The 287,709-nt window shown below is 44.2% G+C and overlaps 5 protein-coding genes and 3 long non-coding RNA genes across 13 annotated transcripts; 5 read left to right on the forward strand and 3 right to left on the reverse strand.

Annotated features, from left to right (window-relative positions):
• The first annotated feature begins 228 nt into the window (after positions 1–228).
• On the forward strand, positions 229–69,787 carry TRAPPC8 (trafficking protein particle complex subunit 8). 3 transcript variants are annotated; one of them, XM_029068764.2, is made up of 30 exons: positions 231–433; positions 7,256–7,450; positions 13,451–13,534; positions 18,568–18,657; positions 19,123–19,297; positions 24,953–25,106; positions 26,803–26,896; positions 28,373–28,632; positions 31,406–31,521; positions 32,256–32,406; positions 36,677–36,777; positions 38,979–39,084; positions 41,512–41,643; positions 42,758–42,982; positions 44,381–44,489; positions 47,502–47,696; positions 48,042–48,169; positions 50,118–50,192; positions 50,820–50,946; positions 53,326–53,483; positions 53,934–54,376; positions 56,734–56,881; positions 58,612–58,708; positions 61,217–61,285; positions 61,368–61,420; positions 63,713–63,898; positions 65,777–65,878; positions 66,785–66,930; positions 67,808–67,897; positions 68,651–69,787. In XM_029068764.2, exons 1-30 carry the CDS (start codon positions 277–279, stop codon positions 68,883–68,885), a joined length of 4,401 nt encoding a protein of 1,466 aa, XP_028924597.1. In that variant the 5' UTR covers positions 231–276; the 3' UTR covers positions 68,886–69,787. The 3 variants fall into 3 exon arrangements, with proteins under 3 accessions (XP_028924600.1, XP_028924597.1, XP_028924599.1); XM_029068766.2 differs by lacking the exon at positions 13,451–13,534; XM_029068767.2 differs by lacking the exons at positions 61,368–61,420; positions 63,713–63,898; positions 65,777–65,878; ... (1 more) ...; positions 67,808–67,897; positions 68,651–69,787 and having other exon boundaries at positions 229–433; positions 58,612–58,733.
• Positions 69,788–85,453: 15,666 nt separating this feature from the next.
• On the forward strand, positions 85,454–90,346 carry LOC114813180. The gene is made up of 3 exons (XR_003760815.2): positions 85,454–85,587; positions 89,177–89,265; positions 90,050–90,346. It is a non-coding gene; the product is annotated as an uncharacterized LOC114813180 (long non-coding RNA).
• A 16,038-nt stretch (positions 90,347–106,384) lies between these two features.
• Positions 106,385–158,696, forward strand: B4GALT6 (beta-1,4-galactosyltransferase 6). Of its 3 annotated transcripts, XM_029068894.2 has the most exons (9): positions 106,387–106,886; positions 132,504–132,620; positions 139,163–139,276; positions 141,654–141,778; positions 144,909–145,025; positions 148,045–148,232; positions 149,251–149,373; positions 152,336–152,437; positions 154,601–158,696. In XM_029068894.2, the coding sequence occupies exons 1-9, from the start codon at positions 106,772–106,774 to the stop codon at positions 154,746–154,748; spliced, it is 1,149 nt and encodes a 382-aa protein (XP_028924727.1). In that variant the 5' UTR covers positions 106,387–106,771; the 3' UTR covers positions 154,749–158,696. The 3 variants fall into 3 exon arrangements, with proteins under 3 accessions (XP_028924729.1, XP_028924727.1, XP_039768422.1); XM_029068896.2 differs by lacking the exon at positions 144,909–145,025 and having other exon boundaries at positions 106,385–106,886; XM_039912488.1 differs by lacking the exons at positions 106,387–106,886; positions 132,504–132,620 and adding an exon at positions 140,362–140,440 and having other exon boundaries at positions 139,197–139,276.
• An 848-nt stretch (positions 158,697–159,544) lies between these two features.
• On the forward strand, positions 159,545–160,491 carry LOC114813194. 2 transcript variants are annotated; one of them, XR_005660163.1, is made up of 3 exons: positions 159,545–159,655; positions 160,130–160,220; positions 160,332–160,491. It is a non-coding gene; the product is annotated as an uncharacterized LOC114813194 (long non-coding RNA). The 2 variants fall into 2 exon arrangements; XR_003760838.1 differs by having other exon boundaries at positions 160,362–160,491.
• Positions 160,492–164,267: 3,776 nt separating this feature from the next.
• Positions 164,268–186,445, forward strand: LOC114813193. The gene is made up of 6 exons (XR_003760836.2): positions 164,268–164,357; positions 166,117–166,207; positions 180,307–180,378; positions 184,309–184,703; positions 185,379–185,455; positions 186,063–186,445. It is a non-coding gene; the product is annotated as an uncharacterized LOC114813193 (long non-coding RNA).
• Positions 166,436–173,140, reverse strand: TTR (transthyretin). Its single transcript, XM_001515843.4, has 4 exons — positions 173,072–173,140; positions 172,018–172,154; positions 168,591–168,726; positions 166,436–166,679 (listed from the first exon to the last, which is right to left on the reverse strand). The coding sequence occupies exons 1-4, from the start codon at positions 173,138–173,140 to the stop codon at positions 166,572–166,574; spliced, it is 450 nt and encodes a 149-aa protein (XP_001515893.1). The 3' UTR covers positions 166,436–166,571.
• A 2,112-nt stretch (positions 186,446–188,557) lies between the features above and the next one.
• DSG2 (desmoglein 2) lies at positions 188,558–225,916 on the reverse strand. The gene is made up of 15 exons (XM_029069318.2): positions 225,722–225,916; positions 211,185–211,220; positions 209,800–209,934; positions 205,054–205,215; positions 204,701–204,845; positions 202,719–202,882; positions 201,578–201,715; positions 199,451–199,636; positions 198,266–198,525; positions 196,892–197,034; positions 195,701–195,928; positions 193,437–193,664; positions 191,678–191,802; positions 190,415–190,663; positions 188,558–190,010 (listed from the first exon to the last, which is right to left on the reverse strand). Exons 1-15 carry the CDS (start codon positions 225,779–225,781, stop codon positions 188,994–188,996), a joined length of 3,276 nt encoding a protein of 1,091 aa, XP_028925151.1. The 5' UTR covers positions 225,782–225,916; the 3' UTR covers positions 188,558–188,993.
• A 12,287-nt stretch (positions 225,917–238,203) lies between these two features.
• DSG3 (desmoglein 3) lies at positions 238,204–275,932 on the reverse strand. Its single transcript, XM_029068434.2, has 16 exons — positions 275,771–275,932; positions 262,099–262,134; positions 260,905–261,027; positions 259,478–259,633; positions 258,052–258,196; positions 257,182–257,348; positions 254,978–255,112; positions 254,203–254,388; positions 252,186–252,457; positions 249,522–249,661; positions 248,254–248,475; positions 246,266–246,547; positions 242,877–243,016; positions 242,159–242,225; positions 241,432–241,655; positions 238,204–239,072 (listed from the first exon to the last, which is right to left on the reverse strand). Exons 1-16 carry the CDS (start codon positions 275,816–275,818, stop codon positions 238,500–238,502), a joined length of 2,916 nt encoding a protein of 971 aa, XP_028924267.1. The 5' UTR covers positions 275,819–275,932; the 3' UTR covers positions 238,204–238,499.
• Positions 275,933–287,709: the final 11,777 nt, after the last annotated feature.

A 287,709-nucleotide genomic window follows, 5' to 3' on the forward strand; every position in this document is an offset into this window, starting at 1 on the left:
GTGACAGCTACAGAGCGCGCAGGCGCGGCGCCCCCTCCGCTCCCCCGTCACGTGACGCCGGCGGCGGCGCGCGCGGCGTTGGGAGGCCCGGCCGCGCCCCCGTGCGCCTGCGCGCGCCGCGGATCCCGGTCCCGTGCGGGCTGCGCGCGGGGGCTGCCGGGACGGGGAGGCGGGCGGTGCGGGTCGGGCCCCAACATGGCGGCGGCGGCGGCGGCGGCGGCGGGGCGCTGAGGGGCGGGCGGAGGCGCGGGGCCCTCGGCGGCAGCGGGCGTCCCGATGGCCCAGTGCGTGCAGTCGGTGCAGGAGCTGATCCCGGACTCGTTCGTGCCGTGCGTGGCGGCGCTGTGCAGCGCCGAGGCGGAGCGCCTCACCCGCCGCAACCACCTCAGCTTCGCCGAGCTGCTCAAGCCCTTCTCCCGACTCACCTCCGAAGGTAACCGGCCCGCACGCCGCGACGCACACCCCAAACCCTCCTCCTCACCCCCGCCCAGCCCGGGACCGGCCCCCTCCTCCTCCTCACCATAATCATGGTGTTTGTTAAGCGCTCACTCTGTGCCCAACACTGCTCTAAGCGCTGGGGGAGTCGCAAGGTAGGGGGTCGCGCCAGCCCCGACCCTCTCCCCGCAGGCCAGGCCGGGACCGACTTCCTTCTCATAATTATAATAGTAATGATGATGATGGCATTTGTTAAGCGCTCACTATGTGCCTAACATTGCTCTAAGCGCTGGGGGAGTCACAAGGTAGGGACCCCCGCCAGCCCCGACCCTCTCCCTCTCCCCCCAGGCCAGGCCCGACCCCCTTCTCGTAATCATCATCATCATCATAATGATGGTATTTGTTAAGCGCTCACTCTGTGCCTAACACTGCGCTAAGCGCTGGGGGAGATACAAGGTAGGGGCCCCCGCCAGCCCCGACCCTCTCCCTCGCCCCCTAGGCCCGGCCTGGACCGACCCCCTTGCCATAATCATGATAATGATGATGATGATGGCATTTAGAAAGCGCTCAATATGTGCCTAACACTGCTCTAAGCGCTGGGGGAGATACAAGGTACCAGACTCCGCCAGCCCCCTCTCCCCCCAGGCCAGGCCGGGACCGACCCCCTTCTCATAATTATGATGATGATGGCATTTGTTAGGCGCTCACTAGGCGCCCAGCACTGCTCTAAGCGCTGGGGGAGATACAAGGTATGGGCCCCTGCCAGCCCCGACCCTCTCCCCCACCAGGCCAGGCTGACCTCCTCATAATCATCATAATAATGATGATGATGGCATTTGGTAGTCACAAGGTACGGGCTCCCCCCTGCCCCGCCCCGGACCCTCTTTCTCTTCCCCCCGCCCCCCTCACCCCCCCGGCCAGGCTGGCCGGGTCCGATCCTGTTGTCATAATAATAATAATAACAGTGGCACTTGTTAGGTGCTCACTATGTGCCTGACACTGCTCTAAGCGCTGGGGCAGTCATGAGGTACGGGCCCCCGCCAGCCCCGACACTCTCCCTCTAAACCTAGGCCAGGCCGGGACCGACCCTCTTCTCATAATAATAATAATTATGGCAGCACTTGTTAAGCGCTCACTGTGTGCTTAACACTGTTCTAAGCGCTGGGGGAGATACAAGGTACGGGCCCCCCCAGCCCCGCTCTCTCTCCCTCTCCTCCAAGGCCAGACCGGGCCAGACCCTCTTGTCATAATAATAATAACGGCACTTGTTAAGCGCTCACTATGTGCCTAACACTGCTGTAAGCGCTGGGGTAGTCACAAGGTACAGGCCCCTGCCAACCCCGCCCCGGACCCTCTCTCCCCCCAGGCCAGGCCGGGCCCCACCCCGTTGTGGGGCGGGGATCGTCTCTTGTCTGGTGCCGAATCCTAATAATAATCATCATGTCGGTATTTCTCAAGCGCTTCCTATGTGCTAAGCACCGCTCAAAGCGCTGGGGGAGATAGGAGGAACGGGCACCCGGCAGCCCGGCCCGCCCTCCGCCCCGGACCCTCTCTCCCTCCCTGCCAGGTCGGGGTTGACCCCGTTGTCGTAATCATAATTATAATGATGTCATTTGTTAAGCGCTTACTATGTGCCAAGCACTGTTCTAAGCACTGGAGGTGGGGGGTTACGAGACCATCAGGTGGTCCCACGTGAGGCTCACAGGCTCATCGCCATTTTCCAGATGAGGTCACTGAGGTCCAGAGAAGTGAAGTGACTTGCCCAAAGGTCACACAGCTTTTAGACTGTGAGCCCGTCATTGGGCAGGGATGGTCTCTATCTGTTGCCGAAGTGTACATTCCAAGCGCTTAGTACAGTGCTCTGCACATAGTAAGCGCTCAATAAATATTATTGAATGAATGATGTGGCGGAGGCGAGATTAGAACCCGTCACTTCTGACTCCCAAGCCCGGGCTCTTTCCCTAGTGAGCCACGCTGTTGTCGGGCAGGGATCGTCTCTTGTCTGCTAATAATGATAATGTCGGTATTTCTTAAACGCTTACTATGTGCCGAGCACTGTTCTAAGCCCTGGGGGAGATACAAGGGCGTCATGTTGTCCCCAGTGGGGCTCCTGGTCTCTGTCCCCATTTGACAGATGAGGTCACTGAGGCCCAGTGAAGTGACTTGCCCATGGTCACACAGCTGACAGGTGGCGGAGCCGGGATTAGAACCCATGACCTTCTGACTCCCAAGTCCGGGCTCTTTCCACTAAGCCACATAGCTTCTCAATGGCACCTTCCAAGCGCTTAGTCCAGTGCTCTGCACACAGTAAGCGCTCAATACATCCGACTGAATGAATGCTTGGAGAAGCAGCGTGGCTCAGTGGAAAGAGCCCGGGCTGGGGAGTCAGAGGAGGTGGGTTCGAATCCCAGATCTGCCACTTGTCAGCTCTGTGACCTGGGGCAAGCCACTTAGCTTCTCTGTGCCTCAGATACCTCATCTCTAAAATAGGGATGAAGACTGTGAACCCCACGTGGGACAACCTGATTACCTTATATCAACCCCAGTGCTTAGAACAGTGCGTGGCACATAGTAAGGGCTTAACAAATACCGTAATTATTATTATTATTATTAATGACTGAATAAATAGTCCCGGAGAGATGAGGAGGAGGGGAAACCTGTCAGGCAGGTAGGGAGGCCCGGCCGAGGAGATCACCTTACCTGGGGCGGGTCACTTCCCTTCTCCGATCTTCACTTTCCTCACCTGTAATGAAGATGGTGTTTTGTTAAGCTCCTACTATGTGCCAAGCGCTGATCTAAGCGCTGGGGGACAAAGAAGGCAATCAGGTTGTCCCACGTGGGGCTCGCAGACTTCATCCCCGTTTGACAGATGAGGTCACTGAGGCCCAGAGAAGTTAAATGACTTGCCCAGAGTCTCACCGCCGACAGGTTCCCGAGGCGGGATTAGAACTCATGACCTCTGACTCCCAAGCCCGTGGTCTTTCCACTGAGTCACACTTGTGAAGTGGCCCTCCCGAGGTCACGCAGCAGACAAGTGGTGGTGCCGGGATTAGAACCCACGTCCTCTGTCTCCCAGGCCCGGGCTCTTTCCGCTAAGCCACGCTGCTTCTCAATAATCACAACAGCGATGGTATTTGTTAAGCATTTACTATGTGCCAGGCACTGTACTAAGTGCTGGGGTGGACGTGAGCAAATCGAATCAACAGTCCCGATCCCACAGAGGGCTCACGGTCTTCATCCCCGCTTTACAGACGAGGCACCTGAGGCCCAGAGAAGTGACTTCACTTCTGCACCCACTTTCCTTTTCCGCTTGCCCAAGGCCACACAGCAAATGAGTGGCAGAGCTGCGGTTAGAACTCACGACCTTCCTACTCATTCAGTCGTATTTATTGAGCGCCTACTGTTTGCAGAGCACTGTACTAAGCGGTTGGAAAGCACAGCAATAAAGAGACGATCCCTGTCCACAACGGGCTTACAGGCCCGAGCTCTATCCACCTGTAAAATGGGAATTAAGTGGGGGAAACCCCAGCCGGTACACGGGACTCTGTCCGACTGGGTTAGTTCATATCTGCCTCAGCGCTTAGTACAGTGCCTGACACCGCAAGTGCTTAACAGCTACCATTAAAACCGATTTACGATCTTCGGTCGGACGGGTTGGGCATTCTCAGCTTCTGTGGTTTGAAGGTCACCCCGCTGATAAGTGAGGCCCAGCGTTGATCATCTCTTTGGGTCCGTTTCTGGAGTCACAGCCTCATGGAAATGGGGCGGTCTGCAGGTGTACACGGACTCCAGTTTAGCACTTTGCAAGTGCCTTACAAATAAGGAGTTGTGCAACAGGTGTGCAGATAAAGTTACTCCCACCCACCCGGAAGGGGAGGAAGATGGCAGGAAAACACTTGTCTAGTTAATGCAGGTGGGGGCCGTTAATAATAATTGTGGCATTTAAGCGATTATTACGTGCCAGCCACAGAGCGCTGGGGGAGATAGAAGGTAATTGAGTGGGCCACAGTCCCTGTCCCACATAGGGCTCACAGTCTTAATCCCCATTTTCCAGATGAGGTAACTCAGGCACAGAGAAGTGAAGGGACTTGTCCAAGGTCACACAGCAGGCACGTGGCGGAGCCGGGATTAGAACCAGGTCCTGCTGACCCCCCTTGGGCCCGTGCTCTCTCCATTAAGCCACGTCACTTCCCTGCTTCTAGTTAGTGGCCCTGACTAGCCATTCTCACTAGTGTTTGGAGTTTGGGAAGGGAATCTTGGAAAATGTCAACTCCCAGCCCAATTTAAGGGACTGAGAGACCCCAGATCAGTTTTGCAAGTGGAGTAAATATAAATAACCGGGGCTATGCAATAAAACAGAAAAGTAACATCCTGTTGTGCATCGGTTTTTGCAAGTTTGAATAGGAGCTTATACTTCCCTTTTTTGCTAGCCGGCCATGATCATGGATAATTTTTGCCCTTGACTTGTTGCTCTTTGACTGTCCAGCAGTGTGATTAAAATGAGATCTTGCCCCGTATATCCCTAGTAGCCCACAACTTCCTGACCCCTTGAGGAAAATCCCCACCCTTCAGATGTGCAGATTTCCGCACCCCTTTTGGAGGAGCGTTGTCTCTCCGCTAGGTGAAGTTCCCGCTAGGTGAAGTTCCCCGCGACTGGGTTTCTTTAAGAAAACAGTCGTCGTTTGGACTCACTATTTCCATGTTTCTGAAATTTCACTGTCTCAGCAGTGCTTGGTAAAACTTTGAGCAGCATTTTTTATTGTACTGTTGTATTTTATGTTTTCTGCATCTTGTTCTGCCTTTCCTGGTTTCTGCAAGAAAGTATAAAAAACTTCCCTCTTCGCCAACCGTGCTAAGTATTGTACTGGATCGTGGTTTACCACGTGGGTGAGGGCTCAGTTGGGCCTGCTGCCGTCGAGTTTTCGGTCCTGCACCCACTTTCCTTAAAATCCTACCCGCGTCACAATGAGGGCTTCTGCTAGGCACAGGGAAACCGAGGGTGAGACAGGATGGGTCAGGTCACTGCCGGATCTTGATAGGCAAAATGTGCAAGTGAAATCAAATCAATAGTATTTATTGAGAAGCAGCATGGCTTAGTGGAAAGAGCATGGGCCTAGGGGTCAGAGGACCTGGCTTCTAATCCCACCTCTGCCCCTCACCTGCTGTATGACCTTGGGCAAGTCACTTCACTTCTCTGTGCCTCAGTTTCCTTTGTGAAATAGGGAGTTAATACTTTGATTGCAAGCCCCATGTGGGACAGGGACTTTTGCCAACCCGATTAACTTAATAATAATAATGTTGGTATTTGTTAAGCACTTACTATGTGCCGAGCACTGTTCTAAACGCTGGGGTAGATGCAAGGTAATCAGGGTGTCCCACGTGGGGCTCACCTCTTCATCCCCATTTTACAGATGAGGTCACTGAGGCACAGAGAAGTTAAGTGACTTGCCCAAAGTGACACAGGTGGCGGAGCTGGGATTAGAACCCATGACCTCTGACTCCTAAGCCCGTGCTCTTTCCACTGAGCCACGCTGTTTCTCACGCTGCTTGTATCTACCTCAGCACTTAGAACAGTGCTTAACACATAGGGCTTAACAAATACCATAAAATAAAAAATCTGTGGGCAGAGGACTGTGCTGAGAGGTTGGGAGAGTACAGTAGAATTCCCTGACCAAGACACAGCGTAACAGGAGGGGCGGGTGCAAAATTTCAAAAAGGATGTAAAAGAGAATGGAAAATTGGCTGTGTGGACGAGCAAGGGCTTAAAAAGTGGAATAAGTAAATTAATATGTTTATTGAAATGCTACCAGTAGTCATGAGCATATAAGGGCAGGAGTGGCACAGAAAATGGTGAGGTAGTGTTATTCATTCAGTTAGACGTATTTATTGAGCGCTTACTGTGTGCAGAGCACTGTACTAAGCTCTTGGAAAGTAGAATTCGGCATTAGAGACAATCCCTACCCAACAGCGGGCTTGCAGTCTAGAAGCGGAAGACAGACAACAAAACAAAACAAGTTGACGGGCAACAAAACAAGTAGACAGGCAAGTGTTAGGCCTAACAAGTGTTAGGCTTCTCAAAGACACATTCATGGGTGCAGTTTCACCACCGGCAACATCCTCTTTGAACCAAAGGGATGGGGACGACCTTTATTAACTTTTTTGGGGACTCTGATAAATTCATTGTTTTTTATGTTTTTTAAATCATCATTATTATTAAATGCCACCGAGTCATTTGCGATTCATAGCGACTCCATGAATAGACTTTCTCCAGAATGTCCTGTCCTCTGCCATGCTCTGCAACCTTTCTAATGGTTCTTCTGTTATCGTTATGGTCTCTATCCATCTAGCTGCTGGTCTGCCTCTTCCTCGTTTTCCCTGGACTTTTCCTAGCAGACAATTCTTCTCCAGAGAAGTAGTCCTCTTGATTATGTGACCAAAATATGCTAATCTAAGTCGAGTTAGTTGACCTTCCAAAGACCACTTTGGCATAATTTGCTCTGAAGTCCATTTGTTTGTTTTTCTGGCAGTCCACAGTATTCACAAAAGCCTCCTCCAATACCACATTTCAAAAGAATCGATGTTCTTTCTATCCTGTTCTTTCACTGTCCTGCTTTCGGATCCATGCATCGTCACTGGAAACACCCTAGAATTAACAATTTGTATTTTTGTGGCAATCAGCCCATTTCATGACTTTTTCCAGGCTCTTCCTAACGTTAATCTTCGGCGTATTTCCTGACTACTAGTTCCTTTAGTATTGATTAATAATTTACCCAGTTTACCAGACTTTAACTCATTATACAATATATCTTCTTTTTTTCAGTTCACATGAGAGATCCTAATAATCAGCTTCACATAATAAAAAATTTAAAAATAGCCGTCAGCAACATCATCACCCAACCGCCTCAGCCAGGAGCTATTCGGAAGCTTTTGAATGATGTAGTGTCCCTCAGTCAACCTGCAGAAGGATTAGTAGCTAATGTGTTTACCGCGGGAGATTATGACCTCAACATCAGTGGTACGTAACAAGATTTATGTGATTTTTTTTTCTGTGTCACATATTGTCAATGTTGTATAAGTACCGGATGTAGGTTTCTGAATTTTAATTTTTAATTTATCAATATCGAGTGAAGTACTGCTAAAATATTAGCCAAAGGAACGTAGTCTTAATGTATTAATGTTTTTGGAAGCGGTCTTATTTAACATAATGGATGTAAAAAAGTTATTTAGTTTCTCACTTACATGTCGAAGGCAGAGGAAATGCTTCAGAGGTGTGTAGTCTAGTCTCAATGTGGTTTAGCAGTGGACTGTCGAGACGCAATAGGGAAAGGCAGATTCGCTTGGTACATGTCATGCAGACTGCTCTCCTTGAGCAGGATTTCTGGAAAGTCGAGGCAAATCGGAAATATGACGAAAGTCCTATCTAGCATGATTGCAAGGTGCCCTGGGAAGCAACATGGCCTTGTGGAAAAAAACATGGGCAAGAGAGTCCAAGGACCTGGATTCCGACTGTATCTGACCTGATTATGCTGTATCAATCCCAACACTTGGTGCGGTATTTGGAACAAAATTAGCGCCTAACAAAAGCATTATTATTACTACTATTACCGTTATTGTTATGGTTATTATTATTGCCTTGCTTTATATGAAGTGGAATGGAAGGTCCGTCTCCCTACTCCCTTCACGGATAGGCTCTTACCACCCAGTATTACTGGGTCTTGGAGTTGAGTTGCTTGGAAATGGAGCCCAAAGTGGGTGATAAATTCCTTACGAGGTTAAATATTGGCATTAGACAGATAATCGATATAAAGAACAGGGAAAAGTCAAAAAGTATTTTGAAGAGGAAGTATGACCATGTGTGAACAACAGTGGACACCCACCCTCACACACAAAATTATACAATTTCATTTTAATAGTGGCATTTATTAACCACTTCTCTGTTCGAGACACTGTGCTAAGTAGTGGGATAAAGACAGGATAATAAGATTGGACTCAGTCTCTGTCCCATATAGGGATCACAGTTTAAGAGAAAGGGAACAGGTATTTTATTGCCATTTTACAGATGAGGACATTGAGGTACAGAGAGGTCAGTGACTTGCCCAAGATCATATAGGCAAATAGAAGGCCCAGGACTAAAACCCAGGAGTCCACTAGGCCACACTGCTTCCTTCTCTTTTAAGCATTTAATGACACTAACATTGCAAACCTCATTTAAACATCTTATAAGAGCGTCACTGAATGATTTCTAATGTGATTTGGGGATTTTCTGGTTTAAAAAGTTTCAAGTTAGACATTAACGTGTGTTCCAGTGAATAAATAATGCTCTGTGATATTTGGAAAGGCCTGAAATAAACTCATCTTATTGAAGTAAGTGGGTAGATTAAATTGAGAAGAGGTAGATGAAAATGGGTCATGTGTGATGAGTATTTTTGTCATTTAGCAGAATTATAATCTTCCTCTTTTCTGCCCGTGCAATTTATATGATAATCTTTGAACACATGATTATGAGCTAGACTAATTTTGTGCTTATACTGCGTGAAGTTCTAGATTAAAGCTGTGACTTTAAAAGATCGGTCATTAGGAACGAATATTCACACAGTGTGTACCTGAGCAAGTAGAAAGAAAATGCATGTACATGCTGTCGTGGCCGTAAAGATCAATTACGATCCTTGGAAATTCCTGTACAAGATTATGTGGTTAACTCATGTTTCATAAATAATTATATGCTTTTCTAAGATAAACAGAGCCACTCTTTGAAAGAAAAATCAGTTTAACAAATGAAAACTTAGATTAAGCTTAAAAAAGCAGCCGTCCATGAGATTGGGCCTGTGGGGGCTGAGCTCGTCGTGGGCAGGGAATGTTGTACTTGCCAAAGCGCTTAGTAGAGTGCTCCGCACACAGTCAGCTCTCATTAAATATGATTGAATGAATGTTTCACTCCCACCCGCTTCTGGGCGGGGCAGGTAGCCCCCAGCAGGCTCGTCTGGCTGGGCCAGAATGGGCCACGATGCGAGGCAAGATGCGGGCCTCATTTGCCCCTCTGACAGCTGGGGAGCTCCCCGGCCCATCTCTAGACCTGAAGGGTCTCTCCAAGTTATCCCTGCTGTCAGCGAGCTCTCTGGAGGCGAGCCTGAAACGTGTCTTGTGCCCATCTGGGAACCCAGTGAGGTGACCTCTGGGGGCGGGGAGGGTGCTGGCGCTTGGCTGCGGTCCACCGGGACAACCTGGGGATGGTCTGAGGATGAAGCGCATGCCGGACCGTCATTTCTCCTCCCGATTGATTATCTTCTTTTCTTTCTCTCTTCCTCGTATTTTCCCCCAGTGTTCTTTTCTACCCTTTCACCTACTGTGCTTTCTTCCCCGCTCTTTCCTTTGCTACTCCCTTATCCGTGGACTCTGACCGCTCTCCCCCTTAACACCCCCCCCCCCCCCCCCCCCCCCCGGGCTTCCGTGCTACGAGGTAGGCTTTTTCTGCTCCTCCAAGCCCTGAGGCAAGCTAGTAGCCCCGGGCTTTTGGAGCCTTCCCTGCAGGCCTGAGATAAGGGTGCCTGGCCTCCACTCATGGAAGTCTCATTTCCACTCTCAGCATGAAAAATAATAATAATGATAATGCTATTTGCTAAGCGCTTACTATGTGCCAAGCACTGTGCTATGTGTATATATTTTCTAGGTTGATGTAGATGTACTGAAGTCACAAATAATATGAAATTTCAAAATAATAAAACTAGAGATGACACAGATTTAAGGTGAAATTTAATAAGCCGTTCTCCCACGTTTTGAAACAGTCATTGGTATTTGTTGAGCGATTATGTGTGTGCAGATCACTGTTCTAAGTACTTGAGAGACAACAGAGTTGGTAGACCTTTTCCCTAACCATAACGAGCTTATGATCCAGGGGACTGAAGTGGGTGGAGGATCCTGTTTAGTATTAAATTCATTCAATTCATTCAGTCCTATTTATGGAGCGCTTACTGTGTGTAAAGATGGCACACGTTCCGGATTTGTTCACCAAGCCTAAGTTCTTTTCAAAAGTTATGCACAAGGCTGTTTTAGAAAACAAGGACAGGAGTTAACTTATCTGAAACCTATACAGAATTTTCCTGTCTCGGTTCTCTTTTCTTTCTTTAACTTTACCTACATGTATGCATTCCTTTTGATTTTCTGACTTTCCCTGGTATTTTCTCCTCTATTTGTTGATCCTCTAGCCTTTGGAGCCCCTCTCCTCTTCACCCATCAGCCTTCCTGGGCCCAGAGAGAAGCAGCGTGGCTCAGTGGAAAGAGCACGGGCTTTGGAGTCAGGGCTCATGAGTTCGAATCCCAGCTCTGCCACTTAGCTGTGTGACTGTGGGCAAGTCACTTAACTTCTCTGTGCTTCATTTCCCTCATCTGTAAAATGGGGATTAAGACTGTGAGCCCCACGTGGGACAACCTGATTCCCCTGTGTCTACCCCAGCGCTTAGAACAGTGCTCTGCACATAGTAAGCGCTTAACAAATGCCAACATTATTATTCTTTTCTCTGACCCTGCTCATTCTATCCTGACTTCTGGTTTCCTGCCATTTATGCTCTTTTAGCACCATGTCAATCCCCTCTCCCACTGGCGTACGTACTTCATTCCCAGACAAGGTGACTACTGTGTAGAATACTTTTCAATCAGTCAGTCAGTGGTACTTATTGAGTGCTTATCCTGGGCAGAGCACTGTGCTAAGCACTTGGGAGAGTGCAGTACAACAGAGTTGGTGGACATGATCCCTGCCCACAAGGAGCTGAGTCTAGATGGGGAAGATAGACATTACTGTAAATAACTAAATTATGGATAAACGATGATAATACTTATGGTATTAAGCACTTACTATGTGCCAGCCACTGTACTAAGCACTAAGTGATGTGGGGCTGAGGATGGGGTGAATATCAAGTTCTTAAGGAGATGTTCTTCCCTTGCTGGTTCATGCTCAATTCAAATACCCTCTTGTTTCCAGTGAATACAATCCTGCCTGTGGAGTGATGGGTTAAAAGTATCCCTCATAAGCCTATTTTCTGGATGATGCTTGATTTTTGTAAACTCTTTTCCATAATTGATTAAATGTTAACCAACTTAGTTATCTTGACAGATCTTATAGGGTGTCATGGATGCATAGAAAGGAAGCCATCACAAAATAGAATGAAGTTCATTAAATCTTTTTGCTGAATGTTTCAAAGTTTCTGAGCTTGTTTAGAAAGATTTTCAACTTTCCAAGCATGGAGCCTCATTTTTAATGTCTTTGATTAAAATAATGTGTGTAAGCTGATGTTGTAAGCTGATGTTACTAATAGAAACTATATTTTTAAGAACACCTTTACCCTTTGGGAACCAATTTTGCGTTTTTCTTTAGATATTACTCTTTTTAGAATCCAGAAGATAAATGGTAGACTGAATTCCTGGTTTTAAAAATATTTTGTCTAGTTTTTGCTATCGGTTATGTGAACCTTAAGCCGTATTTTGCAAATAATGGTTTTTCTTTTAGGTGGTTTTAACAGAGGTGAATTAAAAGCGAATCTTTCAATCTTTTCAGAAGTTCAGCTGATGGCTGTGGTTAGGGAGCCATTACTAGCCCTGCAAGTTCTCAGCACTGTACAATGAAATGGCAGTAGGACGGGCCCCCGGGCAAGGAGAGGAGGGAGTGTAATGTGGAAGGGGACATTTGAATAAAACTCAGGAAAAATTAGGTTCAGGAAAAATCCTGAACCTAGTGGAGGATAATAGGTCTCACCACCTCATCCCAAATAAACCTCTGGACACTTGGACAATTCAGAGTTTCAAAATGTTGCTTTTTTTAAATCAATCAGTGGTATATGTTGAGCAGCTACTATGGACACAGCCCTGTACTAAGTGCTTGAGAGTCGGTAGACATTTTCCTTGCCCACAGGGAGCTTTCTGGAGAAACCCAGTATAGAAGCGTTTTTAGGGTGTAGTCAAAATTTGGTTGGGTCAGGCTATAGTTAATTTTATTGTTTTCCTGATTTGAACCTACTGCGGGGCAAGCTAGGATTTTGGGTTTCCTGGTGGCCCCACATTTTTTTTCCTGATTTCGAACTTATCTACAGCTTTCAGTCCACTTAATTTAAAAAGTTTAGATGGTTTAGTGATTAGTTGCTAAAGGGACCTTATTTAGCTTGTAAATATTTCCTCCGCTTTTTTGGATGATTTGATAGGAAGAGAGAATATGTTCATATAGCTCCCCAGTCCTTAGTACAGTGCTCAGCCCATAGTAAGTGCCCAGTAAATACCATAGATGATGTAGCTTATGAACTTGTTTCTCAATAAATTGGAAATGGAGTGCAGTCCCCAGAGAGTTCATTCTGCTGCTCAGGGCAATCCATTCTTAGCCGCTCCAGGCTTGGAGTGAACAAATCACGGAGGCTGGCAACCCCAGCTGCCCAGAGAGGCCCTGGTCGTGCCACCTTGGAGACTGGAGTGTCTTGTTTGCCCAGGAGAGACTGCAGATAGGAAAGGGGTAGTTACCATGTTTCCCACACCCAGTCCAGGGGGCCCAAGGACAGCCAAAGCCCGTCTTCATAGACGCTGTAATTCTGCTCATGGTGGATGGATTAAGACATTTCAAAAGCGTTGCAATTTTTCACTCTGGAAAACAGCCAAACGGAGTTAAAACAGTACTTTGGAAAACTAAATTTGATTCAGCCAAGAAACAGTGATATAATGTAACTTTTGGTGGGCCATCACTTTATTTCTCTTGAACTTTTTTGTTCTTACCTAGTGAAATATCAAAACTTAAACTACTCCAGGAATACAGTCAAGTGACGGGAAATATATAGAATATGGCTAGGTATGACGGAAAGGCTTGTAAAGACCTTTTATCAGCTAGTAAGCTGTATGTAGTGTGTGAAAAATCAGTCGACAAGTCTATAGTCCCTGCACTGACAAAGTATTCAGTGTACTTATTTTGCCATGCTATCCAGAGAACAGATAGTATGTATTTATCTGGCGGCTCAGTTTAACAATGCCATGTTTTTTCTATCAGATCATTCAATTAAAGCTAGTGTTCCTTGGTACAATAATTGGAAAGACACTCTGATGGAACTGAAAGAATCCACGTTATATGCAGGTATTTCTTGTGGTGGATGTGGTTTTGCCGGATTGTCCTTAACTCCTTGTCTGTGACCCAGTCCACCTCTCCTTGCCTCCCTGGTGCTGCTGCTTAGAAGTCTCCCTGATCAAATGGTGTTTTCCTTACTTTTCTAAAAATAAACAACTTTGGTGGTGGTTGTCTGTTCCTTTCTATATGTTATATGGACTTTTTACTCTTGATTTGTAAATTTTCAAATGAGGAAATTTTACTCCTGGGTAATTGGAGGAAATAATGAGTTTTCCTTAATTAGTCGAATCTCACTTCTACAAGATGTCAAGATCTTTAAGGGTATTAAATTAGATTTTTTTAATGGAAAATGACATTTTGGAGAAAATTCCTGCCAGCGTATTGTATTGCTGTTCTTTTTCTAAATTTAGATAATTTTCAAGAGCAAAAAGTATGAATAACATCCTTTTAAAAAAAAATCTCTGAAATCAGGTAGAACAATACTAGTGCTGTATTTCGTCTGTACAGTGTTTCTCTATTAACACATGTAATATTGAAATATTTAGTATGAACTAGAATGAACATTTTTCTCCTGTGAATTAGAAAACATTGTAGCCACCTTGTCATTGGGTACTTATATTGCCTGCGTGTCCACCAATCGGCCACTGAGAATTTATAGCATACCTTCCAAATGGAGGTGGCTTGTTTTAAGTGTGTGTGTGTGTGTGTGTGTGTTGTTAATGATGTGTATATCTCTATGAATCTATTTGTCTTGATGATGTCTGAGATAGACTGCTTGTTCTGTTTTGTTCTGCTTTGCTGTCTCCTCCGTTTAGACTGTGAACCCGTTACTGGGCAGGGATTGTCTCTGTTGCCGAATTTTATACTCCAAGCGCTTAGTACAGTGCTCTGCACATACTAAGTGCTCAGTAAATACTATTGAATGAATGAATAAAACTATAACCTGAGTTTTGGGGGCATGGACCCCTAACATTATGGTTTAGCCATGGTTTGAAAGAAATGAATCCCAGCACTTCCCTCCTCCCACCCCCCAACACATACACACTTCAATTCTGTGCCTCCTCCAAGGGAGGCATGTCTCAGTTTATTCTTCTTTCCCAAGTGTTTAGTACAGTGCTTTGCACACAGTAAGCCCTCAATAAATATGAATGAATGAGGCAGGGAATTTGGAGAAGTCCAGATAGTGCACAGGCAAAAGAACATGGGAAGAATGCTGAGGTTGGTCCTGTAGATCTCACGTGTGCTTATGGGATCACCTCTGGCGTCCACCTGGTCCCGCGGGGCTATGTGATCTCTTGGAGACCAGCGTTTTTGGAGGACCAGCAGCTAAGACGATTCCTTCTTTCGGGGCCCCTTCTGCCCAAAGACAGGACAAAACGGTGGGTGTCTGGGCTGATGGCACGGGTCTCGGGAGCTTCCGTAGCTCTGCCTACCAAAAGTAAATTAGAAAGCGGGGATGTGGGAACCTTGGAGGTCTGTACTGCACACATGGCCACCCCCCAGAATCCCCACCCACTTTTTTGCCCTTCGCCTCAGTGTGAAAGGTAGAGGGGCTGCACAGGCTAGTGCTGTGGTGCCTTGGTGTTCCGGCAGGGCAACTTCCAGTTTAATACCAGGGGGTCCGCAGCGCTGAGGCAGTTGTGCCTACATGACGGTTTTTTACCAGGTGCCCTAGATCCATCAGTCAGTCAACCATGCATGGATGTGTCACATGATGAAATCATGGTGGCTGTTATTGCCAATTCCATAGGTGGTTTGGATGATTTAAGGAAATAAAAAGTTGTTTGTTTTTTTTTTACATTAAATATAATCCACACTTGAGTTAGAAATGAAAGTCCTGAAATTATTCCGAAGCACTGTGTGCACTAATTGGATTTAACTCCACTGTGAAATATTGTAGTTTTTTCAGTCTTATTAAATTTCCTGGTGAAATAACTGGTTTCTCCAATTGTTTTGGTATTTGGGTTGATTTGGTTTCTTATTGAAGTAGGACATAGACCAGGCGTCGGCCACCCGAGGCTCACGAACGGCACCCGGTCCGAGAGAGCCCACCTGCCTGCTCAGGGCTGCGGTGGGCCTTCGTTCTCCCCGTCTCTGCCACGGGACCACTTTGCCGTCGGTCTCAAGGACAAAGATGCCCTTCGGCTGTCTGGACCTGGCGCTGACCTTCCTCCTCCCCTCCCGTTCAGCCCGGCTGGGCCTGCAGAAGGAAAGCCTCCACTGTTGGAGCTATGGAGAGGGATCCACCTCCTTTCCTCACCGTTCCTCCTTTCCCCGCCTCTGCTCACAAAGCAGGGTCTGTTGTGCTTTCTGGGAGCAGCAGAGGGACTTAAGGGAGCTTTAGGGCATTGTACCGTCAGACTTTGCTGCAGGTGGGAGTGGGGAAAGATGGTCCTTTAAAGTTGTCCCAGGCTGAAATCATCTCCTGCCCAGCACCACCCCTTGGTCCCCTTGTAGTCCCCAGGCCAACCAGGGCAGAATTGATGGTGGCGTGGGTGCCCATGCCGGCCCATCGTGCCACCCACCCCAGTTGCCTTCCATTCCCGGCTGGGGCTTGGAAGCGGGGCAGGGCCACAGGGCAGAGCTAGCCAGGACGGAGCAACAGCTGTCGCTGGGAGGCAACCACCCTTCAGGTGTAGCATGACTTAATGACACGGTCGTGTTGTGCTGTGAGCTGTAGCGCATAAATTTGGTTGGGCTCTTTTGCTCAAGAAAGGTTACCAACCCTGGCAGAGACCATGTGGCCGAGCCTAAATTGAGGTCGTCGTAAGCTGGGAGAATTTATGGAAATTTGAAATAGTCTGTCACAGTGGAGATCTTAGAGGAACATGCATTGCAGTTTCTTGCACTTGCCCAGCGTCCCTCACAGGGTTTCATTCCTCCTTTTTTCAGTATGTGTTTAAGGATTGAGGTAACACAACCTACTTTAGGCTTATTTTACAGTAGGGAATGAAGTGCAGTTTTACCTTGCCCAACTACCGATTGCAGATTCTGGAGTTTTTCACTAATATTATAGGGTTGGGGTTTGTATTCTAATGGAATCCAGGCTTCAGGCTGCAGTGATGCCGAAGAACAGGAGTCAGGAGAGTGTCGCCCCTATCATTCCATATAGCATTTGCACCCCTTCAGGCCCGGGAGATTGAATTTGTCATTATTCACAATCTATTTCCATCTTCTGCATTTTCCCTCACTTTTTTTCCCATTCTGTTTCATCCTCTACAGTGCCTGCTCTTTTGTGATTTCCTCTTGGTCAAGTCAGAAGGCCACCATAACTATTTCTCTTCAACCTTCTAATTTCTTTCAGCATATAATAGATCATCGGTCGTAGTTTTTTGTGATTATGCTGTCAACAATCTATCTCCCCTCCCCCCTTCTCCCTTTTCCCTTTGTGCTCTGAGTTGGAAAGCAGCGTGGTCTAGTGGAAAGAGCAGAGACCTGGGTTCTAATCCTGGATCTGCCTCTTGCCTGCTGTGTGACCTTGGGCAAGTCACTTGACTTTTCTGTGCCTCAGATACCCTATCTGTAAAATAGGGATTAAGACTGTGAGCTGCATATGGGACATTAACTGTGTCCAATCTGATCAGCTTGTTGTTACCCCAGCACTTAGTACAGTGTCTGACAGAATAAGTGCTTACAAATACCATTTTTAACAAACAAAAAACCTAGATTATCTCTCTCAGCACTCTCCTAATGCTCATGTCTGCCTCTCTAGACCTCACTGTTTTTCGTGTTTCTAGATCAAGTGGAATATATTTACTTTCCAGTAATGTTTAAACTGGATTGTATCAGAATGAAAATAGCATGAAGTGCAACTGGTTGATTGTCAGTGTGGCAGAAGAGTTATATACTTACCTTTAATAAGGTTTCACTTGTCTTTCCGATATCAGTTGCTTTGTGTTAAATACACAGAATCATAAAGTCCTAGAGAAAGAGAGGTACATTCACCTTCACAAATACAAAACCTCAACCGTAGGGGAGGCCTGAAAAGGAGGAAATTATACTGTTTTCAGAATCAGTGTATTTCTTTGAAGCCCTCCGTGAATTGGTTAAAGCCTGTGAGAAGTTTCTTTTCTCACACCCACTCAGGATTTCGGATGCGATCTCTCATCTGTTATTTGCTGGCGAGTGAGATTCAGTTGCTGTGGAGCTGCTTATTCTCTTGAGAACTAACTGAACCTTGTTATTTCCTAGCTATTAGAGTGGCAAACTTTTCTGTTTTGTAAACCCGAAGAGCTCATTTATGCCTCAGTAGGATGTACATTCAGGATTGTTCTCTCCCAGCATTGTAGCCCAACTTCCCAACGTATGTGAAGTTGGAACATGGCTCAGCACCCATTGTATTCTATTAGCAAGCTTGCAGGCAATTTTGGGCCTGGGGCAAGACCATTAAAATTTATTTGCTTCCACAGTTTTAAAAAAAACCCCTCACTTTCCTTTGAATCCTTATGTGAATTAATGTATGCCAGGTCAAATAATAGTAGTGATAGTGGTATTTAAGTGCTTACGGTGTATTGAAACTAGAGACAATTTCCCAAGACAGGACGCTTCAATAGCAAAATTATTTAGCTTAAGCAAGTGAAACCTCAGTTTTACAAGTGTAATTTATAGTCTGCACTTCATACTCATAGCAAGACGAAACAAGGCTATTGGAATGTGTGCTTGGGGGAATTATATGCATGACCCAATAAATCCTTGCAAAAAATGTTTGGATTTTGCACATTCGAAACTTGACACTTTTCGGTTTTGTTAAACTACAGTTCAGCTATGTGGCTTTACCCTAGCTGGATTGAGGAGACGTTTGGTGTGAATGTGGTAATACTGTCTCTAATTTTAATATTCTAAATCTCTGTTCTTTATCTTGTAGGCCTTACTATTCACAGAATTAAAAAAAGTTAGCTCTTGCCACATTATTTTCGGTTGCACCTTTAGGAAATGGATTTATCTGTTCTGATTTTATCTTTCACTTTTACTACTAGATTTCATTTAACACCATATAGGTACTTATAAATGTTTTAACCGGTTTTATTTCTTGTCTGTTTCAGCTACTACACCCTGGTTTGAGTCATACAGAGAGAGTTTTCTTCAGTCGATGCCAGCGTCAGATCACGAATTCCTAAACCACTATTTAGCATGTATCCTTTGACTGTAAATATAGGTTGCTGCCTTTTAAATACAGTGTTATGGGAAATATTAGACCTGTAAAATTTTCAAAGAGAAAAAATTTCTGGAGTGGACTTCACAGAATGGAGTGGAGCAGGGTGGTGATATTTTGCTAAAGTGGCAAGCTTTTGGTGTCAGTGGGCCAGTGGATATTGTTGGTGATGGGTTAATAGTGGAGATTAAGAAAGACATGTGGTCACTCTTTTGTACTCCCCTAGGTTAGATCAGTTGTGCTAACTAAGACTTAGGAACCATTGGAAGTAGGGGAAATTTAGAATAGGAATGATGATTTTCCTGTTTGGCCTCTTGGTACTTTTGTAATTAATCAGCAAAGGAAGGGACGCCAGAGGACATGAAGGACAAGACACGGTTTCTGCCCTTGAAGAGCTTTCATCTGTATGGCAAAGTAATTGTTACCTTAATAAGTGGTTTGCCAGGTATGCTGGTAGCTTCTTCTAGTGAACCTGAACCTGTGGAACAGTTTTTGAAGTTGTCACAAGAACAACATCGAATTCAGCACAGCAGCGATTATTCCTACCCCAAATGGTTTATACCCAATACTCTCAAATATTATGTGCTGTTACATGATGTAAGTGCAGGAGATGAACAAAGGTGGGTTTGTAACTCTTGCATGGTCTTGATTAGACATTACATTAATCAGAATGGTGTCTTAAATGTATGCCTGGAACTTCTTAAATAAGCACTGTTTACTGTGAAGAGTTAATTAGTATTAAACTAGATGGAACTTGCTAATACTTTGGACAGTCTGACATCTAGGAAAATCACGAACGTTAATGCTTTTGGCATTCTCATAGTATCGTTTGTGCTTCTTTGCCTCTTCCCTTTTCCCGTCCTTCCATTCCTCTCGTCTATTCCTCTTCTTCAAAGCTAGTCTACTGTGAGTCGTGTTGTCATTGTTATTACAATAATAATAATTGTGATATTTAAGTACTTACTGTTTGCCAAACTCTAAGCACTGGGGTGGATACAAGAGAAAACAGATCAGACTCTGTCCCTGTCCCACAAGGGGTTCGCAGTCTGAGCGGAGGAGAAGAGATATTTTATCCCCATTTTACAGATGAAGTAGCCGAGGCACAGGGAAGTAAAGTGACTTGCCCAAGGCAAGTGGCAGAGATGGGATTGGAACCTAAATCATCTGAGTCCCAGGACTGCTCATTTGCCTAGGCCATGCTGCTTTTCATATCACATTTGGTCTTAACTTGGAGGCCCCCTTGTTCACCTCTCTGCACTCCTCTGGTGTAATTGTCTCCTCCTCGCTGGGAGTCCAACCTCCATCATTCCTCCATCTTCATCATCTCTTCCTACAATCAAATTTTATAAGGGCCCTTTAGTGATGCCACTGAGCTTTTATGCAATTTCTTCTTTTCACTCTTCCTTCCTATTCACCCTTCTGTTTTTTGGGCAGGGGAGTGGGGTTAGGGGGATTGTCTTTGATTTTGCTTACAGCCTCCCCTTTTTGCTTCTGTTTATCATTTTATAATTTCAGTTTCTGTTTTGTTTTATCATCTGTGCTTTTGGTTCCAGAATTCTGTTCTCCTGCTCCGTGATCTCCCTCATCAGTTTTTGTATCTTAAGTCTGGAAATTTGGCCTCATTTTTACTGGGATGAAGGAGTAAGTGGGAAGCTATCTTCTGTCCCCACAGGACATTGAGAAGTACTGTCCATTAACAAAACTTAGCTAAAATGTTCTGAGTCTCTCGGAAAAATAGTGCCGTATGCACACCCACATGCAGAAAGCCACAGTCGGAACGAAACATGTTGGTTTCCTCTGTTGGAAATAACAAGCACCTCCCTTTCTAAATCATTCCTGTGCAGAGTTACTTTAATTCAGATAGAAACAGTGACCCTTCCATGTTGGGTGTTTCTGTTTTACATTGTGAATAATTAGTACAGTGAGTCAGAGTGGCCATGTACTGGCTCTGTACAAAGGACTAAGTCTCTGTGATTAGGGTTATTGGAAAAATCAAACATGATTTGGGTTAACTTGAATTTTCACTTCTGCTTTACTTTCATTCTAACTTTGCTATCTAGCCTTGCCACCTCCCAACTGTCAGCATCTTGCATCTCATGGTGCTTTCCTTTTTTCTGGTGATTTTTTTCCCCCCACTTCCCAAAATGCTGATTAGGTTGGGATTCATTCATTCATTAATTCATTCATATTTATTGAGCGCTTACCGTGTGCCAAGCATTGTACTAAGTGCTTGGGAAAGTGCAGTTCAGCAGTAGAGACAATCCCACAGTGAGCTCACAGTCTGGGAGGGCGGGAGAAAAAGACATCAATCCAAATAAAAAGATATCAATATAAATAAATTACTGCTACATTCATAAGTGCTGTGGGATGGGGAGAGGGGGAAGCACAAAGGGAGCAAGTCAGGGTAATGCAGAAGGGAGTGGGAGATGAGGAAAAGTGGAGCTTAGTCTGGGAAGGCCTCTTGGAGGAGATCTGCCTTCAGTAAGGCTATGAAGGTGGGGAGGGTAATTGGTGGGTGTGAGGAGGGAGGACGTCCCAGGCCAGAGATAGGCCCTAGGCCAGGGGTCGGCGGTGACACAGGCGAGATGGAGGCACAGTGAGAAGGTTAGCACCAGAAGAGCGAAGTGTGCAGGCTGCGTTGAAGAAAGAGAGAAGCCAGGTGAGTTAGGAGGGGGCAAGGTGATGGGCTGCTTTAAAGCCAATGGTGAGGAGTTTTTGTTTGATACAGAGGTGGATAGGCAACCACTAGAGATTTTTGAGGAAGGAGGTGACATGTCCTGACTGTTTCTGTCTCAAAGGGACTGGAAGCTCATTGTGGGCAGGGAATGTGTCAATCAACTCTATCCTGTTGTACTCCCCAAGCACTTAGTACAGTGCCTCTTTCTTGCCAAATCCAATGGCTCCTACTCCATTCTAATCCTCCTTGACCTCTCTGCTGCCTTTGACACTGTTGACCATCCCCTCCTCCTCCATACCTTATCTCACCTTGGCTTCACGGACTCTGTCCTCTCCTGGTTCTCCTCTTACCTCTCTGGCCGGTCATTCTCGGTCTCCTTCGCTGGAGCCTCTTCCCCCTCCCATCCTTTAACTGTTGGAGTTCCTCAAGGGTCAGTTCTTGGCCCTCTTCTGTTCTCCATTTACACTCACTCCCTCGGTGAACGCATTCGCCCTCACGGCTTTGACTACCATCTCTACGCAGATGACACGCAGATCTACATCTCCGCCCCTGTCCTCTCCCCCTCCCTTCAGGCTCGCATCTCCTCCTGCCTCCGGGACGTCTCCATCTGGATGTCGGCCCGCCACCTAAAACTCAACATGAGCAAGACTGAGCTCCTCATCTTCCCTCCCAAACCCAGTCCTCTCCCAGACTTCTCTATCACCGTCGATGGCACGACCATCCTTCCCGTCCCGCAGGCCCGCAATCTCGGCGTCATCCTTGACTCATCCCTCTCGTTCACCCCACACATCCTATCCGTCACCAAGACCTGCTGGTTTCACCTCTACAATATCGCCAAGATCCGCCCTTTCCTCTCCACCCAAACGGCTACCTCACTGTTACGGGCTCTCGTTATATCCCGGCTAGACTACTGTGTCAGCCTTCTCTCTGACCTCCCTTCCTCCTCTCTCGCCCCGCTCCAGTCTATTCTTCACTCCGCTGCCCGGCTCATCTTCCTGCAGAAACGATCTGGGCATGTCACTCCCCTTCTTAAACAACTCCAGTGGTTGCCTATCGACCTCCGCTCCAAACGAAAACTCCTCACTCTAGGCTTCAAGGCTCTCCATCACCTTGCCCCTTCCTACCTCTCCTCCCTTCTCTCTTTCTACCACCCACCCCGCACGCTCCGCTCCTCTGCCGCCCACCTCCTCACCGTCCCTCGGTCTCGCCTATCCCGCCGTCGACCCCCGGGTCACGTCCTCCCGCGGTCCCGGAACGCCCTCCCTCCTCACCTCTGCCAAACTGATTCTCTTTCCCTCTTCAAAACCCTACTTAAAACTCACCTCCTCCAAGAGGCGTTCCCAGACTGAGCTCCTCTTCTCCCTCTACTCCCTCTGCCATCCCCCCTTTACCTCTCCGCAGCTAAAGCCTCATTTTCCCCTTTTCCCTCGGCTCCTCCACCTCTCCCTTCCCATCCCCACAGCACTGTACCCGTCCGCTCGACTGTATATATTTTCGTTACCCTATTTATTTTGTTAATGAATTGTACATCGCCTTGATTCTATTTAGTTGCCATTGTTTTTACGAGATGTTCTTCCCCTTGACTCTATTTATTGCCATTGTTCTTGTCTGTCCGTCTCCCCCGATTAGACTGTAAGCCCGTCAAACGGCAGGGACTGTCTCTATCTGTTGCCGACTTGTTCATCCCAAGCGCTTAGTACAGTGCTCTGCACATAGTAAGTGCTCAATAAATACTATTGAATGAATGAATGAATGAATGAACTCAGGCGCTCTGTAGATACAATTGATGATGATGTCTTTAATCAGTCACTCTAATTTAAGGGACCAGTGGGTCCTGGTGAGCCCTTACTTTATCAAATTGGCCTAGTGCTGTTTCTTTCTTAACCAGTTTTTCTAATCTAACCTTCCACTAAATAACAGGCTTAATTTTTTGTTTACCAGAGGAACAGATGTGTTTGTGGCAACAAATTTTGAAGGGGGAAAAGAGGGTTATTTGGTTTTGGGGGGGAAAAAATAGAGCATTTTAAAGATTACATGAAAAGCACCTTTAGAAAATGCCACACTGGCATGTCTTATTTTGTATCAGAGCATCTGTATACCAGCCAAGAAAGAGGGATGATAGGGTATAGTGAGTACTGGAATTAGGAAAATGTCTTCTTTCAAGGTTGGGAATTGGACAAGAAATTGATTTTTCATTTAGAAGTGACCAGAGATTCATTCCAAAGTGTATGGGAACAGATTAAGGAAAGTCATGTTGGAACTGGAGTTTAACTGAATGGGATTTGGTATGGAACAGTGGTCCTCAGATGGTAGAATAATTGGCTTCTGGGGGCCAGTTTAGTTGGAGCCAAGGCCAGACTGGTCACGGAATGCTGGGAGATTCCTGGGGAGTCAGTTCTGAGTGATCTGGTTAGGCCACTTTTGGGGTATTTCTGGCCGAGTGTTTACTTTGAAAGCAAGGAAACCACAGGCTCCTTCATCTTTATGCATTTATGCTGAGATTTTCTTGTAATGATTTTTGAGTCAGCCCAGTCCCTTTCTAAGTGGTACGGAAAATTGAAATGGGTTGAATTTGTGGAAGGATATGATGGTCACAGGGTTTGATGAGAAGCAGAAAGATCTAGTGGGTAGAGCGCAGGCTCAGGAGCCTGAAGGACCTGGCTTCTGATGTGCTGTGTGACCTTGGGCAGTCACTTAACTTCTCTGTACCTCAGTTGCCTCATCTGTAAAATGGGGATTAATCCTGAGAGCCCCTTGGTGGGGCATGGACTGCGTCCAATCTGATTAAGCGTGTTTCTACCGCTGAAGTTAGTGCAGTGCTTGGCACATAGTACGTGCTTAACAAATAATGGGGGAAAAAAATCTGTATGTTCTGTAGAAAAATGTTTTGGGGAGGAATACTGTTTAGTAATCCCTTTCCAGCTGTTATTAGAGCTTTCATTCCTTTGCTTCGTAGGCCAAATTTAAGAATGAAGCAGCTTTCTTTAAAAATTTCATCCTGTCCTGAACCACTTTTGTCTCCTCTTACACTAAATTAATCATCCTCAGATGTCCTGTCTGTTTTGGCATGTTCATCAAACTTGATTTTCACTGAGTACAGCAGGTTTTTTTCTTGCCCCTTGGTTGTAGGTTTTATTCAGCATCAGGCTGCTTTAGCCCATTTTTTTTTCCTCCTTTCATATTTCAAATGCACAATGGATTTTCCTTGTGTAAATTTGGCCACTTAATGTGACTTTACATTTTTTCTTCCTTATGTTGGTTTGTAAGTTTATATTACAACTCTAGCTGGAACACTTCCTTATTTTGTTCGGTCTCATCAGGGTTTAATTAAATGGAAAAATCTCAGCCTAAACTAGCCTCCAGGTAGTTTAATTCATTTCTTTTCTTGGTTTTTGTTGTAACACATGCTTTATTTCAAGGTCTCAGGCATCTTACAGTGACAAAATCTTCTTAATTCTTTGTAGAAAAAAGTTTAAATGTTTTGATCACAGTTTGAAATCTCAACTTCCTTATAATTCAGTTTTTATTTTAGACACTGGAGTAGAAGTTGCTTTCTGTGTGATTCTGTTGGTTACTACTCAGCTATTTTGTATTTCAGAGCAGATTCCATTTATGAAGAAATGAAGCAGAGATATGGAACTCAGGGTTGCTATTTACTTAAAATTAACTCTCGAACATCGAACCGGGGAACTGATGAACAGATACCAGATCCTTGGAGTCAGTACCTCCAGAAAAATAGTATTCAAAACCAGGTATATTTTGAAAAGTAATCTACTTGGATTTTTCTGTGAAACAATTTCTGTCCAAATTAGTGTAATTTTTGCTGAAAGACGACTTGTTTTGGTTTTGCCAATGTGTAACTTTTCTTACCTAATGGATAGGCCAACGTATTTGGCTCAACAAGGTGATCACAATTGTTATAATAATGACATTTATTAAGTGGCTTACTATGTGCCAAGCATTGTAGTAATTGCTGGGGTAGATACAAGATAAGTTTGGACACAGTCTCTGTGCCACAAACTGCTCACAATGTAAGTAGGAGGGAGTACTATTAAAATAAGTCGTACATGATATTTTATAACCTCGAATTAGTTGATCTTTCCCTGATCATACTCTGATTTTTCATCTTGAAAAGTACGCTTTTGCAAGATAGCAAGGCTCAGTTATCACACAGATTACGTTTCTTGGGAATCCTGCCAGCGTGTGCTGAATGCTTTCCTTTCTCAAATAAAACTATGTGGTGGAGAAGCATGGATTCTGAGCTGTAAATCTGGAGGTTCGCTTTTTGTTCACAAACATAAATGTGCCTCAAAATAGATACTAATGCAGGGATTTTGAAACACAGAATATCAGTGAAGTTCTAGAAGTAGACATCCTCATTTGCTGAGGCAAAAGAAGCAGCTGATGGGAAACAAGTTAGAAAAGCGGAATCAGTCTAGTTTGCCCAATTACTGAGCATCTGTCTATATTTTCTTGCTTTAGAGGCATGCAGTGAGGTTATGGCAAGTGAAGGATATCGATGCAAATAAGCAATTACTTAGTCATAAACAATGAATCGTGATAGTGTAGCTGCAGTAAGGGAATTTGCGATGGTGGATTTCCGATAATTGGTATTTCTCCCATTAATGCGAAATCAAATGGCCACAAGAATTGCAGTGATTTTAATATGCAGAAGATAATTTGGATCCTGAAAATCGAGTCTCCGTCTCAAATAAGGGCAAGGACTTTGATCCGCAGTATGATTCAGACTCAAGGCAAATCCGACAGGAAGGTCCACTTGGCCGAAGCCATCAGAAATAGAAGAGCCGTCCTTGGGCAGAGGCACCAGGAAACCCATAGAGAGTATTTGCATCGTTCAAATTGAATAAGTTTACATTGAGTGCCTGACTAGCTGAGGTCCAAGTCCACAGTGCAGCATTGCATTCTTGCGAAGTCCAGCAGGAGGGAAAAAAGCCCTGTTGTCATAACCGTGTCTGTTGCACTTAACGTGCATGCAAACGAATCATTTCTTCTGACTCTGTGGTGCGTTCTATCCAAACAAGCTTGTGTTGTCAGACACACTTTCCTGAATAGGACTCTAGCCAAAATGTGTGGGGTAAAGACGTGCATATTCTAATTCAAATGTTTTTGCCACTTGGTAGGCATAGGACTGGTCTACGAGGCAAACTTACTAACAAACCAAAGGATAGGCAACCTTAGGCCATCGGTCATACAGTAATTGTTCTTTCCACACGTACATACAATGTGTTGTGCTCACTCTCCATATCATTATCTTTGAATCCCCAAACCAAATATATACATGTGACAGTTTAAAAATTTTCTGTTCTTTAACATTCTGAGGAAGTTTTTCAACTTTTCTCTGGGTTTCACATTTGTGCATGGGTTAGTATGATGTGGAGAAGTGTTTAGAGAGCAGTGTCTTAATCTGTATTTTCTCTATTTTAATAGGAAACCTATGAAGACGGTCCATCCAATGTAACCTCTAACAAGAATGCTGAGAGCAGCTTAATTTCATTGGATGGATTGGACAGTGAAGTCAAAGGTCTCACATTTTTTTTCCTCTTCTGTGTTTTCCTTTCTCCAAGACACTAGCTATATTTTTTTCCCCTTCTAGATTGTAACTCTCTGTGGGCAGGGGAGGTATCTACCAACTCTGTTATATTGTACTCTCCCAAGCACTTAGTATAGTGCTGTGCATACAGTAAGCCCTCAGTAAATCCCATTGGGTTTTGTTTTGTTTTTTTTGAAGCATGCTTGTGGGCAGGTTGGCAAGTACTTTTCTCAGTAGCTAATGATGTCTCTTTAAAGGAAATGTAGAAAAATGAATTTCTTTACTTTGAGGATAATCTGCATAAAGACCTCGCCCTGCTGGAGACCTGGGTTCTAGACTCAGTTCTGCCTGGAGCTGCTTTGTGAGAATGAAGATGGCGTGAGCATGCTCTCCACAGCTGTGCACACACGTTCTTCTCCTGTCCCTCCCCCCACCCCTACCCCTCCACCCGACTGCACGATTGTCGCCCTCCGTGGCCCAGAGGAACGTGAGCCCCTGGGTCAAGAGCGCAAATTCATTGCTTGTGCAGGCTGTCAGTCTAAAAGTCTCAGGACTGTGACTTAACTGTCCTCCCCAGTACCCATTTTTGACTTTTGGATTTTTAAAAACTACTGTAATGGACACAATTTTAAAAGCAAAAAATGTTGCTGGTTGGTTGGGCTCTTGTCTGTCCCTCTCGCTCCCTTCCCTTTTGGGGGTAGAGAGGGCGAGCATGATTTGTGTTGAACAATTCCGTGCTTTTATTGGTTCATAATTTTCTATAGTAAGAGACCAATTAAGGCAAGTAAAACTGGTCATCATAGATAAGTTTTGATGTACTCATTAGTTTTAGGAACTGGAAACATAACAAGAGCAGGTTATAATTTTGATGAAAAGGCCTCTAGTTTGCTACAAAACAGGCATTAGACAATGAATATTCAGCTGCGTTTTATTGTTTCCAGTTATTCTTGGGCTTCCGGTAAGTAGATTTAGTTTCTCTTAGGTTTTTAGTTGTAGGATTATATTTACATCATTGCGACACTATTATTTTATGATTCTATCTTCATAGTTTTCATTTTGAAAGGGTATGAGGTAAAGTTATTTCTAATAATTTTGATTATAGAGATTTAAAGTATATTTGATCTCTATTTTAATTTCAAAAGATTTCGAAGTTTTAAATGGGATGCATTTTCTTTTGCTCTAAAGCAGCCTTGCCTCAAGGAAATAGCCACAAGATCAGGAACCTGGGTTTAAATCTCCTGTCCCTCACTTGCCTGCTCTGTCACCTTGGACAATGCACTTTACTTCTCTGAGCCTCGGTTATCTCATCTGTAAAATGGGGATAGGGGCTGTGATCTGATTATCTTGTATCTACCTCAGTGTAGATACAAGATAGATAGCTTGTAGCTATCCTGTATCTACCCCGGTGCTTGACATAAAGTAAGGGCTGAACAGACATGACAGTTGTTAATAAATCTTGTTTTTCAGTCAGCGGATTACCGAATAATTTTAAAGCTCACCCTCTACAATTGGACCATCACAATGATCCTGGCAGCAGCTTTGATGGCACTGATCACATGAAATCGTCTGGATCTTTGCATGAAACAAAGAAAGCAAGTACTGGAATACTTCACGGCGTATGTTTGACCCTGACTGACCATGATCGAATCAGACAGTTCATTCAAGAATTCACATTTCGGGGACTTTTGCCACATATAGAAAAAACAATTAGGCAGCTAAACGATCAGGTGAGACTTAAAAATTGATTTTCTTATACTACTTAGGCAATGAGAGATTGAGGAGGGGAAGAATGATCCAGTTATTTTGGGGCAAACTGCTTTTCCCCTTTCTAGGCTGAGTCTTATGGTTCTGTTGGTGATTATGTTGAAATCCACATCAAGATTAATACAGTTAGTAGAAGCACAAGTGTTTGCATAAAATATTCATTAAATCTATAAAGCAATGGAAACACCTTGCCCTAAATAAACTGTCTCCTCTGATTCATTTTTATAGTTTACATCTTATTTCTAAATATACAGACCTCCCCTCCATCCCTACCAGTTTTTCTTCCTCCTGAGTAGGCAGTAACACAGGCTTTTGGAGAGAGAACTGGGAGGGACCCAGGAAGGCAATTTGTGCCCCCAATTTGTGCACCCAGGTGCTTCCATACAGTTAATTGCCTCTTCCTTTCATATAATCATGGGTTTCAAAATGTGAAGGTAGGCATCTGTGAGATTAGGAAGCCACCACACGTTGGTTTAAGTGCTTACTGAGGCCTGTGAACCACATAGTGAGATGTATAGTAATCTTCCTTTGTAGAAGGTAATAGCTTTTTGAATTATTTTGATCTTACATAAATTATGTAAAATGTTCACCCCATAATATAGTGTGATTTGAATTGGAACACAGACTAATTCCCAGTGACATTTTCACTGGGACCCTTTCTTATGTGTGGAAGAAATAATAATAATTGTGGTATTTGTTAAAGGTTTACTATGTGCCAGGCATTGTACTAAGCACCGGGGTGGATACAAGAAAATCAGGTTGGACACAGTCCCTGGTCCACACTGGGTTCACAGTCTTAATCCTCATTTTACAGATGAGGTAAATGAAGCACAGAGAAGTGAAGTGACTTGCCCAGGGTCACCGAGCAGTCGAGTGGCAGAGCAGTCAAGTGGGATTAGAATTTAGGTTGTTCTGACTCCCATGCTCTATACACCAGGCCATTCTGCTTCTCATCATAATAATAATTGTGGTATTAAGTGCTAGGGTAGATATAAGATAATTGGGTTGGACATTGTCCCTGTCCCCTCCTGGAACTCAGTCCTAATCCCCAATTTACAGATGGGCAAACTGAGGCACAAATAAATCAAGATCACACAGCAGACAAGTGGTGGTCCTCTGACTCCCAGGCCCATGTTCTATCCATTAAGACCTTCTCCCTTCAAATCTCTCAGACCACAAGATCTTTTTACCTTCAGGACTCTCATGAACTCAATCCCGCCTCTTCCAGGAGGCTCTCCCCATTACATTTTCTCTTTCCAACTGTCACTTGTAGCACTTTGTTATAAATGGATTTGTTTTACTCCTGTTAGTATCGTATTCTATGTCTATCTCTTACATTTGATTATAAGACTTTTAAGGGGAGGTACTTTTATTACTATTATATACTCTTTCAGGTTTATAATAGAGGGACTTTCCCCTCAACAGAAACTCAATAAATACTGTTGGTTGACAGGTGTATCTCATGAGCATGATGGTGAACTCAGTATTGGGTTGAGGAACCCGAGAGAAGACCTGATATTAGTTTCAACAAATCTTGTCAAAGATTGGAATTTTTTTAAAAACTAAATAGTAGAAGCCTCAGAGAACATGTCCAGTTGGAAGCCCATCAGATTTTGTCACTCAAAAATGTGGCTTCTCTGTTTTGTAGGAATTGTGATTGAGACATAAGATTTTCTGATTGGTACTTTTAAGATTTATTGCTCTTTGACAGAACAGTTGCAGAATGCAGTTTCTAATAGTTGGCTATGAATTGAGTGTTAGTCCTACTATTGGAAAGTTTTTATTCACTTATGCCTCTGGCTATAAAAAAAATGGCTGCTAGTCAATATTTGCAGTTTTGTTGCTGGTAAAGAGCGTTTGAGGACTGCCACTGGTCTTGAATGGCCGGAAGGAACAATATCTGGAGTCACTGAGGAGTTCTTCCTGTCTGCCTGGTTTTATATATTGAGAATAAACTGGTCAGGTGATAGAATCTCCACCTGGGGGAGGTTTCAGAGTAAAATGTGTAAGGGGGTGATGGGACAGGAGGCCACAGCCCGGTGAGTGTGGCTACTTCCTCCAAGAAGAGTCACCCTGGGCAATGGGAGGAGACTTTCCCCACTTTAGTGGGCTTCCCTCCCGCCTCTGTTTTCACCAGAATTATTGCTGTGGATCTGTTTTTGGTGTATGTTTGAGCACGTAATTCATTTCCAACTCAATGTGCCTGTATCCATCCCAGTGCCTTAGTACAGTGCCTGGCATATACTAAGCACTTAACAAATACCGCAATTATTATTATTCTTAATTTCCGCATTCAAGGAAGATCGGTTAGCATTAATTTTTTTTTGGGTGGGTATGTAAGTATCAAAAGTGGCGGGAGCTGGGGCATTTTGTTCAGTTAAATAGAGCGGAATTAAAAAATAGGTTGGGTCCTATAAATGCATTCTGATAACGTAATTTCTATTTGCATTTGATGATATTTAACTTTTTTGGTGCAATGGGTAGCCTTACGTTTCAGATATTTTTAGATTTAATTTTGTCAGAGAAAATGCTCATTCAAAGTCTAACGTAAATGATTTGCATGAAAACAAATAAATGGATCGAAGTTGTGGACCAGTACTTTGAACAAAATGATCTTTGTTCCAACAGCGCTTTTAGCTGGGGAAGGGACAGGAGCTCCCTGTTAAAGCTATTAAGGATACTTTCTTTTGAAAAGGTACATCTTTAATTTATTAAAGCACACGTTTTCTTTCCCAGTTGATATCAAGAAAAGGTTTGAGCCGATCATTATTTTCTGCAACGAAAAAATGGTTTAGTGGAAGTAAAATTCCAGAGAAGAGCATTAATGAGATGAAAAGCACATCTGGCCTGTTGTGAGTGAAACCTTTTGGCTTTTAATTTTCTTTCCCATTGTCAGGCCATAACTAATGTCCTGCAAAAAATTTTTTGATGCGTTTTTATTTTAAAATATTTGTAAGGTTTTTTCTTTTATATAATATATAGTTTAGGAAGCCTTAAAGGATACTTTAAACACCTGGAGGTATGAAGTTTTCTTCTTATATTCTTGCTGTTATAAAAGTGAATTTTTAAAGTGGCTTAAACAATATAAAAACTTGGGAAAGGCAGTAGAGCTGCAGTTGTAATACATTTGTTATGTGTTAAATAACATTGAAATCCAAGTTCCTTTGGGTTTTCCATGTCCTTTCTGTGAGGGCATTGTCCATTAGAGGCCTTGAGAGGAAAGCGTAAGACACTGAAACAGCGCTCTCCTTCAGACACTCCCAATTTGGCCAGTTCTATGTCAAGTGACTTACAAAGCCAGAGTTGAATTCGTGCCAAGGGTGGAGTTGTATTGCACTTTCCCAAGTGTTTTGCACACAGTAAGCACTCAATAAATACCACTGGCGATGATGATGATGTTGAAACCCTGTTTTCAGTGTTATTGGAGAAGCAACTCCTTCCCAAGTGGCAAGGGCCACTGATTTTCCTGATGATTCCCCAGATGCAGTTGGGTAGTTTTATGAAGCATTGATAAGGCATTAGTTGATTAGTCTTCATCATCCACTCTTTTATGTTTATTCTTTTCCGGCATGTTCTGTATTTTCAGGTACCCACCGGAAGCTCCAGAACTTCAAATCAGGAAAATGGCTGACTTGTGTTTCTTAGTGCAACATTATGACTTGGCGTACAGTTGCTATCATACCGCAAAAAAAGATTTCCAAAATGATCAAGCAATGCTTTATGCTGCCGGCGCCTTGGTTGGTATATGAGTAAATCATATTCTCACTGCATCATCAAAGTTGAGAAATTATGGATATGAAATACCATAAAGGGAAGGGATGCTCCAGAAGCAGATCTCTGCTTTGTATTATGAATTTTGCTTCAACTTGTATTGGATGGGATGTTTTATTGATTTCTGAAATTGTTTCATAGATCTAAGTCAGGGTGTTGTCAGTGGAGAGTTTTTCTGTTTGTGTCTGTGTATAGTATTTATCTGAGGGTTTGTGCAAAGCGTTGCCTGGGAGAGAACAGTAAAGATAGGCACGATCCCAGCCTTCAAAAACCTTGCAGTCTTACAAAGACTGTATCAATCCATTCCTTCTCGTTGTTAAGTCAAAATTGTTCCTTATTGAGGGCAAAGGTATAATTTTGGAGTAGTTTCTCAAATGGTATGATGATTCTAATACCAAGGTTAGTTTTGTTCTGGGAGGTGCCTGGTGAATAAGGTAGTACTGTTAGTTTCTAGTCATTTTTAAAGATTTCATAAATGGAGAATTAAGCTTGAGGGTGCTCTTGTGAAACAGCTCTTGTACCTAAAGCGTCTGTTAGTAAACGGCAATATCAGTGAGACAGTATTAAAAATGTACCCAAATATTTACATCTTCCCAATGCTCTAGTCTGTAAGCTCCTTGTGAGCAGGAAATGTCTATCAACTCTTTTATGTTGTATTCTCACAGTCGCTTAGAACAGTCCTCTGCACAAAGTAAGCACTCAAATGCCGTCGATCGATTGCAGTGAGTCTTGGGAAGCTGGTCTCGTGATCACAAGGTCACAAGTCTGCTTGGGACACTGTTCTTATTCTAGGAGATCTCCATTGAATTGCATCTTCCTGAATATTCTTGTCACTTTTTGTTACAGCGAAGCCTCTTAAAGTATAAGTATCTCCTACTTTGCTTTCTGTAATTTTGATTGGAAAGAAATCAGTCTGCCCAATATCACTATGACCTGAAATAAAAGTTGTTGCTAAAATCAAAATTGATTGTGAATCTAGTAAAGTGGGATGTCTGGAAGCTGTTGAAGTGAAACCAATCAATCAGTTAGAGAAGCAGCATGGCCTAGTGGATAGAGCACGGATAGGCCCGGGAGTCAGGACCTGGGTTCTAATCCCAGCTCCAGCACTCATCTGCTATGTGACCTTGGGCAAGTCACTTCACTTCTGTGTGCCTCTGTAAAATGGGGATTAAGACTGTGAGCCCCATGTGGGACGTGGACTGTGTCCAATCTGATTAGCTTGCATCCATTTCAGCACTTAGTACAGTGTCTGGTGCCTAGAGAGCATTCAGCGAATGCCATTAAAGAATTACGTTTATTGAGAGTCTGCTGGGTGCAGGTCACTGTACTAAGTGAACAAGCATTTTAGTACAATGATCTGCATACAGTAAGCTCTCCATAAATGCCATTCATTAGCTAATTAAGTGCTTGGGAGAGTACAATTCAGTAAAGGATACAAGCCCTGCTCTCAAGAAACCTACAATCTAAATAAAGTTAGCAGCTAATACCTTGATCATTTATTACACTGGAAACATATCCAGTCAGTGTCACCTAAACCAAGGCTAGTGCAAATAAATGAGAGGGGAGGGAAAATTTGTTGTAACAAAAATTGGAAATACCCCTGTCCAAGGGGGACAAGCTTAATTTTGTTGGTTTAAACTTTGAGTATCTGAAATAGCTTTTCAGTTGGTAGTATTTTAGCACTTACTGTGTGCAGAGCACTGAACTAGAGGTTTAGGAGAGTACAGTAGAATTTTAGATCTCTCTGCCCTTTAGGTCCTTAAAATCTGGGGTGAAAAACTTTAACATGAATTACAAATAAGAGGAAGAAGGACAAGGGGACATGTACATGAATTAGTGTGTAAATAACAGGGTAGCAAAGTATGTACGGAAATAGTTCAGGAGGTTGTGAGTGCTTGGGTAGTAAAGACATGCTGAACTGTAGGTAAGCAGAGGAGATAAGTTAATTAGGGAAGGCCTTCTGGCAGGGCTGTGATTTCAGAAGGGCCTTGAAAATGGGGGAGAACTGTGAACTGTTGAATTTGAAGGGGAAGGGAATTACAGGCAGAGGAGACGGGGTGAGCAAGGTGATGTTGGAGAGATGAGAACAAGGTCCAGTGAGTAGATTGACTCAAGAGGAATGAAGAGTGAGAGCTGGGGTATAGTGACTGAGACCTCTAAAGCTGACTGGAGTTTCTGCTTGAAGGGAATGGGCAACCACTTCAAGGACATTTTATAAAATGTATTATGTTGATAATGATGATAATAGCTGTGGTATTTAAGCTCTTAATGTGCCACACACAGTACTAAGCACTGGGAAAGAGACAAGATGATCAGCTCAGACAGAGTCACATGAGGCTCTCAGCCTTCAGGCAGAGCAGAACAGTTACTAAACCCCAAGCGCTTAGTACAGTGCTCTGCAGTACGTAAGCACTCAATAAATACGATTGATTCAAAAGCACATCTCTGAGAGAGCTCCCCGATTAATTTCTTTTCTCACCAGGTAGGTGCCATATTAGTGTTTCTTCACTACAAAGCTATAATTGTGGTATTTGATAAGTGCTTATTGTGTGCCAGACACTGTACTAAGCACTGGGGTGGAACCCCTGCTCCATTATAGCTTCCTAGCTTCCAAAACTACTTATTTACATATCTTTTTGCTCTTTCCTTCTGTCAGTGAATTGTTTCAAGAACTGTTTTCCACACACAAATATAAATAAGATTGTTGAGGGCAGGGGTTATGTCTGCTAATATCTTGAACTCATTAAAGCATGTGGAGTGCTCTATAATCAGTCAGTAGTATTTACTGAGCACTTACTGTGTGCAGACAATCGTACTAAGTGCTTGGAATTCAACATAGTTGGTAGACATGATCCCCACCTACCAGGAGCTTACAGTCTAGAGAGGAGCTTACAGTGTAACTCCTCTATACACTGTAGGCACTCAATAAATACTACTGATGGATGTGAAAAAGCTATAAAAAAGATTTTCCCATAAGCAACGTGCAATACATTTTATCTGGTATGTTCCCAATATGATTGCCAAATATAAGAGTCAACACTGAGCTGGAAAAGTTTGGAGCCAAAGTACATTGAGGTTACTATTTTAGCGGGAAAGGAATGAGTGGCATTTTAGTTAAAATGAATGAGTGGCACTTTAATGATCACAGGAGACCCCCAAGGAGGTAAATAATTAAAAAAAACCCTTAAATTATCCTGTAACTCTTGAGTTAGTAGCATGGTGGCATTTTATTAATAAGTTGCTGGGGACCCTGGTTTTATGCGTCATAATGTAAGACCATTGTAGGTCTTTGCATTAGGTGTTACACCAAATACTGAATCTGAATTGTTCTTTCTGAAATTGTATTTAAATGGTTTCTGACTTCAATTTTAGATTTTGAAATTTTCCAAGGTAGTAGAGATCCCATAGCAGTAAGTCTAGTCAAACAGGGGTTACTATTCTCTGGCAAGGGTTGATGATCAGAGTGGGGTACGTAAAGCCACGTTATTGGGACTCTGTGGCACTGACCTCACCTTTGCCCAAAAGTCTGGGGCAGTCCCTTGTTTGGTGTTGCTTCCATAGGGCCCTTACCACCCTCTCTTTAGCTGCCATCGCCCCTTGGGTAATAGTAATAATTGTGGTATTAGATAAGTGCTTATTGTGTGTCAGACACTGTACTAAGCACTGGGGTGGAACCCCCACTCCATTACAGACTGTGAGCCTGTTTGTTGTTGAGCAGGGATTGTCTCTATCTTTGCCGAACTGTACATTCCAAGTGCTTAGTACAGTGCTCTGCACACAGTAAGCGCTCAATAAATATGATTGAATGAATGAACGAATGCAAGCAAATCGGGTTGGATACGGTCTTAATCCCCATTTTACAGATAAGGGAACTGAGGCACAGTGAAGTGGCTCACCCGAGGTCACACAGCTGACAGGTGCCGGAGACAGGATTAGAACCCAGGTCCTTGTGACTCCCACGCCCTAGCTTTTCCCGCTAGGCTATGCTGCATCTCAACCCTTGGGTGGCAGGGGTAAAGTGGAGGGGCGCTGAGGGGCGAGCTGGCTGGCTACCATCCTAGCATGCTCTCACTCTCCTTTCTCCTCACCTTCACGGCCCCTGTGAGGGGAAAAAAGTGACATATACCTTGGCAAGAACACCAAGTTGTCAGCCTTTTTATTAGTAGCTCTAGGAGAGTAAGCTGCAAATGTAGTCCTCTTTTTTCAGGGAACGTAAAATATTATCTTTTCCTTTAGGAAATGGCAGCAGTCTCAGCTTTTCTCCAGCCGGGAGCCCCTCGGCCGTACCCTGCTCATTACATGGAAACCGCAATTCAGACGTACAGAGATACCTGCAAGTAAGTGGTTTTGTAAATCCTGAAAGGGAGAGAGCATTTGCTCATGTGGTGAGAGGGGAGCTTTAAACAAATCCTTTCCTTGATGTCTCCTGTCTTACATCTGTCAAGGATGAGAAGAGGAAGGGCTTTGGAGAGGTGATAGTAATTGTGGTATTTGTTAATCGCATACTGTGTGTCAGACATTTTACTAGCTGGGGTAGATGCAAGGTCGCCAGGTTCCACGAGAGGCTCACAGTCTAAGTAGGAGGGAGCACAGGTATTGAATCCCCATTTTGCAGATGAGGGAACTGAAGCACAAAGAAGTTAAGTGACTTGCCCAAGGTCAAACAGCAGGTAAAAGGAAGAGCTGATTAGAGCCCAGGTTTTCTGACTCCTAGGCCTTTAGGCCTCGCTGCTTCCTGACGTGGGCAAATCAGTTGACTCCAAGACTAGCAGTTGGAGAAATCTTTCCCTACCTGACAAAATAATAACCTTTTCTGCAAAAACAGCCCCAAATGCTATTTCTGGTCCCCAGAGCACTCTTGGTGAAAATGCTGCTCCAGCAATACATTTGGCTCTCCTCATTCCCTTTCGCCATTTCTCCTTGTGGAAGTCTGTCGGGATTAGGAACTGGGGAAGATCCCAGGAATGAAATATCTGAGTCAGCAAGTACCTGCAGAGGAGCAAGAATCTGCTGTTTCCTCCCATCCTGGTCTCACCCCTTCCCTATTATCCCCATTCATCACTAGTCATTTTGTCCTCCACTTCTACTTCCTTTCCTCTTCAATCTTAACTTTAGCTACCTCCTCTTTACCTATGTTTCTCTCTATTTTCCCTTTCTCCATTTATTTTCAAATCTCAGTCAGTGCAAGTGGAAGATGAGGAAAATAGACACATTGTTTTCTGCCTCCCATTTCAAGCCCCTTTCTTGGAGGAAAAGCTGATACTGCATCCTTTCCATGCTTTTCTTGCACTCCCTATCCTTTCTTCCCTTGAATTTTCAGCCTTTTGATCCGCATCTTGAAAGAAATTACTTCTGGGCACCCATTTTCCAGGCAACCCGCAGAAGGTGAACACGATGCACATGAACGTGCGTCATGTCGCTCTGCTTGCTTGTTACTGTGGTTTCCAGGACACTGTTTTCCCAACTCAGCCAGGTTGTGAAAAGCAACTTGTTAAGTTGAAAGCCTTTGTTCTTCCTTTGGATCTTGCGGGATTTGACCTCTTGGGCGAGAGGGAGTGGGGTGTTGGGGGAAGGGGTTCAGAAGACAGCAGTGGACCCCTCCCATGGGTCATGTACGGTACCCAGGTTTGCACTTGTAAAGCTTTTCTGCCTAATAATAAATAGCAATGATAATTACAGTACTTATTAAGCACTCAATATATACCAACCACTGTACTGAGAGCTGAGGTTGATTCAAGATAGGTTGGATCCAGACCCTGTTCACATAGAAGGAAATAGGATTTAATCCCCATTTAACAGATGAGGAAACTGAGGCACAGAGCAGTGAAGTATCTTGCCCAAAGTCACACAGCAGACGAGTGGTGGAGTCCTCTGACTCCCAGGACTGTGATCTTTCCACTAGGCAACGCTGCTTCCCTCTATCAGTCTTTCTCTTTCTGATGAACTTTGAGGTTGAAAGCCCAACAGCTTTTAAGGAAGGTAGAGTGGGTGGGGGTGGTCGTGGGGTTACTAAGAATGGATTTCCAGGGGTTTAAAAAATGGCACTTAGAGTCCACTCTTAGAGGCCCTTCAGGGATGTTTTTTCAGACAAGTCTGGAAGTTCCTGGGCTGATGCTGGGGTCTTCTCTGCAAATCAGCACCCTCCTCTTTCCTCTTTCTCTTCAAAGCTTTCTGGCTCACCGCCTTCATTATGGAATAGAGGAGGAGGAGAGGAAATCCGTTTTTCTTCATTCGGTAGCAGGGAATAACGTCGATACAGGCAAATGTTTACATCAAGAGAAGCTTTGGCAGTAACTTGTCATTAGGATTGCAAAGTCTATTATTATAATAATAGGCAGGAAAAGGGAAATTTATGCTGATACTTCCGCACTAGCGGATTACTTATGCTTATTATGGGCGTCAGTAGACACTCCAAATGAAAGATGACAACCTAATTTTTTTATAATACAAAATATGAATTTAAAATCCGTGAATCATGTTAAACTGCATGTTTTCCAAAATAGTTTTGTAATAATCACGATTATGTGCTTTTTCTTAGGAATATGGTGTTGGCTGAAAGATGCGTACTGCTTAGTGCTGAAATTTTAAAAAGCCAAAGCAAATATTCAGAAGCCGCGGCTCTCCTGATTCGGTTGACGAGTGAGGTAGAGACTTCTTTTTGACTGATACTGCTATCTGTTAGTGTCTTGTTTTTCACCTGTAAACACTTCACTTTATAAAAAGATGATATAAAATGGAAATAGTTTTCTCACCAGCTACTGTTTAATGAGCATGCTTAGTTATGGCATCATACTGAGCTGCATAGGAGCCAACTCTGGTGGGTGGCGGGAGAATCGCCCTCATGAAATGCTGATCTGAACTCTCAGCCTTGCTTGTCCTAAGTCTCTGACAAAACCGAGTTTCCAATCAGGATTTCAAAATGATGGCATTTTAGGCCGTTATCTCTTTGAAGTCTATTCCCTCCACTTCCCATTTCCCCCGAAAAGAGTCCTAACCTCCGTTCACTCCCAACACTCAAAATGAGAAGTTGACACTGATGTTTAGTCGCCTGTGTAACCTTTTAGAAGCATATAGTCTAGGTGCACAAGTGAACCCAGAGATAACGAAGAGCTAGGGGACTTTGAACCCCGTGCGGAACGGGGACTGTGTCCGACCTAATTAACTTCACCTACCCTAGCGCTGACAACAGGGTCTGACACATAATAAATGCTTAACAAATACCATAAAGAAAGGACTCTGATTAACCGCTGTAGTGAAAAGGGATGCAAAATTGTATCATTTCATTAAGATATCTATAGTTCTCTTTTGCTCTATCTAGGCCTATTTTCCATGCACAGCTTACCTAAGCCTTTCACTTTTCCTCATCTCTTCTGTCTGCGTTTTAAGCATTACTTTAAAACTGTAAACAATGCCAACGTGGTCCTAGCCATGATCTCTCCAGCCCAGCATTTCTCCAAGTGTGCTTGGAGGAATTGCACGAAGGTTGCCCATCCACCTCCGCATCAAGAAATTCCTTGGTCCGCTTTTGGGCCGTCAGTCACCTTGCACCCTTCTACCTCAAGTCACTACTCTCCTACTACAACCCAGCCTGTACACTTTGCTCGTGTAATACCGACTTACTCACTGTACCTAGATATCATCTATCTCGCCACCTACCTCTCGCCCACATCCTACTTCTGGCCTGAAACGCCCTACCTTTTCAATATCCGACAACCCCTTCCCATCACTGCCCCAGAAAAAAACAAAACAACTTACTGAAGGCACATCTCCTTCAAGAGGCCTTTCCTGACGAAGCCCTTATTTCCTCTAATCGCACACCCTTCTGCGTCGACCTGACTTGCTCCCTTTATTCACCACCCCCCCACCCCGAGCCCCACAGCACTTATGAACCTATCTGTAATTTATTTATACTAATGTCTCACCCCCTGTAGACTGGAAGCTTGTTATGGGCAGGGAATGTGTCTATTTTATTGTGTTGTACTCTCCTAAGCACTTAGTACAGTGCCCTGCACACAGTAAGTACTCAGTAATTATGATTGATTGATTACCCTACAACAGAGTTAGTAGACATATTTCTTGCCCACGAGGAGCCTATAGTTCAGAGAGATACTTAATCAGCAAACATCAGCACTAATAGAGTAACAGGATATATAAGGTCCATAGGTCAGGTGCTGAGCATGAAGATATTTGGTTTAGTTTTGTGCAATATTTAGAAACGGGTGAGTTGAAAGCCAAGACCATTTTGAGATGGGAGGTTTCCTTTCTTGCTGTTTGACATCTGGAAAGACAAAGTATCCCTGTCGGAGCAGTCTACTGAACTTTGAGTCATCATTTATTTTGATCCTTGATGATTCAGTAAGTTTGCCTTCTGAAGTGTTAGAATTCTCTATCTTATTTTGAAAATTTTCATCTTTGGGCTAAAATGTTTTGAATGCTATATTCCTTATCCCAGTGACTTTTAATTTCTTTTGTGTGTCCAAGAGAAGTTTTGCTGGTTTTACCTGTCCATTTCACCTACAAAGAAAAGGGGAGAAACAAAACCTGTTGTTTATTTTTCATGGTATTTGTTAAGCAATTACTATGTACCTGTACTAAGCGTGTACTAAGCTCTGGAGTAGAATCAAGCTAATCAGGTGGGACAAAGTCCATGTCCCACATGGGACTCACAGAATTAATCCCCATTTTGCAGGTGAGGTAACTGAGGCACAGAGAAGTTAAATGACTTGTCCAAGGTCACATAGCAGACAAGTGGTAGAGCCACTTGTTATAGCCCCTCTTCTGTAACTACACTTGTGTCCCACCTTGGAGTTATTTGCTGTATGCAGAAGGTGATAAAGCATTTTCTTAAAGCATGGATCACCTTGTGCTAATGGGAGCAAAATAAGGAGTTATCCTCTAGAGAAGTTGTCTATAAAATGTGTAGAAATGAGCTCTGCTATCTTTCAACTGAGCCTCATATGAGCCGAGATGAGATTTTAATAAGGACCATGAAAGTTGTCCAAAATAGTTTCCTTGAATGTTTGAAATTGTAATGAGGCTAACACTTTTCTTTCTCTTTAAACACACAATAGGATTCTGATCTTCGAAGTGCACTTCTTTTGGAGCAGGCAGCCCATTGTTTTATAAATATGAAAAGCCCCATGGTTAGAAAGTTTGCCTTTCACATGATTCTGGCTGGCCACCGGTTTAGTAAGGCAGGGCAGGTAAGTGTGTTTGCTTTTCTGTAAAAATAATCTCAGTGAACATTTCTTAGGAGTTTGTTTGGAAGTGAGTCATATACTTTTTTTTTTCCTGCTGTGCTGTAAAAATATTCAAAAATTCAAAGTCAGTTTGTTTCCGCAGTGTAACATTTAATCTGCAAAAGCCTCCACAGGAAATCACATTCCTAAATTTTAGAGATTATCATTTGGAGTGGTTAATGTCAAAAATGTAAAGTTGAACAGTTAGTTTTCCTTTTGTTTGAGCAGAATCAGCCTTTGCAAGAGTGACCCAGAGCCTTGAGATTAGGATTTGGTGAATTGCAAAACAAATAAATGCTATTAAAGCCACACACACAGAAATATACAGCCTTTCCTCCCAAAACAAATCCCAATGTGAATTGGAACGTATGAAAGCAAGCATTATCAGATATCACCAGCTAGCTCATGTTATTTATGCTCAGCAAGCTCCCAGTTTTCTTATAATGCATGTATTGATTATGTGTTTTGGGTAGGACACTATTAGAGAATTGTTCTTCCAACAACATGTCAGGATTAACTGTGCTGTGTTGATGGAAGAAACTAATGTGTGTAGCACTGGTTTTCCTTTATGTGGGTTTGTTTGGAAAGCAGCCCCTCTTTTGTTGAACTGTATGCCTGTAAATATAAGGGCAGTGTGAATGTTACAGAATATTTGTTTTTACAAATTGGTAGGTTTTTAAATCTGTGGCAATAATCCTATTAATGTAATGGGTAATTACATACTTCCACCTTGTCCATGTTTCCACAGTACCAGAAGTACTGTTTTGCTGGGTAACTCAGTTCAAGCTTTTTCATTTCCCCAAACCCTTAGGTCATAAAATACTGTATCCAAATACAATTTTTACCTCATTCTTCCCAGTACATAGAATAACTGGTCTGTAGTGATTCATCTAACTGGTCAGGTGACTATCAGGTGACCAAAAGAGATTATCAGGATACGGACGCACCCTCCATTCCAAAGATATAAATGCCACAGGTGAGAGGCGAGGGTCAGAGTACATAAGCAACATCCAGGGAGACAGGGAGCTAGGGCCCTCCCATCCTGATGGTGGTGAACATTTGGAAATTGTTCTTGCAGAAAAAACATGCCTTACGGTGTTATTGCCAAGCCATGCAAGTGTACAAAGGGAAAGGCTGGTCTCTGGCAGAGGATCACATTAACTTCACAATTGGTCGTCAGTCGTTTACACTCCGGCAACTGGACAATGCTGTGTCGGCCTTTAGGCACATTTTGATCAACGAGAGCAAACAACCTGCTGCTCAGCAAGGGGCCTTCCTGAGAGAGTATCTTTATGTTTACAAGGTGAGTTCTCCTTCTGCCCGCTAAATTTCAAAAGGGCACTGGTTGCTCCTCCTTTGAGGGGAAAGCCCATTTTACCAACCTTGATATGTGTTCAAACATCATCTTCCAGTGAGCACAGAGTCAGCGGTAGGGGTTAAGCCCCAGCAAGGTCTAGTGGAAAGATCACCGGGCCAGGGAATCAGAGGACATGGGTTCTAATCCCATCTAATCCCATGGGTTCTAATCGGTGTGTCTGGTGTGTGACTTTGTGCAAGTTGCTTCACTTCTCTGTGCCTCAGTTACCTCATCTGTAAACTGGGGATCAAGACAGTGAGCCTCATGTGGGACGGACTGTGTCCAACCTAATTACCTTATATATATCCCAGCACTTAGAACAGTGCTTGGCATATGGTAAGCACTTAAATACCAAAATAATAATAATAATAATAACTACTCATTATTATTATTATGAGGAAGAGTCTCTCTCCATCATTCTGCTCCACCTTCTGTCCGATTCCTTAAGGTTTGATGGACTAGGCTGAGCTGCAACAAAGCTGCTGATCCGCAGTTATCTAGCTGGAATGGGTATAGCAGCACAGGCTCACTGAAGAGCTGAGGGCTAATCCTGGGTGTCATGTTAATTTCTCTCTCTCTTTCTAGGCGATAAGCTCCCTATGGGCAGGGAGTACGTCTGCTAACTCTTTTTTTATTGTATTTGTTAAATGGTTAATGTGCCAGACACTGTACTAAATGCTGGGGTAGATACAAGCTAGTCAGGTTGGACGTAGTCCCTGTCCCACATGGGGCTCACAGTCTTAATTCCCATTTTACAGGTGAGGGAACTTTTAGGCATAGAGAAGTGAAGTGATTTGCCCATGGTCACATAGCTGGGGAGGTGGAATTAGAATTCAGGTCCTTCTGGTTCCCAGACCCATGATCTATCCATTAAGCCATGCTGCTTCTCCCGAGTGCTTAGGATGAGCACTCTGCACCCAGTAAGTGCTCCATAAAAACCATTGATTGATGGGGCAGGTGTTTAAATATGTGGGGATGGGCACTCCCTCTTCCTCACCCCCGCCCCAGTCTACAGCCCGCCATACTGTCTCCTTATCCTGCTGCCGAGGTGCCCCTGCTTCCCTTTGCTGTCTCCCTCTCTCCAGGATGGGGACTCTTCAGCTTGGGATGTGAAGGATTCTGTCACCACATCTCTGTCCCTCCTCTCTTCCTTCTGGAAAGGGCTGGGGAGAGTTTGCAGAAGGAAGGGGGAGAAAGCACATTCAGTCCGTGAGAGAGAAATGTAGGGATAATGCCCAATGAAGTACATTGATACTATTTGCCGTGAAAGCTATTGAAGTGTTAATGAGAGAGTAATGTGTTGTTTTTAATTTTCATATTTTTGCCCCTCTTTTCATGCCCCAGAATGTAAGTCAACTGACCCCGGGTGGTCCTTTACCACAGCTTCCCTTGCCATATATTAACAGTTCAGCAACGCGGGTTTTCTTTGGTCACGACAGACGGCCAGCAGAAGGTGGGTGAATTTTTTTTTTTGTGCCTTTCCTAAATTTAAATCACCTTTGCTGGATTAAGCCTAGTTTTATTAGAATCTTAGGTTTTTCATTCATTTATTCAGTTGTTATTTATTGAGCGCTTACTGTGTGCAGAACACTACTAAGCACTTGGGAAAGTACAATACTGCAGTAAACAGTGACATTCCCTGCCCATAACGAGCTTATTTATTTTATTTACAGGTTTAGGAAGTTTGGATACATTCCCAGATGAAAAGTTTCAAGTGGATTATTAGGAAGAAAATTAGGAGTGTTAAATAGTACATCTTTAAATTTGGGATTAAGTGGCAAATTGGGAGACAGCTTGGACCATTGGTTTTATCCAGGGTAGTGCTTTTCCTTTCTTTTCTTTTTTTTTTAAGGTATTTGATAAGTGCTTACTCTGTGCCAGGCACCGTGCTAATTGCTGGGATAAATGCAACTCATCAGGTTGGACACATTCCCTGTCCCACATGGTTCTCACAATCTTAATCCCCATTTTATAGATGAGGTAACTGAGTCACAGACAAGCTAAGGGACTTGCCCAAGGTCACACAACAGACAAGTGGCAGAGTCGGGATTAGCCTGACTGCTTTGTTCCCTAGGCTATACTGCTCCTTGTTCTTGTTCTTAAATCATCTATTGTCCCCCTGCCTTTCTTGAAGAATGTATCTAAAGCAGTCGAAACAGCAAAGTGTCTGTTTCTAAAGTTGTCCAAGAAGATAGGTTCCATCACCAGCTCTCTTACTTGCTTCAGGGTTTAGCCATCCTATGACACATTTCTTCCTTTCATCTTTTATCTACAACAGCTCTAAAAAAACCCTCATAAAATAGAGCAACTAAACCTTGAAGTTTTTCTGTGGACTTGCCAGGGAAATATTTAGCTGATGTCATGAGCTACACCACTTTGTAGTGGAGCATAAATCAGTTCATTTTTTCATCTCCATGTAGCCCTCTGCCCCTTGACCCCCTGAAAACATCCCCCACAGTTTGCCTTCTTGGCTAGGACATAAGGTGGGACAAAGCCCAAGATGTGCAGTCATCCTGCTGTTTTTATAACACACATTTCTCCGTTCAACACCCTCCATTTGCTCCCCGTGATCCTCTTCATCCAGCAAAAGCTCCTCATAATTGGCTTCAAGACTTTCTCCAACTGACCGCATCTTACATATCTACTTGTAGTATGGAATGAGTTGAGTTCAGTAGAGAGGGTGGTGGTGGGAGTGTCAATTTGGTCATCAAGGGAAGGTAGTTTGGGAATGGAGACTAAAAGAGGTATAATGAGTTGAGAAAATTGGATGGGGTGAAAAGATCGGAGGTCTCAGTGGTGGAACAGCACAGATTTGTCAGGTGATGTCAGAGAAAAGGCAGGTGAGGTTGTAGTCAGAGGGGTTTCAGAGTTGTAAGGGTAGAGATTGTGCAGTGACTAGAGATGATGAGATTGAATGTGTGTCCAAGTTGGTGAATGAGCAAGCTTGGGTGGAGCAGGAGATCAGTGGAGTTGAGGAGTTATAGAAAGCAGGCAGTGGAGGGTCGTCAGGAACATCTTTGTGAATATTAAAGTCCCCAAGGATCCATGTAAGGATGGAGAAACAGAGAAGGGATGTGAGAGAGGGATCAAAATGGTTCAAAAAGTTGGAGGTGGGGCCTGGGGGACGGTAGGTGACTGATATTGGAATTTGGAATGGTTGGTAGAGGCAGATGATATGGGTTTTGAAGGAAGGGAAAGAAAGGGATGAGGGAGGTGGCGTGTTGCGAAAGCGTCACTGGGGCACGAGAAGGAAGCCAACACCTCCTCCCCAGTGAGTCTGGGGCAGAGTGGGCAAAGTTGAGGCCCCCTTTAGAGAGAAGGAGAGGGGAGACAGTGTCATCTGGGGAGAGCCAGTTTTCCGTGATGGCGAGGAGGAGCAGTGACTGGCTCAGGAATAGGTCAAGGATGAAGGGAAGCTTCTCCGTGATGGAGAGGATGTTCCACAGGCCACACTTGACTGAAAGTGGGGTGGGGGTGGGGAGAGGGTGAGGGATGGGGACAGAGGGAGGGGTGAGGGTGGAGGGATCGGCTGGGAGTGAGCTGATGGGGACCGGCGCAGGGAGAGGGGGATGAGGGGTTGCATTGGGACAGGTTGACAGGGAAGGGGCGGGGGAGAGGGGTGGGGATGGCACAACAGCTGCCTTCCTTCACACCAACCCACCCCCTGTTTTCTCCAAAACACTGGTCTCTTCACTCCCAAGGACATGGTCACAATTCAGCAATCTCCTCAGGGAATCACCGGATCGAACAGTTATTGCTGTTGATTACCTCATTTACAACCCTTAAACTTCCTTGACCACACCATCCCAGGCCTCTCCATCCAACCCCTTCCCACCCCTTGCACTGTACTCACTCCTCTCCCCCACCCCATTCTAGAACACATTTCTAGGACTTTTGTTTTTGCAAAGAAGAATAGCTAATGAGAGGAATCTCATTTATGGCCTAGTGGAAAGAGCACGGGCCTGGGAGTCAGAAATCGTGGGTTCTAATCCCTGCTCTGCCACATTTCTGCTGTGTGACCTTAGGCAAGTCACTTCACTTCTCTGGGCCTGTTACTTCATCGTAAAATGGGGATCAAGGTTGTGAGCCCCATGAGAGACAAGGACCATGTCCAACCTAATTACCTTGTATCTACCCCAGTGCTTAGTACAGTGCTTGGCACAGTAAGTGCTTAACAGATGCCACAGTTATTATTATTAAACTCATAAAATGTATTCTAGAAATTAAATGGCAAATAACTTGGGTAACTTTTTTTGTGAGGGAGATTTTAATACTTAGGCCATTAAAATCATAAAATGCTATTCCTTTGAAGAGCTATAGATTCCATAAAAAGAACTCCAACTGTACACATTTAAAACACCATGTTGAAAAGAGCCATAGCTAGGAAGGGGACACGAGAGAAAGTGGAGAGGAGTAAAATTGAAAGGCAAGGTTTACTTGCCTTATTTCTGAAATTGTCTTCTAGGTGAAAAGCAAGCAGCGACACACGTAAGTCTTGATCAAGAATATGACTCTGAATCTTCTCAACAATGGAAGGAACTTGAGGAACAGGTTGTGGCTGTAATTAACAAAGGAATCATTCCACCAAACTTCTTTCCAACCCAGTATTGTTTAAACAGCTATTCTGATAACTCAAGATTTCCACTTGCAGTCGTAGAAGGTAGGGATTTTAATGCGTGCTGTTTTCATCAGCTCAAAGCAGATTACGTTTAATTTGCAAATGATTTTCCTTGAAGTCTAAACCATAAGGAATTAGGCTGCCAGTTATTTGCGGGTAGGAAAGGCTTAGCTTATCAATCAGTTGTATTTATTAAGCACTTACTGTGGGGGGGGGGTACTGTACTAAGCTCTTGGGAGGGTACAGCTCAACAGCATAAGACACATTCACTGCCTACAATGAGCTTATTTTGAATAAACACAGAGATAAATTATGATTTTTCAGTATAGTATATGAATTTGAGGTCATTGTATATTTAATGTTCATAAATATTGGCTTTTTTAATAGAACCTATAACAGTGGAAGTGGTTTTCAGAAACCCCTTGAAGGTTCCACTTTTGTTGACTGATCTATCTTTGATTTGGAAATTCCAACCTAAAGACTCCAGTGCAAAGGATAATGAAGCCAAAGATCTAGTAAGTAACTAAAATATTTAGATAAAGGCATTTGCTTCAGTTGACACAATCTGTAGCATAGTAGATGCATAAATAACATTTGATGCTTTAGCCATTATTAGATCATCAAGGGCTCAAGGTAATCATGTAAATCCCTGAGTTGACCAAGGTAAAATCCAGAGATATCAGTCAGTGTTTCTGCTGCTCTTTTATCAGGATCCACTAGAGCCAAGCAGGCCAGATCGGCAGCATTTAGTATCGTATTGATATTTATTGATTAACCCACTGGGTACATTGCACTGGACTGAGCACTTGGGAAAGTTCAACAGAGAGAGGTGGCATGTTCCCTGTTGACAAGAAGTCGACTCCCTGCAGGGTCTTGCTTCTCTTTGCCAGATTCATTGTGGCTGAGCCACCTCGGACCTGCAGTTCTTTGCACTGGACCCTGGTGGTAGTTAGAGGAGCAAGAAATGGGGATTAAAAAGCGGATTAAAAAATGTGAGCCCCACATGGGACAATCTGATTACCCTGTATCTACCCCAGCGCTTAGAACAACGCTCAGCACGTATTAAACACTTAACGAATACCGTATTAAAAAGAAAGCCGCAGGTCACTGCTCCCAAGTGCAGAGCAATGGTAACAGCCCCAGAAATCTGGCCTGTTTGAGTAGACTTGGCGGCCTAGGATCATGAGAGTATTTATAATTCTGGTATTTGAGCACTTACTATGTTCCAGGCACTGTACTAAGCACTGGGGTGAACACAGGCAAATGGAGTTGGGTGCAGCCAGGCCGCTGCTGGCTTAAAAGCAGTCGTCCTTCTAGTCCACGATTCAGTCTCTGACAGAGGCAACAAGGTGCTTGGAGGAAACAGTGTGATGCGGTTGCCCTCTTTGACACCCATCTTAATGTCTAGAAATGGGCCATCTAGCCTATCACCTTCCTGTAGACTTCTCATCCTTGAATTCATCCAAAACACATTGTTGGATTTTTACCGCCCAAGTATCTGTGAAATTTGGCAGACCCTAAAATAATTTTTCTCACCTTAAAACCTGGAGAAATGAATAAAGTCTTGTGGAAACGGTAGCCCTGTAATAATTGCAGATATTCTCAGTTACGCGTTAATTATAATACTGGAATGGAAGTTGTTCACATCAGCCCAAGGTCTGCTCCAGTGAATTTAGTTCTGTCCTTTATTTGAATATGATCCAAAAAAGCTCTTTCCCTGCATCACATTTGAGTAGATGTTATTTCTGTGGGAGGCATCCAAGATTTAGGACAACTTCAGTCAATTTGAAGTGCTGTTTTGCATTATACATTGCACTCTCTCCTCTCCTCAGCCATTTGCATTAAAGGTGATTTTAAGCTTCTCTCAGCCATTTGCTAGTTGCAAGAATAGTCTGAAGGTGAAACATTGGCTGATCTTGGAAGTGCAAATTTAGCAAGTTGCCCAAGTCAGTATTTAGTACAAATGTCCAAAGTCTATTTTTCTCTCTTTAAAATACTACTCCCAAAAGGCATGCTCATATTTCTTTATGAAGAATGAATGTGTCCTATATTTAGAAAGTTCTTTTTAAAAAATAATTTTCTGAATGGCAGTAACGCATCCAATCTATAACAGTGAGAAGAGTTCAGTTGTGTCATTAGTCTGATAAATCACTTGTCCCTATTCCACCTCTCTATAGTTTCCTACTGAGGTATCTCAGACTGTTAACTCTGCATCAGAATTTGGACTAGAAGCCCGATGACTTAGCTTCTGTGTCCAGCCATTTGATTAATGAACACCCCTTTAGGATCTTAACTGTAAATGGTAGAATAATTTAACCTCACAATAGCGTGGTGATGCTTCCCCCGCACCCAGTGTCTAATTCTGATTAGAAAGCAAATTTATTGCAGAAGATATCGGTGTCTAAGAGCTGTGTCGTAATTTGTTTTACCAGAAGGTAATGTTTATCAAATATTGTTTTTTAGGTAACATTTGGAAATGAAATGATTGGCGCTGAAGTTATATCAGAGTTTTTAATTAATAATGAAGAGACCAAAGTGGTAAGCTACTTTTCTGACAAATAATCAAGATTCAGTGGCGAGGCTTAAATGTTTGAATGTAAAAATGCGTGCCCAGATGGAGTTGAAATATTATTCCAATTGGTCTTTTTCTCATTTCTACACTTCCTCCAATTTTGATACTTTGAATTTCAGGCAAAACAGATCGTAACAGATATTCAGGGAAGGATTCCTTAACTTCATCTTTCAAACTCTGCTTCTACTGAAACAGGGGATTACTCCCTCTCTACTATAATAGATTCAGAGGGAAAGTCTTGAGTGTTTTTTTGAATGGGTTATCCCAAATGGAGAGATCTCGTCCTGAATTCAGTGAAGTGTTCGATAGTGCAGTGTCCTGTTAGGGTGGCTAATTTGATAACCAGAATATTTTGCTTTATATTCTTCATTAAAAGTATTGTTAACCATCCCTTGCCGATGTAGAACTTGAAGTTGTAATTTGGGATTTCTGCCCCTTTAAAGGAATTTGGATTTTAAAAAAATTAAATAATATATTCTGAAAAATTCCAAATCGAAAAAGCTTCTCGACCTGTAATGCTCAGGTGAATATTTCAAAACGGGAAATTGTAAGACTGCTTAGTAATGGAAATTCCATAACATATATCTCCACAGGCAAGACTAAAGCTCTTTCCCCATCGGACAGGAGAGCTGCACATCCTGGGTGTGGTTTATAACCTTGGCACCATTCAGGGTTCCGGGACGCTGGATGGCGTTGGCTCTGTACCTGGATGTCAGTCAGGTAAAGCACGTTATCCAAACTTAAACTACAGTGGGGGTCGGAGCATGGGTTATATCACAGAAATTAGGCAGAACAAAAAATTCACCTATACCTCATCAGTGTTCGAGTCACCAACAAAGAGAAGCAGCATGGCTTAGAGGGTAGAGCAAGGGCCTGGAAGCCAGAAAGACCTGGGTTCTATTGCCGGCTCTGCTACTTGTCTGCTGGGTGACCTTGGGCAAGTCACTTCACTTCTCTCGGCCTCAGTTACCTCATGCAAAATGGGGGTTAAGAGTGTCAGCCCCAGCTGGGACATGGACTATGTCCAACCTGATTAGCTTGTATCTACTCCAGCAGTTAGTACAGTGCCTGGCACATAGTAAGCACATAAGTACCATTAAAAAAAAAAAAACTGGCTCTAGGTGAAAGCAGATGGCCTAGACCAAGAGGGAAGTTAGTTTGATCCCTCCAGCCTTCTGGGTCGTCTGTGGTCTTTATTCCTTTTCAACATATTTAACTTCCCACTTTCTTCCCCTTCCCCTTGTCTTTTCCTTTCCTCCCCCAATTTCCTTGCCTCTCATGAATTTGTCAGAAGCCCACTAAGAAATCAAGTATAGGAAGGGGTCAGGGGCTGTGTTGACTCAGCCAGGATAGGATAAATTACTTGCCACCAAGGTGGTGGCAAAACACAGGAGGAGCAACGTGAGCATCTGAAATGCCACTCAGTGGGCCATAGTTAGATCAGGCCACCTCCAAATGTGCGCTACCAAGGCTTGATGAATGGATCCATCATTACCAGCAATTTAAAAGATCTAGTAGTAAACTAGGTTAAAAATTCACTAGACACTAAAAAATTCCCACTTTTTTTACCCTGTGATAAATTAAAGACTGGCATTGTCACGTCTTGTGACAATGCCAGTCTTTAATTTATCACAGGGTAAAAAAAGTGGGAAATTAGAGGGATTATATTTTAATTTAGAAAAAAGTGGGAAATTAGAGGGATTATATTTTAATTTAGAAAAAATCCTAGAGCTAATGTATGACTTCTTACTAGTGCCTCTTTTTTTATTATGTTTTACTTTTGTTCATTAGCAAAACAATTTCTTCAATGATGTTTGTTAGTGCTTACCATGTGCCAAGCACTGTACTAAGCGCTGGGGTACATACAAGATACTCAGGTTGGATCAGATCCCAGTCCCTTAGAGGTCTAACAGTTTCAGTAGATTTTAATGGCAATTTTACAGATGAGGAAACTGAGTCCCAGAGAAGTTGTGATTTGCTCAAGATCCTACAGCAAATGAGAGGCAGAGCTGGGATTAGAATACAGATCATCTGACTCCCAGGCCTGTGCACTTTCCACCAAGTTACGCTGCTTCCCAAGTGTCTGCTTCAGAGGATTGAGCACTAGATTAGATGGGGAATAGGCCAGACCAGCTAAAAATGGGCCCTTTCCCCTTAATTTCCCTGAGAAACAGCATGGCGTTGCAGAAAGAGCATTGTGACTTGTTTACCTCATGTGTAAAATGGAGATTAAATACTACTCCCACTTATTTAGACAGTGAGCCCCATGTGGAACCGGAACTGTATCCAACCTGATTAACGTGTATCTACCCCAGCACTTTCTAAGTACCACAGTTAAGTAATCCACCATTTCTTAAGCAGAATGCCTGGAATTTGGCACCTTAAGATTTTTAAGGTTTATTTCTTTCATTTTTGAAGACTGTAATTATGCCAGTTCTCATATTATGAGTTTTATTTCAAAAAAAATTATCTTACAGTGGAAACCTGAGTTTTTGGTGCTGTTTGCCTTTTTTGTCATCTCATAATCAGGCCCGTCAGTCAAGCTCATTTAGTTGCAGTTACATAATACGTTTTCGGATGACTTGTTTTTAGAATTAAACCTTTTAGGAGGATTCCTTTCATTTCCTCTCGTGAATCTTCTTTCCCACGTCTTAACCTGCAGTTGCAAAACTGGCTGTCATTGCTGTAATCCCAGAGCAAGGTGGTTGGCTGGGTTACTTAAGATTTAATGAATGTGTTTACAGCTTAATGTCATTAGTGGAAGTCATTAATGGCTTTCCTACCTGACTAAACCAGCTTTCGATTGACCGGGAGCTGGTATATTAAAGTTTGCAGGGAAATAGCATTTTCCGTAGTTCTGTAGAATTTAGTGTCTGGTATGGTTTTTCCTTTGTTTCATGCATTCTAAAATGCCTCTTCGAGGGTGAGTCAAGGAATCCCTTCTAAGTCTCATTTCTGCTCCATTGGTAAAACTATTGAAATCATTATCTGCATTTCATAATTTTCAAATATTTTAGCAAAAGGAAATCAATACCAATTGCTACAACATGAGATGTATGATAGAGCTTTGACATTTTTTTCCCCCTTTCGGTCCTTCAGGAAAACATGCTTCAAATGCAATGTCAGTACGAGGGCGACAGGATTTAGAAATTCAAGGACCCCGACTTAATAACACAAAAGAAGAGAAAACATCTATTAAATATGGCCCAGATCGTCGTCTAGATCCCATTATCACCGAGGAAATGCCATTATTAGAGGTATTTCATTAGCGGTTCAATCTGCCACCATAAAATAATATGATTGAGAATGGTGTTCCTTTTTTTTTTCAAGATTAGATCTCTAGCTATAGGGCTCCCTCTTTTCTCTAGATCTAGATAACTCTACATTGGCAGTTATACTCCTTCTTGTTTTCTCCTTCATCTGCTTTAGATGTGCCAGAATTGACATTAGGCAATTAATTTGGCCTCTTCTTATCCAACCTTCATGTGTAATAAATTGGCGTAATGCCAGATATCGCAAGTGAGGTTGAGATGTTATAAGGTGTATATATAAAACATTTTGATAGTTTTGCAAAGAAAGGTGACTGCACAATCCGAAGTGCCATGAGAAATTTTTTTTTATAAAACTCATACTCATATACCGGTTCAGCCGAGGTACTTGACAGCAGTAATACTCCTGATGACAATCATGTTTTTCTCCCAATGCAGGTATTCTTTATAAACTTTCCTACAGGGCTTCTCTGTGGAGAAATCCGGAAAGCATACGTAGAATTTGTCAATGTGAGCAAGTGTCCACTTACTGGGTTGAAGGTTGTTTCTAAACATCCGGAGTTCTTTACTTTTGGCGGCAACACCACTGCCCTAACACCACTGAGCCCCTCAGCCTCTGAAAACTGCAGTGCTTATAAGACTGTCGTGACGGATCCTACCTCTCTCTGCCCTGTGCTCGTGTCGTCAACATCCTCAGTAGATTTTGGCCTTGGCCTAGGAAATCAGCCGGAAGTGATTGATGTCCCACTTCCCGACTCGCTGCTTCTCCCCGGGGCTTCGGTCCAGCTGCCGATGTGGTTGCGTGGACCCGATGAAGAAGGAGTCCATGAAATAAACTTTTTGTTTTACTATGAAAGTATTAAAAAGCAGTCAAAGATATGGTGAGTGTTTTTAGATGTTGCCTCGGTAGATGGTGAATGAGGAACCTTGCGTTAAGGAAATCTCCCATTATAGCACTTAATAATAATAATAGTTGTGGTACTTGTTAAGCGCTCGCTGTGTGCTAAGCACTGTTCTAAGCACTGGAATAGATAAGTTAATCGGGTTGGATACAGTCCCTGTCCCACATGGGGCTCACACTCTTTAATCCCCATTTTACAGGTGAGATAACTGAGGCCCAGAGACTTGAAGTGACTTGCCCACGGTCATAAAGCAGACCAGTGGCACTTTCACCATGACCGACACCCACACACAAGGACCAGGTGTTTCGCCTTCCATTGTTCCTTGCTTCATCCAGTTAGAGGCTCTAGAGCAGAAGAACTTTCTCTAATTCTGTGGTGTATTCTATTCAAACTTTGGCGTGAAAATACGTGTTTTAGGAGAGCTGGCTATAGGTGGATTCTGAGTTAAATACACAAATACTCCACTTCTAAAAAAAAAAAAAAAAATTGAGAGCCAACATGGCCTAGTGGGAAGAACAGGGGACTTGGAGTCAACAGACTCAGCTTCTAGGCCAGCTCTAACCCTGGCCTGCTGAGTAACTTTGGGCGAGTCACTTTATCTCTCTGGCCCTCAGTTTCCTCTTCCGTAAGTGGGAACTTGACCCCTGCCCACCCCCTGTCATTGATTGTGAACCCCCTGTGGGTCAGGATTGTCTGAACTGATTCTCTTGTGTCTGCCCCACCTCTTAGTGTACATTAAGCACTTAAATACCATAGTAATTATTATTTTGTCTGGGTATGGTGAAGGTTAGCACTAGGTAAAAAAAAATTACTGTTTTGACCCAATTGATTTCATGCCAGAGGTAAAGGAAATATTGTGACTAGCATGGGATAGCTGTCTCCCACGTGGAAGTTCAGTTCAATAGTATTTGAGTATTTACTGCGCTAGGAACCCTGATGTAGGTTTGAGAGAGTCAGTAAAAAGGTATAAGTCAATCTCTGCCTGTTGAGAACTTAAAATCCAATTGGGGAGACCTGCATAAACTGAATGCATATATTGGGAGCAGGAGGAAAAATATAGCTACAGCTGGTAACAAGAATATGAAGAAATGGAAAAATTAATAAATAAATGATAGAATGCAGTACATAAATTGATATATACTTAAGTGCTAAGGTTGGCTGTTCTGTGACATGCCTGGGGAGGTGAAAATTATCAGGCAATACCTCATGAAGGATGTGGATTTTTAGGAAGGATTTGAAGATGGACAGAGATTTTTTTCCCTGGTAAAATTATTTAAAACTTCACAGTGTCACTGGCTTTTTATTGATACTTACTAGTCTCTTATTAGGTATATATTCAAAATTCACTTGAATAAGCTCATATAGTTTCAGTAGTTGAAGGCAAATTGATTTCTGAGTTTTTTTTTTAAGTTAAGATCTATCTGAAGTAAATCGCAGTTAAAATGTTTTAAGGGGCATGTGAAGTGCCCAGATAGTCTTACTATTTCTAGAGTGCCTTTCCTCCAAAAAGCTCAGAGTGCTCTCACATATATTATTTAGTTTAATGATGCAACCAAATTGACATTTTTGGAGTAATGCTTTCATGTAAGACTAGAAACATTTTTGGACAATAGTTATAGACTCAGCGACTGTACCTTTCTTCTGGGGCTTAGAGGAGGGGACTTTGGAAAATAAATCTCAGGTGAGTAGTTGCTCCATGGATAACTTAACGACAGTTGTCATTATAGGCAGTTTAGCAAGCCTCGTCTTATGCCATTAAGATTACTACATTAGTATGTTCAAGTTGGGATAGTGTTAGCCACAGAGCACCTGTTCCTTTTCTCGGCTTTTCTTGACCTCAGTCTGTTATTTCAAGAGATTAAAAGCCTCTTGGTTTTTAAAGAGTTTGAGTGTAAAAACCAACTTGCCAAATTTCTTAAGTCCACCAGCAGTCCACTTGGCAGAATGTACGTCTGAGTTCTTTGCATACAGTGAAGCTGGGCAGCTCTCTGTTAAGAAACATGCTCCACTCTTCTGATCAGCGCAGAAACGAGGGGAGGTAGGAAATTCTTGAGATGTTCAGAGACCACTTGACAAAAAATGGTTTTATTAACTCACCCTGCAAATTTTGCCTTTGGCCTCCAGAATTGATGCGTGTTGGGGCATTCTGGCCCTCACTGTTGGTAGCCGCCCATTGATTGCACCAACTCCCATTGCAGCAGAGTCCCTCATTGGTTTTTAAAAATATTTAACCAAAGTCTTGATTAGTTTATTTGGTGGAAGTGACTGTGGATGTGAATGGAACCCACTAGTTATGATATGAAATGTGAATGTGTATGTTTCCTCTCTTTCTCTAGTCATAGGGTATTAAGACATACTGCGGTAATTTGTACAAGTCGATCTTTGAATGTACGCGCTACTGCCTGCAGAAGTAATGCTCTTGAGGATGAAGAAGGCCAAGGAGGCAATATGCTAGTATTTGTGGATGTGGAAAACATCAATACTGTAAGTTTCTAGAAAATGAATTTGTTTTGTCCCCTTCCTGGGGGTCTCTTTGAAGAGGTGAGGGGGCTTATAGGATTTGATTCTTAGATCTGCCAATTGTTTTATGATCAAATCATTTTAATGCCCATTACTGCTGAGTCCTCCAACCTGAAAGAGCAGGCCATCTTGTCCCACAGGGCTTTTGAGGAACCCCTGGGTTTTTCGAACACTGAGAGAACACTGAGAGCCCAGAGGAAATTCAGAATATATTTCAGCTCAGGAATAATCAACACGGAAGATATGACTTGTTAGTGTTCCTTTAACAAACAATAGCATTTATTGAGCACCTGCTGTTTGCAAAGCACTGTAATGAGCACATGGGAGAACACAGTAGAGCACTGATCCTTACCCTAAGGGAGTTTACAATCTAGCAGGGGAGACAGACATTGAAATAAATTGCAGATATGAGGAATAGTAGAATATAGAAAATATGTTCCTAAGAGCCCTGGGGGTTGTGAGTACTCAGGTGTGTGGGTGACCAGCGTATCTTTGAAATGAGAGATGGGTCTATATGGAGTAGAATAGTGATTATAGTAACCTTGGTTTATGCTGATTATTTAAATTTAGGCCAGGTGAGATGCTTGGGTAGCGGGATGGGGAGAAGAGGAGACTTGAGAACCCAACCTCTTGAAAAGTGCATGATTGATTTGATTTAATCAAAATTGATTTAACTGAACTCGCCTCAGTCTCTTTCTGTAGATAACCAATTTTCTATTATGAATTCCAATGTTTCAAACTCCCTAATCAATTCTAATGTAGCAGAGTGAAAGAATTGTTGAATAAGCAATTTTAATTTAGGTGAAGTATTTAGTGATTTGCATCTACTCCCTTTAAATCAACATTTCAGTTGGTGTGAGTGGTTGTCTTTGTCTTAACATCACTAGTTGAGGCAGGGAAGGACAAGAAGAAAAAATAATATTATTCTGTTCAAACTGCAACTGGACTTTCTTTGCAAGTTAGTGCCTTAAGGCTCAACACATAGGATAGAAGGACAATCCAATATGTAAGTAGCAAGCAAGAGACAGGGAGGAATTGAGTTAAGATATCTCAAAGAGAAGTAGTGTGGTGTAATGGGAAAGAGCAGGGGTCTGGGCATCAGAAGGCCCTGGGTTCTAATCCTGGCTCTGCCACTTTTCTGGGCTTCAATTCCCTCATCTGTAAAATGGGAATGAAGATTGTATGCCCCATATGGGACATGGACTGTGTCCAACCTGATTAGCTTGAATCTACCTGAGGCTTAGTACAGTGCCTGGCACATAGTAAGCGCTTAACAAGTAGCATTTAAAAAAAAATAGGGCTATAAGCCAAAGATGGCACATGTAGGCAGAAAACATCTGGTTTTTTGTGTGAACTGAGCCAAAATTTTTTGACTTCTCAAATATTATAAAGTGTCTTCAGGATTTGCTTACTGGAAGCAGCTTTGAGTATTTAAAAGTCATTTAAATCTTCATGTAAAACTGTCATTCAAAGCCTGTTCAAGATAGGCATTTGCAATTGCTGCTGACCTTGACAGTACAAAATTCAGCATGTCTTATGAATTTCACATTATTTTCTTTAATATGCAAATAGTGTCATCAAGTTTTTCCTGTGTTTGTCTTGTGCTTAATTACTTGCTAAATCTTTTTGGAACTGAATATTCTGATTTAATGGGTTCATATTTGAACTTTTCAATGTGTTCTTTTTTACTTTAGAGTGAAGCAGGTGTTAAAGAATTTCATATAGTGCAAGTATCAAGTAATAGCAAGCTCTGGAAGTTACAGAAATCTGTAAATCTCTCTGAAAACAAAGGTTTGCACTTTTTTCCCCTTCGATGGTAAATGAAGACATCTGTATTTCTTGATTTCTTTTTTTCTTTCAAAAGAACAGTGTGGGAATTCAGGTTGTGAAAGTGATAAATGTGTATCTTTTATTAATCTATTCTTTGTAGCTCAGTGGTATTGCTTGGTTTAATGGAGTGTCTGCCCTGGGGAAACTAGGATTAGATAGCTTTTGATAATATAGTTTATATACATATATATATATACATAAGTTTCCGACTAAGATAATTTCTCTTTGGTAAAGTTGGGAATTTCAGTAAATATCCAACCAATTAGTAGTATTTTTAGATCATCTGCTGGGTAATAACACTGTAATAGACATGTGGGAGAGTATAGTAGAGTTATTCAGTATGATCCCTGCCTTCAAGGACTTTACAATCTACCAGGGGAGACAGCTACTAAGTATATTGCAGATAAGTGACAGGAAGTCTCCAAAATACGGTTAGTAAGTGCTATAAATTGTTGTGATAAATGCCTAAGGGGTGTGGAAATGCTGATATGGGAGTTGGGGGATATAAGGCAGGGTAATTAGAGATAAATCAGGGAATATCTTTTAGGGATGTGATTTCAGAAGAAGCAGGACGGCCTAGTGGATAGAGCATCGGCCTGGGTTCTTATCCCAGCCTTGGGCAAATCACTTCTTTGTGCCTCAGTGCCTCGGTTACTTGTAAAGTGGAGATTAAGACTGTGAGCCCTATGTGGGATGTGGACTGCGTCCAACTTGATTAGTTTGTGACTATTATGATTTAAATACTAACATCTGTCACACCGTCTAGACTTTAAGCTTGTTATGCGCAGGGAAAGTGTACGCTTATTCTGTTGCACTGTACTCTCCCAAGCATTTAATACAGTACTCTGCACATAGCAAGGGTTCAATAAGTATCATGGATTGATCGATCTACCCCAGCACTTAGAACAGAGCTTGGCACATGGTAAGCGCTTAAAATTATAGCATAATTATTATTATGGGGCAAGAGAGTTGAGTTTGGAAGAGAGGGTAGAATCAAGGTTGTAGGTGTCAGGAGTGGGGAGGTTGGGTAAGGGATCCAAATGGGGCTTGATGATCTGGGACGAATGGAAGCGGGGACCTGGAGATAGGAAGTCTGTCAGGAGAAAGAGAGAATCTAGAGTACAGCTGGAGTACAGTCTGTCTCGGTGTCTCCCCTGACAGCCAGGAGTAAGCTAGGTCATAGTGACAGACCCTCGAGACCGTAAGCTTTTTGTGAGCAGGGAACATGCCTACCAACTCTTTCGTAATCTCCCAAACAGTACAGTGCTCTGCACACAGAAAGCGCTCAGCAAATGCCATTGATGATGATGATAGAACATTTTTGCAAGGAAAGGGGTGTGTGAGAGAAGACACAGGCAGAGTAGTGTGGGAGAGAAGGTAAAGTTGGCGAGTTTTGAATTGGTACAGTGACTGGTCATGATGAGGTCTGTTGGTCTCAGTTGGTGAGTGACAGAGGCGGGAGTGGAAGAGGAGTTTGGTGGGATTGAGGAGTGAAAGGAAGAGGGCATCTGAGGGTTATCAGAAACATCCACATGGATGTGAAAGTCCCCATGGATCAGTGTAGGGGAGGAGAAGAGAGGTAAGGTGAGAGGCATTGTAATCGTTCATAAAATTGGAGGTGGTGATCAATGATGGCCTCTAGTAGCTGGTTAGTAGAGGCAGTTGACCTGGGCTTCAAAAGAAGAGATGGTGAGGAATGGAAGGGGTGAAATGGTGTGAAAGTAGCATGGAGGTGCAAGACCAAGGCAGACTCCTCTCCCTTTCTTCCCAAGTGGGAGGGGGGTAGAAGGTGAGGCCTAATCAGTCAGTCTTTGGCATTTTAGTGCTTGCTGAGCACTTGGGAGGATACACTACAGGTAGAGTTGGTAGACATAATGCCTGTCTGTTCTCAAGGAGCTTGCAATCTGACTATCTCAGTGTCTTCCCTGACTGTCTCCTCGGGAGAGTGTGTCAGGGAGCACGATGGCATCTGAAGTAAGCCAGGTCTTAATGATGTTGAGGAGAAGATTGAGGAATTTTCCCATGGTGATACAGGAATTTGGGAGACCACATTTAGATGGGTTTGAAAGATTGGACAAGCCTCCAGAATTACAAAAAAAAGCACACTGAAGTTCTGAAAAGCACGCAAGTAGAAGGAAGTCATTCAGAGAAAATTTAACAGGAAGTAAAATAAATGTATAATAATAATTGTTGTATTTAAGCTCTTGCTCTGTGACAAGCACTGTACTAGAGCGCTGGGGTAGATGCAAGATAATCAGGTCCCACGGACTCACAGTCTAAGGGGGAGGAAGAACAGATATTGAATCTCCATTTGGCAGGTGAGGGAACTGAGGCACAGAGAAGTTGGGACTCATTCAAGGTCACACAGCAGGTTTGTGGCAGAGCACATATGAATGGTGGGAAGATTCAGATAATGAAAGTATGAGTTTTGTTCTATGCTTTTGAAACTTTTTTTTCTCTTTTTTCTAGATTCCAGACTTGCAAGTCGAGAGAGAGGGAAGTTGTGTTTTAAGGCTGTAAAATGCAAACATTTAGAGGGTAGGTTCTTTTTTAACATGGACACTTTCTCAAACTTGTTTAATAGACGTGAACTGACGTTTTTCTCACCCTTCTTCGGCAGTTGCACAGTCAGAAAAATATACATTTGCAGATATCATCTTTGGGAACGAACAGGTAAGTAAACCAGCAAATAGAATTAATTTAATTAAAAATGGTCCCTGTCGAGAAATACATTTTCTGTGTTAAAGACCCAGGGAAAGCTCTAAGTGGAAAGGGAATGAATTCGGTACCATTCAATATCTTTGGCTCTTTACTGTTTTAAACTCTTGGTTCACTTTTGTAGTCAGAAATTCAGTGCTTCCAATTTATGGAAGTGGTTTAAAGCTTTTTCAGTTGTTTAGTATATAAAATCCTTTTTAAAAAAAATTGGCAGGTTCTAGGCAAACCAGGGAGAGGGGAAATTCAGATAATTAGGTTGATTAGAAACATTTGAAATTATGTACAATCATTCTTCTAATGGTGTTTTCACAGTAGTTGAAACAGGGTTGAAGTTGAATAACAATTATAGTGAACTATAATTTATCCTCATAACAATGGAAACGTATACTTTAAAAGAGGGCATAGTAACACAAAATGTCAAAATACCCATGAAAATTAAGTGGAAAAGATACATGGTGGTATTGTTTTGTCTTAGCAGTCACAGGGCATTATCTGGGGTTGGAAAAACCATATATATCTTCTTCCTAACCTCTCTCCAACCCAAGCTACTCTGCTTCCCAGTTCACAGGATCCGTCTCCCAGTTGGGATTCCTCCTGTCTCACCCCTTATATTCCACCATGGGGGGGATGTCCCACCCTGTGGCCCAGATCAAGTATACCACCCTTTAGACATATGTGAAGTACAGGGCCACACAAAGCCATAGACTACTGTGCGTGCTTACATGTGCATTCACACATGCACACTCTCACTCTCTGTCTCTGTCACTCACAGAGGTTCAGATGCAAGTAGGCGCTGCTGAGGAATGGAAATACTGTGTCCTGTATCTAAACCTGTGGTGGGCTTTCAGGGGTCATCTGCTACCCCCTAACCTGGATCAGTGCAATTTAGGGATCCCTCGCCCGCCTCTGTTAAGCAGCATGACATGGTGGATAGAGCGCAGGCTTGGGAGTCAGAAGGTCATGGGTTCTACTCCTTCCTCCGACACTTGTCTGCTTTGTGACCTTGGATGAGTCATTTCATTTCTCTGTGCCTCAGTTACCTCATCTGTAAAATGGGGATTGAGACTGTGAACCCCCTGTGGGACAGAGACAGTGTCCAGTCTGATTTGCTTGTGTCCCCCCCCCCCCCAAACACTTAATACAGTGGCTGGCACATAGTAAGCGCTTAACAGCTACCACAGTTAAATACCACAATTAATTATTCCTCTTCCTTAGAATTTGCTGTGTTTGTCAGTTTGCCAGTTAATAGATGGCTCTCGGATTTGGGCGTGTAAAGAAAAAACTCTGTTTCTTAAAAAGCTTTAAACTTGTCCCAAAGGACGTTTTTACATCTGACCCAATTTCATGCCACTTGGATGGTGTGACTTGTTTTACAGCAGGAGTGCTCTGACCAAAGAGGGTTCTGTGGCTACCCTCCCCACTAAACGATACTTCTGATGACGATAGTAATAATAGTTTTTTTAAGCACTTACTGTGTGCCAAGTACTGGACTAAGCACTGAGTTACATAAAAGATAATCAGATCAGACACAGTTTCTGTCCCACATGGGGCTTACAGTCTAAGTAGGAGGGAGAAAAAGCTTTAATCCCCATTTTACAGATGAGGAAGTGATAATAACTGTGGTATTCGTTAAGCGCTTACTGTGTCAAATACCGTACTAAGCATTGGGGTAGATACGAGATAATCAGGTTGTCCCACATGGGACTCACAGGTTAAGTAGGAGGGAGAACAGGAAACAGGCCCAGGAATATGAAGTGCCTTGCCCAAGGACACAGCAGGCAGGATGGCAGAGGTAGGATTAGAACCCAGGTCCTCTGGCTGGTAGGCCCGTCCTCTCCCCTCTAGACCAAGCATCCGGCACAACTTCGGCCGGAGACAAAGTTCCTAAATCTGAGTTCCCCAGGGCGGAAAGATTTTGTACAGTTAGTTCCCTGGTAGCTTACAGGGAGCGGGGTCAACCATTGCCCCCTCCTGAGTTCATCTCCTATTTAGGATCATCACTAACATCTCACCTTTGCCCCTCTGAATCCCAGTGGCCCCAAACAAACTGGCAAGCTGCACTGCGTCATCAATTTCCAGCCCCTTAAAGGGACAAACTGGGGCTTGCCTTGGTAGCCTGATACAAGGTTGTCACTTAAGAGAATGGACAGAGCTAGAGTTGCCATATAAATCTCCCTCTACCCTAAGGATTCAATTTTTGCACATACCTTTTAATTGAAGGAAACATCCTTTCTTCCTCTTATACAGATAGTAAGTTCAGCCAGTCCATGTGCAGACTTCTTTTTTCGAAGTTTATCATCTGAATTGAAGAAATCACACGTCCAGCCTTACGTCCACACTTCTCTAGTAGCTGAAAAGCAGTCTTTTGATGAAGCGGTGCGGCTAATTCAGAAATGCAGTGAGGTGGATTTAAATATTGTTGTCCTATGGAAGGTGCGTATGTATCCGTTTTACTATGTATTTTCTGTACGGCAACCTGTGTGTTCACCTGGTATGGATGGAACTGAATGTATGGACCTGGCTGAAGAGACCAATGTATTTTGATTACTCAATCCTGTACTAAGCGCTTGGGAGAGTTCAGTATAACAGAGTTGGTAGACACATTTCTTTCCCACAACGAGTTTAGAGGCTAGAGGAGATAATGTATCTTATTTTATTATCTTATTTATTATCGTCTTATGAATCCTATTTATGAAGATAATATATCATTTATAAAGGATTATGCTAAGAAACACATTGAAGCCATTCCATGAGTTCCATCTTCCATCCATTTCCTTCACTGCTATCATCAGTATTTAGTCAACCTTAGGCAGAGTTAAGTTGTCTCAGTCAATCGAATGAACAGCTGATAAAGTATGGCAACAGTACTGATGGATCTCAGAGAGGGCTCAAGCAAGACCGGCTGTCTTATTTTTCCTTTTTCTTTTCTACCAAATCTGCAGAACAGGGCCAGGAGTTTTCCTCGTGTCGTGCCCTTCTTCTTTTGTGATCACTTCTATCCCCTTCATTGAGTTTTGGAGCCAAACTGCCAGTTAAGCACTTCGGCTTTTGGCAGAAGCAAGCCGCAGCTGCATTAATCAATCAGTGGTATTTACTGAGTGCTTACTATGTGCCAAGCACTGGGGTACATGCAAGATAGTTTCTGTCCCACATGCGTCTCACGGTCTGTCGGAGGGAGAACCAGCATTAATCCCCATTTTGTCTTGTGCCGTCGAGTCGTCTCTGACCCACAGTGACGCCATGTGACCTCTCTCCCAGAACGCCCCACCTCCATCTGCAGTCGTTCTGGTAGTGTATCCATAGAGTTTTCTTGGTAAAAATATGGAAGTGGTTTACCATTGCCTCCTTCCGCCACTAAACTCGATTCTCCACCCTCCCCTCTCTCCTGCCCAGCACAGGGGAGTTTGACTTGTGGCAGATTGCCTTCCATTTGCTAGCCACTGCCCAAGCTAGGAATGGAATGGATATGCTCCTGCTGGACTCTCCTTCCCGTAGTCAAGACTGGTAAAGGACAGGAAACTCTCCAAGTGCGACCCTGAGGGGGGGAAATCCCTGTTTTACAAATGAGGAAATAGAGGGCCAGAAAGTAACTTGTCCCAGGCCATACAGCAGGCAAGTGGCAAACCTGGGATTAGAACCCAGGTCCTCTGACTCCTGGGCCTTTGCTTTCCCCTCTAGACCAAGCATCCTCTACAACTGTGGCCAGAAACAAAGTTCCTAAATTTGAGTTCCCCTGGGCAGAAAACTCGGTCAAGTTACCTAGTAGCTCCCTCGGAATGGAGTCAGTCTTTGCTCCTTCCGTGTGTTTATCCCTTCTCTGCGACCATCACTAACATCACAACTTGGGGAGAGTACATTAAAGCAGGGTTAGCAGACATGTCCCCTGCCCATAAGGAAAAGCAGCTCAGTGTCAGCCGTGCTGCTGGCCAGCCTGAAATCTGCAGCTAGGGGCCTTTTTATGCAAGCAGTAAAAGATCTGCCTCCTTGTGCGCCAGGGTAATTGATATTCAGATTTTAGGTTGCTGCTGAACTTACACCCCTAGACATTGGAGACTAATGTGGTATCTCTGGTGCTAGTCAATTGCTGATGTTTTTTATGGGTTTTGAATCCCCTCCTCCCAGTGAGTTCTGTAATCTATCATTTGTATTTATTGAGCACTTTATTGTATGCAGAGCTCTTTACTAAGCACTTGTTATAGATAATGTAATGTAACTGAATTGGTATAAAGCATCAGTCCATAAAGTTGGCTTTATAAAACAGAAGGCATTATCCATGATGCTAGTAAATTGATTGGATTGTGATTTCTCTAGGCATATGTCGTGGAAGACAACAAGCAGCTTATTTTGGAAGGCCAGCATCATGTTGTTCTTCATACTGTAGGAAATGAGGCTTTTTCCTTTCCTCAAAAACAGGTATGGCCCAAACTTTCTGAATGGAGCTATTAGTCTCTCTGTAGCCTCTCAGAAGGCTTTCTGTGTTTGATTTGGAAGGCGACCAGTAAATTCAGCAATTAAACATATGATTCCTCAGAGACCATGTTCACAAAATCCAAATAGCTATTTAAGACTTAAATCTGGGATTTAAAAAAAAATGAGCATAGTCAAAGAAAAAGCAGCCTAAGTGTACAAATATTTTAGACATGCCTTGTTTCAGAGAAAGGAGTCTACACTATATACATCTCCTTATTTTAAATTGCATTAAGTTAATGCCAATTAACTGTAGATATTTTTACTTAATGTGGTTAAAAGAAATTCAGTTCCCCTTTAACTCGGGGGTTGTGTTCTCGATGAACTCAGTGTTAAAGAAAACTCAAGTTATAGTACACACGGCCTGACCAGGAAAATCTAACTAAAAATTAATAAGTTGAAAGTATTGAGCTACTTTTAAGCTTGACCAATTTTTCTAAATTTTATGGAATATTTGTTTTAAAAAGGGTAAATGTTATGTTACCTATATTTTCCCTTTTGAAAAAGAATGAAATTAGGTTATTAGCCCAGACCTTTCCTTCAGCCTATCCACACTTTTCTATTAAATGCATTATAGGTTTAAGAAGGCTACCTACTAAGTAGGTCTGAGCTAACGGCTGAGTATATTACTCACTTCCAAGCTTTCAACCATTTTGGGATCAAGCGAAGGGTTACGTATCCTCCAGACTTCAAGCAAACCCTTCTAGCTACAAGCCGGAGGGTGACACAACAAGGCATTTTGCTGGGCAGTTCTACCACCCACTCAGTTGTTGCTCCCTTCTCTTGTATTGAATTAAGATTCTATTGAAACCATTTTCTATGCATTTGGTTATTTTTAATTTTATTTTCCAGGAACCACCAGAAATGGGTCTCTTAAAATTTAGTAGGACAGAAAACACTACAATTTCCACAAGACCTACAGCAGAGCAGCTTTCCAACCTCATAAAAACCAGTCTTCATTATCCAGAGTCTTTTAATCATCCATTTCATCAGAAAAGGTTTGATTTATGTGGTTTTTTGGGCTTATTCTCATTGTATTGGTGTTTTTGTATCACTTAAAAAAGGAATGGAGTTGTTTATAGCCTGGAACGATGAAAAAATAAAATTTGTCAGAATGTAAACTGCCGGAATATAATGAATACAAACTCGAATACAAACCTTTTAATAGGCCACAAAGGGGTTTACAGTGGCGTGGAAAGAAGACAGGGAATCATTGCCCCAAGGTCTCTTAGAGTAGTTTTAATTTTTTGTCTGTCGTTTTCAAGTATAAAAGGTATCCTGGAGAATGCATCCACTTATAACTTTAACGTTAACCAAAGTCTAGCAGTCACTAAAGTGGATAGCCAAGATGCCAGACATTGTGTTTGTATTTGCTCTAGTTTTCAAGTGCTGTGTAGTACCAAGAAGATTTATTTATCCGTAGACACACTTAGCCTTTATGTATTTTATTCCTGTTCTTAACACCTATCTATATATGCATATTTCTAGTAAGTGTCTCATTTGCGTGTTTAATTGTGCATTCTAGTCATCCAGCCTAATAACACTGAACAATTTCCCCAATGCATATGATTTGTAAATGTTTGCCTGGCTCCCCATTAGAATTTGTGTTTGAGAGCCGGTAGTATGGGTACTTTGCTTCTGTTGTGCACTCCAAAGTGCTTCGACCAGTGCTTTGCTCGTATGCTCAATGAATACCATCATTTGAAGTTTCTCATGGGGTTTGCAAAGCGTGGTACTTTGAATACAAAATGCGAAACTGCTTTCTGGGTGGCTAGATAGATATAGATCCTTTAAATGCATGTGCGTTGCTGAAAATACAATGATCTCTATATTCATTTTTTTTAAACAAACCTTTTTTTTCCCTCCCTTTCCTAGCCTATGTCTAGTCCCTGTCACCCTCTTACTTTCCAACTGTTCTCAGGCTGATGTGGATGTCATAATTGATTTGCGGCATAAAACAACAAGGTACCGTCCATTCATTCTTATCCATTTAGTATTTAATGTGTAAATAATGCAGGGCATTTTAAGAGACTTTTGGAATGGGAACATATGGGCTCATGATGTATAACCTGTGGGTGTTCAAAGAAGATAGAAACATGCTTCTGAGTCAGCCATTGCCAGTAGAGTAGGAAAAGATTGGTGTGACAATGGATGGTGATTGGATTGTCAAAAAAAATCGATTTAAAAGGCCAAAAGGGGGTGGCTGAAAATGCAACCCGTTGGCAGGTATCCGCAGGGTCACCTTGTCACTCTGGGTGCCAGGTTGCCACAGCCTGCCAGGAATTGCCGCAAGTCCCCTGGCTGTGCTCAGCTCCCGTTGCTGTCGTCTTGAGCAACCTGCTGATGTTCAGTGGCAGAGGCTCCTGGGGACCTGGCCCATGGAAGCAGCGGCTGTGTGCAAGGGAGAATATTGTGGGTGGTCCTAAGCCCCAGGGGACGCCATCTCTTTAGCCGCCCCTTCAGAGCTGGCACATCTTCGCCCCTGGGCTTTTCTCACAAGGGCACGCAGTGCCTCATTCTGTCTGCAGTGAGCTATTTACTAACTGAGTTTGTAAATCGAACTGTATCCTTGCAAGGTTTGCATTGCCCATCTTTTTATGAATCTGAAAACTGGCAGACCGGCAAGACACGGTCTTCCAGCCCAGAATGCGGGTAGATTATTTTCGAAAACAGAACCAAAAACGAAGCTCTGACCTGGCTTTTTTTCTTCCCTTTTAGTCCCGAGTCCCTGGAGATGCACGGCTCATTCACTTGGCTTGGGCAAACGCAATACAAACTTCAGCTTAAAAGCCAGGAGATCTACAGTCTACAGCTGAAAGCGTGTTTTGTCCACACAGGGGTCTATAATCTTGGAACTCCTAGAGTGTTTGCCAAGTTAGCGGACCAAGTCACATTGTTTGAAACGAGTCAACAGAACTCCATGCCAGCATTGATCATCATCAATAATATTTGATCACGTGCAGATTTGTACTGAAAAACCAAAATAATCAAATCCACATTATTTTGCTGAATGGATTTTACAGCAGCTTGGGAGCATCTAACGTGTTACGAAAGATGGTGTAGGAACAAATAGCAAGATATTTCGACTACTTCGTCCATTTATTTTAACACAAGGCACGTTGGACTGAGAATGCATCTTTTCTTTCATTTTTTTTGGTATTCGTTTCATCTCAGTTGGTCATTTTAAATGCTCACAGCCCAGAATTTGACTATATCCCTGCACCTTAGGCCCTGTCAAAAAAAAAAAAGTAATATCTGAGATTACTGTTACAATTTACAGAATGGTTCGTGAATGCTAGTGGCCATTCTAGGAGACGATTTCAGAAAAAAATTAAAAAAAATTGTGGGTGGGGAGAAATGGGGACCCTCTGTTGGCTCTTCTGTTCTTAAACCCTTAGTCAGACTCTAGTTTCTCGAAATTCCAACTTTACTGTGAAGTTCCTTCGAGTGTTAAAATACAAATTCTGCCACTCCTGCTTTATCGTCAGTCCTCTCCAATCAGCTCAGGGGCCTGTATTAACAGAAGTCCTTTTGGTTCAGGACCTAGTGGTCCCTTTGGCTTATACAGACCTTTGTACAAATTGAGTTCTTTCTGTTGCTCTGGGGCTTCATTTTGAAGCCATATTGCCGACTCTCTTTCTCATTCATCTCAGTTCAGAATGCACTATTTCGCAACCATGAGATTTTTGTCATTTAAATTATCGTTCACTTTATGATGTCACCTTAACAGCTGAGTTGTTCAGTTCAAAATTTAAATCTACTCGAGTTAATTAAAAGTAAGCTTTTCAAAAAAATGTATTATATTTATAACAAATGTAATGTAAATAGAATAAAACATACACCATATTCACTGGAGAGACTCTTATTCCTTGCTTTTGTTGTCCACCAGTATTTTGTGAACACCGCTTGCTGCATTTAACACAGATGTTCCGGTGATCCTGATTTGGGGTAGATTTCGATTAAGGTTGATTCCCCTTGTGGGGATTTGTCTGGAGTGCAAAATCTTTCATAAATTACAATTGCCCATGCCCTGGAACTGGTTATATCTGTCATTCGAGGGGATTGAAATGTTCATTGTGATCTCAAGCAGATGAGAATTGTTTTTGGTAGGTGGAAGCACATTTCGTTGGCTTGTAATGTATGTTTGAATTATGGTCATTGTGGCTCAGTGGAAAGTGCACGGGCTTTGGAGTCAGGACTCATGAGTTCGAATCCCAGCTCTGCCACTTGTCAGCTGTGTGACTGTGGGCAAGTCACTTAACGTCTCTGTGCCTCAGTTCCCTCATCTGTAAAATGGGGATTGACTGTGAGCCCCACGTGGGACAACCTGATTCCCCTGTGTCTACCCCAGTGCTTAGAACAGTGCTCTGCACATAGTAAGCGCTTAACAAATACCAACGTTATTATATGTTTCTAATGTCAAAAACTTGAAAATTCACCAACCTCACTTGTACTGCACCCTGTGAATGTGCAACGTTTTAAATTGATTCTCTCAGTATTTACCTCCATACTCCTGTTTTGGGCAAAGAGGTGCTTCTTAAGTTAATATCCTGTTGAGTTTATAGTAGGCTGAGTCTTATTGAAAGGAACTGCAGTTGAATCATTTGAAAGATTACTGAATGTCAAACACAAATTGGAATCAATCAGTCATATTTATTGTTTATTGTGTGCAGAACACTGTACCAAGCACTTGGGAGTGAGTCAATTAGAACATGCACATTTTTTGAAATCCTGCTCTGTTGTGTGAAAACTGCTCCCCTACACCAAAGTGTCATATTTTTGAATGTTCACTTGGCCATCTAGGAAAGTGCCCTACAGCTCTCTAGGATTAATTGTATTCTGGATGTCTGGAGACCTCGGTGCTCTGCTATAAATGCAACACGCTTATTTGATTACATTGCAAATATGTACTTCTAGGTGGCCCTCTGAATTTTATTGCCGTAAACCTGCATTCTGTTCTGTTGAGATTTGGGTTTCTTTAAAACATGAAACGCTTAAGCCGATTGAAGACCGTCGGGTTGTCAGTGAAGGAGCCCTCCTGAAGAAGAACATTGGAGAAAAAAGTTTCAAGGGTGAGGTCTTACTGTGAACGAAACCCAAAGTAGCTAGGGCTCAGGATGGCCATTGGTCTGATTTTCAGCTGGTCCATCCCCTATCAGGTAAAGCTAGAGCACTGGACACCCTTCTATCTTCTATTTTTAAATGCTCGGTAGCCTTTTCCTATTCCCCACCTTGTCCTCTCTCCCCCTTTCCTCCTCTCTTCCCCCTTCCTCCTCTCTTCCCTTACTTTCCCTTCCTTTCTTCCCTTTCTTCCCCTCCTCTCTTCCCTTCCCCTTCTCTCTTCCCTTTTTCACCCTCCTTTCTACCCCCTTTCCACTCCTCTCTCCCCCTTCCCCTCTTCCTCCTTCCCCCTCTTTTCTTCCCCCTTCCCCTAATCCCCACTCCCTCCTGCTCATAGATCCACAGACCTTGTTCAGATAAGGTTCTCCATGAAATAGAGTACACGGAGCACGACTAATGTTCAAATACCTCAAAGTACTGGCTGGTGGTCCACAAACTTCGTTCTAGCGGGTACCTACCACCTCTTCCATCAAACCTTTTAATGGAGTTGCTTGCGGGAAGAGCAGCCGGAGTAGCCAGTCTTTAATCTCCTGTCCTTTGCACCACCTTCTGGAGGAACTAATCGACAGTGAATTCACAAAAACTGGTGGAGAGAATTAGTGGATTGGTGAAGGGTTTCCCTTCCTCGCATACAAAGTCACTCAACAAATATCGATGGTTGGATTGAATCCCGAAGGCAACACCCAGCCAGTAGAGGGCAGTGGATGTATTCAAAAATAATAATGTTGGTATTAAGCAATTACTGCGTGCAGAGCACTGTTCTAAGCGCTGGGGTAGATACAGAGTAATCAGGTTGTCCAACGTGAGGCTCACAGTCTTAATCCCCATTTTACAGATGAGGGAACTGAGGCATAGAGAAGTTGTGACTTGCCCACAGTCACACAGCTGACAGTTGGCAGATCCGGGATTGGAAACCATGACCTCTGACTCCCAAGCCCGTGCTCTTTCCCCTGAGCCATGCTGCTTATACACAATAGTTGGTTTTGGGGGGGGGGGGCGGTTATATGGACTTAAGCACTACATGCCAGGCACTCTTCTCAGTGCTGGGAGTGGTTACAAGCACTCAGATTGGACTCAGCCAGGTCCTACATGGGGCTCACAGTCTTAATCGTCATTATGCAGATGAGGTAACTGAGGCACAGAGATGTGAAGTGACTTGCCCAAGGCCACAGAGCAGACAAGTGGGAGAGCCAGGATTAGAACCCAGATTCCTTCTGATCCCCAAGCCCATGTGCCATCCCCTAGGCCATGCGGCTTCTCTAGTTGTTTTGCAGGCTCAGATGTGACCCTAGGGGAATGTTAAAAGGGTTGAACTTGTGTTTTCCAGATATAGGAACTCTGGTTCTCCTTAACATTCTCAACTCCTGAGCTGTGAGTAATGGGAGTCAGAAGGACCTGGGTTCTAATTCTACCTCTGTCACAGGTCTGCTGTGTGACCTTGGCCGAGACATTTCACTACTCTGTGCCTCCATTATCCCATCTGTAAAACGGGGATTAAGACTGTGAGCCCCATGTGGGACAAGGGGCTATGTCCAACCTCATTAGCTTGTCTACCCAGCGCTCAGTACAGTGCCTGGCACATAGTGAACCCTTAACAAATACCATAAAAGAAAATCAGTGATATTTAATGAGTGCTTACTGTATGTAGAACACTGTACTAAGCACTTGGGAGAGTACTATACGAGAACTCTGACTATTGTGGTCAGGATCAAGAAAGCATAAACACTTCTAGAACTTTAGTATTTTTAGAAGTTCAGCTGGTGGCTTTTGTGTGTGGTTTTTGAGGCTCATATAATTAGGGAAGTGTAAACATACAGATTGGGCTTCCTTTCCCTCTTCTGCTGCTTTTGTATTAAAACGAAATTGCTTCGTCTTAAATTTTCCCTGTACCTAAGATCTCTGAGTCAGTGGTAGGAGAGCTGAATTTTTCTTGGTTCCTCCATCATTCGCCCAACACTCTCAGCTTTTATAGAATGGCATTATGGAACAGGAATGCAATTCTGTTTTATGGAACCTTACCTAAGAACTTGCAAAGAATCCAGCACGGCAGTGAGAGAGACAATGAGGTGGTCCAAAGTGACCCATCTTTCCTTTGGCCAAAAGACTTCAAGAGTGTTCTTGGCTTTCTCTGCTGATTCTCTGAGATCCAACCAGAGGGAGGGCAGCGGATAAGGTGGGCATCTCCTCGGGGTTGTTCACCAAGTCGGGGGTTGGGGCTCTCCTTGGGAAGGGATGCTTTTGGGTCTCCTTTTCCCCCATTCGAGGATGTGGATAAAAGGGAATTGTGATGATGTCCACACCAGAGGAAGGAATGTGGGCCTGGAGGGGAAGGAGAATAGGAAATTGTGGGAGGAATCTTGCAGAACTGTTCTGGGGAAATGATTAAACTGCTAAATCACAGTATAAAGGGAACCTCTCATGAGGCTTAACAGTGATCAGGTCGAGTCAGATCCTTGAGGCCATTTTAAGAACACTTTTCTGTATCTGTGTCTATACATGAAAGTTGCATCCCTTTAATCGTAGAGCTGTTTTTATTTTAGACCCTTTAATATGGCAACTTTAAGGCAGTGGCTGTCTTCTTCCATTAAGAAATGGAGAATTCTATAGCCAAAGACCATGTGGGTTTGTGTGCAGAGACATTTCCGAGGAGGGTGTTTCCTATTGCATCTGCGTTTAGCGTTGTTAGTTTTGGATATGCTTTTTTGTTTAAAAATTGGTTTTGAAAATGGGTGGAAGGGATCAGATTACCCTTCCAGGTCTGATAGAACCACGTTTGAATTCACCAAAAACATTTATTCAAAATTGACCACTTTGAAAGAGAACTTGGTTTTGATGGTGAGTTTTGGGAAGAAGTGGGGGCATGAACTTATCAACAGTGGATTTAAGGTTCTCTCCATCCCCAGAGGGTGGGAACTATTATTTTAGAAATGGCGGTCAGCAGTGGTATTCACTGAGTGCTTACTGGGTGCAGAGCACTTTACTAAGCACTTGGGAGAGAAAGGTATAGCAGAGTTGGGTCCCCGCAAACAACCATCTTAAAGTCTAGAGGGACTGCCAGTCTAGAGACAATGCCAAAGGATCCTAAATTGGCTGCCAGTCAGCGTATATTTGTTTGAGCACAAAGGGAAATTGTGTGGAGCTGGAAAATCTCATTTACCTCATGTGCACACGGTATGGAATGGATTGCCATCTAACAGCATTTTTAGCCACACTTTTCTGTGCTTGGTACACAGTCCCTGTCCCAAGTGGGACTCACCGTCTTAATCTCCATTTTACAGCTGAGGAAACTGAGGCACAGAGAAGTGAAGTGACTTGTCCAAGGTCATACAGCAGGCAAGTGGTGGAGGCAGGACTGGTACTAAGGTCATCTGTCTCCCAGGACCATGCTCTTTCCTCTAGGCCAGGAGGTCCCACTACCGGCCAAATATGCTTGTTTTGGTTTTTCAGTAGAGGTGTTGGGCAGCACTGAGCCATCCAATTCTCTCGCCTGGTCCCCCTATGCCCAGAGACCTGCATTATTGCAAAGTGGCATCCTTGCCCCGGACGTAGCCACAGTCTGCTGTTATATTGTACCCTCCCAAGCGCTTAGTACATACGTTGCACCCAGTAGGTGCTCAATTAATACAAGTGACCTACTGACTGCAGACAACACCTTTACAAACAGCAACGTGACCTAGTGAAAGCAGAAAGGGACTGGGGCCCAGGCTCTGGTTCCACCTCTGCCCCGGCCTGTGCTGTATGACCTTAGTCAAGTCACTCAAGCTTTCTGGACTTCACGTTCCTCATTTGTAAAATTCATTCATTCATTCAATAGTATTTATTGAGCGCTTACTATGTGCAGAGCACTGTACTAAGCACTGGGAATGTACAAATTGGCAACAGATAGAGACGGTCCCTGCCCATTGACGGGCTGGGGAATGTTAGACTGGGAGCTCCGTGTGGGTCTAACCTCATAATCTTGTAGTCATCCCCGTACTTAGCATATAGTAAGCACCCAATAATTGCCATTATTGTCATTGTTGTTATTTTAGATCTTACTGGGAAAGAAGAAACTGCATTGTATTCTTCAGTATGATTGAAAAATAAATGAAATCAGGGGAAGGGTTTTGGCAGCTGCAGTGATAAACAGGCCCTCTGACATTCTTCCATGAAACCATCTGTTAAAGGAGAAAGAGGAACCCTTGGCTCGCAGCTGTCGGGCCTGGGTTTCAGAGAATTCAAATGTTCACGGTGAATGGCAGTAGCCGAGACTCCTGTTCAAGGCCAGCCTTGTTAATGAATGGGTGCAGGGCTGTTAGCCCGGAGCAGGACAAAGAATCAAATTCTGGAGCCACTGGCCTGCTGTGTGCCCTCAGAGAAGTCACTTAACCGCTCTGAGCCTCAGTTTATTCATCTGTAAAATGGAGATAAAAGACCTCCACATTAGATTGGGAGCTCCATGTGGAACAGGGACCGTGTCCAACCTGACCATCTTGTATTTACCTCATGCTTTCCACATAGTATGTGCTTAATACCATTGTTAGATTTATAATGATATGGCATTTTTCTCCTGTCATCTAGCCGCTTCTGCTGGCTTCTGTTAGTCAATTATGGGAACCATCATTCTAGAAACGGCAATCGATCCATCAATAATTGAGGGCTTGCTGTGTGCAAAGCACTGTAGTAAGCACTAGGAGATTGCAGAGTTGGTAGACACATTTCCCGCCCACAACAAGCGTACAGTCTAGAGGGGGAGAGAGACATTATTAATATAAATAAATAAATTACAGATATGTGCATAAGTGCTGTGGGGCTGAGGGAGGGGTGAATAAAGAGTGCAAAATTCAGGTGCAAGGGTGATAAAGAAGGGAGTGGGAGAAGAGGAAATGAGGGCCTAGTCAGGGAAGGCCTACAACATATAAAGCCAGACACAGTTGTTGAGTCCTGGAAAATACTAGGTTGAACCAGAAGTGAAAACACTTTTTTACTAATAGTTCTAGGCAGGATCATTTTGTTGGTAATGGCTATTGTCATCAAAGTTGAATTCATTCCTATATATCCAGGCAATAGTTGTCAGATGATAAATGGGAGAAGTCAGAGAGGCCCAGTCAGGCAAATTTTATATGGTTTTCTCATTATAAAACCATTTTATTCTTCCCATTTGGTTGTCTGGCACTCAGTTTTTTTCCAATAGATTTATAAACCCCTTCAGCTTTCCCATCCACCGTAGAAATCACATTTATTAGAATGCACTAGGGAGGAAAATGTTAGGGAAACTGTACTAATGCAGGAAATTTGAAATGTTAAAGGTGCAAGCAGGAGTCTCGTGCTGCTGGTCACAAACAGTCTAAGATGTTCTTGGCGGGAGAACATCATTTCCAAGAAGCCATCAGTGACGAGATCTCTGGGATAGCAAGCGACCCTTAAATCGCTGGACATGAGGTTCTAATGTACTGTTTCATTTAGAGGCCAAAAGCGAATAAATCTGCATTCGACTTCTGACAACAAGCAGAAGTGTTTATTCCCAGTGGCTTGTCATGTAAACCTGACAGCAGTGGAGTTTGACAGGAGGCAGGACCAGAGCACTGCATCAGTAATAATAATTGAAAAAAAATGTAGTATTTGTTAAAGCTCTTATTATGGGCCGAGCATTGGGGTAGATAAAATCAGATTAATTAATTGCATTTATTAATTTATAGAAGCAGCGTGGCCTGTGGATAGAGTACGGGCCTAGGAGTCAGATGAACCTGAGTTCTAATTCTGGCTCTGCTGCTTGTCTGTTGTATGACCTTGGCCAGGTCACTTAATTTACCTGTGCCTCAGTTACCTCATCTGTAAAATGGGGATTGAGCCTGAGAACCCAATGTGGGACAGGAACTGTGTCACTTTAACAACTAAGCCACCCTGCATCCTAAGTGCTTGGATCTGAAAGTAAGAGTTCCATCAGACCTCTACTGTGTGATTTGAGACAAGTTGCTTAACCTTTCTGTTCCCGTGCTTCCTGGTGTGTAAAATGAGGATCAGAGCTGCCTCTCTACCTCATAGGAATATTGGGAGGATAAAATGTGAAAGTGCACTACAGAAAAAAAGTGTTCTACAAATCAAAGATATCATTAATGAGAATTCTGGAGGTTGCCCGAAGCTGCCTTTCCTAGAGATTTACATTTTTTTATTATAATACCATAAATAATTTAGAATATAATAAAAAAAACTGGAACTATCTCTAGGAATGGCAACTTCCCAGTCACCCTTCAGAATTCTTGCCAATGCTGAATTCTCCTTGGGGAACTGTAATTGACATTCAGGAGAGATAATTTGGGTTATTTAGTAAAGTAATTAAATACTGAATATTTATGTATCGAAAGTGGTGCTGGATAATAAAGACAGGAAAATGTTAAAAGGAAGATGACACCAGATAGAGAGTGTCTCCTTATGTGAGGCCAGTCTGGATACAGTAAGGTCACCAACCAAAATAGCCCTTCACCTGCTGCTTGTTTAAAAAAGGAAACACAAAATAAACTGCAAATCCCTACCCACCAGCAAGACTACATAGCATCAACCCCTGTGTCTGGTCTGGACTTCTCTTAATAAAGTCTCCTATCAATCAGTGAGTGGTATTTATTGAGCACTTACTACGCATAGAGCACTAGACTAATTGCCTGGAGGAGTACAATTCAACAGGTGGGACAGACATCCCGACTCTGCCCGTTGTCAGCTGTGTGACTGTGGGCAAGTCACTTCACTTTTCTGTGCCTCAGTTCCCTCATCTGTAAAATGGGGATGAAGACTGTGAGCCTCACATGGGACCACCTCATTTCCCTGTATCTACCCCAGCGCTTAGAACAGTGCTCTGCACGTAGTAAGCGCTTAATAAATACCAACATTATTATAGACACATTCCCTGCCCTCAAGGAGCTCACAGTATACAGGGGAGACCATCAAGAGGGACAGAGATGTAAGGATGTTGAAGCTTGCTACGGAATTGTTTAGCATGCTGGTGGTTGAGCCAGCAGAACCTCTGATAATCTCTCTCCGAGATCCTTGTGGGCAGGAAACATGCCTACCGACCCAATTATACAAGTGTATTATAGTGGTTAAAGCAGGGGCCTAGGAATCAGAAAGACCTGGGTTCTGCCACTTGTCTGCTGTGTGACCTTAGGCAAGTCACTTGACTCCTCTGTGCCTGTTACCTCACCTGTAAAATGGAGGTTGACACTGTGAGCCCCATGTGGGACTGGGACTGTGTCCAAACGGATTGTATCTTGTATCTACCCCAGTGCTTAGAACAGTGCCTGGCACGAAGTAAGCACTTAACAAATTCCATTAAAAAAAAAGTACAGTGCTTAGTACAGTGCTGTGCATACGGTTAGCACTCCTTAATTGCCACTGATTGATTGATTTGGCTCAGTCCTGCCTTGGCAGCCTTCCTGATTGCTCCAAAACGCAGGTGCTTAGCTGTTATAGGGTGTGTGGGGCAGAGCTGGTAAGGCTTTGAAAGTTAATGAGCTCTTGCTACACAGTGTAGCCCGAGGTCTCCTCTAGGTAAATGTATATAGGTTAAAAAAAAACAAAACACCCTCCGGATTCCTGGGGATTTTAATTCATTTTTAAATGTCAGTTTAACCTTTCAGTCAGCTGGACTGCTTTTTAGAATATTTCGCATGGGTGGATATTTCCCCCCAAAATGCTAATTGGGCTTTGGGGGCCAGAAAATGCAAACGGTTCTTTTAAAGTATCGTCCAGTAATAGTTCGATACACCCATATTTATCCGCTGAGATCAGTTTAAGAACCGAACGGCCTAAATGTCAGCATTTTAATAAGGATGGATTTTATGAAGTGCTTTCTGGGCCCTGATCACTGGGGTAGATGGGGATGATGGGATACAGTCCCCTTCCCCACCTGGGGCCGGCGGGCGTTTCTGCCTTGTGCAGTGCAGAGCACTCCAAATGGAACTGCAGCCTTTTGGGAAGTTGTGGCTCGGTGAACCTGGATGGAGCTGACCCAGGTGGCCCGAGAGCAAATAAACATCAGGTGCACCTGTTCTCCATATGCATTGCAGCTGAATTTCAGAATGTTCAGCTTGGGAGCAAGGTTTGATGATTTTTCCTTTCTTTTTTGAGAAAAATCTGCCAGCAAAATATTGATTTAACTGAAGGATGTATGTTTCGGCAACCCAGACTCCTCGGCAGTGAAAATGAAGAAGCGTGCGTAGGAGAAATGCTGATCTGGAAGACCGTGGGCCAGTTGCCCAGAGGGCAGAGAGGGGTGGGAAGAAAAACGTCTTCACCTCGGGGATTGTCTCTGAACTGCGGTGGAAGACAATCAATCATTGATATTTAATTGAATGCTCACAGGTGTGCAGAACACTGAATTAAGTGCTTGAGAGAGTAAAGCTTGTTATGGGATAGGGAATGTGTCTGCTAATTCTGCTGTATTGTACTCTCCCAAGTGCTCGATTCAGTGCTCTGCGGGTAGTAAATGCTCAAATACCATTGATTACACTAGGACGGAGTTGATAGACAAGTTCCCTGCTCACAACAAGGTCAGATGCAACTCAGTCCTTTCTTCTCTCTCCTTCCAGCTCCCTCTGCCTGCCCAGCAATTACATTTAGAATCAGAGGACCTGGGTTCTAATTCTGCTCCTTTACTATGTGCCTCAGCTTCCTCATCTGCAAAACAGGTGAGTCCATACCTGTTCTTCCAACTTGAACTGTGAGCACCATGTGAGACCTGATTGTTTTCTATCTCCCCCAGCATTTAGTATAGTGCTTGACATGTAAGCACTTACAAATACCACTATTATTAGATTATCATTAATTATATAATTATATTGATAATATTGTATTAGTTATTATTAATTAGTAGTAGCAGTAATAGTAATAATAATAAGCTGATAGATGTTTTCTTATCGGAGCCCCTCATTGGTTTGGAAAAGTTTGATTTCATTCTTTCAGTGAAATTTGAGGAAACTCCTGGCATCTGTTTCCATTCTGCACTTACCATGTGCCAAGCACTGAACTAAGTGTAGGGGAGATAAAGATAATCAGGTTGGGCACAGACTGTAGCCCACATGGGGCTCACAGTCTAAGGGGGAGAGAGAACAGGTATTGAATCCATTTTACAGATGAGGAAACCAAGGCCCGGAGAAGTGAAGTGACTTGCCCCAGGTCACCCACTAGGCGAGTGGCAGAGTCACGATTAGAACCCAGATCCCCTGGCTCCCAGGCCGGCTTTTTCCACCAGGCCATTATGCCTCTTCCTTGAGGCAAGCATGAGGCAGGTGGGCCCAATGACCTGGCAGAGTTGTGGGCTCCAGATGGAATTGGTTGGCTCAGTATCAGATCCAGTCATGGAGCTGTAAGGCTGAGCTATTTTTAAACTCTGGACTGCAAGAATCCCAGGAGGGAAATCACTTTATTCTCTCCCACTGGCAGGCAAGGTAAGCATGCCCTTCTTCTATCCCAGGTCGAGAATGAACTGAAGTCTAGACCTGCTTGGAGCTGGTTGGTCGGTCACACTGCTGATGCACTGAAGGTCTCCGGGTAGTTTTCCTGGTATCTCTGGTCTCGTTTTCCCTACCTCTACCTACCAGTGGCAGCCAGAGTATCAGTACCAAGGTACCATCAATGGAATTTTTTGGCATTTACTATGTACAGAGCATATTACTGCAGTCCAACAGAGTTAGCAGACATGGGGCAGGGAATGTATCCAATGATAGTTATATTGTACTCTCCCAAGTGCTTAGTACAGTGTTTGCACACAGCAATCGCTGAGTAAATACGTTTGACTGCCCACAAGAAGTCTCAATGAGAATATTACTCCCCCGAGGTCTGTCTGTGCCGGAGTGAGTCTCTGATTAACCCCGTCAGGTGACTGTCTTGGATGGTCAGTCCTGAGGACCTTTCAGTCTGTGGTTGGTCTTTGACAGAATTTAAGGAAGATTTTACCCTTGTCAATTTCATGGGCTCAGAATGTCAATGAAATTGACATTTCAGTGTCAACACAGTGTACAGTGGAAAGTCCTTCACCTGAATGAATACTTGCTATCAAACTGTCTGGTTATTTGAATAACCAGTTTGGTTATTTATTTGTAGCTTGGATTTAAAGTAAAAAAAACTTGGATAAATAAGAAAAATAAAAGCAAAGCTTCTTTCCAGACAATTTATTGAGCATTTACTGTGTCTAGAGCACTGTACTAAGCGCTTGGGAGAGTACAGTATAACAATAAACAGACATTCCTGGCCCACAATGAGCTTACAAACCTAGGCTGGCCAAACCTCATCTTGCTTGCTGAGGAAACTAACTCTGCTATCCGCACCAGCTTCAAATTTCTCCTGGATGTGTTTCTGATTCCTCCCTCAACCAACCAGTTGTGATACCCATCATGTCATTGGGTGGGCGCTAGGACAGATGGAAAAAACCTATATCCATTAGTGATTGCTTGGCTCAGAACTAGATCCCAGAAGAGCAGCGTGGCCTAGTGGATAGAGCCCAGGCTTGGGAGTTAGAAGGACCTGGGGTCTAATCCCAGCTCTGCCATTTGTCTGCTGTGAGATCTTGGGCAAATCACCTCATTCATTCATTCACTAGTATTTATTGAGTGCTTACTATGTGCAGAGCACTGTACTAAACGTTTGGAATGTACAGTTTGGCAACAGATAGAGACAATCCCTGCCCAATGACGGGCTCACAGTCTAAACGGGGGAGACAGCAGAGCAAAACAGAACAAAACAAATACAAGACAACATTATCAAGATAAATAGAATCGAGGGGTTGTACACCTCATTAACAAAATAAATAGGGTAATAAATAATATAAACAAATGAGCACAGTGCTGAGGGAAGGGGGAGGAGCAGAGTGTGGGAGGGGAGGGAAGGGGGAGCAGATGGAAAGGGAGCTCAGCTGAGGGGAGGGGAAGGGGGAAGAGGGAGCAGCAGAGGGTGGATGGGGAGGGGAAGGGGGAGGAGCAGAGGGTGGATGGGGGAGGGAAGGGGGGAGCAGAGGGTGGATGGGGAGGAAAGAGGGAGGAGCAGAGGGTGGATGGGGGAGGAAAGAGGGAGGAGCAGAGGGTGGATGGGGGAGGGAAGGGGGGAGCAGAGGGTGGATGGGGAGGAAAGAGGGAGGAGCAGAGGGTGGATGGGGAGGAAAGGGGGAGGAGCAGAGGGTGGATGGGGAGGAAAGAGGGAGGAGCAGAGGGTGGATGGGGAGGAAAGGGGGAGGAGCAGAGGGTGGATGGGGAGGGAAGGGGGAGCAGAGGGAAAGGGGGCTCAGCTGAGGGGAGGGGAAGGGGGAAGAGGGAGGAGCAGAGGGTGGATGGGGAGGGAAAGGGGAGCAGAGGAAAAGCAGGGGGCTTAGTCTGTGAAGGCCTCTCGGAGGAGGAGGTGAGCTCTCAGTAGGGCTTTGAAGGGGGAAGAGAGTTAGTTTGGCGGATGTGAGGAGGGAGGGCGTTCCAGGACAGTGGTAGGACATAAGCCAGGAGTCGATGGTGGGATAGGCATGACCGGGGGCAGAGTACCTCATTTACCTCATCTGTAAAATGGGGATTAAGACTGGGAGCCCCATGTGGGACACGGACTGTGTTCAACCCGATTAACTTGTGTCTACCTCAGTGTTCCAACCTGATTAGCTTGTGTCTACCCCAGTGTTTTAGTACAGTTTCTGGCACATAGTGCTTAAGTGTCATAACAAGTGGGGGGCAGGGAGGAGCAGACTGCCGATTTTTCTTGCTCCTCTCCACATACGCTAATGGGAGGCTATCCTCTAGAGGAGATGGTAGAAAGCTGGCAGCCTGCCATGGATGCACAGCAATGCAGGGAGCTCTATTGTGGGTCTGGGAACGTTGACAGCGCCCACATCCTCATGCTTGGTTTGCCTCTCATCAGTAGTTCACTCTTTCGCCCACAGTGGATTGATTTTCCTTAGGTGTCTGGAGGCCCCCCAGTCCAGGTACCTAGAGAAGCAGCATGGCTTAGTGGATAAAACATGGGCCTAGGAGTCAGAAGGACCTTGGTTCTAATCCTGGCTCTGCCACCTGCCTGCTGTGTGACCTTGGGCAAGTCACGTAACTTCTCTGGGCCTCTTATATCTCATCTGTAAAATGCAGATTAAGAGTGTGAGTCAGGGACTGTGTCCAACCTGATTAACTTGTATCTACCCCAATGCTTAGAACAGTGCTAAGCACATAGTAAGCACTTAAGTACCATGATTATTATTTTATTACTATTAAACTCTTGAAGATTATTTTGAAAATTGCCCTCCAGCTCTGTCCCCTCCCCAAATGCATCTCAAGCTCATGAGTGGAATTTTAATTACGGAATTGGTAGCGGGCTCATACTCCTTAAGGATGGCACCTGGAGAGTTTCCAGTATTTTACCAGTTTCGGCAATGAGAGGGAGAGTTAAGCGGAGGCATATCCATTCTATTCCTAGCTTGGCCAGTGTCTTGTGAGTCGAAGGCAATCTACTACAAGTCAGCACTCACCGTGCCGGGCAGCAGCAGCACGGCAGAGAGTCGAGGGCGGAGACTCAAGTTTACCGCTTGAAAGAAGCCATTTGTAAACCACTTTTGTATTTTTACCATGAAAACTCTATGAATGCATTACCAGAACAATTGCAGAGGAGTTGGGGCGTTCTGGGACAGATGTGTCTGTGGAGTCGCTATGGGTTGGAGATGACTCGACAGCCTAAGACAAGACGAGAGGTCTCATTTCTAGATCTGCTATGGAATAGTACAGCTACTTAGAACACAGTGAAATGAATGCCACTGAGGGGCTCTCCTCAGTTGGCCTAACTCCGGTCTGTCCTGGCCCTTCGTCATTCTAGAGCAGGGGCTAATGGGTGCCCCGCTGAAATAATGAGAAAACGATGGAGGGCTCAACCTGCTGCCCCTGTTGAAGGCCTTCCCCAGCTGGAGCAGAGGCTGACGGGAGGCTCTTTGGCAAGGGGGTAGGGCGCAGTGTCTCTCCTGTGTGACTGGGCCCCACAAGTTAAGTAAGAGGAAAGGTCCGGGGCTCCTGCTGCTGTTAAATAGGAAAAATTGGGGATTGGGACACTATTCTTTTTTTTTCCTCCTCTTCCTGAAAGAAACAGTTTGCCTGTTTTTCCTTCATTCTATTTTTAAACACTTTAGACTTCTGAACACTACAAAGCGGCCTCTTCCGATAGCTCCCCAGGTAGCAGCATTTTGACTCTTGAGGTAAGTTTTAACCCCAGTGGTTGGTATATAATAGGCCTTTAATAAATACCACCACCACCATCGTCATTATTATTGTTAGCTGAACCAGTGGCAACACTTAGGAAAAGACCTGAGTGGTCCCAGAAAACCTGTCCCCCACTAGACTGTAAACTCCTTCAGGGCGGGAATCATGTCTATCAACTCTATTGTACTGTCCCAACTACACTACAGTGCTCTGCCCACAGCAAGGACTCAATAAATACCATTGACAGATGGATAATGGTACCAGGCTTATACCCAAGAGGGCTGTGAACTCTAGGTCAGCAGAGTCACAGATTCAGAAGGGTGTTAAACAGGACTGGAATGCTCCTTTGCTGTTGAAAGGAAACTCCTGTGAGCAGGAAACGTGTACCAACCTGACATGATTTGAGTGGTTTAAAGCTGATGGTTCCGGGTGCCTTTAGAATTTGTCTTAAATGGAGCAGATTAATCCTTCCCATTGAAAAATGACAATCAGCAGAACAGCCTTCTACTTCTGCAGCTATCTGCAAAGTCTCAATTCTATTACAACTCCACATTTAATAATGGGTCGTTAGGCTTCAGATGACTTTAAACGACATTAACATGAACATGCTTGTGGCTAGGGAATGTGTTTACCTATTCGGTTTTTACTTTCCCAAGTGTTTAGTACAGTTCTTCGTACACAGTGAGAGCTCAATAAATACCAATGATTGATTTATTTATCACTAAAATATATGGCAAGTATAGGAACTTAGAAAAGCAGTGTGACTTAATGGATAAGAGCACGAGTATGGGAGTCAGAAGGACCTGGCTTCTAATCCCGGTTTTGCCACATATTTGCTGTGTGATCTTGGGCAAGTCACATCTGTATCTCTTCTATAAAATGGGGATAAGAGTGTGAGCCCTGTGTAAGACAGGGACTGTGTCAACCTGCTTAACTAGTATCTACCCCAGTGGTTAGAACAGTGCTTGACACATAGTAAGGGCTTAACAAGTACCGTAATTATTATTAATATATTTTCTAGAGGTTCTGGAAGACAGTCAATTTTATCAAGCGGAACTATCTATGGGAAAAGGTTTTGTTGCTTGAAAAGGTGGGCTGTGTGGTGTCCCCTTCTGACCACCTAGTGAAATATTTCCAGACACGATATGATTTGCCCATGATTCCCCTGTTCATCACTCACGCTCCTTTCCCTCCCTTCTCCTTGTTTCCTCCCAGTTTCCCTCTGCTTCCTTCCCACCCCTCACTGATTCCTGCCCATGCACCGCTATGATCTTCTTGTGACCCCTCCAAGAGGAGAGAAGGGATTGTAAATAACCTCACACCTGTCTCTCTTGGCCAATGCTGAAGTGACACATGGTAAGCACTCTATAAGTACCATTGATTGATTGGCAGCATCTCTCCTCTCTAAGGTCATCGCAGCTTTCCCCTTAAGAGGTTGTCGTCACTATCTTCCCCCTATGGAAGGTGTCTACCAGCTCTGTACTCTCCCAGGAGTTCAGTACAGTGCTCTGCATACAGTAAGCGCTCAGTAGATACCATTGATTGATATGAGGGAGATCTCAGTGAGCATGTTCCAAACAGACAAAAAGTTGGGCAATTATAACAGATCTTGAAAAGGTGAATTGGTGTTATATGAAAAAGATCATTGGGAAGGAATATTAAGGAAGCGTTTTAAATATAATGTGAACTCCATATTATGGTGGCAAAGTGAGGGAAGCAAAACAGTAAATTCCAAATTATAATTAAGAACTCTCATTTGTGGCGAGGCACTGTTGTGTTGCTCTGCATTTCTTTGTTGTTTAGAATTTCCCATTATTTTGCCAATAATACTGTCTACATCTGTATTTAAAACTCGCGATGAATAGCAAGGCGATTACCTCATTTTGGGCTTTATCTTTCACAGAAAGGCCATTGTGCGGGTCCCATCCGCTGTAGAGAAACACAATTAGAGGCAACTCCGTTTTCGTTAGATCAATTGGGATCTCTCTGGTTGGCTCGTGGATTTGCCAAGATGAAGCATATTGAATTTCCTTCAGTCCTTCGTAGGGGAATTGGGGTTGGTTTTGGAGTACAGCCAAACTCGAAAAACACTGTATGCGTGGCCGATCAGGAGGAATGGGACTGAGGGTGGCAGAGGCCCTGCAGACCTGGGGAGCCCCAGGGTGTCCTGGATAAGTAAGTGCTGTAGCTGTCCCTGGATGGGTGTTGAGCATAGAACTTTCACACAGTGTGAATTTTCACACAGTAGGTGCTTGGGCCCAGCCCAGCTCCTGGCTGCCTCTGTTACAAAGCTGATTAGCCTTCCAGAGGTTATCTGGGCAGAGGGGAAATGCAGAAATTTCCTCTCCCCATCCCACATTCCTTGATCTGTGGGGGATACTGATGCCCACTGTTATTAGGTTACCTTGTATTTGTGTGGATGTAAGTTTGAGGCCCTGAAGACAAGCAGGACCCAGTTTCCATAGGCTCATGGGTCCCTCTAGATAGTAAGCTCATCGTAGACGGGGAATGTGTCTGTTATAATGTTATATTGTACTCTCCCAATCAGTACAGTTCTTTGCACACAGCAAGTGCTCGGTAATTGCCCAGTTGCCAACAGATGGCACTCAAGCCAGACCTTATGAAGATGGCGACCTGAAGATGTACATCTGAAGATGTACAGAATCCCTGCTGCCCTCCCACTGACGTTGCAAGTGTGTGGTAGCCATCTTTATTTCATTTTGGAGTGATGCTCTCTTCCCACTCATCCCTCCCACTTTCCCCTGAAACAAAATTTTTTTCACCTGGCAAAGGGTGTCACTTGTAATTTTTGAGAGGATAGGCGCAGGGTGGGTGACGAAGGGAATGGACAATGGGACTGGGTGGATGGGCAGCGGGTGGTGAACAGGGACCTGGGCTGGGGGTGGGAGTGGGTTCAATCCCATTCCCAAGAGCTGGGCATGAGCCCTGGGCCCTGTCTACCTGGACTTATTCCTGGGTCTGACTTCTGAAAAACTGAGGAGCCCGGATTGGGAAGCCACCGGGGCTGAACCCTGTAGTTGGGTGCCAGGGGTGCCCCGGATAGGACCCAATGACCGAGGAGACTGCTAAGGGTGGGTTTTGGTTTAATCAATCGATCATAGGTGCCTGGGGTACCCTGGTTAGGACCCAATGAGAAGACTGCTGTGGGTGGGTGTTGGCTTATCAATCAATCAATCAGGGGTGGCAAGGATGCCTTGCATAGGACTCAATGACTGAAGAGACTGTTATGGGTGGGTATTGGCTTATCAATCAATCATTGGTATTTATTGAGTGTTTACTGTGTCCAGAGCACTGTTCTAGATGCTTGAGAGAGTACAACAGAACAGAGTTGGGAGACACATCCCCTGCCCACACGGAGCTTACAGCCTAGAGGATGTTATGGGCTGGATGTGACTGGAGTATTGTGAATTCGTCAGGGATGATTTCTTGGAGGAGGTCTGTTGAATTGGGGGTGAGGAGGAGGTCAGAGTTGGTGGTGTAGAGAGTAAAGTTATAGCAAAGAGTGAGAAATGGCTAAAGCTTTGCCCTATAAGTTGGAGATCCTTAAATAGCAGAGCAGCATGGTATTGTGGAAAGAACATGAGCCTGCGAGTCACAGGACCTGGATTCTAATTCCAGCTCTGCCACTTGTCTTCTGTGTGACCCTGGGCAAGTTGCTTTACTTCTGTGGGCTTCAGTTACCTCATCTGGAAAATGGGGACTAAGCCTGTGAGCCCCATGTTGGGACATGGACTATGTCCGACCTGATTAGCTTTTATCTACCCCAGCGCTTAGAACAGTGCCTGGCACACAGTAAGAGCTTAACAAATGCCATAAGAAAAAGGAGCTTACAGTCTTGTGATTACAGTATTTTTTGAAGACTTTTGAAGTTTTGACTCAATAGTTGTTTGAAGACTTCCTGCCACAGCCAGCTCTGTTTGCTCCCCCTAAATCCTCAACTGCCTTTGCACCCCTTACACTTCAGATGAAGAGCTGGCACTTGTTAGAAAGGAGATTTTTTTTTCCTTCTAGAGGCAAACTTCCTGGAACTTTTAAGCTTGCTTGGAAGTATTTCCTTTGAATCAAGTTCCTGGGACAAAAGATGTTTTAGGAATAATAGCAATAGCAGTATTTATTGAATGCCTACGTGGTATGGTGCATTGTACTCAGACAAACTCCTAGTCAATCATATTTGAGTGCTTGCTGTGTGCAGAGCACTCTATTAAGTGCTTGGGAGAGTACAGTTTAAAACAGAGTTGATAAACATGTTCCCTGCCCACAGTGAGCTTATAGTCTAGAGTCCTTGGGGGAGTTCAGAATAACAGATATGGTAGATACATGACCTGCCCACAACGAGCTTAGAGTCTAGAGGATGAGCTTGCAGTCCCTGCCCATGAGAAGCTTACACTCTAACGGGAGACAAGCATAAATATATTCTTAGAGAGGTCAGAAATACATAAAGCAGGCATAAATGCATATGGGCTGAGGAGGAGGTATTGATAATGCCTTATAAATGATCACAGACAAAGCAGATTTCTTTGGAATCATTTTTTTTAATGGTATCTGTGAAGCACTTACTAGGTGTTGAGCCCTGTTCTAATCACTGGGGTAGATTCAAGTTCATCAGGTTGGACACAGTCCCTGACTCACATGGGACTCACAGTCCAAGTTGGAAGGAGGAGGATTTAATTTTCATTTTATGGATAAGGTAACTAAGGCACAGAAAAGTTCAGTAACTTGTTCAAGGTCACAGAGCAGACACATGGCAGAATTGGGATTAGAACCCAGTCTTTTGACTCCCAGGCCTGTGTTCTTTCCACTAGGCCATGCTACTTCTCATTTTAAGAACCAGAGAAAGCAGTTTCGGTGTCGCTTTCCTTTTGAGAATAGCTTCTATTCCTAACCTGTCTTTGAATGGTTTCCATTCCTAAACTGTCTTTCTCAGAGCTTGCTGTGAAGTCCCTCTCTGGGTTCAGCCTTTTCTCAGTGTGCAGTGAACTTTAACGTCCTGGACGGCTGCGTCACTCCAACCAGGTAAAGACAGACAACCAACTTGTCTTGCCTCTCGCTGTTTTTCTCCTTCATTGACAGTCTGTCTGTGTTCTAGGGCTGTTCTGTGTATCAAGACAGGCTCCTTGATCCGTGACAGGTAGCCGTTATGATTTTGGCTCTTTGAGCGTCAATCCTAGCTGTTACTCAGGCACGATGTGATTTGGGAGTCTCGCCAGAGATGAAAAACGAGGAAATTTTCAATTTCTGTGAAAGAGCACCATTATGATTTTGGCTCTTAGAGTTCCAATCTTAGCCCTTACTCAGACATTTCATGGTTTTAGCACTCACTGGAGAAAGATGAAAAACAATGAAATTTTCTACATCCTCATCCTGAAAAGCTACAGACCTCAGACATAATCATTTTCCTATTTCATATTTCTCAAGTGCAACCCTAGGCCGAGGAATAGCATAAATGTCATCTCAAGGTCGCTTTGTGGATTTCAAATTTCTAAGCATGTTGGGGTTCAAAATTCAAAGGCAAGCCTAATAAATAGTTCTTGCTCCATTCTTAAACTAAAAAAATTTAAACTACCGACATATAATTCTGGCTTTTTGTGTCATCTTTTCCTCTGTAGTAAATCAATATTCCATACCAAGGAATTAAGTGTGGCATTTCAGCAAGAAGACTTGGTGACCTTGTTCTGAGTAGCCCCATTGTGTATTGTGCATTTAGTGTGTTTCTGTGAAACAGAATAACCAAGCTTTCAGCAGAACTATTTATACATTGTGCGTCATTCTAGTTCTCGCTCTTCCCTCTGTAATACAGGAACCACGGGAGCCTACTGAACTGCAGGAGGGCCACCGGAGGAAATCAAATCTTGCACGACCCATTCCCCAAACCCGCCTGTACCACTTCAACGGGAGGGGACTCTCCAGTGATCAGGTGGACTGGTCTGGTAGCTGGTTGTGGCTCCGAAGCCTTCCCAATTCTGCCAGCAAGAGGCAGGCCCAGGGAAACCGGCCCAGAGCCATTCACTCCATCCTTTGCTAGTAGCTCTGCCCCAGATGTGCCAGAGGTATGTTTCACACAGAACGTGGGTGAATATTTGTTCAAGCAGTATTGACAGTGATGGATAAGTTGATTTTTTTTGTTGTTTATGTACTGCAGTCTCGTCTATCCCACTGCCGATCTCTTGCCCACATCCTGCCTGTGGCTTGGAACTCCCTCCCTCTTCATATCCGACAACCACTCTCTCTACCTTCAAAACCTTATCGAAGGCACATCTCCTCCAAGAAGGCTTCCCTGATTAAGTCCTCTTTTCCTCTTCTCCGGCTCCCTTCTGCGTTGCCCTGATTTGCTCCCTTTATTCACTCCACAGCACAGTGCAGATGTCCATATCCATAATTTATTTATATTAATGTCTGTTTCTGCATCTAGACTAAGTCCGTTGTAGGCGGGGAACATGTCTATCAATGGAACGTGTCTATCAACTCTCCCAAGTGCTTAGGTTAGTACAGTGCTTTGCACACAGTAAGCACTCAATAAATATGATTGATGGTATTTGTTAAGCACTTCCTCTGTGCCAGGCACTGTACTAAGCCCTGGGGCAGATACAGGTTCATTGAGATGGACACAGTTTAAGTTCCCCATGGGACTCATAGTCTTAATCCCTATTTTACAGATCAGGTACCTGAGGCACAGAGAAGTGAAGTGACTTGCCCAAGGTAACACACCAGACAAGTGGCATAGCTGGGATTAGAACCCAGTTCCTCTTGACTCCCAGACCCATGCTGTATACACTAGTTCATGCTGCTGCTGCTTCTTTAGAACATAAAATCGTCATATATGCCAGTAATGAGTCAGACCAATCATCAAAGGTACTGATCAATCGTATTTACTGAGAGCTTACTTTGTGAAGAGCACTCTACCAAGCACTTGGGATAGTACAGTGCAACAAAGTTGGTAGGCATGTCCCCCGCACACAAGGAATTTAGAGGGGGAGAGAAATCTAAAAATAAATTAGAGATATAGTATGATATAGTATATAAGTGCTTTGTCTTGGCCAGGATTCGCTCCATCCATCCGTCCGTCACTGCACTGTATTTATTGAGCACTTACTGTGTGCAGAGCACTGTAGTAAAGTCCTAGGGTTAGTCAGTACAGTAGAGTTGGTAGGCCTGATCCCTGCCTTCAAGGAGCTTACAGTCTAGCGATAGATTGTGACAATCTCTGATAGAGGCCAAGGATGGTTGGAGGAAATGTGTGATGGTTGCTCTTTGGGTCATTCAAGTAAGGGTCCATTAGAAAGTGGAGTGGGAAGAGACTCAACAGGTCTTTCTATCCAGTCGCCTTCTCATCCCTCCTGGAGACCCTCACCTCACCCATCCTCTCGAGACAGAATTCCTCCCCCAGAGCAATAAACTGGCCCCTCTCCATTTTTCTTCTAAGTCTCCCAGAAGTTAGGTCTATTCCCCAGCAACAGACTATTTTCAGTTAACCTGAAAGCACAACTTGAAGCTGTTTATTTATATTAAAGCCGGGCTCCCCCTCTGGACTGTAAGCTCATTTTGGGCAAGGAATGTTTCTGTTGCATTGTTATAGCGTACTCTCCCAAGTGCTTAGTACAGGGCTCTGCACACAGTAAGTGCTCAATAAATACTCTTAATTGATTGATGGAAGCTCCTTATTAGTGGAAAAATCCCCATTACTTGTAGCAGAATATTAACAGCGGTATTTGTTAAGCACTTACTATATGTCAAGCACTGACTAAGTGCTGGAGTAGGTATGAGATAATCAGGTTCCACATGGGGCTCATAGGAAGAAGAAGGGAGGGAGCAGAAGGAAACTGAATGAGAGAAGGGAGTGAAATAGAATGGTCTTGCATTCATCCACATAAAAATCTTTTTCTAAAAGCAATCAGGTCAGAGACTGACTGGTTGGACTTTTTTTTTTTACATGGTATTTGTTAAACACTTACTGTGTGCCAAGCACTGTACTAAGCATTGGGGTAGATCAATCAATTATATTTATTGAGTGCTTACTGTGTGCAGAGCACTGTACTAAGTGCTTGGGAGAGTATAATATAACAACATAACAGACACATTCCCTTCCCACAGAAAGCTTACAGACTAGAGGGGGAGACAAACATTAAGATAAATAAATTATGGATATGTACATAGGGCTGGGAGGGGAATGAATAAAGGGAGCAAGTCAGGGAGCTTAGAGAAGACCTCTTGGAGGAGATGTGCCTTCAATAAGGTTTTGAAGTGGGGGAGAGTAATTGTCTGTCGGATATGAAGAGGGGAGGGCATTCCAGGACAGAGGCAGGATGTAGGCGAGAGATCGGCAGTGAGATAGATGAGCTCGAGGTACAGTGAGTAGGTTTGCATTAGAGGAGTGAAGTCTGTGGGCTGGGTTATTGCAGGGGAGTAGCAGAGTGAGGTAAGTAGTGCTTCTGTTCTGGAAGATAGAAGTTAATCAGGTTGGTCATAGTCCCTGTCCCACACAGGACTCACAACCTTAATCCCAATTTTACAGAAGAGGTAACTAAGGCTCAGAGTAATAATGTTGGTGTTTGTTAAGCACTTACTATGTGCAGAGCACTGTTCTAAGCCCTGGGGTAGATATAGGGTTATCAGGTTGTCCTACGTGGGGCTCACAGTCTTCATCCCCGTTTTACAGATGAGGTAACTGAGGCACAGAGAAGTTAAGTGACTTGCCCACAGTCACACTGCTGCCAAGTGGCGAAATCAGGATTCGAACCCATGACCTCTGACTCCCAAGCCCGGGCTGTTTCCACTGAGCCACGAGAGTAGTGAAATGACTTGCTTAAGGTCACATAGCAGGCAAGTGGTGAAGCCGGGATTAGAACCCAGGTCCCCTGCCTCCCAGGCCCGTGCTCTTGCAACTAGGCCACGTTGCATCCGGTTGGGTGCCAGCTCTTGCTGAGAGTAAATTCAAGTGCTGGATTAATATAAATAAGTAAATTATGGATAAGTACATAAATGCTGTGGGGCTGAGGGAGGGGTGAATCAAGGGAGCAGTGGGGGCTCAGTGTGTGTTCAAATCAGGGCGATGCAGAAGGGAGCGGGAGAAGAGGAAGTAAAAGCTTAGGCGGGGACGGCGTCTTGGAGGAGATGTGCCTTCAAAAAGGCTTGAAGGTGGGGCGAGTAATTGTCCGGCAGATATGTAGAGAGAGGGTGTTCCAGGCCAGAGTCAGGATGTGGGCTGGAGGTTGGTGGTGCGATAGATGAGATCGATGTAGCAGTGTAGCCGACACTTTACTGCACTGTGAGTTTCTGGAGGACAGGATTCATTCAATCAACGGTCAATCAATCAATGCTATTTATCGAGTGCTTACTATGAACAGAGCTTTGTACTGAGAACTTGAGAGAGGATGCTGCAAAAGAGCTAGTAATACATTCCCTGCCCACAACAAGCTTACAGTCTATTCATTCATTCATTCAATAGTATTTATTGAGCGCTTACTATGTGCAGAGCACTGTACTAAGCGCTTGGGATGAACAAGTCGGCAACAGATAGAGACAGTCCCTGCCGTTTGACGGGCTTACAGTCTAATCGGGGGAGACGGACAGACAAGAACAATGGCACTAAACAGCGTCAAGGGGAAGAACATCTCGTAAAAACAATGGCAACTAAATAGAATCAAGGCGATGTACAATTCATTAACAAAATAAATAGGGTAACGAAAATATATACAGTTGAGCGGACGGGTACAGTGCTGTGGGGATGGGAAGGGAGAGGTGGAGGAGCAGAGGGAAAAGGGGAAAATGAGGCTTTAGCTGCGGAGAGGTAAAGGGGGGATGGCAGAGGGAGTAGAGGGGGAAGAGGAGCTCAGTCTGGGAAGGCCTCTTGGAGGAGGTGATTTTTAAGTAAGGTTTTGAAGAGGGAAAGAGAATCAGTTTGGCGGAGGTGAGGAGGGAGGGCGTTCCAGGACCGCGGGAGGACGTGACCCAGGGGTCGACGGCGGGATAGGTGAGACCGTGGGACGGCGAGGAGGTGGGCGGCAGAGGAGCGGAGCGTGCGGGGTGGGCGGTAGAAAGAGAGAAGGGAGGAGAGGTAGGAAGGGGCAAGGTGATGGAGAGCCTTGAAGCCTAGAGTGAGGAGTTTTTGTTTGGAGCGGAGGTCGATAGGCAACCACTGGAGTTGTTTAAGAAGGGGAGTGACATGCCCAGATCGTTTCTGCAGGAAGATGAGCCGGGCAGCGGAGTGAAGAATAGACTGGAGCGGGGCGAGAGAGGAGGAAGGGAGGTCAGAGAGAAGGCTGACACAGTAGTCTAGCCGGGATATAACGAGAGCCCGTAATAGTAAGGTAGCCGTTTGGGTGGAGAGGAAAGGGCGGATCTTGGCGATATTGTAGAGGTGAAACCGGCAGGTCTTGGTAACGGATAGGATGTGTGGGGTGAACGAGAGGGACGAGTCAAGGATGACACCGAGATTGCGGGCCTGAGAGACGGGAAGGATGGTCGTGCCATCCACGGTGATGGAGAAGTCTGGGAGCGGACCGGGCTTGGGAGGGAAGATGAGGAGCTCAGTCTTGCTCATGTTGAGTTTTAGGTGGCGGGCCGACATCCAGGTGGAGACGTCCCGGAGGCAGGAGGAGATGCGAGCCCGAAGGGAGGGGGAGAGGACAGGGGCGGAGATGTAGATCTGCGTGTCATCTGCGTAGAGATGGTAGTCAAAGCCGTGAGAGCGGATGAGTTCACCGAGGGAGTGAGTGTAAATGGAGAACAGAAGAGGGCCAAGAACTGACCCTTGAGGAACTCCAACAGTTAAAGGATGGGAGGGGGAGGAGGCTCCAGCGTAGGAGACCGAGAATGATCGGCCAGAGAGGTAAGAGGAGAACCAGGAGAGGACAGAGTCCGTGAAGCCAAGGTGAGATAAGGTACGGAGGAGGAGGGGATGGTCGACAGTGTCAAAGGCAGCAGAGAGGTCAAGGAGGATCAGAATGGAGTAGGAGCCATTGGATTTGGCAAGAAGGAGGTCATGGGTGACCTTAGAGAGAGCAGTCTCGGTAGAGTGGAGGGGACGGAAGCCAGATTGGAGGGGGTCTAGGAGAGAATGGGAGTTAAGGAATTCTAGGCATCGATTGTAGACGATTCGTTCTAAGATTTTGGAAAGGAGTCTAGAGAATTGTGTTTTCTAACTCCAGTACTTTCCCGACCACAAAATACTGCGCTCAGGCCCAAATATGGTGTTCTGCAGTGAGCAAGCTCTCAGTAAATACTACTGATCGATCACAGCTGCAGATTCCAAAATTCCCTTTAAATTCTCCTTGGATCCCAAGGGTGTCCTGACTTTCAGGTTGAGAAGAAGAAACCCCGGCAACCTCATATCCTGATAAGGAATTTGAACACGTTGGCTTCTGATGCTCTTCTATGACAAGAGCTGCCATAAATTCTTTGCTCTATCACCGGCCAATGTTTATAAGTAAATAAACTGTAATAGTGGTAGGTATTTACAAAACACATTTAGAGTATTTGGATGAATGAATCGTGACAGTGCTGAGGAATTTACATCAGTAGCAAGCGTTTTATGTGGCAATTTGCATTACATGGTCAATAAGCAAATTGTCTTTCCAAATATATTTGAGTTTTTTGTGTTTTTTTTTCCCCCGATGCAGTCGGTGGGATCCAGGGATTTATATCTACATGCTGGGTAGCTCACAGGAGGCTTGAAAATTAATTATGGCATAAAATTCACAGAGTTTTCCTGCTACTCACACAATGTTACTGCGGTGCTCGTGCTTCCATCTGAATCGTGTTATATTGACTGTTTCCTTAACCTAAACCTGTGAATGCATGGGTAGCTGGGGGTGGGGTAGGGAAGCGGTGGGCCAAGTGGAAAGAGCACAGGCCTGGGAGTCAGAAGGCCTGGGTTCTGACCCCGGCACTGCCACATACCTGCTCTGTGATCTTGGGCGAGTCACTGAACTTAACGGTGTCTCAGTTTTCTCACCTGTAAAATGGGGATTCAATAACAGTTTTTCCTACTTAAACCATGAGCCCCATGTAGCACATGGACTGTATCCAACCTGATTAACTTATTTCAACCCTAGCACTTAATGCTTGACACATAGTAAGCTCTTAATAAGTACTAAGATGATAATAAAAAAGGTCATGGGAATTAAGTGACTTGCCCAAGGTCACAGAGCAGGCAAGTGGCAGAGCTAGGATGAGGACCCTGCTTTTTCCAGATAAAGCACCTGGTACCAAGTTCCTCACACACTGAGCACTCAATAAATGCCACTGACTGTTGATTGATTTTAGCCTTTTTTTTTAGCCAGGTTAAACAGCCTCAATTAGTTTAACCTTTCCTCACAGAATAAGTTTTCCAACCTTCTCTATATTCAGTTTTTCTGCTTTTCTCCAAGGCCAAATTGGCTTGAATAATGCTGAATAAAATGGAAAGGTGATCTCTTGGCTTTTGGGGGTTACATAATATCATGATAATTGGAAAAAAGAACAACAGGAACAGTCTGTGGCTTAGTTATGACTTTTGGGTCTTTCTCACATACTTGGACACTAAATTTTCCTCCACCATTGCATTTTTAGCTGAGTGTTTCACCTAGCATTTGCTTGATGAAATTGCCTTAGCATTTGTCATTTTTCCTGAGAGGTGAAAGAACTTGGAATTTGTGAGTGCTTTTTTTTTCTTTTAGGTATTTGTTGAAGGTTTACTGTGTGAAAGCATTGTATTAGAAGCTGGAGTAGATTCAAGCTAATCAGGTTGGATACAGTCCATGTCCAGAGAAACAGCATAGCCTAGTGGATAGAGCTTGGGCCTGGGAGTCAGAAGGACCTGGGCTCTGCCACGTGTCTGCTATGTGATCTTGGGCAAGTCACTTCACTTCTCTAGCCCTCAATTCCCACATCTGTGAAATGGGGATTAAGAGTGTGATCCCCATGTGGAACAGACCTGTGGCCAACCTGCTTAACTTATATCTACCCCAGCTCTTAGAACAGTGCTTGGCCCATAGTTAGCGCTTAACAAATACCATTATTACTATTATTATTACGTCCACATGGGGCTCACAGTCTTCAACTCCATTTTACGTATGCGGTAATTGAAGCACAGAGAAGTGAAGTGACTCACCCAAGGTCACGCAGCAGACAAGTGGCAGTTCTGGGATTAGAACCCAGATCCAGCTGATCTCCAGGCCCATGCTCTATTCACTAGGCCATACTGCTACTTTTCTGATGAAGAGAAATTTTGGAGTATCAGTAAGTTTCCTCCCAATTGTGCCTTGAGATGAGGCTGGGCAGGGATTCTCACTACTCTGTTGCTAAATCTTTGGAGGCGGGTTTTCCCTTAGGCATGAAAATCATGTTTTTAGTGTTGGATTGGTCCAGTTGAAATTCTGGGCTTTCGGCTTCATCCTAATATTAGGTTGCTGCAGTGACACAGTTGTAAAAACACTTGCGATGCCTGTTTTAAGGTTGCATCTAGTTTAATGGCATGAATCCCAAGCTACGTTCAACTTTTTTTTTAAAAAAAAGGAAATGGAATTATCTCTCTCCAAGAAGATGATTGTAAAATTAAAGAAAATGGTAGACAAGCATGCTTGAGCTAATACTGGAAAATTGAAACAGTTCAAAACTGTAGGCTGGGGAAACCAATTCCCAAATTTAGATTAAAAATAGACATTGCCAATTCATTAGAAGATCTGATAGAATGAGAAACCTGTGATATATTTCTGCTGACCATTATTAAATCATCAGTGGTATTTATTGAATGCTTATTGTGTGCAGAGCACTGTACTAAGCGCTTGGAAGTGGACAGTACAATTTAAACCCCTCTAGGATTCTGACAGCAACTTGGCTGTCCCTCCTTAACCAGCTTTAATCAATCAATGGTATTTATTAGGCACTCACTGTGTTCAGAGCACTGTGCTAATTGCTTGGGAAAGTACATTTCGGCAGAATTGGTAGACACACGGTCTACAGGGGGAGACGGATATTAAATTACAGATAAGGGAAATAGTTTCTCCGTGTCTTTGGGACCCCTCTCCCATCCTGTCCTGTTTCTCTAGACAAATTCTCTTAATACAGCTTCTGAACAGCTTCCCCAAATGGGTTTCAGTCCATTAAATCTTTCAAACCTCCATGAAATGGAAAAGTTCTTATGCAGAGTTACTCTGAAAGAGTTCACATGAGTCAGAGGTGGCCTTCAATACATTTGGCTCTTCTTGAATTCTGAATTAAGCTTTGCTTGGTGTCTCTTCCTCTGACCCCTATAGACTCAGAGAAGAATTTACTAGATTGTTTCTCTTGATAAAATTGAAGAGAGTGCCCTGTTCCAAAGAGAGTTGACCTTATCCATTAAAAATTCACTACCCTATACAGGCTCCATCTGGTGATTATTAGCGTGGTTTCACAACATCCCTTTTAGACCAAGATTTTTCAGCTGCTTAATATGATTTCACAAAGCGAGATGAGGGAACTGGTCCAAGAATATAAGCCTCAGTCCTGTCCTTTTTGATCCGTAGTTTGCTGATTTTCTCAATAATGTCTTAATGAACTTAATACCATTCATCACTCAAACTATTAAATGGTCTTTAAGTTTTATCATTTTTCCAGGGCTATTAGAACAGTTATTTCCACCGCAATAAGGCATTTGCCTAGAAACAGCATTTGTTTTGGATCTACTTTCTATTTATTGACCTCCGGGTAATTCATCTTCTCTCTTGCTAGAGTATTGCTGCTCCTGACAGTTGAAATAGATGCACTGTACTGTGGAAGACTGTGCAGAGGTAGATTTGGTGATGCTGTCGAGCTGAGTTATCCCCTAACGAAAACCTCTGGGTCTGTGTTCAGATTCCTGGGTGTGGTTTGCCCTATTACCCAAATCGTCTTCAGACAGGTTGTTAGTTCATAGAGCTTTGCTGATTCTGCAGTGCCTTTTATAATCATAGACATGTTTTCTTATGTGTGTGCTTGGTGTGCAGTCATCATCTTGTAGAAGGTTCTGGATACTGCCCCAAGGACTTTCAATGATGCTCATTACCTCTTGAATTAGAAAAGCTTTCTCAGGATGATTGGAAACATAGTCTAATGCCAGCTTCCAGGAATCTTAATGCCTTCTTTAGCATAGCAAGGGAAAATAGGTTGACCAAGACTGGAATATTATACAGCTCTGCTTTATTCCCTTACTTAGGGGAAGTATGCATATTGATGGTCTTTGAGTGCTTGTTATGTGCCAGGCACTGCACTAAGTGCTGGGGAAGATACAGGGTAATCAGGTGGGGCAGGGACTGTGTGCCACAATAGGGATCACAGTCTTAATCTGAATTTTGCAGATAAGGCTAAGACCCAGAGAAGTTAAGTGTCTTGCCCAAGCTCACACCGCAGACAAATGGCAAGAGCTGGGATTTGAACCCAGGTTCTGTGATTCCCAGGCCACCTTCCCCCCCGAGTCTCCCCACATAAGCAGCCATTTCATCGCGAAGCAGCCTTAAGATCTTAAAAAGCCAAGGGGCTTCAGTAGTTGAAGAGTCTCAATGTAATTCTCTGCTCTTCTTTGAAGTGTTGCAGGATGGGAACACTTTAAGGGAATCCTGGTCCTGTCATCTTGACTTTGAAAAGGGCAAGTTAATTAAGTGATTGAAAGGAAAAACATGGAAAGGAACAATCAATACACAGAAGGCTCTCTCCCCCTTGATGTGAAAGGGGACCCCGCTGATGGCTAGAGGGTTTTCTGAAGCTAGATTGCAAACTTTTCAGGAGATGAGCACCCCGAGGCCAAGGATCATGTCCACCTACTCTATTTTACTCTCCCAAGTGCTTAGTGCAGTGCTTTGCACACCAGAAGTGCTCAATCAACACAACTGATTGATTTTGTTTTTTTAAGTGGTATTTAAGCCCTTACTGTGTGCCATAGACCCTTCTAAGTGCTGGGGTAGATACAAATTAATTAGGTTGGACACAGTCCCTGTCCCGCATAGAGCTCACAGTCCAAGTTGGAGGGAGAATAGATATTTAAAGCCCATTTTACAGTTGAGGTAGCAGTCACAGAAAAGTTAAGTGACTTGTTCAAGGTCAAACAGCAGGTAAGTGGCGGAGCCAGGATTAGAATACAGGTCCTCTTTCATATTTCCAGGCTTGTGCTCTTTTCACTAGGCCACACTGCTTCTCAGCATGAATCGATACCATTAATTAATTGATTCTTCATGTTTTTTAGGCCTACTATCAATCAGAGGTGTTTATTACTACCTACCATATGCAGAGCACTATATTAAACTCTTGGGAGAGTTCTATTGAGTTTGAGACATTCATGCTGCCCTCAAGAAGCTTGCAGTCTAACACAGGAGACTGGTAGACCCCAGTTATTATTAAATGCTACGATTACTGATAGAAATATTAAGGAAGGATAAATAAGTGAGAATCTAAGTCAAGAACATGCGTAAGTACTTAAGGTAGCTGATGGACAGACTTGACTTATGAAGGGGAAATCTTATTGCAGAATGCCTCCTGCAGAAGGTGGCTTTGCAGATGGAGAGGCTTGTCAATCAGTGGTATTTGAGCAACTTACCGTGTGCAGAGCACTGAATTAAGCACTCTCTAAAGTTCAATACAATAGAATCAGTAGACGAGACACCTGCCCACAGATAACTCAGTCTGTGGGGTTCATTCATTCATTCAATAGTATTTATTGAGCGCTTACTATGTGCAGAGCACTGTACTAAGCGCTTGGGATGAACAAGTCGGCAACAGATAGAGACAGTCCCTGCCGTTTGACGGGCTTACAGTCTAACTGGCATTAAAATAAATTACAGATATGAGAAATAGTAGGGCATAAAGATATATTTATATATGCTCGGGGGCTGGGGGGAGTACCGAAGTGCTTAAAAGGGTACAGAGCTAAGGGCCTAGGCAACACAGAGGGAGGGGTGGTTGGGAAAATGAGGACTTACTCAGGGAAGGCCTCTTTGGGAAGAAGTGATTTTAGGAGACTTCTGAAGTGGGAGAGTGTGATAGATCTGGAACTGTCATGTGGTGGATTGAAGAAGGAGGAGGTTCCAGGCAGGTAGTTGGCCTAAGTAAAAGGACAGAGGTAAGAAAGGAAAAGAAGTCAGTCATTCCCCAAGAGGCAGATTCTCCAAGCCTGCTGCAGTTGCAGACAGGAATCGTGGCTCACTAGGGGCACCGTTCATTGTGTAGGCCATGCTTGGAAACAGCTAGAAGCTAGGCTGAAAAAAAACCCGTGGCCCTACCTTCCCAGTGGAAGGTGCCCCTTAGTGGTAAATAAGGTACTTAGGGGAGGCACATGACTACTTTCAGGCTCTAACCACTTAGCACATTGCCACAAAAAAGGAGGCATTAAATGATTCCCTTGTGAATTATCTCGCTTCCCTGAGCGCCTTGCTAGTAAAACACTAGGGACAGTAGCCTTAGGAGCTTGAGGATGTTAAATGCAACAGTAATAGCCTGAATGGGTTCACAAAGATTCTCATCTCACACCCATCCAAGGGTTCCTGCATATCCTGCATTCTCCGACAGGATTGTTAGGATGGCAGATCCATAGCGCCCAGCCTCTGAACTATATTCCCCCTTCTACCTCTTACAGGGAGTTACTTGCAAACAAATACAGTGCTCCCGGCAGTGACCTTGAGATGAAGGGAGGTGTGGCGAGATTGAAATCACCTGTAACGCTCCCTTTGTTAAAGATGCTGCAGGTGAAGTTGGACTGATATCAATTGATCATTCAGTGTTTACGGCATACGGAGCACTGTAATAAGTGCTTCATTCAGTCGCATTTATTGAGCACTTACTGTGTGCAGAGCACTGTGCTAAACGCTTGGAATGTACAGTTCGGCAACAGATAAGAGATAATCCCTGCCCAACAGCGGGCTCACAGTCTAAAAGTGCTTGGCGGAATACAGTACAGTTGAGATGGTAGATATGATCTCTGCACTTGAGGATCTTACAGTCTAGATGGGGAGGCAGACTTGAAAATAAATCATAGATAGGGGAAGCAATAGTGTATAAGGGCATGTATATAAGTGTTGTTGCGGGGGATGTATGCAGGCAAGAGCATAGGTCACACAGAGGGGAGGGCCAGAAGGGTGGGGAAATGAGAGGTTTAATCAAAGAAGGCTTCTTGGAGGAAATATAATTTTAGAAAGCTTTGAAGGTGGCGAGAGTGTAGTTTGTCAGATATTAAAAGGAAGGGGGTTCCGGCCCAGAGGCGAAGAGATCAAGGTACAGAAGTGGGTTGGTGTTAGAAGAACCAAGTGTGTGGGTTGGGTTGTAGCATGGGAGAGCTGATTGAGTTCCTTAAACCCCATGGTGAGGAGTTTTTGTTTGTTGAAATGGGTGGGCAACTATTGGAAGATTTTGAGGAATGGGGAGATGTATGCAGAATAACTTTTTTAAAAAAATGTTCCAGGGATTTAGGTGAAGTATCAATTTACTGCATGTAGGTGGAAGTTGTACCAATGTAGTGAATTGTACACTGTATACAATTGTGTAGCTGCCATTTAATGTCACTCTTTCAGGGTAGCCTTGAAGCAAGACTTCCTCCTCATTTGCACAATTAAAATGGCTGAGTAATGCCAACAAAAGAAGAGAGTGTGCATTGCCAATACATTTCCATAATTGGGGTCAGGTACATCCTGTTTAACTCAGGGGTTGTAAAATGACTTTAACTTTCCTCCCAAATGTATTGTCTACTTCCTTGTGGCCCAATTTTACACACATAGACCTACCCTGAGGGGAAGCCATTTTGGCTGTTTTGAAAGATTGCTTAATTTTGTGATTAGAATTGGCAAATTCTCAGGGCATTGTTACAAAAGCCCACCTACATTGTATTCCAATTTGTGTTTTGAAGAATAAACCTATTCCAAATGACTTCAGTTACACCCACCATTAATCACCATCTCATTTCATCGAACAACATGTCGGGGGAAGGTGCCACCTATCCTCCCTCTCACACTGAAGCAGGAAAGCAGCAAACATAAACTTCAGCTTTCTTGAATGTACAGTAGCCTATCTGGTCATTCATAGCCTGTGCTGATAAAATCTTATCTAGAAGAATTCTAGTCCAAACTGGACAGTTTCCAGGAGTACACAGTAAGTCAGCCGGACTAGAAGGCTGCACTCCTGGATTCATCCAAATTTGAATTAAATATAGATGACCCATTAGATTAGAGGGACAAATCTACTTAAATCGAGCTCATTTAATTTTTTCATGGATAGAGGATTGCCTCAGGACAGGTGCTAACTCCACGGAAGCAAGAGGGACCAGTGCCCCCATGAGTTTGTAGTTTGAAGCAGCATGGCCTGGTGGAAAGAGCACGGGCCTGGGAGTCAGAAGGACCTGTGTTCTAATCCCAGCTCCGCCACTTGTCTCCTGAGTGACCTTGGGCAAGTCACTTAATTTCTCTGTGCCTCAATTACCTCATCTGTCAATTGGGGATTAAGACTGTGAACCCCACGTGGGACAGGGACTGCGTCAACCTGATTAGGTTGTAGCTACCCCAGCACGTAGAAGGGTGTGTGACCCACTATAAGTGCCTAACAAATATTATTATTATTATTAGTTGTGGGAGCAAAATTGACTTCTTTTGGTCTGTCCAGCTCTCAGATAAGGCTGGACAGGGGAATTTGCAATATGGCCGAGGGGAGACAACTGAGAAGGGGAAGTCAGGGGACCTGGGTTCCAGTGTTCCCTCTGCTCCCTCCCTGTTCTGGGCCTCTAGGATGTCAACTCCTTGTGGGCAGGGAACTGTGTCTCCGAACTCCCTTGCAGCCTAATCTCCCAAGCATTTAATACAGAGCTCTGCATATTGTAAGCGCTCAATAAATACCACTGATTGATTGGTTTCCTCATCTATGAAGTAGGGATCAACCTGTTCTCCCTCCACCTTAGATTGTGACCCCTTTTGGGACAGGGACTGTGGGTGACGTGTTGACATTGTATCTACCCCAGTGCTTGGCTCACAGTAAGCTTTGACGAATACCACCATAATTATTAGTGGTTCAGTGCCCCCTCCAACTCCTCAGCATGGTACAATTGGCATGTGAGGGTCCCATCCTTGTCAACTGCCTGTAGATTTCTGGCTGACTGGGAAGGCCATTCTTTCCTCTCACCTCTCCTGAGAGCAAGGGACATTTCTGCCAACTCTGTTGTATTGTACTCTCCCTAGCGCTTAGTACGGTGCTGCACACATAGCAAGTGGGGAAGCAGCTCTGAGCCTGGGCTTCAGAGTCAGAGGTCATGAGTTCGACTCCCGGCTCTGCCACTTGTCAGCTGTGTGACCGTGGGCAAGTCACTTCACTTCTCTGTGCCTCAGTTCCCTCATCTGTAAAATGGGGATTAACTGTGAGCCTCACGTGGGACGACCTGATTACCCTGTATCTCCCCCAGCGCTTAAACAGTGCTCTGCACATAGTAAGCGCTTAACAAATACCAACATTATTATTATTCTGCCCAAGTGGATAGAGCACGGGCCTGACAATCAGAAGGACCTGGGTTCTAATCCCTGCTCCGTCACTTGTCTGTGGTGTGAGTCTGGGCGAGTCACATTGCTTCTCTGTGCTTCAGTCACCTCATCTGTAAAATGTGGGATAGGGCCTGTGTCTAATCCGATTATATTGTATGTCCTTCCAGTGCTTAGTAATAATGATGGTATTTAAGCGCTTACTATGTGCCAAGCACTGTTCTAGTACAGCGTTTGGTGTGCGGTGAGTGCTTAACAAATACCTATACATATTTGTGATCATATTTATGTGATCCTAGACGGAAGCAACATGTCTTAGTGGAAAGAGCCCGGGCTTGGGAGTCAGAGGTCGTGGGTTCTAATCCCCCTTCTGCCACCTGTCTACTGTTTGACCTTGGGCGTGTCACTTAATTTCTCCGTGCCTCAGTGACCTCATCTGTCAAATGGGGATGAAGACTGTGAGCCCCCCCGTGGGACAACCTGATGACCTTGTATCCCCCCCAGTGCTTAGATTGGTACTTGGCACATAGTAAGTGCTTAAGACATGCCATAATTATTATTAGAGAAGCAGCGTGGCTCAGCGGAAAAAGCCGGGGCTTGGGAGTCAGAGGTCATGGGTTCAAATCCCAGCTCGACCACTTGTCAGCTGTGTGACTTTGGGCGAGCCAGTTCACTTCTCTGTGCCTCCGTTCCCTCATCTGTCAAATGGGGATGAAGACTGTGAGCCCCATGGGGGACAACCTGATGACTTTGTATCCTCCCAGTGTTTAGAAGGGTACTGGGCACATAGTAAGCGCTTAAGACCTGCCATTATTATTATTATTATCGTTATTATTATTATTTTGAGAAGCAACGTGACTCAGTGGAAAGAGCCCGGGCTTGGGAGTCACAGGTCATGGGTTCAAATCCCAGCTCGGCCGCTTGTCGGCTGTGTGACTTTGGGCGCGTCGCTTCACTTCTGTGCGCCTCAGTTCCCTCATCCGTCCAATGGGGATGAAGATGGTGAGCCCCACGTGGGACCACCTGATGACCCTGTAGCCCCTCCAGCGCTTAGAATAGCGTTTTGCACACAGCAAGCGTTGAACAAATGCCATGATGATGATGATGAGAGATGGCGGCCTGGGTGTGCCCTCCCCGGCTGAGGCGGCGCGGCCTCGGCTCCGAGCCAGGAGGGCGGCTGAGGAAGGGGCGGCGGGGGCGGGGCAGGCCGATCCCCGGCCTTTGGGGACGACTTGGGGGCGGCCGTTGGGCTCCGCCGTCCTTCCCTTCCCCTGAGGAGGAGGAGGAGGTGGAGGAGGAGGAGGAGGAGGCACCGCCTCGTCCACGAGCGCGAGGCGGCGGGCGGCTGCGCGCGAGGCGGCGGGAGGGCGGGAAAGAAAGGGGCGCGCGCGCGCCGGCGGCCGGGCGCGAGGCGGCGGCCGGGCGCGAGGCGGCGGGGTGGCGGGGGGAGGGAGGGAGGGGGAGGGCCGCGCGCCGGCGGCCGGGCGCGAGGCGGCGGGTGGAAGCGCGCGCGTGGGGGGAGGGGGGATTCCGGGCGTCACCGCCGAGGGGCAGCAGGGCGCGTGCGCGCTCCCCCCGGCTCCGCCCCCTCCCGCAGAGGCGCGGCCCCGCCCGCCCGCCCGCCCGCTTTCCGCCCGCCCGGCCGCATCCCCTTCCCGCAGCCCCCGCCTCCTTCTCCTCTTCCTCCTCCTCCTCCGGGTCGTCGTCGTCGTCCCGCTCCGGCCCCCGGTCCCCGGCAGCGGTGATGCTGCCGCCGCTGCCCAGGCGGGCGGGCCGGCTCGGGCACGCGCACGGGCACGCGCAAGCTGCGGCCCCGGCCGGCCGTTTCCCCGCGGGTGCCCCGCCGCCGCCGCCGCCGCCCGCCCGGCATGAAGAGGCGGAGCGAGCCGGGGGGCCCCCGGCACACTGAGCCCGGACCCCGACACTAGCCCCCGACGACGAGGAGAAGGAGGAGGGGAGGCCGCCGTCGCCCTCTCCCCCCGCGGTCGGCCGGTCCTGTCGGTCGGTCGGTCGGTCGGTCGGTCCGCCGGTCCCGCCGGTCCGGCCCCATGGGGGTGTGAGGCCCCGGCCCGCCGCGCCCCGGGAAGATGCCGCTGCTCCGCCGCCTGCTGCGCCTCTCCAATCGCTCCCTCCTCGCCTTCATCTTCTTCTTCTCCCTCTCCTCGTCCTGCCTCTACTTCATCTATGTGGCCCCAGGCATCGGTAAGCCCCGGGGACCCCCGCGCCGCGCTGAGCGCTCGCTCCCCCGCCGCCGGTCAGCGGGCCGGTGCTCGTCGACCGCTTACTCTCCGCTCCAGCCTTGTTGTAAGCGCTGGGGTCCATCCCTCCTCGCCCCCTCCTTGCAGACCGGGAGCCCGCCGGCAGGCCGGGGATGGTCCCTCTCGGTGGGCAGACTGGGCTTTCCCAGCGCTTAGTCCAGCGCTCTGCACACCCAGCGCTCGGGAACACGCATCGCGGGTCCCACGTGGACCCCACCGCCTCAAGCCCCACTTTACGGAAGGGGGAAGCGAGGCCCAGAGAAGCGAAGGGGCTCGCCCAAGGTCACGCAGCGGCGGGGCGGGATTAGAACCCAGGTCCGCGGACCCCCCGCTCCCCGCGGTCCCCCGGCCGCCCCCCACCGTCCCACGTGGGGCTCAGCGTCTCCACCCCCGTTTTGACAGATGGAGGTCACCGAGGCCCAGAGAAGCGAAACGACTGGCCCAAGGTCACCCAGCGGGAGAGTGGCGGAGGCCGGATTAGAACCCCTGACCTTCCGGCTGGCAGGCCCAAGCTCTCTCCCCTTCTCAGATAAAAGGGGGGGGGGGGATTAAGGACCCTCCCCACCCTCTGTTGCTCAGGTAGTAAGTTTCTCTCCGCCGGCCACGCAAGGTTGGGGCTGCTCAAACCGTCGATCGCCGACTCGTTCAGCCGCCGTCCGGGTGCCGAGCACTGTGGTAAGCGTTGGGGAAAAGCCCCGTCTCCCGGCCCCCTCGAGCTGTGGGGCCAGGGACAGGCGGGGGCAATCTCCTAAACCTGGCCACCGTCCGAGCGGCTTCAGACCCTTTCCCAAATGCCGTCGCCTGCAGAGGGGGATGCGGGATGGCCGCTGCGGGGAAGGGGCCGTGCGGGGTTCCCCGGCCTTCTCTCACCTGCGCCCTAATCGCCGTCCTCGAAGGCCTGGAGATGCGTTCAGTAAGATAAACGAAGAAACGGGGAAGGAGCGCCCTCGGGCTACGCGGATTTCCAGCTGGGAGTTGGCGGAAAGCGAGCCTGCGCTAATGCAGCCAGCAAGGCTGGGCTGTAGACATTCAACCCCTTGGGCTTCCCTCTTCCCCCACTCCCTGCTGCGTCGCCTTGACTTGCTCCCTTAATTCGCCCCCTGCTTCTGCCCCGATCCCCAGCCCTCCTGCACGTATCGGTAATTTTATCGATCGGCATTATTGTCTCATCCTCCGCACACCCTAGACTGTAAGCTCCCTGCGATCGGGGAATGTGTCGGTTGCATGGTTATGGTGTCCTCTCCAAGCGCCTAGTACAGTGCTCTGCACACTGTAAGCACTCAAATAGGGTTGGCTGGCCGACCGACTGGCCGGGCTTCACCAGGAGGCAGCCCCCCAGCCCTCATGCACGTATCGGTAATTTTACTGATCTATATTATTGTCTCTTTCCCCCCGTCTAGACTGTAAGCTCCTTACGATCAGGGAATGTGCCGGTTGCATGGTTCTGGTGTCCTCTCCCAAGCACCTAGTACAGTGCTCTGTACACTGTAAGCACTCAATAAATAGGGTTGGCTGGCCGACCGACTGGCCGGACTTCACCAGGAGGCAGCCCCCCAGCCCTCATGCACGTATCGGTAATTTTACTGATCTATATTATTGTCTCTTTCCCCCCGTCTAGACTGTAAGCTCCTTATGATCAGGGAATGTGCGGGTTGCATGGTTCTGGTGTCCTCCCCCAAGCACCTAGTACAGTGCTCTGTACACTGTAAGCACTCAATAAATAGGGTTGGCTGGCCGACCGACTGGCCGGACTTCACCAGGAGGCAGCCCCCCAGCCCTCATGCACGTATCGGTAATTTTACTGATCTATATTATTGTCTCTTTCCCCCCGTCTAGACTGTAAGCTCCTTACGATCAGGGAATGTGCGGGTTGCATGGTTCTGGTGTCCTCTCCCAAGCACCTAGTACAGTGCTCTGCACACTGTAAGCACTCAATAAATATGATTGGCTGGCAAACCCACTGGCCGGGCTTCACCAGGAGGCAACTCCAGAGCCCTCATGCACGCATCGGTAATTTTACTGATCTGTATTATTGTCTCTCTCCCCCCATCTAGACTCTAAGATCAGGGAATGTGTCGGTTACATGGTTACGATGTCCTGTCCCAAGCGCCTAGTACAGTGCCCTGCACACAGTAAGCGCTCAATAAATAGGGTTGCCTGGCCGACTGACTGGCCAGGCTTCACCAGGAGGCAGCCCCACAGCCCTCATGCACGCATCGGTAATTTTACTCATCTGTATTATTGTCCCCCCCCCCCCCCCCGCCCCAGACTGTAAGCTCCCTATGATCAGGGAATGTGTCGGTTGCATGGTTATGGAGCAGCCCACCAGTCACCTAGTACAGTGCTCTGCACACTGTAAGCACTCAATAAATGTGGTTGGCTGGCAAACCCACTGGCCGGGCTTCACCAGGAGGCAACTCCAGAGCCCTCATGCACGTATTGGTAATTTTACTGATCTGTGTTATTGTCTCTTCCCCCCGACCCTAGACTGTAAGCTCGCTATGATCAGGGAATGTGTCGGTTGTGTGGTTATGGTATCCTCTCCCAAGGTACGGTGCTCTGCACACAATAAGCGCTCAGTAAATACGGTTGGCTGGCCGACCGACTGGCCGGGCTTCACCAGGAGGCAGCCCCACGGCCCTTGGAAAGCAGCTACTGTCTTGTCTGCAGGCAGTGTTGTAAGGCTTCAGGTTGTCAAATCCGTATCGGGTTTGTGCCAGAATCTTGCCTTTTGGCTCTGAGTTTTCAATAGAATTCCCAGTTATAACTAAGCCATCACTCCGTGGCATTTATTGAGCGCATACTGTGTGCAGAGCACTGTACTGAGATCCGTACCCCTGAATTAATAAAGTGATGGTGATTTAATCATGGCTGCAGGTACTATAAGCACTTTGATGCTCCACCCCCAGACGCACAGCGCTTACCCTCATCATCATCAATAGTATTTATTGAGTGCTCACTGTGTGCAGAGCACTGTACTACGTGTCCTGGAGGATACGATACGGTAGAACTGATAGATGTGAACCCTGCCCGCGAGACGCTTACAGTCTAATGGGAGAGGCAGCCATTAAAATAAATACAAGGTAGGGGAGGCAGCAGAGTTTTCCTCTAGACTGTAAGCTCACTGTAAGCAGGAAACGTGTCTACCAGTTCATTCAGTAGTATTTACTAAGCATGTATTGGGTGTAGAACACTGTACTAAATTCTTTTAGAAAGTATTCTCTCAAGCACTTAGTACACTGCTGTGCACACGGTAACTGTTCAATAACTACTGATGATGGTGATGACTGTGGGATTGGGTCTGGGGTATCAAACTACTTATAGTACCTGCAGCAATGATTAAATTGCCATCAGTTAATTCAGTGGCTTATTTCAGTTGCTTGTTTAAAAGTATATCTTAATGTTTCAGGAGATTTGGGGATTCAGTCAGTTTGATATCAATCTAAGAAGTAATGAGCAACATTTTAATTCTATGAAAGTAGTGTCACTTATAGAAATCTACCATATATCCTATTTTCAAATCATTTTGCTTTGTCTCTGAATAGTGGTCTTATCTCCCCTTCAGTTTGTTTTGCCTTGTGGTTGTCAATCCCCCTGAATCTAAAAAAAAAAACACCAAACACACCACAAAAAAATCATTTGGTGGTTGTCAGTGGTCTGCATCATCTGTATAAAGGTAATCCGTCTTGCTCCCTTTCTTCCCCTCCCCTCCATTGAGTTCCTTTTAAAAACTGTAACAGCCAAAACAGTGTGCAAACACTTGGAGAATCTTGAGGAATCATTATCATAATATTGCTTATGTGATGGGTTATTTCTGTGTTTGTGTTCCTGCTCCTATGGCATTTAAACTTGCTAGAAATAGGAGAGGAATATTCAGATGCATGATTTCATTTATGATGCTTGAGAGGCAAGTTGTATAGTAGTTTTGCTAAATGCTCAGTGAGTCTGAGTTTAGACGTTTTCCCTAGTATGATTGCTAAACAATACTTTTTCCCAAATGGTGTTCAGAAGACCTCACATCTTCATGCAGCAACAAAAACTTGGTGGAAAAACAGGAAGTAAAAATATATTAAGAAAGAACAACTATGTTCACTTGAAGGCTTTGGTCTTGCAAGACTTTTAAAGCACCTTCTCAAATACAGTTTTATTAACTAAAGTTTACTTAAGACCTGAACAACTCTAGGATGTGTAAAATCACTATATATTCTTCTCTCTTTTTCCAAATTACCTTTGTCTGTCAGACATTCTTGATTTCTTAGCACTTTCTAACTGTCATGATCTGCATTTTCAGATTGGTCATTTAGCGGCCAAGATTTTAATTATTTGGTACCTCTCTCGAAGTCAGCGGAAAGAATCCAAGGTCTAGACTTTGAGACTCTTTGGTCCTCCCTAGTCCATACGGACCACGGTGAAAAGCATTGCGAGCATACCACGAATCCCCTGCAGCTCATTTGAGAATCCCACCGAGATGAACTCTATTGCTGAAAAAACAGGCCTGCCATTTATTGCGAACTAGGAGAAATAGCTGAGCCTCGCTTGGGTAGAGAGATGGGGGAAATGGCCAAAGCAAGCTCTTAGGGTTTTCGCATAGGAGATGGAAGCGTTTTTCCCCACTTTGGTCCTTCCCATCTGTCCAAGAGCCTCCCCTGTCCGTTTTTCTGTCAGGCCGGACTGGGGGAGGAAACCTGGCAGTGGCTCAGAGGGGTTCCCCGGCACTTGGCCAGGAGAGATGTCCGTTGCATCCTCCTGCACTGCAACTGCAGCAGTCAACTTAAGCGGCAGCTGCTCTACACATAGCATGACAGAGATTTTTCCTTCTTAAATGATGGGCGAGGGAATGACAATTGTGGGTCAGTCTTTTTGGCCACATGTGGATGATACCACATCTTTTGAAAAAAAAAAAAAGAGGGGGCCGGGGGAGCAGTCCCATATGGAGATGAGTGTGGAAAGAGAGTGGTTAAAGGGAAAAGGAGAAGGAGGAGATGAGGGATGAAGAAGAGGAGGAGAATGGGGATCATTCGTTCATTCAATTGTATTTACTGAGCGTTCACTATGTGCAGAGCACTGTACTAAGCGCTTGGAGTGGATCAGCTCGGCCCTACTTGGGTCAGCGTGGAAGGGGGCCCAGATCAGTGCCTCTGCCTGGCTTTTGTTCTTGGCACAGTCCCGCCAGCTGGATGCTAATCACAGAGTAAGGTGGTGATACACACGGTGATGTACACCTCCATATACTTGAAGGAAAATGCATTTTCCTCTGCATGCGTGTGTCATATATTTTCGTTTGCAATAGAGATCTAGCCCCCTTCCCAAGAAGATTTAATAGCTCTGTCGTGGCCAGGTTTCCCTGGTTTGTGCGATTAATGCTACTGACGATATGATGTGTGCACAAAGCCTAGAATTGAAGCATTTTTTTCCTTGGGAAAACTGATCCTTCATCACTTTAATGAGATATAAGCTATTTTGGAGCATACTACGGGAGATGTATCCAATACGATTAAACCAATCAAAAAGTCAAAGGCAAAATCTTACGGCGGAGCTTGCTGTTTTTATGTAATCAGTTTACAGAATTCATTACTATGAGATGAAAATTACCTCTATCCGTGCAAAGTAGCAGGGATTTAAAATTCATAAGAGGTTTGGTTTGGAAGATGAATGATAGAACTGAGATCAATCTTAGGCACAGAAAAGCGGCTCACTAGTTTAATATGGGCTTTATTCGACTTTGAAATGATGTTTGCTGTGTTTTTTTTACCCAGGAATGCCAAAACTAAGCTTTATCTGAGCTGTAGAGTTTTTCTCTCTGTGGATTTTCTACCAATGACTATCAACACTAATTTTCTACCAACACTGATACCTGTCTCGTACCCTCTTTGACAAACTATGTCCTTTGAATACACATCTTGAAAAAATTCTTCATCCCATTTTTTTCTCCTTTGCAGAAGCATTGCCACTCAATAATTTGGGATTATGTCTTTTGAGACAAATGTTTTTCAAACAATTTATCAAAATCTATGCTACAGCAATTTTAAAAGGTCACCACCCAGTTATTTCTAACTTTAACTTTCAAACTAAAAATTTCATGCCCAAACAATCTTAGCTTTGTATTAAGTAAAGAAAAAGCCCATAACAATCAAAGGCATCAGAAACAATGCTTTGTTTCATGAGGTTGAAAACCAATTTTCGAACCAGTCCTCATTCTTTTTATAAGTGTGTATCGTCTGAGGAATGTCAGTTGAATTAAGGTGGCAAAGAAGGTTAACCCGTGTAATGTGGAGGAGTTAGGGTGGAACAGAGAACCACCATAATTCGATAACTAGCATGTTTCCTTCCTCCAACCTCAACATAAAGGCAGATATTCTCTAGGGAACTCATTATTCCTGAAATGACCATCCCAGCTACAGAGAAGCATTCATGTTAGAGATAAATTTTAAAAGTGCATAGTATTTCTTCTTCTATAGTAGTATCTGATTTAAGAACCCAGATCATTGGAATCTTGCTGAGGATACAGTAATTAAAAATTGCTTCCTACTCTTACGATATTTTCTTTCAGTTCTCCCTATCTTGCGGGTTGAATCAATCAATCAGGGGCATTTATTTAGCACTTTCTATGTGCAGAGCACTAGGAGAGTATGAATACCACAGAGATGGTAGGGGCATTTCCTGTCCCCCGCAAGTGTACAGTCTAGAGGATCTAAGTCAACTTCAGAATGAGTAATACCCTTCTAGCTCTAACATAGCTTGATATTTGTTTAAAGGGATGTTAATAGAGCATTCGTCAGGATTTAGGGAGGTGAGTTTGAGAAGAGAGGTCGGCCCCTTATGATAAACCTTGCATCTTTAGATGGCATTGCTACATCTCAGCAGATTTTTTTTTCTATCAAAGGTAATATCTTGAACATCTTAACGTGTTCTAATTCACTTTTTCAGTGTGTTTTGACTGAAAATGTTGCTGGATTGTCATAGGTCTCAGACAGTCCTAATTTTGACTCTGACCCATTTTTTACTTGAACTCTGCATTTGTTTCATGTATTGAAAATTTTCCTTCATTTGTTCATGTCCTTCCTGAGAAATCTAGGGTTAAGCTTCTTGTTCAAATTGTAGATGCTGTTTTTTAGATTTTTAATAGCCATTAAAATTCACACTCCAATCCCTGAGCCTAGTGCTATTCCCAAAGCTCTATCAGTCCCCTCACCACCTGCTTCATTGGATCACCTTGTCTTCCTCTTCTGTATGTTCTTCTCTCAGGCCTTTCCAATGTATAGCTCGTGCTTTACCTTAAATTCAGGACCAGCAAGGTGGTTGTCTGTTTGTGATCTGTACAGATCTGTGACATCTTTGTGTACATCTGTCTGCATTTAATTTGGTTTATTTCTAGGTGAAAACAGTCATATTATTTTGGCTTCCTCCGTGTTCAGCACTGCCTTGTGAGGTGGAAGCGGTAGCAGAGGGAGGGCCGGTGGTGGTGTTTACGGCATATCTCTTGTTTACCCAACTGCTCCCGTGGCCACTTTGAGTCGGGGGACAGAGGAGGCAGTCGGGGTGCCCGGAGGCAAAAGCTCTTGAACACCTCTCCCCTGTTCCCCGAGCCCTGGATGATGCCAGGCAGGCCGGGGACGTGAAGCCGGGTTGTCGCACTCGTGATCCCTGCCACCCTCGAGTGTGGTCGTCCCTGGAGTAGGGGGTGTTTGGGGGAAGTGCCTCACTCTCCCAGGACCCCACTCCCCCCATGGGACTGCTGGGGAAGGAGGGAATGGGTTACCCAGCCACATCCCCGGTGCTCCCACCACCCGGCCAAAGGCCCGGTTTCCCCTGCTGCTTCACTGGGCAGAGCTGCTCGTTATGGCAACCACTCCGCTGAGTCCCCCAGAGGAAAGGTCGGGGCTCTCCACAGACCTGCTAGAGGAGGGCCGGCGACGTGATGGCCGAGTGTCCGTGGCGGGGATGATGTCAGGCTCCTCAAACCCCCCTTCTGCCCCCTCCAGAACTGGCAGGGGCCTAGGGATGAGCCTGCCCATGGGAAGAAGGAGGTTCTGGGTTCTGGTCCTGGGCTGTCCCGCCAACTATTCTGCCCATAGCAGGAATGTGGTGCCTCGGGCCCCTTGCCCACACGGGCTTGTTCCTTCCACCCCTCCTCCCATCTTCCCACCAGTGGGAGGTTGTGGGAGGAAGGGAAGCTTTACTTTCTCCTAGGGGTGAGGTGGATTTGAGTGAGGAGGGACAATGAACCCTTTGGATGCAGAGTGGGTGTCTGTGGATGCGTGGATGGAGAAGCCCCTGGGGAACATTTGGCAGTGGAGCCCAAAGTGGCCCTTGGTCCTTATAATAATAATGGTGTTGGTTAAGTGCTTACTATGTGCCAAGCACTCATCTAAGCACTGGGGTAGATTCAAGGAAATTAGGTTGTCCCAAGTAGGGCTCACAGTCTTAATCCCCATTTTACAGATGAGGTAACTGAGGCACAAGAGAAGTTAAGTGGCTTGCCCAAGGTCACAAAGCAGACAAGAGGTGGAGCTGGGGTTAGAACGCACATCCTCTGACTCCCAAGCCCCTCTCTCAACTCAGCCATGCTGCTTCTCATGGTTTTGGGGGGCGTGTTTGTGTGTATGTGAGAAGTCTGGATTCCGTCACTAGCGAGAGGAGTGGTATCTGGGGGAAAGCAGGAGCGTGGCAGCGAAGCCAGAGGCCAGAGTTTGGGGACAGTTATAGGGGGATCTTCTGTGGCCTTGGTGGGAAGTGCAGAGAGAAGCCCTAGATAAATGGGGACGGGCATCCTAATTCCCTGAAATTTCACCCAGTTTCCAAACGAGAGTTCGGTGAAGGTCCCAGGAACCATGAGTGAACCAAACTCCGAAACCAGACAAGCTCCAAGTTGGAATTTAACTTAGTAACACCAATGGGAAAGGACCACAGCATACCACAGAGCGCAGTATCTAGCTCTGAGTGATGTTGGCAGAGTAATTTCTTGTCATAGAGCCACATCTGAAATAATGGCAAGGTAGCAGTGAATAATGATGATAATTGTGGTACTTGTTAAGCACTTAACTATTTACTAAACGTTGTGATATGTGCCAGGAGACAGGGCAGTCAGACTGGACACAGTCCCAATCCCACACGGAGCTCTCAGTTCTGCCATTCTGTCTGCTACGTGACCATCCGTGGTTAAGTCTCTTAACTTCTGTGCCTCAATTGCCTTATCTGTAAAATGGAGATTAAATATCTGTTCATCATCATCAATGGTATTGACCGCTTACTATGTGCAGAGCACTGTACCAAATGCTTGGGAGCATAGAGTGCAACAGAGTTAGTAGATATGTTCCCTGTCTACAATGAGTTTACTTTCTAGATGGGGAGACAGACATTAATATGAATAAATAATTTGTAGCGCTCCTTCTTAGACTGTGACCGATCCTCATATAGTGTTTCTACCCTGGTGCTTAATATTGTGCTTGGCACATAGTAAGTGATAACAAATACCATAATTTTTATTGCTGTCTAAAAGGGGGACTGGGGAAAAATAAAGGCCAGATTAAACCAACTCAGAAACAAAAGTTAAAAAGTTTGGACATTAACGCCTCTGCACTCCAGTCTCTGGGGTCCTGTCCAAACTATCTAACCCTCTCAGCATGCTGCATTCTACTTGGGGGAGAGGGCAGGGCTTCTGCTTAGTGTCGGACTGTGTATGTCAGGGGGAGGGGGCCTTGGGGAGAAAGGCAGCCCCGTCCCCAGAGCTCTGATGGTGAGGGAGCACCTTAGGCCACATACTGCCTTTTGCTGAATCTGCTTAGATTACTAGAATTTTAAGATTCTCGGCTTCTTTGTGGGAAACTAGGCAGGATATGTAGTCATCCCTATCATCAAGAAACTGATGCGATCCTAATTGAAGGTTATATTTTAAAACAATGGCTGGACTATTATTCTGAGATGGAGGCACAACAAAAAGATCTGCATCCAAAGGAAACGGAGCCAGGAGAGCCGTGGATAGTTTGCTTGGTTTAGGAATCGATTGCCTGTTGATTAGCTGAGTATGTTGAAGTGTTCCAATACCAATTTTTTTAGTTCCATAAACCCTCCTCCCCATTGTAACCTGTGCTACCCAGCCTGACTGCATAATCTTTCCATCATCTTCCCATTCTTGGATCTTGGATAACTTTAGTTTAGGAATGATCGTATTTATGTTCTGAAAGGTACCTGGCAATTTGACTTTCCAATGATGACTCAGTCAAGCCAGAAAAAGCATTCCTTCTGAGCATAATCAAAGAGTTCTGCATAAAATCTTCCTGCAGTAATGCCACCAGACCCCTATGCGAGGTGCTACTGAGTAGACTCTTCTCATTAAAGGTTTCAAGAACAACTTCCTTCAGTGGTATTTATTGAACACCGACTGTATGCAGAGCACTGTACTAAGCTCTTGGGAGAGTCAGAGACACAGACCCAGCCCTCCAGGATTATAATAATAATAATAATGGTACTTTGTTAAACTCTTACTTTGTGCCAGACACTGTTCTAAGCGCTGGGGGAGATACAAGTAATCCATGTGGGGTTCACAGTCTTAATCCCCATTTTACAGATGAAGTAACAGTAGAGGCACAGAGAAGTTAAGTGCCTTACCCAAGGTCACACAGCTGACAAGTGGCAGAGCCAGGATTAGAACCCATGATCTCTGACTCCCAAGCCCATGCTTTTTCCATTGAGCTTCTAGACTGAGACACTAAAGGGAATACCATTTACATACACTATGACCGTTTAAAACAGAAGTATGGAGAGGTAGGCAAAGAAGTATTCATGTATGTTGACAATATGTAAAAATGTTCTGGTGCGTAAATATAATTGCTAATGGATAAATGGGACTTGGAAATGTGGATCTTAAATGGGGAATCCCCTCCCTCCCCTGGAAGAGAGGGGCTTTTGGAAGGGATTAAAAATGGGGAAGGCCCATTGTTCATTCAATTCATTCAATAGCATTTATTGAGCGCTTACTGTGTGCAGAGCACTGTACTAAGCGCTTGGAATGTACAAATTGGCAACAGATAGAGACAGTCCCTGCCCTTTGACGGGTTTACAGTCTAATCGGGGGGGACAGATTGACAAGGCAGGTTGAAAGAAAAGGGAGTTCCAAGCAGGAGGTACGGTGTGAAGGGAGGGAACAGAGGCAGAAGAGGTGAGAAGGTAATAATAATAATAATAATGTTGGTATTTGTTAAGCGCTTACTATGTGCAGAGCACTGTTCTAAGCGCTGGGGTAGACACAGGGGAATCAGGCTGTCCCACTTGGGGCGCTCAATCTTAAACCCCATTTTACAGATGAGGTAACTGAGGCACGGAGAAGTTAAGTGACTTGCCCACAGTCACACAGCTGACAAGTGGCAGAGTGGGATTAGAACTCATGACCTCTGACTCCAAAGACCATGCTCTTTCCACTGATCCACGCTGTACTAAAGTCTCAGCCGCTTCACTTAATCGATTAAAGAATTCATCTGAGGTCTCTTTGTCCTTCTGCCTCAGCCCATTAAAGGAATCCCAATCAGGAGGTTTCCTACCTATCTCCTGAATGGCGATTAATAGGGTCTGACGAGCCTGTGTGAGGCGCTGCCAGTCTCCTTCTACATTCAAGTTCCAATTAGGATCCGCAACTGGCCAAGCCACATGGGGCTGGCCTTCACCTTCTAATCTTCCGGTCTGGGTGCGTATATGCTGCCTCTCATCTCTAGTAAAAAAAAAAAGTTCCAACAGCTCCTCTACATCTGCCCAGGTTGGAGAATTGGTCCTAAAGATGCCCAAAACTCGTTTATGGACCTCCGTAGGATTTTGGGCGAAGGGAGGAGTATTCTGTTGCCACAACAACAGTGTTTGGGCCTGGAATGGGATATGGGAGCGAAGGGAAGTAACCATTAACTGTCCACCCTCAACAGGGATCTGTTGATGAGATACCTGTACCGGGCCCATGACTGCGGGAGATAGATGCACCGGTGGGAGGTAGGACGGTGGGGAAGGGCTTAGTGAGGGGGCAATGGGCAACTGAGGATATAGTCCAGGTGGCTGAGGAGAACTGCACCCAAGAATAGACGTTTTAGGGGTGGCTAGTGCTTCGGGAACACTGCCAGGATTTTCTTTTGTTCCCGCCTCAGCCCATAAATACCAATAACACATATCCCCGGCACGAGAGACACATAGGATCTCCCGGAGTCTTTTGAGAATTTGAGGATCAAACGAACCTCCTTCAGGCCAGATATAATGGCCGGTTTGATCTTGAAACTGGGTCCATACTTTATGACACTGCAAGAATACTTTATGACACTGCAAGGTGATCTGGGGCGGACCCACATATGGTATATGGGGTGTGATGAGAGTCGAGAGTTGTTAGAGGAAAAGGGCTAGAGTGCCTTAAAGACAATGATCACAAGTGTCTGCTTCTTGTGGAGAAGAATAGGTAACTAACTATTGGCAAATTTTGAGAAATGGAGAGATGTGCCAGAAGGATGGTTTAGAAAAATGATCAGGGAATTGGAGTGAAATGTGCCCTGGAAAGGGGAGAGGCTGGAGTTAGTAGATACAGTAGTCTAGCCCGGATATATCAAGCCCCTGTACCAGAGTGGTGGCTACTTGGATGGTGAGAGATATAGAAATGTTATGGAGGAGAAATGGGATTCAGGAGCAGTCTGAATATAACACCCAAAAGGCAGCAAGTAGTCAAGGATAATAGCAAAGGCAGCACGGCCTACTGGAAAAAGCACGGGCCTGGGAATCAGAGGACCTGGGTTCTACTCCTTGCTCTGCCATTTGCCTGCTACCTGACTTTGGACAAGTCACTTAACTCCTCTGTGCCTTAGTTTCCTAATCTGTGAAATGGGGATTCCATACCTGTTCTTCCTTCTACTTACTGTGAGCCCCAAGAGGGACGGGGATTGTGTCTGACCTGATGCTGGTGATCTTGTACCTACCCCAGCACTAAATACAGAGCTTGGCAGATAGTAAGTGCTTAACAAATACCATGTTTTAAAAAAAGAAGTCAAAGTTGTAGGCTTTTGGCCCCAAGGGCATGGTGGCACTGTTGAATGTGACAGAAAAATTAGGTGGAAAGAGGGGAAGGAAAATAAGTAGCTGAGTTTTAGAAATGGTGAGTTTGAGGACCTGGCAGAATATTCGTGGGGAGATGTCCTAGAGGCGAGTAGGCTTGCAGAAGAGGTGAGAAGTTAGCACTAGCAAGAAAGATTTGAGAATCATCCACCTAAAGGTAGCGGGAGCCATGGGAACAGATAGCCTGTAAGCTTCTCCCTGTCGATTGTAAGTTCCCTGTGGGCAGGGATCACGTGTACCAACTCTGGTGTATTGTAGTTACCCAAACGCTTAGTGCAGTGTTCTGCACAGAGTAAGCACCTAATAAATGCCATTGACTGATTGATCAGTATGCACGCCTGACAAGAGAGCTTAAAGGGAGAAGGGGGGGGGGGGTGTAATGCCCTGAGGATGCCTGAAGATAGGGAGAGAGACTGAAAAGAAGCAACCAAAGGAGTAGGAAAATCAGAAAGGAACCACCTCACTAAAAATCAAGGTTGGATAGCACTTTCAAGAAGAGAAGAGAGTATTCAGCATTGTGGAGACATTTGAGAGATCAAGGTAAGGCCAGGGGAAAAGGTTAGGCTAGTGGAAAGATTGGGCTGGGGGAAAAGGTTAGAACAGTGGAAAAGTTAAGGCTAGGAGAAGAGGTTGGGATAGGTGAAAAGGTTAGGCCGGGGTAAAAGTATAAGGGGCCGGAAAGAGTAGATAGATTCAGCAAAGAGGAGGACACTGGGGACCTTGGAGAGGGCAGTCTCAATGGAGTGAAGTGTTTGGGGTTGGGAACCACATTACTGAGGGTCAAAAAAATGAAGTGGGTATGTGCAACCCCATTTGAGGAGCTTAAACAGGAATGGGCACAAAAAAATGCCAAATCATTTTGACAAACAGCCCAGCGTAATCAAGTGTGGTGCAACTGCTGTGGCTTCCTTTCCACAGCAAAAGTGTGGCAGAGCATGGAACAGGATACTTCTGTAGCACTGGCCACTGGTTTGTCCTCAGATGGCCATCTGGTGTCAAATGTCACTGTCCTTTTCAGTCACTGATTTTGCTAAGTTTATATGAATAATACAGTTTTGCATTTATGTTGAAATCCTGTATGGTCTCCTGTGACCCTTTAAAATGTTTTTCTTCCGGTGTGTGTCCTTTCAAAGTTTTATAAAACAAAACACAACAGCATTCTGCAACTTTTCCATAAATGTATATTTCGATTGCCACAGTTGCCACCTCGGTAGGGTCTAGAGCCAAGTAATCATTTTAATCTTCACAAAGCCGATTAACAAGGGCACTAATCTTTGAGTGATAACTCTCCAAAAGAGTACCACTCAAGAGCACACATTTTTAATGTGTTTGCTGTATCTGATGTCTATCATATCTGTAGTCTACCTGCATAACACAGAGGCATATCTACAATTGTGCAACAGGGGAAAGTTGCACAAAGTTTGAAAACCCCAAATATAACATTTCTGAGCACTTGAATTTATAACTTAGTTTATAAGTTTGCATTAAAACTTGTATATTCAGAGTTCCAGTGAAAGAATGCCAATGATATGTGCAATTTTGAAAACTTCATACTTTCAGCTGGCAGAATCTCAAAGGCGATATATTTTGGTTTTGCACCAAGATTGCATCAATCCATTCTTGATATAAGTATGGCAACTGCTTTGTACTCGTCCTTTTCAAATATCATAGGACTGTGGGTTTTTTAAGTGAAAATTTTACCTTGAATGATTTTGAGTAAAATATGAATGCAGTAATAGCATGCACGGTGAGTACTGATGCATTATCATGTCTGCGCGTGACTGGGCCACACTTTCAAAGCTGGAGAATGACAATCAGTACTTTCAGACTTCAGTTTATGGGTTTCTGGGAAGCAGCTTGTTGGAAGGGGCCCCGGCCTAGGAGTCAGAGGAGCTGGGTTCTGCCAGCTGCTTGCTGGGCTCTGACAATTACTGAAAAGGTTTGGCCAAATTGAAAAGGTTAGCATGGCCCTAATGTGATGAATTAGACCAGAGGAAGGTAGCTTGTCAGATCCTTTTCAATCATTTAGCCAATCAGTGTTGTTTATGAAGTGCCTCCAGAATGCTAAGTAATACTAGCAGAAGCCACAATGGTTGAATGCCGATGAACTGCCCATCCTCTGCACGGTGTGCTCGGGAGTAGACAGTAAAAAAGCGACTCGTTCTCTGTCCACAAGATGCTTACAATCTAATGGAGAAAACAGACATAAAATAATTTACAACCTATGTGGTCAGGAAAAAACAGCTGAGTGCATGTATACATAAGTAATATGCAGGGAGTAAATAAATTCATAAGTGCCATTGTTGGCTGAAGGGTTGAAGCAGCACAGGCCTGGGAGTCAGAGGACTTGGGTTCTAATTCTGGCTCTGCCACCTACCTGCTGTGTGATCTTGGGCAAGTCACTTCACTTCTCTATGCCTCAGTGGATGTATTCTGGAGGGTAGAAGAGATGTAGGAATGCAGGTCGGATGATACAGCAGGTCTTGAGAATTGGATTTGGGAGTCGTGCACATAGAGGTGGTAGCTGAAGTTGGGTGAGGAGAGACTGAGTGTGGTATGAAGTGGTAGGGCGGGTACATCGATGGCACGATTGATTTGCCAATTTGGCAGTGGTGGCTGAACCTCTCTTCTGCTTCAGGCACAAGGACCTGGGCAGAGGGATTGCAGATTTAGAATAACCTTCAATCAATCATCCTTGGTATTTACTGACTGCTTACTGTGTGCAAATTTGTAGATTTAGCGGTGGCTGAAAAAAACAAACCTGTTTTTGCTGCTTAGGATTTTCTGTGATTAGGAAGAGTGTACAAAACTGTTGAACAAAACCAACACTGTGATAGGAACCCTTACCAATTTTTTAAGGGAAAAAATATTTTGAGACAATAAATTGTGCTGCATCTGTCAAGCCGTTCAAGATTCTGTCCTCAAGAATACTTACACTTTTTTTGAACTAAAGTAGATACCCCTGGCTGTTTTGTATATGGCTTCAAGTATTTGAAACTTGTTAGTGTATTATAATTTCACTTGAATCTCTGTAGATATATTAATATCAAAGTTAGGATTATTAAAAGTTGATTTATAATTTTAGGAGTTTGACGTGGTGGAAGAAGAATGGGCCTGGGAGTCAGTGGACCTGAGTTCTCACCCTGACTCTGCCACTTGCCTGCTGTTTGACTTTGGGCATGCCACTTAACTTCTTGGTTCCTTAGTTTCCTCATCTGTAAAATGGGGATTAAATGCCTGTTTTTGCTCCTACTTAGACCGTGAGCCCCGTGTGGTAGAGACACTACATCTAACACGATTAAATTCGTAACTACCCCAGTGCTTAAAGCAGGGCTTGACACACAGTAAGCGCTTAACAGATACCATTGGAATGAATGTTATGATTTCTTCCAAAATTGAGGGATACATCTTGATTAGAATATAAACTGCAAGAATAAAGGTTGAAAGCTGTGATATAGCTTGCATACTGATTGAAAGCACAATGTGTCATAGTTTTGCTTATGTATTAGTTCTTTTGAGCAGTAATAATTTTTTTCATTCACATTACTCATTCAGATTATGGTAAAGTTAAAAGGAAAACTTGATATACTGTTGTGATTAAATCGTGGGTTGAGATTCCAAAACTGCAGTTTAGCTGTAATGTTCAAAAAAAGAAGTTTATTGGGCATGGGGTTCAATCTTGAATTTTTCTTTACGCGAGCCATTTGGTATGGCCTTTGCTCATTTTCCATTAACAGGAAGGAGTGTGTCTGTTTTGCCCAGCACTTAGAACAGTGCCTGGCACATAGTAAGTAATACCATAGCTATTATTACTACAGTATTAGAGTCTCCCAAATTAATTAATTCATTCAGTAGTATTTATTGAGTGCTTACTATGTGCAGAGCACTGTACAAAGCGCTTGGAATGTACAGTTCGGCAACAGATAGAGACAGTCAGTGCTCAGTACTCTGCACATGTTCAGCACTCAGTAAATGCCAATGACTGATTCTCTCCTTTAGTATTTTTAGTACTGGCTGTTGAAAGCAGTATTTTTAAATAAGTGAGTCAGTCATCATCCAATATCACTTTCTGGAGACCCAACACATCAAGTTTTCTAAAGCTGTTAGGATGTATCCTTAGTCTGTCTTCAGTGAAAGTAAGCTCATTAGCTGAGTATCTGCATTATGATTGCATTATGTTAATCTTGCTAATAGCCAATGCTCTTGTGCCCTATGATCTCCTTGATCCAATCTGTAGTTCAGTCTCATCAACTTTAACCTGTGAGCAGCCATTTCCCTTAGTACTGCTGACTTCGGGTTTTATAACAGTCTTCAATGTTGAAACTGTTCCGTGGAACTAGTTAGACTAGGAGATTCATTCATTCATTCAATAGTATTTATTGAGCACTTACTATGTGCAGAGCACTGTACTAAGCGCTTGGAATGAACAAGTCGGCAACAGATAGAGACAGTCCCTGCCATTTGACGGGCTTACGGTCTAATCGGGGGAGACGGACAGACGAGAACAATGGCAATAAATAGAGTCAAGGGGAAGAACATCTCGTAGAAACAATGGCAACTAAATAGAATCAAGGCGATGTACATTTCATTAACAAAATAAATAGGGTGATGAAAATATATACAGTTGAGCAGATGAGTACAGTGCTGAGGGGATGGGAAGGGAGAGGGGGAGGAGCAGAGGGAGATGGGGGAAAAGAGGGTTAAGCTGCGGAGAGGTGAAGGGGGGTGGTAGAGGGAGTAGAGGGAGAAGGGGAGCTCAGTCTGGGAAGGCCTCTTGGAGGAGGTGAGTGTTAAGTAGGATTTTGAAGAGGGGAAGAGAATCAGTTTGGTGGAGGTGAGGAGGGAGGGCGTTCCGGGACCGTGGAAGGACGTGACCCAGGGGTCGACGGTGGGATAGGCGAGACCGAGGGACGGTGAGGAGGTGGGCGGCAGAGGAGCGGAGCGTGCGGGGTGGGCAGTAGAAAGAGAGAAGGGAGGAGAGGTAGGAAGGGGCAAGGCAAGGCAAGTGCCTTGAAGCCTAGAGTGAGGAGTTTTTGTTTGGAGCGGAGGTTAATAATAATAATAATAATAATGTTGGTATTTGTTAAGCGCTTACTATGTGCCGAGCACTGTTCTAAGCGCTGGGGTAGACACAGGGGAATCAGGTTGTCCCACGTGGGGCTCACAGTCTTAATCCCCATTTTACAGATGAGGTAACTGAGGCACCGAGAAGTTAAGTGACTTGCCCAAAGTCACACAGCTGACAAGTGGCCGAGCCGGGATTTGAACCCATGACCTCTGACTCTAAAGCCCGTGCTCTTTCCACTGAGCCACGAGGTTGATAGGCAACCACTGGAGGTGTTTAAGAAGGGGAGTGACATGCCCAGATCGTTTCTGCAGGAAGATGAGCTGGGCAGCGGAGTGAAGAATAGACTGGAGCGGGGCGAGAGAGGAGGAAGGGAGATCAGAGAGTAGTAACGCAGTAGTCTAGCCGGGATATAACAGGAGCCCGTAGCAGTAAGGTAGCCGTTTGGGTGGAGAGGAAAGGGCGGGTCTTGGCGATATTGTAAAGGTGAAACCAGCAGGTCTCGGTAACGGATAGGATGTGTGGGGTGAACGAGAGAGACGAGTCAAGGATGACACCGAGATCGTGGGCCCGAGAGACGGGAAAGATGGTCGTGCCATCCACAGTGATAGGGAAGTCTGGGAGAGGACCAGGTTTGGGAGGGAAGATGAGGAGCTCAGTCTTGCTCATGTTGAGTTTTAGGTGGCGGGCCGACATCCAGGTGGAGACATCCCCGAGGCAGGAGGAGATGCGAGCCTGAAGGGAGGGGGAGAGGACAGGGGCGGAGATGTAGATCTGTGTGTCATCTGCGTAGAGATGGTAGTCAAAGCCGTGAGAGCGAATGAGTTCACCGAGGGAGTGAGTGTAAATGGAGAACAGAAGAGGGCCAAGAACGGACCCTTGAGGAACTCCAACAGTTAAAGGATGGGAGGGGCAGGCGCCAGCGAAGGAGACCGAGAATGACCGGCCAGAGAGATGAAAGCACTGGCTAGGCTAGACATTAGGGTACTCATTCCATAGGTTAATTCAGTGGCTGAGGTATGAAAGGACTACATGATTTATAATGTCATTTAAGAAGGAATTTACTTAATATTTCTGTAACAGATGCCAGATTGTCTTTCATAGAGCTCTTTGGCATGCAGGGGCTGCAATTTGCCATTAAACACTAATTAACATCCGCCGCTTAGTGTTTCAAAAATTGAAGGTTCCCTGTTTCTCCTGGAGCTGGTGGTAAGAAAGGTGTGGGTAAATGGGGTGGAATTTCAGCTTTCCCGCCCCTCCCCCAGTCCTTAATCTATATACATCCCCTTAATACCCCTCAAGGGCATGACCTTTTGGAGTTGGTGGATGACCTGGAATATCACTTTGGGTTGGCTCCCCGGGGGTATGGATTCTAGGTGAGTGGTTTTAAGTGAACCATGGTGTAGGGGAGTTTTATTTTCAAGAAAAGGTGACTTCTCTGTTCTCATGGCTTCTTTTGCCCAGTCAGTTGACCATGGAGGGTTTCTGTTTTGACACCTGGTATTGTTTTGTGGCACTCATTTTATCTGAACCTCTAAGATGGGGTACTTATTTTGGTGTTTTTTCTTTTGCAACCTGCAGGCGTCTAGTAAGTTGCCTGTTTTTCAGTTACCCTTTCTGCTTTATTCCAGGCTTTGCATTTTTTAATAGTTTTTTTTCCTGAAATTCAGTATAAATATCCTTATATTGGCATTAGAGTAAAGATTGCCTTATGCTTCTGCCGTACCCTCTGAAGCATTTAGTACAGCAAAATATTTAAAATACTTTCAGAATGTGGCTCTAGCTGTGTTCTACTTTACTACATTTTGTTAATGCTTCATCTCCAAATGTGGTGGTAATCCATATTTTAATGGTGTTGGCAACAGCTTTGTATTTCACCTTTTTTGAGACTGCTTAGGGGATTTGGATATTCTTCTTGAACGCAGAATCTAGCGTTTGGTAACTTTAGTAATAATAAAAGTGCCTACATAGTGCAGAGAAGTGTAGAAAGAATACATGGGTGAGAAATAGGCATGGTCTATTCTCACAATCTGAGAGAATAGAGGGGGGGAGAGGGTACCGGTGACAAGCCACGTAAGGAAAGATGAAGCAAAACACTAAAGCAGCAAAATAGGGACATAAGAAGGATAAATATCAAAGATTAAAAAAGAGTACCAGGGTCTTGTGGGTAGAGGAGCAGACTTTTCAGGTTCCTTGAGGCTCAGAGTCAGTCAGTCGAATTTATTGAGTGCCGGATGTTTGCAGAGCACTGTACAAAGTGAGTGGGAGTGTACCATATAACAATATGACAGATACATTCCCTCCCCGCAGCCAGCTTGCAGTCACCAGCATCTTGCCCACCAATACTTAAAGCAAAAGCCCAATTCCATTGCCTCTCTGACCTCACTTTCCTCTACTGGCAGGTGAGACCGAAAGCCCCAGACCCCAAAAGATTTTGTGCTTTGCATACAGAAGGTGCCTTTAATGGTAATAACACTAAAGTCAGGAAACATGATAGACTATCTGCCTTAATCCAGCATTTACAACTATTGTCGTCCAATCAGTATTGTGTGGTTTCTGTGTGTAGAGCACTGCGCTAAGCGTTTGGGAGAGTACAGTATAATAGAATTGGTAAACACATTCCCTGTCAACAGTTAGCTTGCAGTCTACAGGGGGAGACAGGCATTAATATAAATAAATTACACATATGTACTTAAGTGCTGTGGGGCTGAGAGTGGGATGAATACCAAGAGTTTATAGCAGTCATCACCACAGCTGCTTTGTACACGGTTGGTGCCCAGTAAATGCTATTGAATGAGTGAGGTTAGAGTGTATAAACAGGTGGTCGTTCATATGATTGAAGATCAACTCACAGTAGCCACTGTTGATATTGTACATTGGAAGGGTACAAGTTCAGAAATGTGAAATAGCAATTTATTTATGGTATTTAAGTGCCTACTATGTGTTGAGCACTGTTTTACGTGCTGGGGTTGATATGTTAATCAGGGTGGACACAGTCCCTGACCTACATGGGGCTCGGTATAAATTAGGAGGGAGAACAGGTATTTAATCCCCATTTTACCCATGGGGAAACTGAAAAACAAAATTTTTTTTTTTTAATGGAATTTGTGCTTAGTACGTGCCAGGCACGGAACTAAGCACTAGGGTAGACAATTGTGGTGATTGGTAATTGTGGTATTTAAGTGCTTACTATGTGCCAGGTACTGTACTAAACGGTGGGGTGGATACAAGCAAATGGGGTTGAGTACAGATCCTGTTCCTCATAGTGCTCACAGTCTTGATCCTCATTTTCAGATGAGGTAACTGAGGCCCAGAGAGGTGAAGGGACTTGCCCAAGGGCACATAGACAAATGGCAGAACAGGATTAGAACACAGATCCTTATGATTTCCAGGTCTGTGCTCTATCCACTTAGCCATGCTGCTTTTCTTGTGATTCACTTGTTTCCTTCATATGAGAAGTGAAAGCAAGTAATCTTTTTGGAAAATATATCCACCTCTGGGGTGGATACAAGATAATCAGACCGGACACAATTCCCATTCCACATGGGGCTCACTGTGTAAGGGACAGGGAGACCGGAAACTAAGGCACCGAGTCGTGCCTTAGTGATGTGTTTGAGATCACACAGCAGGCGAGTGGTGGAGCCAGGATTAGAATCCAGGTCCCGACTCACTGTCCTTGAGAAGGAGGTAATTCATTCATGAAAAGCCCGTAGGGAGGAAGCCTTTAAACATCGTCCCTTAAAGAATAAAGAAGTTACTTAATAGAAAGTGGCGGTAACCGAATTGAAATGTTTTTATTTTCATTTAAAAGGGCATTCTTCCCAAGGCTTTTCTTCTTGGTGTCTGTGGTTTGAAATCTTATGTAAAATTCAAAAATATGGTCATAAGTGATTATTAGAGCTGCTTTATACCAGATTTATTACTAATTTGGGGATGGGAGTAGAGAGCATTTGGGAAGAATAACTTTTAGATTCGCCTTCTGCCCCAGAGGTATCGTTATTTCTACTGTATTTGATTTGGGTTCTCATTATTAATGAATAAAGTTGTTGCCTGGATCTTTCCATTCAGTAATGCAGTCCTTAATTTCCCTTCCCTACTGAGCTAGGAAAAAATTAAAAAATGGCATAGTAAGGCATACATCGGTTCTGTACTCCTGTACTCCTCTCTTCAGCTTTCGTCATTTCCTGACGTCCAACCGTTTTACCACCCTCCCCGCTGCTCACTGCTTTGGGCAGAGCCATGCCAACGGCATGGTAAATAGGGCTGATACTGCGATTGCACTGGCCTTAGTGGAAAAGCCCCCCCTGCCCCCAAGGGACAGGGACAGTATCGAATTCCCACCCATATATTCTTTTCCAGTGCTTAGTCCAGTGCTCTGCATGCAGAGAGCCCCTAATAAATACTTATGCTGCTATTACTACTACCAGTACTACCCTCTGGCCTTGCTACTGAGAGGTGGGGAGAAAGGCCCATTTGGGGGGGGTGCAGATTCCTAGCACTTTTAGGGTACAGACCCCTCCCCACTCCTCAATACTGAGCACGTCTCTGGGATTTTTAAAAAGGCAGAATTTCAGCTCTGTCGAGGGCACTAGGTGCCCGCAAGACCCAGATATGCCATATCTTCTAATGTCTTGCAGTGCCTATCTGTGGCGTTTTCTTCACGGCCCTAAACTCTCACCTCTCCTATTATCTGGTTTGGCACTGGACAGAACGCCATCCACATCCTCTTGGGGAGCCTCCAGGAGCCAGCGGCCCACATTATGAAATAGCTAGTGAGTTAGGGTTCACAGTCTGTCCGTGGAACTTAAGATCTCTGGGCCCCTTCCGGAACAGCAGCCAAAACTGGGCCCTTTAGCCGCTCCATATGCTGTTGACTGTTTTGCCCACTTATGCTATGAGAATCAGCAGAGTCTGTTACTTACCAGTGTGGAGTTCAACAGTTCAAGCCGTTGAGGAGGGAATGTCCTTCCCCAGACGTAACCTGACTATGAAGATGATTTTCTTAATGTTCAAGGGAGTTCAAGGGAGGATAATGTGGCAACGAAGATTGGCCCATGAAAGTTTTCTTTTGCTCTTCGGACTTCCACCCTCCCTCTGAGCCGGTGGCATTGGAAATGTGGTGCAGTGTAAGATAACCCAAAAGAGCAGTATTCTGTCAACCCGGACCGCAACACATTAAGGAGGCTCTTATTGTTATTAATAGGGAGAGAATGATAGCAGGGTACCCTCCTACTGCTAAATGGCGAACTGACACTGGGAAAAACAGACACTTTAAAGACGTAAAGGATAGTCTCAAAACACGTGATGTAGCAGCAGGCTATAAGGGGGTCATGCAGCAAATAAAGCAGCGTGGTGAGCAGACCAAAGCAAACTCAATTCTCTAATGATCAACAGACACTTGAAAATATCCCACGGTTATGACAGGTTTCCACTTGCATTCTTTATAATCAAATTCTAGGTAGAACAACAATAAATCACTTTGCTTTGAGTTTCAATCAATTATTAATAATTGAGTCGCTACCTTGTGCAGAGCACTGGACTAAGTGCTTGGGAGAGTACAATGAAGGTAGAAGACAAGGTCCCTTCTGGCTAGAAACAAACAGGTTTAACAGGAGGGATGGACTTGTGACAATTTTCAGCTAAGAGGAAATGCTTAAATAGAGTGGATAAATCAATATGGACAAGAGCACACCAGGAAATGGGGAGTGTCAAAAAGCTGAATTGGTGGTCAGAGGGTTGGAAGAAGAATTAATTGGGAGAAGTGTAGTGGAGAAGGTGGGATTTCAGAAGGGTTTTGAAGATGGAGGGCTGGGGTCTGGTGGGTGTGGAGGGGGAGTTACAGCCTAGAGGGGAAGGCGTGAGCCCAGGATTGAAAGTCGAAAGTCGAGAACCAGGCACAGAGGGAAATTGAGCTTTAGGGGAATGGAAAGTGCCAACTGGAGTAGGAAGAGCAGTTGATAAATAATTGGGAGAGAGCTGATGGACCACCCTAAAGCCAGTGGTCAGGAGTTTTTGTTGAATGCAGAGAGGAATGCGTAGCCATTGAAGGTCTGTGTTCAGTTTCTCTTGCTCACTTTTGGTGGGCTTCTCATTGACCCTCTAGACCCTAAACTCGTTGGTAGGGAATGTGTCTATCAACTCTGTTATATTGTACTCTCCCGAGTGCTTAGTACAGAGCCCTGCACCCAGTAAGTGCTCAATAAATGCAGTTGATTGATTGACTGACCCCCTTTAGCTTAATTCCCTGTCCCCCAAATTCAAACACTTCTTTCAAGAGCTAGAAAAAAGGCACACCCTAATTTTCTAAAGGTTAAGAGAACCAAAAGACTCTGTTCAGTAACTAAAATGTAATTACTGCCTCCAAGGAAGGTTGTGAAACTGCTCACAGATGCATTTCCTGGATATCATAAAGCTGATACAAAATTTGGCATTCTGTTTATATTTTAGCCATTGAAGGGTAGAAGGAATTAGATGATCTTTCCAGTCTTTTGGTCCAAAGAATTTCCTGTGACTACTCTTGCATTAAAGTTCCACGCTACACCGAAGAAGAGTGTCTTGGTTACTGGCTTTCCTCTTTGTTCAGTTTCTAATTGTGACATTGGCCCAGAAATCAGAAGCTGGTTTATTTTGCCTTTGTGTAATCATGCTGAAAAACTGATTTTGAAATCTTGGAAGTTTAATGGTTTCTCACTGAGTAAAGAACTCAGAGCATTTTGAAAAACTTAGTTTTGAAGTTTAGTAGCAACTTTTAAAAGTTGACTGGCTGCCAGACTACTGGGAAATTTTGATTGAAGGGCATTAAGTTCAAATGTTTAAACAATTTGAAGAAGGAATTAGCAAAATATCTTAACAAAAGAACTATTCCAGACCTTTTTTTAGCTAGTATGCCATGTATTGTACAAATTAATGGCTCAATAAGATCCCTTCCCTCAAAAGGCTTACTATCTAATAGAAAAATCAAGGCCTGGAAAATTAGACTGAACTATACCGAGTTATGGTTATATAAATGTTTTTCTTATTCTGGGCAATTGTGCATTCAGTGGGGAAAGCTGCTATAAGAACTTTTTTCGGGGGAAAAAAAGGATAAGGGAAAGTGGCATATTTTTGAATGGCATAGGTGATCTTAATCAGACTTTTTTGAAACCTCTTTTGATTTTTGAATCAAAGTTTAGTTTTCCAGCTTGACTGATTCCACCCATTTATTTTTAGCCTTAATAGAATGTTCACTATGTTTTGGTTTTGAGGCTTGAAAGTGGAAAGGATTGTCCAGTATTTTATTTTTTTTGTCTCCTCTATCACCCGCCAAGCAAGTGTGCATTTTGTTGACAGTTGCATCAGTTGGCAACTTTAAATAGGCAAAACGGTACAGCAGTAAAATGTATTTCTATGTCTAATATGCTGTGATTTTTCTCCCCCTTTTAGCCAACACCTATCTCTTTATGGTACAAGCTCGAGGTATAATGCTGAGAGAAAATGTGAAAACAATAGGACATATGATCAGACTATATACAAATAAAAACACCACTCTCAATGGTACAGGTAAGACTTGTTTTCTCTTTAAAATATATTGTTTTTATTTCACAAGCATAATGTCAGTATCTTAGTTTAAGAAATTAGCTTTAACTTGTATAAATTAAATTTCAGTTAAAGCCGAGAGCCCCAAGTAAATATATTGTAAAGATGCTGATTTTGGAATTGTTGGGTGGTAACCTCCAATGTTGGACGTTAAGAACAGGGAGAGTATGTTTTCGCTTGTCTTGGACCTCAAGAGAGCTGCTAGATCACCAATATATAATCAACTGTCCCAATTTACCTTTGTTACTAAAGATAAATTTTTAGACATATTTTAGTGCAAAATATTGTATTTTGCCCATGCTTTTGTTTCAGACACCGAGTAATCACTGAGACTATTTGTTGACTTATGTGATCAAGTAATCTAAGAAGGAAATTTATGTCAAGTGTAGTTATCTGGGAGATGGGTGGAATATTCACTGTAAATGAGAAATGAGTTTTTTGTGGTCAAGGTTTGGGTAAGAGTAGGTGTATTGTATGAAGATAATTTCCTGGTTGACTCAACACAAACCTAAAATCTGGCCCCAAGTTACTGTGAATGGAGACCTTTCTGCAACCCTGTGCAGATAAGGATAGTGTTTCTAAGAGCAGAACTCTGGTCTCCTTCGGCAGGACCTAAAGGGAGTCTAAAAGTGGGCCAGGGCAGAAGGAACAGAGGGGAAGAAGATGTTGGGGGGTGGGGATTGGAAGGGAACGAAGGCGAGGGGAGACAGGAAAAGAAGCAACTGTGTGAAGACAAAAGATATAAGAAGAGTACAGTGTGTCAAACATCTAGATAAATCCTTGTTTGTGGGAAAAATTTAGCCACCACCCTTTGGGATGGTCTAAAGCTTTTACCAAAAATTGTATGAGATATATTTTGTTGAGGTAAGTTTTTTGTGTTAATTTTATTGAACTGAAAACCTGAAACAAGCAGGACTGCTCTACCAAAAGTTTCACAAGCAGGACTTCAGTGTTTGTTAAAACACGTGCTTCTGGGAGTGTCACAGTCTAAGCAAAAAAAAAAATAGCCTCAGTGGAGCCCATTGTGGTATTCTCTATACCCACATTATTACTTAAGCTACGTTTATTTTTAAGATTATAGTGCTGTAGCTGCTTATTACAGTTCCAGTACACAAAAATAACCAAAAACGCTCCTCTCAACCCACCATTACACCCCTGTTACATGAACACACACTCTCTGATGACGTTGTCCTTTGACCCGAAAACAACACCGCCATTGGGGAGGTGGTCTTTATGGGTGTGGCTGTCGTTCCAAGCATCTCAGGCTAAGTGGGTCTCTGAAAGTACAGATGGGTAACTTTTCTGGCCTTCCTCAGACACCATTGATTAGGAAGGGAGAGCCTGAGTTGATTGTAGTGATGTGATGGATCATGATGAACGGTTCACACTCTTGCCCACTTCCCCTCTGCCATGTGCTCATATTGAGAGCTGGTAAAGGGAGAACGGTTGCAGCCTGTGGTCCCAAAACAGAATGTGTTTTTGAAAGTCTTTTTTTTACAAACAGGTAATTACTACTTTGCTATTTCCCTAACAGCTGCTTTTCTAAATACTCCAGGTAAAAGCAAGTGGAATCATAATGCAGGGTCATGACCACGCCTGCCTCCATCTTTTCAAAATAATCCATTTTTACATTTTTGTGGCATCACTGTCCAGTTGAAACCTGTCTCACTGTTTTCTCCATTTTAAGCTTAAGGAATGTCTTAATTGGACAGACTAGGAGACTTCAAACATATCTTAACCATTTGAGACAGTAGAGTGGAGACCCTACGAGCTGTCTGGGGTTTAATTGGTCTTTGATCACTGTCCTGGCAACACTCAAGGGACTGGTGGTCTTTAAATTTTGGTGGGGTCAGAGAATGTTCTTTAAAGTCCCAGCGAGGGTTTATAAAGGCTGAAGTAAGGATTGTCAGTACTTAATAACTGACTATCAAAACCCAAGAGGGCTTTCAGGCCACTGGAATAGCTATGGAAAGCAGTAGGGATAGGTCAGGGAGGAAGCTCTTGTTAATGAACTATTTCACTTCCCCATTTCAGCTGTTTTCTTTTGGGGCAGCAGGGTACATTCATCCCTGAGGTGATCGTCCCTCAACAGTCAGACTGGGGAGGAGGGATTACAATAAATTAAATACACACATAAAATACAAAAAAGACAGATACAACAAATTCAAGAGAGAGGAAGATACTGCAAATTCAAAAGTAAGACTACTTCATCATGCCATACTGCACAATTAGTTAATATCTCTGATGATTACTTTATTACCTGACACTATGAAGGTTTTTTTTTTTTATTCTTTGGACCTCCAAATCAAGAGCCCATCTTAGAAATAGTATGTGGAATTCTGAATTTTCAAACTACCTTTCAATAGATTCTCAACCTTCTGCTGTAATTTACCATTAAGGAGCCAACCTCTTTTGATCAAACTGAAAGTCTACCTATGTTGCTTAGATCAAATATTCTACTAATGTAGATCCATTGAAGGAAGCGACCAGGGTTCCTAGAGCTCAGAGTGGAATAGGGCTGGCAGGCAACAGGATTGTTTGTGGTGGGGGTAGGGGGTGTAGAAAAAGCTGCAGAGAAGGAGAAAGGTGAAAACCTGGGATGAGATTCAAAAGCAGAAGGATGTGAGATGAAAAGTGATATGAGTGGATGGAAGATGGCCAAAGGTGGCAATAGGAGGAAGGACCAGGATGCGTGACAGATACAAAATGGCCGGAGTGAATGCCCAGTTAGAAATGTTCATGCATTTCATTCATTCAGTTGTATTTATTGAGCTCTCACTGTGTACTAAGCACCCGGGAGAGTACGTACAATGTAATGTCCGGCTCATTCCCTGCCTAAAACAAGATGTTGAGCTCTGAACTGAGCAGTAGGTAGACAGTAGCTTCCAGCCCAGCCGGTACCGTCGACTCCCCAGATCTCCCACCTTGGCTGCCTGGAGCAGAACCCTCCCCCCCCCCCCCCCCCCCTTGAGTTGGAAGGTAGGGGCAGCTGGAGTAAGCCATACCTCACCTGTTCCTGCTGCTCAGCTCTCGCTGTGCTGGACTTCCAGGAGTTCTTGAGCCCTGCAGGGATGAAAGGAAGACTGCTGCTGGTTAGCGTGTTGAGTGGAGCTAGGAGGGGAACTAGTCAGGAAATGTAAGTGACGATTCTCAAAGTGGACGGGAAGGTCACGTTCCTGTTGAAAGTTTGTTGTGGGCAGAGAACGTGGCTACCAACTCTGTTGTATTGTACTCTCCCAAATGCTTAGTACAGTGATCTGCACGCAGTAAATGCTCAAAAAATACAATTGATAAGTGGAAACTTTTGGCTACTGCTGCAGAACTAATCAGGGAATGGAAAGCAGAAGAGCAGATGCAAAGGCGTTAGAGGTTTGTGAGAGAGTGTGCTTTTGAGAATGTGAGGGAGAAAGGGGCTGCGAGGGCTTTCTGATTTTTCTAACTACCTTTTCAAGGGGAAAGCCGAAAGCATGACTGAAAAGGCAATTTTCCTTTTTTAATCCATACGAAAAAGATTTATATATAAAACTGCTGTCCAGAGCAACTTCCAACTGAACCAGAATAGGAAAAGATATTTTCAAAAAATACTGTACTGTTGCTAATTTAGCATGCCTGAAGCCCAATATCCTAGGCAAGTGTATTGTACTGTTTTTGTCAAAAATCAGATGTCAGGATACCACCTCAAGCTTGTACATCTTCCCGTTTCCGTTCAGAAATTGGAAGTTTAGACAATGATGTTGGATTTACCTTTTAGACAAGATTTGAGATCAAGCAGCAACGGCGTGCCCTAGGGGAAAGAGCCCAGGCCTGGGAGTTGGAGGCCCTGCGTTCTAATTCTGGCTCCACCACTTTTCTGCTGTGTGACCTTAGGCAAGTCACTGCACTTCCCTGTGCCACTGCTTCCTTATCTCTAAGATAAGAATCCAATACCCATCCTCCCTCCTCTGTAGACCCTGAGCCCCATGTGGGACCTAATTATCTTGTATCTACTGCATTACTTCATTCAGTGCTTGGCCTGTCGTATGTGCTTAGCAAATACAAGATTTATTATTATGGTCAAGAGAATTGTTTTTGTTGACTCCAGCCTTTTACATTAATCCTTTCACTGTGGAATCTGGTGTAACACAGGGAAGGCTTTATAGGAAGCCCTGTAATGAAAGGAGGAAGAATAATATTGGGAGGAACTGCTAGAGTAGAGGCAGTAACTGCCGTTGGCAGAGTGTATTCACTAGCTGGTTTGGTTATGGAGGCCAAAGGCAAGTCAAGGCCAAAGCAGAACTTCTGTAAGTGTTATTGGCCATTTTTTATCAGGGGGAGAAGCTGGGAGCAAAATTTGTGAAGATCAGTCAAGACCGCATCACCATCAATGGTATTTATTGAGCGCTCACTGTGTGCAGAGCACTATACTAAATGAACACTGTACTGAATGCTTGGGAGAGTACAGTACAGTAGAGTTGGTAGACTTGTTCCGGGCACAGAGTGAGCTTACAGTCTAGAGGGGAGGCAGACATGTATATCAATAAGTGATTTATAATACATAATTCATAGCTGTATACATAAAGTGCCGTGGGGCTGAGGGTGGGTCGAATATCAAATGTCTAAAGGCCACAGATAGAAGGGCAAAGACGACGCAGAAGGGAGACAGAGCTGAAGTTTAGTCGGGGGTGATATGGGGGTGATGTTTCAGTCGGAGGCAAGTGAAAAGGAGGGGAGAGCCGGGTGAAGGAGCAGTTCTCTCCAGATCCCCTTTCCTGTGGCTGATAGGGAAAGGAGGGGAATCAGAGCGGGCAGAGACTTGGATTTCTTTTTGCAGGGCTCTTTTAGATGAAATAATGTCTACATTCGGCGTGGTGGTGGTTGAGCAGAAGGAGGACAGGCTCAAGGACTCAGTTTAACGTAACCTTTCAAAAATGTTATTTTCCAGAGAAAGTAGTGATTATAATAGATCTCATCTTACTCAGTGAGCCCTGTTCCTTCCTCTGTTTGGAATAGCTGTTGTTGGGGCTATTAAATTATAGTCGGCCCAGAAACTCAGTCAGTCAATGGCCTTTTATTTCTCCAGCTGGTAAGCGTGCTTATCTGCTGATGAGACAGCTTAATGACCGAAAATTTACTAATCGATCTTTCAGCAGGAGTAGACCCAGAAGTTGCAGCTTTAAAAATAGCATTGTTGTTCTGTGTAGGACCAGCAGCCGATCCGTCTTTTAAAGGCAGTCGCAGACTGCCCCATTTGGAAGGAACCTCAAGATTTATGAGGCTAAAACTGCCCATTGTTTTCTTGGGTACAGCTCAAGTTAAGTAGCTGAGAATGAATGAAGTTGAAATTTTTTCAGCAGCTTTAGTATTTCCATTTTTAGGTTAAGCATAACCTGAAACACCCCTTGGAAACACAAAGACAATCGAGAGAGAGGAGAAATTGTCATCTCATTGAACTGACACACTTTGGATCCCTCTCCAGTCAGTCCCCTGTGTTTTAGCAAGGGTCTAAAATAGAATATTCTGTTTTTTGTCAGTAGTCTCCTTGTTCTATATCCAGGGATCTTTCTTTAATGCTTAATAGTGATTTCTAAGTGAGTCTATTACAGATATGTTGTTCAGTTTTTGTTTTTCCACCATATATGTATGGGTGGCCTCAGGGCTAATTCATCAGACTTTGCTGGCGATCAGAAAAACGCAAGCACTTGTTAAATGTTTCGGGCTTTTCATTATCCAGTGGTAGATGGGTTGAAAGGGAACTGAGCCCCCGCTGTCTGCTTTAGTTTCTTCTTTGTTTTTCTGCCTTCCCTCCCCCAAACTCTCATATTCGATGTAGATTCTGAGACTATTTGTACCTGCCAAATCTCTCCTCATCCTCAGGAATAGAAATGAACTGAATCCTGTCATTCACAAAACCTACAGAGACCATATCTCAGTGCAGTGGGGTCCCAGTCCAGAAACTGTGGGCTTGAATTCTGTCAGGCTTAGAACAGTGCTTGGCATGTAGCAAAAGCTTAATAAATGCTATTATTATTATTATTACCACCTACAGAGGTGGGATTGGAACTCTTGGCAGCTGGCTGCCTGGAACTCTAGGAAAGAGTGAAGGTGACTCGGGGATGCAAACTAGAAGTGCCGTGGCCTCGTGGAAAGAGCTCAGGCCTGGGAATCAGAGGACTTGGGTTCTAATCCCAGCTCTGCCAATTGCCTGCCGTGTGACCTTGGGCAAGTCACTTCTCTGTGCTCAACTTTCTCATGTGTTAAAATAGGGGGTTGATTGCTGTTCTCCCTCCCACTTAGACTGTGAGCCCCATGTGGCACAGGCACTTTGTCCAACCTGCTGAACTTGTATCCACCCTAGTGCTTAGGACAGTGCTTGACACATAGTAAGCGCTTAATGCAATGCAATCATACTATCGATTCAGAGTGTTTTTCAGAAGACCAGAGAAAGTGTTTTGAAATTCCCGAGTGTAAGAGCATTAAGGTGATTCATTGGCTTTAAAATAACTATATTATTTCTTTTTTTCAATGAGATTACCCTGAAGGCAATAATTCAAGTGATTACGTTCCTCAAACAACAATGTATCTTCCAGAAAACTTCACCTATTCTCCATTCCACCCTTGCCCAGAAAAGCTGCCTTATATGAGTAAGTTTATTCAAATTTTAATTTACTATTCTCCTACGCGGTATTTGTTCAGTGCTGAAGAAAAAAAATCATTGGCCACATTGCCTCCCCAGGATTTTCCTCCTCTCTAGCTCTTCTCTCCAGGTCTTCTATTCCCTTCATAACGGCCCACTTTTATTAGAAATGGGAATTTATTGCAGAGTCTAAAGTTGCTGCATTGCTAAATCCACATTTGAAAATGTTGTTTGTACAGAACAGACTAGTGTAACTAACATGTGAATATTAAAGAGATTTCTGGATGATGCTAGCTGCAATATTGCCTAGATAAATTCAAAGAGGTAGTAAAGGAAGTAGCATTATTGGTAAGGTGGATTAAAGTGTCATGGTTTGTATTTTTAGTTTTTATTAAAATTCTAAAAATTCCTACCTGTTATCTCCATTTCTTTCAGGCTCCAAATCTGGATCTGTGCTGATTTTTCTAGCAGAGATAAAATGTTTTATCTGTGTTTTATACCATTTGTGTCTTTAAGAAGCTTGCAGAAATATCTAAATCTACTTCTAATGCTAATTCTCTTAACATATTAGAAGAGTTAGATAGGTGAGCGTATGAAAGACCTATCAAAACCCTATTCATTTTGCAAAAAGGCTAATCTATTTCCTTTGTAGAAGTTCTCTTAGCTTTTCCGGATAACAAATTAGATATCTTTTAGGTAATTTTAGTTGAGCAAATGTGTACTCTTTTTTAAAGGCTCATTTTCAAGCGCACCTTTCATTCTGGCCTTGTCCCATTTCTCATTATAAGTGCTGATTACGAAAATATGAAACTATCCAAGTGGATTTCAGAGTACTTCTTAAAGCTAATGTTGGAGTTTCCAGAATGTATTATTTTCGTAATGTCCACCCACTGCTATTTTACTTGGTCATTCAGGTGATGCAGATCTGCACACAGTAAGCGCTCAATAAATACGTTTGAATGAATGAACCAAACTTTTCTGTATTGTGGTTGTTTTTTTTCTTGTGGGCTTTCTTTTTCTTCTTAGTGTTAGGCACTGGGTATACATGCACAAGTAACCCTATTATAACTAAGATTGGTGAACTCCACCTAGGTTCGCCACACAATTGGATCTGGTGACCTAAATGCCTGGCGAACACAGCTGGGGTGGAGATACACGGTTGTTGGCGCAGGTATGCCCATTGTCGATATATTTGCCTAGTGGTAAGCAAAGAATAATCATAAAAGCCCGATAAACTTTTGGGATTTAACTCCAACATGTACATGTTGTTAACTAATTTGTGCCACACAGTATTTGGGTTTTTTTTCCCCCAAGTTCAAAAGGAAAATTGATCTTTTTCACCAATATCCGAATTTAACTTGGCCTTGTTTTCTGAAATGGATTGTATTAGAGGGACATCCATTATAAGTGCTTTGAGGGCAGGGATTATGCCAGCCAACTCTTTTGTACTGTACCAAGGAGCAATGTGGCCTAGTGGAAAGAACACAGGACTTGGGAGTCAGAGGACCTGGGTTCTGATCCCAGCTCTGCCACTTACCTGCTGTATGACCCTGGGGAAGCCACTTAAATTTTCTGTTTGTTTTCTTAGCTGGAAAATGGGGGTTCAGTGCCAATTCTCCTTCTTACTTGGAGTATGAGCCCCAGCTCTTAGAACAGTGTTTGACATGCAGTAAATGCTTAATATATACCCTTAAAAGGAGCCTACAGTCAAGAGGAGGAACTTGCAGCCCAGAGGAGGTGCTTAAAGCCCAGACGTTCTCACAGCTGAGAACTCATGAGGACAACGACCTCCTTTGCTAGCATGAAGCTGGCAAGTCTGCCTCCCAGTGAAAATAATTAATGACTCCTGCAGAAATGAACTCCTTTTACCTTTGAAATAGAAAATGGCTGGAAAAAAGAGGCCTGGGGGCTGTAACGTGAATGGAAAGGGCAAAGAAATCCTTCATGTCAGGTTGCTTCCCATGAGAGGTGTAGTAACTTTTCACATTCTCATTACAGCAAATTTTACCCCAGTACATCGTTGGAAATACCACAGTAGTAATAGAAAATGACATGAGACATTAGTTTTGAGATCGAAGGAGAGAATAGGAAAATTACGATTTCGTGTTTATTTGTGGCCTAGACACAAAACGTAAAATTAAGCACATTTTTACCTTAAATCTCCCTGTAAATGGAAGTTAAAATTTCTCACAAACCTCTATAGAAAAATTTCCACTTCTACAGCAATTTTTTTGCGTCTGTATTTATTGTTCCAATATTCCATGGAACAACTGATGGTCCAGGTGAGTTTTTTTTTTTTAATTCGGTCAGAGTGTTTTCTGTTTTTGCATGGTTCCTAATGGTAAAAAGTATTGAAACTTTTCTTTATGTTTTCGGCTACATAGGGGGCCTTATCAATGTCAATGTGAGTGAAATCAGTTTCGATGAAATTCAACAGGCCTTCTCTAAGGATTTAGACATTGAGCCAGGTGGTCACTGGAGACCCAAGGACTGTAAACCCCGATGGAAGGTGAGGTTCACTAATTTTTAAGTTATAATAATTGCAGGATATGTTAAGCCCTTACTATGAGCCAAGCACTGTACTAAGCGTTAGGATGGGATACAGTGCGATCAGATCAGGCACAGCCTCTGCCCCATGAAGATCACAGTCCAAGGGTTAGGGCGAACAATTATTTTATCCCGATTTTACAGATGAGGAAACGGAAGCACCCAGTTTCCCCGATTCCCAGTCTGCATGCATACTTTGAACTAGGCCCTGCTGCTTGCTCTAAGAATATGTTTATTAATGCACATTTGAACCCTTCGAAATTTAAATAGTGTATAAGAACTGAAGATTTTCACAGGGTACAAATTTGAGATGGGGATATATTAATGTTGCTCTACTAACTATTTTGTATGTATATACTACATATTGATGAAATAATTATTTTTGGTTATTGAATTGTAATAATATGACCTAAAGCGTTATGACAGCTTACTGTATGACACGTCTATTTAAATTTTCATTAATGCAGAGTGTCAAGGTCTTAGAGGGTAAAATGAAGGCTTCAGCAAAGAGACCTTGGTGCTGATTAGTATCAAAGTATCTGAATTCTGACTGCGTACACAAAATTGCAATAGGCACTTGGATTCTTGGAAAGGAGCAGAGATTTTATAGGAGCCAAAAACTTCATTTTTTTTCTGCCAGGGTACGCCCAATGAGAGAGTTGTTGAACTTTTCACATTTCCCATTTCAGAAAATATTTGTGAAAAGCAAATTTGATACCCATGACTCTCCTCCTTATTTTGGAGAGCTTAATTTTACGGCTATACAAGAGACTACGGAAACGGATTTGAGTTTATTCTTTGTGATCCTTCCCAGACTTCATTTTACTCTGTATTCTTTACAAATTTCTGATAACTGGCCAACTCACAGCTGCATTTATGTTTGGTAAGGCCTGATCGAGCTTTAGCAGATTGCACTATTGAAAAATCTTCCCTCCCAATTCTACAGTATTAAAGCCTGGGGAAATCAGCTGTGGTGCAGATGATAACTTTGTAAGTTCAAGTGAAGGAAAAACACTCAACACAATGAATTCCAAATGCCCTTCAAATATTGGCTGCATTTATCGATAACTCTTTTAGACTTACAAGATTCTGATTCTTCTCCTCTCTAAAAACAGCTTCATGCTTTAGAAATTCATTTTTCTAGTGTTTTCTATGGAGACCTGTAACACATGATGACTTCTGTGTTATTTTTTTCCTTCTCTACCCTTTTATCCTTCCCGAATAAGCTGGAGTGGATAATAATATGTGACTGGAGAGCTCTGAGGGAAGGCACAGTAAACTATTAGCTGCTCCTGCCCTCAAGAGTTTATTTAATTGTCCCTCACTTAGCTTTATGGGATATAGTGAGAAAGCCTCTGGCTTCGTTATTAACATTATTATTAACACTCGGTGCTGAAGAGAGGTACAAGGATGATAATTCAGTCCCACAGGAGACTGACTCACAGTCTCACAGGCGAGGGGAACTAGTGACAGACTTGGAAGGAAAGTGCTGTCTTTGTCTTAGTTCAACAAAACTAGAGAAGCAGCGTGGCCTAGTGGGAAGATCATGGGACTGGGAGCCTTAGGACCTGGGCTCTAATCGCAGCTGCACCACCGGTGTGCTGTGTGACCCTGGGCAAGTTACTCAACTTTTCTGTACCTCAATTTCCTCATCTGTGCCTGTTCAGTGCCTTTTCTTCCTCTTACCTAAACTGTAAGCACCATGTGAGACGGGGACTATGTCTGACCCTATTATCTTGTACCTATCTCAGTACTTATTATGATGTGCGGCACTTAGACAAAGATAGTACTTATCCCACAGCACGTATGTACATATCTGTAATTTATGTATTTATATTAATGTCTATCTTCCCCCTTGACTATAAGCTCATTGTGGGCAGGGAATGTTTTTACCAACTTTGTTATATTGTATTCTCCCAAGTGTTTAGTCCAGTGCTGTGCACATAGTAAGCTCTCAATAAATTCCATTGATTGATTAGGTAATCGACAGCACCAGAAACAACGAGGGCTGCAGAGCTCCTTTTTTCCTCACCTCCCTCTCCCTTCTGCATCACCCTGATTTGCTCCCTTTGCTTCCCCCCCATCCCAGCCCTTCAGCTCTTAATATATCTGTAATTTTACTTTTTTGTACTGATGTTGGTCTCCTCCCTGTGAGCTCATTGTGGGCAAAGGATTGTCACTTTTTGTTATTGTATTATTCTTTCCCAAGTGCTTAGTACAGTGCTGTGCACACAGTAAGTGCTTAATAAATGCGAATGAATGAATTACCACTAAAGGATGTTTTCAGGCTTCTCACAGCTGCTGCAGAATAGGCAGCCCTTGGTACCCAACTTCCCCAACATTCTAATAGTTTAGAAACTGCTTTCGCATCTTCTGCGTGGCCTGTGGCAGGGATGGGAAGGGAAGGGTGTCATTGTCTCTCGGGTTCGGGTGGGTTCTGTGCACATGTATCATTTGTTCCTTCTTTAGGAAAGGAAAAAACTGTTTCACTTTTTTTTCTTCAGTCCTTGGTGTTTGAGTGCTTACCGTGTGCAGAGCACAGTACGACAGGCTAGGTAGACACATTCCGTGCCCACAGTGGGCTTCCAGTCTAAAGGGAGAGACAGAATTAATGTAAATAATTTATGGACATGCTCCTTTCTGAAATATTATATTATTGAGAATTAGAGTCATTTTCCTCTTCCTCTCTTGCTAACTGCTTTTGTTGAGATGAATATTGGGCTATTGCTGTGAGATGTTAGACAGTGGCTGCTGTTTGCCCTTTGAGTTTTTTCTTGTGCTTGGACATCTTAACTGCTTGAACTAACACTTTTTGATTTGGTAGAGCAGGGAACTGTCAAATATATTCACAGGGACCCAAAGTAGGTCAAACAGGTCCTAACAGAATATGGATTCAAAGGGGATTTTTTTAAAAAAAGGTAGTCAAATATTTGGGGCCTCCTTAAGAGAAACGAGTGGAAAAAAAATTAAAACGAGTTTTAAAAAAACCTAGAAAAGATTATACATTTCACTGATTGTTGAGATTTTAAGTGCATCTATCTTTACCACAATTGTCAATGTTTACGTGGAAATCTTCAATTTTCGTTTTAAAGGTGGCAATCCTTATTCCTTTTCGTAATCGCCACGAACATCTTCCAATTTTTTTCTTGCACCTGATACCTATGCTACAGAAACAGCGACTGGAATTTGCTTTTTATGTCATTGAACAGGTGAGAGTGTTGGTTTTCCAAAGTGGCTACTAATTGTGATATAATAACCTCAACGCTTAAGATCTGTTTGGCCAATTTGTTTGGAATGTGCTCTCAGTTGAACTTCTTAATTTCCGCACAAGATGCAGTTATCCTTGAAACTTTTCTTTCTTTTGTTATTTTAAAAAAAACCTCCTTTAAAAGTTACCTTATAATCAATTCTTTGCACTTTTGTATTCAGTAAGAGCACTAGCCATTAATATCTATTAATAATAATAATAATGATATTTTAGTGCTTATTATGTGCCAGGCACTGTTCTAAGCACTAGGGTGGTTACAAGCAAATTGGATTGGACATTGTGCCTCAGTTCCCTCATCTGTAAAATGGGGATTGAGACTTTGAGCCTCACATGGGACAGGGACTGAGAAGTGAAGTGACATGCCCAAAGTCACACAGCAGACAAGTAGTGGAGCCTGGATTAATAATAATAATGTTGGTATTTGTTAAGCGCTTACTATGTGCAGAGCACTGTTCTAAGCGCTGGGATAGATACAGGGTCATCAGATTGTTCCACATGAGGCTCACAGTCTTAATCCCCATTTTACAGATGAGGTAACTGAGGCACAGAGAAGTGAAGTGACTTGCCCACAGTCACACAGCTGACAAGTGGCAGAGGTGGGATTCGAACTCATGACCTCTGACTCCCAAGCCCGTGCTCTTTCCACTGAGCTATGCTGCTTCTCACTAATAATGGTATTTGTTACTATATGCCAGGCACTGTTCTAAGTGCTGGGATAGAAACAAGATAATTGGGTTGGACACCATCCCTGTCCTGCATGGGACTCACAGTCTTAATCCCCATTTTTCAGTTGAGGGAACTGAGAAGTGAAGTGACTTGCCCAAGTTCTCACAGCAGACAAGTGGTGGAGGCAGGATTAGAACCCTAGGCCTTCTGATTCCCAAGCCTTTGCTCTGTCCATTAGGCCATACTGCTTCTGTGTTACCAGCTCTGTGTTATCTATTCTGTGTTACCAAGTGCATCTGATTCTTAATGTAATTCAACTTATATTCAGGTGTTAGATCTAAAAATAAGATTTTTTTTCATTCATTATCACCACTCTCCCCTTGCTCCCCCACCCGTGATCTATGATATATTATGTCATCCTTTAGGAAAACCCTTAAAAAGCACTCAGAAACTTCAATTAGTGCCGAGTGAAACAGCCATTTATTTCAGAATTTATACTCCTTGCAGCACTCAGACACCTGCGGCAGTGGTCCAAACTGTGAGCCTATTCACTCCTAAGTGCTCTTCAGAGTGTTAAGCCTGTTCTCCAAAAACTAATGGGTTGAGTTCTTATTATCTCAGGATTACTTCTCTTAGCCACCCTCATAATAAATGAGCTCAGCTAGACCATTTCAGTAAATAATTTCCAAATTTAATATCAGAGGGTCACAGAAAGGATTGTTTTTTTATTTTAGAGCAGACTGTCGCCTCTGTTTTTATTTTTTCTCCAATGCTCCCATAGAATAAATTAACCTTCATGGGAAGGTGAAAGGTGCAAGTCAGCCATGAAAGTAAGTAACTGAGGCCTTGATGAAATTGATGGGGAAAGTAGGCAAATAGTGAATGAAAAATCATCCGGTATAGCTTTCCTGACTTTCCATTTCATGTTTTGGGGGTTTGGGGATATGCATTTTTTTGAAGAAAAAACTGGTGGATATTTCCTTCAGGACAGAGGTCGTTGTTTGCCATCTCCATGGTTGGTGAACTGGGGATGAGCTCTTGTCCTGTTGGTGAGCAACATGCTTTCTATATCTGCACCCTTCATAATTTTATGGACTTAGTCATGGGCCACCATCTGCCTTCATTTTTCCATCTTGAAGAATATTCAAATTTGAGGATATTATCATATGGAAACTCTATCAATCACTTGAATATGTTTCCAGAGTCAGGACTTATAGTTGAACCTATCATGGTAGAGATGTAATTTGGATAATGAAGAGATGGTTATTCTTGACAACCTCTTGACATAAAAAGGTAGGATGAGTTAGTATGGCAAGGCAAGTGGGAAAAAAAAAGAAGTTTACTGAGATCTGGTCTGGATTTTGCATCAGACTTTTATGACTTTGGAGGCACATTTATTCATATTAATGTCTATCATCCCCTCTAGAGTGTAAGCTGGTTATGGGCAGGGAAGGTGACTGCTAATACTGTTCTGCACATAGTAAGTGCTCAGTAAATATAATAAATAGAATTGATTGATAAGACACCCATTTGTGTCTTTTCCAATAGTCTTTTTCTCATTTTACTTCATGTATGAGTTGAAGCTAATACCATATCCTATCTCAGACATGTTAGGAAACTTAATGGCAAAGTCTGCATAAATTAATAATAATAATGTTGGTATTTGTTAAGTGCTTACTATGTGCAGAGCACTGTTCTAAGCGCTGGGGTATATTTACAGGGTAATCAGATTGTCCCACGTGAGGCTCACAGTCTTCCTCCCCATTTTACAGATGAGGTATCCGAGGCACAGAGAAGTTAAGTGACTTGCCCACAGTCACACAGCTGACAAGTGGCAGAGCTGGGATTCGAACCCATGACCCCTGACTCCCAAGCCCTTGCTCTTTCCACTGAGCCACGCTGCTTCTCATAATAGTTATGGTATTTGTTAAGCGCTTACTATGTGCAGAGCACTGTTCTAAGTGCTGGGGTAGATACAGGATAATCAGATTGTCCCATGTGGAGCTCACATTTTTTAATCCCCATTTTTACAGATGAGGTGACTGAGGCACCAAGAAGTTAAGTGACTTGCCCAAGGTCACACAGCAGACAAGTGGCAGAGCCGGGATTAGAACCCATGACCTCTGACTCCCAAACCTGGGCTCTTTCCACTAAGCCATACTGCTAAATTACTTTACTCATTGCCAAATTTTAAATGAGGTGTGAATAAATGTGCTCCATATAGTTTAACGTTGGGTATAGCATTTATAAAATCTCTTTACAATTTGTTGTCTTTGTGATTTCTTCCTTCTAAGACTGGTACACAACCTTTTAACCGTGCCATGCTCTTTAATGTTGGCTTTAAAGAAGCCATGAAAGATTTGGTTTGGGACTGTGTAATTTTTCACGATGTGGATCACTTACCAGAAAATGACCGGAATTATTATGGTTGTGGAGAAATGCCCCGCCATTTTGCAGCAAAGCTGGACAAGTACATGTATATGTGAGTAAGAAATTTCCTTGTAAATATAACTGTAAAAAAAGTATCGTTATCTGTACTTGTGTTTGAAAATATTTTCCCCCTCAAGTAAGTAGAGGACAGATTTCGTTATCTTCCTTCAAGTATAGAAGGGTTAAACAGCTTTCTATGCTTGACACAGTGACAGGAGGTGGAATTAGAAATGGAACCCAGGTCTTCTGACTCCCAATATGATCGGTGCTCTACCCAATCAAGCAGTCAATCAATGGTATTTACAGTGTGCAGAGCACCGATCCAGGCACTTGGGAGAGTAGTATACAATGGAGTTGGAAGACATGATCCCTGCCCACAAGGAGTTTATAATTTAGAGGGGAAGATAGACATTAATATAAATTGTGGATATATATGCAAGTGCAGGGGTCTGAGGGTGGGGTGATTACCAAGTGCTTATTAGTCAGAATATGGTGTCACAATCCACTAGTCCTCTCTAAAAGGAAAACTGATTTATTGGAACAATAATGCTATAAATCTTTTTCATTGCCACAGGACTTAATTTAGATTTTCCTCACATTGTCTACCTGCAAAATCTCTTTATAATGAAATTCATTAAGCAAGGGGCAAGGGAAGAGCATTGTTTCCTTGTAACTGAATTTCTCTGAATTGAAATTGGACTCTGCTTTTCCTACACTCCCCTTTCAGGGTTCTTGGCAGACAGTCCACATGATGGAAGATGCCTGGCCCTCGGCAGACCCTGGCTCCATCTAGCTGACCCAGTGGCAGGCTGCAGGGTCTGTTGCTCTGTCTCTGCCGTCCCGTTTCCGATCTTATGCCGGGAGATTCTCACAGCAGAAATCATTTATTGTTGGAAATTTCATTCTCTCAACTATAGTAGTAGGCCTTTATTCTTAAAGTCAAGGAATCTTTTTATAAAAATGAGGCTGCTCTGTTTTTAAAGCTTTCTTATTAAGCGATTATAAAAATTCCTGCTTATAGTTGTGGGAAAGAATGCAATGACGAGAATAACATTAGTCTCCTTTTTCAGTCTTCCCTATAATGAGTTTTTTGGTGGTGTGAGTGGACTGACGGTGGAACAGTTCAGAAAGATTAATGGATTTCCTAATGCCTTCTGGGGCTGGGGAGGAGAAGATGATGATCTCTGGAATAGGTATGTTGAAGGGTAATTTTTCAGTGCTGTCGATATTTAAATAAAATTGTTTTCCCTCAAAAGTAATGAGATCATAACCTTGTTGAAAGTACCTCAAGGATTCATATAGGCAAGTCCCAAATTGTGCTGAAACTGAAAGCTGCTCTGTGCATGTGCAAGTGGAACTTAAATGTGATGAAAGGAAGAAGAAAAGTCCATTCAGGTGCAAAATTCAATACGTTTAGACATCATACTTATTATTTTCCTGTTCCTGGAATGACAAGGTACTCGATAATGGGAAAGCCGGTCTTTCCGTTTTTTAGTACGTCACTGGGGAACTGCCAGCAGCTAGGGTGGCCACCCTTCCAGTTTTCAGCTGGTCCACCCCCAGGTTGATGATTAAATATCTATAATTCTATTTGTTTATATTCTACTTATATTGATGACTGTTTACTTGTTTTGATGTCTTATTTTCCCCCTTCTACACTGTAAGCCCAGTGTGGGCAGGGATTGTCTCCTCTCTATTGCTGAATTGTATTTTCCAAGTGCTTAGTACGGTGCTCTGTGCACAGGAAGCGCTTAGTAAATACGATTGAATGAAAGAATGAAATGTGGCACTGGGCATCTATAAAGCTGATATTTTTCAGTGCCCCGCCTCCCTCCTCCTTGGCTCCTGCTTCAAGTCCTGCAGTTCAGAAGCTGCCCCTGTGTCCACAAGGACCTGGGAGCGAAGCACATGGTACTTTGAGAAGGTGGGGTGGTCAGTGGTTCCCCTACCCTGAAGATGCACTCTAGGCTCAGGTGGCATCAGGCAGACTTCCACAAAATGGTCTGCATGTTCACTGTAACCCCTGTGATGTCATGTGTATCTGTGGGTCCGGAGTCTGTGAGAGCCATCAGTATCTGCTTCGCTAGCGGCTCCCAAACCTGGCTCTTACTACCATGTGACAGACTCTGTATTGAGCACTGCGATAGATATTGGGTAAACAGGGTGGACACAGTCTGGTCCCACATGGGGCTCCCAGTCTTAATCTCCATTTTACAGATGTGGTAACTGAGGCACTGAAGTGAAGTGACTTACTCAAGGTCACACAGCAGACAAGCGGCAGAGCTGGGATTAGAACTCAGATCTTCTAACTCCCAGGCCCATGTTCTCTCCAGTAGACCATCTTGCTTCTGCCCACATTGCCACATGGACCCTCAGAAAGCCCAGATGGATGGCAGACCATGGGCACCTCTTCCCTTTCCCATCCGGGAGCCCTTCCAAGCATAACAGGAAGCCAGCCATCTAGTCTGGGTCTCTCTGACGTTGGAGGGGCCCTGCAGAGCAGCAGGCTTGAGGCCTTTAGACCTCTTTACTCTGCCACCTAAGTGATGGGGAGGAGACTGCCCCTTTCACAACCGCAGGGAGCAGGAAATGGAATACTAACATTTTTTCCCCTTTAGAAAATTAGCCTAAAGAGAATACCTTCAGGTCTGGGCCGAAAGATGGGCCTAGAATGGCTCTTAACTCCAGCAACAGCAGAGCGAAGCCTCCTCAACTTTCAGAACTTTGGGAAAGCTGGAGCTGTGGCAGGGTGTGTGGACCCTGAACCACAGGGGACCCGAAACTCTGCACCTCTAGCCACAATACTTTGTCCTCCTTATGGTATATACCATTGTCCTGGGCTTTTATGTTGTTCTTGTGTTGCTTCAACCTTCATTATGTGCTATCTCCCATATTCCCCCCTTATTCTCAGATTGTGACCCCCTCGAGGACCAAGGATTGGGTCAGATTTTCACTTGTGTATTTTTTCCCAACGTTTAATACAGGGCTATACACAAAGTAGGCACTTAATACATATTAATAACAACAATAATAATAATATTAGAGGTATTTAAGTGATCTCTGTGTGTCAAGCACTGTCGGAAGTGCTGGGGTCAATACAAGTTGATTAATTTGGTGTGTTACTATTACACTGTTTATACTATTTTCAGATTCCTTACTCTTTGGTACTGTGTTTTTATGGACTTGAACGGCTGGTTTTGAGAAAAGGACTTTTGCAGATTTTCCCCATTCTATGGTGCAAACTACTTGGAGCCAAGGATCTTATCTCCTAAAGTTTTTTCAGAGCATAGCATAATGCTTAGCACCTCGTAGGCGTTGGATCATTAAAATGCAAACTCCAGCAAAGTGAGTTTTGCATGCAGAAACCTAAGGGTTAGCAGAAGGTCCCACGTTGTTGAACAGTGTTCTGGTAACGGGGATCGAGTAGGTAATGTAGAACCAATCAAATGTGAATTTATATGGTTGGCCTTTAACAAAGAAAAAAATAAAACAATAAGCAGTTGTAGAGTATCCCTTAGGAATTACTAATAGGAAGATTAGCATGTTTATTAAGGTGTGTTTTGCCTTCACTAATAGTAGTGATGATATTAAGTACTTGATTTGACCAGAGCACCCTTCTAAGCCCTTGGGAGAGTACAATAGAATAGTAGACCTGATCCCTGCCCTCGAGGAGCTTATAGTCTAGGGGCTCCCAATCTAAATATTGAGAGGAAGTTTAGAGTCCTACTAATGGGGTGATTAAGGGGACCTGCAGGGCACCACCGCAGGATGCCTCCATGGAGGTCATCAAGAGTCCCGTCACAGCCTAAGCTCTAAACTGGGGAGAGGATGCCCCCTGCAGCGGCCTAAACCCTCCGCCCATACCCCCTCAACACCCTTCCCCCCGACCTGCCGACCCTCTGTAAGCCAGCATGCCCAGCACCTGTCAGGAGGAGGCTTTCCGGGTTTCTCAGTGGGAAGGCACCGATGGGTTCCCTGGGAGTTCTCTTGGCCATCCCATGCCTTCGAAAGTAGACATTAATTTGTTATTTGTGAAAACTCTCTATTAATATCTCTGCCTGTCTCTCCCTCTTCGTATTTGTGTATTTATTATATATTACACACACATTGCAGCACATTCTAAAAACCAATTTCTTCCTATTTATTATTCTGTAGAGTTCACTATGCTGGATATAATGTAACAAGACCAGAGGGAGATCTAGGAAAATACAAGTCCATTCCTCATCATCACAGAGGGGAGGTCCAGTTTTTAGGCAGGTGAGTTTTAAAGGTATTTCTCAAATGTAATGGTAGACATTTCAAGTATAAAAGAAATCTTTTATTTGAGGAAACTTACCTGGCAATAGTACTTGAGAATATGATTTAGAAAAGAAAAAAAAAGCCTTCTTGTAATTAAACAATTGATCAGGAGCCATCTTAGACTTTAAGGTTGAGATAACATGCAAGTAGTAAATTAATCATTTGCTTGATATTTTTATTGGTGTGTTTACTGTGGGCAGGAAACCTGTTTTCCAACTGTACTATACTGTACTCTCCCAGGTGTTTAGAACAGCGCTGTGCACACAGTAAGCGCTCAAGAAATAACACTGATTGATTGGTTTGGGGGTCCAGTCTTGTTTAAAAAAATCCATCTTGGTATTTAGCTTCCCAGAAACATCAGCAAGCACACTTTCAAGCAATATGGTCCAGCCCCAGGGAAATGTTTTTAAATGAAACGAGAAGGGGGATCATGGTAGGGCCAGGGAGAGTGTTTCTATGACATCTGCTGTTGGGGAAAGTCAAAGCAATGCAAAATGCTGCTGGCTTCATCTAAAAATCTTCGCAAGGAGTGCGGTGAAGCACTGGTAGTACGAGGGCTGGAAAATTTGTCGGGGGAGCCATCCTTCCTTGCCCCGGAGGTGCGTCAGATTGGGTTCAGTCCTTAACCTTCTGCTTGTAGGTGGGGAAATGAAATAATAATAACGGTATTTGCTAAGCGCTTACTGTGTGCCAGGCACTGTACTAAGCACTGGAGTGGATACAGGTAAATTGGGTCAGGCACAGTCTCTGTCCCACATTGGACTCACAGTCTTAATCTCCATTTTACAGATGAGGTAACTGAGGCATAGAGAAGTGAAGTGACCTGTCCAAGTCCAAAAGGCAGATAAGTGGAGAATTCAGGATTAGAGCGCATGACCTTTTGACTCCCAGGCCTGTGCTCTCTCCACCATGCCATTACTGCTTCTCTTCACGCCGTGCTGCATGCTGCAGAGGACCTGGGTTCAAATTTAGGCTCTGTCAGTTGTCTGCTGTGTGACCTTGAGCAAGTCACTTCACTTCTCTATGCCTCAGTTACCTCATCTGCAAACTGTGGATCCAATCCCTATTCTCCCTCCTACTTAGACTGTGAGCCCCATGTGGGACATGATTATCTTTTATCTACGCCAAAGTTTAGTGTAGTACTTGGCACATAGTGAGTGCTTAACAATTACCATTATTATGTAGAAAGAAATAGAGATTGAATGTTCTCAAATTGCTGAAACCTAGCCCTGGCTGAAGTACCCCAAAACTGAAGGATGATGCGATGCCTAGATGTACATAGCACCGTTCTCCAAGATATTTTTAAAGGGCAATTAGTTCACTCTTGGGTGCTGAGAAACATCTGGGAATCATTGTGGAGATCCACTTTTCCATTTTTAACTTCAAAGATTCTGAATTAATTTGTGGCAGATTTGAATAAAATGCCATTTAACTGTCAGTGATATCTCTCACTTTGTGCAAGCAAATAACCTGAATAAATCAGACCCCCAAATCACTTTTTAAAGAGTGAAAGTGGATTTTGGGGGGGGTCATGAAGCAAATGATTGCTTTGCCAAAATCTGTCGTTGGTCCTCTTTTATACATGTAATTGATGTAGGTAGATCCATGCCAAGTTGCAGGTATGCAAGGAACTTATTTTAAAAACAATTTCTTATACTGTAAGTCCCATGTGGGTGGCACATAGTAAATGCTTAACAAATACCACATGATAACAAAAATACCATCAATTGTCCTGCTTTGTTATGGTATTTGTTAAGCACTTAGTGCCTGGCATTGCACTAAGAGCTGGAGTAGATCCAAGCTAATGATGTTGAACACCGTCCGTGGCCCAGATGGAACTCCTGGTCTTAATCCCCGTTTTACAAGCTGAGGGAACTGAGAATAGAGACGTGACCTGCCCACGGTCGCACAGAAGATAAGTAGCAGAGCTGGGATTAGAACTGAGGTCTTTGATAAATTTGCCAGCTATTGGCAGAAGTAGCCTTTAGGTTTAAGGATTACTCATATACCCTAAGGAGGGAAGGGGTTTAATTAAGGAGATGTCCGATATATCGTCTTTGTAATATGGCTCAAATGCTACACAGTTATTCATCATCTTTTTCTCTGTCTCCCATCCCATAGGTATAAGTTGCTGCGATACTCAAGAGAACGTCAGTACATAGATGGTTTGAACAATTTAATCTACACGCCTAAAATACTGGTTACTAGGTTGTTTAAAAATATAACTGTAAATCTCATGCCAGAACTTGCTCCTGTTCAAGACTATTGAAGGAAGTGGAACTTGGGCACAAGACAAACTATACTACTTGGGGGGAGGTGGGGGGGAAACTTGGAATGCACTAGAAATGGACATCAGAACTTTTTGACCATTGCGAGAATTTGTGAGGAAAATAGAAGGGAAGCGACTGGGTTTTTTGACAACGCATTGTAGTTTAAAAAGAAGACAGATGCCAGCAGTCGATACTCAAATGTTTACAGCATGGAACAACTACAGTCAAGTCTTCTTTCATCACATTCTCAATGTTAGGAAGTCACTCGGCTATATACACGGCTAGCACTGCAGAATGCCAGGCACCATTGCTTACAACTGGAAGTTGAGAGAGCTCTCTTCTCCCGGGAAATTTTTCTACTAAAAACTGTCATGTAATTTAAGTGAATGCTTTGTTTCCTTTTTAAGATGTTTTGTACATATGTGATGTAAATTAATGTGTCCAAATTGCTTTTAAATAGGGTAATGTGTTGCACTCTGCATGTAGTTGATGATACCTTCCCTTGTTTGATTTTTTGGAAGTACTTTTGATTTTTATTTTGCATGGAAGAACAAATGTAAATTTATGTCACTAAACAAAGGTGAACCTTTGTGTGAAATGAAGGAACTGTTACTAATTGTGGCCAGCTATGACTGTAAACTGTTACATTAGTTTTGAGCTTTAGGCCTCCACACCTCCCTGAATAGAAGAAGAAATCACAGATTTCATAGGATTTTTCTGGTAAGAGGAAGGAATTTCCACCATTTTCTTCGTGCCAGTTCACCTATGATTCCTTGCTTGCTTTCTCCTCTAGTTTTGCTGAATCACATAATACCATATCATTTATGCATATTGCATGTGTATTCTGAAAAAAAAAAACTAAAAGAATTGTTATGGATCATGATCTAAAAGACCTCTTATTTTAAGTGTCTTCACATGTGCCACTAGTGTGTGTCAGGGATTTTGTGCCTAAAACAATGTTCTCAAGTTTGTGTGTGTCTGTATACTCTGATGTAGTGGTATTCTTTTTTTTTTTTAATTCCTAGTGAACAGCACTTTTATTCCTCCAAAATCAGAAGAGCCAAAAATGTATCTTCATTTCAAGGGGAAAAAAAAATCTGCTCTAGTTTTTTAAGAATTCACTGTAGAAAAATCCATAGTGCTTGCAATACTGTGTATTACTTTGAGTTATAAATAAGTAGCAAAACTTCCTATTTCTATCAGGTCAAATGCTAATGAAAGCACTCCTCTTTCCTGTCATTTTACTCATTCTGAGTTTTATTTCTCTGTTTTTTAGGAAATCATACACGATCTTATTGGTCGGGGTTGCTGTCTAAGAGTGTTCTATTTGTAATCTTTGCATGTTCATTTTAACTTTCAGTGAACTGAGCCATTTTTTCTTTGTCGAAACAGAATAGGCTAATATCTTGCTCCCTTATTTTGATGACGTCAACATCGTAATCGTTCAGTGTTTTTGAACCAAAGATTTTCTTTTTAGTCCCCAGAATATTGTTATGAATGGTAAAGCAGAAGAGTTTCAGAATCATGACTTGATTTGGGGGTTTAGCCTAGAATGATAACATTATCATCGATACAATCGTGATTTAAATCGCATAACAAGAATGGTCTACCATGAGAACTCATGAAAATGAGGGAAATCAAGATATTGTAAGCATGGACGGGGATGATTATCTGGGACTCCAATGAGCACTCATTGTGACAAGTATTGTTTTCAATTTGATACGCTCTTATTTTATGGAGGTGATACTAACATTTGCCTTGTAAACTGTTCCAGAAAGGTGTTTGATCTCACAGGCTAACTGCAGGTAACTTTCTGAGCCGCACAAATGACCACAGACTACACCCAAAAATCATTAGGATGCTGGCAATTGGGTGAAAATTGATAGGTATGGCAAAAAGCAAGACGATGAGACAGTTTTTTTTTTAATTCCTTTTTATCATTGCTTGGAAACCATATAAGAATAGTTCTTTCACTTCCTTCTGAGGAGAATTTAAAAAACATAAGCATTAATTTTGTTAAAAAGCTTGTTCAAGTTATTTTGTGTAATTTGAATTTCCATTTATTTTTTTCAGAGCAAATATATGCTCTCAGTTTTATCAGAAACTAGAATGGAAATATTAACCAGACACCAGGAGTACATTAGAGAGTGTTTATGGTGAAGTAAATTGAATTGTTAGGTTCTTAAGCACTTGATTTTTAAAAGGAAAATTAAATCCATTTAATTCATGAAGAATATAATTTTATTAGGATGTAATAAATAGCTTTAAATTTCTCAGTCTCTTAAAAGAAAAAACAGCTTTAGTTGTGAGTTTTGAGCTGGCTACATTTTTGGCATTTATCCATTCTAATGGATGGACTACTGTATGAAGGATTTGATAGGATTCCCCCTGCATCCCACCTGTTTTGACTGTGAAGTGTCAACCTGTGGAAATTGTGGGCATTACCTACAATATACAGAGTGGGTTTCATAGTGGGTTTGGCAGAAGCGATGGAATTAGGCTAAATTATATGTAATGATGTTTGAAGCATGCCCAATTTTGCCTCAAAATGAAAATATCTCACTGGAGGTGCAGTATTCATTGGGGGAGGGGAGTGGGAATTAATCAATGGCATTTATTGAGAGTTTATTGAAAGCAGAGCACTGTACTAAGCACTTAGGAGAGTACAGTACAACATCTCGAGATGTCTGCTTGGGCCAAAATTAGATCGATATTTATAGTTTGCAAAGATATTTTCCAACTATTTCTTTCCTTTTCTATTCTTTAGTCACCCAATTTGTCAAGAACCCTTAAGGACCATCATGTAAGTGTGCTTTACTCTCAAATGTCTTGGGTGCCATAATACAGTATAGCGGGAGGTAACATATAGTGCCTTTAAGCAAAGGATATGTGCATTCCAGAGTGTGCCAATCTATGCAGAAACCTGCTGAGGATGTTAAACCTACTCACAGACTGGCACATGCAGGAAAAAAAACCCCAAATTTCTGTGCAGTTTAGAGAAGTGGTAAAATAAAGCATAAGGCCAAATTAATCTGGAAGCACATTAACATTCTCCTTCTTCAAGGTTCTGAGAAACATTAATGGCAACATTTCATTTGACCAGGAAACCAGCAAACATGGCAATTACTTAAAACTCACCTCTTCTCCTTTCCCCACCGAACATTCATTTCCATTTTAACCAATAATGGAAACTAGTCAATGTGAAATCTTCCTTTTATTGGAGGATATCTTGACAAGTGAATGCAAAGTGTTTGTCATTTCAGTTTGACCTTTGCCGGTCTGCGTGTTTTCTTTTTGTACCTCTCAGCTAAGTAATAGTATACTAGTCTCATTGCAGCCAAATTAACAAGCATGCCAATTGTGAAAACTTTAAAAGGATGCAGTGTTGCGTATCACAAAGAGGAAGTGTACTTAAAATTACTCTATAAAAACGTGAGAGGCTTCTATAAAAATGCACTGAAATAAATGCTGGGAACTTTTTTGTGTACTATCATATTATGATTTTGGTTTTGCTCTTCATGGAAATGTTTGTACTTTTTTATCATTGTCTTTTATGAAATATAATGTTCTAAAGATTTTGTGTGATTTAATTATTTTCTCCTAGATATTTGGTCTGAAATTGTCTAGTTACCTATATTTTTTCTAAACTCCAGCTGAACCTCTATGCTATGAAGTTAAGCAGGTCACCCAACCTGACTAGTATAAAAATGGAAGCCTAAATTAATCAAGGCTACAATTCTGTGCCGTTGCATCAGTTGAAATTAGAAAAATTTAGACACTTAGCCATCGCCTTTGAGAAGGAAATAGTGATATTTTGAAGTATATTTCCGTAATTCAATTAGACATAACCTTATTTTATTGAAAGCAAAAATTTTAATATTCACCATGTATACTGCTGGCTGTTTGGCTTCCTGGACAGCTTCAATAAATTAAGCTGGTGTGTAAAATACAATTCATTTCCATTCTTGGTTTTCACACACAAGGTTGTAGATGTTTGAGTAGTGTGCAAGTACAAAGAGCCATTGTATTTGTATTGGTGGAGCGTGCCGTTTTCTATTTGAGACCTGAACTTAGGCGATGTTTTTCACTTTCAGTACAGGTTATAGTGTTTTTGGATGAGGGTTGGTAATCAATTATAGCCACATATCACTTTTAAACAATATTTCCTGCTTGGAAAATTTAACTGGGGTTATTTTCACTATGATTATAATTATATAATAAGAAGTGTGGTATTTAAGCACTTACTATGTGCCATGCACTGTGGGGTTGAAATAAGATAATCAAGTTGGACACACTCCCTGTCAGCAGGCTAAGTAGGAGGGAGTAGATCACACAGCAGGCATGTTGTGGAACTGGGATTAGGACTCTGGTCAAGGGCTTAGTACAATGCTTTGCACACAATAAGCGCTCAGTAAATATGATTGAATGAATGGCCTCTATTATTGTTATTATTGTAGTTGTTATTATGACTCCCAGTCTTGTGCTCTTTTCACTAGGGCACGCTGCTTCTTCTAGCATAACGGGAACCTGTGTATGGGCATTATAATTGTTAGAACTGAACAGCTCACCAGAAAAAAGCTCAGTTGAGAAAGGAGTCAACCAGAGGTTGAAATGCTTAGGTTACATCCCTCGCTTTGGAAAGCAAAAAAGTTTGCCGAGTCAGATTATTGGAGTAAGTGGGTTCCATATAAAATAAGGCTCAAGTTTAAAATTTCCTTAAGTCTCATAGTGACGTTGCCTAGATAAATTCAGATCTGTCTGTTACTCCTTCCTTTCCATTTCCAGCCAGGATCTGGCCCTGGGATATCCAGAGTCCCCCAAGATTGGGGAGGTCTAGCTGAGCGCCAAGTCACCCCTGAAAGGACAGCAGATGATAAAGATGATATTCAGAAATGGAGGTGCAGAGGTACCCAAGAGGGCAAGGCACTTGTGTGACTCAGTAGGGGTTAATGGACCATATCTGAGCCCCCTCTAGAGCCTCCATCACTGAGGGGAGGAAGGCCTAAATTTGTCTCTACTCCCTGGGGCCCGTCAGATGATCCTTTGCACAGGCTGGACCCTTTGGGGTTACTTAAGCAAAAGAACCCCCAGCCTTAACCCAGGATGACACTTGGAGATAGGGGAGAGCGGGAACATCACTTCTGCCTGGATAGGTTAAAGTCAGAAATGGCTTGCTTCTGAGGCTAGAAGCTTTAGGTTTTAGTGCCCGTGGGCAAAGGGGCTGGTGGTGACGGTGGCCGTACTATGGCTTGGAAGTCAGGGAGCGCCTGATTAGGGTAAAGGTGGGCCTCACCAGGCACAAGGGGATTCCAGAGGGGAGAATCTGGGGGAACCGGGAGGCGGGGGCAACTCCTCCATTGACATTATGGCAACCTCCTAGGGCTGGATGAGGTCGTCCCTGCACCAAGGAAATTGAAAGCAGTGGCCTGAGATAGAGTGGACTTGAAAAATTCTCTGGAGAAGGCCTGTAGGTAGGTGTCTTCTGGCTCTGGATTTCTCTATCTGTAAATATATTTACTCACATAATGGCCTCCCCTCTTTCTCCCCTCCCCCCACCAAATTGCCTCTCCCCGATTTTTGAGGAGGATGTAAAAGATTAGTTTTCATACCAGAAAATTGTAAGCGGTGATAACGGTACACGCCTGGTAAGGAGAAGCAGAGTCAGAGTGCAACGCAACAGAGATTGGCTCGTGCCGGGAGTTGGTGAATTTCTTCATGGAGATGGGCGCGTTCACAGAGGAGGAAGAGGTAAGGGGGTTCAGTCACTGAGGACCCATTTTGTGCAACACTTGAGAGAGTGCATTAGATGTAAGACATGATCTCAAGTAACCTCTTACCTTCTTTTTCCTTCTCTCCTTTCCTCCCTTTTTTGCTCTCCTCCTCCTCTTATTGCTAGGCTTAATTTTTGTGTGACTCGTATAATAGCTGCTTCCATGTTTTCTGTTACCAAACTTATGAAAAAAATCAGAGCAATTGTGTCACTAAATACAGTCTCTCAAGCTAAATTCCAAATCCATTTCACCCACAGCACCCACCCCAGCCTGGTTTTGATGACTAGGGGCCACTGGGAATACTGGACATAGATACACCCACTGAGCTCTACACATGAATGATAGTAATTAAAAAACTCCAAAACTCCAGTAGAGGACAATTACCTCCGTGAAGGGCTTTATGGAAAATATAAAATCCACTGGGGCCAAAAGCCATTAACTTTGAACAGTGCCGCTATCTTGCCCTCTTTCCAGGCTCCATCGTAGAACCCTTTTAAAACCGCTTTCGTAATAAAGCGTGGTTTTTACTGAGTGCCTTCTTCCCGAATGCTTCATTCTGATAAACGGTGAACAAATAAAGAGGAACCAGAGGATTACCAGCCCTGTCATCTGTAGGGAGACATGTTTAGGGAAATGCGGAGCAAAATACTTCCTGGGAAAGAGCCTCCAAGCCTAGGTGAGGGGGCTTTGAGTGTCTTCCCTCCTAATAAGGCTGTTTTATCAAATAAGTTATTAGCTTGTATAGGACTTGACTTTGTATAAGGGCCTTTCTCTCATGCTCTGTTCCTGTTGTTTCCTGCTGGCTCCATCAGAACTTCCTGTCCCATTCTGGAATTCACCCCCTTGAAGAAATACTAGACCAAAGGGTGGTGGAGGAAATCAAGGAGATAGGCAGAAGTGGGGATTAGGTGGGACAAACGGTGGCTGTCGGTTTGGCTTTTGTATCGGTTGGTATATCTCTTGCCATATCCCACCTGGTACTGATTGCGCTTAGAACAGTGCTCGGCACATAGTAAGCGCTTAACAAATACCAACATTATTGATTCAGAACTTTTGCATCCCTAGTGCTGGAATTCCAATGGGCCTGGGAAGGAAATGTAAAGGTTGTGGAGCCGGTAAATGGGGAGTGGGGGTGGAGACAGCATTACCTACAGGAAAATGCTCTTGGACTTCATAATCAGTGAACTTCCTCAGCATGAAGTGTGTGACGTCATCACATTAAACCGCATGCCCGACCTAATGTGTGTGACATGCGTCTCCAAGTCCAGTATTCATGAGGGTTGTCAGTGGTTCCCAACTGGGGGAAATGTGGCCTGGAGATGGAGTGGAGTGGAGAAAGCAGGAACAAGATGGGGTGGGCCAGAAGGAGGGATTTTTTTTTTTTAGTAGTGTGACCAAATGGAATGAGCACAGCCCTGAGAGTCTGGGGACTATGTAATAATAATAATAATGGTATTTGTTTAGCGCTCATTATGTGCCCAGCATTGTTCTAAACGCTGGGGTAGTTACAAGGTAATCAGGTTGTCCCACGTGGGGCTCACAGTCTTAATCCCCATTTTACAGATGTGGTACCTGAGGCACAGAGAAGTTGAGTGACTTGGCCATGGTCATACAGCAGAAAAGTGGCGGAGCCTGGATTAGAACCCACGTCCCCTGACTCTGAAGCACAAGGGCTCTTGCCACCAAGCCATGCTGCTTCTTTAATATGTGTGTGTGTGTGTGTGTGTGTGTGTGTATATGTGTGTGTGTATATATATATAATTACTGTGGCATTCATTTAAGTGCTTATGTGCCAAGTACTGTATTAAGTGCTGGGGTAGATACAAGATAGATACAGACTACATGGGGCTCATGTTCTAAGTAGGAGGGTGCATAGGTATTGAATCCCCATTTTGCTGTTGAGGAATCTGAGCTGTAAAGAAATGACTTGTCTGAGGTCACGTAGCAGGTAAGTGGAGCAGTCAGGATTAGAACCAGGTACTCTGACTCCCAGGTCCGTGTCCTTTCCACTAGTCCACGGCTACTTCATATTTATATGTGAAACATCACTTTGGTTAAAAAAAAAACCCAAAAACCCTCCAATATGAGATTTTCAATTTTAATAAATGGCAATTTATGACTGATATGAAGCTCCAATGGTTGTTCTTCAAGCCTACTTTTATGACATTTGGCTTGCTGAGTGCAATTTTGTGTAGAATAATGGGACTTCCACATTCTTCCAATGCAATTTAAAAAATTACAATTTCTCTGTCGAAGTTTTGAAAGGCGAGAGAAGATTTTAAAGACGCATTAGCATCTTTCGTAAGTGGAGTAAGTGGCATTCTTCCACTAATAGATTGGAAGGCTCTACAGGGTTGCATTAAAAGGGTCATCGTCCTCCAGCACCATTTTCTGGGAATGGGTCATCTTGTTTCCATTTTGCCGATGGAGAAAGAGAAGCCCCCAAAAGTAACTTTCCCCAAGCCTCGTTCATTTGGGAGGTAGCTTCGATTTGTGGCTTCCCCAGGGCCTTTCGTGTATCTGGCTGTTTGCAGGTGGTTTTTTTCATTAATTACTTGTCGTCCAAGGAGCCGGATCTCAGTGGTTTCTGATCACTCAAGGAATCCCTGTCACTGGAAACAACTGTACTTCCAGAGTTTTTCTCCCTGTGTCCTCATGTCCAGATGTGTACAGCCTTGGAAATGTGGGAACCAAAGAGTAAAGGTCGAACTGAGTGTAATTGAGATTCTACTGAGATCCTATGTGTGCGCGCACACGTTTTTAGCATTTGGACAATGACATGTAGCCCCAGTTAGCCCATTCCCCTGCCTCACCTTCTCTCCCTCCAAATAGCAGAGGTCAGGAGAGAGCCCCAGGAGCTGGCCGGGGGCGGGGGGGGGGGGGGGGGGAGTGGTCACTGAAAGCACTAGCCGACCTGTAAACTGCAAGTGAACATTATGATGGTGGTGATGGTATTTGTTAAGCACTTATCACGTAACAAGCACTGTACCAAATGTTGGGGTACAGAAAAGATAATCAGATTGTGTTGTGTGTGGTAACTACTACTTATTGTATCTATCAAGCCCTTGCGATATGTCAAGCACTGTTGTAAGTGCTGGGGTAGATACAAGTTAAGCAGGTCGCACACAGTCCCTGTCACCCATGGGCTCACAGTCTGTCAAATGGGGACGGAGAACAGTGAGTGGATTCCATTTTACAGGTGAAACTGAGGCATAAGGAAGCTGTGACTTGCCCAAGATCACACAGCAGACATCTGGTAGAGCTGGTATCGGAACCTATGTCTTCTGTTTCCCAGGTCCGTGGCTCTTCCCGAGCCACTAGCCACTAGGTCATGCTGCTCCTTACGTTACATTATCATTATGGCATCATCAGGACTAGTGAGAGAAATTCCCAGAACGTGGAATGTGTGGGTGTATGTATTTCTTCGGGGGGGGACCCCTGAACCCCACCCTTGCTCCAGAGTCATTGCACAGGGCTGGGAGCCAGCATGGGCCTGGGAGCCAGAAGGACAAGGGCTCTAATCCCAACTCTGCCACGTGTCTGTTGTCTGCTGGGTGACCTTGGATAAGTCACTTCATTTCTCTGTGCCTCAGTTACCTCATCTGTAAAATGGGGATTAAGAGTGTGAGCCCCACGTGGGACAGGGACTTAGGTCCAACCTTATCACCTTGTATCTGCCCCAGCGCTTAGAACAGTGATTTGCACATAATAAGAGCTTAACAAGTACCGTAATTATTATTATTTTCCCAGGTCCCTCGAACATGGGTATCACACGTGAGCCAGGAGACTCGGCAGCAGTAGTGAAGCATTCTTCTCCCGCCCACTCCGGCAGACTACGTACGTATTGCAGAGTGTCTGCCAGCTCTGTTATATGGTACTCTCCCAAGCTCTTAGTACATCACAGGCTCCGTTGAGCATCTTCACGGTGCCTGTCACTCTGAGGGCAGCCATTTTAGGACAGTGGGTGAACTTTGCTCCTCTGAAACTGCAGCCTAAGTCTTCTTGCTCATTTCTGGCCCAATTGGAACAGGCTAGAATGAGACCTATGACTTTCCCTTCATCACTCTTTGGGCTCAGTGGGTCAGTTGCACCCTGTCCAGATGCAGGTTAAAAAATCTTGGGGTCAGCTCTATCCCAAACACATGGAGAAACTTTGTGGGCTGCAGACTTAGGCTGTGAAAGCCAGTGGGAAGTATTAAGGGGGGCATTGAGAGAGGCTAGTTTATGTGAACAGAAGAGAATGTCTAATAAATCAGAGAAAGAGGTGAAGTCCTATTTGGAGTTCCCATCATCTGGATATATGATGACTTCCCAGAGTTCTGTTGTTTGGGAATGAAGCTCATGACGAGGACTGTGCAGATTAGATTTCTTGTGCCTGAAAATACGTTCTAACCATGGGGTAAAAACAAAACTAGTTACCAGGTCCACATTCCTCATCTTATTGAACAACTCCCCAGTTTAATGCCCACTTCTATCTTGGTTCCTGAATGCCCTCTCTAAAGACAGTCATTTAGTTCAGATTGCGCCTCTGAAGCAGGGAATGTGTCTATTATTGTATTTTACTCTCTCCCAAGTGCTTAGTGCAGAGCACTAAGTACAGTGCTCTGCACACAGTAAGCATTCAATAAATGCAATTGATTGAGTAAAGCTTCTTGTGGAAATACCTGCATGGTTTGGAACTTCTGATAGATTTAATGTAGCTTGATTCATTCTTTTGCACTGGAACTGGTTGATAGTTTATCCCATCTTAGGGCCATCTGATTTTGTGATCTAAAATCCGTGTACACTCTTCTCAGGTCCCTCACTGGGGTCCTCTGCACCGTATGGTCAGTGATGACTGTAAGCTAGTAGAGGGCAGAGAATTTATCTGCCAACTCTATTGTACTATATTTTCCCCAGTGCTTAATATAGTGCTCAATAAATACCATTGATTGGTGGGTCCCTGGCTTGGGGGAGGCAGGAAATAGTCTCCTCACAAGAAAGCATTTCCTCTATTGGTCATGTGTCTTTTCTTTGGAGCCTTTCTTAGTCATGGAATGGGACTGCTGGGAGGTGGAAGGGTGTCGGGGAGGTGGCCCTGTTGGGGATCTAGATCTCAGTTCTCAGAGTCCTGGCAGAATATCAAGGGCAAGGTGGGGGGAATTCTGTTACTTTGGGAGATTGTGGACACCCAAAACCTCTGCCAGATTGGTGAGGAATCTAAGTTATGGTAGCTAATTGGGAACTGGAAACGGGGGCCCAATATCTTGGGGTGGAAGCCAGGATTTCCAGTTGGGGGTGAGGCAGCTAGAGGTTCCTCAGACTCTGTACTATCCCGCAATGAGGGAACAAGGCTGTCACTCTCCCCTCCCCCCAACGTGTTTCCTTGGGTTGGGCATGGGGGCAGTAGGGGCCCCAGTAGATATGATCTTGTGGAGATGTGGGTGATGCAACTGCGGGTATTCCTATCAATCAATCAATGGTATTTGAGTTTTATTGTGGGCAGAGCACTTTACTAAGTGCTTGGGAGAGTACAGTTCAGTAGAGTTGGTAGACACATTCCCGCCCACATGGAGTGTAGAGTATACCTAGTGGGTTACTCTGCTATCTTCCCCAGGCATTCACATGACTCCGGAGAAATACGAGAGAATCGGGACCTCTGGAAAAGAGAATGCGTCAGAAACCTTTCCTGAAGACTGGTGTAAAGTGTAAGTATTCCGAACACCCATCCTGGAGCAAAAATGAAGTGTTGGTTAGTACAGCAGGGACTGACTATTATCGCTGCTGCTCCTAGAAACTCCAGGTTTTGGCTAAAATCAATTCTGGTGATTTCCGTTTCATCCCAGACCCATCAGAGAATGTTATGCTTTTTCCTTCCCTGGCCCAGGATCTTCTGAGTATCCCTGTTCCGGCACATTAATCACATTACCAGTGGGGATGAGAAGTGCATTTGTGGGAATATTTATTGACTTGGCCAGAGTTCCCAATGCAGTTTATAAAGTGGAAATGCTACTTTAGTGAAAACGGAACAGCGTGAACTGCGTGAAGTCCAAGGAAATGGGTGACGTCCATCTACTCTTTCGGGTTACTGACTACTGCTGTGGTGGAAAAAGAGAAGGGGCTGATGAGGGTAGCGATGGTGAAATGGCGGTGTCCAGTGTCTTTGGTGGAGAACAACACCTAGGGGAGAAAGCATCCTGAGGTAAGTTGCCAAACCAACACTCTATGCTAAAGCGGTGGATTAAGTACAGTTTGCAGAACTGATTCTAAGTTTAGATTAAGGCTCCTCATTCGTTTCTTTCTAATGAGTGGTTGTCCCCTACAAGAGACATCATGACCCAGTATGAAGAGCACTCTTGTCTGGAAATCAGAGGACATGGGCTATAGCCCCTGCTTGAACCCACTGGCCTGCTGTGTCCCCTCAGGCAAGACACTTTACAGAGAGGCAATGTGGTCTAGTAGAAAGAGCTCAGGCCTGGGAGTCAGAGGATGACCTGGGTTCCAATCCCGGCTGTGCCACTTATCTGCTGGGTGACCTTGGGCAGGTCGCTTTATTTCTCTGTGCCTCGGTTCCCTCATTCCCTCATGTGCAAAAGGATTCAATACCCATTCTCCCTCCTATTTAGACCGTGAGCCCAGTGCGGGACCTGATTATCCTGTGCCTACCCCAGTGTTTAGTACAACACTTGGCATATAGTAAGTGTTTAACAAACCCCATTATTATTTATTATCATTATTACTCCACCTTGCTGTGCCTTAGTTTCTTTATCTGATAAATGGAAATAAGACCTTACTCCCTCACTGGTTTGTTGTGAGACTAAACTGAGATGAACATGTACAAGTTCTTTGGAAGGATGAAAGTGCTTTAGTAACTAATTCAAAGTGGTATCATTATTATTATTGAAGAAAAATAAACCTTTTCATTGCACTTTGCATTTGCTCCCATCTTGGTTGTCTAGAAAATTAAGTCTGGAGTATGGGCCAGCCAGCATTCTAATAACATGAGCCACTGTCCAATATGGAGACCGAAGAGACTACAGACGTATCTGATCGTAGACCAGGAAAATGACGGGGGAAGGACGCGAAGATCTTTGAGAATTTAGGGGAGATCTCACTAAAGTGGAGTCTGGAATTTCAGACCTGAAAAGTCCTCACAGTAGGAGAACAATGTGGCTAATGGAAAGCACATGGGCCAGAGAGTCAGAGGAGCAGTATTCTAATCCCAGCTTTCTCACTTGGCCTGGTTTTGGTCAAGTCATTTGACTTTTCTGTCCCTCAGTTTCCTCACTGCAAAATGGAAATTAAAGTGTTGTTCCCCAATCAGAGTGCTTTCTGTTTGCAGAGCACTGTAGTAATAATAATTATGGTATTTTAAGTGCTTACTATGTGCCAAGCAGTATTCTAAGTGCTGGGGTTGAATTGAGGTAATCAGGTTGGACAGAGTCCCTGTCCCAGATGGGACTCACAGTCTTAATCTCCATTTTATAGGTGAGGGAATTGAAGCACAGAGAAGTTAAGTGATTTACCCAAGGTCACACAGCAGACAAGCAGAGCAAGGATTAGAACCCACATTCTCTGACTCCCAAGCCTGTGCCCTTGCCACTAGGCTACGTTGCTTCTCAAGTTTCCACCTGTGTATTCTCTCCCAGCGCTTAGTACAGTGCTAGGCATAAAATAAGCGCCTAATGAATACCTTGAGCAAGTCACTTAACTTCTCTGTGCCTCAGTTACCTTACCTGTAAAGTGGGGATTAAGACTGTGAGCCCAACATGGGACAACCCAATTACCCTGTATCTACCCCAGTGCTTAGTACAGTGCTTGCCACATAGTAAGTGCTTAATAAATCCCATCATTATTATTATTATTTATAATTACTACTGCAGGACTAAGACTCTCTGGCCATCTGCATCCCATGAGGCCCAAACTGTGGTTGTCTGTTTTTGTTCCCTCATCCATTGCTCAGGAGCCCAGGCTCTGTGGTGTAGGGCCCGGCCACCTGGGACAGTTGTTAGTGTACGTGTGTGGTTCGACGCTCCGGGCGTACAGAAAATCCAAAAGCCATCCGTCCAAAGCCAAGTCTGGCCTACTCACATCTGCCTTCTCATGGAAAGGAGAGAGGCCAAGGACCTTCCAGTAGGATTTGGTGTCAAATTCCACTCTGTATACGCCCTCGACAAACTTCTCGTCCGTGGTCAGCTCATGGATCTCTCCGAATTCAGTGGTTTTCCTGGAAGATTAACAAAAGCACAGAGGGCGGGGTTCCAGTTGGGTGAAGGAGGCTGAGCTGAAGGCACCAGCAGGGTCCGTCCGAGGGCCTCGCTTATGGCAGTAGCGGGAGCGGTCCAGCGGCACCCAAGACTCTGTGGATGCTCCAACCTCCAGAGGTTGTATCCTCTAGACTAGCCAGGAAGACCACCCCCAAATCCCTCACTGAGAAGCAGGGTTGCCTAACTGGAAAGAGCACAGGCCTGGGAGTGAGAGGACCTGGGTTCTAATTCCGGTTCTGCCACTTACCTGTGTGGGACCGTGGGCAAGTCACTTCTCTGTGCCACAGTTTTCTCATCCTTAGAATGGGGATTTAATACCTGTCCTCCCTCCTACTTAGACTCTAAGACCACTGTGGGACCTGATTATCTTCTATTTACCCCAGTGCTTACTACAGTGCTTGACACCCAGTACCAAGTAACAGTACAGTAAGTTCTTGAGAGATATCACAATTATGATATCCTAGCAAATCAATCAGTAGTATTTTGTCAGTGCTTACAGTGCATTGTAGTAAACACTAGGGAGAGTACAATCCAACAGAGTTGGGAGGCACGTTCCCTGCCCACAAGGAGCTTATGGTCTAGAGCCACCACTGTGTCCATAGAACCCCACTGATGATAGCAAAGCCTAAATGTTCATGGGCCCTGAATACACCAGGCCTCTTTCGCCCCCTGAGTGTGGGGGAAATGACTGCTGGGGAAAGAGGGGCAGGTCCCACTCTAGGACTGCCTGGCAGGAAATCTGATCATTTTGTAAAGTTATTCTTTGAATCTAGAATCCCCAGAGATTCAGATATCACAATTCTGCTGCTTAAGATCCCAACTGCATCAAAACCTGCCCCTTGAGGGTTCTTCCCTTGATTTTGGTCTCTCTGTCATTTGGATGCAACCTAGACATTTGCACAAACAGCTATCTCTAATTTGAAGACTGGTCTCGTTAGCTTGTATTTAAGGGCATGATGCCCCAAATGCATGAATAACCATTTACTGGATGGTAAAAAAAAGATTGTTTCACTTTTATACCATGGTATCTTGTGGGTAGAACAGACTGCTAAGAAATGCAGGTGCTTGGCACATAGTAAGTGCTCAATAAATAGTAGTTATTTCTTGATTGACTGCTAAACTTTGGGGGGTGATTTTAAAGGAACCCATGAGACATGATTTAAGAAGTGTTTTTTTTTTTCTGAGCAACTACCTGGGAATATCTAGGGTAGCTTCTAACCCTCCTGGTACCCAAGAGAGAGAGCGGACATTGTGTTGTACACAGCGGTGTTTCAGGAAGACAGTGGTTGCATCTGTGCTATTTAAAATCTTGTTCACACTGATGAAAGCTACCTCTTTAGCCAGATATTGCTAAGGGAATTTATTACTAGTAACTTTTGTCACCAATCTGCACAGGACTCTAAAGCTGAATTTTTCAGAAAGATTTGGTTCTTGGGTGAATCTCTGTGGTTGTCCTAGAGACCATTTGTTGAGTTTGTGATGACTGAACTTGTCCTCTTCCACAGCCTGCCTGGGCTCACGTACTGATGTGCCGAATTGGCTAGAGCCTGGGCTGGGCTAGTTTCAGATATTTCACTGGGATTTTACCATTCAGGACCTCAGGAGAATTAGGAAAAAATTGCCAGTAAAGCAACACCTTCCTGGAGTTTTGAATGTCATCTGGGGTTTGGAGAAAGTGTCAGCAAATATTCCTGCTGGTACCCCATATTTCTCCTTATGGTTCAGACTCTTCCAGCGCTTAGAACAGTGCTTGGCACATAGTACGGGCTTAACAAATACCATAATTATTATTATTCTCCCTGTAACAGCAAGTTCTCATTTTGCTCCTACCTTGCCTGAGTTTCAAGAGGTGCCCAAGGTCCAAAAGGGATTTGGACTCTGACTCTCTTTCTCTCTCTCTCCAGAGAAGCAGTGTGGCCTAATGGAGCGAGCAAGGGCCTGGAAGTCTGAGGACCTGGGTTCAAATCCCGGTCAGTCACTTGCCTCTGTGTGACCTTGGATAGGTCACTTAACTTCTCTGTACTTCAATTTCCCCATCTGTAAAATGGAGATTCAGTACCCATTCTCCCTTTCCCTTAGACTCTGAGTACTAAGTGCTCAGTAATTAGAGCCATTGTTGTTATTATTGTAGAATCTTCATTCGAATTGGGTTGAAGCAACCTCCGTGAACTGTTTCCAGCAATTGGAGGCACAGTGCTAGTCCAGTTGCTTTACCAGAACAGAGTCAGAAAACTTGTCTACATCTTTCCACTTGTCCTGCACCTTCTTTCCCTTTGCTCTTCATTTCTTATATTCATTCATTCAATCAATTAATCGTATTTATTGAGCGCTTACTATGTGCAGAGCACTGTATTAAACGCTTGGAAAATATTTAGGCAACAAATAGAGACAATCCCTACCTAACAACGGGCTCTCACAGTCTCTTCCTTCCCTCAAAGGAGGATTTCAGATAGACTTTAAGTCTGTATCTGTCCTGGCCTGGATGGGTGACTCTCTGAGCTGTTAATCTCTCACCCAGTCCTAGACTCACACAGCAGGCTCAGTCATCTCGAACTCCAGATTTACTAGGGGAAGCAGCCTGGAGAATAGCCAATCCATCAATCATCAATGGTATTTATTGAGTGTTTGCTTTGTACCAAGCTCTGTATTGTTATTTGTTAAGCATTTACTATGTATGTATTGAGCTCTGGGCTAAGCACTAGGGTAGATACAGGTTAATCAGATTGGCCAAAGTCCCTGTCCTATGTGGGGCTCACAGTCTACGTAGGAGGGAGGACAGGTATTGAATCCCCGTTTTGCAGATGAGGAAAGTGAGGCACTGAGAAGTTAAGTGACTTGCCCAAGATCATGCAGCAGGCAAGTGGCAGAGCTGGAATTAGAACCCAGATTCTCTGTCTCCCAGGCCCGTGCTATTTCCACTAGGCCACAATGAGTACAATGCAGTTGGAAAACACAATCCCTGCCCTCAAGATGCTTATAGTTTGGGTAGAGAAAAGTGAACTTGAAATTACAAAATGAGACTACATCTTTGCTCTTGGGAGCTTTGCAGCCCATCTGTTGAATCTGGTTAAAAGATAGTGAGATTTCCACTTGCTAGGGTGGGCTGCCCCTCTCTAGGGAGCTAAGCTACCAGGTTTGACTGTCTCAGCCAGGTCATCCCCTGGGCTATTTTAGAGGGAGACTAGGGTGGGGAGATGAAATCGCATCCCCAGAAAGTCCGGCAACTCCCACCTGGATCGTGGGCGACTTACCCTGTGGCAAACAGCTCCCAGCTCTCATCCGCTGCCTGTTTAAAGACTTTGACGGCCATGTTGGTGGCTGGGCTCCCCCTGACTGCGTCGAGGACCTTTACCATCAGCGGGCACTTGGAATCCACGGAGCTGTGAACCTTAGGGAAACAAGGACAGGCTGCTGGAACCGGCAGGAGGCTCGGTCATCCTGTCCCGGGCCCAGCACCCTACTGCCCGCTTCGTGGACTATACCATTGCTCAGGTTAGAATGCCTGCTGTCTCCCAGCACCAGGACAGTGCTGAGAGAGAAGGTGATCGAAACACAAGCAAGTGAACTCGGCTGGTGGAAAAGAACTCTATCCCCTTGGGTAGATTCCCTGAATGGGCAAGGTTGGGATGAATTATAGAGTGGCAAGCTGGGAAATTGCTGCCTCCCCAATTGCTCCATTTGTTGGTTTATATCAGATCGGCAAACAGTTTTTCATCCCTAGAATAGTTTGGGGGGCAAAAGTGAGACTCCTAGGGCTCGGTGGGACCGCAAGAGGTCAAATGAGCCAGCTTCCTGGCTCCAGGTGTGGTGCCGCGGAAGCCAGTCGATGGCAGGTGCAAATTGGGTGAAGCTAGTGGACAGTTCTGGTCAAGGGCTCCTGGCCCTTTTCCACTTTGGACAACTTTTAACCCTATACCCACAGCTCAATGTGACCCCTATGCTCTAACTTAGGAAAAGGGAAAGGTCCCTGGAAAAGAACCCTGGATTAAGCAGTATGGGGAGACTGGCGGTTCCACAAGGGGATTGATAGAATTTATTTCGACTACGCCAGGAAGGAACGGGGCTCAAACCAAGGGGTTGATATTCCCTCCCCCCGTCTTGAGCCTCCCTCTCTCAGACCTGGGACTGAGGGGCCATTTCTCTAGGGGCCAGCGAGTGGCCACTGGGGCCATCCGAAGGCTCCAAGGACCTCAGTCTGACCTATTGAAACCAAAGCCCGGCTTGGCCCCTTCCAGCATTCCGGCTGGATCTGGCAAACCCTTGCCCGCCACTTCCGAGCTCCCTCTTTCAGTCGCAAAAACTCACCACAGGTGTCGCCTCGGAGGCAAAAACCAGTGCAGCCAAGCACACGAGAACTACCGAGGGAAAAGCCATCCTTCCGCTAAGTAACGCGTCTCTGGCTAGCAACTCTCAGCTGAGGAGCCCAGGCTTTTATACCCAGTTCCTTCAAAGTAAGCTGCTTAATCGATGCCGTATGACTCAAAAATCTGCTGATGCCGATTATTTACTTAGTAAACAGAAAGCGAATAAGTAACCCACGCAAACGTGAACCTTGTCTGCAGAAATTAGGCCAGCAGAACATCCCCTCTATGAAATATTATTAGCGGTTCATTTGCCTCAGCGAATCATCAGGAATAAAAGATCTCATTTTCCCGGCCTCATCGTAATCCCAGTCATCCCGAGTGGAGTCGAATCGCTTATGGTCAGCTCCCTGGTGTGCTTCTAATTTTTCTCTCCCTCTAATTTAGTGGTTGCCGAGGAAGTATTTCCCCTGTAGCAAAAGTGCTTGGCCGTGCTAAAATGTGACCCGCTAGGATATCATGTCACCTGAGAGTGGCTGTTTCGAGGTGGCAGAGATGCTTGGCAATTTCAATCACTCGATCAATAGTATTTATGAAGTGCTGACTCTGGGTGGAGTACTGTACTAGGCAAGGGGAGAGTAAAATAGAGGTGGTAGATTAAACACTGTGACCTTGTGAATAAAGGACGGGCCTGGAAGTCAGGGGATTTGGGTTCTAGTCTGAAGCAGCGTGGCTCAGTGGAAAGAGCACGGGCTTTGGAGTCAGAGGTCATGGGTTTGAATCCAGATTCAGCCACTTAGCAGCTGTGTGACTTTGGGCAAGTCACTTAACTTCTCGGTGCCTCAGTTACCTCATCTGTAAAATGGGGATGAAAACTGTGAGCCCCACGTGGGACAACCTGATTCCCCTGTGTCTACCCCAGCGCTTAGAACAGTGCTCGGCACATAGTAAGCGCTTAACAAATACCAACATTATTATTATTAGCTCTACCACTTGCCCATTTTGTGAGCTTGGGCAAGTCGTTTGTCTCCTTAGTGCCTCAGTTTCCTGTCAACTGACAATTCAGTCCTCCCTCCTCCTTAGACTGTGAACCTCCTAGATCGTGGGACAGAAACTGTGATCGGATTGAATCGTATCTCCCCCGGTGCTTAGCACGACGCTTGGCACATAGTGAGCACTTAACAAATACCACTAATAATTGTTCTCTTTATTATTATCATACACAGTCCCTGCCCCCAAGGAACTTACAATCTAGTGGATTGTAAATGTAGGAAGGTTGGTTTGAGCCCGCCACAATGTTATCTGTGTGACCTCCCTTTGCCCTGTCAGCATTTTTGGTTGCCAGGCTGCAGTTCCTAGGGACGACGGTGTCACTGTGGGCTGCAGAGGGGCCTCTGGGAAGCCTTAATGGGTGTGAGGGTTGGAACGAGTCACCGGCACTGTGGTACGGGGCAGAGGGGTGCAGGGGAGTAGTCCAGACCCTCGCTTCTCCTCTGACCTGCTCCATCCTGGCTGCTCCTCAAAAAGCCAGTTGATGATTCTAGCAAGGGATGGTGTTTATGGAGTGCTTACTGCGTGCAGAGCATAGTACTGTTTGGGAAAGTACGATTCATCGGAGCTGGTAGAGGTGTTTTGGTCAGAAACGAAGTTCTGAGGTTGGGTCGTACGTGAGTAGTTCAGAAAGCCCAGTGGTGGACAGAGGCTACGGAAGCAAAGCTGGAGCCGCTGGCTGCTGCTGAGATGATAGGGTCAATGGGAGGGTGCCCCCGGGCCCTGGGCAGAGACTTCAGAAACCTCAGTTTCCGAGAGACAATGTGGTCTACTGGTACGAGCACCGGCCTCGGAGTCAGGGAGCCTGTGTTCCAATCCGGGCTCCGTCACTTGTCTGCCGCATGACCTTAGGAGAATCATTTTACTTCCCTGGGCCTTGGTTTCTTCATCTCTAAAATGGGGATTCAGTACTCACTCCCTCCCTCCCTCCCACTCAGACTATGAGCCAGGTGTGGAAAAGGGACTATATCTGAGATGATTATCGTGTATTTAGCAAGTACTGTTATCATTATTACTAGTAATATTATTGTTCCTGGTTGGCTCTGAGGAAGGTGTGGAGTAGTCAGGTGTGCTTGGCTTAGAGGGTGAGGCTATAATTTCAGCTTCGATTTGCTTATTGGCTGAGCTGTCAGCCATGGTCCTTCCAAATATAGAAACAGGAGTGTTAGCTGAGAGTTCCCCCACTTCCGTGCCCTTTAATTTGGCCGAAAGTCGGGGAAAGGGGCCGGCTTTGCTGGGCCAACAGCACCCCAATGCCTCTGGCTAAAGGGGCCATATTTCTCTGTGCCAGAAGCTGAAGGCTGTCGCAGACGCTGGCTTTCACCAACCCAAACCCCTAAATTGCAGGGTGATTGGTTACAGGCCAAGGATCTACTTCAGTGGAAGGGAGCTCTGATTAGTTCTGGAGATTTTCAGAACCTTCCTCTGACCCTGGCCCACTCTCCCAACATTCCTGCAGCTTTTCAGGTCCCTCTCCTGTGCCCTGGGCTCATCCCCAGATATCTCTGGTCCTGGTGAAGTTGCAGGGCCCGGAGCAGGGTGGATGGCGAGAAGCAGCATGGCCTAGTGGATAGAGCACAGGCCCGAGAGTAAGAAGGAGCTGGATTCTAATACTGGCTCTGGCAGACAAGTGACAGACATGGCTTGTCTGCCATGTGATCTTGGGCACTTAACTTCTCCGTGCCTCAGTTACCTCATCTGTAAAGTGGAGATTAAGGCTGTCGCCTATGTGGGACATAGACTGTGTCCAGCCTGATTAGCTTAGGGCTTAGTACTGTGTCTGGCACATTTTAAATGCTTAAGAAAAACCATTTTTAAAAAAAGGATAGTGGGGAAAAAGGGAGGGGGTCTCCTAGAAGGAGAGAACTTGATCCCTTCTGCTCTCCTGCATCTCTCCCTGGAGTTTCACTGTGCCGCCTGCTTGTAAGCCAGGGCAGCAGCAGCATGTTTATGATCATGGGGGTCAGGAGAGGCTGGAGAGGAGGGGGTCTTCACCTTCTCCTGTGCTCCACTACTGTTGCTGCCTACTCTCTGCCTGGGGCAACGGGGAGGCCGAGTACGTGATCTGATGTTGGCAGAGGAAGGGGGTGGTTGCCCAAGACAGGGGTACTCCTCCCTGGAGGGCAGTGGTGCTGTTGGCAACAGCAGAATTATGGAGGCAGGGAGGGGACAGGACCTGAATGCGGGCAGAAGTAGCGCTCCGTAAGTTGGCAACGATGCGTGCAAGTCTCCATCTTCTTGGGTGGTCCGTTCCCCCCACCCCCCGGGGGTTGCCGGTCAGGAACAAGAATTTGCCAATTTTTAAGGGTTTTAACGCTCAGTGTACCAGTGCCGGCCCAGGTGGAATCCAGGATGAAAAAGGAGTTAAATACTGATTTATTGCTTGCAAAGATTTATCCCCTTAGGAATTTCCTGTGGTACCCATTCATTTGAGTAAGCCTTCACTTTGAACAGTTTAAACTCCAAGGTCACCAGACAAACAGTCCTGATCCTTCCGAGGCAGGGGCCATGGAACACAACAACAAAAAAAACCCCTTCTGTTCTACAGGAACGCTTGTTCAGGCCAGCGGGCAAATCCTTCCGTCTAGACAAGCAAGGCCGTAGAAAAGAAAATTAGTTTCCCCGTAACTTTAATTGAATCACACCTAGCTGCAGCTGGCCTCTACCCTCTTAGTTAATACCGAGACTCTCCCGTGAGCCGGTCCTGGCAGGGCGGATGACACAACTGCCAGTTTAGCAGAGCATTTTCCTCGGTGTTTAGTGGGAGGGGTCCGAGAGCTGGGCAGGCTGGCAGAGAGGCTGAACCGAACGCCAGACTTGAATTGTCAGATCTTTTCAGGAAGGGCCTTGATGTTCACCCTTCTACCCAACTGGTCCCAGGGACCTGGGCTCTGATGCACATCCTTCTACCCAGCCGGTCCAGGGGGCCTGGGCTCTGATATTTAAAATTCGGCCCAGACAGTTCCAGGGAACTCTGGGAACTAATTTACAATCTCCGGCCTTTATGAAGGAGTTATCTGTCAGTTTAGATGGCAGTTTATCAAAAGTACGCTCAAGCATGAAGCACGTTCAGAGAATCATGAGAAGCAGCGTGGCTCAGTGGAAAGAGCATGGGCTTTGGAGTCAGAGGTCATGGGTTCGAATCCCGGCTCTGCCACTTAGCTGTCTGACTGTGGGCAAGTCACAACTTCTCTGTGCCTCAGTTACCTCATTTGTAAAATGGGGATTAAGACTGTGAGCCCCACGTGGGACAACCTGATTCCCCTCTGTCTACCCCACCGCTTAGAACAGTGCTCTGCACATAGTAAGCGCTTAACAAATACCAATATTATTATTATTATTATTATTAGAGAACATGGGCCTGGAAGTCAGAAGGACCTGGGTTCTAATCCCAGCTCTGCCATTTGTCTGCTGTATGAGCCTGGGCAAGTCACTTCACTTCTCTGTACCTTAGTTCCCTCATCTGTATAATGTAGATTAATATTGTGAGCCTCATGTGGGACATTGATTGTGTCTACCATGATTAGCTTCTACCTATTCTACCTACCCCAGCATTTAGTATTGTGCCTGGCGCATAGGAAGCATTTAACAGAAGCAGTGTTGCCTAGTGGATAGAACTCAGGCCTGAGAGTAGGAAGGACCTGGGTTCTAATCTCGGCTCTGCCACTTGCCTGCTGTGTGACCTTGGGCAAATCACTTAACTTCTGGGGATTAAGTCTGTGAGCCCCATGTAGGACGGGGACTGTGTCCAACCTGATTAACTTGCTATCTACCCCATAGTAGCACATAGTAAAGCACTTAACAAATACCATTTAAAAAATGCCATTAAATAAAAGAGTTGGGGGAACAGAGCCCATCAGATCGGGGGAACAGAGCCCATCAGATGTGGCATGACTTCAAATCTGCTGAAAACTGGGATCCCAGGAAGACCTGCCTGCCCCCGGGCCTTCCATCCCTACCCCAAGGTTGGGGGTCCTGAAGTTTGATGTCTGTCAAGTTCAGGACCCTTCTTGGGGAGGGATGACAGAGGACTGAGCTGGGCCTGCCGTCAGTCCCCCAAAGCAGACTTCCTTCCCCTTCTTCCTTTCATCGTCCCCTCGATTCTCCTCTCCCTCCCTTTCCTTCTTTCCATCTTGTCTTTTCTCCCCTTTGCCCTGCCTTCTTCCCCCCACGATCTTCCTCTCCTCTTCTTCCCTTCCCCTTTCTCCCTCCTACCATCCTTCCCTCCCCCCGGCTCCTCCATCCCCTCCACCTTCTCCCCTCTCCCCCTTTCTGGAGCAGAGGGTGGGGAAAGGCGATAACATTCTCTCGGCCATTCACCCTGTCCTGTGAAGGGGAACTCAAATCAACAACTTTGTAATTGTTAACAGCTCTGATGAAGGGCTGTGAAAGGAGAATAGGTCAGAACTCATGGCTAAAATGCGATCTGGAGAGTGATAATCTGTTGAATTCGGCTAGCCATGAGATGTAATTCAGCTATCCATGAGATGTTGCTTCCAGGGATTACTGAGAGTCAAGGGCAGGTGACTTGTGGGAACAGTTTCTCGCCCAGAACGGTCTTGAGGGTATCCAGGGAGCGGGTCTAGAGTCACAGAGGCTCCTCTGCGAGAGATTTCAAGCCCAAGAAGAATTTCTTGCAGTGAGATCCAGGATGCTTTCCCTCATCCCCAGTGAGATCCAGCTTTGCTTATCCAGAGTCAGATTCACTCTTTCGGCCTGCTTGGTCTTCCTCTTTCCCCTCAGGGATGGTGGCAGGGGCTCTTGAGCATAACACACCCATCTTCTCATCCCCTACACCTGGCTAGTCAACCTCTGCCTTTGGTTCCTCATGGAGTTGACCTTTGGCCATGCTGGCTGAGGAATATCCTTAATGGGTCAGTCTAGTGGACTGGGCCTCTCTTGGGGGAGCACTGAAGCCTAATCCATCAGGTAGGAAGCCCATAATCCCTTGCAACCAAGCGGTGCCACCCGGAGCCATTCCTAATGTCATCTCGTTAGTCCTCACTCAGTTGGGGGTTGGCCGCCCAGGCCCGTGAGTGCCGGCAGATGCAGGCACGGTGACGGGAAATGGCACATGACCCCAAAGGTCGGAAGTCTCTCCAGGGAACTGTTGGGGCAGTTCCGAGCCCAGCCCAGGCAGTCAGAATTCAAGCCAACAGCTTTGGGGCAGACTGGGCCAGGAGAACGTGGAGTTTCCTGACGGGCAATTGCCCAGCCAGAGTTAAGGCTCTTTGGCTCTGGTCAGCCCCGTGTGGGTCTCTCTGACCTCCCTGGCAGGAAAGGAAGATATTTCCGGGCTGACGGCCAGTTTGGGGTGGCACGTAGGAATGCCGGGAGGCAGAGAGCGTAGGGGGAGGACAGGGAGCCATCTGTGTGAGAAGAGGGGCAAGTGCCCACCAGGGTCCCCAGTACATCTGACCCGTGTTAAGGAGCGGAGGGAAACAACCCACTGAGCCCCTGATTTAACGCCCCATTGGAGTGTCAAAGTCAGGAGTACAGAGGGCTCTGAAAACACGAATGGCAGAAACAGATCCAAGTGCCTCAGAGACGAAAATGCTCGTAAACCACCCATTTCCCAGAGGTCAGACACCGATCCCGGGGGCCTGTTTGAATTTGGTGTGTGTAGAGGGTGAGGCGACGGGCAAAGGTCCCACGGCCATCTGGGCCATCCGTTCCCGAGCCACTGAGTTTGCTAAGGGGACAGAACTCTTCCCCCTTGGGGGATCATTTCTCATGGGTTTGGACTTTCCAGGTCTGTGAACAGCAAAGCTCCTCCTGGAGGAAGCAATGGGAGTGAGGCCCTTGGGAGCTGGAACATCTGTGGCAGATGGTTTAATTGCATTTGCAGGTGAGGCTGGGCAGAGAGCCGGACTTCCCGGTTTTCCACGGCCCTAAGGGGACAGACAGCGAAGGGGCTGCAGGGAAATCTCATTTGGGGTTCTCTGGGACTAAGCCCTATTCTCTGGGTCCTGAGGCTGCTGCTGTTTGAGTCATTTGAGTCACTATCCCCACCCCCCCAACTCGCTCAGCTCGGTTTCTTTCTTCTTCTCTAAGGGAGAAACTTTAATTTGCTCCCCAGGGAAGGGGCTGAGTTATAAAGAGCCACGGCCAGTTAAAGCGATTAAATCCATGGCTCTACTCTTTTGTCTCCACCCTCTAACTTTTCTTCCTTTTTACTTTTCTCAATAGCCCAAGCTATTGTGGAGGAAAAATGGAAGCATGCTCTCCAGAGGACCAGGCTATTTGGGAACACTTCTACAGGTACAATGTGTCAAAATGTCTTTTTGTCCTAGGGCCAGTTCTGGCGGCATGCCAGCTCCAGGGGTGACAGACATTAATATTAAAAAAAATTAAGGAGGTGTTCAGAAGTGCTGTGAGGTTGGGGTGAATACCACGCAGCATGGTATAGTGGATAGGGCACAGGCCTGGGAGTTAAAAGGTCATGGGTTATAATCCTGGCTCTGTCACTTGTCTGCTCTGTGACCTTAGACAAGTCACTTCACTTCAATGTACCTCAGTTACCTCATCCATACAGTGGGGATCAAGACTGTGAGCCCTATGCAGAACAGGGATTGGGTCCAATCTGATTTGTTTGTACCCAACCCAGCGCTTAATACGATGCCTGGCACAGTGTAAGCATTTAACAAATTCCATAATTATTATTATTATTAAGTGCCCAAAGGGTTCAGGGCCGGGTACAACTTGGCTGAGAACCTAGGGTGCTCTTCTCATTAACTCATTGATAGGTCAGAGCCGGTTTAAACGTTGGGCCAAACGTAGGGGGATCCTGGTTCCTCTGTAGCAGGAGTCTAATGGAGTTTCTGCCCAGTTTCAGAAACGCAGGGGATACAAGCTCAACTTGAGTCCAATGACTCACCTTTGTGGGACTTTAGGGTAGGGACTCCCTGGAACCCCTGCTCAGCCTCCAGGGTAAGTTGCATACCACTTGGACCCCAGATTTGGAAAAGGAGGGCCAGGTTTTATGGACTACTGCTCCAGTTTGGGATGGGCATCCCACTTCGATGTGGGGTCCCTATGCCCCCGCAACTTGTATTGGAGAAGAGGACTGGTAGAAAGTTTCCTCCCTCTTGCCCAGTCTCTAGGACGGGGTAGGGAGAGACCCAGTATCAAACTCTGTCTTAGCAAGGTGGGAATGCACAGGAGCTGCATTGAAACAAAGTTACAGGCTCTAAAGAAGCATTCTTCAAGATGGGTCTTTAAGAGTGGTCTCTGGGAGTGGAGATAGTATCTCAAGGCGAGAGGGGTCAAGGTCTTATTTTTTTGTAGTCTAGAGGTGCTCTTTTTTCTCGTGACTGTTGACATTTGTTGAGCAACCCCGGAGTGCTGATCACCCCTCCCGTGAGTATTCCTATGCATGCATACAGCTGTGGAATGCTGGGAAATAGCTACAGCATACAGATCCCTTTGGAGTGGGGCAATCCCTGAGGGGGTGGCATATGTGGACTGAGGGCCAGAACCCCCGAGCTCAGGGTCTGCAAACAGAGCCCCAGGCCACAGGGAGGGGCTACGGCGGAGAAAGGACAGCCGATTGCATAGGTGGAAACCTCTTTCAACCACATCTGCGCACGCACGGAGCAGCTCTCCAACTTCCGTATATTCAAACTCAGTAGGAAGGACAGTGTCCACAATTGTATGTTCTTCTGAGTCCTCTCTTGGCTAGCCCAAATGAATTTTGATGCCAGAGTTATTTGCAACCCTCTCTTCCTTCCAGGTAATGCTACAAAGTTTACGTGGGCCTAAGCGCTTCCTTTTCTGTCCTAATCTTTGAAGGAATTTTGGTTGACTTGAACAGAGCAGTGAAAGCCCATTTCAATTTAGCATTAGGTAATGGCAGATCGATTTAGCTTTGGACGATGACATTTCGGGAGGTTGGCACAAGGTGACTGCTGGTTGGCATGAGGCAGATAACATTTTGAAATTAAATGTGTACATATACACATAAAATGATCTAATTCAAAATCTCACTGGTCTGTATTTACATTGCTATTTGATCATGTAAATACGTTGTATTTTTACGGCTGCTTTTGAATATTGTTCTAACTTTTTGGATCTTGAAAATCGGCTGGGATTTCTTAATCCCCGTTCTCCCTCCCCTTTAAACTGGGAGCCCCCTGAGGCGCAGCGGCTATGTCCAACACGATCATCTTCCATCTAACCCGATACTTAGTACTGTGCTTGGCACAGAGTAAGCCGTTACCACGATTTTTTTTATTATTCAGGGACCGAACCGGTGCCCTGTCCCAGTTGAGGGTGAGGGGTCCCTTGCCGGGTTGCCTGGTGTCGTTTAAAGGTTGGGAGGGGTAAAGAGTGGGATTACAACATTAGAAGTTTTATCTGGTGAGGCGACACGGTGCCAGCCAGCTCCGACTCCCTGTCCCTCTGGCCAAGTTTGGGCTTTCACTGTCGAGGGAGGGGGTATCTGAGTTCAGAAGCCGCTGAGGTCTCTAACCACACTGGACCTGTCCAGTCAAGGGGCCTCTGCCTGGCTCAGTTGGCTTGTCCTGGCCAGCCCCTGTAGTTTCTGGTGGCGACTCTGGTGGCCACGGTGATGAGAGAGCGGAGGGGGAGCACCTTCTCGCCCTCGAGACTCTAAGCTCCTTTTGAGCAAGGAGCGGGTCTACCAACTCTGTCGGATTGTTCTCTCCCAACCGCTTAGGACAGTACAGTGCTCTGTGCAGAGTAACTGCACAGATAAGTGCACAAACTGCAAAATTTGAGCACAGTAAGTGCACAAATACCATTGATTTTTTTCCCCAAGGGTGGAGAGGGTGATACTGACCTCAACACTCCTCCCTGACTTTGTTTAGGATGGCTTTTCTAGTCTGGGAGCAGGGCTGGAGCCCTGGCAGCCTCGGGCTGAGGCTCCCGGGACACGTTTGGAGCGTGTTCGGAGGCAGCGGGGGTAGAGAAAGAGAAGCAGTATGGCCTAATGGTTAGAGCACGGGCCTGGGAATCAGAAGGATGTGAGTTCTAATCCCACTCCAGCAGTTGCCTGCTGTGTGACCTTAGGCAAGTCGCTTGGCTGTGCCTCAGTTACCTCATCTGTTAAATGGGGATTCATTCTGTGAGCCCTATTTGGGACATGGACTGTGACCAACCTTAGTAGTTTGTATCTACCCCAGCGCTCAGTACGGTGCCTGGCACATAGTAAGAACTTAACAAATGCCATTGGAAAAAACCCCAACAGATCCACTGCTGCTGCAGCAGTTCTGCTGCTTATAGAAACAGCGTGGCGCCTAGTGTCGAGAGCCTGGACCTTGGGCAAATCACTTGACTTCCCTGTGCCTCAGTCCCCTTCATCTGTAAAAGACGGATTAAACCTGTGAGTGCAATGTGAGCCCCAGTGTCTAACCTGATTAACTTTTTTCTACCTCAGCGCTTAGTACAGTGCCTGGCACCTAGTAAGCGCTTAACAATTGCCCTAAAGCCCCCCTAAAAACAAACAAGCCAGAAGACCACGACCACCTACATCTTTCTTGTAATGAGCCCATCAGATCGCATCTGGGATCTTTGAAGTTTGAGGAACCCGATTAACTTGTTTCTACCCCAGTGCTCAGTACAGTGCCTGGCACCTAGTAAGTGCTTAACGATGGCCCTAAAACCCCCCCTAAAAACAAACAAACCAGAAAACCACAACCACCTACATTTTTCTTATAATGAGCCCATCAGTTCGCATCTGGGATCTTTGAAGTCTGAGGCAGGAGAGCGGCCCAGTTTCCCATTCCCACTGGGCAGGTTTGTTTGATTGGGACCACATTCCTGTATTACTAATCTTCACTGTGGCATTAATTCAGTCGTATTTACTGAGCGCTTATGGTGTGCAGAGCACTGTACTAAGGGCTGGGAAACTAATAATAATAATGTTGGTATTTGTTAAGCGCTTACTATGTGCCAAACACTGTTCTAAGCGCTTGGGGAATACAGGGTAATCAGGTTGTCCCTCGTGAGGCTCACAGTCTTCATCCCCATTTTACAGATGAGGGAACGGAGGCCCAGAGAAGTGAAGTGACTTGCCCCCAGTCCCACAGCTGACAAGTGGCAGAGCAGGGATTCGAACCCATGACCTCTGACTCCCAAGCCCATGCTCCTTCCACCGAGCCACGCTGCTTCTCTTACAATTTGGCAGTCCTCCTCCTCCTTTCTTTGTGTTCTTCATCCTCTTCCCGTCAGATTCCCTGGGCCTCCCCTCCCACCGTGGCCCGTTGGGATGCTCAGCCAGTCGCCGATTCCCAACCTGGTCCAGCGGGTGCCCCAGCGCGGGGGACGAAGGCGCCATCTCTTCGCTGACAGCTCAGCACAGGTAACTGTTGGCCGGGCAGCTTGGCCAAGGCCAGGCCCTCCCGGGCCCCGGCTGCTCGGTCGCACGGATTCTTGGCAGGATCTTACCGGGCCCCACCGCAGCTGGAAGGGAGAAGTCATCTACATTCTCTGCCCGAACCTCCTGGGCCCCCTCCACCGTCGCCTTCTGCGCCCCTTGGATTAAAACGACGAGGCACCCGTGCCCGGTCCAGGACTAGATGGGAAATCCAATCTGGTTTACTCAAAGCTCATCTTGAGAGATTCAGGTAAAAATCGACGTTACCTACCCACCTCTCCTCTTATTTTTATTTTGCCTTCTCTGTAGGTATTAGAGAACAGGTAGTGGTCGAGCGTTTTATTGTAGACGGGGAACGTTTCTGTTTGTCATTATATTGTACTCTCCCAAGCACTTAGTACGGTGCTTTTCATACAGTTAGCACTCAGTAAATACGATTGAATGAATGAAAAAGTTGTTGGCCCACCGGGCTTCCTCATGACCTGCCCACATTTTCCACTGCAAAACTGGACTGGCCACACATACCTCTGTTGGCCACAGTTCCCTCCAGGCCTCTCTCCTTCAGGCCTGCTCCATCACCGAGTAAGGGAATCCCAGCCTCATCCTGAAGCGGAACCTCAGACTCCTCTCACCATATTCAGATTCCCAGGGGAAACGAGAAGGGACAAGGAAGGAGAGGCAGAGAAAATTCAGTAGCTAGGTCTCTGGTATCAGAGGGAGGGAGGAGAGGGCAAGGGGCCTCAACCCTATCGGCGCAATTGATGGATCAGCTTGGGGGAGAGGGGCCGAATGGTACCTGCCTGAGCCGAGGCAAAGGGACAGATGATTTTGTGTAGGTCACTGTCCTGGATCCTCATGGGGTGGGGTGGGCAGGCTTGTTTGCATCGTGAAGGACTATTTGCATTCTGCTGCCAAATTTTTCCAGAGATTTGCCTGAAAAGATGCATCCAGCTAAAGCCAGAGAGATCTGCTGATGCCTTTTCCACAACCTGATAAATGAGTGTGAGTACCGAATTATGATTTAGCTGGAACATGAGCAAACGGGAATATTTCATCCCACTGTGTTAACAAAAACCAGCTAGCCCAAACAATGCATTTTCTTGTCTCTCATTTGCATTAGAAATATTCATGATTACAAACAAGGGTCAATCAGATGCCTTCTCAGCACACGTTAGAACCCTCCCAGCCCCACTGCACTTATGTATATATCGGTAATTTATATTAATGTCTGTGTCTCCCCTAGACTGGAAGCTCACTGTGGGAAGGGGTCTATTGTTATATTGTACTCTTTCAAGGGCTTAGTACAGGGGTCTGCATGCAGTAAGTGCTCGATAAATTCAATATATCAAGTGCATAAAGGGGACAGATCCAAAGTCATAGGCACCACAGAAGAGAGGGGATGGGGGAAAAGAAGACAATCAACTTAATACACAGCACTAATGTAGCAGATCTGTGAACTGGAAAACCAACAGAATTCAGCTTCACTTTCATGTTTTTCTGTCTGTCCCCTCTCGTTATGATCTCCAAGTCTGGCACTGAAACCTCAGGTAACTTTCATCTGACTTTTCACCTATGCTATAGTCACTGATTTCCTCTATTCATTTTCAAGGGAGTGACCACTTCTTGAAAGGTAAATGCCTGTTGGTGAAAGGAATGTTCTTGAAAAGTCAGCAGATAAACAGGTGGGACTGTGAACCTACCCCAGTGCTGAACACGGTGTTTTGACAATCAGATCATACAGTACCTGCCCGATATGAAGCTTAAAGTCTCAAGGGGAGGAAGATCAGGTCTTTAATCCTCATTGGGCAGCTGAGGAAATAGAGACTTGGAAAAGTAAAGTGACTTGCCCACATCCACAGAGCAGGTAAGTGTCAGAGCTGGGATTTTTTTTTTTTGTGGTATTCGTTCATTCCTGGTGAAGATATATCATCATCCAGGTTGGACACAGTCCATTTCCTTTGTGGGACTCACAGTCTTAATCCTTATTTTACATACGAGGTAACTGAGGCACAAGAGAAGTTAAGTGACTTGATCAAGGTCACATAGCAGACAGGTGGGGGAGCTGGGATTAGAAACCCGGTCCTTCTGGGATTAGAAACCCGGTCCTTCTGACTCCCAGGCCTGTGCTCCATCCACTAGGCCATGCTGCTTCTCGTGCCTCCCGACTCCCAGGCCTGTGCTTTTTCCACTGCAGTGGTAATGCAGTGTCAAAGGTAGCTGAGAGGTTGAGGAGGATTAGGGTACCATAAAGCCCATTAGATTTGGCAAGGAGGTGGTTAGTGGTGCCCTAGGAGAGTGTGATTTTAGCGGAGCAAAGGGGCAGGAAACCAGATTGTAGAGGGTCAGGGAAGGGCGGATGGGATCTCCGAGGCATTTACAACGGGTTGGAAGCAGTAGGACAGTGATGGCATTGGGGTCCAGGGAAGGTTTCTATGTGAAGGGAGACATGAGCTTGTTTGAAGGTAGAGAGAAGGAGCCAGGAGAGACTGAACGGTTGAAGGTGGCTGTCAGGGAGGCGGAAGCTTTGGGGAGCTCTTCCTGATAGTTTCTCTAAGGGCAGGCATACAAAAACAGTAAATCCCCAACTATTGCCCTGGAGCAAGACTGAGGAAGTCAGTGTTCCTCCCACCCTAGAATTTTGAAAATTTTTTTTTTACTAGCCCTTTCGCTTTTATCTCCAAACCAGTGGCTTGTAAATAAGACCTACTGTGCGTTCCTTGGATAGAGAAGCCACGAGACTCTTTCCCACAGCAACCCTATGTCGTTGCCAGATGAACAGCAAGGTTTTACTTACCCGAGGAGAGACACCCGAGGAGTGGTGGTCTCTCGGTTTCCCCTGCCTTCATGGCTTTTGCCTGGACGAACACTGGGAAGCCAAGGCCCCCTGGATGGTGAGCACAAGCAAAATTGTAGTGTGTTTGGTTAAACTTGCCCCACTCACTGCACAAAGCAGTAAAAGACGGTGGACAAAAGGGACACGTTTGACCTTTTTATTCAATGCTTTCAAAAAATACAGAAGTAGTCCCCTCCCCCCTCCGTCCCCAGGTCAAATATAAAACAGATACAAAGAAAGCACGCCAAGACTGATTATGGGCTGGTGATTCTAACCTTGGATGTATTCTGCATTCCCACTTTATGGATGAAAAAGCTCAGTTCATAACCTTAGTGACCAGGAACGTGCTTCAGAGAAGAACGTGTCTGAAGTGTCCTGAACTCCCCGAAAGCAGGGCCCCGCCTAATCCGTTGCATAGCACAAGGCATAACAGAACCAAATCAAATACATAAGTTGGTGAGTTTTTAAAAGCCAACTTGTGTTTGCAGCAAAGGATGCATAGGAGGCCCCGAAAATCTTTCTCCTCAAAAGCTTGGTTAGAAGTTTATGTACAGGGCCTGGCCCATAGTAAACGCTTAACAAATACCATCATTCTTATTCGAAGCAGAGGAAGCAGAAGTGCAAGTATGGCAATCAAACGCCAAGGCGGAGGAAGAAAGCACTGGAAGTTGTGGAGGTCAAAGTGGGTGGTTTGAACAGCAATGGAGATGTGGTGAGTCGGGGCCCCAGAGCTGCCTCAGTCACGCACCCCCCTTGGGGCCGCCAGCCTTCTTGGGCCTCCTGCACTGTCTGTGGGGGCATCACGACAGCTCCACGCAAGGTGATGTGCTTGATGGGAGGGTGAAATCATCCAATTCCAGGTTTTTGATCTGTATGAAAAGGGGCCTAGAGCTCTGCAATCCATTCTGAGCTACTGACTATTGTAATTGGTGGAAAGAAAAAAAAAGTGAGTACTCTTTAGCCATTCAAGAAAGTTAAAATCCACTAGACTGTCAATTTCACAAGGGCAGGGATTGTGATTTTACTTTCCCCAATGTAGGTACGAGTGAGTGATGTAATGAAAATGACGCCTAGACCTGAGGCCGTGGTGAGCTAGCATTCAGAGGTACTCCACAGTGCCTGCCTTGTGGAGGGAAGTAAAAAAGGGTGGGCATGAGGGGACTCCAGGCCCATGGTAGAGTGGAGATCAGGATGGCATCCACATGACTTTAAGCTCGTTGTAGGTAGGGAATGTGTCTGTTTATGGTTGTATTGTATTCTCCCAAGCGCTTAGTACAGTGCTCTGCACACAGTAAGCACTCAATAAATACGACTGAATGAAAGGGGAGTTGAGGGAAATGGGAGAGAGCGGAGGTGAGGATGGGCCCCAGGGGTCAGGGGAACTGAGGGAAGTGGCTGGGAACTTGAAGTGGCCCGGTCGACACCTGGGGGGGTGAGAGGAGGAAACAGCCAAACTGGTGTTTTAGGGCAGGGCCTCAGGACCTGGCCCTCAGCACACCGGCCAGAGGCTACTGAGGGACTGGTGCAGCGGCCCCCGCCAGCCATCCTGGCTCTCTTTCTGCTTGGCCGCAGAGACGAGAATAGATAGATCGGTTTTCCTTTGCAACCTCCAGATGCTGTCCTAGATTCCGGTGTGCCTCTGGCTCCGGCCCTTTCGGGTCACTAGAGGAGGAGCCGGTCGGTGCTCCGATCGGCAGGGACCGATCTCTAGTTTGGGAGCGGCAGGGCGGAGGTGGGCGTGAGCACGCTCTCTGTCTCCCTCACCACGACGTAGCGGGAATCGGCCAGATCCTGGACGCTCAGGACACTGCCCACCGGACCACAGTCATTGACCACCGTTTCAGTGACTACGATGTTGTTCTCTACCAATCTCGAGCCAGGAGCAAGGACGCTCTCGGCCACTACCAGCTTCTGCGGGAGCTGAGAATCGAGGATCAGCGTGCCGGGCTGGAGGCCGGAGCTGGAGGTGTACGATTTTTCCGTCACGAGGACGTTCCCGTTGGGGAAGGATCTGGGAAGAGTTGGAGAGAACGCCGCCCCTTGATTAGAGGAAGATATCTCAGTGATCACTTGGTGCGTCGTGTGGGTCTCGGACAAGGGTTGTGGGGGCTGGAGACTCGAGGAGTAGGAGATCTCGGTGGCCAACGCACTCCTAGTTGCGCGCGTCTCGGGAAGAGATGGAGCGAACGCCATGGCTTGCTTAGAAGAGGACGTTTCGGTGATCACTTGGCGGGTCAGAGCTTCCGGGTGGGCTTCGGCCCCGTGGCGTGGGGATTGGAGACTGGCGCCGGAGTAGGCTGCGTCGGTGGCCGTGACGTTCCTGACGCCGAGGGTTAAGGGAGGAGAGAGAGCCGCCGCAACCTGCTGAGACGAGGATCTCTCGGCGATCGCTTGGCGGCTCAGAGCTTCGGCGTTGGTTTCGGCCCCAGCCCAAGGCCCCGGGAGGCTAGAGGCCCCGGCCCCGGACCTGCTCCGCTCGTCATACGATGACCACGAGGCCCCGGCCACTCTAGAGGCCGCGTGCAGGGACTCCGAGCAGATTTCTGCCAGAGTCTTAAATTTGTCTCCCAGGTCATCCAGGAAACAGTCGTCCAGGTCACCTTCGATGAAGCTGCAGCAGCCAATGGAGCCTGCTGGCGACCCCTCGTTCTCCTCCTGGGAATAAACCAGAAGGCAGTCCTGTGCCGTGTGAGCCTGGTCCTCTTCAGCGTAGGCGGCAGCTTTCTAGAAAAGAAACGAGAAGCGAGATCCACACTTAGAGTCAGAAGGGGATCCTCCACCTTCAAGAACTAACCGATTTCCTCTTCCTCAGAACTAGACGGGAACCAAAAAACTCAGCGGGGCACAGACCAGATCTCTGCTGAAAGCCCCATCCCATCTCAGGTCCAGGTGGGCTCTAGCAGTCCTCCTCCCAAGCTAATTAAGCCTAACTGGGAATCGTGATGCCCTTCTACCTCCTCTGAAATACTTTCCTGTCGGCAATCTCACGGGCAGGGCCCCGTCTAACTGGGGCCCATCTCCTTTATTTGCCCTCTAACCGAACTTCTGGGCTGACGTCACTGCCTTCCCTGTTCTCGTGACTTCGAGATACAGCTATGCACACATTTTCTCTCTTAATAAATCCTTACATCAACCAAGAATTTTCTCAAAGTTTCTTCATTCTGGACAGTAGCAGCTCCCGGGTACTCGTAGGGCTTCATGGCTCCATCGGACATCTTGGAGTTGATTGTTCCCACGAATCCAGCGTGCTCCTCCCATCCTCCATTCGCCATGGTCAGCCTGCCTTTCCCAGCGGACGTATCGATCTCTGTGATGTTCAGTCTGGCTTCTGTCCTGGAGAAGGTTTCGTTGTGATCTAGGAGCACTGGTGGCAGAGACTACCAAACAGAATGAAATTGAGGAACGTGGTTAGCCGGCTCTAGGGTCACGGACTGTGGCCTCTAGGCCAGGTGACCAAGCCCCATCGATCATCTTCCCGTCACACGGCTGAACTGTGGACCCGAGCCACCAGTGCACCTCTAAGTTACAACCCCGTGAGGACATCTGGCCACTGTCTCAAGGGCCCACTGCTTTCATTCAGGGCCTGTGAGAAAGTTTGGTTTTAGACCGTGATTCTCCCCTCTTTCAAAGGGCAAAGGGGCTGTTAGCACAGCCACATCCCCACTCTGTCTTAATAATAATAATAATTGTAGTGTTTGTTAAGTGCTTACTCTGTGTCATGTACTGTACTGTGCTGAAGCAGATACAAGATAAACAGGTCCCATAAAGAGATCGCAGTCTAAATGAGGAGAACGGGTACTGAATCCCCCATTTTGCAGTTGAGGGACCTGAGGCACAGAGAAGTTAAGTGACTTGCACAAGGTCACACAGCAGACAAGCGGTAGACCCTTCATTAAAACGCAGGTCCCCTCACCCTGGCCCGTGACCCTCATCATTCTATTTTGTGCTTTTACTGCCAAAGCATCTTTCGATACTCATTTTAATTTTGCCCTCACATCGCTCCTGTGAGGTAGGGTTTGGGTATTACTATCTCCGGTTTACAGAAGGGGAAGCTGAGGCACGGGGAGGTTACGTGACTCGTTCGAGGCCACACAGCGGACGGGCGGCAGAGCCGGGACCACAAGTCGGGACCACCTCCGCCCGGCTCCGTCTCGGTTTCCAGCTGTTCCCCTGGCTCACGTACTAGGGCTTCCCCTAAGCAGAGAGGCTCCAGTCCCTCCCGCGACTAAGGCACTGCTATTCTCAACGAGCCCGACCCCTGCCTGGGTGAATACCCAAAGCGGATGGCCCCCGCCCCCGCATTTCGTCCTTTCAGACACCCAGGCTCCTCAGTGAGATGCCAGCCCAAGGCCCCGGGCCGGGTGGGCGGACTGGACCGAAGCCACGTGTACCTTGTCCTCGGGTGGCGCCCCTTCGTTGTTCCATAAGCGCAGCATCTCGACAGGTCCGTCGGTGATGGCGGTGAAGCCCTTGGTCCTCTCCCCGCACTGACACACCAGCAGCAGGAGGGGCACCACTGCGGAGGAAACCAAGCACAGTTAGCATCGGCCCCACCACGTCTCCACTCCGGGGGGAGGCCGCTCCCCCTCCCGTCGGATGACCTGGCCGAGGACTGCCGAACTCTGGACGCCGGCTCACCTGCTCCTGGGGGAGGGGAAGCGACGGAGCCTAGAGGTTTGGAATGCTCCGAGTTTAGATAAGGTTTCACGTTTCCTGTGTCATTCCCCACTCTTGCTGAAAACTATGCTCCCGCCAGGGAGGGAAAGGCCAAGTGGGACCTCTAGCAGTTCCCGGATGTGGGACTGGAGGGAAACGGTAGAAGGGGACTGTCTTACGTAAAAGCGGCATGGCCTAGGGGATAGAGCACGGGTCTGGGAGTCGGAAGGAAATAGGTTCTAATTCTGGCTCTGCCACTGTGGGACCTTGGGCAAGTCACTTCACTTCTCTGTGTCCAACCTGATTAGCTTGGATCTACCCTAGGGCTTAGTACAGTGCCTGGCCCAGAGTAAGCACTTAAAAAATACTATTAAAAAAAGAAATATAAAATGGAAGGTGATCAACAAGTAGTACCCATTGGAATAACCATAGAAAACCATCCTGAAAACAGCAGTAAAGTGCCAGGTTAAAAGGATGCTGGTTAGTCCTCTGGCTGGTGACAGACATGGGTCAAGCAAGTCCTGATGTTTTAGTAAAAGAGCAAAGCCTCAACCGGGGGACCAAATCCAGGAGACGGGGGACCTCCGAGAAGCCTTTTTGTTCATCTCTGAGAAGCTGTGTCCAAGAAGGCTTTTCAAAATGCAATTTCAGGACAACCCTTCTCGGTCCTCCCCGCAGCTTAAAGCATGATGACCCAGATCCCACAGCTCCCGGGGCATCTATACACAATCACTGCACCCCCCAAATAGCTGTTGGCAGACACCCTTTCAGTGAGTCAGACTACTCTCCCCTAAATGCCAACAAAACATGAACGTACGAGTTATCTCTCAAAGTGGGAAAAAAAGTTCTGCAGCATCTTTTCCACAATGGCTACCGAGTGTGGTGGGTCTCGACTAATATCTTGCTGTGGTCACTTTGCAGTCTCCTCTCCATTTCTGTGACCAAGACCTTTGTAAAACTGGGTTACTAATAACATCAATGTTTTACATTAAAGGTCTCTACAAGAGGCTGTGTAGGCGGACAGCAACCTGCTGCAGTGTTTCCATGGGCAAGTCACTTGACTACTCTGTGCCTCAGTTTTCTCATCTGAACAGTGGCAGTAAGATACCTGCTCTCTTCACTGCTTAGTAGGTGAGCCCCTTGTAGGGCCCATCTGATTATGGACAATGACAATTAGGAAGTTTTAACTATGGGTCAAGGTCTGTGACAAATACAAGATCATCGGATTGTCAATCGTATTTACTAAGCTCTTACTGGGGGCAAAGCTCTGTACTACCTGCTTGGCAGAGTACAGCAGAAAAATAAACTGACACATCCCCAGCCCCTGTCCCCGCTGGGATCATGGTCTAAGGAGGAGGAAGACTAGGTATTTGATCCACATTTTATGGATGAGACAGGCAGAAGGGTAGCCCCTCTGGCAATGCATTCCCTCCGACCTGAGTCAGAGCCAGCAAACCGACCTGTCCAGTGTGGGGGCGGGGCCGGCCTACTTACGCAGCAGTAGCAGAAGAGCTAAAATCATCAGTGTGATGGCGCCGGACCCCAGCTGCACGTTCAGGCTTCTGTGGGGGTAGAGACAGCCACCCCCGCTCACGCACTGACAGACGGTCAGTTTGAGGAACTGCTTTTCAGGGCAGTTTAAGCCCTGATTGTCTTTCACCGAGAGCTGGACTTGACTCCTGCCCAGCTTCAGGTGTTTGGGCTGCAGCAGCACACTGTTACCTGCGGGGAGAAAGGAGATGTTCGGTCAACGCAGGACAGAAGAGGTGGGCTGCTGTTAAGGAACCTTTTTCGGCCCACTGAAAGCTCTGACTTGGACAGCCTCTTAGCACTCCCCCTGGGCTGAATAGAAGCTCTCACAAGGCCACATTCGGTTTACCGGTGTTTTCCTGTAAGTAGAGCAAATGGTGACTTGACTAATTTTTCTTGCCGAGAGACGCAATTCAAAGTACCAATCGGTCCCTGCTTACTAGGTCTGCTGGCCCAGTGGGGCTCTTCTATATCCACTGATTTATGGACCTCATTTACCGTTGAATCATTTCATTTTCTCATATTCCTCTATTTTTCTATATTTTAAACAGTGGTCAGCCCCGTCTCTTTGAATTCCAATACGGTTTACCAATCTCTTGACTCTAGCCTAACTCCACAAGAGTTAGTCTAGAGAAGAAACCCCTTCGTACAACTCCAGAGCCCTGGGAGTGTGTGTATGGGGGGCTCTTCCCACCTATATTCTGTAGATAAGCACTGTGCTAATGCAAGTTAGAGGTGGAATGCCCTCTGTTCCTAAGTGCTTAGTAGGGTGCTCTGTACCCAGGAAGTGATCAATAAACACTGCTGATGTCCTTCCTGCATCACCAGTATGCAGTCAATCAATTCATGGTATTTACTGAGCACTTTCTGTGTGCAGAACACTATACTAAGCACTCGGGAGAGCACACTGCCACAGAGCAGGTAGACCTGTTTTCTGCCTGCGAGATGCTTTCTGTTAAACCAGGTTTTCGGTAAGGTGTCAAGCATACCTGTGGCCTTCTCACACGTTAACCACTACAGGCAGAACAGGGCTGAGTTTGAATAATAATAATTATGGAATTTGTTAAGCACTTACTATGTGCCAGGCACTGTACTAAGCATGGGGATGGATACAAGCAAATCGGGTTGGATACGGTTCCTTGTCCCACGTGGGGCTCACAGTCTCAATCCCCTTTTTACCGTTGAGTTATCTGAGGCAGAGAAAAGTGAAGTGACTTGCCCAAGGTTGCACAGAATTAGAACCCATGACTTCCTGCCTCCCTGGCCCGTGCTCTATCCGCTCCGCCAGGCACTGCTCAAACCACTTGCCTCGAACAGTGGTTTTTGACTGATACGTGCCTGTGTAGGTTCTCGGTCCTGAAACCTCAAGAGCGAGGGTCACTGATCATTCCAAAAAAGAGGCTCCATCATAGTGTTAAACCAGACTGAATAGAGCAGAAGGCGTTTTAACATGTGGGGAGTTTAAAAAGTGCTTTTGTAATACCCACTGAAACCCTCACTACCTTCGGGGAGAGAGGGTTCTTAACTGCCTAGCAGTTTCCCCTCATCACCCCGCAACTAGTACCTTACCGACCACCTTGGAGATTCTGGCTCTTGGAGTGCTTAAGAGCCTGGCAGTTAACCACAAAGTTATTTGGAGAGTAATCTGCCAAGATCAGCATGGCGTAGTGGAAAGAATACTAGACTGTGTGATTCTTGAGGGCAGGGAATGTGTCTAAAAACTCTGTTGTATTGTACTCTTCCAAGCGCTCAGTACAGTGCTCAGCACACGGCACTCCACAAATAGCACTGATTTAATCGACTGAGAGTTAAGAGACCAGGCTCAAGTGTCAGCTCTGTCACTGGCCTGGCCTACTGGGTGACTTTGGGCAAGATACTTGACCTCTCAAAGCCTCTGTTTCCACACCTGTAAAATGGGGATAAACAAGACGATGAATCTCACGTGGGACAGGGACCATGTCTGATCTGATAATCTCGTATTTACTACAGCGCTTAGTACATAGTAAGTAATTCATAAATGCCAGAACTAATCACGGTCTCCTTTTCCTCCTTTCCAGAACTCGTCCTGTGTCTACAGCAAGTTTGCAGTTCCAGATCCTTAGTTTATGCAGTTGATTTTGGATTAGGCACATTTGGTCCTATTCTGGAAACTACAAAAACAAATAACCGCCACCACAAAGCCTAGCATGCCGGTCTGGTTACATATCAGGCGTACTGATTTTCCTTACTTTCTTGATGTCCAATGATCCATACGTTTGCAATTCCCGGAGGGTCATCGATGACCGTGAATGTAAAAGGAGCACTATTGGGGAAGTCATCTAGATCGACAGCGGTGACGTTCACAAATTCTTCACCTTCGCAAAGAGTTTTCACCGGGTCGACAAGCTTCGGACAGTTATCGTTAATGTCTACGACGTGAATTTCCAGGGTACCAGTGGCCGTGTTCTGAGGTAAACCTGCAACAAGACAGGGATTCTTTAGAGGCTTAGAAACCTATGGTTTGAATTTTCTTGTAAATCCACTGGGAAGGAAGGCCTTCCTGCAATCAAAATACCCATGTTGGCAGACTCAGGGTTACAATCACTCCAAGAAACTTCTCCCCTGCTCCCAGACTCACATCCAAGCACTGCTGGTAAGCTAGTTCTTGCACTGCTCTTCCCAGCTCCAAGCAGTCCCTCCCATCCCACCCCACCCCCGATACCCTCTGTACCCAGGATTTAGTTTTTGAACGAATGACGTGCCCGGTCCCTCAGTAGGAGGGGCGGGAAAACGTTATAGGGGTCACGGCTGGGCCCCTCCTGCTGGCTCGAATGCCTGGGTCCCGACCCTGCCTCGGCCCACCCGTGACCGCCAGAGCCCCGGAAAGGCAGGATCCTGCAGTCCCGGGGCAGCTGTCGGACACGTGCGAGTGTTGGGGAGATGGCTGGGGGAAAAGGATCAGGGCCGCCTCCCTCCAAGGGTCATTTAGTTCACTTACCATTCTCTTTCCCGTAGAGGTCATTCTCACTTCCTCGGTGTTTCTAGTGCTTGGGCCCTATTATATATTATGCATTCTCTTTTCTAAATGTTTCTTCCCCCTCGCCCTCCCTCCTCAAGACCGAGCCCCTTGTGGGACTTTCACTCATTTTGTATTCAATCAATGGTACTTATTGAGCGCTCCCTCTGTGCCTGACCCCGTGTGCTCGGGAAAGTACAACAGTTGGTAGATGCGATTCCTTCTCCCGAAGAGCTTACGGCCTCACCTCAGAGTTTAGTATAGTACTTACCACTGCACAAGCACTCAATACATATCATTTCTATACTACTAGAAGCTTGGACTTTTCCATTTTGAGATATGTTGACACTCTGTACTAAACCCGAAACAGGTTGAGGCGGTTTATTTTCAAAACAATCTCATCCTGCGTCTATTGAAATCTTACTTTCTTTTATAGCCAAGATCTTCACAGTGTAAACACCATTCTGCACAAATCTGGATTCATAATCGGGGGCTTTCGCAAATCTTATTTCAGATGTAACAGAATCCACTGTAATCCAACCTCCTCTGTCTTCTCCCTTGACATATCTGTTTAATAAATGCAAAGATTTTTTAAAAAAGCTCTTTTACGTCCACAACTGTGCTAACGTTGACTGCTTGATTCATATCCTTTCCACATTCTGATTGCAGAAATGCAGCGTGCTCTCCCAAGTGCTTAGTAGAGTGCTCTGCACAGAACAGTGTTCAATAAATACCACTGACGGGTGATGATGATGAAGTAGCACAGATTAAGAACAAATTCCTGGTGTCCTATGCAGGTACCGCTTCACACAGACTCCCACCCGCCTCCTCACTCCTATATCCACCCTCCCTTTCCTGCCTCTCTGGAACAGACAGGCTGCTGGCCCTGTGGCTTTGAGAAGCAAGCAGCCTGACCAAGCAGTCAGCACAAACAGCTCGGATCGCGACAGGTTTTTCTTCCCACTGTGTTCCCCCTGGAGCCCGGGCTACAGTGGGCGAGTGGACAAGAAGGGTTGTAGCTCGACACGTAATAGTTATAGTGCAGAGGAAGGTTTCCATGCAGGATCCATTTAGGGGTCAAGTCCCAGATGCTCTGCAACTAGGAGAGTAGGCCATCTGGGGCTGGGCCATGAGAAGATTGATTTTATTTTGCTTTGCTACCTTGTAACTCTTTCTTTTCTGAACCCTGGCTCAGATGCTGGCCTAAGCAACAAACCTCTCTCCCCTACCACTGCTACTGGGCAACGGCAGGGTGACCAACATCAATAAATTGTATTTACTGAGCACTCTCTATGTGCACAGCACTATCCTAAGCACTGAGACTACAATATAACAGAGTTCACAGACATATTCCGGCATGCCCTTAGGGATAGAGCATGGGCCTGGAAGTCAGAAGGACCTGGGTTCTAATCCTGGCTCTGCCACTTGACTGCTGGGTGGTCTGTGCCAAGTCACCTCACTTCTCTGTGGCTCAATTACCTCGTTTAGAAAATGGGGATTAAGACCGAGACCCCTACGTGGGACAGGGACTGTGACCACCTCGATTAACTTGTATCTAACTTGTTTCTTGTACCCCAGCGCTTAGTAGGGTGCCTGCCACATAGTAAACACTTAACCAAAACCATAAAAAAAAAAAAAATCTGGTCCATGACCCCCAGTTTTCAAATCTTCTTAGACCGAGAAATGGGGCCAGATCTTTCCTGGGAAATTAGAGAGGAGTGGGCTCTGAAAGCTGATAGCATCTTTAAATTTCATTAGTGCTAAAGAGAAACTTTGACCAGTTCAAATTCTCTCTTACTTTGCAGCAGCTATTTTTCCCGTGTCTCTGCTGTAGGCTACGAATTTTCCAATCACATTAAGTGGCGGCGTCTCCTCCTTGCTCTCTCTTACATGGACTACTTGGAAGGGGTTTTTTAAATAAATGCCTTCATCCACGTCCTTCACCTTGATTTTGATGGATATTGGTTTGGGTCGATATTTAAGTGATGGGTGAAAGGGTGCTTTGTTGGTCACAAGAATACTCAAGTCGATATTTTCCAGTTCTTCATAATCAACACTCTAGAAAGACAAAACAGAGGGTAGGAAGTTGAAAAAGAAAGTGTGTGTAGAAAATGCATGTTGTATTTTACAGACATTCAATTTGAACATTTTTTTACTCTTAACATACCTGTTGTAAACTATCTTTTTAACATGTCATAATGATATTTCCAGAGGGAGTAAGAAAAAAAATGAGTTTTACAGTACACCTCAGTAGGCAGTATGTAAAACATCTTATAAAAATTATCTTAAGGAATATCAAAATCTAATGGATCCAGAAGTCCATACTGTTGACAATACCACTTCACATTTTCTGAGTGAAAGTGCCCAGGTACTGCATGAACTATAAGTTACTTCTCACTGTACCTAAATCTCGTATAGCTAGCCGATCTCTCACCCACATCCTACCTCTTGGCCTGGAAGGCCCTCCCTTCTCATATCAGACAGAAAATTGCTCTCTCCCACTTCAAAGTCTAATCAAAGGCACATCTCCTCCAAGAAGCCTTCTCTAAACCCTCCTCTCTTCTCCCACACCCTTCTGTGTCACCCCGACTTGCTCCCTTCATTCATCCTCCCTCCCATCCCCACAGCATATATATGTATATATATGTATATATATATCTGTAATTTATTTATATTAATGTCTGTCTCCCCCTCTAGACAGTGAGCTCATTATAGGCAGGGACTGTGTCTGTTTGTGGTTGTATTGCACTCTCCCAAGTGCTTAGTATAGTGTTTTGCATACAGTAAGCACTCAAACACAACTGAATGAATGAACTTCAACAGGAGAAACTAAATACTCAGAAGAGAGAAAGCAACGGAGAAAAAAATCAATTGCTGAAATGCCATTTTCTTGTTTTACAGCTTAACAGAAAAAAAACCAGGATCTTTCAAATTTTGGCATTAAATATTGTTCTTTTTTCTTTTTCTCTGTCTAAAAACCTACCTTAACAAGAGTGATAATTCCTTCGTTGGTTTCAGGGTCAGTTTCTATTTGGAAGTAATTGCCTTCATTTCCAGAGACAAATGTAAAATTTGCCAACCAGTTATCGGAATCCTTCTCATCTTTGTCGGTTACTTTTATGCGCATTACTGTCACATTTACTTGATTTTCTTCAATGGTTCCTTCATACTGCAATAAAACAGAAGGGATCAATGTCTCATTTCACTCTTACACTCCCTAAAATTGTTTTTTCCCTCTTAGGCCAAGAAATGACTTTGACATTGCTGACAGCAATGATACAAAAACACAACATACTTCACTGATAAAACTGAAACCACCAGGCATGGTCTCCCTAAAATCTCCCCTGCTCCTCCTGCATACTTTTCAACTCTCCCAGTTTAGCAGTTTCTCAAGAGGAGATCTCTCACCTCTTCTCAAATATCTACCCCCTACCCTCTTCGTCTTTGAGCCCATCCCTTCACACCATATCAAAATACTTTCCCCATCTTCAAATGTTCACTTTCCTATGGCTTCTTCCCCACTGCTTTCGAATATGCTCATGTCTCCCCTACCCTAAAAGACCCCTCCCTTGACCCCACAGCTCCCTCCAGATATCAGCCCATCTCCCTCCTACCATTCTTCTCCAAACCCCTTGAGTGAGTTGTTTACATTCACTGCCTCCACTCCCTCGCCTCCAATTTGCTCCTTGATCTTCTCCAATCTAGTTTCCATCCCCTTCACGCCACAAAAACTACCCTAAGGTCACCAATGACCTTCTTGCCACATGACAGCCTCTACTCCATCCTAATCTTCCTCAACCTTTCAGCTACCTTTGGCACCACAGACCACTCCTTTCTCCAGGAAACATTATCTAACCTTGGCTTCACTGACACTCTCCTCTACTGATCTTCTCCTATTTCTGACTCGCCCATCTAAGTCTCTTTTGCAGGTTCCTTCTTTTCTTCCCACCCTCTGTTAGTGGGGTCCCTTCGAGACTCAGTTCTGGGTCCCCTTCTAGTCTCCATCTACTCCAACTCCCTTGGAGAACTCATTTGTTCCCACACGAAGATGGTTCCTAAATTTCTCTCTCCAGTCCTCATCTCTCTCCGCTTCTGCAGTCTCACATTTCCCCTCCTGTCTTCAGGACATCTCTACCTGGATGTTCCATTGACACCTCAACCTAAACGTGTCCAAGATAGAACTCATCTTCCCACCCTATCCCCGTACTTCCCATCTATTTCCCATCACTGTAGACAATACCACGTTCCTCCCTAGCTCACAAGTCTGTAACCTTGACATTATCCTTGACTCACTGTTCTCATTCAACCGATACACTGAATCTTACCAAATCCTGTGGCTTCGACCTTCACAATACGGCTAAAACCTGTCCTTTCCTCTCCATCCAAACTGCTTCTACACCGATCCAAGCACTTATATCGGCCTCTCTGTGGACCTCCCTGTCTCTCCTCACTCCAGTCCATTCTGCGCTCTGCTGCTTGGATCATTTTTCTAAAAAAAAAACTGTTCAGTTCATGTCTCCCTACTACTCAAGAACTTCCAGTGGTTCCCCATCCACCCTTACATCAAACAGAAATTCCTTACCATAGGTATCAAAGCAGCGAATCGGCTTTCCCCTCCTACCTCACCTTGCTGATCTCCTACTAGAGCCTGCACACTTTGCTCCTCTAGCATCAGTCAGCTTACTCGCCATGCCTCGATCGCATTTATTTCACTGCCGACCCCTTTCCCACAATCTCCTTCTGTCTTTGATCTCCCTCTCCTACCATATATACCAGACCACCACCCTCCCCACCTTCAAAGCCTTATTAAAACCACACCTGCCCAAAGAGGCTTCCTCAATTAAGTCCTCCTCCCCCCTAACTCCCTCTCCCTTTTATATCACCTATGCACTTGGATCTGTTCCCTTTAAGCACCCTCAGCCCCACAGCACTTATATTCACTTCTGCAATTAATTTATATTGATGTCTAGCTCCCCGCCCGACTGTAAGCTCCTTATGGGCAGGGAATGTTGTCCGCCAATTCTGTTGCAGTGTACTTTCCCAAGCACTTAGTTCAGTGCTCTGCAAACAGAAAGCGCTTAGTAAATTAATTGACAGTAATCATAGTCACCATCTCTTCTTCTGCTTTGGGAAAATTGTCATTGACATCCAAAATCTTGATCAATGCTTGGGCTGTGATAGGTGGATGGCTGCCTATGTTTCCAGGCAGGTCTGTCACTTCCACAGTCAGAGTGTAACTGCTCTGTGTCTGCATTACAGTGAAAAAATAATAATAATTAGAGGGTCAAATTTATTTTCCCTCAGATTCAATTACCAGGGCTTGAGTCCATTTATTTTTCTGGCAGAGATTGTGCTACCGTCAGACGGAAGAGAGCATGTGGAAAATGCAAGGGGATGTTCTCTGTATTCTTCTTCTTCAGCCTGGGCTGGGAGTAGCGGGGAACATCGACAGCATAAGGCCTCAACTTTCAGATTACCTTTCAGGAGATTGTGGTTGTCACTCTGACCGCAATCTGTTGACTCTGAACCACGGGGAGCCTCAAACGTTGAACCCCTAGCCACAGTGCCCTGCCCTTCTGGTTGTATACACTGTTGTCCTTGTCTTTGACGCTGCTTGTATTGTTTAATCATTCTTTATAAATCTGTCATCCGCCCCTCGCCCCTCCCTTATTCTCAGATTGGGACGGTGCCTCTCACTTGAGGATGTTTTCCAAGCGCTTAGGCCAGTGCGCAGCACACAGTTAGCACTTGATAAATACCATTGCTCAGAACTTGTCTGAGGCTTTTAAGTTTGGGAACTGGTCTGAGGCCCCACAGTTTCAAAACCCAGTGCTAGAGGCTCCTGGAAAGTAACGACACTGATTCGAGGGTTGCATTACAGGTTAAAGAAGCTGATGATTTGGTCTAGAAAACGTGACTTGGAAAGGGTCTTCGAGTCACTAGAGGGACACCACAAGGAGTAAAACGAGCAGGGGTAGCCACGAAAGAATGGCTTTGCGTGGAGATAGTGAAAGAAAGGACGAGATCAAAGCTCCCATAACTGTGCTTACAACAAGCCTGGTGGATTTCCCAGCAGAAGTTCAGGGTACAGTGAGCCTTACTTTTTAAACTGCATGAGGAAATCAGTGCTTGAAGCACAAGAAAGACGAAAATAAAGGGGAGGAGGGAAATTGAGATTAAGCAAAGGAGATTTGGGGGAGCAGGAGAAAAGGAAGGGAGGAGAAGAAAATTGATGTGGGAATGGGATTTACCTCTCTATCCAAGTGGGATCCAAGTGTTCGAATTTCGCCGGTCTCATTATTAATTTTAAAGGGTTTTTGAAGGTCAGACACCCGGGAGATCATGTATGTGATTCTGGAATTAAGAGTATTGGGCTCGTCGGCATCGGTTGCACTGATCTGCATCACAGATGTACCTGGGAGATAGGAACAAAGACACTTCAGACCTGGTTAGTCTCAAGCATCACTGCAGAACACTGAAGTTTGCAAAGGCTTTAGAAGTATTTTCCCAAACCCAGACAGAAGAGCACTCAGACACTCAGTGACTACAAAACAAAGAACATCTCCTTACACTTCACCTCCATTCAAAAGTCAGATGTGGGTAGGACTCCTCTATATAAGGGGACACCCCAACTTGTCCCTTTTCTACCACATATGGATGGGAGAAAAAGCATCTTACTGTGTAGTGACTTTGGGCCCCTCAGAAGAAAGCTGGGGTGTCAACCAGACTTTTGAAATGTTTTCCTTATTTCTAACCTTGTGAATGATACAAGAATAGGTCTGAGCCCTTAGAATCCTGGGATCTTTTTCCTACCGCTGCCTTTAGCATCTTCGATCTTGACCAATGCCCTTGCTACCTGCTCCCTTTGACGTCCTACAGAAAGATAAGACACAGCCCTGAATGTAGGACTGACCTCCATCACTTGCCCTTGTTCCAAGAAAGAGAGGATTTGGGGTGGGGGAGGGGAGAGGGTAGTAGATCTGCAGCTTCTATTGAATTTTTACAGGAGGGGCTCTAGAGCTGGAGAACGACCAAGTCACCTGGACTGATAATGCTATATTTGTTGGGAGAAGCTTGGCTTAGTGGATAGAGCATGGGCCTGGGAATTAGAAGGACCTGGTTCTGCCTCCTGTCTGCTGTGTGACTGTGGGCAAGTCACTTAACTTCCCTGGGCCTCAATTACCTCATCTGTAAAATGGGGATTAAGACTGTGAACTCCAGGTGGGAAAGGGACCATGTCCAACTTAATTAGCTTGCATCTACCCCAGCACTTTGAACAGTGCATGACACATAGTAAGCACCCAACAAATACCATCATTATTATTATTATTTACTTTCACAAATTACCGATTTGTACATTCCAAGCACTTAGTACAGCACATAGTAAGCGCTCAATAAATACTACTGAATGAATGAATAACTGCCTTTCCACGATTTTTGAGGAGCCTATAGAAGTCATTTTTCGTACCACATAATCCTAAACTGTGACAGCCACGGGATGGGGGAGGAAGAGGAGCAGCAAAAGGGAGAAAGTTCAGGGTGACAAAGGAAAGGGAGGAATGAACTTACTTCATTAACACTGCCAGAGGCTGGTGACAACACAGCAGGGACTGGGGGAGTTAATTCACTGAGTCCCTATAGCGGGAAGTACTTGGGAGAGTGCAAGAGAAGCAGTCTCAGGTATTCTTTTGCCTTCCTCTTCCTTCTCCCCACCTATTCCTTTCATTTCTGCTCCCTTATTGCTGCTTAATTCCCACATAATAACCCCACCCCTGTTTTAGGGTTGCAAAAAGTGGAGTGGTTATGCAAGTAAATATGGTATTGGACACAATGTAAGAAACACTCTTCACAACAGTATTCAGATCCATCTTTCACAAAGAAATTGACCTTGGCCATCTCAAATGAAGCGGGGGACATTTTTCAAGGGAAAAAATTTGTTTCTGGAGGCCTTTCAATGACACATTTTTCTTCCGCTTCTTTCTGTCTAGTCCTACAAGAGAAGGGTAAAATGAGGTTTTCCCCAGCACTGTCAAAAATGCACCTGTTAGCTTGAAAAGACCAGGTCCCTACCCTCTAGGTCTGAATTTTTAATGCCTTCCCAAATATTAAAACAGAGTTCTGGGCACTCTTTGGTAGCCCAAAAGACGTTGCTTGTTATTGCTTAAAAGAAATTTTTAAAATTAATTTTTATTCAGAGGTATCAACACAGTAATAATAAAGAGTAGAATCTTACCTGGAGGGCTTGACTCTTCTACCTGTCCAACAAAGACACTCTCTGTGAAATTTGGCCTGTTATCATTTTTATCTAGAACTTTAATTCGAAGTTCTAATGGTTTTTCCAGTACGTGGTCATTTTCATCCACTGCAACACATGTGAGCTGAAAGTAAGTAAAAGGTTTACTAACAGGGGAAGAGAAATAGTTGGTATATAAAATTAATGGTTTAATTACACTGAAGTAATATCTGCATCAGTATACTTGGGCCAGCTATGTCTGAAATATATATATATATATATATATATATATATATATATATATATATATATATACACACACATACACACACACACAGAACACACACACTTACCTGATACATTGCTTCTTTTTCTCGGTCAAGCTTTTTCAGTACAAACAGTTCTCCAGTATATTTACTGTAGTTAAACACATTAAAGGGTGCTTTTGTTATCCCCTTTCCAGTGATTCTATATTCAACTTTTAGGTTTTTATTCTGAACATGATCAGTCTGTATCTGACAAAAAGGAAAAAGAAATCAAAGACTGAACATTTTGGTCAGCTAGAATTTTTGAAATTCATATGCATAACTGTGGGAATAAGAAAGCTTCACCCCAGATTTATCAGAAAGTTTTGAAACTTGTGTTATACTTTTCCACATTTTCAAACACTTTAATACATTCTCAATATTCAGAGTGCCTAAGAAGCATTTCCAAAAGTCAGAGTTCCTTAAAATCAGAACATAAATCTCCCACAAAATGAGCTAAGGTCCTTCACTCATATGACTGCCCCAGGACCTAGTTAAACTAAGATGAACAAGTGGTGCTCAACTTCCACTTGGGATCCACAACAAAGTGTTTTTCTGAATGATGGAGAGAAGGACATCATGGATGCAAGCAGGATATAAGTAGTGGCCCCTGGCTATGATCCCCAGATTTCAGTGGTCTAAAGGATGTTTCTAGGAGTCATTTAATAGCATTTATGGAGTGCCTACTGCATGAAAAGCAAAGTGCTAAGAATTTCTAGTACTGTTACTCTGTGTAACGCCAGGAACTGGATGAACCACCACTTGATACAACTTTTTCTGATGATATAGTCAAGGTAAACTATCTGTGACACCTAAGCCATTCAGGAGGCCAAAATCTCAAACGCCTGGGAAATAAAGACACATACTAGGAACTTAGGGATATCAAAGCGACCCTACCAGAGCAAGAAACTCCATCTGTCTTCCCCATGTCATCACCAAATGGGTAGCTCTAAGAAACACGGGTCTATCAGATAGTCTTTAAGATTATGGGCTCTGCCAGAAGAGCACAAAAGAACTGGTTTGGGGAGCAGGAGGGGATGGCATGGCAATGGGAGGGGGAGTACCATAGAAATTCTTGCAGCAACCCAAGGGATATCTCATCCCAGGACAAAAGGAACGCTTCTTGAAATGGACACTGGAATTACATAAGCATCTGTGACAAGTTGTAGGATACCATGGCTTAAGCAGCCCAGGTTTTCTAGACTCCTCTGTCTTCCTGAAGAGTACATATGGCCCCATTTACACTGTTCCAGTATCACTAATATACAGAGTCAGAATGCTACTCCAATCCGGTGGAAAACTCAGTCCCCACTCAGTTGAAGGGGTGTGGCCTAGTGGAACTAACACAAGCCTGGGAGTCAGAAGACCTGGGTTCTAATCCCAGTTCTGCTAATTGCCTACTGTGTGACTTGGGAAGTCACTTCATTTCTCTGTGCCTCAGTTTCCTCAACTATAAAATGGGAAATTAATACCTGTTCTCCCTCCTACATGATTCTGAGCCCTGTGTGGGACAGAGAATGTGTCCCACCTAATTAACTTGCATCTACCCCAGTGTTCAGAACAGTGTTCGACATGTAGTAAGCACTTAACAAATACCATAAAAAAAATTCCAAAGTGTAAGAGCATCACTGATGGTTCCTGACTCATACATTCAACTGCATTAGTTCTGCTGCTGTGCCCTAGAAGCACACACAAGATGAGATCCAAGTGATTACACAGCACTGTTTGGCACCAGCAACATGGACTGACAGTGATTTAATTCCCACCCATACATTCTTTCCCAGTACTCTGCGCTCAGTAAGTGCTGAATACTAATGCTATTATTCCAAGACCGCAGAGGGTTCTGATTCCAGGAGCTCCACGGGGACAGGTAAGACCAGTATCCCGCATGCACTGAGGGAGGAAAGTCATCAGCTCTGCCCCAGTGAAAAGCAGCATGGCCTAGTGGATACAGCCTGGGCCTGGGAGTAGGAAGAACCTGGATTCAAGTTCTGGCTCCATCACTTTTCTGCGGGGTGATGCTGGGCAAGTCACTTAACTTCTCTGTGCTTCGGTCACCTCATCTGTAAAATGGGGATTGAGAGCCTGTGCCCCATGTAGGGCAGGGGCTGTGTCCAACCTGATTAGCTGGTATCTACTCAAGTTGTTCAGTATAGTGCCTGCCATATAGTAAGTGCTTAACAGAGACCATAAAAACAAAACCAATAAAGAAACATCATTTGTAACCTGAACGGGGTCAGAAGTGGAGGCAAAATGTCCATTGCACTTCATGCACCCTGCCAGCAGATGGCAGTGCCTGTAATAATTTATTCTTTCAATCATACTTAGCAAGCACTTACTGTGTGCAAAGCACCATTCTACGCGCTTGGGAGAGTACAATATAGAAATAAACAGACACATTTCCTGGCTACAATGATCTTAAAGTCCAGAGGCGGAGATGGACATTAACATAAATAAACTGCATATGTACATAGTGCTGTGGAGCTAATGATAATAATACTAATGACGCCAAGCCCTGTACTACGTGCTGAGGTACAGATAAAATAATCTCACCAGTTACTCCCCGACCACTGGCCGGGAGGCTCCACCATGAGTCTGTGTCGCCCACGGCTGCCCAGAAAGGTTAGGGGATCCTCTAGGGGAGGAGGTGGTAGTTCGGATTCCAGAGCCACGCGGCCCCCCTGTTGTATCGCAGGCTGGGACCAACAGCTGAAGCCACTTCATCCTTAACTGCTGCCACTTAATGCAGGTTGGACACAGTCCCTGTCCCATTGAGAAGCAGCGTGGCTCAGTGGAAAGAGCACGGGCTTTGGAGTCAGAGTTCATGGGTTCGAATCCCGGATCGGCCACTTGTCTGCTGTGTGACTTTGGGCAAGTCACTTAACTTCTCTGTGCCTCAGTTCCCTCATCTGTAAAATGGGGATTAAGACTGTGAGCCCCACGTGGGACAACCTGATTCCCCTGTGTCTACCCCAGCGCTTAGAACAGTGCTCGGCACATAGTAAGCGCTTAACAAATACCAACATTATTATTATTATTATTTAGGGCTCACAATCTTAATTCCTATTTTATAGGTGAGGGAATCGAGGCACAGAGAAGTGACTTGCCCAAGGTCACACAGCAGACAAGTGGCAGAGCCAGAATTAGAACCCAGGTCCTCTGATTCCTAGGTCTGTGCTCTTTCCATTAGGCCATGCTGACTTCTCCCTAATCCCCAAACTCTTCACCTTTTATTTCTCCATTCTCCTCCTGTTCTCCACTCTTTCCACCCTACTCTCCCACTTTTTTCCTTTCTGGTCCTCACTCCAATTTCTTCCCTGAACCACACTGAAAAGCTGGCACTCCTGATCTGCACCTGGCAAACCCCGCACCCAGCCAAGGGTTTCTGACAGCATCGCAGAATGGAATGCTCTTGGTGAATTCCACCATTAGGGCAGCACTATCCAAAGACGCAAGGGTGCAAAGAGAGGCAGGAAACCAAATCAAGAAAGCTTACGGCCTTTTGGGAGCCTGATAACTCGAGAGTCAGAAGGCTGTGGGTTTTAATCCTGGCTCTGCCACTTGTCTGCCCTGTAACCATGGGCAAGTCATGTAACTACTCTGTGCCTCGGTTCCCTCATCTGTAAAATGGGGATTAAGACTGCAATCCTCATGTAGGACAGGGGCTGTGTCCAACCTGATGATCTAGTATCAACCCCAGCACTTAGATAAGTGCTTGACCCATAGTAGCGTGGCTCAGTGGAAAGAGCATGGGCTTTGGAGTCAGGACTCATGAGTTCGAATCCCAGCTCTGCCACTTGTTGGCTGTGTGACTGTGGGCAAGTCACTTAACTTCTCTGTGACTCAGTTCCCTCATCTGTAAAATGGGGATTAAGACTGTGAGCCCCACGTGGGACATCCTGATTCCCCTATGTCTACCCCAGCGCTTAGAACAGTGCTCGGCACATAGTAAGCGCTTAACAAATACCAACATTATTATAGTAAGTGCTTAACAAATACCATCATTATTATTATTAAACCAGCAGGCACCTACTCCTATTCATTTCTGCTGCCAAAGAAGCTCTCATTGCTTTACTCCCCCCTTCTCCTCCATGCGACTGAACCCAAGAAGCTGGAAAATAGGAAAACTTGAGCAGACGGCAGTCTAGGCAGCTGCTGTCCCCATTGAGTCACTGCAGCCGCACCAGGACGACGGGACTCATTGGAGTTCAGGTTCATGGCACTGCATGGGCCGAAGGGTCAGAAACTAGAACAAAATGACAGTTTCTTTGGCGTTACAGCTCTAGTGGTCATTCACTGCTGCAGGGCTGAATTCACCCTGCCTTCAAAATATGGGAAAAATCATACTCAGGAGCTTGGAGGAATAATAAGCGATCACAGGATGAGGTAAGCAATCCAAGGTAATCCTTATGGGAAGAGGCTGCATTCTCAGAACCAAGAAAGCTGCTTTGATTCGGAGCATTTCTTTTGCATGCTGAGATGGACGGGGCTTAATGGGAAGTCACCAAATTCTGGGATCTTTAGTCCTACAGGGTGAACCCGTGTGCATTACACCTCCACGATGACGTCACAGTCACCAAAAAAAGGATGCTGGGTCTTAAATTGAGTGAGATCTCCATCATTTTAAGTCCCACTATACAGTGGATGTCTACTTTGAAAACCCCACTGAAGATGTCATAAGAAAATCAATTAAGAAATGATGATTTTACCAATGAATTTGATTGTCATGAGCTTTTAAAAACTCCACACACTTTCAATAATTAGCAACAGGGGTGCATTCCCTTCCTGGCTTACTTTAGCAATTGGATTCTTATCAGACAAATCCTCCTCTTCCATAAGGGTCACCGGCGCAGTGATCCACTCTCGTTTCTGTCGCCCCAAGTGAGTCCGGTGAGATCGCCAACCCTTGCCTTCTCGGGATTTTAATATCTGCAAAGGGAACACAAAGAAACAGGCAAACAAATGACACCGAGTACCTGAAGTTGTGGTGACCCAGCATGCTAACTCCACATGGGGGCAAAGGGAAAGGTACGCGACTAGAGAAACCGCTCACTCTTCAGAACCTCTCCCGCAGGAAGACTGCTTTGCAGTGGATGTCCATCATCCACCTGATAATATATGCTAGGGCACAGCCATTTACAAAGAAGAATGGGCAAGGAGTGGGGCTAAGATGGGGGAGACACTCCACAGCCATTAGGGGAGCACAGCATAGTAGAAAGAACATGGGCCTGGAAGTCATTTACCTGCTGTGTCACTTAACTTCTCTGGGCCTCAGAACCCTCATCTGCAAAATTCAGTTTCAATACCTGTTCTCTCTCCTACTTAACCTGTGAGGCCCATGTGGGACCTGGTTATCTTGTATCTGCCCCGATGCTTAGCACAGTGCTTGGTACAGAGTTGCTTCACGAATCCCAGTTATTATTAAGGGCTACGATGCCCATTTTAGGAGTGTGGCAGAACCCACGGATGGCCAAAGTGACCGCAGCACAATGTCAATGTGTGCCGTAGCACCCTGTTGCTTTGTTAAGTGCTGTGGTCATCTTCAGCCACATCAATGATAACTATGCTATTTATTAAACACTTATTATATGCCAAGCTGGGTCTTTTCCCTCTGAACTAACAGTGGCACATTAGGAGAACAAGGGACTGAAAGCAGCTGAGATAGAGAGGATCAACCGGATGTCAGGAGAGAAGACCAATGGCAGTCAGTGGGCTCCCCACTGACAGGCAGTCTCCAGAAATAGAGCGGACCTCTATCTTGAAGAAAGGAAAATTCCAGATCAAAGGAGTAGTCAGGTAAACAGTGTAATATGATGCCCTGCTAGTGTCTGAAGATTATCCAGCCACATTCCCAGTCATTAACACTGCTCCCCGATTTCGGACTTTTAATTGCAAATGTGAATTTCAACCATGCTGTGAGGATGACTTTTCAGGCACACTGACTAATTCAATTCAGCAAGGCCATTGTGTGATGCTTATCGTGGTAGTCATTTTACATTCCACAATCAATCGGGTCAGGAGCAACAAGAGCTTATTTGAAGTATGTTAGGTGCCCTCCGCAGGAGCCACTGAAGACAATGGGCGATGGGCGGCTGAAGCTAGTTTGTTTCTTTTGTCTGCGGTTTGCCAATATTATCTCTGTCATACACCAGACCCAGAGTCCCCTCCCCATATTGTACCTCAAAGTGCAGTCCTTTTCCAACATCAAAGCAGATCTGTGAAATGAAAATATTCAAAAGTTACTTCTCGGTTTGACCAGCTTTTAAAATTTTGCCAGTAAGGGCTGTGTCCCTTTTATTGGTTAAAGGAGGTGATACATTAGCAGGAATTAAAAACCAAGTGCTGCAGCCAGTGAATAAGTACTGAATGAAAATGACATATTGGCAATAAAAGACTATACCGAATTTGTGGAAAAGAAGCTACCCAACCACCAGATGAGTCAATGGAAGGAGGGAGCCTTGAGGGTGACCTGAGACTAGATGGTGAGTCGAAGAACCAGAACTCCCCAGCTGACACACTCACAGAACCTACCGCCAACAAGAATAAATCTAGAAGGCGATGGAGGCCGCCATCAACCTCATTTCCAGCTGGGGACCAAAGATGCTATTTTCCCCCTCAGAGCATTTTAGACTGGCCTTCCGGCCTTACTCAATTCAGATCTCTGACAAGGTCTGAGGACTTTCAACAGGCCTAGAAAAGTCCCAGGTTAAATCTTTCTTATCAGTAACCTCCTCAATACGCCCCGTTGATACATAAGCCAGTTGCTATCACAGCTGAATGTGTCTGACATATATTTTCCTTCCTTATTAAATGCTTCCTTTGTCCAAGGAGCAGTATTAAGTGTGAGAATATTAAATTAAGACCTGTTCTCCAAATGACTCACAATCTATGTGAGGGAAGACTATATAAAAAAGAGAGGCATTTGACGGATAACACAATGAAAATGATTTAATATAACAATATATTAAAAATAGCCAACCAACCTTCATAACACTCGTGTATATATAGGTACTCTATTACTGCCTCCTTCCTGTAATTTACTTAGAGTCTGTCACCCCTTTAGACTGTAAGAATATTGGTGGCAGGAATGTCTACTAATCCTATTCTACTCTCCTAAATGCTCCGCATACAATAAGCACTCAATAAATACTATTATTTGTTAAGCACTTACTATATGCCAAGTACTGCACTCACCATAGATTCAAAAAAACTAGGTCAGACATAGTCCCTGTCTCACCAGCATTAAGTAAGAGGGGGAATGGTACTTAATCACTTTGTTACCGATGAGGAAACTGAAGCACAGAAAGGTTAAGTAATTAAGTAACCTGTCCAAAGTCATATAGCTGGCAAGAGGCTGAGCCAGGACCAGAACCCAAGTCTCCTGACTCCCAGATCTGTGCCCTTTCCACTAGGTCACACTGCTTCCCAATAGCCCAAGTGCTACTATTAGGAGGAAGTGTCCACAAGCATTTCCTTGCTCAATCGATCGTATTTATTGAGTGCTTACTGCGTACAGAGCACTGCACTTGGGAGAGTACAATAAAACAGAGACATTCCCTGCCCACGACAAGCTTATAGTCTAGAGACTCCAATCCTAGGTTACAAAGTAGTAAACCCCTTCCCATTAAAAAAAAAAAAAGGTCTGCCCATCGTCTGTTCCAACAGAGGGAACAGCTTCATTCCAGCTAGGGTTGGTGGGAGTAGAGAGGCTGGACCAGGTTCTGGGCAGACCTCTTGGGGACCCTGGAATCCTAAAAGCAGGGGGATTGCAAACCACAAGGTGCTTCTGCCCCCCGTCCGTTGCTTGAAGGTGAGGGAGAATGAAAGGGTCATGAGCTTCACTCCCATGACTATTGGCGGGAGGCTGAATTGGGCATCAAAGGTCCAGGGACTCTGGGCCACATGGTACAAGCTTTCTGAGGAGTGGTCACCTGGCCTGGCCTTCGAAATATCCACTCTCCAATCTGGCCTGGTGCTTTTTCTCCCCATCTTCCTTGGCAAGACCCGCTGACCTCTTCCAATACTGGGATCCCTTTCACCTGTCATTTACTCCTGGCCTTCCTGACCTGGCTACAGATTCCTCTGCTTCTCTCCTGGGAAAAGCTCCAGGGCCCCAGGTCCTGCTCTTCTGCTCCCTCTCTTCCAGGCCCAAGTCAAACCCTTTCAGTCTCTGCTCTGTTCTTCAATCATCACGGGCAGTGCCGTCTCTCGCCCTCCACCTGTCCCAAGTCCTGCTTTCCTCACACTGTGGCTTCCCCACACCCTCTCTTCTGTCTCCAAAAGGAGCACCTAAATTTTCTGAACAGACTGTGAAGACCATCATTAGGCAGCTTATCACAGCAGGCTGACCTGGGAGATGGCTGGCTGGGGTGAGGGATGGAAGGGACAGGAGAGAAAGCTAGACAAGTTGAAGGATCGCTATCTACTAGGCGGGGGCTGCCTGGGAGGACACACACAGTTCCGGAGCCTCTTGGCCTGCAGCTCCCAGCACACAGGACAAACTCATTTCTGAGCCAGCCACCAAATGGGAAAAGATAAAAAGCGGTGGTCTAGTAGGTGGAACAGTGAGTTGAGAGTCGATCTCAAAGCACTGCTCTAGTAGCTGGAACAATGAACTGGTTATCAAGCAACCTGTCTTTTGATTTTAATTCCTCCGTAAGCTACATGGCCACAGACAGGGCCTGGAACTCCACATGGGGCTAATGATGCCTGCTTTTACCTACCTCACAGGGATGAGTAAATGGGAAATATCTGAAAAGCCCATCGAGCTCAAAGAAGAGGCAATGTATTATCCAAATGCTAGCACGTACATAATTTTTTTAGTTTAAAACTCTGTTGTATTTTCTATCCCAAGTGCTTAGTACCATACTCTGCACAAAGGGAGTATGTAAATACTCTGGTAAATACTATTGTGATAATTGACAAATATATGAATTTGGCAAATTGTTCTTTGGTTTCTAGAAAAAATTCCCCAATTTAATGAAGTCATTCTGTCCACCACTGTACACTTTACCCCTCCTAGTTGGAACTGGCTAATTGACAGCAGTGGCACAGTAGACTTTAAGTTCCTTGTAGGGAGAGATCTCATCTACCAACTCTGTGGTATTGTACTTTCCTAAGTACTTAGTGCATGCTTTGCACACGGTGCAATACCACTGACTGATAGTGGTAGAAATGGGTAGAAAAGCACAGTGTCACTGCAAAGATCCAGTCTAAACTATTAGAATTTCCTTTCTGCTTGATGGACAGAAGCAAAATGACCTCGGACTCGATCCTTTGATGTCTTTTTGGTGTTCTTCAATCAATCATATTTATTGAGTGCTTACTATGTGCAGAGCACTGTACTAAGCATTTGGGAGTACAACAATAAACAGACACATCCCTTGCCCACAACAAGCTTACAGTCTAGAGTGGGAGACAGACATAAATATAAATTACTGATATATATATACACATACAAAGAAGTGCTGTGGGGTGGGGGAGGGGGGGTGGTGAATAAAAGGAACCAGTCAGAGCAATGCAGAAGGGAGTGGGAAAAGAGGGACTGAGGACTTGGTCAGGAAACACCTCTTGGAGGAAATGTACCTTCAATAAGGCTTTGAAGGTGAGGAGAGTAATTGTCAGATAAGAAAAGGAAGGGCGTTCCAGACCAGAGAAAGGATGTGGGCGAGAGATCAGCGATGAGATAGATGAGATCAGGATACAGTGAGTAGGTTAGCATTTAGAGGAGCAAAGTGTGCAGGCTGAGTTTTAGTAGGAGAGGGGTGAGGAAGGAGGGGGCAAGGTGATTGATCGCTTTAAAGCCAATGATAAGGGCTTCTGTATGATATGGAGGGTGTAAGCTTGGTGTTGGCAGGGAGTGTGTCTTATCTTGCTCTCTCTCAAGCGCAGAGTACAGTGCTCTGCACACAGTAAGTACTCAGTAAATATGATTGACTAACTGGATGGGCAACCACTGCAGGTTCTTGAAGAGTGAGAAAACAATCAAGTTTGTAGAAAAATGATCTGAGCAGCAGAGAAAAGTTTGGACTGGAGTGAGAGACAGGAGGCAGGGATGTCAGCAAGGAGGCTAATACAGTAGTCACATCAGGATAGGATAATATTTGGATTAACATGGTAGTAGTTTGGATGGAGAGGAGAGGACAGATTTTAGTGATGCTGTGCAGGTTGAACCGAAAGGACTTAGCGATAGGTTGAATAATAAATGGGTAATTACGTTCCAGGAATTGATTCAATCGTATTTTATTGAGCGCTTACTATGTGCAAAGCACTGTACTAAGCACTTGGAACGTACAATTCGGCAACAGATAGAGACGATCTCTGCCCCAAAACGGGCTCACAGTCTTAACGACTGTGAGGAATGACTGGTGTTCAAAATTCTGACCATTCCTGATGACATTCCTGTGCTCTTTGTATTGAAACTGACAAGAAAACTGCTCGCGTTCATCCTGACCCAGGCAGCATACTTAAATGATGTTACAAAAGCAAGGGCATCATAAGGACACACATGAAAAGGTTCTTTGCATAAATTTGCAGGACCTATATAACAACTGAGTATTTAGAAATAATATATTTAGAATAAAAATACTGAGCATAAAGGTGTAAGTGGACTGAGGTCTGACCAGCTGAAAAAAGCACTGTCTGGTATAAAATGGAGCAAACTGAGGGAAGGAGGAAAGAGTGTATAAAACGAAGAGATTAGGATATTTTCCCTTGCCTCTCTGGGCTACTGATTTTCCATATCTCTTTCTTTATATCAAAATAGTTATCTAAATAATGCTTTGAATGGTCCAAACGTAGTAAAAGAAGGGCTTGGAGGAATAAAAGTGCATTTTAAAAGATTCTGGCATAATTTAAACTCAGCTAATTCAGAAAGACTTCCTTTTCAATCTCAAAGCACCCATCAATTAGTGAGATTTTTGTTATATTGGATATATTTTCATGGAACCATCTCCTTGAAAGCCCAGTGATCTCCTGAGACTTACTCCAAAAACATCTGGATCCTTTGGACAAAAGCCCAAAGAAAACAACACACTGGCACAGATCATACTAAACACTTAAATATCCCCAATGTCAACAAGTGAGTGAAGAACAGGTGAGGTCAGGACCCCCTTTCCACAGAGCCTGGAATACAGGGGTCGGAGGGGAAGTACTGAGGAACCTACTTCTCCTCTACTCTCATATCGCCCACCCCTGTCCTTCTACTCCACCATCTTGGGCAAAAATCAATCAATCCTATTTATTGAGAGCTTACTGTCTGCAGAGCACTGTACTAAGCGCTTGGGACAGAGATCTATTTCAGAGCATCAAGGCAAGTATTCCTCCCCTGAACCATGACAGTATGAGGGGGGGAAGGGGAGGGCCTCACGGTGCTGCCAACAGGTGCCTCACTGGGCAAACAGTTTCATTTTTGTATTTGTTCTTATATGAACCTCTAATACTTATCTGATGAATATTTCTATTTGTTTCCCCACCCAAGACTCTGAGCTCCCTGAGGGTGGGAACTGTGTCTACTCTCCTAGAGATATTTCCTAATTTACTAGTTGCCACTACAGTCCTCAGTCTAGTGCAGGATTTTCACAAATTTTCATGATGATAATATAAAGATTTGAATGATCTTATTGTGGATTAGGTGTACATCACACACTTCCTGCCCACCACCACTGGGAAAATCTTCTCCTCCTCCCCTTGCCTAATCCTACCCACACAGACACTCGTTCATGTCTTTCTCTGGGGTAATAAACTTCATTCAACAGCAGCTGAGCTAGGTGGGGGCCTGTTTTGAGTGGAGATTTTAGCCAGGAGGGAAATCAAGCCCTAGCAGAAGAAAGAGAAAGAGAGAGAGAAAAAAAAAGAGAGGGAGGGAGAGAGGAAGAGGGAGAGATTGAATGTTGTAGATAATCAAAATAGTGGACAGCCTGTAATGGACTCTCTTCAATAATGCAGGTGACATAATAACATATAAATATGTGCCAAATATCACTAACATACAATAAGTAATTGTATAAGATTGAATTCCAGTGAATACACAGGATAAGAAACAGTTAGAGACTGGAAGGAAACCAGATGGCCTCTTGGGATCCCCTTCCTGGTGCTTACAGGCAATTTGGGGGGCTATTTCTCTCTTTCTCTCCCTCCCCTTCCTGCCCCGCTCCAGAATTGGGATTATTTTGGATGAGTTGGTCAGTCTATTTTACGCTGATTTCTAATTGTTCTTGCTCACTTCCTGGCTTATATTTGTGTGTCCAGGCTGGAGTACACTCAGTTTGCACTTCATGGTCTTCTGGATCCTCTTAATACAGATTTTCCAGAATGCAGCTGGGGGATTTTAAACCATTCATTAATTTGCATTTATTGAGCACTTACTGGGTGCTAAGGACTGTATTAAGCACTTGGGAAAGTACATCCCGCTTCTCCTCCAATACAGATGCAGAAGGGATATGTAAAAGGAATAATGGAATGCAAATAAGATAGAGAAAGTGTCTTTATGTCCAAATTATTAACAAAAATATGATCAACCTACTTTAAACCCACATTCTCTATGTCAGTCGATTCATGATGTGGGAAACGCTATTGAATTCCACAACTTCATTTGGGCCCAGAGCCCCATTCTTGCGATTAAACCGAGGACCCAGGTCCTTTCACCACATTTTACTTTAAACAGGTTGAAGCAAACACCGAGTTTACCTTTGGCTGACATCTGCTCTTTACAGCCCTTTTAATAGGAAGCGGTGAAACTACTGAAAGACAGATCATCGGTGGTTCCACAACCCACTCCTCATATTTTTTAACGATAATTGTTAAGCACTTCCTATGTGTCATACACTAAGTGCTGGGATAGGTACAAGATAATTAGGTTGGACACAGTCCTTATCCCCCCTGGGGCTCACAGTCTAGGTAGGAGGGAGAACAGGCATCTCCATTTTACAATTGAGGATATTGAAGCACAGAGAAGTTAAGTGATTTGCCCAAAGTCACACGGCAAGCAATTGGCCGAGCCGGCATTAGAACCCAGGTCCTTCTCACTCCCAGGCCTGTGCTCTGTTCACTAGGCCCTGCTGCTTCTCTCCTGTTGAGTGAGTAAAGTAGGAGGAGGCTGTAGGGGGTGTGGAGATTCATCACATGCTCTTCCTCCCTCTCTGGTGGCTCGCTGGAATCAGCCTTTGGCAAGTAGATTTGTTGCCTTCCTCCTCAGTGACAGTATAAAGGCATCCATGCTTTCTCACACTGCTTGTCAAAGGAGTGCGATTGCTGACAAGAGTTGGCTGAAAACGGAGCCCTGAGATGACAGGGTCTGCAGTGGATTCCTTGGATACCTTAGATATTCGGGAAATATGTGCTAGTTCTTTGTACCTTCTCCAACAGTGATGAAATGAGGCAAAAGCCTCATCTTGCTGTGGCTATTTTTGGACACTGCTCCTCTAGTACAAGAGAGGTCATAAAATGCACAGAAAACCTCCAGCCCCAGTCCATTGCTCCCAAACATTTCTTCACACCTGCAGCAAGTTTCGTCAAGTTGGGCAAAGAAGCGAATATAAGAAGTACTTAAGTATCACTCCAACAGATAATATTTAAAACCGGTGTTGGACGGATAAAACCCTGTTAAAATATGTTCAGGCTACTATGGGCAAAGAGCACAAAAATTAAAAAGTCTGCACACTACCTAGTCTAGGGAATGTGAGTTTTTGATCTGCCGTCCTGAAAAGGAAAGTGGCTTGTCCTTCAAAAAGTATTTTATTACTCTAGAAGCTTCAAGTGTGACAACTGCATCCCTGAGAAACTGCACTTTGAGCTGGCACCAACCAGAAAGAGTGAAGAGGGGCCTCTAAGTGGCTGACTCATAACAACTGCACGGCAACAGATGACCTTGCTGAGACAGGGCACTCCCTATAAATATCCATTTCTTTAATGTACCCCATGGGAAGTTATTACTGTATGGTACACAAATGGTCTACTTATGAAAGGGTGTATTTAAAAGCACCAGGATGAAACAGTACCATTATATGGCCCTCTGTGGTTGTTTAGTAAATATAAATTTTTTTTCTGACTTTGTGAATTCCCCCAAAATTAAAATTATTGCAAAACATTGAGCTAAATGATCATTATAAGGGATGAATTATATAAACAATGCTAATTTGAAAGGTAATTATGAACATTTTTATTCTAATACTAAAAAAAGGTGGCAATTATTAAACGCTATATGCCTAGTATTGTACTAATTACAGGGGTGGACAAAATAAGAGAGGATCCTTATAGTCTTGAATTTTTGGAAAGCAATCCTAAAGTCCTTCAGGAATTAGAAATTAAATTACCATCACTTAACCTGAACTGTCTCACAGAGCAGAAAAACATACTTATGGAATAGTTTGATTAAATTAATAACTTTCAGTAACATGTGGGAGACTTTAAATGATTTCACTTCAGGAAATCGTTCTGGCCAGATCTAGCTGGTGAAAAGAACACAGGCACAAATGCCACTGTCAGCAATGTGGACTTTTAACACCTCTGATTAAAGTGCATTCAAATGCTCCTCAGCATGGCTCAGTGGAAAGAGCCTGGGCTTGGGAGTCAGAGGTCATGGGTTCGAATCCTAGCTCTACGACTTGTCAGCTGTGTGACCGTGGGCAAGTCACTTAACTTCTCTGTGCCTCAGTTACCTGATCTGTAAAAAGGGGATTAAGACTGTGAGCCTCACGTGGGACAACCTGATCACCCTCTATCTACCCCAGCACTTAGAACAGTGCTCTGCACATAGTAAGCGCTTAACAAATACCATTATTATTATTATTATTATGCTCCTTCCCATACTATTCTAAAAAACCTGGTCAAATAAGCATTTCCAGGAAAGCAAAAGCAATATATATTCATTAAATGCTAACTCCACCCTATAACCATATATTTTTGGAGGCTGTCTCAAGTAATCTAAAATGAAAGAAGTGACCAGACAATTAAGCATATTTCTGATGGCATCTTTAAGATACTGCCATTTGCCTCTCCTTTGAAAGAAGTTTGGGATTTAGCAGGGAATGTATCTATCATATTGTACTCTCCTAAGCATTGGACTCTCTCTCTCTCTCTCTACAGAGCTCTATATACAATAAGCACTCAGATAAATTAATTTATTGCTTTTGGACACACCAGAGTCCTGAGTTCAATGCAGTAGGGAGTTAGTCCAGCCTGAGAAAAAGAGATTAGGTGGGGCACTGAAGAAACTGAGGCCACCTAAGTCTAACCAGGGCATCCAGGCAGGACAAGAGGCTCTCGTGAGTTACTTGGAAAGATATAGCTGTTCTCTTTCCCTTCTCTTTATGATCGCATTTGTAGCGCCTCATTTGGCTGATGGCAGGGCACGGATATCCTTAATATTAAAACTAAGGTTAGACCCAAGTTTCATAACCTTCCTCATTAGTGTTCAATAATAATGATAATTTCTATAATAATATTTTTACTATGTTCCAAGCACTTTATTAAGCATGGAGGCACTTAGGTTTGTCTCTTGTAACATAATTCTTTCAGAAAATCTAAGCCACGATATAAAGTAAAAAAGGGAATCAAGAGAGCCAAAACATATCCGACTCCTGAATATCAGGCTTGCTTTATTAGGCCCATATTTCTTCTCCCCATTTCTTAAAACTTCAGGACTCCATTAGCAGCAACCACCTCCACAAGACAGGGTTTATAAAGGGGAATGGGAGGAAGCTTAGTCAATGTTACACTAATTACACTAATGGCTCTGATAAAATATTTGGTGAGAAAAGAGGCCAAGACAAATGGTAAGCAAATCCCACCACCCATTACCAACAAGGAGAGAGTAACTAATTCAGGCCTGTTCACTTCCCAAAATTCATGCAGGTTGATGGAGCTTTTAAATGTCACACAAAAATCAATCTGGGCAAAGAGTAACTGGATTAACATTTTGGAGAATGAGCAGAATCAGAGATGTCTTTGGTCTGATTTTATCCTCATTGTTTTTCTTTTACAAAAGAGCCACAGTCATTTTTTTTTTACCGGAGAACTGGTTTTGTCAGAGCTTCAGAAATCTATGCACATGCTTTCTAAAGATGATTTGAGGCAGAAAAATCGGTAGGACCGTCTTATACCACTGAGTTGTATTGTAAATGAATGCTATCAGATTTATCCTCTCTCTTTTTAATCTGCCATTTTGAACATTTAGATCCGGGCTGTATTGTTACACTTTTTATCTTCTGATTACACGGTGCCAAACTCTGAAGGGTACTGAGCTGTACTTTCCTAAAACTGAGATCTGCATTTTGAAAATATGATAAATGGAGTGTATTTGCATTCAGCATCCCAAAACCATCTGCAGTGCCAAGTAAACCCAGTTAAAATCCTAAGGGTAGTTCATTATTTGATTAGTCCACTATACCATTCTAGCTTCCTGCAGAGATAGGTGGTTATTTGATCACTCATCATACAGGCTCCTTTCAATGAACAGGGAATATTAAAACAGCCTCAAAAGTAGCTTATGATCTGATATGGATTTTCAAAACATAAAGTATGCTGAGGTTTAGAAGACTGCTTAATGGAAGTTGGGCAAGCAGTAATCTCACACCTACTCTTAAAAAAAAATCTAAAAGGAACTACATAAAACAGTACCATTAAAAGAACTTCAAAATATAATCTCCATAAATATACTAATACTAGGCAACTCTCAGGCTAATAGATTAAACTTTTATATAATGGAACCCCCCTTCATGGGTCAGTTTAGCATCAGCTTTAGATCACATAATCGATAGCAGATTTTAACACACCTTTTTATCTAACCATATAAAGCCTACGTAACGTCTTTAAAGGTACATCCTTCAGAACAGTTTCTTTTACTAACAAAAGAGATTTTAACTTTTCCCAAAAAGTTTCAACAGCTTATTCTGAGGAGAGTAATCTTTATCTAAATTAGGCTTTATAGTCACTTTTGCCTTCTGGCCCCACCCCACCATTCTATAATTTTATTCAGGGCAAAAAAACCCACAACACACCAAAAAACGACACTCTGATGTTTAAAAGACCATTGACTGGAAGCTGGGGAAACCGGAGTAGGTTACCTTGTTTTTCCTTAAAACTACAGAAGCACAATTAAAACCAAATTTTTAAATATTTTCACGATCCCAAGGTCAGGTTTATGCTGGCCAACTGAAGGAGAGACTTAAGACACTTATTGAAGTTAAATCTGGAACAAAACCTTTACCTCAGTTTTTTAAACCTTTTACTTAAAACCACTTTGGGGGGGGTCCAAACTATCTAGGAAACTTGCTCAATCCATCACTTCATCTGCTCTGAGGGCAAAAATCTGGATTCCATTTTATCCATCAAAAATAGATTTAGGATATTTGTTTTCCAGTAATCTTTGAGACACAAAACCAATAACAAATGGGGGTTTTCTACTTGGTAACAGATGATCAGGACAGTGAAGTTCATTTTGACTGAAAAGGTACTGTGATTTTCTAGCACTATAAAGATCCCACATCAAATTGGTTTGTGGTCTGGCAAAGGGTTTCACTGATGGACATTTTCTCATAAGACATGAAAAGCCATTTTGCATTTTTTCCAAGATGACACCTTTTTATGCCATTTTAAAGGCCAAAAAAAAAGAGTTCAAATAACTCATTTCCTCAGGTGAATACAATACACAAAAGGCAAGTCCTAATAAATAAATATAGGACTCCACCACTCTCCAGTGGAATGATGAGGATTTAGCTATAGCAGTCGGCGGTAATTCCTTTCAATCTGACAAACTGTACAAAACAAGAGCCACCAAGAGGGTTTAAAAGTAATGGAGATCCTCAACCAATCGGTTACTTTTTCTCCACTGCAATTTCATCTCCAAACTCCGGGCTTTCTTTGCAACACCCAGTCTCGCCGAAATCAATTTTAAGCGGCTAACGATGTGTTACAATCCTGCGTTGACTTGAGAGCTCCTTAAACGGAGGATCAAGTACAACAGCCTTATTGGCAGTTTGTAAGTTCTGTTATTCCACTGGATGGGAAACAAATTTCATTTTCTGGGCAGTTTTTAATCAACTCCGAAGACACAGAGGCCGCTCAACCCAGGCAAAATGATCAGAAGAATTGGGGCAATTCTGTGGACTAATTTGGGGATGAGAGGGGGGAAATGGACGGTTGGAGGAGGGTGAGGGATCCAGGGGGACCTGGGCCTGGATGCCGCCGGCTCACTGGGCAGCTGCCCACTTCATTTGGTCTAGTGAAGCAGAATGGCAAGAGCCTGGGCTTGGGAGTCAGAGGTCGTGGGTTCTAATCCCCCCTCGGCCACTTCTCTGCTGTGTGGCCTTGAGCAAATCACTTCACTTCTCAGGGACTGTGCCCAACCCGATCTGCTTGTTCATTCAATCGTATTTATTGAGTGCTTACTATGTGTAGAGCACTTTCCACCCAGCCTGGCGCACAGTAAGCGTTTAACAAATACCATCATTACTCTCTGTTCCTTAGTTATTTCCTCTTTAAAACGGGGACTGAGACCGTGAGCCCCATGTGGGACAACCTGATGACCTTGTATCTACCCCAGCGCTTGGCACAGTACTTGGCACATAGTAAGCGCTTAACAAATACCACTCTTATCAGTATTGGCTTGGCCTGCATAGCCCCAGCCTCCCCTTTGAGGAAGTGCCTCCCCCGATTTGACTGTGAGCCCGTTTTTGGGCAGAGATTGTCTCTGTTGCCGAATTGTCCATTCCAAGCGCTTAGTACAGTGCTCTGCACATAGTAAGCGCTCAAAAGATATTATGGAATGAATGAATAGTAAATGCTCAATAAATACTAGTGAATGAATGAATAGTAAGCACTCAATAAATACTAATGAATGAATGATAGTAAGTGCTCAATAAATACTAGTAAATGAATAATAGGCGCTCAATAAATACTATCAAATGAATGAATAGTAAGTGCTCAATAAATACTACTGAATGAATGGATAGTAAGTGCTCAATAAATACTAGTAAATGAATAATAGGCGCTCAATAAATACTATCGAATGAATGAATAGTAAGTGCTCAATAAATACTACTGAATAAATGGATAGTAAGCACTCAATAAATACTAGTAAATGAATAATAAGTGCTCAATAAATACTAGTAAATGAATAATAAGCGCTCAATACATACTATCGAATGAATGAATAGTAAGCGCTCAATAAATACTACTGAATGAATGGATAGTAAGCACTCAATAAATACTAGTAAATGAATAATAGGCGCTCAATAAATACTAACGAATGAATGAATAGTAAGTGCTCAATAAATACTACTGAATGAATGATAGTAAGCGCTCAATAAATACTAGTAAATGAATAATAAGCGCTCAATAAATACTAGTAAATGAATAATAAACGCTCAATACATACTATCGAATGAATGAATAGTAAGCGCCCAATAAATACTATTGAATGAATGAATAGTAAGCGCTCAAGAAACACTATTAAATGACTAGTAAGTGCTCAATAAATACTATTGAATGGGTGAATGAATAGTAAGCGCTCAATAAATACTATCGAAGGAATGACTAGTAAGCGCTCAATAAATGCTATTGAATGAGTGAATGACTAGTAAGGGCTCAATAAATACTATCGAATGAATGACTAGTAAGCGCTCAATAACTACTATTGGATGAATGAATGACTAGTAAGCACTCAATAAATACTATCGAATGAATGCATAGCTCAATGGCAACAGCACGGGCTTTGAAGTCAGGAGTCAGGAGTTCGAATCCCAGCTCTGCCACTTGTCAGCTGTGTGACTGTGGGCAAGTCACTTCTTTGTGCCTCAGTTACCTCATCTGTAAAATGGGGATTAAGACTGTGAACCCCACGTGGGACCACCTGATTCCCCTATGTCTACCCCAGCGCTTCGAACAGTGCTCTGCACATAGTAGGCGCTTAACAAATACCACCATTATTATTATTAGTAAGTGCTCAATAACTACTATTGGATGAATGAATGACTAGTAAGCGCTCCATAAATACTATCGAATGACTAGTAAGCGCTCCATAACTACTATTGGATGAATGAATGACTAGTAAGCGCTCAATAACTACTATTGAATGAGTGAATGACTAGTAAGCGCTCAATAAATACTATCGAATGACTAGTAAGCGCTCAATAACTACTATTGGATGAATGAATGACTAGTAAGCGCTCAATAACTACTATTGAATGAGTGAATGACTAGTAAGCGCTCAATAAATACTATCGAATGACTAGGAAGCGCTCAATAACTACTACTGAATGAATGAATGCAGGTGTCCCGAAGGCGGATCAATGATCGCCTCCATGTTTCTCTTTCCCAGGTCCGGGTGGGACCTCGGGGGAGAGGGGGGGCATCTGGGTGACTTGGAGAAAGTTGGGGAAGGAGGGAAAAAGGGGGGGGGAAAGGGGGAAAAGGAGGGAAAAAAGGGGACAAAACGGGGGCTGCTGAGGCGAGGGGGGCTGAGGAGAAAGAGGACGAAGCCCCGAACGAGTCCCGGCTGGGCAGCGAGGCGGGGGGCGCGCGGAGGCAACTCCGCGGATGGATCGAGCGCGGCCCCCGGCCCGGCCGGCGGGGAGCGGGGAGCGATGCGGCCCCGGGCCGAGGGGCGCGATCGAGCCCCCCGGGGCTGCTGCCTGTCGGGGATCCCTCCGCCGCCCTCCTCCTCCTCCTCTCCTCAGCCTTCCCCTCCTCCTCCCCTCTGCCTTCCCCTCCCGCTCACCAGCAGCAGCAGCAGCAGCAGCAGCAGCAGCGCCCCCAGCCTCGCTCCTCGCCCCTCCATGGCCACGGCCTCCCTCCCCCGGAGCCTGCCCAGCCCCGGGTGTGGCCTCCAGGTGTGGCCGCACAATGCAAAATGGAGCCCGGGGCCGAACTCCTAAACGGGAGGGGGGGGTGTGTGTGGGCAAGAGGGAGGGCCTCGGCCCCCGCCCACAGTCACTCCCACACCTGCGACCCTCTGGGGACCTCGGCCCCGCAGGCCACACCCCCATCCAGGGAGGCCACGGCCCACTCCATTGGGAGCCCGTCGCTGGGCAGGGACTATCTCTTATTTCTCGCCCCACTCTACTTTCCAAGCGCTCACTACAGGGTCCACAGCGCAATCAATACGGCTGAACGTTGTCTCACTTCTTGCCCCACTGCACTTTCCAAGTGCTCACTACAGGGTCCACAGCTCAATAAATACGGCTGCATGTTGTCTCACTTCTCGCCCCACTGCACTTTCCAAGCGCTCACTACAGGGTCCACAGCAATCAATACGGCTGAATGTTGTCTCACTTCTCGCCCCACTGCACTTTCCAAGCGCTCACTACAGGGTCCACAGCAATCAATATGGCTGAATGTTGTCTCACTTCTCGCCCCACTGCACTTTCCAAGCGCTCACTACAGGGTCCACAGCAATCAATACGGCTGAATGTTGTCTCACTTCTCGCCCCACTGCACTTTCCAAGCGCTCACTACAGGGTCCACAGCAATCAATATGGCTGAATGTTGTCTCACTTCTCGCCCCACTGCACTTTCCAAGCGCTCACTACAGGGTCCACAGCTCGATCAATACGGCTGCATGTTGTCTCATTTCTTGCCCCACTGCACTTTCCAAGTGCTCACTACAGGGTCCACAGCTCAATAAATACGGCTGAATGTTGTCTCACTTCTCGCCCCACTGCACTTTCCAAGCGCTCACTACAGGGTCCACAGCTCAGTAAATACGGCTGAATGTTGTCTCATTTCTCACCCCACTGCACTTTCCAAGCACTCACTACAGTGTGCACAGCTCGGTAAATACGGCTGAATGAAGGACTGAATCTCAAGCGCTCAGTACAGGGTCCTGCACGGAGTAAGCGCTCAATAAATACCATTGAATGCATTCAGGCTCCGTTCCACTTCTAATGATAATACTGAATAGCAATAATAATTAATGTGTGTGTGTTGGGGAAGAGGGAGGGCATCGGCTCCCACCCAGAGTCACTCCCACACCTGCGACCTTCTGGGGACCTTGGCCCCGGAGGCCACCCGCCTCAATAAATACAGCTGAATGAAGGAGTGAATCTCAAGCGCTCAGTAATAATAACGTTGGTATTTGTTAAGCGCTTACTATGTGCAGAGCTGTTCTAAGCGCTGGGGTAGATACAGGGTAATCAGGTTGTCCCATGTGAGGCTCACAGTTAATCCCCATTTTACAGATGAGGTAACAGGCACAGAGAAGTGAAGTGACTTGGCCACAGTGGCCATTCGAACCCATGACCTCTGACTCCTAACCCCGGGCTCTTTTCACTGAGCCACGCTGCTTCTACGCTGGAGTTAGTAGGCAAGATCCCTGCGCTCAAGGAGTTGTTGGACAGCAACTCGGATTGACAGGATTCTGAGCGGGGGGAAATGATCCTGTCTAGGCTTCTAGAGAGAGACTCCTCACTCTAGGCTTCAAGGCTCTCCATCACCTTGCCCCTTCCTACCTCTCCTCCCTTCTCTCTTTCTACCGCCCACCCCGCACGCTCCGCTCCTCTGCTGCCCACCTCCTCACCGTCCCTCGGTCTCGCCTATCCCGCCGTCGACCCCTGGGTCACGTCCTCCCGCAGTCCTGGAACGCCCTCCCTCCTCACCTCCGCCAAACTGATTCTCTTTCCCTCTTCAAAACCCTACTTAAAACTCACCTCCTCCAAGAGGCGTTCCCAGACTGAGCTCCTCTTCTCCCTCTACTCCCTCTGCCATCCCCCCTTTACCTCTCCGCAGCTAAACCCTCATTTTCCCCTTTTCCCTCTGCTCCTCCACCTCTCCCTTCCCATCCCCACAGCACTGTACTCGTCCGCTCAACTGTATATATTTTGTTACCCTATTTATTTTGTTAATGAATTGTACATCGCCTTGATTCTATTTAGATGCCATTGTTTTTACGAGATGTTCTTCCCCTTCACTCTATTTATTGCCATTGTTCTTGTCTGTCCGTCTCCCCCGATTAGACTGTAAGCCCGTCAAACGGCAGGGACTGTCTCTATCTGTTGCCGACTTGTTCATCCCAAGCGCTTAGTACAGTGCTCTGCACATAGTAAGCGCTCAATAAATACTATTGAATGAATGAATGAATCCTGTCAAGTCCCAAAGCAGAGTCCCTTGTTCCAAAAAACGAAGTTCCAGTTTCTTGAATTCCCCCTTCAACCTGTCATGCTGACTTCTCTTTGCTAGCTTGGCTGTCTCAATCCAGACAAGTTAAAACCAGCTAAGTAACTTCTTGACACGGTTGGTGACATTTTTGCCTCATTTCCTGGAGTGCAAATCCCTTTGTTCATTTTGTGATTACAGTTCCCTGACTTTATGAAAAGATTAAAAAAATTATAGATACCACATATAGAAACAAAAAAACTTGCATATTTCCTTGAAAGTTGCATATTTAGTGAAAAGTTACTTGGACTAGAAGGGACAAGCCTTGAGTTCTTTAGCTAACACAAAAGGAGTTGTTAGTTTTATTATCTGTAGAATGGGGATAAAAGTAAGCCCTTGCTCCCATAGGAGGAGCTAATTAGTATGAATACTTTGAAGCAGCAGTTGGAAAGACTTTGGAACTTAAAGCACTAAGGAAATAAGTGGTATTGTTATTCAAATACTTGAAGAAAATGAAAGTGAGTTTTAATGGTCTATAAACCTAACCCTGCCAAGCAAAATGCCTAGTCTCCAGTTTCTAAAAATAGCTCATAAGCCACAGAGGTGCACAAGTAACATGTGATCCAACATCCAAATCAGGGTCTAGGACAGATTAAAAAAAAACACACCTTCATTTGGATTTGAAAACTGACCAGCAGCGCGCAGCCCACTCCCCTGCCCGCCAAGTTATCAAACACACTGAGCAGCAAAATTTTCAGGGGCAGATAAGCAGGGATATTTGTATGAGTCATTCCACCACCACCAAATGTTTTGATCAAACAGACCTGGAGTCATATACATGTTAATATTTCTTCTTATTCTAAGGTATCTAAAGTTCAGAATGCAAAACATCCATGGGGGAAGTAAAGAGTTAAAGAAATTATGTATCATGAAAATCTGGTATAAATGCATTTTAGGAAAAAGATATGCTTGTATTTATATTTCTTGGGAAATTGCTCATCATTTCAAAAAATGAGTATGCATAAGAATAAACATACATTTCAAATAAATCGATCGTGTTTATTGAGCATTTACTGTGTGCAGATCACTGTACCCAGTGCTTGGGAGAATACAAAAGTGATTAAAATTTTATATATAAATTATTAAGAGAGGGAAAAGGTTGGTTGGGCACTCCTACCTAGGCACATAAACAGATGCATCTGATGACCCAACTATCACTCTTGCTACAGTAAATATGAAAATTGGAGGGTGTGAATTGTAAGATCATCAGGAGGAAACATTCCCTTTCTGGTTACTACCTAGCTGTGCTGTGCCAGCAGGGTGTGGAGAAAGGAAGGGGCAGGGCTAATTTAAGGTTTGTTTTTTTTTAAGTTCCTCAAAGCTTTGCAAAATAACCTTTCAGTAACTTTACACAGATTTTTTGACTAGAAATTATGTTGGAAGACAAAGAGGTACAGAACTTTCGTTTTTCCATGTAAACCGTTACTTCCCCTGAGTGTAAATTATGAGCACTGAACTCTATTTAAGGCAAAGAGAGATAGTGCTGGTGGATTAGCACTCCTCATCCTGAGACATTTAGTCAACTGGTTAACATCCCATATCAGGATTTCTATTCAGCAACACAGATAAATTTCAGTTCATATAACAGAGGAGGGACCCTGAAGCTCCTTGAGGTCAGGGATAGTATCTATGACCTCTTTTGTATTGTATTCTAGCGTTTAGTACAGCTCTCTGCACACAGTAACCATGCAAATACCATCGACTGACTGAATGCCATGGCTGTTTGAGGCAACTTTTCTTACTTCTAGTGGGTTGTTAAACCTCCCCTTGGTACTTTTGTCATCAGGGAACTTGTCTACCAACTCTGTTGTACTGTACTCTCTTGTGCTCTTAGTATGATGCTCAGCGCCCAGTAAGCACTCAATTAATACCGATGATGATGATGATTTCAAGGCAGCAATCCTCTTATAAAGCAGCACAACCATTTTCCAGGGTTTGGTACTAGGTAGTTTGGATGAGCTGGTAATCAGTGTGCTACCAAACCCTGCAGATAACTGCTACTCATTTTAAAGTCCCTCTTTGCAGCTATACTAATGAAGTAGGAGGTGCAATATCTGGCCAGAGCCACAAAAGTCCATGACTGGGATGGATTCTGGGACTCCTGGCACCTCCATCCCTTCCATGACCACACCATGTACAAATAACCCATATTTACTTACAAATCTTTATAAATAATATTAATCGATTTTTAAAAAAATAGCCCCATCAAGCATGCAACCATGTCTCTTGGTGGTCCGTTGTGAAACTATGGTTGCCTCTTGTGCCTATTGATCAATCAATGGCATTTATTAAGTGCTTATTGTGTGCAGAGCACTCTACTAAGCACTTGGGAGAGTACAACAGAGTTGGTAGGCATATTCCCTGCACATAACGAGCTTGCAGTTTAGAAGGGGAGAAAGACTTCAATACAATAATAACTGTGGTTTTTGTTAAGCGCTCCTATAATATACCAGGCACTATACTAAGCGTTAGGTGGATACAAGCAAATCAGGTTGGACACAGTCCTTGTCCCAACTGGGGCTCACAGTCTCAAACCCCATTTGACAGATGAGGGAACTGAGGAATAGAGAGGTGAAGTAACTTGCCCAAGATCATAGAGCAGACAAGTGGGGGAGCCATGGTTAGGACCCATAACCTGAATTGTACTTTTCAAGTGCTCAGTACAGTGCTCTGCACACAGTAAGTGCTTAATAAATACGATTAATTAAATGAATGAATGACTCCCAAGCCAATGCTCCATCCACTGCACCACGCTGCTTCTCTAAGTAGACAGCAAAGATCTATTACTGATCTCTTTTGTAGAAGTTGGGATAGAGAGATAATAGCAGGAGCAGAACTAGAGGGCAAGGAATCAGTGGAATTTTACAGACAGACGCCTTCACTGACTCTCTGATAGTGGTGAATGTGAAGTATAAAGTTCACAAATCGGGGCAGAATTTCTTCAGGCTAGTACTTGACTAGAGGGTGGGGAAAGCTCAGAATGTTTTGACCTGGACTTCTAAAAAATCTACTCTGGGAAGGTACCACAAACTAAGCCCAACATTACAGTATAGTGAAGCACAATTCTTCCTTAGTGGTGAGAGCACAAACCTCATACCAGCTCCTCCTTGAAAGAGTGAGAAATGACCACAAAGCAGGTGAGTCATGCTTTCCAATTCATTTACTCATGGAATCAAAGGAAGTAATAGAATGAATGATGTAATCCACAAATAACCCAATTTAAGCCATGGTTAAAAGGATTTTCACTTCTCAAGGATTCCAGTGTGGGAAGAAAAAAACACCGAAAACTGAAAGTCACCTGTCAAGGAGTACCTTAATCAAGAAAGGATTGAATAATTGCTTAGACTGTGAGCCCCATGTGGGACGGAACTGTGTCCGACCTGATAAACACATATCTACTTCAAGGCTCAGTGCTTGACACACAGTAAGAATTTAACTATCATAAAAAAGGAGCAGCTCTTAAGCAAGGAAGGAGGGGCAAAGAAGCTAAAAAGGAAATACACAGTGCAGTACATACAGTAAAAGCTCAATAAATATGATAAAAACCTCAAGGGATGTTTGCACAATATGACTGGGAGTGTGAGTCCTTCATTGGCCTTTTCAGTCTCTCTCTCTCTCTCTCTCTCCCACACACACATACACATTGATAAGTGAATTTTACTCCTAGGAATGTCTTTGAATATGAAGACCAACTATATAAATATACATGCACACATACACATCAACTACAGTAAATTTTAGCCCAGTAGATGCCTTAAGGAGGTAACCATTTGAGACATCTGATTCGTCATTAAGGCCCAAAGGTTATCAGGAATTCTGTTTGATACTGGATTGAATTATCAATAATTCTTGCATGGGGCTTTGAGATGAAACCCAGGTGACTGTGGGTCAGAGGAGAGTGTGCAAATAAATTCTAAACAATGAAACCTAGTCTAAATTATTTGCTGGGTAGTTTGTCATAACTTGTCAGAAGCATATTTCTGCTAGCAGATGCAAAAAAACACCCAATGGAATATTTTCAGTGAAACAGTTTCTGAACTTTACTAGGCTATAGTATGATCTTTTGGGTGAGTTATACCTATTCATTCTAAATCAGCCTCAATAAAGATAACAAGCCAAAACTTGCTTATGACAAGTTCTTCCATGGGCAAAAGAAAGAGGAATGAAGTGACACCATTTTACAGAAGTACAGTAATTTTCATTCTCTATTTTTAGGGGGCAAAACATATCTAAAGTCACATGAATCTGCTCTCAAACTGACAAATTAATCTGGAACGAGGCAACCACAGGGAGAAGGAGGAAATCAAATTGCTCTGAAGCTAATTATGAATCACTTCAAAATTGCATGATGGGTTTTTAATGTTTGGACACACCAGGTAGTCATGTAATCTTACTCAGGAATTTCCAGGAATTGGAATCTTTTCAATCCTTTAGGAATTTTGCAGAGCTGTAGTTTCAGAATTCCTGGGAGAGATACAAAGACAGAGGAAAATGTGGACACAGAAACAGCGGGGGAAAGGAGCAGGAATGTATGAGAGAGGCAAATGCCTTTTTCTACAATTATTTTTCTCCTAAGTTTTGCTTCTTAGCTTTACGTTTGTTTGTGAAAGGAGGGGAAAGGAAGAAGGGAAGGAAGTATTTGAATGCAAGCGCTTCGAGAGCAATCAATCGTATTTATTGAGTGCTTACTGTATATGGAGCACTGAAGTAAGCTTGTATTGTACTCTCCCAAGCACTTAGTACAGTGCTTTGCACACAGTAAACGCTCAATAAATACACTTGAATGAATGAAAAAGCACTTGGGAGGGTACAATACAATGTTCCCTGCCCCCCCCACCCCCACCCCAGTGAGTTTACAGTTTAGAGCAATTGCTTAGGTTGCCATTTTCAAATGAGCTCTTGCTTTTGTTAAGCGCTATCAAAGGCCCCAAACTCTTTATTTAGATTTGGTACAATATAGTGAAAATATGGTCAAAGAGGATACTTTGAGTCCCTGCCTGAAACAGAGGAGGGCCTGTTAAATGTAGCATGATGAGAAGGAAAAGAAAAGGGTATTGGGTGCAAACCGTAATAGTGATGACTACAGAAGGATCTGAGGAAGGAGAGCACCAGTGACACCAACTGGAAGTCAGACACCCAGATAGACAAACTAAAATGACTGTAGAGTTGCACAGTTGCTACAAAAGGGAAAAACTAATCCAAATTTTCTTAATTTAATAAAGTTGGTATTTGCTAAGTGCTTACTATGTGCAGAGCACTGTTCTAAGCGCTGGGGAAGATATAGGGTAATCAGGTTGTCCCACGTGGGGCTCACAGTTAATCCCCATTTTACAGATGAGGGAACTGAGGCACAGAGAAGTGAAGTGACTTGCCCACAGTCACAAAGCAGACAAATGGCAGAGCCTGGATTCGAACCCATGACCTCTGATTCGCAAGCTCGGGCTCTTTCCACTGAGGCACGCTGCTTCATTTGTCTTGTAAATGTAAAGGATTACCAGGCAAGCCTTGAGTCCTGCATTTATTATGCTTTTATCCAACTACTTCCCCTATTTAGCTGTCAGGAGAAACAAAACTGTAGAGTCTAAACCCTGACAAATGATTCTGCTAAGGATCAGACCTCTGGTTTCTTACAATCTATACGTGGTTTAAACATATCATCACACTTATTTGCTTTTCTAACAAAAAAAAAATGCTACATTGCTGATTTTTGCTTAGCATGTGGTCCATTAGGACCCCTCAATCCCTTTCCCATTTCCAGTAAGGCATTTCCCATTTCAGAATTGTTTCATCTTGAACTTTTCCAATTTGAGTTCCATTCTCTTAGCAACTAACCACTCATCATCAGATTTGGTACATTTTCTTCAAATTTCAATCTGACCCTGTACATTTCTGAATGCCCCTATACAATTAGATAATAATAATAATAATAATAGTAATGTTGGTATTTGTTAAGTGCTTACTATGTGCAGACCACTGTTCTAAGCGCTGGGGTAGACACAGGGGAATCAGGTTGTCCCACGTGGGGCTCACAGTCTTAGTCCCCATTTTACAGATGAGGTAACTGAGGCATAGAGAAGTTAAGTGACTTGCCCACAGTCACACAGCTGACAAGTGGCAGATATTGCAATTAAAACCACAAATATCAAAATGTAGGAGCTATAAAAGAAGAAAAAAAAACTCAATAGCTTACCAAATGGACACTCCCAAAGGTAGTGCACCCTCCCAGCAAATTTGGGCTTGTTCAGTCCAGGAGAGGAATGATCCAAACCCTTCATAGAAGATGTCCATTTTCTGTTTACCTGGAAGTCAAAAGACTGAGGTTACAGTCCATTAATCTGGAGCCCTCACAAACTGCTGTCTTTCACATATGTATGTAGAATTTTTTTTAAAAGGTATTTGCTAAGCACTGACTATGTGTCAGAAACTATACCTGGGGTAGACATAAAATAATAAGGTTGGGCACTGTCCATGTCCCACAAGGGGCTCAAAGTCTTAATCCCCATTGTACAGATGAGGTAACGGGCACAGAAGAGTGACTTGCTCAGGGTCATGCAGCAGACAAGTGGTGGAGTTGGGATCAGAAACCAGGTCCTCTGGCTCCCAGGTCCGTGTTCTTTCTAGTAGGCCGTGATGGTTCTCAAGTTAGACAGGAGCTCAAATCCAGAACCATCCTTTAAGATTAAAAGAGTTGAGAAATGTTTCCTCAGCCTGTATGGGAGGGAGGGAAGTTCTTAACTTAAAAAACAAAAACAAATTTAATAGCCTTACTGTTAAAAGATGCCTTGATCCCTTGACTCAATCCAGTGCTAATGCTTTTCTAGTCTGGTAGTAAAAAAAATGGTTAATTTTCCTCAATTTACCACTTGGATACTCTCAATTTCAAATTCTGCAGATACAGGTGCGGATGCTAGAGGGAAGCAGATCAATATTTTCCTTTGTTCTCATAAGCAAGGCCACATTAAAGCCTGCCAGAGTGCATACTCACTAATTACAGCAAGATCTAGCACATCAGTGCCGTAATGATCATAACGACCTGTGGATCCTATTATAAAAACAGATAGGTAGCAGTTCCCTCATCAGATTCCTCCCAACAACACAAGGTTCTCGACTTTTTCCCCTCAACTACATTAGGGACAATTACCTGTGCTAATTTTGCTTCACTTCCAGATCTCTTCCACATGGAATAAACCGGGAGGAGATTACAGAACAGCAGTCTTGGAGGTGTCCCATTTTTCCTGGCCTCTTTCTTGTTGGCAGCCCTGTTGGTAGAACAGCTCCACCAGCCGCTCCTCAGTCACACCTGAGGCTGCTCTTCCCCCTCCATACCCTCACCTCTATTCAAAAGGGATGCAATATTATGATTAGTCAAATGTTAGCTCTTTGGATCATTGTATAAAACATAGACCCTCAGTGGAGCAAAATGATTTAAGGAAATACTCATAAGTTTGATTTTTGAAAAAATGTTTTATTGTATGAAATTCTACTGTAAAAGTTCATATATGCTGCTGAAAATTTCATAAAACCACCAGTAAAGAAAGATTTTTTCCACTAGCATAGACTTTCTTCCTTTGTGACCCACATAAAGAGGAGAACATTTTAAAATCCTCTCTGATTTCTCAATTTAGCACATTTAGTTTTGCTGAATTAAATTACCTGTTACTAACAGTCAGTGGTATTTATTGAGTGCTTACTGGGTGCAGAGCACTGTAATAAGTGCTTGGAAAAGTACAGTTCAATAGGGAAAAAGCCATTCTCTGAAAAGCCAAATTTGAAATTGAATTTGCTACTTGTCCATTTAATACAGTATTCTATCATACCCAGTCCGGGTCCCCAGGATAAGGTTTTTGAAAAGGTGAGAAGGCGCTCCGTTTATCCCCAAACACCACACCAACCTGTGTCTATGTCATCCACAAGGAAGAAGCTGAGAGGAACACCTTGGAGCAGAGATAGCCATTTTCTCTCTCTCTCTTTTAAAGGTATTAAGCACCTACCACCTGTTAAATACTGTTCTAAACACTGGGGTCAAAACAAGTTCATCAGGTTGGACACAATCTCTTCTGCAGAGGCAGGTGTCATTCACCTCATCGACAGTCTGACATGTGACCACAACTAAGCATTAACAATCAATCAATGGTATTTACTGAGCACTTACTACATGCAGAGCATTGCACTAAGCACTTGGAAGAGTACAATATTTACTGAGCACTTGCTGTGTCCTGAGCACCTCTAAATTGAGAAAGGACTCTGAGGTCAGTCTCTTCTAAAGTCAAGCTTGGTTCTGAGTGGAGAATCAATCGTATTTATTGAGGGCTTACTATGTGCAGAGCATTGCACTAAACGCTTGGGAGAGTGCATACAACAGAGATGGTAGACACATTCCCTGCCCACAAAGAGCTTTTAGCGTAGAGGGAAGAAGGGAATATTGTGAGGCAGGGAGGATCGTCTATTTCTTTCTATACACAGGTGGATATGGATCAAGGTTTCAGTATCTCTTTTACATTTTGCATTTAGAGGAAAAAAGCAGCAGTCACTGATCGGAACGTGACCAGTTAGAGAGGAGGCAACTTGTTGGTTGACCCTGGCAAGCATGAAGAAGTGTAATGGATGGGGATAATGACTGCCAGCCTAATCTAGGCGACAGAGTCAATCAGAACTCTGAACTAGGGAAACTAGGGGAATTTTGACAGGGCAACTGGTGAATTTCTTGAATGAAAAAGCTTTGAGGAATTGACTTAGCTCAGTATTTGTAGGGTTGTGTAATATGATGTCTAAACTGTAAACTTCATTTAGCTAAAAAAAGATTACATTGTAATGACAGAAAAGAAGCTATTCAGGACAGATGAGGTTAAACCAATGATCCCTGTCCATACCTTACCACTGTCACAGACTTTATCTGGAAGTGATTTGGTGAAATGCTACAACCACAGCCACGTTTCCCTAAGAAAATAAAAGCATTGTGTTCCAACACCAAAAAGTTAAAAAAAAAAAACTGCAGAAAATGACACACTCCTCATGCAAAAATAACTTTCTCACTGGCATTTTAAATATGGATCTACTTTTCTAAGGTTAATGATTAATTTGTTTTCTTAACTCCCTGCTGAGAAGTACTTGAAGTGACCATTCAAAGTTAAATGGTCCCTTAGGATAGACACCTTTGAGGGATTAGGAATCATTTTCTAAAACTAAATAGGACAGTGTTAAGTTACTGAAACCATGTCTATATATATTAGTGGGTCTCTGGTAGATAGACCTTTTTTCTTAGAGGAATGGGACAGATAAATACTGAGCAAATTCAATGTATGAGAGCAGAGAATGAGTACCTTCGGCTTTGGGTAATAAAGCATTCAACTGACTCCCCCATCTTGACAGCATGGGAAAGGCAAGTATTAGAATTTTGCTGGGCATTTTTTCAGCTGCTTTTTCCAACCTATCAGACTTTTGCATATGAGTTCTTGCACTAACACCTTGGTTTTTGAAAGGGGCAGTTTCACTACTCACTTATTTGAAGTCAAGGACAGTCAGTGAAAGAGTCAAGACAAAACTCCAGGAGTCGTGACTCCTGGGGCTGTGTCATGGCCACTATAGAAAATTGCACTTTGGAGCATTAAGCAATCAATCAATGGCATCTATTGAGTGCTTACTGTGTGCAGTACTCTGTACTAGGAGCTCGGGACAGTACAGTGCTTTGCTCATTCTAAGCGCTCATTAAGATTTAATGAATGAATACAATGACAGAGTAGACATGTTCACTGTCCACAAGGCTTAGCTGGTATTGGCATAACCATGCTATTTATTAAGCACTTACTATGTGCCAAGCTCTAGGCCATATACAAGATCAGCACATCAGACACAGTCCCTGTCCAACACGGCACTACAGTTTAAGAGGAAGGGAAAACAGGTATCAGGTATTTTATCTTCATTTTTCTGATGAGGAAACAAGCATAGTGAAGTTAAATGATTTGCCCACCATCACACAACGAGTAACAGCAGAGCTTGGACTAGAACTCCTATCCCAGTCCTGTGATTTTTTTCTCTAGGCCACACTGCCTCCCAAGAGAAAAGGTTTAATGTTTTTTCCACCCCAAGTGTTCCTGACATTTGGATTCAGTGCTATTTGAGCTCCCAGTAGTAGTGCCAAACAGAGGTTGGTTAAACAAAACCCATTTGCTTGGTAAGAGTTGAACGATTTGAAGTGACCATAGAGGAAAGCATATGAAAATAGCCAATAAGTGACTAACTCTTTAGACGATTGTGTTGCAGGTGGCATTTCTCCCCTAATGAGGGGTCTGCAAGGAAAAAAAGAAAGCCACTAATTGGGCCCATTGGATGATTCCAACTGGCCCCGGTCATATTAGGACCGAGCATGGCTCCTCCGAATAGATCACATTTCGTGATCTCGATAACTCAGGAGAGGTACCCAAGTTGCCTCTGGAGCTGGGAACAGGGCAGAACACCCTCTCGGTCACCACCATGTTTCTAGAGTCGATGGTCCCCGCAGGGACCTGACAGAATGAACCTGAACTGGTGTAAGTCTCAGTCACCAAGAAGTTTCCTTGGTGCAAGGGGTCAGATACAGGGGCCATAGGCAACGGGTCACACACAGAAACACAAGGAGTCGGGGAGGGAGACCCGGCACAAGGCAGATGGGGAGACAGTGCCTGGCACTGAGAGCCGGGGGTGAGCATGCTGGACTGGGTTGCCTGGTTTTCATCATCGAGGCCCAGACTGATAGCCGCCAGTTTCTTAAACTTGGGCCCTAAATCGTCCAGGAAGCTGTCGTCCAAATCGTCGGCAATGAAACTGCAACAGCCCACGGAGCCCGTGGGGGACTTCGGGGCCTCTATTCCTTCGTCGTCGTAGATCAGCAGACAGTCATTCACCCTGTGGACGTCATCTTCGTCAGAGCAAGCGAGAGCCTTCTAGACATGGGGAAAAGGGAGGGAATGTAACAGATTTTTAATAATACTAATGATGATATTATTAATGGTATTTGTTAAACACTTACCCTGTGTCAATCACTGTTCTAAGCACTGGGGTAGATAAGGTATTCAAGTTGGACACAGTCCCCGTCCCACATGGGGCTCACAGTCTTAATCCCCATTTTACAAATGAGGTAACTGAGGCACAGAAAAGTGAAGTGACTTGCCCAAGGTCACACAGCAGATAAGTGGCAGAGCCGGGATTAGAATCCAGGTCCTTCTGACTCCCAGGCCCTTCTGACTCCCAGGCCCTTGCTCTGTCCACTAGGCCTTGCAGCTTCCCACATATAAATATACGTATTAATATATATAGCTTGGGAACCCACGCTGAACGAAACACCACTGTGTGCCTTGCTGTTATTAACACTGCCAGCCAAGGCCATAGAAAGCAAAGCAACAAACGTCACATGACTGGAACTTTACTTGGCCAGTCACTCAGCTCTGGTCTCCCTAAGGCACTTTATTTAGCCTTGCTGCTTGGATAGTCCTAGGAAATTATTCATTAGCCTTTATTAGAGTGAAAATTGGTGGTGGACTCCATTTGTCTAAACCACATCGTGACGTGTCAATGTTCAGGAGAACATCTGGTGGTATAATAGCACTAGAGGGTGTTGAATCAATTGCAATTGTTGGTGGGAGATTTTAATTCGTTTTCAAAGTTCTTGCTGACACTTTGCACACAAGTGCTTAGAAGAGACTGTCTTACTTTGTTTTAAGAACCCTAGTCAGGGCTCATCAACTCATAAACTGGGCTCAAGTCCAGTGCTCTCCAAATGCTCATTTATGTTTTATGGCCCAGTTCGTGAAGCAGACAGAACTGTTTGATCCAGCCATGAAGCTAAAAGGGGCTCAGACTGCTAAAGGAGGATTTTACCCCAAATTGGGGCTCAGAGAAGGAAAAGGGGCCTCAGAGAAGCAGCATGACCCAGAGGAAGGAGCATAAGCTTGGGAGTCAGATGACCTGAGTTCTAATCCTAGTTCTGCCACTTACCAGCTGTGTGACCTTGGACAAGTTACAACTTCTCTGTGTTTCAGTTTCACAATTTCTCTGTGTTTCAGTTTCCTCATTTGTAAAACAGGGATTCAATATCTTTTCTCCCTCTAAACTGTGAGCCCCATGTGGGAAAGGGACGATGTCCAACCTGATTAACTTGTCTCTTCCCTAGAACCTGGCACATAGCAAATGCTTAACAAATACCACAGTTATTTTTATTAACCCTAACTCTGCACAAAGGAGATGAAGCTGTTAGCTTACCCACCACAGATTCTGGGAAAAGACAAATGGGCATAGCTAATTTGTCCCACCTCCTGGAATTGAAAAGGCCAGAGTTGGAGGTGAGCTGTTACTACCTCTTTCTTACCCACTCTTTTTTTTTTTTTAAAAAAAAGGCATGTGTTAAGTGCTTATTCTGTTCCAGGCATTGTATTAAGTCCTGGGGTAGATACAAGCTAATCAGGTTGGACACAGTCTATGTCCCACGTGGGGATCAGACTTAATCTCCATTTTACAGGTGAGGAAACTGAGGCACTGAGAAGTGAAGTGACTTGCTCGAGGTCACATACAGCAGACACGTGGCAGAGCCGGGATTAGAACTTCTAGACTGTGAGCCTGTTGCTGGGTAGGGATTGTCTCTATTTGTTGCCGTATTGTACTTTCCAAACATTTAGTACAGTGCTCTGCACACAGTAAGCGCTCAATAAATATGATTGATTGAATGAATGAACGAACACAGGTTCTTCTGACTCCCGGGCCCATGCGCTATCCGTTAGGCCACAATGTTTCTCAGGCAGGTTGAACTCCCCACTGCTAAGGTGGGAATATTTTTTCTTATCCCTCACTGGGCCAGAGGCTTTCTCCCTCCCTGCCCCCACTGAGGATAAGCTATCCACCCATCTCATCCCTGGTTTATTCAGGCAGACAGGAGGACGTTTCAGGGACAATGTGCACGTTGAAAATGTCGAGCTGCTATTACACTTTTAGGCTTGTTTTCTGACACCACCACCAGACAAGCCAGGATTTCAGCTGCTTTTGGGACAACAGTGGCTGATGTCAGGCTGGTAAGCAGCATGACAACTACAGCCCTGAGGTTGCAATGATTATCTTGTGTCTAGCACATTGCTTTGCACCTTGTGTGCACTCAATAAATGCCATTACTATTCTCCCTTCCCTCTCTTTCCCTTTCCTACTCTCCCTCACTTCCTTTTCTGCCCTGTCTCCTCAAAGCTCCCACCCCAAACCATGCTCCCAATTCTCCCCTACACTAAAAATGACAAGCCGACACCATCACCACCAAGTTACCTGAGAGAAATAGGAATCCAGGAAAGCCATGTTTACTGATTCTTCTGCACACTCCCTCAGGGTTCCTCCTGTAGAATGTCTCGATCTTGTCCCACAAAATCCAGCCAGCCCATTGGTTACTTCGAATCCGGAAGCTGTTACATGCCTTGAACAAGTGGTCATTTCCATTCCTGAAGCTCCTTCCACCACTGCCCCTCCTGCATATGCATTTGTACAAACTTCTCCTAAAGACAGGAAGACAAAGGCCCGTTTGTGCACTACTATGATTTTCTGTACAGTACCGCCCAGCTCCTTAATTACCTTGACAACAGTCAACAGATAAATCAACAAAGGCAATGTATAATGAAGAAATACATGGCCAAACTTGGCAGTGGAGATAAAAACTGAAACAAAATGCCAAGGAATCCACAATCATAAGCAAGTACCTACTATAGAGTCCCTTCCCATCTAATAATAATAATAATGATGACGATGGTACTTGTTAAGTGCTTACTCTGTGCCAAGCACTGTTCTAAGCACTGCAGTTGATACAAGTTAATCAGGTTGTCCCACGTGGCGCTCATAGTCTTAATCCCCATTTCACAGATGAGGTAGCTGAGGCACAGAGAAGTTAAGTAGCTTGCCAAAGATCACACAACAGACAAGTGACAGAAAAGTTTTTCCTCTCAGTAAAAAAGTTATTGGGCTTCATCACATACTATCATTTCCAAACACTTCTTTGACTTACCTGAATTTTCCACACATTCTGTCCCATTGGCAACTATTGTTGTTGATCCACACACCTGTCCCATCTCCTGCAAACCCAACCATAAAAATAAATTTTAGCTTTTTTAAAAAAAAATACATTGTCACTACTCATAAGATTATAGATGCTTGTGATTCTGTACAACAAAAGACCCTCAGGAGTATGGAATATATTGCCAAAGCAACACAAATCAGGTCAATGCCATTAATTTATCAGGCCATTTCTGGCCCAAAAAAGCCTTCTGTTTCAACTATTCAGATAATTGAGGTCAAATTGAGTATAAGAGGACAAGAATATCTTGATACTTAGCCAAGGCTTTGAGGTCTTACATTAGGTTTTAACAAATGTTTCAAAATAATAAGTAGCGTGTCCTAGTGGATAAAGCATAGCCCTGGAAATCAGAAGGAGCTGAATTCTAGTCCTGGCTCTGTCACTTGCCTGCTGTATGATGATTGGCAAATCATTTAACTTCTCTGGGCCTCAGTTACCTCCTTTGTAAAATGGAGATCAAGAGTGCGAGTCCCATGTGGGACACAGTCCAATCTGATTAACTTGTATCTACACCAGCTCTTAGAAGAATGCCCGGCACATAGTAAGCACTTAAATATCATTTTTTTTTAAAAAAAACCAAAACCTCCAAGAAAAGAAATCTAATGTTCTCACCATAGGTAAGGTCAATTTTTTTCTAATGAAAACTCACCTTGTCTTTAGGCTGGGCTCCTTCGATGCCCCACTTGTGAAGGCCCCCATCCGGGTCTTCAGGGACAGGAATAAAGCCAGCCCCAACACCAGGGAATGTTCCTGCTCCACAGTCACAGAAGAGAAGCAGCAGTGGGACCACTGGCAGAAAACAGGAGGAGAGATTTAATGCACTTGAAAAGAAACAGTATTCGGGTACCAAGGTCACAGTTTCTGCCCGGTAACCCCAGAAATGACCAGGGAGAAAGACAATTCTCAATAGTAGCTTGAAGATGTAAGGGTGACAAGATTTTTTTTTTTGGATACAAATCCCTGTTTTAGATCTATCACTTGCAGAATGTTTTACACCCTGGCTACTATGCTATTTTACTGCATTAAAGAGGAAATCATTTAAGAATGTAGTTAACCAAAGCCTCAGATGATGCTGCATCCCAGAGGAAAAGCATGGGGGACTGGAATCAGGAAAAGAGTGACTCTGATGGAGCAGAAGCTTTGTCAGAATAACAATGCAAAAATGAAAACTACGCCAGGCACTGCAAGCAAGCCTGATAGCACAACAAAGAATTACCTCTTTTTGGGAACACTCAGTATGACTTGAGTTGCAGGTCACTTAATGACCTTTCCAGTCTTACTTGCACCCGTAGGTGCATGTAGGTGAATAATAATAATAATAATGTTGGTATTTGTTAAGCGCTTACTATGTGCCAAGCACTGTTCTAAGCGCTGGGGTAGATACAGGGTAATCAGATCCCATGCGGGGCTCACAGTCTTAATCCCCATTTTCCAGATGAGGTAACTGAGGCACAGAGAAGTTAAGTGATTTGCCCAAAGTCACACAGCTGACAAGCAGCGGAGCCAGGAATAGAACCATGACTTCAGACTCCTAAGCCCGTGCTCTTTCCACTGAGCCACGCTGCTTCTCTATTTCACTGGTCATTTAGCATCTTTGAGTAAGAAGGACAATTTCATCTACATAGAGAATTTTAACCCCACAAAGGGAAAATTCAACTTAAGATGAATCCTGGCAATATTTTTAATGGTATTTGTTAAGTGCTTGCCATATGCCAGGGACTGTACTAAGAGCTAGGGTAGATACAAGATAGTCCTTTCTAGTCATACTTATTGAGCACTCACTCTGTGCAGTGCATTGTACTAAAGTGCTTGGGAGAGTACAGTAAAACAGAGTTGGTAGACACATCCCCAGCCCGTAATGAGTTTTTCAGTCAAGGGGTGGGGGGACCTTACAGTTTAGAGGGGTTGGACACAGTCCGTGTTCCACATGGGGGCTCAGCCTTAGTCCCCATTTTACAGATGAGGGAACTGAGGCACAGTGAAGTTAAATGATTTGCTCAAGGACACACAACACACAAGAGCAGAACCAGGATTAGACCCTCTAGGTTGTAAGTTCATTGTGGAAGGGGATGTGTCTGTTGATTGTTGCACTGTACTCTTCGAAGAACTTAGTACAGTGCTCTGTACACAGTAAGCACTTAATAAATACATTTGAATGAATAAAGACCCCTGGTCCTCTGACTCTCTGACTCGGGCTCTTTCCCCTAGGCCACAATGCTTCCTGTGTTTTGTTTGTTTGGTGACCAGATATGTACCTTATGGACCTTCAAAATATGCTTGTCTATAGGCTGCACCACCAGACCCCTCTCTAAATCCCACCCTAATTCCAATATCCAGAGTTAAATCTTAAAGAAGGATTCCCTATTGAGGCTGGAGAAAACTCAAGGCAGTGCTTATCATCTATAATTTGCAGTTTGGACTGGGCATAGGAAACCTTAGGGAGAGCTTATATTAGAGTTCTTTGCAACATCAACAGAAACATCAGCAGCCACTGAAAGTAATTCTGGAAAGGAAAAGCGGAGAACTTTCTAGGAAGTGTCTCAGATTTGGGAACTCCCTTCCAGATCTCGTCTTCCTAATAGTAGGCCCAAAGGCAGAAGGCAAGCCCGGTGCCTGCTTGGGAGGGGTCCATTAGTCACAGATTAGCACAGGCCGCAGGGGCAAATGCAAAATGAGCTCTGATCCCTTATTAAAAGCAACGGATGCTAATAACTACAGATTTTAGTTCTCCTCCCTTTGGGCAGTGTTTTGGCTTGAGCCATCTCACTTCCAGTATCCCTCCTTTTGGCTCAGCCTATGAGGAGCTATACAATTTTCTTATTAAGGTGTGTAAGAATTCATCCTTTTAGAGACACTTCATTGTTTGGTCGAATGGGTTTTTCAGATTCCAGTGTGAAGATTGTTACCCTGGTCTTTATACACTTGGACCATTCATAACTTGTCTCCTACCTTCTAGATCTGTATTAATAATTATGGTATTTGTGAAGCGTTTACTATGTGCAGAGCATTGTTCTAAGCGCTGGGGTAGATACAGGGTAATCAGATTGTCCCACGTGGGGCTCACATTTTTTAATCCCCATTTTTATTCATTCATTCAATAGTATTTATTGAGCTCTTACTATGTGCAGAGCACTGTACTAAGCCCTTGGAATGAACAAGTCGGCAACAGATAGAGACAGTCCCTGCTACAGATGAGGTAACTGAGGCACAGATAAGTTAAGTGACTTGCCCAAGGTCACACAGCAGACAAATGGCGGAGCCGGGATTAGAACCTATGACCTCTGACTCCCAAGCCCGTGCTCTTTCCACTAAGTGAGAGTTAGTCAAATCAGACCATTCCTTCTCATTCAGAAGAGGAAGGCTGCATATGTAGGAAAACTTTAGCTTAGAACAGTGCTTGGCACATAGTAAGTGCTTAACAAATACCATCATTCTACACAAAACATGGGTAAAAGGCAAACAGCGTACTTCACGTAGAGTCATTTTTCCTCGGTCTTGTTCTCGTTCCTGGTGGAAAATTTGCTTGGACCTAGTTAGTGCCTTTTAGTATTGCTGACAAATGCTTTTCTAAGACCAGATGGCTTGTGGCTGCCTCTGAAAATTGATGGCCAATTGGAAGAAAATATTGCCACATGACAACAGTGTGGAAACATTTCCACTGGGATGGGAAGTAGCTTGGCCTAGTAGAAACTGCACTCTCCTGGGAACCAGAGGACCTGAATTCTAATCCTACCCCCACCACTTGCCTGCTATATGATCTTGATTAAATCACTTCTTCATGTCTCAGTTTCCTCATCTGTAACATGGGGATTCAGTACCTGGTCTCCTTTCTACATAGCTCCGTTGACAAGCACTGTGTAGGACTTGGTTATCTTGTATCTACTCCAGTGCTTGCACATAGGAAGCACTGATCAAATACCACAGGCATTACCATCACATGCTTTCCAAAACAATGCACTTCTCTTTTCCAAGGTTGAAGAAGCTACAATCTTGATTTAGGTTCATAAGGGAAAGAGAAAAATAGAATGAAACACTCACACAGCAGCAGCAAGAGGCCCAGGATTATCAGGCCAATGCCAGCAGGGCCCAATCTTGCCCGTTTCCATCCTTTTCTGTCAGAGGTCTTCCCTCCAGGAAGAGAAGTCGTAGGAACCGTTGTTCCTTGATCAATGCATCTCTGGTTGCTGTCACAGTCGCACACTAGGAGTGTCAAGGTCTCTGAAGCTTCACAATTCTGATCTTGTCCCCCTTTCACGAAGAGAGAAACTGAGTGTGTCCCCAAGGACAGAGGCTGTTGAGCTCTTACTTCTGCAGCGGTAGCTGTTAACAAACCCAGGAGAAAGGAGGGAGAGAGAGTGGAGGACAGGGTCAGCCGAGGTTCTCAAAAATCAATTTTGGTCCATCAGTAGCACCTACTATGTGCAGAGCGCTACATTAAATGTTTGGGAGAGTACCAGATCCATGTCCCCAAGCAGATTACCATCTAGCAGGAGAGACAGATGTTTAAATTACAGATAAGAGGGAATGATAGGGTATGTAAGCTATGTGTGGGAGGGCTGTGAGAAGTTTGAGTGCTTATATGGTGCAGAGAAGCTAAAGAGGCAGTTGGGTTATAAACTGGGAAGATTGAAAATTACCCTGGGGAAGGCCTCCTTGGAGGGGTTGTGATTTCTGAAGAACTTTGAAGACAGATCTGTGGTCTGCTGAATTTGGAGGCAGAGGGAGTTCAGGGTACAGGAAAGGATTTGAGCAAGAGTTGAGGAGGTTCGTTTGAAAGAGAAGGAGCAGGGGGATTAGTGGAAGAAATGTGGTTAAGAATGAGGGAGAGAGCTGACTGAGTGCCTTGAAGGCAATGGACCAGAGCTTCTGCTTTTTGTTAAGAGGAATGGTGAACCCCTAGATATTTGGGGGTAATGCAAAGATATGTGTAGAATGATGTTTTAGAAAAATGATCCTGGCAGCAGAGTGGAGTATGGACTGAAGAGGGAGAGATTGGAGGCAGGGATATCAATGAGGAGGTTGATGCTGTAGTGAAGTTAGACTATGACAAGTCCTCTAGAAGATTTCTATTTCTAAATATCTTCCTCCACTGTCCAAATACTTTAAGACTTTGGGATTTAAACCAGTGTTTAAAATGGTTCTGGGTGAAAATACATCTGGCATTTAATGGTGGAAGCCTTTTTTTTTTTTTTTTTAAAGCAGCCTACTTTTGGACCTGCTATTGAACAGACTTAATATGACTAATTGGTCAGTTGGCAACTATAACAGTGGAACAAATTTATAATGTATGTGCAACTTCTCTCAAAGAGACAGGATATTCTAGCTCCCAAACATTGATATCATCATCAACTTTAGAAAATCATTTTTGTATGGCTCCTTGAGGACAGGGATCTTGTCTTCTATTTCAGTGGGGGGCTCCAAAGTGCCTAGGTAAGTGCACTGCACAAAGTAGATGTTTAATAGTAGAAGTAATAGCATTTATTATGTGCTGTGAGCTCGTTGTGAGCAAAAGCTTAGTACAGTGCTTAGCACACAGTTTAAGTGCTCAAGAAATATGAATGATTGAATGAATGCTTACTGCGCGTAGGGTACTGTATTAAGTGCTAGGAGAGATTACACAAGTGGATATCAGACATGAAGACTGCTGATGATTTTTTCATCTAAAGATTTTGTGAATTGGAAAGAGGTGCTTTCCCAGGCTTCTGGAAGAGCTGATAAAGTGGTCTTCCCTTGGGAAAGTTCAACCAACCAAAGGTATTTATCAATCAGTGGTATTTTTTGAGCACTTACTGATGCAGAGCACTGTCCTGAGTCCTTGAGAAAGTACAACATGATATAGTTCGTAGAAGCGATCCCTGCCCTTATTCTGTGAAAAGTACTGTGCTAAGCACTTGGGACCCTGCCCTCAAGGAACTTATGATCTAGGGAGGGAGACAGATGTTCAAATATTAAATACAACATAGATAGAGGAAGCAATGGAGTATGAGGATGTGAAGCATAAGCAAAGTTCCTTTCATCAGACTCACCATTCAGGGCTTGTATGGTCCATAAGAGTTGTCTAGGAGGCTGATTTGACACGGAAAATGTGAAGGGACCTTGGTTTTGGTTGCTTCCTGGAGCCCGGGCCGTGACAATGATGGATGGCAACTTACTACAGACAGTCTTTCTGTCGATGCCAATGATTGGACAACTTTCACTGAAATCTGGGATCTCCACCAATACGGTTCCTGTTGCTGTTTTTCCACTTTCTGAAAGCAAAGCAGAATTGTGGTTGTAAGGGAGAACTATGGCAAGCTGTAGAAAAGTATTTTCAAGATGGGACAGGGAAGAAGCTGTCATTTCCTTTCCCTTTCAAGCAGCAGCAAAATAAAACATCTTTGATAAGAAATAGTCTCAGAACACACAGGGAAGCAGTATGATCTAGTGGACAGGGCACGGGCCAGGGAATCAGAAGGAACTGGGTTCTAATCTCAGCTCCGTCACTTGTCTGCTACGTCAGCCACTCACCCCTTGCTTATGTCCCTCTCTTGCCTGGAACTCCCTCCCACTTCATATCCGCCAGATATGTGCAAAGCCTTACCGTCTTCAAAGCCTTACCAAAATTATAATTCACCCAGGAAACTTTGCCTGATTAATCTCTCCTCTCCCTACCCTACTGTCTCTTCCATTTGTATCACCTATGCCTTTGAGTCCAAATTCCCAAAGTGCTTTGATAGCAACCCCACCCTCAGAGCACTTATGTACATACTCTTATACTTTGCTGTTTCCCCTGTGTGTATTTATTTTAACGTCTATCTCCCCAATTTGATCGTAAACTTTGAGAGACCAGGGATCATATCTACCAACTCAATTGTACTCTTCCAAGTTCTTAGTTCAGTGCTCTGCACACAGTAAGCACTCATTACATACAATTGATTAATAAATGTCCAATACATAACTTGAATTTATATAGCACCCTATTTTCCTAAAATGCTTCACATTATTTTCAATTCACGATATTACTCTAGGGGGTAGGGAGAGGCAGGTATTATTTACAGTTGAGAAAACTGAGGGTCTAAATGGTTAGGAGCAGAGCTTTGACTAGAACCTAAGCGCTTTGATTTCCAAGACCTGTTCTCTTCCCATTAGACCATACTGCCTCTATAGTAGGAGACTGACATAGCTCTTTATCAGATTATATACACACATTCTGCACTCCGTAAGCGCTCAGTAACTGATTGATTGAAATACCCATAAAGAGATAAAACTGCACTAGGCAGTTTCTAATAAAAAAAAAAGAAATAGGTCCTCTTACCGTCTATAGCCAGAATCTCAGCCGTGAACGTCTTATTGATTATGAAAATTGAGTCTCTCTCAACCACTTTGACAAATCTAATCTCAGCGGTTCTTGAATCAACAGCTAACAAACCACCTTCATTACGGCCCATGATATATCTGGTTTTGATTAAAAAAAAATTCTTGTCAATATTCACGTTGCATATCTAAAAAGTGAAATGGTGATAACACTTACTGTGGCTTTGAAATAACACTAAAGTTGAGGTAGGCGAACATAAAAAAGGAAGGATATCTATAAACATTTTAAAGCAATATTTCACAATTCTTTAAAGTACATTTTTATATTTTAACAGGTATAGTTATACATTCTTTATATTTTAACAGGTATAGCTGCGCTATATAAATTAAAATTATCCTCAGCCATCTATCAGCTAGGTCTATACTACCAAGTTATATGGATCAAGTAGACATTTTGGTTCCAATTGTCTGCATATACCAATCCAGAAGACATCTATTTTAGATTTGCCCTTTGGCTACTCCTACCGTGGGAAATGTTCTCCAAATAAAGTAGTGGTTTCAACAAACGGACATTTTACTTGGTCCTCTCTTTTAAGTTATAACATTTGGTTTTGAAAGGAAATGTTTGTGTGCTGGCATGCCTCTGTAAACAAATGAGACTGTCAATCATCAGCTGCTCTAGGTGACTGTATCCAAGTATGTGGCCTTTATTTTCTTGGAGGAGTCTGATTTGACTCCCTCTGCAGTTCAAAATCATTGGAGAATGAAAGCATCATCTGTGGACATGTTCTTGTCTTACCTATCAGACAATCTGAAGTGAGACTGGGGAGTTATGGGTCAACAGTATTAGAAATGGAGTTGTAAGCAACCTAATCCTCTTTTTCATTTCTGATTTCCTCTCTGTCTCCCTTTCAAGCCTTTTTCTTCCCTTCCCTACCCACCTTCCTCCCATGCTTGGGCCACGGACCCACTGACTCCCTGTTAACCTTCACCTCCAACCCCATTCTGAGAAGCAGCGTGACTTAGTGGATAGAGCATGGGGCTTAGAGTCTGAAGGACATGTTCTTGTCTTACCTATCAGACAATCTGAAGTGAGACCGGGGAGTTATGGGTCAACAGTATTAGAAATGGAGTTGTAAGCAACCTAATCCTCTTTTTCATTTCTGATTTCCTCTCTGTCTCCCTTTCAAGCCTTTTTCTTCCCTTCCCTACCCACCTTCCTCCCATGCTTGGGCCACGGACCCACTGACTCCCTGTTAACCTTCACCTCCAACCCCATTCTGAGAAGCAGCGTGGCTCAGTGGAAAGAGCACGGGCTTTGGAGTCAGGGCTCATGAGTTCGAATCCCAGCTCTGCCACTTGTCAGCTGTGTGACCGTGGGCAAGTCACTTAACTTCTCTGTGCCTCAGTTCCCTCATCTGTAAAATGGGGATTAAGACTGTGAGCCCCCCGTGGGACAACCTGATTCCCCTATGTCTACCCCAGCGCTTAGAACAGTGCTCGGCACATAGTAAGCGCTTAACAAATACCAACATTATTATTATTATTATTATTATTATTATTATTAAGGACCCGGCTTCTAATCCCAACTCCGTCACATGTCTGCTCTGAGACCATGGGCAAGTCACCTCACTTCTCTGGGCCTCAATTACCTCATCTGTAAAATAAGATTAACTGTGAGCGCTTGTGTAACAGGAACTGTGTCCAACCTGATTTACCCCTGGGCTTAGAACAGTGCTTGGCACATAGTAAACGCTTAACAAGTACCATAATTAATATTTTCAGACTGCTCTCAGAGACTTCACATTTGACTAACTACATAAAATGTGTTTAATAAGGTACTGACATTTTAAAATCAGTTTTCTTTGCCCAAAAGAGATGCTAAAGGAACTATATCCATAATAATAATCTTTCCTTGCAGTGAAACAGAAATAAGGGCCCATTTACACAGGATGAACAATTTACATTTGTTCTCTAGGTGTCTGTGCTCTTAAAAAAAAACAACATGCTCCTGAAAAACTTTTTTAAATGTACAAATTTGTATTGAGTAAAGGCACTATTTCTCCTTGCCTTTTTGGTGGCTAAAATATTAAAATGCACAGAATTTCAAGTACATTACAAGGAGAGATAGGAACTTTGGTTTTACAGACTAGTCTTCAATCATAAGCACCTACACATTTTAAACACAGACATCTTGAAATAAGCCTCTGAAATGGAATGAGGTAAATAAGCCTTTTTTTCTGGTGACTCGCTGCCCTTTATAAAATGCTTTCAAAAACTAAGGGAAAACACGTACCAGCTGTATTTTTTTTTTTGAAGTAAACAATAACCATTTCTTGTTAGTATTCTGTAACTGTCCATAATTTATGTGAATAACTGTCTCCCCATCTAGACTGTAAGCTCTTTGTGGGTGGTAACCTGACTAACATCTCTGTTGTACTTTACTCTCCCAAACACTTAGAACAGTGTTATGCACTTAGTGCTCAATGTATACCAATGATTAAATGACCAAGAGTATTAATCCTCCCAGTTGAGGTAATCTGTGTTACATCTGGAAACCAAGTTTGTTAAATATTCTAACCACCAAAACGTGAAAACTGATGGTGCTTTTAAAAATAAAGATATATCAAGAACAAATCCAAGGTGGAATGATGACCTGACTTACCTGATGCTTGTGGCTGCTCTGCCAGTATCTTCATCGATGGCCACATATGTTCCGAGAATATAATTTATGAAGGCTTGACCACTTATGCCTCTTTGTACGGTGAACTTCTTCACAGGGGGCTTGAATACGATTCCCTCTTTTACATTTATAATCTTTATCTTGACTGGAGTGGACTGAATTTTATATTGGTGAATAACAGAATAATGAAATTCAGCTACATTTTTAACAGCAATACCCAACTGTACATTCTGCATCTGTTCATAGTCCAGAGTCTATAAACCAAAGAGAAAGAAATTGCCATTAAAACAGTCAAGAAAAGCCAAAGGGAACAAAACCCAAAAGTCATGTGCCAATTTAAGGCAACTAAGCTTAGCCCCACAGCACTTATGCACATATCATTATACACTGTCATTTTGCCTATATAATTTAATGTCTGCTCCCCTTCCAATCCCTAACTAAAGTGTAAGCTCCTTGAGGGCAGGGATGTCTACCAATTCTACTTTACTGTTCTCTCCCAAGCACTTTGTACGGTGTTCTGAACATAGTAAACACTCCATAAATACCATTTATTGATTGTTTAATTCAGAAACAGATCTTTCATGGATTTTAATGAGTACAAGACAGACACTGCAAATAGGTAGTCTGTAGTTATGGTATTTATCAAGCTTTTACTACGGGCCAAGCACTGGGGTAGTTTCAGGCTGATCAGATTAAATGCGATCTCTGTCCTCTATAAGCTTTATATCTAAGAGATAGGAAGGGCAGGTGTCTCAGTCCCATTTAACCCATGAGGAAGTGGAGGCACCAAAAAGTTAAGTAACTTGCTCAAGGTCACACAGCAGGCCAGTGGTAAAGTTGGAATTAGTACCCAGGTCTCAAACAATCAATTAATGGAATTTATTGAGCACTTTACTGCTTATTCCATGCAGAACATTGTACTAAGCACTTAAGAGCATTCAGTTAGACTTAGTGAGCTCCTTTAAGGGCCAGAGACCCTGTCTACTATGCATCTGGGTATTCTCTCTCAGTGGTTAGTACAATGCTCTGCACATAGTAGTAGTAATGATATTTGTTAAGTGCTTACTCTGTGTCAAGAACCGTATTAAGTGCTGGGGTCAATACAAGATAATCAGGTCCCACAGAGTTCATGGTCTAAGTAGGAGGGAAAACAGGTATTGAATCCCCATTTTGCAGATGAGGGAACTGAGGCCCAGAGACTTACCCAAGGTCACAAAGCAGATAAGTGGCAGAGCCAATATTATAATCCAGATCCTCTGACTCCCAGTCCTGGGCTGTTGCCACTAGGTCATACTGCTTCTCAGTGAGTGCCTAATAAAATTACTACTACTCCTTACATTCTAGAGTTCCGGCGGCCCACTCCAGATTATAGCCCTCAATCACCTTACCTCTTTTCTACCTCACCTCGCTACTCTTCTACCCAGCCTGCACACTTTGCTCCTCTAATGTTAACCTTCTCACTGTACCTACATCTCGTTTATCTGGCCATCAGCCTCTAGTCGGAGTCCTGCCTCTGGCCTGGCGTGCCCTCCCTCTTCATATCCAACAGACAATTACTCTTCTCCTATTCAAAACCTTATTGAAGGCTCATCTCCTCCAGGAAGCCGTCCCTGACTACGCCCTCTTTTCCTTCCACTCCCCTCTGTGTCCCACTGAGTTCCTTCCTTTATTCATCCCCCCCAGCACTATGTACACATCTGTAATTTTATTTATTTACATTGTCTCCCCAACTAGACTGCAAGCTCATTGTGGGCAGGGAATGTATGTGTTATATTGTCATTCTGTACTCTCCTAAGCGCTTAGTACAGTTCTCTGCACACAGTAAGCACTCAGATACGATTGACTGACACTTTTTATTGAGCCACATTGCCTCCCACCATTTTCCCACTTTCTAAACATGTGCTAAAATCACTTACCATTCACTGGGAACTACATGACTTAGAGCTAAGAACTCAGACGTCACTCAAACACTCTAAATGAAAATATTTCTGTGACATACCTTGACAACACTGAGAATTCCTTCATTAGTAATTTTATCAGTGTGTATTTCAAACCATTTTCCTTCATTTCCAGAGGTAAAGAAAAATTCTGCAAGCCAATTATCGGAAAATGTTTCATCCCAGTCTGTTACTTTAAGCCGTATCAGTTCAGAACTCAGAGAGTTTTCTTCAATCTGGGCGAAATACTGAAATGAAATGTGCATTTATTGTCACAAATTCTGATCTCTTTGAAGGGATGAGGCAGGACAATAAGAAGTTTACCGAGTTTTCCAATCCTTTAAACAGAGGTGTCCAAGTCTCAATGGACTGCCTCCTGCTACTTTGATGACTGAGATACAGAAACTGGCATAGTGACAGGCAAAACCAGGAGTTTCTGATGAAATACAATCTTTTTCTAGAGGATTCTAAGTCACACTTGGTCATTAAAACACATGCAGATTTTCAAAGCTTGACAGTGAGGTGGAGCTGCTGACTTTCTCCTTCCTTTCCCACTAGTCACTCTCATGGGAGACTACAATTCCATGATCATCACCCCTCACTCTCTGTTATCACATTTTCCCTTCAGGGCCCCCTCCTCGTCACACCTCTACTCTCCTAAATGGCTTAGCTGACTTCTTGAAGATAGTAGAGACTATTAAATGCAGGAAAATTCTAGAAACCTTCTCCTGATAAGAGTCTTACAATCAAAGAAACATGATACACACAGGCTCCCATTAGCAGAATTAGGGTTGCAGACTAGGGGAATATTTACACATCTAAAAATAGTTACTGTACCTCTGAATGTTGGAAGAAAGGGAAATTATCGTTGACATCTTTAATTTCAATTTTGATTTCACTGTCAGATGACAGGGCATGTTCAGCTCCATCAAGATCTGAACCTCTTACAAGGAGTCTGTAGCTGCTGAATTGCTATAACAAAGCAGAGGAGAGCTTGAGGCTACCAACAGGGGGGTAGACAACCAAAAAAACCAAAAACAATCTGTTGATTGCTCCTGCTTATCAGAGAGAAACCTCCTCTCAACCAAGAAGCACAACCAAGAGAGTTGGTCTGTACTGTTATTAATATTATTATTAGCTGGGTACCAAACACTGTTCTAAACACTGGGGTCAATTTGGTCAGGTGAGAAACAGTCCCATTATGGGACATAAATTTCATGGGCTAGGGAGTTATTTGAAGCCGCTCCGCATTTCTGACTCTAGCAGGCTCTACGTTTTCAGCATTGTCTATTGAGGGGTTTTCTCCAGTCTCAGGGTGGGGTGGGATGTTGGTGGGGATTTGTGAAGTAAAGGCAAACCAGGAAGATTTAAAAATGGACAGGGTGTGGGACTCCCTTTCTAGATCCTTCCAGCTGGTTGTCTCTCTGGAGAGAAAGAAGAAGAGATTAACTGGGGATAAGGAGATCATTTGTTAGAAGGAAAAATGGGGATTCAAAGGTGGAGGGAGAATTAAAGAAGATAGGGGAGTATTGTGGCCTTGTGGAGGGAGCACAGTTCTGAGAGTCAGAGGACCTGGGTTCTAATCCTGACTCTGCCCCTTATCTTCTGTTAGACTCTGGGCAAGCCACGTTTTTGGGCCTCAGTTTCTTCAACTGTCAAATGGGGACCTGGTCTCCCTCCTTCTTAGACTGTGAGCATTCGACCTGATTATTTTGCACTTTACTCCAGGGCTTGGCACATAGTAAGCATTTAACAAATACCACAGATATTCTTATTCTATTATTTAGTCCCAATGTTGCATGCAATTTAGGCAGAAGAATTTACCCTCTAACCCAAAGCTCCTTCTTTCCCTCCCTATCTGAAGATTTGGTTCCTCACAGCAAAGATCAATACTTCCCTCCTTACGTTGGGACTTTCTCACTTCCTGATCTTGGTACCAAGTTATTACAGGGAGTGTAGACTCCAGAGATCCCACAGACATCTCTCTCTGGAGACCCCCAACCTGACTCCCAAACTTGTGCACACGGTCTGGAAGCTAATGAGTCGATAAGGCCCAAACCTACTAAACAAAACCCTCTCCCCTTCTAGAATATAAGATCCTTTCTTTGTTTTTTATATTTAAGCACTTACTGAATGCCAGGTACTGTTTTAAATGTTGGGGGGTAGATAATTCAATTCACTTGTATTTCCTGAGTACTTACTGTGTGCAAAGCACAGTACTAAGCACTTGGGAGAGTACAACAATAGACACATTCCTGCCCACCACGAGCTCACAGTCTAGAGGGGGAGACAAACGTTAATAAAAGTAGATTAATTACAGATATATACATATGTGCTGTGGGGATGAGAGGGAGGATGAATGAAGGAGTGAGTAAGAGTAGTGCAGAAGAGGACAGGAGGGCTTAGCCAGGGAATGCTTCTTGGAGGAGATAAGCCTTCAACAAGGTTTGTAAGGGGGAAGAGCAATTTTCTAGCCGATATGAGGAGGGAGGGTGTTCCAGGCCAGAGGTAGGATGCAGGAAAGAGGTCGGCAATGAAATAGATACAAGGCAATTATAATGGACACAGTCCATGTCCCACATGGGGCTCACAGTCTTAATCCCCCTTTTAAAGATGAAGTAACTGGGCCACAGATATGTGAGTGACTTGCCCAAAGTCACACAGCAGACAAGTGGCAGAGCTGGGCAGGGAACGTGTCTATCAACTCTATTACAGTGTACTATCCCAAGTACTTAGTACAGTGCTCTCTGTCTGTTATAATGTACTCTCGCAAGTGCTTAATTCGGTGCTCGGTGTCCATTATATCGTTCCAACATAATCTCCCAATGATGCTCTGTTTCTGTTATATTGCTATACTGTACTCTTCCGAGTGCTTAGTAGAGAGCTCTTCACATTGTAAATGTTCAGTAAGTACCACTGATTGATTTAATTGGTCCTGGGTCCATTTCTGCATCCCTTTATATTTAGGTAAGGATGGCTGCCTTCTGACTTGGCTAAAATTAAGTCCTTCATCCCAGTCATTCACTCCTAGAAGACTTTACCTCTCTGTCCAGAGTGTTGGTCATAGTCCGAACTTCTCCCGTGTGTCTGTTTAAGATGAACATAGGCGCCCCTGCAGGCTCCTGAGAGATTATCTTGAAGGCGATTTTAGAATTCAAAGTGTTTGGTTCGTCTGCATCGGTAGCATTTACAGCCATGATCAGGGTGTCTGCAAATGGAAAGTACCGATTGAAGGGAACTGTTAAAGAGCTGTGTTGTGTTCATGCAAACTCTCTTTTCCGAACTGTATTTTCACAGTACTTAATGAAATGGAACCTGATTCCTGAAGAATCGATTTACAACCTTTTGTCAGAAAGGGTTTCTTTCACAGTGCTTAGTAGAGTGCCTTTCATACAGTATGCACTTAACAAATACCACAATTATTATTATCTGGAGCATTATTCTTCTGCCAGATGGAGAAAAAGCCCTGAATCTCTAAAGAAGCAGCAAGGCCTAGTAGAAAGAGCACAAGGCTGGGAGTCAGAGGATCTGGATTCATTCATTTGTATTTATTGAGCATTTACTGCATGCAGAGCACTGTACTAAGCACTTGGAATGTACAATTCAGCAACAGATAGAGACAATCCTTGCCCAACAATGGTCTGTATGCTGTGTCCTTGGTCAAGTTACTTCTCTTGTGTCTCCCTTCCCTCAACTGCAAAATGGAGATTCAATACCTCTTCTCCCTCCTATTTAGACTGTGAGCCCCATGTGGCTCACTTTGAACAAAGGGGATTTTCTGATTAACTATTTTTCAGAACTAGGCTTAAAAACAACTAATTACGTGAAGATCACACATCACTTTGCAAGTGAGAGGTACTACAGTAAAGGAGAAAGAGATATTTTAAAGGTAGATCGTGGAGATGGCTTACTTGTTGGACTGTTCTCTTCAACTTGGCCTGAAAACACACTTTGAGAAAATATTGGTGGATTATCATTTATATCTAATACTTTCACTCTCAGCACAAGTAGATTTTCCACGTCTTGACCCCAGTCATTGACAGCACGGCAGTTAATCTAGAAAAAAGACAGAAAATGTAATTCCTACCAGTGGAAATATTCACTGTCTTGTTGGTTAATACCAAGGTATCCTTTCTGTCTGATACAGTCAGGAAGTATTCAGCTCATTTCTCCCCACCTCCTGACCAGGAAGAAACTAAGAATATATTCCACTAGACAAAGAGAGAGTGATGGAAATCTCCTCTCCTGGATTCACACTCAAATTCTAGCAAAACAGCTTTCTGATCCTTACATTCAATGTGGTGTGAAGATTCTGTTCCCAGGTAGCAGAGCAAGGAAAGCAGCACAAGCTCACTGTAAGTGGGGAACATGTCTATTGTTATACTGTACTCTCCCAAGCACTTAGTACAGTGCTCTGCACCCAGTAAGTGCTCAGTAAATATGACTGACTGAATGAAAATAGATAAGTTCTTGCTTCTGGCCATTTCCAATTTCACCACTTCTCCAGCTCTTCATAGCATCTCCGTGCTATGTAAATTGAACACTGCCCAACTAGCAGAGTGCTTGAACAGAGCAGAAATAAGCTCACTGTGGGTGGGGAATGTGTCTCTTATACTGTTGTGTTGTACTCTCTCACGCCCTCAGTATGGTGCCCTGCCCGCAATAAGTGCTCAATAAAAACAAATTGTTTGGAAGATGCTCTGCATAAGGGTAAGAAAGAGTTAACTAGGGCAGGAGGAGGGTAGCAGTAATAGTAGCCATAATGTCATTCATTGAGCCAGTGGCTACAATGCTCAACCAGTGGAGAAGCAGCATGGCTTAGTGGAAAGAGCACAGATCTGGCAGTCAGAGCCCCTGGGTTCTAATCCCGGCTCCACCACTTGCCAGGTGGCCCCTTGGGCAAGTCACTTAACTTCTCTTTGCCTCAGTTACTTCATCAGTGAAAGGAGATTAAGCCTATGATCCCATGTGGGACATGCACTGTGTCCAACCTGATTAGCTTGTATCGAGCCTCGCTCTTAGTACAGGGCCTCCAACGCAGTGAGTGCTTAAATACCATTTTTTAAAAAAGTACTGTACTGAACATTTGGGAAAGCATGAGGCATGTTCTCTTCCCACAGTGGGCATACATTCTCATGGGGGAAACGGGCAGGCCTCAGGCCTATGGGTTTTTACCAGACCACTACATGCTTAGGCTGGCTGATTTCCCACTCCACTGAACTCCTCCCTGCCAAGTCTTCATCATGGGGAGTAGGGTAAATTGAGCTAGCTAAAATTCCTAAAGTAGAATCAAGACCGCGAATGAAAAGTAGATATCAACCTGGAGACATTCCTTACCAAATAGGTGTCAATCTCCTCCCGATCAACGATGGCTGTAATGTTGATTGCTCCGGTGTTTTCATCGATGATGAACACTCCATAAGGAGGTCGATCAATTCCAACTCCTGAGATGCGATATTTAATGTGCTGCTTCTCTTGAAAATCTGAATGAATCTTTGGCAAGAAACGCAAAGTGAATGCCAAATACTTTCATGTCTTTTGGGGATACCAAATCCATGAATCATGGAATGGTAGCAGCATACTGGGAAAATCTTGAGGTGCACTAACATGGAACCCCAAGAGAGTCCCTATCAAGGTCATAAATTGTTCCAGATACAAAAGACTGTAGAAACTGGGCATCCATTCTCAAAAGTAACCAAAAATATCATAGGGACAATCTCTTATTTTCCTAAGGAGAGTTTGAAAAATATTTCCTCCCTGCCACCTGGTGACTCAATTGCTACCAAATTCTGAATAACTGAGTATGATTAAATGGAAGCAACATGGACTTAGTGGAAAGAACCTAGGTCTGGGAGTCAAAGGAGCTGGGTCCTAGTCCCAGCTGCCGGTTGATTGCTGTGTGACCTTAGGCAAGTCACTTAACTTCTCTGTGCCCAAGTTTCCTCAACTGTAAAATGTGGATTCTCTCCTACTTAGACTATGAACTCCATGAAGGACAGGGACTCTTTTGACATGATTAACTTTTATCAACCCCAGAACTTAGAATAATGTTTGACACAGAATAAGCACGTAATATATAATTCTGATCTCTTGGTTTTCCCTGGTAGTTTTAGTCTTAAACAGCTCAGAACCAGTGGAAAATCCTAGTTTAAAATCTGCTAATGTGGAAATTTAACACGCATGAAAATGATTTAACCCTATTGCACTTCAACCTCAAAAACAGATTTTAATGCAACTGAACAGGGTGAACTGCTTAGGACTTAAATATTTAAAAATGGCAGGAAACGTATGGCACTGTCAATTGGTATTAGTCTGAGAACCGAATTACTGAGTTGGAAAATCAGATGTAGCCTAACTGGTATGTGGAAGCTAAGATTGTTCATTCATGGCAATTGCCCTGCTCAAGAACAGAGCTTAGCACAAAAAGTGGACATATCCTCCTTTTAGGTGCCTTAGGAATGTTTATATTGTTTCAATTATTCATGATCTAGAGAAGAGAGTGGAGTGGAGGGATGGAAGTTTAGAATTTTGTTTCAGTGGTTTCCTAGAAAACGGATGATTCGTCATGGCTCAGAGCCCAAGGTTCCAGGAGGTGAGATGAGAAGCTCAGGATGAAAGAAGGTAAATATGCCCAGTACACTACTCCATTCACCAATGGGATGTCTTATTCAGCTCTCTCACTTTCTTATCTTCCCCATTCCTTATTTTTCTCCCTCAAGATCTTTACACTCAAGAAATCCCACTCTGCAGCAGATATCACTTACTGTAGCAATTGGATTCCTCTTTGAATTGTCATCTCTTTCTCGAATAGGTCTTGCAAATTTAACCCATTCTCGTTTATGTCTTCTGATGGAGGGCCAAGGCGCTAGGTCTTTTTCTTCATTTACCTTTTTCAGAAAGAATTCGATTTTAACATATTAGCAGGCCAAGTATGTCCAGATAGGAATGCTTTTTGAAAGGATTTTTACAAAAGAAAATTCTGTTTTCGACAGACTAGGAGGCATCGGACAATTTAACATCGGACACCAAATCAAGTTTAGCTGAGATCACAGTCAAAACCAGTATTCATGAGTCTACATCCTGAGTCCAAATCCAATAAGTAAATCTGATCTCAGAGTCTTCCATTAGCAAATGGCATTTCAGGTTTTTGTCGCCTGCTTAGAATCTAGGGGCTAAACTTCCCACTTCTTTGGGAAGCCCCAGAAAAAAGGCCCCAAACAGATCAACATTTCAGAGGGAAAGCTGGTTAGTTAATAACCTTATTCTTTAGAATTCCTGCCAGTCAGTTGGCTAACTCTGTGGGAATTGAACCCATGGGGGAAAGAAACTGCCTCTTTATTTCCACAAAGGTTCACTCAAGAACAAATATAGATTTGCAAATCCTTATCAAGTGAGGGAAATAATCAATAGCTCTAGATGACAAGGGGTCGGTCTGACAGATTTATGGGTCAGTCAGAAGGATGGGCTCTCTCAGAAACAAAACCACAAACCTGTTTGTCCAACAACAGTATAATGGCTTTTAATCATCCTTGCTAATTTACCACAACCGAAAACCCCAAAACACACTCATTCCCCCCCTCCTCAACCCACTCCCATTAGGCAGGTGGGGGCAGGGAGAAGAAGGCAATAATAGTAGCAACTGAATCTCTACTCACATATACCACAGATCCTAACCTTGTCCAACTGAGCTGTCTGACTGCAAACAAATTCTGGCAGATCATCAAGAGGGAAGACTGTAAGTTACCTCAGAGCACTGCCCTTCCTTTCCCCACTAGAGGAAGAATTAGCTTCATTGATTATCCAGGGAACCGAGATGTACAGTTTTGCTTCTTCAAATTCAAAAAGGGAATATTCATCACCTCCCCTCCCCAGTATAGCATTCTTCTTTTATGCTACCTCACCACATAAAGCCAACAAAATAAAATGAAGCAAGACACAATAGACTGCTTTTACATTACCTTCACATGCAATTCACTGTTAACCTCCAACACCACCTGGAAGGCAACACACGAAGTTAACCCAAAGTTAGGACATTTTAAAACATTCTTAGACATTCATTCATTCAATTGTATTTATTGAGAATTTACTGTGTGCAAAGCACTGTACTAAGTTCTTGGGAGAGTATTATAACAAACATTCCTGCCCACAGTGAGCTCATATTCTAGAGATGAACTCACGGTGATGAATTTGTACAGAGAGAGATTCCCAGGGGCCATGCTGCTTCTGTAATGCATCTACCAACTTTACTGTATTGCACTATCTTTAGTAGAGTGCTTTGCACAGAATGCTCAATAAATACCACTGTTTGATCGACCAAGTTCTTAGACCAATTCTAATTTAAAAGCATGGACACTCTTTATTTCCCTTTCATAACCTGAATGGTTATCCTTTGTCTTTAGTAGATTCAGACCTCTTATCTAAGCATTAGGTATGGTGATCAGCTGATCAAAAAGGAAAACAGACATTTTCTTTGTATCCCTAAAAGTACTGTAGGTCCTTTCAGGTTGGGTCTTCTTCATAGCATATTCCCTGCATGCTTTCAACAGAACTAATAGGTTATCAAGGAACGTTCAGCGGAAGACACTCTCTGACTTGAATGACTCAGACATTTTAAGGCTTTCCCCTGCCCCCCTAAAAAAAAAAACAACAACCTTTTCCAGATAATCTTGATAGTCCAAGCCAAAGGGCACTCTACTTATCTAAATCAGATCAGAAATCATCAACTTTTGTGTGCAGAAAAGTCTTGCTTCGAGCAGTTGGTGCACAAAAAGCCAATTATACAGATAAATCACATTAACATATTGACATTCCCCCAAGGGGACAGGTCTGGTCAGAGGGAGAGTTTCCTAGGGCTGCAAGGTGTCATTTCTGTCAGCAAGTCAATTGTATTTATTGAGCACTTACTGTGTGCAGATCACTGTAGTAAGAGCTTGGGAGAGTTCAGTATATAACAGACATACTATCTGCTCACAATGAGTTTACAGTCCCCCTTCCTGTTCCTGTCTGCAGCCATTCCAGCTCCAGAGTGCTTAACCAATCTCCAGATCTAGTGGGGATTTCCTTCTGCCAAGCAGCAGGAATTCCCTTCTGGTGGGGAAACAAGGGGAGGATTTCTCCATCTGAGTGGCTCCAAGTCTCAAAGTCAGTGGCCCGAGCAGTGTGAGTCCGGCCCCACCTGGAGGGGCCTGAGGCAGCGTGACCAGGAATGGGGGTCTTCTGGGGGTTGGTGCTCACCCATCTTGGAAGGCCCTGAGAGGAATGTCTGTTTATTGTTCTATTGTACTCTCTTTACTGCTCTGCACACAGTAAGCGCTCAATAAATAACATTGACTCTCAGGCCCTTTTTGAGAAGTGCTTCCAAGGGGTGCTGATGGTTTCTGACCCTCTTTGACCTTCCTCCCCCATGCCTGCTAGCGTCGGACTGGATGGAGCCCACTGGGCCGGCTTCATCTTGCCATCACTTTTGAGGAGGTCGCGGTAGCAGTGCCATGTGTGAGGTGTAGCATGGTGCATTTTGGGATATTCAGCAGGGGTCCCCTCAGCCCAAGACCCTGGGCAGAAATTTTAAATGCCCCAGCTCTTCTCTCCAGCCCAAGAGTCTCATTGGTTCTAAGACTTTAAGCTCACTGTGGGCAGGGAATGTGCCTGATTATTGTTAAATCGCACTCTCTCAAGTGCTTAGTACAGTGCTTTGCATAAACACTCAAATACAATTGAATGAATATGGATCCCTGAGCCACAGGTTGAAGACCCCTATCTATATAATAATAAAATAAGAATATTTGTTGAGCACTCACTATGCAAACACTATACTAATCACTGGGGTATCAATCAACCAGTAGTATTCATTGAGCTCTTACTCCAGAGCACTGTACTAAGCACTTGGGAGGGTACAATAATTAATCAGGTCAGATAGCATGTATTAGTGTACCCCCCACCCCCAGCTGCATTTTACATCACTCTTCCGGTGGAGAAGTAGCCAAATGATCACACTATAAAATGAAAACATGATGAATAAAATTTTACTTTTTATTTTTTGAATACACCCTACCTGGCCCTGAGAATCTTCATCTCAACTATTCAGCAATCGACTCCAATTTCCCCCCACTTTGAGCATTTAAATGCAAATATTTTGGCCATTTGAGATGCATGCCCTTTTTAATCATTAGAAACATTATTCAGGATATTAATATATGTATGAGTATAAAAGGCACCAGGGCTGCAGAACATTTAGACATTTCTTCCAGAGGCAAACATTACATCTGAAATCTAAAAAAAATTCAGAGTAACTACTAAGTATTGAAGGGTTGTCTGACTAAATAAGAAGAGGTAGCATTTTTGAAACTTCAGATATGCTGAAGAGAGCAAGTGAGATTCTAATAATGAAACAGGAAAAGCCTCCCATCACTTGTGCATGATAAAGAACTATGAGTAGTAAAGTAAAAATGTCAATTTGAACATTGCTAATAAAGGGACAATGGCACAGTGGATTGTGGGATCTCACTGTTTTTCTGTGCAAGCGCAATTTAGCAAATGCCACGGTTACTGGGATATGGTGATTTAGCCCCTCACATAGTCCTGTTCTTTGTGAAGAGCCATATATTATGGCAGAGTCTAAATAACTACGAATAGAAATTTTTGAGAAGAGATTGGTCTAGACAAACAAATCTTATGTGGCTGGTTTTCCCTGCATCTGGGAAGACAATGTGGTTGAACGTTTAGAATTTTAATTGAAAAAAATCAGAGATTAAAAATGAGCTGAATAACTTTTTGGGCTTAAAAAACTGCTTTATTTGGTTATCATCAGTTGCCCTTGATTAATTTTTTAAAAATAGTATTTAAGTGCTTACTATAGGCCAAGAACTATACTAAGCACTGGGGAAGATAAAAGAGGATAATAATAGCAATTGCATTTAAGTGCTTCATTCAATTCAATCATATTTATTGAACACTTACTGTGTGCAAAGCATGGTACTAAGTGCTTTCTATGTGCCACACACTGTACTAAGGCCTGGGGTGGATACAGGCAAATCATGTTGGACACTGTTTCTATCTCACATGGGGGACACATTCTTATCCCTATTTTACAGATGAGGTAACTGGGCACAGAGAAGTTAAGTGACTGGCCCAAGATCACACAGCAGATAATCAGGTTGGATACAGTCCATATCCCACATGGGGCTCACAGTCTTAATCCTCATTTTATAGAGGAAGTAACTGAAGCACAGATAAGTAAAGTGACTTGCCCAAGGTCACATAGCAGACACGTGGTGAAATCAGGATTAGAATCCAGGTCCTCCAACTCCAAGGCCCATGCTCTCTCCACTAGGCCACAATGCTTCTCAATTTAAGAATTGCTGCAATTCTTGCAGAAAGACCAAATCCAGAACACATGTCTGTTGAAATAGGGTTGGGCCTATGACAGTTTTGAACTTTTCTTTAATGAAAGTTGTGGAAGTTTTTTTTTAATTCAACTTCTTCCCCCTATCACTCACAGCTCATTTTTCCCTCCCGGTCTCCACCTTCTCCATCCCTCACATTCTTCACCCAGCCCAGGGAGACAAATATTCTAGCAGAATTCTGGTCAGAAGTCCAGCTGGTGTCACAATCCCACAAATCTGAGAGAGCAGGGGGAGAAAAGATTATGCAATCCCCTCTACCTTATAGCCACTACCTCCCAGAGAACCAGAGAGAACTGGAATAGTGAGTTGGGCTTCAGAGGTTGTGGGTTCTAATCCTGGTTCTGTCACTTGTCAGGTGTGACTTTGGGCAAGTCACTTAGCTTCTCTGTGCCTCAGTTACCTCATTTGTAAAATGGGGATTAAGACTGGGAGCCCCACGTGGGACAAGCTGATAACCTTGTATCTACCACAGGGCTTAGAATAGTGTTTGACACATAATAAGCACTTAAATACCTTAAAAACAAAACAAAAACCTCCACCATGGCAGCAGCTAGAGGAGGGTGTCCTTTTATACACCCTAAAATTTGGAAAGAACAGTATACACCACTCATGCCACGCTGCCATCCTCTAGCTCTGGGTATTGATGTCGTAGTTACCACTTCTAGACTACTAGGGAGCTGGTAGACTTCCATGCATGCAGCATATAAACACTTTTCCTTGAGAGGCAAAGCAAAAAAATTTATAATTTCAAGAAACAACTCTCCACTGATGTACCAACTGTTGAAGCATTGTGGCCCAGTGGAAAGAGCAGTGGACTGGCAATCAGAAGACCCAAGTTCTAATCCTGGCTCTGCCCTTGCTTGCATGTGTGACCTTGGGCAAGGCACTGAACTTCTCTATGTGTCAGTTACCTCATCTGTAAAATGGGAATTAAGATAGTGAGCCCCATGTGGGACTTGGACTATGTCCAACCTGATTTTCTTCCATCTACCCCAGCATTTAGTACAGTGCCTGGCACATAGTAAGTGCTTAACAAATACCATAAAAAAATAATTAACTTAAATGGATAAAAATCCTGTAGGCCTTGAAGCCACCAGGAGTTTCTCATTGCTTTTGGCCACAGAAGGAGATTGTCATTATGATCATGAGTATCATTATAGTAAATGCCAGAGGGGATTAGTTAAATTTATCACCACCCTAACTTGGGAGCTGATAGTTGTGTAAAGGAATGCCCATAAGTCATTAGGGCTGAACATTAGGTTGCCAATCCGGTATTAGAGGTTCCTGTAATTAGTGAGAAAATGTCTCTTCTTTAGAGAGAAAGGATTCAGGTTTAGGGAGGGAGAGAAACTTCAAGTTCCGGAAATGAGAACTAAAAAGTAGACTGCATCTGTCATCACATAAAACTAGGTGGTAGTGTTCTTGAGTTCTCCATTAGTTAATATACCATTTGAAAGTAAAGGTCTTAGTAAGATTTTGCTTTGTGGTTCCTTCCGATTAGATGGATAACAATGCTAAGGAAAGCTTGCTGGTGGCTCTGTTGTATTGGATTCTCCCAGGCACTCAGTATAGTGCTCTGCACACAGTAAGTGCTCAATAAATACTGATTGAAGGGAAAGACCCTGAGGTTTGAAGTGGCTTTTCCCAGAGTAACTTGGGCCAGAGGACTAGGAGCAGTGTGGTCTAGGGGAAAGAACACATGCCTAGGAGTCAGAGGTCCTGGGTTCTAATCCCAGCTCTTCCAATTGCCTGCTGTGTGACCTTGGGCAAATCCCTTATCTTATCTGTGCTTCAGTTTCCTCATTTTTAAAATGGAGATTCAATACCTGTTATTCCTCCAGTTTAGACTGTGAGTTCCCCTTGGGAGAGGAACTGTCTGAGATCATTAATGGGTATCTGCCCCAGCACTTAGAACAGTGCTTGACATATAGTAGGGGCTTAACAAACAGCATACTAATAATAAAAAAAAAACTGAGACACTAAGGCAATGTGGGGAGAGGTTGCACTGTGGTCCATTCCACTTTGCTATGTGACCGTGGGCAAATCAGTTAACTTTCCAGTGGCTCAGTTTCCTCATCCGTAAAATGGGGATTCAAAAGTTGTTTTCTCTACCCCTTAGACCTCACACCTTGTATGGAACAGGTATTGGATCTGATCTGTGTGTATTGTAACCAATCCAGCATTTAGTAAAGTGCTTGGTACATAGTGACTATTTAAATGCCACAATTATCATTATGATTAATTTTAGGTTACAGAGAATCAAGAATCTTGGAGAGGTGGAGGGGAAGAGGCTATCGACAGTTTTTTTAAGTGATATTTTTTAAGCGCTTACTATGTGCCAGGCAGCATATTAAGCACTGGGGTAGATACAAGCTAATCTGGTCAAACACAGTCCCTGTCCCATGTGGGGCTCATGGTCTTCATCCCCATTTTATAGATGAGGTTAACTGAGGCACAGAGAACTAAAAGTGACTCTCCCTAGCAGACAAAAGGAAGATACGGGAGTCCTTCGGACTCCTAAGCCTGGGCTCTTTTCATTAGGCCAAGCTGCTTCCCTTATATGACAGAAAAGGGCTCTTTAGGTTATGAAGCTTGTTGTGGCAGGGAATGTGTCTGGAAGAGTTCAATAAATATGATCGATTGATTGAAGCAACAAGGTCATGGCAGAGCCCGATCGCCACTGGTCGGAACCCTCAGTGGGGCGGGCACCAACCTGGCTTAAGTTCCCCAACCTGCCTTTCAGGGGCAATTAGGTGAAGCTTGTTTTAAAGGACTTTTGTCTGAAGACTGGTGCAATCGGCCTGGTGGTGCTTTTGCTTCACACTTTTGGTCTGGGCAAGGTAGCTCAAGACAAACTGGTTCTGGGCGCAGCTGAGAAGGAAGTGAGGGGCAAAGTCTTTTCCTGGGCGGGGTGGGGCAATGAATCAATGGGTCGGGCACTGGGGCAGGAACAGTGCACCCATCCCTCACACCATTCCCTTGCGGGAGGAAAAGGACGGTAGTCAAGACCCGGAAATCAACAGGTGTGGTGAAACACCATATCATAGCAGTGCCATCCAGAGGATCAGATATGAAGCATAGTATACAGGGATTTGGGGAGCAAGCAGAAGCCAACAGCATCTAAATGAGAGGCGAAGTTGGTGACCTATGACTGGTGCATCATAGTCTGGGCCTCACAGAGATTAACAGCTATCACCTTGCCTTTTCCTCAGTTTCCTGCGGGGGGCTGTGCTGGTTAAGGAGTCATGGGCACCTCTGGGGTGGGTCTGTTGAAACTAAAAAAAATCTATTTAAAAACCACACACTGCTTTTTCAGGAACCTCTTCCTATGCATTTTCCTCCAAAGAGCAACAGAACGATAAGGAGTTTAGCAATTTTTAAAGTTAACCTATTTCCCCCTCGCCCCCAGTTTTAAGCCTAATTCTTCCCTGACAAGTGGAATATGAAAACTCCCCTGGTAATTAAAATCAGATTAATTTTCTTCTTCCTGGTCATATCATCCCAAATTTTGTACTTATAGCCACCTGTAGCATATATCTATGCATCACTTTATGTATTCTACCATTTGAACACTTACCTATCTTTCCAGGTTCTTTTTCATCCTAGCTATAAACACTTTTGTGCCTCTCCTATTGCAGCATAAATTCCTTGAGGTCAGGATTGTGTTTTACATTTCTTGGGTTTTCCCAAGCACCTAATGATCTGTAAACAGTAAGTACTCAAATACTGCCAATCAGTGATATTTGAGTGCTTAGTGTTTAGAGCATTATACAAGTACTTCGGTACAATAGAAATGATTCTGTCCTCAAGGAACTCACAAATCTAGCAGTCACTAAAATTAATTACAGGTAGGAGATTGATCAACAGAACTCACTGGACCAGGTTTTAACTTCAAAGGGTTGGGAATCTTTCCTTTGGGTCATTTCAAAAGGCATAACATCTTTTTGCAATATATTCATAAAATGAAATCAGATTTACAAACTGCAAAATGGCATATAATTCTGACACCTTTGGGTCCTACTTGCTAACACTGAGCATTTAAATATCTATGTTTTTAAAGCACTTGATAAAGCATTGGTTACTCATCTCATTGAAGAAAATCAGCATGATCATTCATTCATTCAATTGTATTGAGCACTTACTGTGTGCAGAGCACTTTACTAAGCGCTTGGGAGAGTAGAATCCAACAATAAACATATTCCCTGACCACAGTTTACGGTCCAGATCATTTTCAGGTAAATAAAAATCACAAGTAGCATGTTACATTCCAAAGGAACAAAAGAATAGTGGCTAGCGACAAACTCCCAAGAAATGATCTGCCACATAGAGAAGACTGTAAACCCCTTGTGGTCAGGGATCATGTCTACCAAGCCTCTTGTACTGTACACTCCCAATTGCTTAGTACAGTACTCTGCACAAAGTGCTCAGTACAATACCACTGATAGAGGGCAGGAAAGGAAATTGGAAAATAGAAGCTTTAATTCCAGGACTGCCATCTGAAAGATGGGACAATTTACTTTCGAACTTTACTTCCTTCATCTTCCAAATGGGCATAATAGCAGTACCCTTTAGAAGGCCAACAGGAATGTTATCAATACGTCAGTCAAATTTATTGAGGGCTATGTGCTCTAAGTGTTTTGGAGAATATAATATTAGAGAGTTGGTAGACACGTTCTCTGCCCAAAAGGAGCTTACAGTCATATGAGGGCAAATGCTATGAAAATTAGGATAAGTAAAAGAAATGCTAGTGAATTTTTATGAAGTCTGTTGGGTCCCTTGGAGAAAGGTGACTTTAAAAATGTTAGGGGATGGAATTAACAATGGCATATTTCATAGTTTATTGCAACTTTTTAAATTTTTTTTATGCTTGATCCTTATAGTTATCTAAAAGGACACATTCATTTCTTCACACTTCATGGCAAACAAAAGAAGCGGCATGGCCTAGTGGATAAACATGGGCTTGGGAGTCACAAGGAACTGGGTTCTAATCCCAGCTCTGACACTTGTCTGCTTTGTAACGTTGGGCAAGTCACAACTTCTTTGTGCTTCAGTTATCTCATCTGTGTAATGGAGATTAAGGCTGTGAGCCCCATGTATCCAACCTGATTAGCCTGTATCTACCCCAGAACTTAGTACGGTGTCTGATATTAAAAAAAAAAATCCCACAAACATAAAAAAGCCAAAAGAAATTTGTCTGAAATGTAGAGGCAATGATGATTTCATTCCACATCATTGAATTTTAAATATTTGGTGGTTTATAATGAAGTGCACTCTTGCAAAGGAAAATGGAGAATTAAGGAACTTATCTAGATAAGACAAAAAAATGCTATACAGGTGCAAACCAATGTTCCACCCAGTCAAGTATTCAATTCTGTCAGAGGTTTCAAAAGCTTCCTGGAGCAATCATGGGATAGTTGCTCTTCTTGACAGTAGTGTCATATTGCAGGCTGGGCCATGGACAGTGATGTAACTATTGTTAATATTTATACAATTTAACATTCCTATTTCCTCAGATAATCCATTATGGATCTAGCACCAATGATTTTATCAATATCTACTTCGGCTCCTTTATGACAACAAATTCCATATTAATTCATTATGTAGTATTTGAGCACTTACTGTGCACAGAGCACTGTAATAAGCACTTGGGAGAGGACAATATAACAATAAACACATTCCCCACCCACAGTGATCTTACAGTCTAGCTCACCAACAACTGAGTGAAAAAGTATTGCTCTATCATTCATAATAAGAATGATGATAAACCAAAAATTGTGGTTTTCTTTAAGCACTTACTCCGTGCCAAGCACTGCACTAAGCACTACGGTAGAAACAAGTTAATCAAGTCAGTCTAAAGAGGAGGGAGAACAGGTACTTCATCTCTCTTGTACAGGTTAGGAAGCGGGTGTGTTGATAAATTGAGTTCCTTGTCCAAGGTCACCCAATAGGTAAATGGAGGAGCCAAAATTGGAACCTAAGTCCAGTGACTCTCAAACCTATGCTCTTTTCATTAGAACATACTGGTTCTCTCCTCTTATTCTTATCACCTATAAGATCCTAGTTCCCATGGGTGGGATTTAGTCAACAAAGCTAGGTTTGCTGCCCTAGCCTTTCCACACACCCTTTATGGTCTTCAATTATGTACTCTCTCAGTCTCTCTCTCCCCATTTCTCTGGCCTCTGTCACACACTCCTATACCTCCCCCCTACTCTGTCCTTGCAAAAACTGCTCCATGCCCCTGGTCATTTTAGTGCTCTGGTTATGCAGCTTTTCTAGCTGGCTGATGCCCTGCCCAAGTTAAGCAGAAACATTGCTTGCACTGTTCCTGTTTCTTGATCTGTACAGTTCCAACTAAATTACCTCAGTTTTCTATGGCAAAGACCTGGCCAAAGTGAAGATTTAATCAAGGTAATGGGAGTCAGGAGGGAGAGGAGCCATAGAAAACCACAATTCATCAGGCGAGTCATCTTCTCCATTTCCCTGACTCACTCTTCTTTTACCAGACCTGTTCAAGTAACAAAAATTGATCGATTTGAATTTCTGTTTCTCTTCCCTATCTCTCCCATGGGTAAGTAAAAGGAGATCAAAGAACCTGATTAATTGACCCACTGGATGTATCTGATCAATCAGTGACATTTATTGAGCATTTGATGTGTGCAGAGCACTGTGCTGCTTGGGAGAGTACATTACAATAGACTTGGTACACAATCCTTGTCACAAGGAATTTACAGTCTACCCCAGTGTTTAGCTCAGAGTAAATGCTTACAAACACCACACTTTATTATTATAATCAGCTTCTGGATTCTGAGCAAAGGAGAGTTACTTTGGGCAACTACTTTGATGATGTTACTGGAAAGGATTAGCCTAAGGCCAAAATGATTCCTCCACCACACCCAGAACATTCCTCACCAGGAAGAGACAAGTAGGAACAAAATTGGGGAGATGACTAAATCCTTTCTTATTTAGATTTGTCAGACAGGATCTCACAATCTCACATTTGATACTCCTGTCTCTAGGCCTGCGACCTGATTGATGCTTTCTCAGATGAGGGAGCGTCTTGGAAAAGTCCAGTTTACATGGGAAAGAGGGTTGCTTATGGAATTACCAAAAGGCTCCAAGTAAGGTTTTCATAAAACCTAGCAAAGTTCTGGCTAAACCACTTCTCGCCTCATAAATTCAAGCCCAGGCAAGCTTGCTGCAGTAAATGTTGAACACTTCTTAAAGTGGGGAGAATTTGGCAATGCCAATCAACTTCTCCCAATTTATTTTCTAAGGCAGGCAAGCAGCTATGGGAGATCATTTATTGGAAAGGCTCTTAAGAAATCACAGTCATAAAGAGAGCTCCTTCTGAACAATACCTGAGTTAATCAAAAAGATAATAGAAAGATGGTGATTTAAGATTTTCAAAATCAAATTGCCTTTTTATGGTATTTGTTAAATGCTTATGCTGTGCCAGGCACTGTACTAAGTGCTGGAGTAGACACAGCAAGTCAGGTTGGAAACAGTCCACATCCCAAATGAGGCTCACTCTCTTAATCTCCATTTTACAGACTGTAAACTCGTTAGGGGCAGGAAATATGTCTGCTAATTCTGTTGCATTGTACTCTTTCTAGCACTTAGTATAGTGTTCTGCACAATCAATACCACTGACTGATAACAGATAAGGTAACTGAGGCACAGAGAAGTGATGTGGCTTGCCCAAGGTGGTAGTAGATAAGTGGCAGAGGCTGGGGATTAGAACTCAGGTCTTTCTGACTCCTGGGCCAACGCTCTTCCAATAGGCAATGCTGCTTCTCTCTGTCAGCAGAGATCAAATTCCATGGGATTTCTCCCTGTCTGCCACCGCCAACTGATTCTATTTATTTCTAAAGTTAGAAAGGGAACCCTTTGGTTAGGGCCTCTGGCTTTGTGGTCCACAAATTCTTCCAAACCTTCAATAGAAGCAGCTATGGAAGGTCATTTATTAGAAAGGCTCCTAAAACCACAGTCATAAAGAGACCTTCTGAACAATACCTGAGTGAATTGAAGTTATCTTACGATATTTAAGTGTTCACTCTGTGCCAGGCACTTTACTAAGCGCTGGAGTAGGCACAAGCAAGTCAGGTTGGACATAGTCCATGTCCCACATGGGGCTCACAGTCTGTATCAAGCTGAAACTCCTGACCACTGACTTTAAGGCTAATCAGCTCTCCTCTGCTACTTATTCTTGCTTCTCTGCTCCTCTCAAACCAACCAATACACTACACTTTGCTATCAGTTCTCTTACCACTTACCTCTTCTTCACACTCTCCCTTTTACCTGGAACTTCCTCCTCCTTCACTTCTGGCAGACCCTTGCTCTTTAAAACCCTTATGAAATCATATCTTCTCCAGAAAACCCTCCCTGATTAACCTCTCAATGCCCCACCCTTATTTCACTCTCTACTGCCACAATTTGGGCACTGTCCCCTCCCCAAAGCATTTATGTGCACACATATCTAATACTCTGTTGCTTCCTCCCAACTGTTATTTTAGTGTCTGTCTTTCGCCATAGGTTGTAAGTTCTGCACACAGTAAGCATGCAATAAATTTTATTGATTGATCTCAGAAGTTGGGTAAATGCAGACACACAGTAATAAATTATTTGGAGTACTAATCATTCACTATCATAGTTTGATAATTCTTAATTCACACATTACCTTCCACTTGAAGCATGAAAATAGTCCCACCAAAAACTTTCTGCTATTCCATTTTTGAAATATTCTCCCCTCAGTCCCCCAGGAACATATGAGCTTAAGCAGTAAAAGAAAGAAGTTAATGATTCCCAAAATGGCAACATGCCACAGCACCGCCCCCCCACCCCACATTTCCATCATACATTTTTCTTCTGCCAAGTCTCAACCTCATTACAGCTGCCAATTTTGATGAGCTCTTAGTTGAAGTAGCACTATCACTCTGTAGCTTTTTTTTCCCCTTATATAAAAATAAACCACATTGTCCAGGGCCAGGGAAGTCAAGTAGAATATTTTCAAAAAGTGAAAAATCCTTTATTCAGTGTCTGCTATGGAGCGACAGTGGAATAAAGTCAGCCAATACACTGAAAACAAATATCCTTCAGAATTTACTTTTGACTCTTTCCTTAGAACACTCAAAGCACTGATCGTTTTCCAAAGAGGTCCCCAAAGATCTTTGTTATCTTTGCAGCTGCTGGAGGTAAGCAGGACACAGGTATTATTATTCTGATTTTTTAGGTGGGCAAACAGGCAAAAGGGGTTAGGTGACTTAACTGAAAAGTCATGTCAGTGAGCCGCTGATAATTACAGAGATTTTCATTCCTGGTTTGTCTGACCATACTGGTGCACTCAGGTTGCACAAGGCCAAAAGCCCATTTTAAAACAGAAAAATAAATCCAATCATCCACCTGACAGGCTTCTTATTAAATGGTGTGGCCCTTTATCTTTAGATATTTTTAAAAGAAAAACAAGCCAGGAAGAAAGAGGTCAGAAACGGTGATCGGTTACTTTTTACAAAAAGCTGACTCAAGTTTGCAAAGTCTGTCTTAACCCAAACACGAGTACACTCATCTGTTAGAAAAACACGACTGTTCTTACAAAGGTTTCTTTACCCAACAGACAACTGTCAAGCTACCGTGCTCTTGGTTTTATCAAAGCTCAACATTCCTTTTCAGAAACTCAACAACCTTCCACAAACCCTTGCAGATTCCAGGAGTATCGAGAACAGACATGCAGGATTTAGTCGTATTTCTCAGAGCTCTGGTTAACCTAAATAATGCATTAGGACAGCTTGATAGGAAAGGAATGACGATTTTCCAGGGGCCAGGTTTATATGTTTTAAAGATCGAAGTGTTTCAACTGCTAAACTTGAAAGGTAAAGTCAGGCAAAATGCTAAAGGATAATGCTCTCTCACTACATAAATTCCGAGATTACAAAGGATTCTCCTGAAAAACCACACAGAGATCTTTAGAGTAGTAATGAAAGCATACATAGAATTTCCAACCCACTCACACCTCTCTGTGAAAAGACTGAAGTACAGAATTCAAATAAACAAGCAGGTTAGTAAATTCTTACTACAGGGCTTAAACGGCTAATTCTAAAATGCTCCTCAGCGGCAATCTGATTTAAGAATCATTTCAGCAAAGAAGGAGCTTCATGGTAACTTCTAGAAAGCAACAGCTATTACCTTGCAAGAGAAAAGTTGTAATAACTGTTAGATTCTTTTAAATACTCACTGTTAAGATGAGCAGAACACCAACTACTCTAGAAGAGAGCCAGTCCATTGCTTCTGATTACTCTTCCAAACAAATCCAAGTGAATTGAACTGTTAGTCCCGTTCCAACAACCCTCTGCTTAGTGTCTAGGGGAAAATTCACTTCAGGTGTGTCTCTGCCTGCCGATGAAGGAGACTGTGGATGCTTTGTAATGTGCCTTTTTCTCCACCCTAAAACCATGGGTTGGTCTCACCTGAAACACTTGCATCATGATGGCTCGCAGCTAGAAAAGTTAGACACACCTCAATTCCTGGTGCGCTGAAATCTTTTGTAAGGCTCCGAGAAGAAGATTTCACAGTCAATGTGCAAGGAAGATGCCAAATGCATAATAAATTGCTCACAACATGGATATTAAAAGGCTATCACTGACCACCCTTAAAAAGAATGCAGAGGGATCATTTTAATTGCTTGGATTAAAAAGGAAAACTGCATGTAATACTCTCAGAAGCACAATTATGAGTCTGTGGGAAGAGGTGTACAAATCTAAATACAGTCGTTCAGGCTGCTAGCTTTGAGGAAAATACACCCCCAGAGCAAGTCTTTTAATGGGATAAAATTAATCTAGACTTAGATTTTGGCTGAAAGTATTTGAAATAATGTGGAAATGGAATGAATGTTGCCTAGTCTCTGGGAGAAAGATTTCAAATATTCAGCTCAAAATGGTTTATTGGAAACTCTATTTAGTATTATAGGTAGCTCTTCTCATAGTCTATGTCTTTTAGTGGAGGAGTCTATTTCTCAAAAATGGAATTGAAAGGGTTGTCTCAGTGGAAGCTCTTGCCTCCTTTTGTCTTGTTTTGGCTACTGGAGTCTGTGTGCTGCTCCTTTCCAGACTATAGATTCCTTTTTTAAAAAAATGGTATTTGCTAAATGCTTACTATGTGCCAGGACCTGTACGAAAAGCTTGGGTTACAAGATAATCAGGTTGAACATAGTCCTTAACCCTCACAGGGCTCAGTCTTAATCCCCATTTTATAGATGAGGTAACTGAGACCCCGAGAAGTTAAGTGACTTGCCCAAGGTCACACAGCAGACAAGTGGTGGGGCCGGGATTAGAACCCAGGTCCTCTGACTCCCAGGCCCATGTTTTTTTACTAGGTCATGCTGTTCTTCGTGGGCAGGGAACGTATCTACCCACTGTGTTAAATTATACTCTCCCAAGTCCTATACAGTGCTCTGCACACAGTAAAGTGCTCAGTGAATACAATTGATTGATGGATTGATTGTGGGGTCAGCAGTGCTCAACACTGGCGGTTCTCCCTGCTCCTGTTTTTACCAGTAGAATAGAAACTTGGATTATTGGTTAAGGGGTGTCAACTGTTCACTTGTAAAAACATATTTCATTAAAGCAACCCCCAGATACAATTCCCAGGCAGGAGAACATTTGCACATTGTATACATTTTACTGTCCTCTTTATTACCCAAAGGCAGATCTCTGTAGCCTTCCAAGTGGCTGGATAACTGTTTACTAATACAATTCCAAGGCTGGAAGGGGAATTGAGAAGTCATCCAGTCTGCCTCTGGGAAGGCCCTTCCATGGCCATCACACTAATCATAAACACATTTATCAAGGGCCCACAGGGTGGAGGGCTGTTGGCCACAAGCAAGCTTCCTCACTTAGTACATTCCATTATTTTACATTCTCACTTACATGAAATTCTTCCTTATCTCCAGTTTACTCCCCCCTTGATGCAGCCAAGGTTCATTTCCTCAGGTTTTAGTGTCAGAAAAGACAGAACAGTTAGCTGGTAACGACCCTCTAGACAAGAACTGTTCCCACAGAGGACATTGGAATTGGTGGGGGGGGGGGGGGGGGGGCGGCGGGAATATCACAGGGTCAGCTCTAGTGCCCAAAGCCTGGATGTCCCTGGGTCCCTGGAACTGAAATAGACCCATGCACATGAGCATGAGCCAATGTTCTTCCCTGCTTCTGTCACCCCTGAGGTGGTAGGACTATCTGCTGTCTCCCTTGAGGCTTTGTCGGGGGCTTCCAAACCTCAAGATCAACTAAACCAATTCCTTGGTCATATCCTCCCTTTCTCCTGGAACATCCACCCTTTCCATTTTGCTTTTTTGTTTTTGTGGTAATTGTTCATTCATTCCTTTGTTAAGCGCTTACTATGTGTCAGGCACTGTTCTAAGTGCTGGGGTGATTCAAGGTTATCAGGTTGGATATCAGAGACCCACATTGGGCTCACAGTCTTAATCCCCATTTTCCAGACGAGGTAACTAAGACACAGAGAAGCTACTTGGGCAAGGTCACACAGCAGACAAGTGGCAGAGCCGGAATTAGAATCCAGGTCCTTCTGTCTCCCAGACCTATGCTCTAACCATTAGGCACACGGCTTTCTTCAAAGCCTTACTAAAATCACATAATAATAATTACAGTACTTGTGTAGCGCTTTGTGCCACTCTGCTAAGCTCTGGGGTAGATAAAAGTTAATCAGGTTAGATGCAGTCCCTGTCCTTCATGGGGCTCACATCTCCTCCAAGAAACCTTCCCTGACTAACATCTCATTTCCACACCCTATTTGCCTTCCTTTTTGCTTCACCTATACATGTGGGTCTGTACCTCTAAAACACTTTCCTATTCACTCTACCCCAAGCCACCCAGTACTTACGTACTTATACCCTGCTACTTCCTGGATCTGTAACTTATTTTAATGTCTGACTCCCTGACTAGATTATAAGCTCCTTGTGGGCAGGGATCCTGTCTAAAAAATCTAGTGTATTGTGCCCTTCCAAGCACTTAGCACAGCGTTCGCCACATAGTAAACACTCAATAAATACCACCGATTGGTTGCTTGACTGATAGATGAAGTACTTCATTCATTCATTCAATCATATTTATTGACTCTACTAAGCCCTTGGGAAAGTACAATACAACAATAAAGAGACATATTCTCTGCCCACAACGAGCTTCCAGTCTAGAGATAATGTGGCTTGTCTCTGAAGCTCTCTCCTTGCTACTTCTGTTTATTTCCTTGCTAGTGGCTCCGTGTGATTTCCTAGAGATTCATTCATTCAATCGTATTTATTGAGCGCTTACTATGAGATCTGTACCTCGGGGGCAGTGGGAAATGTGAGGAGTCTCTCTGCTGACCCATGCATCCCCTTCCTCTGTCCACTCCAAACATTCCTACCTCATAGCGTGGCTCAGTGGAAAGAGCATGGGCTTTGGAGTCAGAGGTCATGGGTTCGAATCCCCACTCAGCCACTTGTCAGCCGTGTGACTTTGGGCAAGTCACTTAACTTCTTGGGGCCTCAGTTACCTCATCTGTAAAATGGGGATTAAGACTGTGAGCCCCACGTGGGATGACCTGATTCCCCCTGTGTCTATCCCAGCGCTTAGAACAGTGCTCGGCACATAGTAAGCGCTTAACAAATACCAACATTATTACCTAGGTGGCACGGAAAGAGGAGAATAAGTGCTTAGTACAGTACTTTGCACACAGGAAGTGCTCAATAAATACTACTGAATGAATGAGAATACTGGGAGAGGAGGATTTTGCCAGATTGTTACCAAATTCCTCAGGCTTCTTTCATTTTTAACTGCTAGAGGAGGACATCTAACCTCAATCAATAGTATTTAATGAAGGCTTTCTGTGTGCAGAGTACTGTGCTAAGCGCTTGGCTTCATTCCCTGCATGCCCTTTTTACAACAGATGTGTCTATAATCTCCCCCTTTATTCTGTAAACTCTCTGTGGGCAGGGAATGTGTCTGTTAATTGTTATGCTGCACTCTCCCAAGTGCTCAGTACAGTGCTCGTCACAGAGTAAGTGCTCAATAAATGCAATTGAATGAATTAATGATCTGGATCACTCAAACTTCCCCCCTTCTGGGTCAGTAATAATAATAATAATGATTATGGTATTTGTTAACCACTTACTATGTGCCAAGCACTGTTCTAAGCACTGGGGTAGATACAAGGTAATCAGGTTGTCCCACATGGGGCTCATACTCTTACAGATGAGTTAACTGAGGCACAGAGAAGTTAAGTGGCTTGCCCAAGGTCACACAGCAGACAAGCAGCAGAGCTGGGATTAGGACCGCATTCTCTGACTCCCCAACCTATGCTCTTTCCACTAAGCCACACTCATCAGATTTATTTTCTCCTCCCAGTTCTCAACCCACCTGGAGTCCTCAAGACAGGAGCTTGCCTGACCAGGCCTGATGTTAATCCGAGGGTAGCCTTGCTGGTGATTTTTTTTATGTCAGCAAAATGGGTTTGGAAATGGCCCAAGTCCAAGCCTGATTTTATCTGCATGTTTTTCCTGGGACATCAGCAATTTTGCTTCTTCTTGGTCAGAACCAGGAAGTGAACACGTGTCTGTACCTGCTCGATATTGTCACCATAGTGGGTTTGAGTCCCAGGACTGAATTGCTTCCTATACTTTCCAAAAACTGTAAAAGAGTTGATCTCTTCGGAATGCAGGGGGTGGCGTTCTCTTTTCTGCCATGTGTCACACAGAATGCTTAGAAAGTTTGGAAAGTTCTTTGTGGGTCTTTTAGAGGTTCAGTCGGTGCGTCGGTGCTGGGAATTAAACCACGTCTCCAGTGGAAGAAAGACATTTTAATATCTCTCACTTAAAACACTTGAGGATGGGGATGTGCTTACATGTGCCTATATTTGTGCCTGTGGGTACCTGTAGAGTGTTATAGTCTTTCCTGTAGCCAGGTTATCAGTCGATCAACCAATCAGTGGTTTTTATTGATGGCTTACTATGTGCAGAGCACTGTACTAAGTATTTAGGAGAGTACAGTATGATAAAATTAGTAGATATGTTCCCTGCCCTCACGGAAATACTCTAGAGGAGAAGCTATCTTCATCAGGTTGTATTGCTTTTTGTTCTTTGGTGTACTAATTTGCCCTTATTCTTCTGTATCCCCCACCAGTTTGTGAAATCCTTGAGGGCAGGGATTGTATCTACCAACTCTATTATATTGTACTAGTGCAAAAGCTTACTACAGTGCAATGCACACAGTAAGTGTGCAATAAACACCATTGATTGATTGAATTTCACTATTTTTTAAGGATGATAGTTCTTCTTGTCTAGGCCTGTAGCATTTTATTCATGTTTCCAAAGGGCTTTTATCCCAGCCTCGTTTAGAATTTTTACATTTCAGAAGGTATTATTGATTCTTTCTTTATCCTGATCATCAGTCATGCTCTGCTTCTATCAGTCAATCAATCAACAGGTTTGATCAAGACCTGGGGAGAGTATGATAGAGGTAAAGACACAATACTTGCCCTCCTCACTAGTGGAAACAGCTAAAAAAGTGATTTACAGTTTGGAGGAAAAAGGGAATGGAAAGGTGGCCAGTAAAAAATTGTGTGTGAATGGTAGAAGAGTATATCAATATATTACTAAGTGCTACTGGTGACTGTGAGAAGTCCATACGTCCTGAAGTGGTAGCTGGGCAGATAAGACCGGGGAAGAGAAAAATGAATGGGGAAAGGCCTCCTAGAGGAGGTGGAATTTCAGGAGGGCTTTCAAGATGGGGAGATCTGTGGTGTAGTGGAATTGAAGTAGAAGGGAGTTCTAGGCAAGGGAAAGTATGAGTAAGGGGCTGGAGCCCAATGTAGCCCCTTGAAGTTGTTGAAGAAGGGAAAGATGTGAGCAGATCCTTGTTCTGAGAAAATGATCTTGGTGGCAGATTTTAGTGTAGACTGAAGAAGGGAGAAGTTGGAGGTAGTGAAAACAGTGAGGAGGCAGATCCAGTATTGTAATTAGATGACAAGAGCTTGAACTAAGGTGACGACTAATTGGGTGGAAAGGGAGGGATGAATCTGGAAATAGGAAGCAGCATGGCTCAGTGGAAAGAGCACGGGCTTGGGAGTCAGAGGTCATGGGTTTGAATCCCAAGTCTGCCACTTGTCAGCTGTGTGACTTTGGGCAAGTCACTCAACTTCTCTGTGCCTCAGTTACCTCATCTGTAAAATGGGGATGAAGACCGTGAGCCTCATGTGGGACAATCTGATTACCCTGTATCTACCCCAGTGCTTAGAGCAATGCTCTGCACATAGTAAGTGCTTAACAAATACCAACATTATTATTATTATTATTATTATTATTAATACTGTGAAGAGAGAACTGACGGGAGTTAGCACCAGAGTGAATGTGAGACTTAAATGATAGTGAGGCATCATAGATGATGTCATGGTGCCAGAAAGATGGTGGTGTTGAAAGAGGTGGGAATTTTTTTTGAAATGGCATTCGTTAAGCCCTCACTGTATGTCAAGCTGTGTTGTAAGTGCTGGGGTAGATATAAGTTAATCATGCCGGATACACTACCTGTCCCATATTGGTCTAACAGTTTAAGAAAGTGGGAAAATGGGATGGAATCCCCATTTTAAAGATGAGGAAACTGAGGCATAGAGAGGTCAAATGACTTGCCCAAGGTCACACAGCAGGCAAGTGATCAGAACCCAGGTCTTCTGTTTCCAGGATCATGCTTTATCCACTAGGCCACACTGCTTCCCGAAATTAGGAGGAAGAGTGGGCTGAGGTGGGAAGATGAGGAGTTTATTTTAACAACTATGTGGAGTTGCTCTGGAGGCAAGAGGGAAATTGAGATTTGCATCGCCTGAAAGAGAGGTTGGAGATGGTGAGGTAGATTTGAGAGTCATTTGCATAGAAGTATAGCTGAAGGCACTGGAGCAGATGAGCTTCCAGATAGAGTGACTAGAAAGTAAGAAAAGTAGGAGATTCAGAACTGAGCCTTAAGAGACATCCATTTAGGGGATGGAAGGTGGAAGAGCCAGCAGATGAGACTGAGAGGAGTGGTCAAAGAGGTAGGAGCAGAACCAGGTGGGTACTCTGTTTCTTAAGCTCTTTCTGGGCAGGGAACCTGCCTACCAACTGTTATATTGTACTCTTCCAAGTGCTTAAAACAGTACTCTGCACACAGTAAGTACTTAATAAATACCAATGCTTGATTGATTGAAATCAAAGTGAGTGGTTCCAGGAATAAGGAATAGTAGTAATAGTATCATAGTATTTATTAAGCCCTTACTATGTGCAGAGCACTGTACTAAGCCCTGGGAAAGAAAGACAGTTGGGAATTAGACATGGTCCCTGTCCCTTGGGGGAGACTCACATTATCAAAAGCATCCAAGAAGTCCAGAAAGATGGGGACAGAACAAGTGCCACTTAATGCCTGTCTCTCGGGCTAAACTGTTAAGCTCCTTGAACCAGGAATCATGTCTACCAACCTAATAGACTGTAAACTCATTGTGGGCAGGGAATGCATCTGTTTATTATTGTAGCAGTGTACTCTCCCAAGTGCTTAGAACAGTGCTCTGCTCACAGTAAGCACTCAATAAAGATGATCAAATGAATATTGTATTGTACCCTCCCAAACACTTTGAACATTTGCTCTGCACACAGTAACTGCTCACTAGATGTCATTGATTGATTGAAGAGGTATTTGGAGTTCTTGGAGAATGTGGTCTCAGTGGAATGAAGGGAGATAAACCTGACTATGGCGGGTCAAGAAAAGGAAAGGCAGAAGGTGCAGTTCCTTTGTTGAGTTTCTACTGTAATTACTTTTCCAATACAATGTTAAGTAGCTAGTTCTCTAGGAAGAAAGGGACCCAAACCCAGGGTAGGGCTAAAGTATTCAAAATGATACATTTACTTCAGTTTTCAAATGAATTAGAGAGAACTGATGTAGGAACAACAGAGTGGGATGCCTGGTCTCTAAATAATAATAACAATAACATTAATTATGGTATTTGTTAAGCACTTACTATGTTCGGCACTGTAATAAGCACTGGGATGGATACAGTCAAATTGGGTCAGACACAGATCCTTATGTGGGGCTTAGTCTGGATCCCCATTTTACAGTTGAGGTAGCTGAGACACAGAGAAGTGAAATGACTTGCCCAAGTTCACGCAGCAGACAAACGGCAGAACCGGGATTAGAACCCGTGACCTTCTGACTCCCAGGCCCATGCTCTCTCCACTGCACCATGCTGCTTCCAAAGAAGTGACCAGGATGTAAATTGACACTTTTCCTAGTAAAGGAAAAATTTTGATGTGAAACTGAGTACTGCAAGGATGGTGAGAAGCCAGAACATTCCAGTCAGGGCCCAGGAAGCGGCAGGTTCATGGGAGGTGGGACATTTGATTTTGTTGCTGGGAAAGTCTCCATTTTCATCAGATGTCCTGCCTCGGAGCGGTTCATGCTGGTGGCAGATCCTTAGGGTGTCACTGACCGCATTCGGGCATACCGGACATTGAGACAAATGCAACATTCCGGACATTCTGTTGGGCATACAGTTAAGGTGATAACATCACACCTACCATTTTATGGAAGAATACTGAACCCTCCTGAACCTAAAGTGTTTTTCTGGGGGACCCCTGGCCTCCTGACTTGCTCAAGAGCCAGACTGTAAGCTTCTTGTGGGTAGGGAGCATGACTATCAACTCTGCTATATTGTACATTCCCAAGCGCTTAATACAGTGCTCTTTACACAGAAAATGCTCAGTAAATATGTTTGATCGATCGATTCTTGTCCCAGGACTGTGTGAGCATGGACTTCATATGTAAGATGCGGAACTCAGGGGAAGAGTTGAGGTGTAGGGTTGCTAGGATCTGAAAATTATTGGAACAAAAAACATTCAGTCCCAAATCTGTGTGTGGCAGAGGACAGACTAGCTGAAAACTGGAACAGCTTATATGAAACTGGACAAATAACAAATAACCACCCTAAGACACAAAAACACTGGAACCCTCAAAAGTTCATCTTGGAGTCATTCACAAGATTGGCTCTTTTTTTCATAGGCTTCCTAATGGATGGCCTTATCGATGACCATTTGGTTGTTACGTAGGTATCAGTTACACTGCCATTTTGTGCTTGCTTCAGAGAGTTCAGTCAATTTCGCATAGCTCTGATGAAGGTGCCACATTCAGCAGCTTTCGCAAGCCGGCTGGGTCACAAATGCTTGGCTACCCCAATTTAGGCAAGGGAGGGGACATTAAATGATTCCTATGTTACAAGGTCAAATCGCATTTGAATACTCTCTGGGTTTTTTCCATGAACCTCAGTGTTAGAAAGCCACAGACAAACTAAAGACAACTCAGAAATGAGCAAGAAATTAATGGAGGGTTGGCTGGAGTTACTCATGATGAAATACTAGAGGAAAAGAACGGATGGGTAAACAGGGAAGATGGAAGGACCTCAAAGAGCTGGGGAGAGGCCTGATGAGAGGGAGGTGCGAGGAGACTGAGGTAAGGCGTTGGGGACCCCATTGCTTCGGGCGGAAGTTTGGGTTTGGATAATCTGGGCTGGGCCAAGATTGTGGGAAGGAAGGAGGGGCGTTGTTTGAACCGCTCCCAGTAGATGCTTGGAACAGTTTCCTGCATGGACGGAAGAGACTTGCCAAGTAGAAAGGGGAGGCGGAAAATGGTAAGATGAGTAAGGATAGTAAGAGCCATTCCTATAGCAGGTGCTCAAAGCCTCTGTCAAAGGAAACATGATTCGGTTTGCAAAGGCCACCTTCTGTTGAGTGCCGTGGGTGGGAGACCATTCATTCATTCATTTATTCAATAATATTTACTGTGTGCAAAGCACTGTACTAAGCCCTTGAGGAACAGGGAGCAGGAAGGCACCACATGCCTCAATCTACCAGATATGAGCAAGAACATCCGGGTGTGTGTTGGGGTGGGAGGCGTACAATGACAGGAAGAAGGTGAGAGAGAAGTTTTTTTGCTGGACTGGATGGAGGTTACATTTGTAGTAATAGAAATAGTAGTATTTATTCAGTGTCCACTTGGTGTGATGCATTGAACTAGGCATTCAGAATTAAGGAGGGAGAAGAAAGCAAAATTGGAACAGGGGACATCAGGCTACTCAAAAGCTCCAGTCAATGAACCATGATATTTGTAAGGTATTGTCTTTTGTTATCCATGCTGCTGCTGGTTTTTGACCTGTGTAACTGGGGCAGACATGCTTGATAATCAATCGATCAATCAATCAATCAATTGTATTTATTGAGTGCTTACAGTGTGCAGAGCACTGTACTAGACGCTTGATTTCATACACAAACACACACACACCCCTCCCCCCCAATATAACTGAATACAGTCTGGTACAATCCAGACACTTCATCCAGAAAAATATTGACGTGTGGCTGAAACCTCAGTCTGAAGTTCCTAGTGAGGTTCTTCCTTTCTGCTTCTTGTTGCCTGCTGAATTTATTAAAAAAGAGCCATCCCTTCAGGGATCACTAGAGAATGGTGGCTTCTCACTGTGGGAAGGGAGTGTGGCTGTTTACTGTTATATATTATTCATTTATTCAATCGTATTTATTGAGCACTGTGTGCTGGAGCACTCTACTAAGTGTTTGGGCGAATACAGTAAAACAATAAACAGACACATTCCCTGCCCACAACAAGGTCTTACTATGATCTCTCCTTGGTGAATGCGTATTAAGAAATAAATGTGTTGGGTTTTTCAAACGAGGACCGGCCATGTGTTCCACTTAAGGATTTCTGATGCTTACAGTTTGTGCTGGCCTTATGTTCAGGAAACACTGAAGGAATGACACAAGGTTCCTGTCATCCCCTACAATTATAGACTTTGCTGCCAAAGGCTAAAAAAAGGAAAATACAACATTTACCTTACCATCCCTACACCTTTGGGTGTTTACTTGCTCTTGATCACCTCCACAGATACAGACTGATAAGGCAAGCTCTGGAGAGAAGAGTCGGTATATTCCTCTTCAGGGTCAGACTTCAAAGAACAAAAGAAATGGAATTCCTGGCTTGTGCAAGACGTGCTCTGCCTCATTCAGACTCCAGGAAACCACACCCATCTTCCACCCCGAAGAACCTCTGCTGAAATTACTGTGAGAGAACAGAGGACTGAGTTTACAAATGGTAGGCAGAACAACTACTCGTAGAAATTAAGGCCAACCGATCTACTTGGGGCACCCGCAATCAATCAAAACAAAGGTCTTTATTGAGTGCTTACTGTGTGCAGAGCATGGTCCTAAGCACTTAGGCGAGTACAGTACACTGGAGTTAGTAGACACTTACACTTATGTTAATTAATTCTCTGTATAGGCTGTGGAAAATGAGATCTATAAACGTGTCAGGCTGAAATAAGTTCTCTTCTGTACACTATGTAATTTTCAAAGGGATGCCAGGAGTTTATTCTCAACCTGAATTTTGTTGAGCAGCAACATGTTTGGTGTCCCTAAATCATTTGCCAACTTCCTGGTAGCCCTGGCCATTCCTCTCTCCCCGTCTCTGCCTTTTTTAGAGGTATTTGTTAGGTGCTTACTATGTGACTGGCACTCTACTAAGCGTTGGTGTAGATAGAGGGTTACCGGGATAGACCCAGTCCCTGTTCCTCATGGGGCTCACAGTCTTAATCCCCATTGTACAGATGAGGTAACTGAGGCACAGAGTAGTTAAGTGACTTGTCCAAGGTCACACTACAGACAAGCGGCAGAGTTGGATTAGAACCCAGTTCCTTCTGATTCCCAGGCCCATGCTCTAGCCACGAGGTTATGCTGCCTCCCTTCCCCTTTAGCAAAAAATCAACTTCATCCTCTCTCTCTTCAGAAGCCAAAAAACTTATCAAATACCATAAAAAAATTAAACCACTTGAGGGTGTGAGTTTGAATTTTCCTGACTTTTTCCCCCTTTGGCATTACAAGAACAAGATCCTAAGGAAGCTTCCAGTGGATTTTGATAACAGGCCATCCTTGGTACCCTTTTTTTCCAGGATAGATTTTTCCCCTCCTGATTTATGTTTCCTTAAAGACCCGGCTTTGTAGGTTCGAAGGAAAATGCCATGAGCATGGCTGGAGGTCGGTGCAGGTAGTTGGGAAAAGAGACAAACAGGAAATGGAACAGTCAGACAGAAAATCACTCTCAAAGCCAG

Source organism: Ornithorhynchus anatinus, chromosome 7 (genome assembly GCF_004115215.2).
Source record: "Ornithorhynchus anatinus isolate Pmale09 chromosome 7, mOrnAna1.pri.v4, whole genome shotgun sequence".
Lineage (NCBI taxonomy): Eukaryota > Metazoa > Chordata > Mammalia > Monotremata > Ornithorhynchidae > Ornithorhynchus > Ornithorhynchus anatinus.

What these genes read in the sequence shown, in the direction of transcription:
- TTR (XM_001515843.4), bottom strand. Translation starts at nt 173,140, where the DNA reads ATGGCTTTTCCCTCGGTAGTTCTCGTGTGCTTGGCTGCACTGGTTTTT. An exon ending in CCTCCGAGGCGACACCTGTG is followed by an intron (nt 172,155 to 173,071) that starts GTGAGTTTTTGC and finishes TGTTTCCCTAAG; the next exon opens with GTTCACAGCTCCGTGGATTC. An exon ending in TGGGAGCTGTTTGCCACAGG is followed by an intron (nt 168,727 to 172,017) that starts GTAAGTCGCCCA and finishes TTAATCTTCCAG; the next exon opens with GAAAACCACTGAATTCGGAG.
- B4GALT6 (XM_029068894.2), top strand. Translation starts at nt 106,772, where the DNA reads ATGCCGCTGCTCCGCCGCCTGCTGCGCCTCTCCAATCGCTCCCTCCTC. An exon ending in CACCACTCTCAATGGTACAG is followed by an intron (nt 132,621 to 139,162) that starts GTAAGACTTGTT and finishes TTTTTCAATGAG; the next exon opens with ATTACCCTGAAGGCAATAAT. An exon ending in CTTTTTATGTCATTGAACAG is followed by an intron (nt 145,026 to 148,044) that starts GTGAGAGTGTTG and finishes CTTCCTTCTAAG; the next exon opens with ACTGGTACACAACCTTTTAA.
- DSG3 (XM_029068434.2), bottom strand. Translation starts at nt 275,818, where the DNA reads ATGGACTGGCTCTCTTCTAGAGTAGTTGGTGTTCTGCTCATCTTAACA. An exon ending in CTTTCTTCCAACATTCAGAG is followed by an intron (nt 254,389 to 254,977) that starts GTACAGTAACTA and finishes ATTTCATTTCAG; the next exon opens with TATTTCGCCCAGATTGAAGA. An exon ending in TGAGATTCTGGCTATAGACG is followed by an intron (nt 248,476 to 249,521) that starts GTAAGAGGACCT and finishes CTTTGCTTTCAG; the next exon opens with AAAGTGGAAAAACAGCAACA.
- TRAPPC8 (XM_029068764.2), top strand. Translation starts at nt 277, where the DNA reads ATGGCCCAGTGCGTGCAGTCGGTGCAGGAGCTGATCCCGGACTCGTTC. An exon ending in AGTGCAGGAGATGAACAAAG is followed by an intron (nt 19,298 to 24,952) that starts GTGGGTTTGTAA and finishes TTTGTATTTCAG; the next exon opens with AGCAGATTCCATTTATGAAG. An exon ending in AAATCTCTCTGAAAACAAAG is followed by an intron (nt 58,709 to 61,216) that starts GTTTGCACTTTT and finishes TCTTTTTTCTAG; the next exon opens with ATTCCAGACTTGCAAGTCGA.
- DSG2 (XM_029069318.2), bottom strand. Translation starts at nt 225,781, where the DNA reads ATGGAGGGGCGAGGAGCGAGGCTGGGGGCGCTGCTGCTGCTGCTGCTG. An exon ending in GATCCCACTTGGATAGAGAG is followed by an intron (nt 201,716 to 202,718) that starts GTAAATCCCATT and finishes ACTGTAATGCAG; the next exon opens with ACACAGAGCAGTTACACTCT. An exon ending in TGAGAAAATTCTTGGTTGAT is followed by an intron (nt 190,011 to 190,414) that starts GTAAGGATTTAT and finishes TTTCTTTTCTAG; the next exon opens with AAAGCTGCCGCCTACGCTGA.